We start from the raw sequence: 288358 nt of genomic DNA, 5'->3' as shown, positions 1-288358 counted from the left end.
GGAAGCCTGAGGCTGAGCTTTCAATGGAAAGTGGAAAATGTTAAAAACTATGAGAAACGGAAAAAAAAAAAAATACAAAACAAATTATAAAAGTTTGTTTCATCCACTTTTCCCAAAAGCCTAAAATCTAAAAATTAGAAAAAAAAAATTATTGTTATTGCCACATGCAAAAAACTGTCCGAACTAAGAAAATATTATAATATTTGTGCCATACAGTGAACACCAAAACAAATAACATCAAAATGGCAGAATTGCTGTTTTATTGGTAAAAAAATATAAATAAATGGAGTAAAAAGAGATCATCAGAAGGTTGCATGGACCCCAAAACGATACCAATAAAAACTACAGCTCGGATCGACCAAAAACTAGTAAGTTAGAGTGCTCGGATGGCGAGAAGGAGAAATCAATAGGGATGAGCGACCCATTGGGACTCTGTCACCCAAGGGCCAATGTGGACCTCGATCCAGAGCAGTTTGTATGAATAGACAAAAAGATCGGGGAAAATGTATAACAGTAATATTCCCATGCACTGGGGTTTTAGAAGAAGGTAGGTTCAGGGTGTTAAAATCAGATATCAGCCTGACCTCACACAGACCATTGTTATTGAATAGGGCTGAACAGATGACATACATGCGCTCATCTCTTCCATATTTTAGATGAGACTCACCCATTCAATTATATTGGTGCTCAAAAAAAAAAAACATATCCAATATGGATCATCCATATAGCAACCATTTTTTACAGATCCGTTGCAACTACAGATCGGGAATTTAGATTGTGAGCCCCATCGGGGACAGTGATGATAAGGTGTGCAAATTGTAAAGCGCTGCGGAATATGTTAGCGCTATATAAAAATAAAGATTATTATTATTCTTTAACTACTAAAATTGTTGTCTACATTTTTCTATTAAATGCATGTATATGGGGCTAAAAATCATTTTTGCAATTGGGTTTCGTTATAGATTTTGCATGTTTGCTCTCTGTAGCCTCCTTGCTGCATTCTTTATTGCTGGCTGCAAAATGAGTTATCTGTGATTTTGAAAGTGAGCCCGCTGTGACAGTAAGAAATGGAATGTGTGACTTTTTTCTGTCTTCTTCTGAGCTCCTTTCATCTGATCAGGGCCGGCGGTAGGGGAAAATGGGCGATAAGCCAGGTCTCCCAGCAGAGCACACAGCCTCTATGGGGCCTGTTATTTAGGGGGTCCGGTGCCAGCGATGGCTCTCAGCACCCCCCGCCTGGCATCACACATTCAAGTGCGGATACTTGAAAGCAATGATGGAGGAGGGAAGCCGTCCAATCCCTCCAACATCATTCTCCCTCTGTTTCTGATGTCTCAACCTGCAAGCACAATGACATGACTTCACGCTGTGCCAGGCAGTGGAGCTGCTGAGGAGACGTGCTGTGGAGACCGGTCCAGGGGAAGAAAGAGAGGTGAGTATGTATTTTTTTTTTTAATCAGTGAATGCATTTTTATGACTAAAGTACTGTATGGAGGACTATGGGGTGTGCATTATACTATATGGAGGATTATGGGTGCATTATACTGTATGGAAGACAATGGGGTATGCATTATATATAGAGGACTAAGGCTGGTTTCACACTTGCGTTTTTTTGCACTGTATTTTAGCGCTAAAAAACGCATGCTTTTTTTTCCTATATTTTGCATGGGATGCGCTTATGTGCGCATACACAGTGCGTTTGTATGCGTTTTTCCGCACATGCGTTTTTTTGTGGTGTGCGCTCGGGCGCACAAAATGCATCCTGTTGCATTTTTTGGGCGTCCGACTTGCCTCAAAAAAACGCATGCGCGCGCAATGCGTTTTTTTACAGCAAGACACCCATTATAAGTCTATGGGTGCGCATATGTGCGCATTGGCATGCTCATGTGTGCGTTTTTTTGCGCATGCGTTTTTTTGTTGACCATTAGTTAGACAATGGAATTTAGGGGTTTGGGTTAGAGTTAGGGTTAGTTAAGGGGGGTTAGGGTTAGGGTTAGTATGGTTTGGTTAGGGTATGGTTTGGTTAAGGGTTAGGGTTAGTAAAGTCATGGTTTGGGTTAGTGTGAGGGGCTAACTAATGATGGAAAAAACACAAACGCGGTAAAAACGCACTAAAAACGCATACAAGCGCATAAAAACGCTGCGTTTTTTTCATGCATGCTCCTAAAAATACTTGAAAAAAACGCAGCATTTGTATGCGTTTTTTCTATGCGTTTTTTGCGGGAAAAACGCGCTGCAAAACAAAGCAAGTGTGAAAGTAGCAAGGGGGTGCATTGTACTATATGGAAGACTATAGGGTCCATTATACTACATGGAGGACTATGGGGTGCATTTCACTATATGGAAGACAATGGGGTATGCGTTATATATAGAGGATTATGGGGGTGCATTGTACTATATGGAAGACTGTGGGGTCCATTATACTATATGGAGGACTATGGGTGTGCATTATACTACAGTGGGGCAAAAAAGTATTTAGTCAGTCAGCAATAGTGCAAGTTCCACCACTTAAAAAGATGAGAGGCGTCTGTAATTTACATCATAGGTAGACCTCAACTATGGGAGACAAACTGAGAAAAAAAAATCCAGAAAATCACATTGTCTGTTTTTTTTTTCATTTTATTTGCATATTATGGTGGAAAATAAGTATTTGGTCAGAAACAAAATTTCATCTCAATACTTTGTGATATATCCTTTGTTGGCAATGACAGAGGTCAAACGTTTTCTGTAAGTCTTCACAAGGTTGCCACACACTTTTGTTGGTATGTTGGCCCATTCCTTCATGCAGATCTCCTCTAGAGCAGTGATGTTTTTGGCTTTTCGCTTGGCAACACGGACTTTCAACTCCCTCCAAAGGTTTTCTATAGGGTTGAGATCTGGAGACTGGCTAGGCCACTCCAGGACCTTGAAATGCTTCTTACGAAGCCACTCCTTCGTTGCCCTGGCGGTGTGCTTTGGATCATTGTCATGTTGAAAGACCCAGCCACGTTTCATCTGCAATGCCCTTGCTGATGGAAGGAGGTTTGCACTCAAAATCTCACGATACATGGCCCCATTCATTCTTTCATGTACCCGGATCAGTCGTCCTGGCCCCATTGCAGAGAAACAGCCCCAAAGCATGATGTTTCCACCACCATGCTTTACAGTAGGTATGGTGTTTGATGGATGCAACTCAGTATTCTTTTTCCTCCAAACACGACAAGTTGTGTTTCTACCAAACAGTTCCAGTTTGGTTTCATCAGACCATAGGACATTCTCCCAAAACTCCTCTGGATCATCCAAATGCTCTCTAGCAAACTTCAGACGGGCCCGGACATGTACAGGCTTAAGCAGTGGGACACGTCTGGCACTGCAGGATCTGAGTCCATGGTGGCGTAGTGTGTTACTTATGGTAGGCCTTGTTACATTGGTCCCAGCTCTCTGCAGTTCATTCACTAGGTCCCCCCGCGTGGTTCTGGGATTTTTGCTCACCGTTCTTGTGATCATTCTGACCCCATGGGGTGGGATTTTGCGTGGAGCACCAGATCGAGGGAGATTATCAGTGGTCTTGTATGTCTTCCATTTTCTAATTATTGCTCCCACAGTTGATTTCTTCACTCCAAGCTGGTTGGCTATTGCAGATTCAGTCTTCCCAGCCTGGTGCAGGGCTACAATTTTGTTTCTGGTGTGCTTTGACAGCTCTTTGGTCTTCACCATAGTGGAGTTTGGAGTCAGACTGTTTGAGGGTGTGCACAGGTGTCTTTTTATACTGATAACAAGTTTAAACAGGTGCCATTACTACAGGTAATGAGTGGAGGAAAGAGGAGACTCTTAAAGAAGAAGTTACAGGTCTGTGAGAGCCAGAAATCTTGATTGCTTGTTTCTGACCAAATACTTATTTTCCACCATAATATGCAAATAAAATGAAAAAAAAACAGACAATGTGATTTTCTGGATTTTTTTTTCTCAGTTTGTCTCCCATAGTTGAGGTCTACCTATGATGTAAATTACAGACGCCTCTCATCTTTTTAAGTGGTGGAACTTGCACTATTGCTGACTGACTAAATACTTTTTTGCCCCACTGTATATGGGAGGCAAGGTGGGGCCCATTATACTATATGGAAGGCAATGTGGGGACCATTCTACTATATGGAGGGCTATGTGGAGCCTATTATACAGAGTAGGTCATTTATATAGATACACCAAAATAAAATGGGAATGGTTGGTGATATCAACTTCTTGTGAGTGGCGCATTAGTATATGGGAGGGGGGACACTTTTCAAGATGGGTGGTGACCATGGCGGCCATTTTGAAATTGGCCATTTTGGATCCAACTTTATTTTTTTCAATGGGTAGAGGGTCATGTGACACATCAAAAATATTGAGAATTTCACAAGAAAAGCAATAGTGTGCTTAGGTTTAATGTAACTTTATTCTTTCATGAGTTATTTACAAGTTTAAGACCACTTACAAAATGTTTTCAAAGTGCTGCCCATTGTGTTGGATCGTCAATGCAACCCTCTTCTCCCACTCTTGACACACTGATAGCAACACCGCAGAAGAAATGCTAGCACAGGCTTCCAGTATCCGTTGTTTCAGATGCTGCAAATCTCGTATCTTCACAGCATAGACAATTGCCTTCAGATGACCCCAAAGATAAAAGTCTTAAGGGGGTCAGATCGGGAGACCTTGGTGGCCATTCAACTGGCCCACGACGACCAATCCACTTTCCAGGAAACTGTTCATGTAGGAATGCTCGGACCTGACACCCAAATTGATGGTATGGTGTGGTATATGGGGTAGAAAGATAGTGGGGCCATTCTTCATAAATGCCGCTGGATATCTGAAATTGCTACATGATGATGTGTTGCCCTCTTTATGCACTGAAGATGGCACGTTCCCTGAGTTTTTCCAGTTTTTCCCTGAGTGTGGGGACCATATAATATTTGGAGGGCTTTGTGGAGGCCATTATAATATTTGGAGGGCCATTATAATATTTGGTGGGCTATGTGGGGGCCATTATAATATTTGAAGGGCTATTTGGGGCCATTATACTATATGGAGGGCTATGTGGGAGCCTTTAAACTTTATGGAGCGATGTGTGTGGTTATTATACGGTGCACAAGCAATTACACAGTGTGAAGGTTTGTTTGGGGTCCATCATACTGTGTGCGGTCCGTTATACAGTTTGAAGAGCTGTGTGGGTCCATTATACTATATCTCTGGATGTATGTGCTCTGTCCATGCATGTATCAGTATCTATGTGCTCCGTCCATGGATATATTTGTATGTATATATATGCTCCGTGTATACATGTGTCTGTATGTAGGTGCTCTGTATACATATATCTATATGTACTTGTGTGCTCTGTGTATACGTGTATCTTTATGTTTGTGCTCTATGTATGTGGGTGCTATGTGTATATTCATGTGTGTGTAACATGCAGTGTGTGTATATGTGTGTGTCACATACTGTGTGTGTGTTCAGCAATTACATTTAGAAAAACCGGTAGACAGACAGGAGTCCATAGGTGTAAACATCAGCAATCATCCAACAAGCAACCAAAATGCTATTGTTTATACCAGAACAAAAATCATTGTTCTCAGCAGCACATCACCGGTGTAAACTGTAGCTATGCTGCTGATAACATGATACTGTATGGGGACAGATTGATCTGTTATAATAGATCTATTAGTGATCGTTCTGTCCCCATTATTCGTCCTCAGCCGGTGTAAAGAGGCCAGTAAACAATTACCAAAGGACTTTAATATTGTCAATCACGCTCGATTAACAGCTTGAACTCAGCCCTTGGAAATATAACATTAATTTTTCTGTGTGATGTGCAATATGTGAGCATTTAGGGCCCCACTTTAAACTTTTTCCCAGGTCCCCACTTTGCCTAAAACCGGCACTACAACTAATTTATGACCACATCAAAGATGTAAGATCAGAGAAACAAAGAACCAGTAAAAGCAAATGGTGCAAAAGTTTTTAATGAAACTCAAACTGATCCATTACCTGAATCAATGATTATATAGATAGTACTGCACCATGGGCACAGCAAAGAAAACTGTCAACACGTGTTTTGTAACTACAGCTTCGTCAGGACATCAAATTGAATTTTCGCACTACATACCGTACTTATGAGTAAGCAAAAAAATGTCCCCAAAGGTGGAAAACCTGTTTGACATAGGAAACTGTATTGTGTACGAATGACAATACGAAAAAAATCCTTTTTTTTTTTTTTTTCTTCATTAAAAAGATGTTTTTTTCATACATTTCTCTGATCCCAGCCTAAATGGGAATTACAGATGTTCATGTGCCAAACTGGTCCATTACCTGATGCCATGATTATATAGATAGTACCGCACCATCGCCACACTAATGAAAACCATTAACTCGTGTTTCGCTGTAACCACATCTTCATCAGGAGATCAAATTCATTGATACCAAATACATGCAAGTAAAAAAAAAAATGCCCCTAAAGTTGGAAACCCCTTTAACGTAGGAAACTATATTGTTTACGGATGACAATACAGATGAAAATCATCACTTTTTTATGGATGATTTTTCATACGCTACTCTGAACCCAACCTAAATGGGAGTCACAGATGTTCATATGTCAAACTGATCCATTACCTGATCCCGTGATTATATACGATCTAGATAGAACCGTACCATCGGCACACCAAAGAAAGTTGTCTACACTTGTAACCACAGCTTTGTTACTCTCAGATGCCGGATTTCCCTGCCGTTGTTACTTGCACTACTTTTACAGTATACATAACCCCCGCTGTGATCATGCAGGATGTAGCATCTCTTGGCTGATCTGCTCGCTTTCCCATTGTATTCATGTCAGACACATACGGTAATCCATATCCCCACTGCGACACAATTTCCTCACACTTGTAAACATTGTTTGCAAGTAATAGGTGTATATAGTGTGCAGCCATTAGCTGACCAGTCTCCGTACAGAGTGACAGTTCAGTGGGGTTTTATTAGAAGACAATGGTGGAAATGCGAAGATGCCTGGGCGTTGGCTCTTATAGACACAAGCCAAGAACTTCATATGTGGTAAAAAGACCAGGATCATTGAAAATGCACCTGGATGTAATATTTAGCTTACATTGATAATGGATACACCCAGCCGTCTCCTCCCCACTCTGCATTTCTATCTGCATACCCCAAAGTTGTATTCAGGCTCTCCGAAGAGTTTAAGATATGAACCATCGGAATCTTTAACCTTTCCGTCAGTGTAGAGCTGGGTATATAAAGAGGCTTCTTCACATCTTGCAGATGGACAAATAGATGGGTCTTGGTAAAGCCTTGTAGATGTGATGGCCCGGCACTTAATATCATAGAGAGTGGCAGATGATCTACAAAATGGAGGGGTATGGTTGGCTTTAATTCATCGTATGGTCAAGAATTAAATCCCTCATAACAACCCCCAAAAAAGCCAGGAAAGTTATAACTGGGCTGAATTCTTAAACAATACCTTCTTTCAGCTAGACTCTTCCCGTTGGACTAAAATGACTGTTGAGATTTCTTGTCCATCTGGCAAACTTTGCTGCACTTTTCTGAAAGCATGTAGCCAATTGGTTTTGGAACGAGTAATATCATAGCGATTTTGGGCCCTGCCATTTAACTGGATGCCACGTCTGGTCTGGTGTTAGATTGCTGTGTCTCAGTGCTCAGCTGTAAAGGTGACGTTTTGGGTGGGCTCATAAGTCAGACATACCATGTGTACTGTCTTCAAGTAAAGTCCATACACATTAGAGCAATTTCGATTTTGGTGGGACCACCTGACAAACTTGCGTATGTTCGTGGGGAAAAAGGATGAGGCATGTTGGTGTTTTCTGTTCCCAATCATTTTGGTTTTAGGAGAAGGCAAGACACAAACAGGTGGAAAACCCATGCATGCTCGGAAACAAATGAGGGTCTTATATGTATGTATAATAGGTTCTATGTGAGATGCATGTCCCTAATGCATCAGCCCACAGGCTGCGCCCCTGGGCAGAGGGGATACGATATTCTCCTTTTGTCCGCCCTCCCCCCACCTTTGTCATTCCCACAGTAAACATCGGCAGGCTCCGGCCACCTGCGGCTTTTGTAATGCATGTCTGGCCTGCCGCTTTTCTATTGGCCTGCCCTCTGTATCTGTGTGATATATTCTGTGTCCTGTGAGTAAAGTGTTGTCAGACTGGAAATACGTGGAGAAGCAGTGATCTTTTATATGCGCCCATGTAACCAAGGAATTCCAGCCAGCGTCATTCATTCAGACTCCAGCCAACGCAGAGCGGACCTCCGAAAACATGGGGTGGTACTGAAAGAGGTACCCCAGCTTGGGTAGACCCTCGTTACACTGGTGGCAGACAGCGGGATTTGATACCCCTTCTACAGGAGGAAAGGAATGAATGGAAAATAACTACCAGAAGTTAAAGAGGACTACATTAAAAGATCTGGTGGAAGCCCGAGGGTTGATCGCCAGCAACAAAACAAAAGCGGATTTGATAGCAGCCGTCATGGAATACGACAGTGCAGCGCCCCCCAATGTGAATGTGGAGGAGACCGAATTCCAGAGGGAGGTAAAGAACAGACTGGCGTTCTATGGCCTAAACCCTGCAGTAGAGATAATACGAGAGATGATGGCTGATGTGCGTACTGATCTGAAGGAAAAGATGGCCGAGCGGACCAGGATAGAGCTAGCCAAGATGGAGATGGCAGAGCGGACCAAAGTGGAGCTGGTCAAGATGGAGATGGCAGAGCGGAGAGAGGAGAATCAGCGAGCAGGGGGAGCTCTGGCCTTCGACCAGGTACCTTCAACAGTAAGCCACAAAAAGATCCATTTTAATGCCTTCCGACAGTTGGGGGAGGCAGAGGAAGACATTGATGGCTTTCTGCAGGACTTTGAGCGGCAGTGTGCCCTTCATCAAATGAAGCCGGAGGAATGGGTTCAGATTCTGGCCAGCAAGCTGACAGGCCGGGCAGCGGACGCCTATAGCACGGTACCTGATGAGGACTGTATGGACTATGACCGGATCAAAGAAGTGATCTTGGCCCGGTATGCGCTGACACCAGAGGCCTACCGCCAAAAGTTCCGCGGACTTATAAAACGCGTAACCGATACCCACGCTGAATGGGCCTGTAAATTACGGCGGTCACTGCTACAGTGGGTACAAGGGAGCCAAGCAACCACTAAGGAGGACGTCCTCCAGCTCTTCCTGTTAGAATGATTCTTTAATGGACTAAACCCCGAGACACAGGAATGGCTTCGGGACAGGCGGCCAACGACTCTTGAGGAAGCCGCTCGTCTGGCCGATGAACATCATGATGCCAGGAGGCCGCAGTTGTCCGGATCAAAGGTGGTCACTAGGGGCCCGCCCATGGACCTGGAGGGCCCCAAACCACCGAAGATTGTAGGGGGACCAGCTAGAAACCTACCACAGTCCCCCTGGGGCGCGATGCCACACCTGTCGTCAGCTGGGCCACCTGCAAAGACAATGTCCCAACCGGACTCAGCATACCCAGTGGCCAAAGGCGGGAACAGCTACCTGCAGCCGGGCTGCTGTACACTGCTACCAAGGTGAAGCTGACCCGGCATTTGGGGCTACGACTAACCAAGGGGTGGAAGAGATGGAGGAAGAGCTGTATGAAGTAGACCCTGTGCAGGCAGCCCGGGCAGATAATCGACAACAGCATCGACAGGTCGTGTGGGTTAATGGGAAACGTATGCAGGGACTAAGAGATTCTGGGGCAACTTTGACCTTTGTGAAGCCTCATCTCGTCTGGGACCAAGAGAAGACGGACCGGACAGTGGCAGTCCGTGTAGCAGGGGGAGCTATACATCAACTGCCCACTGCCAGGATTCACCTGAACTGGGGAGTCGGGGATGGCCTTGTTGAGGTCGGCTTGATGGAGGATTTGCCTGCAGACGTCTTGCTGGGAAATGACTTGTGGCCCATGTTGTCTGCATTCTCGGTGGCAACTCTGGCTGAGACCTATCCTGTGACCACCTGGAGACAAGCTTGAGCTGCGGAGGCAGAATCACACTCAGAGGAGGCTCAGGTAAGACATCCCAGCCATACACGTATTCCCATAGCCAGACACATTTCTTGGGCCACCCCAGATGAATTTAAGAGGGAGTTACTTGAGGATCCTTCATTAGAGGGATATCGTGGGAAGGCACAGGAGGGGAGAGGAGTACTTGAAGGGGAACAGTTTGTATGGAAGCAGGGACTCCGCTACCCGATCACAGAGCAGCACCACACAGGGACGAGCCCCACTATAAAACAACAGCTGGTAGTTTCCAAGAAGTATAGGCAGGAGTTACTGCGCATCTCTCATGATATACCCTTGGCCGGGCACTTCGGCGTCAGTCGCACCAGGCATCGTCTGACACAAAACTTCTTTTGGCCGGGGGTGACCTATGATGTTCGTCAGTACTGCCAGACCTGTGACAGTTGTCAGCGCATTGGCAAGAGGGGGGATCGATGCAAGGCCAAATTACGCCCCCTCCCCATTGTGGAGGAACCATTTAGCCGAGTAGCGGTCGATCTGATAGGGCCGTTAGCCAAACCCAGTCCGTCAGGGAAAAAGTATATATTGACAGTGGTAGATTATGCCACATGGTATCCAGAGGCAGTTGCGTTACCTAACATACTGGCAGAGACGGTGGCGGCCGCCCTGCTCCAGGTTTTCTCACGGGTTGGATTTCCCCAGGAGATTATCTCGGACCAGGGTACCCAGTTTACAGCAGAGGTGACCAACCAACTATGGAAGCTGTGCGGCGTAAAGTCCATTAGAAGCGCCCCGTACCACCCGCAATCCAATGGGTTGTGTGAAAGCTTTAACAGGACATTAAAACAGCTCATTGGGACTTTTACCAGGACCTACAGGGACTGGGAGAAATTCTTGCCACACCTCCTGTTTGCCTATCGGGAGGTGCCCCAAGAATCCACGGGGTTCTCCCCGTTCGAGCTGGTATACGGGAGACGGGTAAGGGGACCCCTAGACTTAGTGCTGGAACACTGGGAGGGCCTCATAGAAGGGGTACCTATTGTACCCTATGTGCTGGACTTCCGGGACCACCTACAGGAGCTGACCCAGGTTGTACGTGAAAACCTGCAGGCGACCCAGCGGCGCCAGTGCGTATGGTACGATCGGAGGGCCAGAGAGCGCACTTTGGAAATAGGACAGAAGGTCCTGGTGCTAGAGCCCACTAAGCAGAATAAGTTTCAAGCTGCATGGCAGGGGCCCTACCAGGTAGTGGGGAAAATAGCCGACACAACCTATAATGTCGCCGATTGTGACAACCCCAGGGTTATCCGCATGTTCCACGTGAATATGCTGAAGCCCTACCGTGAGTGCCCTGAAGAGGTAGTGGCCATATGTGCACCTGAAGCAGAGGATTTAGCCTGACTTCCCTTGCCGGATGTCTTAGGGGAAAGGACTCAGTTTAAAACATGGGACCAGGTACACTTGGGTGAAGACCTAGGCCCCCGGGAGAGACAGCAGGCGGAGGCGTTGTTGAGGCTGCGACAGAGGATGTTTTCAGAGAGACCGGGGTACACTCGCTTGGCACAACACAAGGTTGAGACCCAGGATCAGACCCCCCTACGACAAAACCCCTTCCGCGTCCCTGAGTCTGTACGAGAGGGGATGCGACAAGAGATGCTGCGTTTAGGGGTCATTGAAGAGTCAGTCCCTGGGCATCCCCCGTAGTGTTAGTGCCCAAGAAGGATGGGACTACACGGTTTTGTGTAGACTATCGTAAGCTCAATGAGAAAACAGTGACGGATGCATACCCCATGCCGCGTGTGGATGAGTTGTTAGACCGGCTGGCACGGGCAAAGTATTTGACCACCATCGATCTATGCAAAGGCTACTGGCAGATTCCCCTTAGTCCTGACGCTATTCCCAAGTCGGTATTTGTCACCCCGTTCGGCCTATTCCAGTTTCGAGTTATGCCATTCGGGATGAAGAATGCCCCGGCGACCTTCCAAAGGCTGGCTGACCGGTTTCTGGATGGTCTCCAGGACTATGCTTGTGCCTTACCTGGACGACATCGCCATCTACAGTGCGACATGGGAAGAGCATCTAAATCACTTAGAGACAGTATTGGACAGGATCCACCAGGCCGGAATCACCCTGAACCCAAACAAGTGTCACGTGGGCAAAGCAGAGGTTCAGTATTTAGGGCATTGGTTGGGAAGTGGGAAACAGCGACCAGAACCAGCCAAGATTGAGGCCTTAGCCAAATGGCCCATCCCACGCACTAAAACCCAGGTCATGGCGTTTCTAGGGACAGCGGGGTATTACAGGAAATTCGTTCCCAATTACAGCAGCGTAGCCAAGCCCCTCACTGATCTGACCTGAAAGAACCAACACCACCAGGTAACCTGGACCTCAGAGTGTGAGGAAGCCTTCCGCCAACTAAAGGACGCCCTCACCAATACCCCTGTATTGGCCGCACCCGATCCAACTAAACGTTTCCTGGTTCACACAGACGCTTCTATGTTTGGATTGGGGGCAGTACTGAGCCAAGTCGGGCCGGACGGCCAAGAACACCCGGTAGCTTACCTGAGTCGGAAACTACTGCCCCGTGAAGTAAGCTATGCGGCCATCGAGAAGGAGTGCCTGGCAGTAGTATGGGCATTCAAGAAGTTGCAACCATATTTGTATGGACGACAGTTTTCCCTCCTAACGGACCATAATCCCCTAGTCTGGCTTAATCGGGTCTCCGGAGACAACGCCAGATTGCTACGGTGGAGTTTAGCCCTACAACCTCTGGACTTCACCATCCACCACAGACCCTGCAAACAAAACGGTAACGCTGATGGACTAAGTCAACAAACGGAACTTGTACCCACCCCATAAACTTCGGTCATCCCCAAACCGATCCGTTGAGGATCAGACTATGTATGCCGATCGCGTCGCTGAAAAGGGGAGCCGTGTTACAGAACCACTCAGCACCCAGAATATGTTGTGCAGTCATATGTATGTATAATAGGTTCTATGTGAGATGCATGTCCCTAATGCATCATCTGACAGGCTGCACCCCTGGGCAGAGGGGACACGATATTCTCCTTTCGTCCGCCCTCCCCCCACCTTTGTAATTCCCACAGTAAACATCGGCAGGCTCCGGCCACCTGCGGCTTTTGTAATGCATGTCTGGCCTGCCGCTTTTCTATTGGCCTGCCCTCTGTATCTGTGTGATATATTCTGTGTCCTGTGAGTAAAGTGTTGTCAGACTGGAAATACGTGGAGAAGCAGTGATCTTTTATATGCGTCCATGTAACCAAGGAATTCCAGCCAGCGTCATTCATTCAGACTCCAGCCAATGCAGAGCGGACCTCCGAAAACACGGAGTGGTACTGAAAGAGGTACCCCAGCTTGGGTAGACCCCGTTACATAGACCAAGCCAGGAGCGGACACAGACAGAAGTGGGCGCCTGTGCATGTAAAACATATGGGCCCTTTGCCGTCCAGTATCTCATCATAATGCCAATTATTCCTTCTTTGGAGGTGGTTGTGTACCCCTTACCTCTTGGGCAATTGTGTGACTGCACAAGTTGCACCAATGGTATGTCCACCTGTAAGAAGGTGGACATTCTGCCCACATTCTCCCTTAAAGACACATGGGTTGTTGTAATGTGCATTGTGCCATGCATTATTAGTGGTGGTGTTGTACTTTGCCCGACAGTAGGGAGAGTTAGGGTTAATGTTTGGGACTAGCCAGAGTGAGAGGGGCTAAAGTGAAGGGACAGACCGTTTCCTGTCATGGGGTCAGATAGGGCCCAGCCTGCAGCAGAAGCAGACCTATGCTCTGATAATTAAGCAGAGTCGAATTATGTGGGTGTCCCTGAGGAGACCGAGGGAACAGATAGCAAAATCCAGGAAAGAGGCAAGAAAAGTGACAATGTGTGAGTGATTCTTCAGAGACCAGATTTGGAGCAGGAAACCCAACAATGCATTACCGAGCTTGCAAATCCAGAAGGTAACGGGTCGGAAAAGAGCAGGGAACGTGAGATATAGAGAGTGCCCCGGGTGGTAGTTCCTAGGTGTTGGCCAGTAGTAAAGCTAAGGGGAAAAGGACTCGGAACTGCAGGTTGACGTACAGAACTCTCTCTTACTGACTGCAGTACCGTTGTTGGGGATGAGGGAAGGTCCTGAAATACCGTGCTGGGTGGTGGTGAAGACGGAGAACTAAATAAGGAAGGATAGAGAAATGTGTATGAAGATTTTCCATGTATTAAGAGAAACGTTCATAAAGTTCTGCACCCGCTATGTGTTGTATATAATTCCCACCAAGTTATTGTTCAGTAAAAAGACATTCCTTTATAAATGGTGTTCTCCGTCATTGTACAGACTTGGTCCTGGCCAGCTGTAGTTACTGGCATCATGTGGCCTTCAAGGGTGTGACGCCCATGTAGATAAAGTCCAGACACCCAATCATGAGCCTAATCTTCAATTAGTGTGCCGAGGTGTGAAAGGCTAGTACCTCGTCAATGGCTACAGCCCTGCGCCACTTTACATACCTTTGGATTAAGCCATCCAGAGTAGTACACAGAAGATAGGGGGTCCCATAGTATAAATTAGAAACAAGCCCCTTGTGAGAACTGATTGATAGAAGCACACATCTATCATTCTTTGAAGAAAAGCCCTAGTGGCTCATGACTGCACTGCAGGTTTCCGGTAGAGAGGACATCCATATGCAAGTTCTCACTACCCATAAAAATGGGGATGAGGCAGGCCTCTCTCCAGGGATTAAAAAGCATTGCAAGATGGAGGGAACTGTCTGTCTAAGCATGTTTGTTAACCACGACGTTGAACAAATGGCATAGTAGACCTCGTAAAGTATATACAATATTTATTTAGTGTATAGTGTTCAGCTCAGTAATCCATAGACTGATATATTAATATCCAATAGTTTTATTTGTTTTCTGAGCACCAGTATTACATAGTAGTCAAGTGTGCATGTTATTCCAATTTACAGACAAGATCCGGGTTATTAGAAGCAGGCCGTAAGCACTGCCCGAAATCATCAGCATATAACAGAAGTGGTCACAGACAGCTGGCAGTCACAGTGCACAGGCCCCAAATGCTAATTTGATGAGTATGAGATGTTGGTTTTGAGTAATCTCCTTAGTGTTCTTAAAAATCCTTCACAAATATAAGAGGCGCTGAGGCAGCTGTCACATCGGTCCCTGGTGATTAATGGGCCTAAAGCCCTTTCTAGCAAGACATCCGGATAAAAATAGAACTTGGTATTTGGAAGCCTTGATATGGACCTTCCACTGGGCCCACACCTCTGCTACACCGGTCAAGGGTGGAACTAATCATCATAGTCTTTTATGCACAATCTGATGGACAGTAAAGGCCCAATAAACATCGAATAAGCTGTTAGCTGAACAATCGTTCCTCCAACAGCGATCTCTTCCAAATGATCAGGAATGCTCATTCTCTTCTCATTTTACCGGAGTGGGCCAATCTTAGAGAGAGACTCTGGTTATCATTTGGTGGTGCCTTATCTCCAGTGAGAACAAAAGGGTCAGCCACTGAAATTGAGCAGGCTGATACCTTCTCTATCTTTATATCGGGAGGCCCCTATACATATAAACTTTGTGCCGGTTAATTTGCCATCAATTGGGACTAATTTGAACAAGATCTCATCATATTTTGGTGTAGTTGACTGTGGTCTAATGTGTATGTGCTCTTTACGTGCCATCAATTTTCACTTCCCCTATGTCTGAAGAGCCCATCTGTAGCTGCCTGGGATGCAGAAATTGTGTATTCGGCCTCATTCAGCTCAGTCCATCTTGAGGACAGCAATAATATAAATCTTAGTTCTGCTGACCACGCATTGATTTTTGTTAATTTTACTACGCATACTTTATTCATTTCATACATTCTTACAGAATTCATTCAGAATGCCTGTGATATTATTAAAGCAAACATGTATACAAAGATATATATCTTAAAGCAATAAGGAATAAAAGTGACCTGCTGCTTATGTTCCATTCAGTGTGGAAAGCAGAATATACCATCATTACATTTCTAGTGCAGATTATGCAACATCATACATTTTAGATAGCTCAAAAGTTGACCAACTCATCCCAACTCTTTCAACTGGGCTATTCAAAATGGCCGTTCTCAATAACACAGAGAGGACGGGTAATTTACAATACAAGCATTGTCAGGGTGCCCTGGGTGCTGAGAGCCAAGAGAATGCCAACAAGCCACTTTGACTCAGGTAAGGCTTCAAATATAGGATGAGAACCGAAAACTTCTCCTTGGCCTGGGGTGTAAAAAGCATCACTATGGCTTTGTTTACGCTAACATTTCCATCCTACTGAAGTGTGTGGCTCCAGGCTCATGCATATTGTATGTAATGTCACCATGTAGTAGACATAGGTTAATCTGTGTATTTTTTTGCCCAGACTTTGGTGTAATAGGTCTTCCTTATCTTCTCTTCAACCATGTACATTTACCGCCACCCTCATGAGGAGCTCTGAGATTTTAAAACATAAGTAACTTGGATATATTGGAGCAGACACTGTGCCTTAAGAATAAGTTGTTCAGGTTAGTATCTTATGATGACGAATGTTCCCGTGAAGGACATCGAGTTTGTGAGTGTGCAACAGGTTTGGTATAAGGAGAAGAATTTTGAAGCTCAAGAGCATTTATTCAGCGGATCCCTTCTGTCGCCTTTTGGATGGTGGGACTAGATGTCTGGGCAACTCTGGAGGTAGCCCATGCCCATCCAGTTTAACTTCAATCAAATGACTTGCTAAAGCAAACTCTTCATCATCCAGCATGCCATCACGATCAACATCGGAAAGTTTCCATATCTTGCCTAGGACAGAGTTGGGTAACTTGGTTGTTATCATCCAGTTCTTTGCCTTTGTGCCAGTTAATTTGCCATCAGTGGGGGCTAGGTTGAAGAAGATCTCATCATATTTAGGTTTGTCTTTTGTAACCACCCAATCCTCATCATCAATGCCTTCTAAGATGCCATCAAAGGAGCCTTCAACAAAAGGACCGTTGTGAGTTCCGTCAAAGGCTCCTCCTTGTACAACATTGTCGGTGGTCTCCAGGTCTTCCTGACGCAGAAGGGGCATCAATTTGGCAATGTCGACTGTTAGCATCTCATCAAGAATATCAATCATATTCAATTTCAGTGAGTGAAATTTGGTGAAGTCGTGAATCATGAGCTGTTCCTGCAGGACGTTAAAAAACATATAAACATTAGAAAATTAATTGAAACATTTGTCCTGTTTAGAAAATCCGTTTTCATATAACCTATTAGGGAATTCTGAGTTAATGAAGGATCCTCATCTGTTGGTTACATTGCAGAGAGGATACAAAGAAAAACAACCTATTGGTTGAGCACCATCTAATACTTAATTACCCTGTGGGGGCACTGAGGGGAAACCTTTACCTTCAGGGTTTTCCCATAGTTTACAGCTGATCACTGGTGATCCCAGCAGGGAGAAACTTTTGTGAGCAGGTTATTGTCAAGGGAGAGACCCTTGTAAAAAGTTGGGATTACTGCAGAAAACCCCTTTAAGTATACTTGTCCACTGCTGGAATAAGAAGAGACATCCCAGACCCCTGGAAGAGTCAGAAAATCTCCCAGGCAATTCCATACCTGCTTAAAACCTCGCAAAATAGCTGTTATCTAGGAGGTTTCTTCATTCAAGAAGGCAGATAATGAGGCATAGAAAAACCACCCAAGAGGAATGGAGAGGTCTGGAATGAGTATGGAGGGATATCTTAAGAAAAAGAACATGAATACTACAGAAATTTGCCGATGGCGCGATTGGGTGCCACAAATAGTTTTCCATCCCGAATGCTGCCAGTGAAAAGTTAGCTCAGTTTCTATTAATCTTATCTGCATGATCTTTGTGTTTGTCAAATGTAGATCATGCTAGTTTCCGATAGACCACACAGAAAAGTAGCAGACACCATCTACAGTCATCTGCCTTGAATGTATGTGAATGCATACTGGTGCCAAAGCCATTACCATCCATCAAATCTTAAATAGCAAAGTTAGAAGAAATAGAAATAATAATCTGCGATTCACAAGGCCACTTAAGAACTTTTTTTTAAGAGAGATAGCTACCTGCATTTTGGCACAGTCGGGGAAATCTCCAGGAGAAATATGATGTTCTAGTTGAATCTTGGCATAAATAACCGGTAACTCATTAATCAGCTGCTTCTTCTTGTTTCCTTTCCGGAAGACGGAAGGCATCTCTTTCTTTAAGTAGCTGATGATGTAAGCATGGACCTGCAAAGGTAAACATGTAATGAGAAGTTGTAGCAACCTCTTTCAACGTATATTATTAATTTATTATTCTAATACCAAAATTGTATAAAAGAAGATGACCAATTGCAAATATGAAATTGAGTCTACTTCGAGATAATTCATGCAACCATTCCTTGACTGGGGGTCCAGAACATCCAATTCGGCCTTTACAAATGCACCCCTTCCATACACCTTAGAAGGATGTGGACCAATCAATGGTGCAGCTATCTCTGCCATCTCTCCCATACACAGGCTTGCCTAGCCAAGCGTTCCTGTGTTCTTCATGAGTGTTGCTGTCAGACATCTTTGTCAAAGGTTTTCAGGAGGACAAAGGGATCATCAGTCTGAAATTGGACATACTGTATCCTCAACTTCCCTGGCATCATCTATCCAGGGTCTGCTTACAAATAAAACGGTCAGTTGAACCTGTCGATAGTGGCAGGTTTGGAAAACGTTAGTCTGATATGTATGGGGGGCTTTAGGTGAAGTGTGGCATTTGCTAATTTGGGGATGGTGCTGAGAGAGATTCCTCTGGTTCACACCACCCATGATTAAAATGGATGGAGAATAATTAAACTTTGGTCTCCCATTTTGATGGGCCCTATAAGGACTGTGTGAGCTGCACAAGCTCATGTTAGAATTGATCGGAATATCTCTGTGTAACTCATATGTAAAGGTAATTTCTGTGACTTGAACCCTCCTCCCTCGCGCACAGCCTCATTTATTGTCTTCACTTTTTGATAACCTTGCTATTGGCGCTGAAAAGACATGTGTCTGACACTTGTGGTGTCTCTGCTCCATTCACGTCATGGTCTTTCTAAAAGCATCCTGCTGTCTTCCTGCTAAGGAAGCCAACAGAATTCTCTGGGGCTGGTAGGGAATAACAGGGACCACAACATCAATAGAGAGAATGGTAGGAAAAAGGGGCAGGCGGGAGCGTGAGACATCTAACACTTCAAGGAGAACAGGATGACAGAAAAGCTTTCAGTTTCCTTTGGGACTGACAACGTTAATGACACCAACCTGCTTATCTATTTCAGATGAGACAGGAACCATTAAACTGATGAGATAAGATACCATCTACCCCTTTTGTTGCTTTCTCTTTGTTTCCATATGTACAACTATATATTGCAGATATCTAGTTTCTGAGCTGCCGTCACTTGTTTTTGGGTTCCTCATGGAAAAATGTAAGCCCATACACCTTCGAGAACCTGATGACCTGCCTTTCCGAAAAGCCTACAACTTGCAGTAACTACCGATCCACCAAACCACTGCACGACCAGCTCTACCCTCGCCTACTGTATCCTCACCCATCCCTTGTAGATTTGTGAGCCCTCGTGGACAGGTTCCTATCTCCTCCCGTGCCAGTCATGACTTGTAGTGTCTTAGATTACTGTACTTGTATGTATTATGTATACCCCTCCTCACATGTAAAGCGACATGGAATAAATTGCGCTATAATAATAAATAATAATGACCTTTCAGACCCTGCATAAATATACCTATACATGCACACTAGGGTCATGTTTTGAAGGAAGAGTCCAGTAAGCCGCTGTCACACTTTTTTTGTCCTATCTCCCCTGTGAACTAAGAGATCAGATGTTGATCCAAAGCCCACAAAGACATAAATTAGTCACATGGGAAATAGATGGGTTTGGCACCGTGAGGTTCCTTTTTCCTTCTTCATTTTAGTCTTTAAGTCATGGATCTTTGGGATCTATAGCAAATACTTTGGGAACCATAAAGTCAATAAAGTAGTCATTCAAACCTTTTTTACAGATCCAGTGGCCAAACCAATGTTGGAAACTATTTATTACCATCCTGAAGATACATTATGACATTTTATGAAATTCTTTGACCGCTTTAGACCTCATTCACACTTCCGATGTTCTCTTATGAGTGCTATCCGTGGAAAAATGTGGAGACGTGCGATTTTGATCCAAACATCGCAAACAAAATCGTCAATGCAAGTCTATGGGTCCGTTAAAAAATCAGATAACATCTGAGTGAGGTCTGATTTTCATTGACTGTCAGAAAGGAGAAGGTAGAAAAACTTTTGTTTTTTTTGTTGCCACCTATTAGAAAAACTGATCAAAATAAACAGTCCGTTTTTATTATACGTGAAAAATACTGACGTCGTGTGAATGAGGCCTTCAGCTGGGAGGTCAATCATTGGGATCCCTTGACTATGTGAACTGTAGATAGGCCTTGTTGATTGATGGGCTTTTATCAATGTCCAATTGGCAAAATTACTCTATCCTTGATATAGCTTTTATTTGTTACCGCTGTCCAAGCAAGGATGACTACTAATTGGCCAGCGAGAGCTAAAAAGATTACAGTGGGTCTATTTTTGGACAGATTTGGGCAAGTTCAATGTCGTTGGGCACCATCAGACTACTCTAGAGGAATGGTATTGAGGAAAAGTTGATTTTGGCTAAGTTGGTTCTCTACTCCTGGTTCTTTAGCTATAAACGTGGATGTTTAGATGCCATAAATGTGTGGAGGGAAAGATATTTCACTCAGCTCCAGGTCTTGCAATTAGATCTGATTTATTGCCAGACCTTGTCCTGAAGAACAACCTCAAGAAGACCATAAATTCTGCCTCCTTTCCTGCACTTATTCTAGTCCCTTGACCTGTATGTACTCATAAACAAAACCCTTGGAGATGTTGAGATCCCTAAACAAACTAAATGTGTATGGCTCCTCAAATAGAATCCATATCCTGACGTGACAAACTTATTGTGGGAGCCATCCAAAAACTCTTCATTCACTCATTGAAAGGTAAGACATGAAGCAGACCAATGAAAAAAGGGATATTCAATAATATCATGACTTTATGAGTATCATGGATATTGTGTTTCCTGTCGAAAAAGCATTTTGCAGTTCATTCACTGTTCAAAGGAAGCCAAAAATAAATCTTGGCCCTGTCAACATTTATCAAGCTTCAGACTGGGGCCCACTGAATATTTGGATCAGAATTGGGTCCTGACAATTATGCCTAACTGCTAAACTCACCGTATCCTTGTTATAGGCGAAGTAATGCAATTACTTTTCCGCTTACCCCTTGCCCCAGCCTTCGATATTCTTCATATGTGGCTAGTACTGTCTAGAATTTGCACTATGTCTTTAGTCTGGACTGATTAGGGCTTTATTACTTCATCTTAGTGCAGACAGAACTGGCGTGGTCCCACCAGGCCAGTCCTAACCCCCCATAAAACGGTTTAACAGATGTCCATGCACCAAGATTATATACACCTCCCTCCCTCGGTGAGGAAATCTCATACACTGCTCTCATTAACAGGACAAAGCAGGGGGACATGGCGAGAAGGTGACAGGAAGAGATAAGGAAGTTCTAATGTTTCCAGGCAGTCTCTGTGGCTAGCTTCCCAATGTAATCATTCAGGCACGTACTTAACATATGCCCCCACCCCTCCAGCAACAAATGGACCCCCAAATTATTGTTTTGGGGTGGAGTGTTCCAATTCCGAAAGATCCTGTTCAGCAATAAATTCTTGACGATGAAAATGGCAAACCCAGGTGCAGCTGTAAGGAAGAAGATGGAGACTGGGAAGAAGAGAACCAGAGCCCCGTACACATTAGATAGCCAATGGTTGAAGATTGTTTGGCGATCTCTCCTGTCTTCCGCGCACAATGGAATTGCCAGCTCCGTAGACTCTACTGGCAGCGGCTTAAATCCCAGGGAACAAAAGTATCGTCCTAGGGAAATCCAACAGCCAGATCCTTCTCTTCGGAAGCCACCATACTCATTAGGAAGTTGATATTGGTGCATTCTGCAGACTCAAGTCTAGTATGTATTGGGGCCGTTAGACTGCACTCATCCGATTTCATCATCATGCAATCTCTACTTGCAGATGTTGTCGATTGGATTTGAACCCAAAATCCCAACAGCTGCAGTCCCATTATTAAGAGAGTTGTCCTAAACAACCCCTTTTTTTAGTTTTAGAACCTGTCAATCGTAAAGGGTATAAAAGTCAGTGAGGGTCTAATTAATGGGACCCTCAACAGGCTAGGAAGCATGGTGTTTTGCTTGGAGAGTGGGATGAGCATATGTAGTCCCACTTTATATACTTTTTGTGGGGGCATTTGAAATAGCCAACATGTTCAATCCACTATTTCCGACACTTAAAGTGTAACTGTTGGTTTAATTTTTATTTCCTAAATCGACAGTACACATGAAAATAAGCAACTTTGCAATGTATCTTATCAGATAAATCTGCTTCTTTCTTCTCCTGGATTGATCTTTCACTTTTAATTCATGGGTAAAATCTATATTTAGTGATGACAGATTTTCACAATACTGAGATAGAAAATGCCAGTTGGTGCTTCCAAAATTCTATGGAAAAGGAGGAGCTAGAGGCCAACACAGAAATTCCCCTGCAAGTTCTCCTAAAATTACAGTTACACTTTAAATCCACAGGAGATGACAGTTGGTGCTTTTAAAGTTCTATGGAGGAGGAACTAGAGGCAGACATTCTGCTAGAAATTTCTCTTGAAAGAACAGTTAAACTTTAACTTCACAGGATATGACAGTTGGTGCTTTTCAAGTTCTATACAGAGGGGATGAGCTAAAGGCAGATTCAAATATTTGGTTGCAAGTTCTATTGAAACAACAGTTACACTTTAAATTTACTTCCTATAGAAGCAAAGCTTACACATCCGCACTGGTGAACACAGCAGTGCTGAGAAATTACCTATAGGGGGCACTAGTGGGGCTTGTGCCCAATGTGCTTGATGCCAGTGAGGAGACACAATCGCTTTAAATTCAGGACTGGGCAGCAAGCTACAAAAAAAAATGCCTATCTACACATAGAGGTGACCAAATATGGATGGACACAGAGAATTTTGAGCCACAGTGGGAAAGAAACTATTTTGCAAATTTGCTGTTTGAAAATAGAGGCATAGTTTTCCATAAAGTTTAGCTCCAAGTCTCACTATTCTCAACATTTCCTCATTATTCCTTTCCAACTCAGTCTATGTATTTCAGTCCTTCCCTGTCTTTCCTCTCCATTTCTCCTCTTTCCCCCTCTCCATCCTACCCTGTCTTACCTCTCCATTTCTTCCCTCTCCATCCTTCCCTGTTTAACCTCTGCATTTCGCCCCTCTCCCTCTCCGTCCTTCTCTGACTTACCTCTAAATTTCTCTCCTTTCCCTCTCTGTCCTTCCCTATCTTACCTCCCCATTTCTCCCCTTTCCCTCTCCTTCCGTCCCTGCATTACCTCTCCATTTCTCCCTCTCTCCCTCTCTGTCATTCCCTGTTACCTCTCAATTTTCCTCTCTCCCTCTCCATCCTTCGTTGCATTACCTTTCCACTTCCCCTCTCCCTCTCTCTGTCGTTCCCTGTGTTACCTCTCCATTTCTCCCTCTCTCTCCCTCTGTCATTCCCTGTGTTACCTCTCCATTTTTCCCTCTCATTCCCTGTTACCTCTCCATTTCTCCCTCTCTCTCATTCCCTGTGTTACCTCTCCATTTCTCCCTCTCTCTCATTCCCTGTGTTACCTCTCCTCTCTCTCATTCCCTGTGTTACCTCTCCATTTCTCCCTCTCATTCCCTGTGTTACCTCTCCATTTCCCACTCTCCCTCCCTCTCTGTCATTCCCTGTGTTACCTCTCCATTTCTCCCTCTCCTTCTCTCCCTCAGTGAGTAAACTCACAGGAATGTGCTGGCTTTGGGTCACACACCATTTTCCCAGCCTGAATGCCAGAGCCAGAAAGAGAAGCAAATGAAATCATCTAGCATCAGAGTAGGCCTGACACCCATGTACGTCCTCGCACCCTCTCCTCTACACCCAAATATAGAATATTCCACATACAGTCATATGTTAAAGTTTGGGCACCCCTATTAATGTTAACCTTTTTTCTTTATAACAATTTTGGTTTTTGCAACAGCTATTTCAGTTTCATATATCTAATAACTGATGGACTGAGTTATATTTCTGGATTCAAATGAGGTTTATTGTTCTAACAGAAAATGTGCAATCTGCATTTAAACAAAATTTGACCGGTGCAATAGTATGGGAACCTCAACATAAAAGTGACATTAATATTTCGTAGATCCTCCTTTTGCAAAAATAACAGCCTCTAGTCGCTTCCTGTAGCTATTAATGAGTTCCTGGATCCTGGATGAAGGTATTTGTGACCATTCCTGTTTACAAAACAATTCCAGTTCAGTTAAGTTTGATGGTCGCCGAGCATGGACAGCCCGCTTCAAATCATCCCACAGATGTTCAATGATATTCAGGTCTGGGGACTGGGATGGCCATTCCAGAACATTGAAATTGTTCCTCTGCATGAATGCCTGAGTAGATTTGGAGCGGTGTTTTGGATCATTGTCTTGCTGAAATATCCATCCCCTGCGTAACTTCAACTTCGTCACTGATTCTTGCACATTATTGTCAAGAATCTGCTGATACGGAGTTGAATCCATGCGACCCTCAACTTTAACAAGATTCCCGGTGCCGGCATTGGCCACACAGCCCCAAAGCATGATGGAACCTCCACCAAATTTTACTGTGGTAGCAAGTGTTTTTCTTGGAATGCTGTGTTTTTTAGCCTCCATGCATAACGCCTTTTTGTATGACCAAACAACTCAATCTTTGTTTCATCAGTCCACAGAACCGTCTTCCAAAATATATCTGGCTTGTCCAAATGTGCTTTTGCATACCTCAGGCGACTCTGTTTGTGGCGTGCTTGCAGAAACGGCTTCTTTCGCATCTCTCTCCCATACAGCTTCTCCTTGTGCAAAGTGCGCTGTATTGTTGACCGATGCACAGTGACACCATCTGCAGCAAGATGATGCTGCAGGTCTTTGGAGGTGGTCTGTGGATTGTCCTTGACTGTTCTCACCATTCTTCTTCTCTGCCTTTCTGATGTTTTTCTTGGCCTGCCACTTCTGGGCTTAACAAGAACTGTACCTGTGTCCTTCCATTTCCTTACTATGTTCCTCACAGTGGAAACTGACTGGTTAAATCTCTGAGACAACTTTTTGTATCCTTCCCCTGAAAAGCTATGTTGAATAATCTTTGTTTTCAGATCATTTGAGAGTTGTTTTGAGAAGCCCATGATGCCACTCTTCATAGGAGAATCAAATAGGAGAACTACTTGCAAGTGGCCACCTTAGATACCTTTTCTCATGATTTTATACACCTGGCTATGAAGTTCAAAGCTCAATGAGGTTACAAAACCAATTTATTGCTTCAGGAAGTCAGTAAAAAGTAGTTAGGAGTGTTCAAATCAAGAAAATGATAAGGGTGCCCAAACTTTTACACCGGTCAAATTTTGTTTAAATGCAGATTGCACATTTTCTCTTAGTACAATAAACCTCATTTGAATTCAGAAATATAACTGAGTCCATCAGTTATTAGATATATGAAACTGAAATAGCTGTTGCAAACACTAAAATTGTTATAAAGAAAAAAGGTTAACATTAATAGGGGTGCCCAAACTTTAACATATGACTGTATACCCAGGAGGGTTTTGCCTTTTTTAAAGTAATGATATGTGTCCTCGAGTGATACTCAGGAGCAAACCTCAAGGAAGTACTACAAAAGTAGGCACTAAGGTGCGGTGACATCTTCAAAACTCTCCCAAATGAAGAATGGCAATTTTCCTTTAAGTTCATGTCCCTCAGTTATGCCCTCTGGTAAAATAGGAATACATTGAATATGTCCTTACATAGATAGACTGTCAGAGTAAGAAACTTTTAGGGAAACATCTTATTGAAAAAATAATCCAAAAATAGTTGTCAGTGTCTTCATACATTACCAGGAGGAGTAACAGAGGAATAGCACAGCACAGAGATCCAAAGAAAAGCTGCTTTAAAATTAATATTCCATCCTTCTTAAATGGAAAGTGTCACCAAGTTTTTGCCACTTAATATGAAAGCAGCATAATAATGGAGCAAAGACGCTGATTCCTACGATTTCACTTACTGGGCTGTTTGCTGTAGTTTTGATAGAATCACAGTTTTATCAGCAGACGACGATTATCGCTACAGGAGTAGCAAACTTGCTGTCATGTAGTCCTCCATATTCATGAGCTCTGTATAACCCCTCCCCCACACTGATTGGAAGCTTTCTGCCTATGCACAGTGTACTCAGAAAGCTGCCAATCGGTGCTGTGGGCAGGATTATACAGAGCTTAGCATTTAGAGCACTGCTAGATCTTCAGATAGGAAGACGGAGGGGTGCTTCCAGCACGTCCATCCAGTTTAAATAAAATTTCTTTTCTTTAGAACATTTAAAAAAAAAAAAAATTTAAAAATGAGGGAGAGACTCTCAAATTTTACTTAAACTGGATGGACGTGCTGGAAACACCCCTCCTTCTTTCACTTCGGCTGACATCACCAGCAGGTATGGCGCCCACCAGCTATATTCAATTACAAAGGCTTGTCATGTATGTGTCAGCCTGTCAAGCTCCAACTTCTACTCTCCCCCACAGACACTAACTAGATCTTCAGATAGTTTATCAAAACTGCAGCAAACAGCCCAGTAAGTGATACATTGCTGGAATCAGGGTCTTGACTTCTATAAAACTAGACACTTTTCCCAAAACTTTACACCACCTATTAGATGGCGCAAATTTTGTCACCCAGAGACACATTTTAAGCCTCACCCCTTTTCCATTAAAGTCATACCTCTTTAAGCCACTCCCCTTTGTCAAATGAGCTGCAAAAAGTCTTTCTAAAAAACACAATAAATAAACATGTCTGAAACTTCATGTGCTATATGTTAGCCATTTTTCCTCAATGTCTGTGCACTGATAAATCAGTAAGTTCGCCCCAGACCAGTTCATATGGGCACACTGCTGGACATCTAGAAGCCTCACATCCCCTGTGTAATCTCTCGTAGAGTGATTGTGTGGCCTCGATAATTGGACCCACGCTGGGTGTTTATACCCTCACAAAAGGGGTCTGCATATTCACTTCCCCTTCCAAACACAGAGTTCTATGACCTGCGCCCCATGCACTTTCTGGAATAATATCACTGGGCGTCATTGTCAGCGGGGTCATCAGGGGTCCCCAGATGCTTTCGGTGACTCATCAATTGCTACTGATCATTGATGTTGTTTCTGGACACAAGCAGCAGCAGCATCAAGAACCCAGTCCACTATGTGTCCAAAATTTTAATGGTGTTACCAGGAGATTTTTCTATAATTTGACCCTATGCATTGCAAAGATTGTAATCCACTATGGAAAAATCAGCATTAGAATTTTCAGGCTGATTTACAGCATTTTCTAAATTCTGCATGGATTTTTCCTGATTTTTTTTTTTTTCTTTTTGGAATAACAAATTACATTGCTATTATGAAATGGATCCAACAGCAAAAAAATATACAGAATTTGCCAAAGGCAACCATCTATATCATACATGCATTTTCCAAATTTGTAATCCACATCCACAGATTGCTGCAGATATTCAGAGCAGAAAATGCACCAAAAATCTGCTGCAATTGTACAAGGTGTCAATTCACTTTAAAGGGACATGTCAGTAAGAAATCGTTACATGTTCTAGATATTGCACAAAGAAATTTGAAATGTCTTAAAAAATGTTGAGATTATTTAATGTGACCCATTTCATGTAAAGGATGTAACATCACTATGTCATCTTAGGTTTTCTGTCTGCCATAAGTGCTGGTTTTGTTGGAGTATAAAACAACTGCAGGCTTATACTGTGGAGGAACTGAATTCAGCAGCCAGGAGATGGTGTTTACTGTTATATTTTGCTTCTGTGCATGTGGTGTATATTGTATGACGTCTCTTTTCTTTACTTGTGATGAAGTAGATACTAGTTGCTGTACATACCAGCTAAAATGGCTTTTTCACCTACAATGTCTGAGCGCTGACGATTCGGCTGAAAGCCGAAATTCTGCAACAGGTTGAACATTTGACAATGGCAGGTCTTCACAAAAAGCTCAAAAAAAAAAAAAAAGAACAATCTAAGAAAAATACTTCAAAAAGGAAAAAGCTGTGACTTACCCTAACCAGCCGGGCTCTTTTCACCAGGTCATTGAGTTTACGCAGAGCCGAGTTCCTGGGCAGGTTTTGGATATCTTGGAACAAGTCCTGCTCTTCGAGTTCAAACAGACGCCTGTTGTCGGAGATCATCAGGGGCTCAGACCAGAAGGAACCGATGTAGACCTGTAGAACTTCGGGCGTATTGAAGACTTTGCCCAATGACCACATCAGGGCACCATACACACGCATCAACTGCTGGGTCTCCACCATGTCGGCCTTATTCAGGACAACACGTATTTTGTCCTCATTACCCTTTAGGGCTCTAATGGCGTCAGAAAACTCATCCGAAATCTCCAACTTGTGGGCGTCAAAAAGAAGAATGATACGATCGACTCGCTCAGCAAACCACTGTAGGACGGATGGAAAATCATAACCTAGCAAGAGTGAAGATATATTCATTAGTCTCCAAAGTTCTAAGAAATGTTATAACAATGGAGGAAGATGTATTCTATAAATTGGATGCAGATAGCAATTATTTAGGATAAGTCATCAACATCAGGGTCCGACAGCTGGTACCACCTCTGATCACCTGTGAGCAGATCTAGGACTACAACCCAGCTCCCATTTAGTTCAATGGGAGCTAAGAGGCAGGGTGCAAGAGCGGCCCCTGTACAGTCTGTGAAGCTGGGGTGTCCCAGGTTTCTGGTGACTGCTGGACTTGGTAACAACTCATCAGCATGGCTATCAGCTGTCGGACCACCACCAATCAACAATTTGATATTGATGTTCTCCTGAATCTGGAGATATTTTTATTTTGTTCCTGGGCCTCTCACTTCCTAAAATATGGCCTCCTCTTCTTTGTATAAAAGTCAGTTTTGTTTTGTTTGTTTTTTTAGGCAAGTGGGCGTGGTCTTCAATGCTTCTCTACAGGTGCTCTCTTGAGAACCACACCCAGTTGGTAAAACTACAAGATTTGTATCCAGGGAAGGGCCCTGTCACACATAGCGACTCACCAGCGATCCCGACAACTATATCAATTTGTCAGGATCGCTGGTGAGTCGCTACATGATCGCTGGTGAGCTGTCAAACAGGCAGATCTCACCAGCTATCAGCACCGGCGACGCCGAGCGGGCGCGTCGCTGTGTACGTTAGTTACCAGCACGCTGATGCAGGGAGTTGGTAACTAAGGTACACATCGGGTTTCTAAGGCCTGTTTCACACTTCCGTTTTTTGACGTCAGTCAAAATCCGCCAATTTTAGAAAAAACCGGATCCGCCAAAAAAGGGGCAGATCCGTTTTTTCCCCCCATAGACTTACATTAGTGGTGGATCTTGACTGACGGTCGTCCATTCCACCCATTTTTTTGACGGATCCGCCAAGATTTTAGCATCTACCGGGCGGATGAGACGGACTCTGCAACGTTTTTTTTTCCCTGACGGTCCGTCAATTTGAAGTTCGCATGCCCGGAAGCTTTACTCCGGAAAGCATTTTAACCCTGAAATGCCGGTCTGGGTGCGGCGAAAACGACTCTCTCTCCAGACCGCGGTCGCTTTAAATTTTCTCCACTTTTCATCTTCGGCGGATCTGACCATATTAGCATCCGCTGACATCCGTATGTCACAACGGAGGCGGATCCGTTAATTTTCGTTTTTGGCGGATGTCAGCTGTCCGCCAAAAACGGAAGTATGAAACAGGCCTAAGCAGCGCGCGTCACTTAGAAACCCGATGTGTACCTTGGTTACCAGCTCCCTGCATCAGCGCGCTGGTAACTAAGGTACACATCGGGTTTCTAAGCACAGCGCGCTGCTTAGAAACCCTGCGTTTACCTTAGTTACCAGCGTGCTGATCGCTGATCTCCCGCCTGTCACGCAGCGATGCGTGCTGGCCAGCGATCAAAAAAATGTCCTGGCCACTTCAGGACGATCAGCGATAACCGGCAGGGGGGCCGGTCACTGATCAGTGTCACACACAGCGATCTCGCTGGTGAAATCGCTGTTGCGTCACAAAACTTGGAATCAATGCAATATAAATTAGTCCTAAATTATTGGCCCCACCCCGTCAGGGCCGCTATATCCTTTGGGCAGTGGCGCTTGATTCTTACGGTGGGAGACTGCACTCTCCACCTGTTGCCACTGTCATATTCATATATTTATTCCGAATTTTCTAGATTAGCCCTACTGACATTTGAAGGGATTTGTGAAGGGAACTGAAATATCTGGATTGAAGAAAGCTATAAACAATTTATATATTACAGGACAGCAAATAATTCTGTGATGGATGAGAGCGAAAGATGGTTTATTTTACTGGTAAAACGCTTGTATTAATTTGCGCAGATTCTTTTCTTGTTCCAAAATATCTCATCAGGGTAAAAGGATGCAAGTTCTAGACTTATAATCCTGGAACATACTTCTCTGGTGTCTGGTACATATCTGACATCTGCTCCTATGGAAAGTAAGGCAAAGGCTGCGTGGGTTGGGAAGTGTTATCATTTAGCTGTTTTATCTATTACCTATCACTAGTGGGTGGAATTACGTAAAGGGGTTGTCCAGGACTATTATATATTTTTACATGGGCCTAGAAACTCTGCTAAGAGACAACTACCTGCCTCTTCTACTCGGCGCCAGGTCAGAGCTCTCACCGACGGCTCCTGCCGGCGATTCTGCTGCTCCTCATCAGCAGAGAAGCTCTTCTTTATGGCTGCCCTGCTGACGTCATTCTGATACAGCCGGCCCCCTGCAGTTAGGCAGCGGGGAGCCGGCGGTCAATCAGGATGACTTGAGCAGTCACTCCTTGTCAGAGCAGAGCGGAAGAGAAGCCGACGCTCTGACGATGTGACGTCAATGGAAGCCACAGAATCGACGGCAGGAACAGTTTGTGACCATTCTGTGCTGGCAGAGATCTAGGCACAACAGGCAGGTAGTTAGCACATTTTAATATCTTAGCCAACCCTCATTTCTGTAGCGATGATGTATAAAAAAAGAGAGGGGGGTTGGTTTAGTTATTGCAATAAACCAGACAGCCTCCTTCACACACAGCACTGATGACAAGCCGACATAGGAAATGCTGTGTTCTGTCAAGTACAAGCTAAATATGGATCTGGAGAGACTTGGAATAGAATCCAATATTCTAAGAGTATCTTTGAGAACATTTATGGCCATTTTTTACAACCCCTTTACAGCCAGTACCAGAGACATAACAGGACACACTTTGGACCAGATGAAACAATGTACCCATCACCAGGGGCGTATCTAGGGGGGGGCAGCCGGGGCAGTTGCCCCGGGCGCAGCCGGCAGGGGGCGCAGTCCGGGCCGCCTAATGCAGCGGTCCGCAGTGTCCTCCCCGGCGGCTGCGTTCTGCCGCCCCCCTGGCCTGAGAGTCGGCGGTTCTCTGTGCCAGCTGACAGCTGGCGCAGAGAAGGTGCGCGTGCCGGCTCCCAGGGAACAATTGTACTGGCGTCTGTATAGACGCCAGCACAATTGCAGCTCTGACCGCCGGGCCAGAGCGACGTCAGCAGCGTGACATGTCATGTGATCACGCTGCTGACGTCACTCCCCGGCGCCCAGAGTGAACACTCAGCGCTGGTGGTAAGTGTGCTCCAATGTGGAGCTGAAGAAACCACCGAAGATGGGGGGGTTAATGAGTGGAGATGAGGTTAATGTGGGGATGGGGATTAATGTGTGGGGGGTTAAAGAGTGGGGATGGGGTTAATGTGTGGGGGTTAATGAGTGGGGATGGGGGTTAATGAGTGGGGGGTTAATGAGTGGGGATGGGGTTAATGTGTAGTGGGGTTAATAAGTGGGGATGGGGGTTACTGTGTGGGGGTAAAGAGTGGGGATGGGGGTTAATGTGTGGGGGGTTAATGAGTGGGGATGGGGTTAATGTGTGGGGGGTTAATGAGTGGGGATGGGGGTTAATGTGTGGGGGGTTAATGAGTGGGGATGGGGGTTAATATGTGGCGGGTTAATGAGTGGGGATGGGGGTTAATGAGTGGGGATGGGGGTTAATGTGTGGGGGGTTAATGAGTGGGGATGGGGGTTAATGTGTGGGGGGTTAATGAGTGGGGATGGGGGTTAATGTGTGGCAGGTTAATGAGTGGGGATGGGGGTTAATGAGTGGGGATGGGGGTTAATGAGTGGGGGGTAAAGAGTGGGGATGGGGTTAATGTGTGGGGGGTAAAGAGTGGGGATGGGGTTAATGTGTGGGGGGTTAATGAGTGGGGATGGGGGTTAATGTGTTGGGGATTTGGAGTGGGGGGTACATAATGTGTTGGGGGATTTGGGAGTATGGATGGGGGGGTTAATGAGTGGGGATGGAAGTAATGAGTGGGGATGGGGGTTATTGTTTGGGGGGGTTAATGAGTAGGGATGGGATTTGGAGTGGGGGGTACATAATGTGTGGTGGGGATTTGGGAGTGTGGATGGGGGGATTTAATGTGTGTGGGGAGATTTGAGGACACAGAGTATGTATGAGGAAACAGTATGGGGGTTGGGTGCAGACAGTATGGGGAGCGAACGGGTTAATGTATGTGGACACAGTATGGGGAGTCAGGTATGTGTGAGCAGACAGTACAGAGAGTGTGGGGGTAAATAGATGAGGAGACAGTTATGGTGAACAGGTGGGATGTTAGAGGAGACAGTATGAGGAGGGAGGGGAATAGTGTGAGGTGCCAGTATATTGCAGATATTTGTATTCAGGAGCATTATAATGACACTTCTATCTTTAAGGGCATCGTGTGGAGATTTGCTGCAGAAGACCGGAGAAGATGGAAATCTGCAGAGACGGCTGTGGATGAGAAAACGCATCATGGGGTCTGGACAAGAAGAAGAAAAGGAGAACGACTGCAGAGACGACGTCATCTATAAGGTACTTTGGATGTAAATGTTATTTGTGATACTGACTAATTCTCATGTTTTTATTGTTAGGAACATTAAAGGGGTTCTCCAGGCTTATGCTGAGTCTGCAGTCATTCTATGTGACTGCAGACTTCTGAATTCTCACAGTGCTCACTGAACGCTGTTAGGATTCTCTCATGCCAGTAATTTACATACATACGGTCACATGCTGACTAGACGTGTGTGGCCTCACTCAATGAAAATGAACGGAGCGAGGCCGGGCACATCTAGTCGGAATGTGGCCACAAGTATATAAATCACATACTTGTGCTGACATGACTGTACATCGGCAAGGGAGAATCCTAAAAGTGTGCAGGGCATTAGTTGTGAGAATTCAGAAGCTGCAATGTCAGGATTCAGCTCTGCAGGTTCCATATGCGATTTTCATACTTGACAACGAGCTTCTCTTCCTGCTTTCAGTTTTTTACTGAACATTGAGAGCATTAGAGAGAGCAGCTCGCAGGTACATGGCTAAGTGTGCAAGTCGCATATGTACTTGGTGTGGGGGGGCGCCGAACCAAATTCTTGCCCCGGGTGCCAGGAAGCCTAGATACGCCTCTGCCCATCACTGAACCTAAATATGAAGTTAGAATCTGCAGCTGCATCCCCCTCCTCCCCATCTCCGGAGGGAACCCACACAAACACATGGAGAACATACAAACTTGGGCACAACATAAAACAGCAATGTTATAAGTGACATACAATAGGTGCAGGCACTGTAACAGATTTACAGATGGGGCAAGTTATGTGTCTGGGACTGAGCGTTCTTATTACTCAGCTCAGCCCTTCTCCCATATATGAGCTACCACTTCTATAATGCATAATTACACATTACTATTATGCATGTTCTCCAGTGATGTGGCCCAAGAATTGTGCACCACCTTCCTTTCCTCCCCGTGTTGTTGAGCATGATCTGGTCGGCCATGTCCCCGTGCCCTGTACCCTCTGGCAGGGAGAGATAAGAGTCAGTTTCATTGTTAGTAAAAACTTTGGGATATGATTTAATTATTCTCTTTTTTTCTTTGCTGGCTGCAAGAAATTTCCCTCCTCCCCATCCATGGATTTCTGCTGCCTCCTCCTTTGCCAGGATTCAAACTTTCCAGCAAACCCATGGAACTAAGAGCCTTTTTTGGAAATGTAAAACTGGGCGGGAACGGAGCCCAAGGGAGCCTGTGGGGCTGAGATCTTGGAAAGAGACTATTCTTTTCAGCTTCACTGACAGCCACAAACTTGTCCCACTATCCTTACAGCTCTGTAAGATGTTAACTCATGGGCAGCTCTCGTATATGTGTGTTTTCTCTAGCATAAATGTCTGGTGGAACCAAAGTGGTTTTCCTGAAAAAATTGCACTTAGAGGGTTATTCCCACAACATCGATCATCTCAGTGGTCTGAACTCCTCAAAAATAAAATGCAATCAATACCCCGTTACTCGCGGCTCTGTCATGCCCTATTGGCAATTTTACTATAGTGGGTATCCTCTTATTATTGTGCAGTTAGATGCACCTTAAGAAGAGGAGCCTGGAGAAGAAGCAGGGTGCTTCTGGGAATTGTAGTTTACAGTGGTCACAAGGGGGACACTGAAGGACCACCCTGTGTACACCGAGCAGGGGCCCAATCAGAAGGAAAAAGAAGAAAATGGCCAGTGGGTTTCTGAAGGTGTTGGGTTACTTTAGTGAAGCTATTAGATTACAGGGAGTTTGAAAAAGAACAGTACATTTTGGAATAACCCCTTTAAAGGATCGCTCTTGTCAAAAATCAGACATAGTGCTATACCTGTATATGGCACATGGCCAGGGATGTTCCTTCAGTGTCCCCACTATGCAGTGATTAGTATTTACCAAAAGTAACCCAAGAAAGGACAACCCGAGACCAGGTAATGGGTGCCCACCGGCCAATGATGCGCTTGGGGAATGGAGGTCCATCAGGTACAATCCAACAGAAGAGCTACTGTAATGCAAAATGCTGAAAAAGATACTGCTGGCTATAATAGATCCATTGAGCATTGTATATGGGTCTCGGTAGCTGTAGACCTGTCGGTGTCCATGGTGACCCTTGCCCAATGCCAAAAGTGCCTACAATGGGCATGTAAGCATCAGATCTGGACTATGGAGCAAGGGACAAAGGGGGTTTAGTCTGATAAATCACATCTACTTATCCATCAATTGGGAAGTTGGGTGAGTGTACGTCTCTTATTTAGGGCAGAGATGGCACCAGGATGTGCTATGAGAAGAAGACAACCTTCTGGACAGTATTCTGTTGGGAAAGCTTAGGTCCTGGATTATCCATGTCTAAATTTTGTACAGACCAAGTTTCCCCTTTTGTGATGGAGATATTGTGTAATAGCAATACCCTCTATGAGCTGGATAATGCCCCCCCTGCTACAATGCAAAAATTGTCCAGGCAGTTGAAGAACATAAAAAAAAGTTTTAGCTAGTGACTTGTCTCCATGTTTCCCAGATTTTGATCCAATCAATCATCTGTTGGATATGTGGAAAACACAAGTCCGATCCTTGGAGGCCGCGCCGCGAAAAGTACAGAACTGATAGGATCTGCTTCTACCGTGTTGTGCCACAGCTGGCACAATGGTGTTGTTTTAGGCACACTGGGTACTGTGCCCATCAAACACCCATGATTGTGCAAATGAGAGCACAGTTTCAAAAATGTCACATGCATCCATGAGTTTTAGCCAAAACAACGGCCAGCCCAAGTATTAGGATAGCCAGGCGGGCACCGTGCTAGGCAGGCAAGTTACAAAATGCCCAAATAAGTATGAAAGGAGAAAGCCAAAGTACTGTATGTACTGAACAAGTGTGGCTGAGTAAGGACTAATGGGACGTGTGGTGCCTATGTATGAAGGGGCACTGTGCCTGGCACCATGGCTGGCACTGAATGCTGCCATTCTAACTAAATGTTAATGGTCAGCATTATGGTCTATAAATCATAGGGCGTCTTTTACGTATTATTAACAATGAGGACACTTGATTATCAGATATCTACCATATTGGGTCTTCTTCAAATGAAGCACCCATATGTGAGTCGATCATTCAGGCCCCCAGGGCCACGGATTCCATTTTAAAGATCCATCGTGCCTCTTTTTGTAAAATCAGTCTATCCCAGTCGCCCTGTCTGCTACTTTGTTTTAACACTTCCAAAACACAGAAGGAAAGAACATCTCCATTGCCCCCATGTTCCTCCCACACATGACGGGCCACAGGGGTATCTCTCTTGTTTCTTATGTCTCCCAAGTGCTCACTTATCCTCCTCCTAAACTCCCTTTTGGTTTTACCAATATAATTTTTTGGGCAAGAGCAGGTCGCCATATATATTACTCCAACACTTTTACAATTCGCAAAATCCCTGGCAAAAAATCTTTTACCATTAGATGCACTCGTGAAATTTTTTCCTGATGTCACATATCCACAAAACAAACAATTTCCGCATCTAAATGTACCACAGACCTTTCTATCCAGCCATGTACCCTCCTGTTTAACTCTCTTATAGTGGCTGTGTACAAGTCTACCTCTGAAAAGTAACCTCTGTCTTCTCGAAATCATGCCTGATAAATCAGCATCCGCCTGCAGAATACTCCAATGTTTATTGAGAATTCTAAATACGTGGTCCACTTGATTATCATAGGTCCCTATCACTCTCACCGTGTTGTTATTCTCAACTACAGTGTTGGGTTGCAATATTGTGTGTCTCTCCTTACCCAAAGCGTTTCTAAAGGCAGGCTCCAAAACATGATCGGGGTACCCCCGTTCCCTGAACCTCTCTCTAAGTTCATAAGCCTGCACTCTAAAAGTCTCTGAATTAGAGCAATTCCTCCTGGTTCTAAGATATTGACCACGAGGAATCCCCCTCTTCAGCGGAACAGGATGACAACTGTCCCATCTCAAGAGAGAATTAGTAGCAGAAGGCTTACGGTACACACTTTGGCCACATCTTTCACGTGGCCAAATAAAATGTCAAGACAGATGCCAACATAAGCATAACACAAAGTTTGCGTTATATGACTTTTACGCTGCGTGACACGTGGAGTTCTCCATCTCTGATTTTCTTTTTATAAAGCCACAAAGTACAAAAAGTTTGCCATCCCCTGCCTTAGAAGTTTAGAATCCTGAAGGCCCAATCTCTGGTCTGAAGTCGTAAATTCCAGTGCAAAAAGTATAAATATGAATTGATTTTCAAGTTTGTGAATACGGCAGGAGGAAAAACAGTCGGAGCTGAATGTTAGACTTTTCCTCTAACGAGCCCACTCCCTTTTGGAGAACACCTCTGTTTGTGCCGCTCCCAAGCAACCATCCAAAACATGGTACGGGAGGGATACCCCGGCTGCGGGGGAGTAGGATAGGCACAGGATCGCCTCTGGGCTTCCCCATCAAAGCCCCCAACCTCCTCTATACACCCACACACAGATATATGCACATACATGGCACCAGTGGAGTTTATTAAGAGGAGGAATTTCACATGGAATGTATAATTATCTCATGAAAAACAATTTTTTTTGCAGCAAGAATTTCCACTCCGGCACAAATGGAGAATTCAGAGAAATCCCTCATCTCCCCCTATAGCTTGCAAATAGTTAATCGGTTGCAGACACAGCAAGGCCCAACAATGAATATTGCACAGAGCCCTGATTCATGTCTAACACAACACTGCAAAACATAGCAACAGAAAGCAGAGGCCCTACAGCTGGGAGACAAATGTAGAAATGTTCCAGGACTGGCAAGAAAATGCTGACCTGTGTACAGATAGAACCTGTGCTAGGGTGCCATCTTACATAATGTAAAACAATGTGCAATACCGCCAAGCAGCCTACTATCGTCTACTAGGAACAGACTGCCCTCCTAGATATTACCAAAAAATGTGCGATAGTGTCAAGACGCTGTCCCACTGTCTACAGCGCCAGGTTGCCCTTCCGGTAGTCTAACAGTGTCAAACTGCCCTCCTATCATTTAAAGAACATCGGAGAGCGGTCACAAGGTACCATTATTTATATATATATATATATATATATATATACTAGCTGAAGAGCCCGGCGCTGTCCGGGCATAGTAACTAACTGTGGTTAGTTATAGCAAAATATAATTATCCTCCATCCCATAGTCCCGTGCCCATATACCCATCATACATATCCTCCATCCCATAGTCCCGTGCACATATACCCATCACACATCCTTCATCTCATAGTCCCATGCCCATATACCCATCATACATATCCTTCATCCCATAGTCCCGTGCCCATATACCCATCATACATATCCGCCATCCCATAGTCCCGTGCCCATATATCCGTCATACATATCCTCAATCCCAGTGGTCCCCAACCTTTTTTGCACCAGGGACCGGTTTCAAGCAAGACCATTCTTCCATGGCCCGGCAGGGCGGGGATGGAGGTGTGGCAGGGGCGGGGCTTTTGTCATAAGGGGGCGGGGCTATGGACACGGTTGTAGTGTAGCAGTGCATACTTATAATTAAATAACATTTATAATGTGACTCAACTCACCATAGGTTTTGAATGAGTGCTCCATCACCCCCTTCTCCCCATCATTGCCTTCACCCCATCACTCCCTTCTCCCCATCATTGCCTTCACCCCATCACTGCTGTCTCTCCATCATTGCCTTCACCCCATCACTCCCTTCTCCCCATCATTGCCTTCACCCCATCACTGCCATCTCTCCATCATTGCCTTCACCCCATCACTCCCTTCTCCCCATCATTGCCTTCACCCCATCACTGCCATCTCTCCATCATTGCCTTCACCCCATCACTGCCGTCTCTCCATCATTGCCTTCACCCCATCACTCCCTTCTCCCCATCATTGCCTTCACCCCATCACTGCCATCTCTCCATCATTGCCTTCACCCCATCACTCCCTTCTCCCCATCATTGCCTTCACCCCATCACTCCCTTCTCCCCATCATTGCCTTCACCCCATCACTCCCTTCTCCCCATCATTGCCTTCACCCCATCACTCCCTTCTCCCCATCATTGCCTTCACCCCATCACTGCTGTCTCCCCATCATTGCCTTCACCCCATCACTGCCGTCTCCCCATCATTGCCTTCACCCCATCACTGCTGTCTCTCCATCATTGCCTTCACCCCATCACTGCTGTCTCCCCGTCATTGCCTTCACCCCATCACTGCCATCTCTCCATCATTGCCTTCACCCCATCACTGCCGTCTCCCCATCATTGCCTTCACCCCATCACTCCCTTCTCTCCATAATTGCCTTCACCCCATCACTCCCTTCTCCCCATCATTGCCTTCACCCCATCACTGCCTTCACCCCATCACTCCCTTCTCCCCATCATTGCCTTCACCCCATCACTCCCTTCTCCCCATCATTGCCTTCACCCCATCACTGCTGTCTCTCCATCATTGCCTTCACCCCATCACTGCTGTGTCTCCATCATTGCCTTCATCCCATCACTGACGTCTCTCCATCATTGCCTTCACCCCATCTCTCCCTTCTCCCCATCATTGCCTTCACTCCATCACTCCCTTCTCCCCATCATTGCCTTCACCCCATCACTGCCATCTCTCCATCACTCCCCTCATGGTCTTCTCCTCATGTCCCCATCTCTTCCAGGGCCAGGCTACACAAACACAGACCAACACACACACACACACACACACACCACCTCTCTCCTCTCACCTGCCCGCCGCCCGCGCTTCCTCACTCTGACACAGCAGCGGCCGCGCGCTCCTCTCTGTGTCAGTCAGAGACAGGAAGCGCGGGCGGCGGGCAGGAAGCTGGACGCAGTGGACGGGTCCTTGCAGCTCCGCTCCTGCTATTCCCTCTTGCAGGCAGCGGAGCTGCTTGGATCGCTCCCTGGCCGCCGCTAAGAACTGCTGCGCACCGCCCCTGGCTCCCCTTGTGTCCGCGGACCGGCAAGGGCACTGCAGCGGCCCGGTGCTGGGCCGCGGACCGGCGGTTGGGGACCCCTGCTCTATCCCATAGTCCAGTGCCAATATACCCATCACACATCCTCCATCCCATAGTCCCGTGCCCATATACCCATCATACATATCCTCCATCCCATAGTCCAGTGCCCATATACCCATCACACATCCTCCATCCCATAGTCAACCATTATGACATAATGAGCGGCGGGGCTTGAAACCTATGATGAGATCAGCGTCACCATGGCAACCATTATGACATCATAATGAGGGGCGGGGTTTGATACACACACACTTCCCCCCCCCCCCATTATGTAGATAGGGGCAAAATTGTTTGGTGAATTGGAACATGCGGGGTTAAAATTTTGCCTCACAACATAGCTTAGGACGCTCCCGGGGTCCAGATGTGTGACTGTGCCAAATATTGTGGCTGTAGCTGCGACGGTGCGGATGCCAATCCCGGACATACATACATACACACACTTGAGCTTTATATATTAGATTATATATTCAAACAATGTAAAAAACATATAGCCAGCTCACCATAAAGGAGTTCCTCTTAATGCAATAGTCGGTGTTCACCTTATATTCTGCACGGATCCAGGCAGGGAGTATGCCCCAACAAATAGAAATATAAGAGAATTGGGACCGTGAAGAAGGCACATAGTGCTGAAACATGTAGTCCCTTGCTGGAATGTTACCAATTGTTTGGAGTTCCTCATATATTTTTTATATGATTTAATGGATAAATAAAGAAGAAGATTTTATAATTCTGGTGAACTTTCATCTTTTTGCTGGATCCCAATTCTCTTATATTTCTATTAGATTATATATATATATATTACACCTGTGGGGGCGCTGCAGGAACGTTGAGCACTTGAGGTTGGGCTTCCACATTGATGGTGACCACTTGAGGTCCAGGCAGCAGCAGCGTATTGTGGGTTGCCAGCGCCCATGGCAAGGCTAGTATTTTGCAACTCCCTGACCTGTGGACTGTTATTTCTCCCTCAGCCCTTTCCACCAATTCAGAATTGAACCCCTTATTCCCCAAAGCCCATGTATTGTGTTTTAATATAATACTGGTTTAGTGATAGTTTGCCCTTTGACCCTCTTGCCATTTTCTTTTTTTCATCATCAAATTTATCAAATGTTAAAAATAAAAGGTTACAAATTGTTAGAATTTCTCTTTTCTTTTTTTAGATTTTTGTGGCCTTTTTATTTAATTGTTTTATAACTCTAGCCCTAAACCTAACCCTGTCACTGTCCCTAATGCTAGCACTAACCCTATCACTTTCCTTAATGCTATTGCAACCCTAACCCCAGACTTAACCTTAACCATAGGGTTAGAAAAAATGTGTAAAAAACAAAGTTTATTATAACATTGGGCTTTTCTTGTTTTTACAGGGGACACTTTTTAAAGAAATAAATCTGTGACAGGTTCCCCAGCAAGTCTCTGTCTCTCTTCTTGCAAAATTACAAGTGGGATGAGAGGTGAGGAGCTGTGAGAGAGCAAAGTGCAGCCATTGTAATCTCTGTTTCTGCCTATAGATAACATCAGTTAAGAGGAGATGGTCTTGTCAGAAACTGGGATGACAAAGCTCACGTCATCAGCCAGTGACAAATTTATCTCGACTGCTTTGCTCTGCAAATAAACCAACCGAGATATCAAAGCAACCAGTATTTGTGGCCACTGTGAGGTAGCAGTCATCTAAGTAGGGGATTCTCGCTAGGCAGCGAACAAAACCAGATCCGGCACGGATTTTCCAACAAACCATAACAGTCCTTGCGGTTTATTCACCATCATAAACCATAGAAGCAACATAACTTCATAACATCTGCATAGCGTCCATTATAGTGCTCACTCTGGTTATCAGTGTCCAGCACGCAGGCTCTCTTAGCCTCACAATTATCTCACCCACGTCAGGGCTCCTCATGCGGCTACAGCATCACGTTTATCCTCTCCAGGGAACTCTCAGGCACACATCGCCATTGCTCACAGCGTCCACACGTGCTGTCAGGCAGAAAGCTCCATCTCTGCAGGACCTTCCACACTGGACCAACCAGGTCCCAGCATTCACCCCCATATGACCTACCCTGGCCACATTATATGGTCTATAGCCACGCCCACCAGTCCTTCACACACTCACATAGCCTTTTACTACAGGCGTTTTCAGACACACCCCTGGGTGGGTTTGTAGGTAACCAGAACCCGCCCATCTCTCTAGTTACCTGAAGACTTCTCCCTTACACTTTGAAACAACACCTCAGCAATGATATTGATCACACATACACAAGTCTCCATCTCAAAGCCACCCACTTTGAGATACATAACCATTCTTCAGGATTCTGCCACTCATCCGTTCTCTTGAGACCTCCACACAGCGCCCCCTAGCGGACACAGTGGTTACTACACCACACCACGAATTTCCAGCTATCATATACAGAGGTAACTTATCACCTATGATATCTCTAGGGCATAGCTGGTTTTAGGCTCCCATTACTTGGTGTTTATATACCGGAGCCAGTAGGCAGAGAGCCAGGAGCAGAGCTGTGGCCGCTCCTCGAGAGAAGGGATATTTCCATAAACAATAGCCGATTGTGTTTAGATCAGTTAATGGCTGAAGATTCCTGCTGCCCTCTGCCCTTCCCTTCTCCAAACACACAGGATGGGACATCCTGCACTATGTCTATGGCTCAATGGACGGTCTTCCTAAAAGTTACCTATTTCCTAATCAGAGAGTCTATATACATCTTTAGGGAGAGGAAAATGCTACAGGTACTTGGGGGTCAGCACACACAGTCATGGCCAAAAGTATTGACACCCCTGCAATTCTGTCAGATAATACTCAGTTTCTTCCTGAAAATGATTGCAAACACAAATTCTTTGGTATTATTATCTTCATTTAATTTGTCTTAAATGAAAAAACACAAAAAGAATTGTCCTAAAGCCAAATTGGATATAATTCCACACCAAACATAACAAAGAGGGTGGACAAAAGTATTGGCACTGTTTGAAAAATCATGTGATGCTTCTCTAATTTGTGTAATTAACAGCACCTATAACTTACCTGTGGCACCTAACAGGTGTTGGCAATAACTAAATCACACTTGCAGCCAGTTAACATGGATTAAAGTTGACTCAACCTCTGTCCTGTGTCCTTGTGTGTACCACATTGAGCATGGAGAAAAGAAAGAAGACCAAAGAACTGTCTGAGGACTTGAGAAACCAAATTGTGAGGAAGCATGAGCAATCTCAAGGCTACAAGTCCATCTCCAAAGACCTGAATGTTCCTGTGTCTACCGTGCGCAGTGTCATCAAGAAGTTTAAAGCCCATGGCACTGTGGCTAACCTCCCTAGATGTGGCCGGAAAAGAAAAATTGACAAGAGATTTCAACGCAAGATTGTGCGGATGTTGGATAAAGAACCTCCACTAACATCCAAACAAGTTCAAGCTGCCCTGCAGTCCGAGGGTACAACAGTGTCAACCCGTACGATCCGTCGGCATCTGAATGAAAAGGGACTGTATGGTAGGAGACCCAGGAAGACTCCACTTCTTACCCCGAGACATAAAAAAGCCAGGCTGGAGTTTGCCAAAACTTACCTGAAAAAGCCTAAAACATTTTGGAAGAATGTTCTCTGGTCAGATGAGACAAAAGTAGAGCTTTTAGGGCAAAAGCATCAACATAGAGTTTACAGGAGAAAAAAGAGGCATTCAAAGAAAAGTACACGGTCCCTACAGTCAAACATGGAGGAGGTTCCCTGATGTTTTGGGGTTGCTTTGCTGCCTCTGGCACTGGACTGCTTGACCGTGTGCATGGCATTATGAAGTCAGAAGACTACCAACAAATTTTGCAGCATAATTTAGAGCCCAGTGTGAGAAAGCTGGGTCTACCTCAGAGGTCATGGGTCTTCCAGCAGGACAATAACCCAAAACACACCTCAAAAAGCACTAGAAAATGGTTTGAGAGAAAGCACTGGAGACTTCTAAGGTGGCCAGCAATGAGTCCAGACCTGAATCCCATAGAACACCTGTGGAGAGATCTAAAAATGGCAGTTTGGAGAAGGCACCCTTCAAATATCAGGGACCTGGAGTAGTTTGCCAAAGAAGAATGGTCTAAAATTCTAGCAGAGCATTGTAAGAAACTCATTGATGGTTACCGGAAGCGGTTGGTCGCAGTTATTTTGGCTAAAGGTTGTGCAATCAAGTATTAGGCTGAGGGTGCCAATACTTTTGTCCAGCCCATTTTTGGAGTTTTGTGTGAAATGATCAATGTTTTGCTTTTTGCTTCATTCTCTTTTGTGTTTTTTCATTTAAGACAAATTAAATGAAGATAATAATACCAAAGAATTTGTGTTTGCAATCATTTTCAGGAAGAAACTGAATATTATCTGACAGAATTGCAGGGGTGTCAATACTTTTGGCCATGACTGTATACTCCTATCAGGTCCCTTATCTAAAGGTGTCATATGATTAGATCTCGCTGAGTGTGAGGGCTGTTTTTTTTAGAAATTTTTTTTTAATCATATTAAAAAATGTAACTGCAGCCAGCACTCATAAAGAGTCCAACTTCCCATTCCCACTCATAGAAAAAGCCTGTGAGTCTTCCCTTACTTATATAGCAAACTTGTGAGTCCCCTTTCTCCTCCCACTCATAAAGAAAGCCTGTGAGCTCTGCTTCCTCCTCCTACTCATAGAGAAAGGTTGTGAGTCTTGCTTCCTCCTCCCACTCAGAGAGAGCCTGTGAGTCCTGCTTCCTCCTCCCACTCATAGAGAGAGCCTGTGAGTCTTGCGTTCTCCTCCCACTCACAGAGAAAGGCTGTGAGTCCTGCTTCCTCCTCCCACTCATAGAGAAAGCCTGTGAGTCCTGCTTAATTTGCCCAGTCATAAAGAAAGCCAATGGGTTCTGAATCACTTGTCCACTAACAGAAAGCTCAAAACTATTTTCACAATGAGTGGAAGGAGAACTCGGACCCCATGCTTTATCTATGAGTTGGGGGGTGGGAGTATTCAAGACTCACCGGCTTTTTCTATAAGTTGGTGGGGTAATCAGGAGTCACCTATTTTTTTTCTATAAGTATTTTAGGCAAAAGCAGAGACATCCTCACCTACTAAATGGCCTTGGGGTGAGCGTCTTACACCTGGTAAAACATACATCCTCTCCTTGCTACTGACATTTGACATCTTCCTAAATTTGGGTAGTTATGCTTTAAAGAAGTTATGTACTCAATATTTTTGTTTTCCCTGCAATCAATAATTGAAGGTCAAGTGATCCTGACGAGGGCACTATTGCCCATTTGGTCAAGAGGTGGGTTTGGTTGACTTCAGAGAGCAGAGGTTTTGGCATGGGACAGAAGTAATGGGATGACTCCGTTCGAGGTTGGATCAACACTGAGATGAGACGAGAGACGTAGCTTTGAAGTTCTCATGGCCTCAATGTAAAATACTTGAAATATTTACTGTCAAGGATGACACCTGGGCTTGGTCAGTGGAGTTATACATTACATTATCCTGGGTTACAGCCCATGTATTGGATCCATCATGAAGTTATTGTGGTCTACTGATGGCTTTTAAGTTGACACTGGTATTACACTCACCTCGGCTCACCCGCTGTTTGGCCCCAGACAAGATGCCCGGAGTGTCAATTAGGCTGATGCTTTCCAAGACTTTATTTGGCAGATGGGCACACATGAATCTGTCCAAAAGAAGAAAAAAAAAAGTAACCTAGAAACACAGATATCTAATAATTTGTAAGGAAACCCTAAGAAAGATTAAGTATTGGATCAGTCCTAAGAACAAGGAAGGATGTATATCTTTGTACCGTGTTAGCCAGTAGATAGAAAAATATTCAGAATTGAGTTTCCTCAGTGGTTGATACCTTTTAATGGCTAACTGAAAAGATGGTAACACATTGCAAGCTTTCCACACTACTCAGGTCTCTTCAACTGGCATAGACTAATACAAAATCTGAAGAATCATATTTATACACAACACAGCACAGAAAAAATGCAATAGCTAAGACAAGTGACGTGAAGCAGAATATTTCAGAATTGAGAGTCCTCAGTGGTTGATACCTTTTAATGGTCACTTGTCTTATCTATTGCATTTTTTCTGTGCTGTATTGTGCATAAATATGTGACTCTTCAGATTTTGTATTAGTCTAGCCTGATGAAGAGACCTGAGTAGTCTGGAAAGCTTGCAATGTGTTACCATCTTTTCAGTTAGCCATTAAAAGGTATCAACTACTGAGGACTCTCAATACTAAGAACAACTAATTTGTAACCTGAAAATTAAAGCTATTAAGAAACAGCGCCACTCATGGCCATGTCTGGTATTGCAGCTTAGCCCCATTCAAATTACTAATGCACTGTGTTATTGGCCCTCGTACCGTTTTTTTTTTTTTTTAAGTCTTTCAGACTAAATACGTCAGTAAACTTACATTAGAAATCAATGTTTATAAACCACTCTGGACACATACTTGTAAGGAAACCATTCCCATCAAACATAAACAGTGACATGCTAATAATACTCCAGATCCTGTCAACTAGGAAATGTCCAGTATTTGCAGGAGGGGCAGGGATGTTCCTCTTAAAGGGAACCCAGATTGGCAGTATAATCTAAGTATGTAGGGGATATAGTCCATATAAAAAGCTGTCTCCGTTTTACAGAAACTGGTTTAATTATACATGCTAATTGGGGTGCACGGTGCACCCTGGGTGTGGCCAAGAGGCTTAGTTCACAACTCCACGCACTGGTTTGGCATGACCGTCCTCCCTCACTGGTGATTGACAGGACTGGCTTGCCTGAGCTTTCTTTGCAGATGGTGCCCTCTCCAGGTAAGCTAGCGCTGTCAATCACCAGTTAGGGAGGCGGGAACATGTAAAACTAGTAGGCGGAGCAGTGCACTGAGCCTCTTGGCAACACCAGGAGTGCACTGAGCAGGCTAATTAGCATATTTGCTTAAACATTACTTTAGTTTCTGCAGAATGGAGGTGGCCATTGGAACACAAAGACATTCATCATTTGTGTCCTCTTAAATCACTTTTATTTTTTTTGTTTTATGGTATTTGTTGATTTTTTTTATCCAAAAATGGCACATGCGGTTCATGTAGTTTACCCAAAGTAAAAAAAAAATTCTTTTTTTGTCTTTAACCTTTTTCACAACACAAAAAATTGCATGTTTTGCAAAACTGAAATCACCGCTGCAACCTGTCAGCAAAAGCCAGGTAGAGGTGCGGAAAGTCGGCGAAGGAGTCTTTTCAGTAAAAATAATAAGAATGGGAAAACCCATTTTATTATATTTAAAGGGGTATTCCCATATTTAAAAAGTGATAAGTTGTCTTATGACCAGGGACCTCTGGGCCCTTTTCTCCCCACTTGATCATAAGAAGATTCCATAATGCGGATTTAGTGCTATTTTCCCCTCTAACCCTGGCCTTCATTTTCAGGAGCTGCGGATATCCTAGGGATCAAACTACCACCAATCACCATATTGAGTATTGAAAGACCCCTTTAAACTGTCTGTCCTGGAAAAAAAACACAATTGCTTTTGTCCAGGATCTGACCACTTCTGTGTGTGGGTTATGTTTCCATTTGTAGCCCAGAACCATAGAATAGGTGGCTGAGATGCAATACCAGACATAACCTGGGGACAGGTGTGGCGCCGTATTTGGAGTAAAGTATCCATGTTTTTCTAATCTTGAACAAGCCCCTTAACAGCTGCTGCAGAATCACATCGCTAGTGGATTTTCTGAGCTAAATTTGCAAATTCTTCCTGAAAATGTTTTCCCTGTAATTTGTCTTTCCAGAATTAAGGAATTGCCCAAGTAATGAGGTCCTCACGCCCCCATTGCAGGCGCTTATATTTAATTCACTTACCTGTTCAGAAAAGTGTTCCCAAAAGGGTTGAGCTTGCGGAAGGGTTTATTGGGGTCCACCATCAGCGCATTCCCCGGGATGACCCCCTCCGTTTCCCCATGCATGACAGCAATAAAAGAGTCTGTGGTGGGCTCAGGTCCAATTCGACTCCCTGGGATGTCCTGCTCCAGGAGATACTTAATGAAGGTGGTCTTCCCTGTGGAATATTGCCCCATGACCAACACCATGGGCTTGTTGTCAAAGTCGGCATCTTCGAGAGCTGGAGAATGAAAGTTGTGGAACCTGTAGTAATCTTCTACTGGTTTCAGCTTCTTCATATAAAGGTCCTTAAGACCCTCAGTGACCGTATGGATGACTTCTGGGGTCTTCTTGTTCTTCTCATTCTTTTTCATCCAGCTGAACATCTTCACAGTATTTTTTTCACGTTTCTTTTTTTTTCCCCCAACTTCTTTCCTTCACCTGTAAGTTTGTGGGACAATATGAAGATCTACTACAATCTAGTCCTCCTGATCTTCTAAATCTGCCTTCTTCTCTTGTCTCTGAGCTGTCAGTCTGAAGCTAAAGACCAAAGTTTATTCCCCCCCAAAAAAGTCCCGTAACAACAGGACTGGAAAAAAGGGCAGGCAGGAACAGGGTGTGTGCTAAGGAGGCAGGAGCGAATAGTAGGGTGGGGAACGTAGGCCCACCTTTATGTGTCCATAGAGAGTGATAATAGGTCAATTATAGAATGGGAGCTTCTTACGATCCCTAACCCCAAAGTGAAGATGATGTCAAAAACACAGTGGAAAACAGCTGTATAAGAAGAATGTATGAGTTATTCTGAGGGGGGATATTCCACTCCCTGGGTGCCCACCCCACTAAAGGAATGCACTCTGCTGCTCTGTCACGCTAGGAAATACAGGCATCTTACGCCACCTAGTGGGAGAGAATGGAACAATGCGGGAAGGACCCAAAAAATATAGAAGCTCTAGTATTTCTTCAAAAAAGGTTCTATTGTACTTGTGACATTTTGCTATTTCTGTGTTGCTTACGTAATGAACATTTCATAGCGTCGGCGACACATACATTATTTTTTAACACCGGTCCTTGAAATGGTCTCACCAAAGCAGAAGAAAAAATGTCAAAAGCGAATACATCTGAGCACCATAAAAGATAAAGCGAGAATAGGATATCGCCATAATACGACTTTCCAGAAAACATTGCAGATTTATACCACATGTGAGCAAAAGAACTGATCTAAGTGTGTAGGTGCAGTCAAGGCACCTTAGATTTCTGTGGGTGCCCTATCCTGGTTCCATACATTTTGGAGACTGTACAAAGCGGTAATACATAAGTGCGCAGCCATAAATGGGACCACTTCCCACCCTATCGGATTATATCAGAATTAGGTCTCATTAAAGTCCCCCATACACATTAGAGCAATGTCTGCTGAATTCTCTGATATCGACAGGTTCAGTCGACAGATGATCATCAGGGGAGACAAGAATCCGGCACGTCCATTTTCGGACTAGGGATCCTTTCATTCTCTCTGAGATAAGCCGCCACCGGACATGTCTTGTGCCATCCTTCTGTCACCTGAGTGCTGTCCAATTTTTCTGTTTAAGTAGATGAAGCTTGGAAATTTTGTAATTTTTTTTTAATAATAATAATCTTTATATAGCGCCAACATATTCCGCAGCACTTTACAGTTTAACAGTTTCAAAACACAAGTCATAAGTAACAACGTTAACAATACCGTAATTAAAGCAAGAAAAACAGATGCCACACTGATGGTAAAACTGTGCACGTGGACCAAACAAAAGAGGAAAATCGTATCCAGCACACTGATGAAAATCTGTCCATTTATTCTCAGCTGTCTGAATGAGGCTTTATTTCTGATCAACAGAGACATATAATAGAGGCCTACACTCCTTTATAAAAGACTGTACAGTGTGAAAATGCTGGAAGACCAACTGAAGCCAGCAGAACTATGCATACAGCTCTGGAGTATAGCACTGGCTGTAACTCAGGAACATTTCTCGATAAGTAGATAGTTATTCCACTTTTTCTATTTATGTCTGTAGATAAACTGTAATATGATGGTAAAAGGTGAATAATCCTACTTATGCAAAATAAAAACACTTAATTGTTTTTTGTTTTTGTTTTTTTCCTGTGGATGGCGCTGTGCTGGGGCTTTTTTACATGTTGCGCTGTAATTTTCACTTGTACAATATTAGGTCATATAGGATATTTTGTTCAGTTCTTATTTTATATTGAGCAACAAGATGATCATAAACCAGTTATTCTGACAATGTATTTTGGATGTTTTTACAGCATTCACCGCTTGGCATAATAGATATATAAACTTCTGCAGGTTGGAACGATTATGGCAATATCAAATTTATATTTTGTTTTTATGTTTTCCTACATATAGTGTTGCACCAGTCAAAACCCATAACTGTATTTATTTTTTCTTGTAGCTGGAGCTATGACAAATTGTCTTTTTGCAGGTCAAGATGTTGATTTCATTGCTACCATTTTGGAGATCTCTTTTTATATAGTAGTATAATATTTGATGGAGAAGGAACATATATACACCCACCCTAGTAACGTCCCTGCAGAATCCAAGCAAAAAGCCAGTGATGGTGATGGAGGAGGAAGGACTTGCAAAAAAAGTTGCCCTGGGGCCCATTGGACTCTGATTCTCACCTCTGTAACTATCCATCGTCCATCTTGGTGATATATATGACTAATATGTCTTGTGGCATTTTCCTTGTAATGCATGTTTTGACTTGATCCTTTTCCAACATCCCCCAAGTATTTGCCTCACTCATTGCTCGCTCTTTCTTTCTTTCTTTCTTTCTTTCTTTCTTTCTTTCTATCTATCTATCTTTCTTTATTTCTTTCTTATTATTTATTATTATTATTTATTGTTATAGCACCATTTATTCCATGGCGCTTTACATGTAAGGAGGGGTATACATAAAAACTAGTAGAATAATGTTAAACAATACAAGTCATATCATAACTGGTACAGGAGGAGAGAGGACCCTGCCTGCGAAGGCTCACTTCTTTCTTTCTTTCTTTCTTTCTTTCTTTCTTTCTCTTTATTTCTTTCTCTCTCTCTGTTCTCTCTTTCTTTTTTCTTTGTTTCTCTTTCCCTCTTTCTTTACTTCCTTTCTTTCTTTTTTTGTTTCTTTCTCTTTCTTTCCTTCTTTCTTTTCTCTCTCTCTGTTCTTTCTTTCCTTCTTTCTTTCTTTTCTCTCTCTGTTCTTTCTTTCATTCTTTTTTTATTTCTTTCTCTCTGTTCTTTCTTTTTTCTTTGTTTCTCTTTCCTTCTTTCTTTACTTCCTTCCTTTCTTTCACCCAGTATATTCTTGTTATTGCTTGTGAAGGAAGTGCATCCAGCTTCAATCCATAAAATCAAATCCTTTATTTCATGATTAAAATAGATATGGCAACACTACAATATGCCTAGGCATAGTAATGATTGGGAATAAGGGGTGCAAGCTGGTGAAACTGGTTAATTGTTGAAAATGCATTACCTTGGCACAACACACACTCAGATGCATTACCTTTCACGGTTTATGTGTCAGAGATTTATCCACTTATGTTTCTTTACAATGATAGATCTTTGCTTTCTATAAATTCCTGTAGACTGGTTTATGGCCAAGAAATGTTGGTGAAAAATAGTGAATTTTTCTAAATAAATTCTTTATCATAAACTCTGTTTAATTGGCCCTTTATTTGTAAATGTGAATACTTACCTGTTTTTATATTGGGTTTCTGGTATCCGGCACGCGATAAGAATCAGTGTGCCCACTGTGATTGCTTTATTATTGACAGCTATAATTTGATGCTTTTGTTATATCTAAGATGTTCAATAAAAAAATGATATTGTGGTACCGTATTACCAAGAAAAATCAATGTAAAAAATCTTATGCCCAAAAAAGACAGAAGTATTATAGGAATGATACATTTATTGGCTAATCAGAAAAATGGTATATTTGCATTCTTTCAGAGGCTCCTTCTTCAGGCAGGTTTACAAATGAACGACTGAAACAAGGACACAACATTTCACTCCCACCACATCTCTATTTGTAACATAAACCTTAAGTTTATAACTTTGGCTCATCTTCAGGAGGCATCAACTCATCCACCCTATCAGGGCCAGCTCCAGGTTTTCGTGGGCCCCAAGCGACAGAGTTTTAGTGGGCCCCTTTAACACACATACCATGATTCATGATGCACAAATACGGCAGAGAAATATAGGCATAGTACAATGCCAAAGATTTCACTTACTTATTACATTACATGAGTGATATCTATTGTAAATTCTGCAATAGGTTAGAAACCAAACAGTATAGTCCTCCATACAGTATTATTGGCACCACAGAGTGCTCCATACAGAATAATAAGCCGCATATATTGCTCCATACAGTATTATAGGCAAAACACATTCTTCCATACAGTATTATGGGCACCACATAGTCCTCTATACAGTATTATAGGCACCACATAGTCTTCTATACAGTATTATAGGCACCACATAGTCCTCTATACAGTATTACTGGCACCACATAGTCCTCTATACAGTATTATTGGCACCACATAGTCCTCCATACAGAATAATAAGCCGCATATATTGCTCCATATAGTATTATAGGCAAAACACATTCTTCCATACAGTATTATTGGCACCACAGAGTGCTCCATACAGAATAATAAGCTGCATATATTGCTCCATATAGTACTATAGGCAAAACACACTCTTCCATACAGTATTATGGGCACCACATAGTCCTCTATACAGTATTATAGGCACCACATAGTCCTCTATACAGTATTATAGGCACCACCGTCCTCTATACAGTATTACTGGCACCACATAGTCCTCCATACAGAATAATAAGCCGCATATATTGCTCCATATAGTATTATAGGCAACACACATTCTTCCATACAGTATTATTGGCACCACAGAGTGCTCCATACAGAATAATAAGCCGCATATATTGCTCCATATAGTATTATAGGCAAAACACATTCTTCCATACAGTATTATGGGCACCACATAGTCCTCTATACAGTATTGTAGGCACCACATAGTCCTCTATACAGTATTATTGGCACCACAGAGTGCTCCATACAGAATAATAAGCCGCATATATTGCTCCATATAGTATTATAGGCAAAACACATTCTTAAATACAGTATTATGGGCACCACATAGTCCTCTATACAGTATTATAGGCACCACATAGTCCTCTATACAGTATTATAGGCACCACCGTCCTCTATACAGTATTACTGGCACCACATAGTCCTCCATACAGAATAATAAGCCGCATATATTGCTCCATATAGTATTATAGGCAACACACATTCTTCCATACAGTATTATTGGCACCACAGAGTGCTCCATACAGAATAATAAGCCGCATATATTGCTCCATATAGTATTATAGGCAAAACACATTCTTCCATACAGTATTATGGGCACCACATAGTCCTCTATACAGTATTATAGGCACCACATAGTCCTCTATACAGTATTATTGGCACCACAGAGTGCTCCATACAGAATAATAAGCCGCATATATTGCTCCATATAGTATTATAGGCAAAACACATTCTTAAATACAGTATTATGGGCACCACATAGTCCTCTATACAGTATTATAGGCACCACATAGTCCTCTATACAGTATTATGGGCACCACATAGTCCTCCATACAGAATAATGAGCCCCATATAATGCTCCATAAAGTATTGTGGGCACCACATAGTCCTCCATACAGTATTATGTGCACCACAGAGTCCTCCATGCAGTATTATGGGCACCACAGAGTCCTTCATACATTATTATGGGCACCACATAGTCCTTCATACAGTATTATGGGCACCACAGAGTCCTCTATACAGTATTATAGGCACCACATAGTCCTCCATACAGTATTATGTGCACCACAGAGTCCTCCATGCAGTATTATGGGCACCACAGAGTCCTTCATACATTATTATGGGCACCACATAGTCCTTCATACAGTATTATGGGCACCACAGAGTCCTCTATACAGTTGTTGAGCACCACATAGTCATCCATACAGTATTATGAGCACCACATAGTCCTCCATACAGAATAATGAGCCCCATATATTGCTCCATACAGTATTGTGGGCAACACATAGTGCTCCTTACAGAATAATGAGCCGCATATATTGCGCCATACAGTATTATGGGCACCACATAGTCCTCTATACAGTATTATGAGCACCACATAGTCCTTCGTACACAATAATGAGCCCAATGTATTGCTCCATACAGTATTATGGGCAGCACATAGTTCTCCATACATTATTATGGGCACAACATAGTGCTTCATACAGTATTATCCCCTAGATACATATTTTTGATGATTCCCTTCTACACTAATGCATTTATAGACTTAAATTCTACAGGGTGGGCCATTTATATGGATACACCTAAATAAAATGGGAATGGTTGTTGATATCAATTTCCTGTTTGTGGCACATTAGTATATGGGAGGGGGAAAACTTTTCAAGATGGGTGGTGACAATGGCGACCATTTTGATCCAACTTTATTTTTTTTCAATGGGAAGAGGGTCATGTGACACATCAAACATATTGAGAACTTCACAAGAAAAACAATGGTGTGCTTGGTTTTAACATAACTTTATTCTTTCATGAGTTTTTTTTACAAGTTTCTCTTTGTTTACAGCCATTGACATGTCGCAGAGGTTAACACGTGAGGAGCGGATAGAAATTGTGTTGATGTCTCGTGAACGCATGTACCCGGGTCATTGCAGCAGATTTCAATGCAAGACACCCTACGCAAGAAAACTGTCGTCATTCCCATTTTATTTAGGTGTATCCATATAAATGGCCCACCCAAAAAAGTTTGCCTCATCACTGAACATAATGTTCTGTGTAAACTGAGGGTCCTGTTCCAATTTTTGTTTTGCCCATTCTGCAAATTCAGCGCACCGATCTGGGTCACCAACTATTCCTATTTTATTTAGGTGTATCCATATAAATGGCCCACCCTGTACTTAGCTTCACCCAAGGATGCATGACTTAATGTTTTCATTATATAACTGGATATAATGGATGCATCCCAAAATGTGCAGGATTGCAACCCAGGGACTGGCAGGATCGGCCTTTGTGGAGTATTACTCCACTTGGGGGGGGATGAAGAATGACAAGTACAACACTGTTCACAACAAAAAGGTTACCGTAGTTCCAATTGAGGCACAACACTTAAACGTTTCTTGTGAATAGCTATGTACAGCTCTTTCCAGCTCCCAGTGTATTTCAGGCCTTTTCTGGCCACTAGCAAGGGCTATTCTGAGTGCCGTTTCTTCAGGGGGTTTAATATTACTGGTATGCGGAGAACAATGCTCACTTTTGCAAGAAACGCTGGGCTTCAGTTTTTGCTCTTTGTCTGGTTTCACATGCACACTCCTTCAGGGGGCACCAATCACAATGCTCATGTCAGGATCCTGTCAGCGCCGGCGTGCAGCCTCCACTGGGCAGGGACTCACCCGCACTGTAGGGGGCCCGGGGTCAGGTATAGCCAGAAAGTACAGATACACAGGACCTGTGGACACTGAAGTTTAGCAAGCAGTCACAGGACCTACGGTCATGTGACTGCAAGGGGGCGGGTCTTAGCGTCCTGCTTTCAGAGATGGCAGGACACTATACAGAAATACTCAGAGTCAGGCAAAACGGAGGTCATACACAGAGCTATCAGTAAAGTACCAGGGATGAGACAGAATGGATAGTCAGGGCCAAGCAGAAGTCAAAACCAGACATAGAAGGTACCAAGCAGAATCCAAAGCGATATCCAGAGAACAGACCGAGTCGCACACAGAGAATCAAGCAACCAGAACACAGCACAAACACACTCAGGGGTCACTCACCACACTATGCCAAGGGCGAAAGTATAACTGACGGGGGAAGGGAACTTCCTGAGGCTATAAGAAGCTTTCCCAGAACCAATGAGAGGCCACCATAATAGGTCCCAGGTGTGCAGGTAAGAGTCTGCACTGAGATCAAAACATTAACCCCAGAAGTGCCGGTCACCCAGCACTGGTATCATGAAAGCTCAATCACAAACTCTGACTTTACTCCGCTGCACCCTCGCTGTAGTATGTTGCACAGTCGCATGACAAAAGGCTCCAGAATTGGTTCCTCTTACTTTCTTCCTAGTAATGAGCAGGCCGCAGTTTTTTCACCAATAGACAGCCGGACTTATTGGAAACACAGTCCTTATATGGGGAGGGGGAAGGGTTAGGCCATGACATATACCATAGTGTGCATTCCTTTGGATTGTTTTATGGCACTTTGTATGCTTTTTTTAAATGTATTTATTGTTTGTTGTGCCATTTGCATAATATACTGTGTGTTTTGTACTAATTTGTTGCTGCTTTTATATTCTCGTGTTATTTATAGCAGTAGGTTTCACACCGGTGACATCACACAATACTTGCTTTGTGTTGTTTGTGTGTTTATTGACGTGTGGCGGTGTGCACTTGTAGTATTTGAGTGGTGCCTGCTCTTGTTGTTGCCTTTATCAATACCAGACACAATGGCTACCAAAAGTACAATGTTGTGCTGGGTAAACAAAGGAACGCCACCTCTGTGTATGGGCTCTTGACTCTGGACATCAAGAGATAAGGATCTTAAACAGATCCTGTTGTCTATGAAAGAGCCGATCCTTCTCTCCCCCGATATCATTCGGCAGGAAAAAGACAGGAGCCTCCGATATATATTAGAGGGTCTTCCAACTTTTATATATGAGGTTCTTATAGAGGATTTGCCATGACAAAGGTGCCCAGTTTTTGCTCTTATTTTATTGCTGATGCCCCCTGAATAATCTGTTTTAATTTTTTTTTTTTTTTTAAATCTGCCATACTGTGGTCCTTTTTTATTTAGTGCTAATTTTTATGGTCTTTACCAAGGTGGAAATGTTCAAAGAGCAATAATACAAAACAGCCTAAAGACACGCCCCCGAGGATCCTGCATGTCACACCCCCTTGTTAAGAACATAAAAATCAGCATAAAAAAGCCCAGCTCTGGAATCGTATGGCGGATTTAAAAAAAACAAAAATTGGAATACTCATGGGAGCAGCGGGAATAAAATGAGAGCAAAACTGTCCACTTTTGCCCTGTTGACATGTCCTTTTTAACTCGTTGGCCGTACACATGAGATAAACTCTTTGTTCAGCAGACTGCTATCTCTTCCAACTCTTGAACACATGTGAACGCTCGGTCAGTCAAGCATTCATGTGGTTTTTTGATGGGGAGATACTTCTGGAAGAGGCTTAAGGGGGCTTTACACATAGAAATATCGCTAGCAATATCGCTAAAGTGTCACCGATTTTGTGAAGCAACAGCGATATCACTAGCGATATCGCTACATGTGACACTCACCTCCGACCGGCTCCCCCGCTGGCAATCGCTGATCGCGCAAGATCGACCTGGTCCATTTCTCGTCGTCGGCTTCCTGCTGGCGCCGACGAGCGAGCCATGGACGCGGGCGGAAGATAGTCACACTCGCCGCGTCTGAAATGTAAGTGCTACCGCCGACCGCTGCTGCATCGCTGCTGAGATCTGCCTGTTTGGCAGCTCACTAGCAACCATTTAGCGATGCACCAGCGATCCTGACCGGGTCGTATCGTGGTCGAAATTGTTGGTGCATCGCTAAATGTAAAGGGGGCCTTTAGCGTCCATGAGAACATTCTAAATTCCTTATCATCCTCTACTCCGACATCATCTGATGCTTGTCCAGTTCCCCTGAAATTAGTGAGTTGTGACATGACAGCTTTCATCCAATGTGTATAAGGGCTTTAATTGGGTATAAGAAAACAGGTTTTCTAAAAGGGACAACCCCTTTATCCCTCCTTTGTTACCCTGGGAGTAACAGGATCCTATATGTGCCCAGATTTGTAGGTTCTATTGATGTCCACTGCTTCCTATGGGCTATTTAGCCCCCTGTTAAATTCTCAATATTAGGAAGACCCCATTTCCATCTGGCAGTGATTTTTTTATTATTATTAGACTGGGCTGTTAAGGGTCTAGTGATGTAATAAATGGGACCCCCTGCTTACGGTTTTAAAGATGGGCTCAACGTCTGACACGCGGAAACATTACACTGGGTGCAGAATTATTAGGCAAATGAGTATTTTGATCACATCATCCTTTTTATACATGTTGTCCTACTCCAAGCTGTATAGGCTTGAAAGCCAACAGCCAATTATGTAAATCAGGTGATTTGCATCTCTGTAATGAGGAGGGGTGTGGTCTAATGACATCAACACCCTATATAAGGTGTGCTTAATTATTAGACAACTTCCTTTCCTTTGGCAAAATGGGTCAGAAGAGAGATTTGACGGACTCTGAAAAGTCAAAAATTGTGAGATGTCTTGCAGACGGATGCAGCAGTCTTGAAATTGCCAAACTTTTGAAGCGTGATCACCGAACAATCAAGTGTTTCAAGGCAAATATCCAACAGGGTCGCAAGAAGCGTGTAGATAAAAAAAGGCTCAAAATAACTGCCCATGAATTGAGGAAAATCAAGCGTGAAGCTGCCAAGATGTCATTTGCCACCAGTTTTGCCATATTTCAGAGCTGCAACGTTACTGGAGTAGCAAAAAGCACAAGGTGTGCCATACTCAGGGACATGGCCAAGGTAAGGAAGGCTGAAAAACGACCACCTTTCAAGAAGAAGCATAAGATAAAACGTCAAGACTGGGTCAAGAAATATCTTAAGACTGATTTTTCTAAGGTTTTATGGACTGATGAAATGAGAGTGACTATTGATTGGCCAGATGGATGGGCCCGAGGCTGGATCAGTAAAGGGCAGAGAGCTCCACTCCGACTCAGACGCCAGCAAGGTGGAGGTGGGGTTCTAGTATGGGCAGGTATCATCAAAGATGAACTTGTGGGACCTTTTCGGGTTGAGGATGGAGTGAAGCTATTAGAAGTGGAAAGGAAGAACAGGAAGAACAAAGACAAAAGAATCTAATTAATAAAAATATTGGAGAAAGAGAAACCAATCACAAACTAAAATGTTTCTATACTAATGCACAAAGCATGGGCAACAAACAAGGAGAATTGGAACTACTAACGCAGGAAAAGAAATATGATGTCATTGGAATCACTGAAACTTGGTGGGACAATACACATGATTGGAATACAAGACTAGAAGGATACAACTTATTTGCAAGAGACAGACTTGATAAACGAGGAGGAGGTGTCGCATTGTATGTTAGAAACGCGTATATCTGCACAGAGATTGAAGCTTCAGAGACTGGGAGTTCTGTGGAAACTGTTTGGGTAAGAATACAAGGACAGAACAATGGAAAGGACACCATTGTAGGCATTTACTACAGGCCACCTGTGCAAGCTGAAGATATGGATGAACTCTTTATGCATCAAATGGCCAAGTTCTCCCAAAAATATGACATAGTTGTCATGGGAGATTTCAACTATCCAGACATTTGTTGGGAATCTCTCTCAGGCAAAACTAACAGGTCAAGAAAATTCTTATCCTCTCTTGCTGACAACTTTATCTTCCAAAAGGTAGGGGAGAAAACAAGGGGAACTGCTACCTTGGATCTAATCCTTATAAACAGGGAGGAAATGGTTGAGGAGGTAAAAGTGGCTGGGACCCTAGGAGGTAGCGACCATGCTATTTTAGAATTTTGGATAACTAGAGGAGGAAGACCTGTGAAGACTCAGACGTCAAGGTTAGATTTCAGAAAGGCAGATTTTAAGGGATTCAGAAAGAGAATTGGAGGGATCCAATGGCTGGATATCCTTAAAGACAAAAATGTCCAGGAAGGATGGGAAATCTTGAAAAATGAAATTCTCAAAGCACAATTGTTAACAATTCCGAAAAGAGGGAAGAATAGGAAGCATTTAAGGAAGCCAGGATGGATGAACACAGAACTTAAGCACATGCTAAAATGGAAGAAAAAAATGTTTATAAAATGGAAAGAGGGAGGCATATCTAAAGAAGAATATAATGCTGTCTGCAGAACCTGCAGGTCACAAATCAGATTATCTAAAGCTGACAATGAATTGAGGCTTGCAAGAGATGTCAAAAGCAATAATAAAGGATTTTGGGGATATGTCAAAAGTAAAAGAAAAGTCAAAGATGCTATAGGATTTTTACAGGATGAAAATGATGAAATGGTAAGACAGGATGTTGAGAAGGCCGAACTTTTAAATTCCTATTTTGCATCTGTTTTCTCTCAGAAAGGAAATGTGACATCAACTGTTCTTCACTGTCCTATTAAGGGAATAGAAGAATCCAGGATATCTATAAACAGAAAGATAGTGAGGAAACACTTAGCTAACCTAAATGAATTCAAGTCTCCAGGTCCAGATGAATTACACCCCAGAGTACTGAAGGAGATAGCAGAAGAAATTTTTGAACCCCTCTCCATAATATTTGAAAATTCTTGGCGAACAGGAGAAGTCCCGGAAGACTGGAGAAGAGCAAATGTTGTTCCTATCTTCAAAAAGGGGAAGAAGGTGGACCCAGGCAACTATAGGCCGGTGAGTCTGACTTCTATACCAGGAAAGATCTTTGAACAAATTATTAAACAACATGTATGTCAGTACCTGGATAAGAATGAAGTGATTAAACAGAGTCAGCATGGGTTTGTAACTAATAAGTCATGTCAGACTAACTTAATTTCCTTCTATGACGGAATCACTGATTGGGTGGATCAAGGAAATGCTGTAGATATAGTATATCTTGACTTCAGCAAAGCATTTGACAAAGTATCTCATACAATCCTTATTGAAAAAATGACTAAGTATGGAATGGACAAGGCAACTGTTAGGTGGATTCATAACTGGCTTAGTGATCGGACCCAAAGAGTGGTCGTAAATGGCAGCACATCCAGTTGGAAGAATGTCTCAAGTGGGGTACCACAGGGCTCTGTCCTGGGCCCTTTATTGTTCAACATCTTTATCAACGATTTAGATGAAGGAATTGAGGGTAAACTGATTAAATTTGCTGATGACACAAAGCTAGGAGGGATAGCTAATACTAGAGAAGAGAGAGAGAGGATTCAAAAAGATATAAATAAACTGGAGAAGTGGGCAGCAACTAACAGAATGGTTTTTAACAGGGAAAAATGCAAAGTACTACATCTGGGCAATAAAAATGAAAAAAGCATATACAGAATGGGAGGAATAGGCCTAAGCAACAGCACATGTGAAAAAGACTTGGGTATACTAATAGATCACAAACTGAATATGAGTCAACAGTGTGATGCAGCAGCAAAAAAAGCAAATGCAATTCTAGGATGTATTAACAGAAGCATACAGTCTAGATCACGTGAAGTCATTATTTCCCTCTACTCCTCTTTGGTCAGACCTCATCTGGAATATTGTGTCCAGTTTTGGGCACCACATTTTAAAAAAGACATCAACAAACTGGAGCAAGTTCAGAAAAGAGCAACCAGAATGGTGACCGGTCTGCAAACCCTGTCTTATGAGGAAAGGTTGCAGGATTTGGGATTGTTTAGTTTGCAAAAGAGAAGACTGAGAGGAGACTTAATAGCTGTCTACAAATATCTCAAGGGCTGTCACATTGTAGAAGGATCATCTTTATTCTCATTTGCACAAGGAAAGACTAGAAGCAATGGGATGAAACTGAATGGGAGGAGACACGGATTAGATATTAGAAAAAACTTTTTGACAGTTAGAGTGATCAATGAGTGGAACAAGCTGCCACGAGAAGTGGTGAGTTCTCCTTCAATGGATGTCTTCAAACAGAGGCTGGACAGACATCTGACTGGGATGATTTAGCGAATCCTGCTTTGAGCAGGGGGTTGGACCAGATGGCCCAGGAGGTCCCTTCCAACTCTACGATTCTATGATTCTAAGCTCAACTCCCAGACCTACTGCCAGTTTCTGGAAGACACCTTCTTCAAGCAGTGGTACAGGAAGAAGTCGGTATCGTTCAAGAAAAACATGATTTTCATGCAGGACAATGCTCCATCACATGCATCCAAATACTCCACAGCGTGGCTGCCCAGTAAAGGTCTAAAAGAAGAAAAAATTATGACATGGCCCCCTTGTTCACCTGATCTGAACCCCATAGAGAACCTGTGGTCCCTCATAAAATGTGAGATCTACAGGGAGTGAAAACAGTACACCTCTCCGAACAGTGTCTTGGAGGCTGTGGTGGCTGCTGCACGCAATGTTGATCGCAAACAGATCAAGCAACTGACAGAATCTATGGATGGAAGGCTTTTGAGTGTCATCGTAAAGAAAGGTGGCAATATTGCTCACTGATTTTTTTTGTTTTGAATGTTATATTGGTCTACCTGGTGAAAATAAACAAATGAGATGGGTATATATTTGGTTTTTATTAAGTTGCCTAATAATTCTGCACTGTAATAGTTACCTGCACAAACAGATATCCTCCTAAGATAGCCAAATCTAAAAAAAAAACCACTCCAACTTCAAAAAATATTAAGCTTTGATATCTATCAGTCTTTTTGGGTTGATTGAGAACATAGTTGTTGTCATGATCCAGGACGGGGTTTTGCTTTGGCCCGTCCTGGTCAGACAGAGGGTTAATTGTTTCTGCCTCTCTGTGCCAGAGGGGGGCTATTTAATGCTCACTGGATCTAGGTCCGGTGTCAGTTATACTCCTGCCCTCGGCTGAGTTAGTTGACCTCTTGTATACATGTGCCTTGTGCCTAATAACTTGTTGCTTGTTTGGTTGTGATCTGGTTCTGTCCCTGTTACGAGTTCTGCCTGCCCCTCTTGTACCGCACCGCTCTCTCGTGTATGACTCTCTGCTTGTGACTCGACTGCTCTCTGCTCGTCCCTTTGGTACCGCACGGCCCTCTTGTGTATGACCTTTGGCTTTGTCTGACCTCCCGTCTGTTTATCCCTCCTGTACCTCATTTGCCCGTACTGTCTATGACCTCCGTTTTGCCCGACTCTGAGTTTTCTACCTTCTCTGAAAGCAGGACGCTAAGCCCCGCCCCCTGGCAGTCACATGACCGTAGGTCCTGTGCCGGCTTGCTAAACTTCTGCGTTCAGGTCCTGTGCATCTGTACTTCCCGGCTGTTCCTGTCCCCAGGGGTCCCTACAGTGCGGGTGAGTCCCTGCTCAGCGGAGGCTGTACGCCGGCGCTGTCAGGATCCTGACAGTTGTTATTCAATAATAAAAAGAATCCACTCAAATTCAACTTGCCTAATAATTCTGCACACTGTGTATAATGGGAATTCACCGGCAACTTTTCTGGCAAAATCGGGTGATTGTGGGAAATCCCAGACCTATGCCATTGGAGTGTGAGTCATACCATCAGAATATTATCTGTCAGAGGTTTATTTACATATTAATGACGGTCATAAAGTACATTGATCTTCATTGTGCTTCAGGTTCAGGTCAAACTGCACATTATTCCAGTAATTCTCCCCAGTGCTAAAAATTAACCTGATGATTAATCAAAACAGTTGATTTTATCTCCCAAATATAAACTTTTACAGCTTTATTGTATTGGTTCTCAGACATCTGTTTTCAATTAGAACAACCTAAAGTGGATGGTATCAGCTTGTGGTCTGGAAAGTTCAGGGTTCGGGTGGTCACCAAATCTGCCATTTTCCTTGTTTAAGAATGACCAACTTTGTAAGATTCCCAGGGTTGCAACAATGTAGTAATTCTGCACAAAACAATCCAAAAATACACATAAAATCTAATTTGTGCTGTTTCTGACTGATATTAAATATATCCATCAAATCTTATGGACTTTCTCGGGATCCATCAGTAATCTAAAATCTATGAGGCTCGGAGACTACAACTGCCTTTTTTATAGGAATATTCCAGTTTCAGAACATGAAGTGTATTCCTTGTAGAATAAATGGAAATACTTTTTTTTCTAATTTATTTTCCATATGATTTCCTCACTGCTTTCAACATCGCTGGTTGCCATTATTGAGTAGGTGCCCCATCTGTTTACATCCAGAGGATACAAATGTGTAATGGTCCTGTTCTTACCCACTAGAAGAAAATATACGAGAAGGTTCTTACGGACAGCAATCAGAGACCTTGAGGAAATAAGTAGTGTAACTCTATGGATTCCAGTGGTCACAGTTGCCACTGGGTGTCATTGTCTAGGCCAGGGGTCCCATGAATTGTGGCTCGCAGTTGTCTGCCAGTTTAGTGAATTAGCTCCAGGTCTAGTAAACAAGTATGAAGAGCACATCTCAAAATGGTGAATTTTGTGAGTTGCCCTGAACAGAAGAGCAGATCGGGATGCACATATCCTGGTCTTAGGGGTCTGGAGATAATTTAATTATGGTACGCTGGAGACAGGATGATACTACCTGTCAGATAAGGTGCCTGAAGCTGGATGTTATATTGTGTTGGGAGTGCTGGATGGGAGAATACTGAATGGGGGAATTGTGGGGACCACTGGAACTTGGTATACTGCTTTGGGGTGATTTCTGTGGAAAAGCTTTGGTTATCATTATACCCGTAATAGGGGCTCTGGTTGCCGTTACTATCAGGTGGGCGGGAACTAGATGTGGCTTGTGACCCTCTCTCAGAGCTGAATGTGGCTCTCTGGGTCAGACAGGTTGGGTTCCACTGGTCTACGCCTAGGATGTCACCCTTTCCTTTGCCACTTCAGGCCCTTTTGGACCCAGCACATGTCAGACAATGGCCGGCATCAGAACTTTTCAAGAGCCTCGATACAGCACAGGGAGCAGTCTGTGACACATGGAGGCCATATGGAGCAGACACTAGGAGAATACTATGGAAAGCAGTATGAGAGAGGGAGATCCATGGGGGGTAGCCTGTGAGAAAGGAGGGGACATTTGGAGATAGTCTGTATGAAAGAGGAGAGAGATTATAAGGAGCAGTCTGTGAGAGAGGAGTAATCTTTGGGAAGTGGTCTGTATAGAGAGAGAGGAAGGGGAACTTTGGGGAATGGAGAGCAGTCTGAGTGAGCAGGGGGGCCATAGGGAGCAGTCCGTGAGTGAGCAGTGGGGTACAGGGAGCAGTCTGAGTGAGCAGAGGGCTATCAGGAGCAGCCTGTGAGTGAGCAGGGGGCCATATGGGCAAGTCTGTGAATTAGCAGGGGGCACTGGGGGGCAGTCTGAGTGAGGAGTGATCCTAGAGATAGAAAGGAAGAGGAACAGTTGTGGAATGAAGAACAGTCTGTGAGTGAGAAGTGGGCCATAGGGAGCAGTCTGTGAGTGAGCAGGGGGTCATAGGGAGCAGTCTGTGAGTGAGCAGGGGGTCATAGAGAGCAGCCTGTGAGTGAACAGGGGGCCATAGGGAGCAGCCTGTGAGTGAGCAGGGGGTCATAGGGAGCAGCCTGTGAGTGAGCAGGGGGCCATAGGGAGCAGCCTGTGAGTGAGCAGGGGGCCATAGGGAGCAGCCTGAGAGTGAGCAAGGGGCCATAGGGAGCAGCCTGTGAGTGAGCAGGGGGTCATAGGGAGCAGCCTGTGAGTGAGCAAGGGGCCATAGGGAGCAGCCTATAAATGAGCAGGGGGCCATAGGGAGCAGCCTGTGAGTGAGCAAGGGGCCATAGGGAGCAGCCTGTGAGTGAGCAGGGGACCATAGGGAGCAGCCTGAGAGTGAGCAAGGGGCCATAGGGAGCAGCCTGTGAGTGAGCAGGGGGCCATAGGGAGCAGCCTGTGAGTAAGCAGGGGGTCATAGCGAGCAGCCTGTGAGTGAGCAGGGGGTCATAGGGAGCAGCCTGTGAGTGAGCAAGGGACCATAGGGAGCAGCCTGTGAGTGAGCAGGGGGTCATAGGGAGCAGCCTGTGAGTGAGCAAGGGGCCATAGGGAGCAGCCTGTGAGTGATCAGGGGGTCATAGGGAGCAGTCTGTGAGTAAGCAGGGGGCCATAGGGAGCAGTCTGTGAGCGAGCAGGGGGCCATAGGGAGCAGCCTGTGTGTGAGCAGGGGGCAATAAGGAGCAGCCTGTGAGTGAATAAGGGGTCATAGGGAGCAGCCTGTGAGCCTGTGAGTGAGCAGGGGGTCATAAGGAGGAGTCTGTGAGTAAGCAGGGGGCCATAGGGAGCAGTCTATGAGTGAGCAGAGGACCATGGGGAGAAGTCTGAGTGAGCAGAGGGCCATAGGGAGCAGCCTATGAGTGAGCAGTGGGCCATAGAAAGCAGCCTGTGAGAGATCAGAGGGCCATAGGGAGCAGCCTGTGAGTGAGAAGAGGGCCATAGGGAGCAGTCTGTGAGCAGAGGGCCATAGAAAGCAGCCTGTGAGAGATCAGAGGGCCATAGGGAGCAGACTATGAGTGAGCAGAGGCCCATAGGGAGCAGTCTGTGAGTGAGCAGAGGACCATAGGGAGCAGCCTGTGAGAGAGCAGAGGGCCATAGGGAGCAGTCTGTGAGTGAGCAGAGGACCATAGAGAGCAGCCTGTGAGAGAGCAGGGGGTCATAGGGAGCAGTCTGTGAGTGAGCAGAGGACCACAGAGAGCAGCCTGTGAGAGAGCAGAGGGCCATAGGGAGCAGCCTGTGAGTGAGCAGAGGACCATAGAGAGCAGCCTCTGAGTGAGCAGAGGGCCATAGGGGCAAGTCTGAATGAGTAGGGGGCAATAGGGAGCAACCTGTGAGTGAGCAAGGGGCCATAGGGAGCAGTCTATGAGTGAGCAGAGGACCATGGGGAGAAGTCTGAGTGAGCAGAGGGCCATAGGGAGCAGCCTATGAGTGAGCAGTGGACCATGGGGAGAAGTCTGAGTGAGCAGAGGGCCATAGGGAGCAGCCTATGAGTGAGCAGTGGGCCATAGAAAGCAGCCTGTGAGAGATCAGAGGGCCATAGGGAGCAGCCTGTGAGTGAGAAGAGGGCCATAGGGAGCAGTCTGTGAGCAGAGGGCCATAGAAAGCAGCCTGTGAGAGATCAGAGGGCCATAGGGAGCAGACTATGAGTGAGCAGAGGCCCATAGGGAGCAGTCTGTGAGTGAGCAGAGGACCATAGGGAGCAGCCTGTGAGAGAGCAGAGGGCCATAGGGAGCAGTCTGTGAGTGAGCAGAGGACCATAGAGAGCAGCCTGTGAGAGAGCAGGGGGTCATAGGGAGCAGTCTATGAGTGAGCAGAGGACCATGGGGAGAAGTCTGAGTGAGCAGAGGGCCATAGGGAGCAGCCTATGAGTGAGCAGTGGACCATGGGGAGAAGTCTGAGTGAGCAGAGGGCCATAGGGAGCAGCCTATGAGTGAGCAGTGGGCCATAGAAAGCAGCCTGTGAGAGATCAGAGGGCCATAGGGAGCAGCCTGTGATTGAGAAGAGGGCCATAGGGAGCAGTCTGTGAGCAGAGGGCCATAGAAAGCAGCCTGTGAGAGATCAGAGGGCCATAGGGAGCAGACTATGAGTGAGCAGAGGCCCATAGGGAGCAGTCTGTGAGTGAGCAGAGGACCATAGGGAGCAGCCTGTGAGAGAGCAGAGGGCCATAGGGAGCAGTCTGTGAGTGAGCAGAGGACCATAGAGAGCAGCCTGTGAGAGAGCAGGGGGTCATAGGGAGCAGTCTGTGAGTGAGCAGAGGACCATAGAGAGCAGCCTGTGAGAGAGCAGAGGGCCATAGGGAGCAGCCTGTGAGTGAGCAGAGGACCATAGAGAGCAGCCTCTGAGTGAGCAGAGGGCCATAGGGGCAAGTCTGAATGAGTAGGGGGCAATAGGGAGCAACCTGTGAGTGAGCAGAGGGCCATAGGGGCAAGTCTGAATGAGTAGGGGGCAATAAGGAGCAACCTGTGAGTGAGCAGGGGGCCATAGGGAGCAGACTATGAGTGAGCAGAGGCCCATAGGGAGCAGTCTGTGAGTGAGCAGAGGACCATAGGGAGCAGCCTGTGAGAGAGCAGAGGGCCATAGGGAGCAGTCTGTGAGTGAGCAGAGGACCATAGAGAGCAGCCTGTGAGAGAGTAGGGGGTCATAGGGAGCAGTCTGTGAGTGAGCAGAGGACCATAGAGAGCAGCCTGTGAGAGAGCAGAGGGCCATAGGGAGCAGCCTGTGAGTGAGCAGAGGACCATAGAGAGCAGCCTCTGAGTGAGCAGAGGGCCATAGGGGCAAGTCTGAATGAGTAGGGGGCAATAGGGAGCAACCTGTGAGTGAGCAGAGGGCCATAGGGGCAAGTCTGTATGAGTAGGGGGCAATAGGGAGCAACCTGTGAGTGAGCAGGGGGCCATGGAGAGCAGTCTGTGAAAAAAAAGAAAAACCCATGGAAAAGTCGTTTCTGCGAAAGGAGAGAGTATTTGAGATAACATTAGGATTATATCGGGAGTGTTAAACAACACGACAAAGAAGTTTTATGGCACAAAAAAGAAGCAGGTTGAATTTTATTTCTGTTTTAAACTTCAATAAACACATAATCAAAAGAGAATGAGTAGCCAAATACTTGGTGACACAATGATAATATTATATAATAAACCCATTCAAGACTGAGGCCCCTACAGGAAAGGTACAGATGAATATGTGGAAGCTCCAACTCACGAACAGGATCTCGAAGCCCGGGTCCTTTTAGCCAGAGATTTAACTGAACTGAGAAATGACTAAACAAAATGTGCAAAGGAACAAACTTATTGGACTGTGATTTGGATTGTAAAAATGGCTGCCATGGCGGTTCCACAAGGTGTGTGGTGAGGCATGCCATCATGGGTGGTACCCAAGAAAGAGCGTGAAACAGCATGAACCTCCCCTGCCTGTACTTCTATGCAACAGCATCATGGCTGACAGCCTGAGGGGTCCGGACAGGGCTGCCACTAGGAATTTCGGGGCCCCATACTGACAAGATTTTCAGGGCTCCCTTTACACTCCGCCCAGGCTCCAGCCCCGCCTGCACCCCTCAAACTGTCCACAGTCCCACCGCCCTCTCTTGGAAAAACTCCACCTCTCACCAATCACACATTAACAGTTCCCATCACCAGATCACACATATAGCCGGTAGCTTTTGTTTTGGCCAAAAGATTTTTTAAGCCGCCATCACAACACTGTAGACACTTTTGGCCGAGATCTACTCTACGCTAACCTATTAAATATTTGTTAAAATATGCAATACAATTTAGGTATATTTTTATTTATTTTTCAATTTTTAAAATGTCCAATAATATCACATACAAGGGACAAATACCACCGCACCATGTCCAGACCACATATTACCACCACATAGTGACCTATAATACCACATACAAGGAACAAATAGCGCCACACCATGACCAGACCACATATTACTACCATAGTCACCGAATAATATCACATACAAGGAACAAATACCACCGCACCATGACCAGAGCACATATTACCACTACAAAGTGACCAAATAATAGCACATACAAGGGACAAATACGGCAACACCATGTCCAGACCACATGCTACCACCACACAGTGACTGAATACTTCAATACTGATCAGTAATAAAAAAAACAATACTATCACCATAAGTGCCATTATACACAGGAGATCTGTACTTAGTATGCAGTGTCTGCGTACAGGTAATACAGTGATCACTGGTGACATTATACACAGGACCTCTGTATATAGTATACAGTGTATAGTGTCAGTGTTTAGGTAACACCCTAACTCACCAGTGATGTCTCTAGGTGAAGTCCTTTATCCTTGCTTTTCATCTTTCATCCAGCACAGACTGCCATCACGTCTTCCAGCCAGGGCTCATCTCTGCAGGAAACAACACAGTTATCTAGAGCTCCGCTTGCAGAACACATTACTAATTTTTTTCCCAACTTCTACATTATATCACATGAAGAAAAAAAGGCAACATAGCATCACTCTACACAGTAACAGGACCGCCACCATTTAAAAACAGCATACTAAAAAATAAATACATCACTGCAGTAATAATATCCCTTAATTAGCCCCTATGGTAATAATATTCCCCATCCTGGCCCCCGTGTGTCTAATTCCTGGCTTCAGCCATATGTTCTCCCATCTTGCCCTAATGAGTATCCATTCTGCCCCATATGATCTTCCCATCTGTCTCCATCCTGCCCCATGATCCTGCACCATGTGTCTCCCATCCTGCCACCTCCTGTGTCTTACTGTCACATTCTGCCCCGTGACTCACATTCTGCCCCTTCCTGTGTCTCACTGTCACATTCTGCCCCATGTCCATTCTGCCCCCTCCTGTGTCTCACTGTCACATTCTGCCCCCACCATGTCTTGCATTCTGCCCCCAGCATGTCTTGCATTCTGCCCCCATGTCTACATTCTGCCCCCATGTCCAGCATTCTGCCCCATGTCCAGCATTCTGCCCCATGTCCAGCATTCTGCCCCCATCATGTCTTGCATTCTGCCCCAATGTCTTGCATTCTGCCCCCATGTCTGCATTCTGCCCCCATGTCTGCATTCTGCCCCCATGTCCAGCATTTTGACCCCATGTCTGCCTTCTGCTCCATATCTGAATTCTGCCCCCATGTCTGAATTCTGCCATGTCTGCATTCTACCCCCATATCTGCCTTCTGCCCCCATTGTGGCCAGCATTCTGCCCTGGGCCCCCGGATCGCCGCTTTCAATTAAAAAAAAAAAGTTCTTCTTACCTGGCTGCGCTCCAGCGACAAAGCTCCCTCCATGCAGCTGAAGCGTGCACTCACAGGCGACTGACAGTGACGTCAGACGCCGGTGACGTGCGCACTGCGGCTAATGAGCAGGGGGTTGAACCAGATGGCCCAGGAGGTCCCTTCCAACTCTACGATTCTATGATTCTATGACTGGGATGGTTTAGCGAATCCTGCTTTGAGCAGGGGGTTGGACCAGATGGCCCAGGAGGTCCCTTCCAACTCTACGATTCTATGATTCTAATGTCATCTGCCAGCCTCCAATTGGCTGGCATCTGTTAACTATTGACGTGCGGGCCCGCATGTGAATAGCGTCTCAGCTGCCGCAGCACCGCGCTAAGGTCCCGGTTTACCAGCCGGTAGGGGCCCGGTGAGCAGATGAGAAGGGGCCCAATGCGGGCCCCCTCTGCCCACCGGGCCCCATACGCCAGTCAGGGCAGTAATGCCCTGATGGCGGCCCTGGGTCTGGATCCTGGCCTTGTTTGGCAGCAAAGGAGAAAGGCAATGCCCCAGAGGGGTGGAGAAAGGCCCCGTGGCGGAAAAGAGAGCGGAAGAGAAGACAGTACACCAGGAGGCCATCATGGAGAGTGGAAGGAGGCCTGTGGAGTGCGGGAGAGAAGTGGAAACTTCTCCCAGCTCTGCGGAACCAGGCTCCAGCCCCTCGGAGGACATTGACCTGGAACGCCTGGAGCAGGGGATAGAGGAGCTGGGCAGAAGTCTGCGCCAATGGCAAGCTCTTCTTGCATGGAAGAAGCAGGCTGCGTGGGAGGAGACTGCCAGATCCCCGGTATCAATGTCACCGGTACCCACCGCACCAGTCCCCACGCCACCGGAACCTGTGACGGATGACCACAGCCCTGGAGGAGCAGGTACGGCCACCATCCCTGGGACCTGGGATGCCCTGTTAGGCCCCATTGGTTTACCACCAACTCCCAAGTCTGGCCAGGTTGTCATGGACGTAGCCTAGGACCGGAAAGTCGAACCCAAGGGTGGGATACTGGAGCCGGTTAAAACAGGCCAGTTGCTCCTCGCAGCGCGTAGCAGGCTGGAGGTCCTCATCAGGGAGGATAAAGGGACTGATAAAGGTGTGGTTCCCCATAACAACCAAGGAGTTCTGCCGCAGGCAGGTCCTGAAAATGGAGCGGGAGGAATGGGAGTGGCAAAAAGAGCGGCTAGCCCTGGCGGATCGTGATCTACAGATCAAGACCCAGGCCAGAGGGAACCCTTGGATAGCTGGAACCCGATGGGTTGGGGAAGGGTCCTCAGCTTCGACCTAGAAAGGGGGAACGGCTTCACCCAGGATTCTAAACAGACTCCCAACCTATTTGTCAACAGGCGAGATGTAGAGGCCCACCTTATCCGGGGACATCCGGAACGTGACGTGTTCCCAGGTGAGCGCGTCTCCTTCACCCGTCATCTGGGTGAGAGGAGATGGTATGCCCTACACGTGCGCCGGATCCCGGCTGAGCTAATAGTCCCAAAGGAACACCAGGGGGCAGTAATTGATGTGGCTCCACCATCAACCGCAGTAACAACACCACCAACAGCTCTACAGTCAGCTGCAGTAACGCCAGTAATTCCTCAGGCTGCAGTTGCACCGTCAAAAGTGTCTCAGACTGCAATCACTCCATCGGCAGTCTCAACCATCCCGGCTGCAGAAATAGCTGCAGGTCCAGAGGATATCGTAGTAGATGAAGTTCCCCAAGCAGCATCCTCCCAGGCTGCTACAGCGACAACAGTAACATTAGAGGTGACCATTCCTACGGTTGGTCCCATTTCTGCAGGAAGCAGCAGACAACAGATCCTGCCCTGGAAGCAAAAGAACAATAATGCTTCCACTTAATCAGGGGGTTGTATCACTCAGCCCCATTAAAGTAAACTGAACAAAATTTTGGCGAAGTCTTGTAAATAGTTAACCCCAGGTGGGTTTTTGGCAAAATGTTTCCACCCGTTTTATCTAATTAGGCTTTAATAAGAATAAGGAACAAAGACTAGGAGTTCACGGACACTGAATGATCCAGAGCCTTAATTTGTAAGTAGTTCAGCACCTTTTTAGGTGCTGCTTCTTGGTTTTACACACACCTTTGAAATGCAAAGGTTCCACCACTGCACAATGACTACAGACCAGAAAAAACTGTTAGGTGTGGCCGAAGATGTGGTCTGAGGGGTAGACCAGTTAAGTCTTGCAGCCCACCCAAGATCAATGTGGGAGGTTTAGAGCGGTTCCTCCACACTGCACTAAGGACACTAGAAGATACCCCGGCTGGGATAGTATCTACCAATTACCTCACTCAATAACTGCATTGATTGTAATTAATAAAAGTGTTATTATGCTTGTTATACCATGCCATATGTAAAGTGTAGGTTGTTTTATAATGTAAAGTGTACAATAGCATTGTATAATAGTGTAGGATAGGACTGTTGTATAGGGATAGCATTTGCAGACATAGAGAATTGTATATATCGGTAGCAGGTACAACTTGATGTGTGATAGTAATAATGTTGGGTAGGGTCCTAAAGCACTTTTTGTAGAAAGTTATGAGAGTAGCAATGCCTGGTAGGAAGTGTGATAGCGAACAGGGAAAGCATTGTTACAGAGACAAGATGTACAGATCAGGTGGCGAACCTCTTAGCTACGGTTGCTACCCAAAGAGTTTAGGGGAAAGAGTAAATGTTAGTATTGCATAGGTAGATGTAACAAAATAAAGTATAAGGAAGAGAAATTAAATAAAGAATATTTCTGATAAGATAATGTTATGCAACGTTGAAGCGATGTGCCTCCCATAAAGGGAAGTTTTGTTTGACATATATACCTGTTGTAATGCATTACCAAAAATTTGTTGTATGTTCCCTGTAACATCAATTTACTCTATTTCAGCCCGCGGACATGCTGCTTTTAACAGGGGGGTATGTGGCGCCCCTGAGGGTCCAGTCACCACAAAGGTACTGCACCTCAACCAGAGGTGTGGTATCCCACCTTGCAGGTAAGATAGAGACATCTGACCTGGCTCTGACAAAACACCTACATTCACCACACACTATAGCAGTAGGTGCTCAATCCCTGCTGGCTAGAAGGTGGGTGGAGCTTGAGGGTTAGAGCAGGAGAATAGAAGGGAAGTTAGGAGAGTCTTCCCATAGGGGAATAAGGGGAAAGACATGCATAGGCAACCTTCCCATAGGGGAAGGAGGAAAGAGATAGAATTGTACAGCAGACCCCTGGTATTGAGGGGCTGCTGGTACGGACTGAAGGACTGAAGGAAGCTCCCTAAAGAGGGAAGGGATTCCCAGAGGAACGGGCTGAGCAAGTGCTACCCATGGGGCTCGTTCCATGCTGACGGACATCAGGTGGGGGAAATCCAGGTCGCAGAAGGGTCTCGGCCCCTAGTCTAGTAAGTGGACAACAGGACTCAGCTAGAAAGCTGACAGCTGTATCAACTTTAGAGGCCACAGTCAATAACCACAGTTATCTTCTCCGGAAAGGCAGCCAGAAAGGAGCAAGGAAACACATTGGGCAAGTTATCCGACAGGGTCCGCGACTGCTGGCCTGGGACTCTGACTCTGAGGTTGCTGGAAAGGAATAGGAGTGGAAATCAGCACAGTGAGATTGCCAGGGAAGGCATACACTGACAGGGAGTTCTGGAAAGGTGTTCTCTATCTGCCTGGAAGTTGACTGGATCCCTCGCATGGAGAATGTAGCACCAAGTGGGCATCTGTGCGCACCAGAACTGTGAGTAAAGCCTTGGAACTGCATTCAGCTGTGTTTTCTGCATTCTTCCTGCATCACCTACTTAGCATTGCTACATCCCTTGCTTCACACTACATCACTATCTCCCTAAACTTCTACTACAACTGCCCTGGGGCTAAGCTCTGCCTGTTGAGAGCTATTCCAACTCTGCTGCATCCCATCATCAGTCCCAGACGATCTGCACTGCAGCGCTGGTCGACTCTGACCAGAAACCACAGGTGGCATCACAAACACTTTACTATAAACTCTTTATTTTTCATCCCATCCCTTGTAAATATACCCCTTTTATTGGACGCCCAGGGCCACGGACCGGGTCACCGCCGCTGTGACACTGCCCCTTTAAGAAGCGGCCCGGTACCGAGTATCCCCACTGCCTTGGCGGGCGTTCCAACTAGATATTCAAAACAGTAGGCATAGCCTAATGAGCGATAATATGCAATGTAAATGTCACTGTGTGCCACATAACTTTTAAGCCTAGCTACACACTAGCCATTGTATCAACGGGTCACTTAGAAGAGAAGTGGCGTCTGGGGTCTTTTAGCCATACTATTGCCTTGTAACTATTCGCCTGGTCAGGCTTACTCCTCATTATATTCTGCAATTTAATGAATATTTCATGAAGACCCATCTGTCTCCCTGATGTGACTGCTGTAAGTGATGTGGAAAGACTGAAGACTCACCTGAGGCACTAACATCGGTGTCTTTGAATGCAATGACATGAACAGTGTGAATTTCATCATCTGATCCTAGAGACAGCTCACACCTCTGAGAGAACCCGCTCAGTTTCCAGATTTGTCCGCTCTTTAGTGGCAACACCCTCAGATAGTGTTTCTTACCTGGTGTCCAAAGTGTCTTCCCTTATTTTCTACAGAGTAGAGCCAGATGGACAAATTGGGACTAATAATTTGGCATTCTTACGTACTATATGAGCTTGCTGTGGGCCTGCTGACATACAAAACCACGGGCGATTACTAAGTAGACCCTTTAAGGGAATTTATCACAAGGCTTTTGACACCTACTCTGACAGTAACATGATGCAGGGTCAGAGACATTTATTCCAGCGATGTGTCACTTACTGGGCCGCTTGCTGTAGCTTTGATAAAATCACTGTTTTTTTATCAGCTGCCATGTAGTCCTCCATATTCATGAGCTCTGTATAGCCCCGGCCCCACCACTGATTGGCAGCTTTACACCTATGCCCAGTATACACAGAACAAAACTGATCAGTGATGTGGCCAGGGTTATGCGCAGCTCAGTATTCAGAGAACTGCTAGATCTGCTACAGAGAAAACTGTGATTTTATGACATGACAGCTAACAGCTCAGTAATTGACACATCACTGGAATCAGGGTCTATGTGTAAGAACATAGACAAGGGAGAAGACGCACACCGTTAATGTCTAACAGAGTGCTGTTAACATCTGCTGGTCAAAGATGATAGAGAAAGGAAAAGCAGAAAGAATTAAATTGGCAGAAACTCAAGAGTGAAGTACATTCTCCCTCAGGGACGAAATTGGAGGAGACGCTTGGTCAGGTGACAGCTGTGGCGTGGTTAATAATTATAAAAGGCCAGGGAGGGCCGAGAAAGGGTGGACCTGTAGCAGGATGGTCATATGAGCAGCGGAGTTGGCTTATAACTGCCCTTACTAGAGACCATAGCCGAGTAAAGGAATTGAGAGATCAGACCTGAGTGAAGACGCGAGAGTGACCGGATTAAAGGAATCGAGAGACCCGACCCGAGTAAAGGAATTGAGAGATTAGACCTGAGTTGTCACGGGGTCCTTCTCCGATACCACACAATCAACAGAGCGAGGGAAGGGTGAACAATCCCAAGACCTTTATTACAGGCAAAATTAGAAGGTCCAAAAACAATCCACCACACTGAGGATACAATAGTCCAGAACAAGAATGTAGTCCAGTAACAGGATAAAATGTCCAGGGAAACGAGATTCCAAAACTCTAGCAGCCAGAGGATAAAATGGGTCCTTCTCTCTGAAGTGCAGTTTTTACACAATCCACTCCACACAGGAACTGACTTGACCAGCTCCTGTTCTCACCCCCCTTCCTTGTGTCCAGGTGTAGTCAAACAGGTTGGGGCAGTTTCCAGGCCTCCTAGAGGAGAGCAAAGGAGCCTTGGGGATTAAAGAACTATAGGGGGTCATCAAGAGACAGATACAGTCAGGCTATAGACATACAAGAAAAACACTATGAAAATAAGTGAAATAGAAATATACACAAAATGATATCCACATAGCCTACCACACCATCACATGAGTGAATACCCAAGAAAGACCAGACCCAAGTGAAGACCTAACAGAGACCAGACCCGAGTGAAGACCTAAGACCAGGCCTAAGTAAAGGAATCGAGAAACCTGACTCTAGTAAAGGAATTGAGAGACCAGACCCGAGTAAAGGAATCAAGAGACCAGACCCGAGTAAAGGAATCGAGAGCCCAGACTCGAGTAAAGGAATCGAGAGACCAGACCCAAGTAAAGAAATTGAGAGACCAGACCCAAGTGAAGACTAGAAAGATGCCAGACCCGAGAGAAGACCTAAGAGAGATCATACCTGAGTGAAGATCCGAGAGAGATCAGACCTGAGTGAAGGCCCGAGAGAGACCAGACTTCAGAGATACCAGACCTGAGAGGAAATCCTATAGAAACCGGACCTGAGTGAAAGGGAGGAGTCGGCACCTGGACCTGTAGCAGGATGGTCATGTGAGCAGCAGAGTTGGCATATAACCGCCATTACGAATGACCAGACCCTCGTAAAGGAATCGAGAGATTAAACCCGAGTGAAGGATTAACAGACCAGACCTGAGTAAAGAAAATCGAGAGACCAGACTCGAGCAAAGGAGTCAAGAGACCAGACTCAAGTAAAGGTATCGAGAGACCAGACCCGAGTAAAGGAATCGAGAGACCAGACCCGAGTAAAGGAATCGAGAGACCAGACCCGAGTAAAGGAATCAAGAGACCAGACCCGAGTAAAGAAATCAAGAGACCAGACCCGAGTGAAGACCCGAAAGATACCAGACCCGAGAGAGAACAGACCTGAGTGTAGATCTGAGAGAGATTAGACCTGAGCGAAGACCCGAAGGAGACCAGATACCAGACACGAGAGGAGACCCGCGAGAGACCAGACCTGAGTGAAGACCAGCGAGAGACCAGACCTGAGTGAAGACCCGAGAGACCAGAGTCGGGTGAGCTGAGTCGAGTTAGCAGAGTCATAGCCAGGAGAGGGATGATTAAGTTCCTGTTACATTTAGCGATGCACCAGCGATCCCGATAACGATACGACCCGGTCAGGATCGCTGGTGCATCGCTAAATGGTTGCTAGTGAGCTGCCAAACAAGCAGATCTCACCAGCGATGTAGCAGCGGTCGTTATTTATCTGTCAGATGGCAGCTCTGGTGACGACTTCCTCTCGTCGGTGCCAGCAGGAAGCCGATGACGAGAAATGGACCAGGATGATCTTGCGATATCCAGCAGGAGGCCGGGTCGGAGGTAGGTGTCAAATGTAGCGAGATCGCTAGCGATTTCGCTATTGCATCACAAAATTGGTGGCGCTTTAGCGATATCGCAAGCGATCTCGCTATGTGTGAAGGGGGCTTTAGGCCACAGCGGAGGGAAGTTCGTCTGAGCCGTCACTTCCAGTGTAGACATATGGCATAACTTGTGGACCGGGCCGCGCTTCGTGCTTTTTGGAATTAAACATGCCAGTGTGACAAGTGTGCAGTGTAACCCACCAATATTGGACTTGCGACCTAGTGGGTATTATCGTTGAACCCCCATTAGGGCCTGTGTGACGTTTTGTGTTTCCTAGAGGGTGAGGACGGTGATGGGTAGTGACAGTGACGCCGTTTAGATTGGGGGTATTAGGACTAAGACCTCACAAATGATATCAGCTGTTTAACAGTAATAGTAGAACACTAGTGTGTCAATAAAATTGTGTCAATATTCTGTTCATCTGAATTACTGTACTGTATTCTTATTGTAACTTGTTTGATTTTTAACCATTTGCGTTATTTTCTGATATTGTGCCAAAGGCCCCCTTTTAATTGTGTTAATCAAATAAATAGTTGTTGGTTTAAGTTCCACTGTCTCGTCTTTGTCTGCGCTGTTGCATCCACGTACCTGTTAACATCTGCCCCTACATCATACTGCTCTCAGAAGGTGGTTGTAGAACCCTGGTGATAGATTCCCTTTAATGAATGCACCACAATAAAGGTAAACTGCGGTTTCACCCTGCAAAATTGCACAAGACTTCATCATGCTGCAGTTGTTGGCTTCTTGGCCAACCTATACTCACTACATTTGTCTGCTCCCTTAAGGAGGACCCGTTACTTGCTATAAATAAGTAATTTTTTACCTCTCCGTTCCTGAGATATGGCTCCTTCTTCCTTGTATATAAATCTAGTCTCCTTAGTCAAGTGGGTGTAGCCCACGACTCTTTCTCTGGGTGTCTTCTTGAGGACCACAGCCAATGGTCCTGAAAACAGGGCTCTACAGAACCCCATCTGAATTTAGTGGTGGCAGGACATGCATGCCATCGCTCCATTCATTCCCTTTGACATTGCTGGAAAGAGCCATTTGGTGAACTTGGCTATCTCTAACAGTCTTATAGAGAAAGAATGGAGCAGAGGAATGCATGTCCGACCACCGCTATAACCAAACAATGCTTTTTATTGGTCCATTCTTGGACCACTGGTGGTCCCAGTGGTCGGACCACCATCAATCATCAAATTATCTCCTATCCTATAGATAAATGATAACTTCAAATGATGGGATTAAACCTTCAAGTTACTTTGTAGGCTGCATTTCGAATCGAGCATGTCGGACTCTCGAACGTGCTCAACTCGAGTAGCGAGTGTAATGGAAGTGAATGTCAAACTCGAGTTTCTCTCTGCCCGTCTTAGATAATTCACTTATGGGGATCGGAGCACTCGAACACCACCCAATAAATAAACACTGCTACTTGATCGAGGACCCTGTTGCTCGCGTATTGAGCAGTTCCGAGCACGCACGCCCGTCACTAGCGCTGGCCATTTTCTTCCTCTTTAAGGATCTATAATGCCTCTACAAAACTATGTGGGTGGCATGAAAGAGAGTGCTATAGTAATTTTACAGTTGTGATGTCATCGTCGGATGTGATGTCACCGGCTAGTTGCTTTTGCCCCAGCTTTTCCTTTTTGTTATTAAGACTGTTGAGTTTTTCTTTGATTTTGTTAATTGTGAATGGCAGGGAAACTGCACATTGTAGACACAGGTAGACGCTTATCGTCCTCCTTCAATGCTCTTTGTCACCTGGCCACTCCCTCCTCTCCGGAGACACATATACACCTGCGGCACCTACTCTAGTGGCCTCAGTGCTCACCATGGCCTCTACACCTATAACTGTGCGTCTGGTGCACGATGAAAGACCGACTCTGCTCAAGAGGAATATTGATCCCTACCTAGGACAAGACTACCAGACCCTGCTGCAGGACTGTTTGCAGAAAAAGACTCTTTTTCATGATCCACATTTTCCTGCGGGTGCAGCTTCTTTGGGGTACAACCAATTAGGACCATGGTCACCCCAAACCAGAGGGATCCAGTGGAAGCGACCTCAGGTACGGAGCCAGGATGGGGATTACTTCTGAATACACAGGGTGTACAAATAATTACCTTGTCCGCAATGTCTCAAGCTTAAAAATGTTAGTGGTGATTTTGTTTCCAGCTATTTCTAGATATTTTCTAAGTAGAATATTTCCCATAAAAAAACACCAACTTTTATTAATTGTATACACCTGCTCTAATGTTAGATCTGTTTCTTTTCTAACCTGTCATATGGCTAGTTACTCATCTTTCTGATAGTCCAGAAGGGCAATTTTTACATCAGGAGTGAAGAAAAGTTGGGTGACAAACACTTCGGGAACTATGATGGCGACCGTATAGTTTTGCACCAAGGTTTCCTAGTAATATATACAATTAGGGCTCGTTCAGACTGGTGTATAATATGGAGAAGTGAAATGCAAGAAAACATCGCAATTGCACTCTGACCAATGTGATTAAATGAGTCAGTGCCTATCCGTCAGTTTATCCTCAGCTCTAATCGGACTAAGGAAAAAATTGCACCAGTGGATGCAAGAATCGGACGAGACTTGCCAATGGCGAGAAGAAAATCAAATGGCATGCATACCATGAGTGTGCCGCCCAATTTTTATGCACACATCTCAAGGAAACCTGACATTTCATCAGCCAGTACAGTAAATTCACAGCCCGAACTATCAGAATAGATAGATGATAGATAATAGACAGATAATAGATAGATAATGATAAATAGATAATAGACATATGATAAATCAATAGATAATATATTGTTAGATAATAGATAGATAGATAGATAGATAGATAGAGTAGATAGACAGATAGATAGATAATAGACGTATGATGAATCAATAGATTATTAGATAATAGATAGATAGATACTGTAGATAGATAGATAGATAGATAATGATTAGTGATGAGCGAGTATGCTCATTGCTCGGGTGATCTCTGACTACTTTGGCGTGCTCAGACATTTAGTGTTTGTCAACGCAGCTGCATGATTTGCGGCTGCTGGACAGCCTGAATACATGTGTGGAATTCCTAACAAACAGGCAATTCCCACATGTATTCAGATTGTCTAGCAGCCGCATATCATGCAGCTGCGTTGACAAACACAAAATCTCCAAGCACGCCAAAATACTCGGAGATCACCCGAGCATGCTCGGGAAAACCCGAGGAGCTCATCACTAATAATGATAGATGATAGATAGATAGATAGATATATGATAGATCGATAGATAATAGATAGAATGAAGATAGTAGAAAGATAATAGATGATAGATATTCGAATAGATAAATAATAGATAGATGATAGATAGAAAATAGATTGATAGATGATAGATAAATAGATAATAGATTGATAGATAAATAGATATATAATAGACAGATAACAGATATATCAATAGATGAACGATAATAGATAGATAGATGATAGATTATAGATAGTTAGATGATAGATAATAGATTGATGATAGATAATAGATAGATAACAGATGATAGATAATAGATGTTGTAGATGTTTAATACCGCAAGCGCTCTACATATAATAAACGTGCACCCTTCAGTGCCTTTTTATGTAGCACTAAAGGGTGTTTAGCCTTATTAAACCTATTAAATAAATAATAAAAAAAGGACGTGGGGTCCCCCCTATTTTTGATAACTAGCCAAGGTAAAGCAGACAGCTGTGGGCTTATATTATCAGTCTGGGAAGCTCCCTGGTTATTGGGCCCGTCTCAGTCTAAAAAATACCAACCTCCAGCCGCACCAGAATTGGAGCATGCATTACATTCTGGCACTTCCCCTGACTCTTCCCAATTGCCCTGGTTTGGTGGTAAACGGAGAATGGTTTATAAAGTTAATGTCAGCTGTGTAATGTCAGGTGGCATTGCGCCCTGGTATTAGTAATGAAGAGGCGTCTATTAGACACCCCGATTGCTAACCCAGTAAGGTAAAAGAAAAAGCACATACACAAATATTTTATTTTAAAAGACACCCCCGACTTTAGCCCTGTTTCACCAATTTATTAAAAAAAACATCCAGTCCAGGGATTCCGACGTAGTCCACCGTATCTGAAGTAGTCCATAAATGGGAACCTGAAAGACATAACAGAAAGCTAAAGAAATAAAAGGAAAAAAACACTCCCTCAGTCACCAATTTATTATGAAAAAAATCCCCGCAGCTCCGGCGTAATCCATTGTGTTCCCACGACGTCCAGTGATTATGTTCTGCAACCTATGGAGCTTCATTTTGAGAACGACTCGCTGTAGGTCACTCCCGGTCATGTCTCACATGCGATGACGTCAGTAACTCAGTAACATCATTGCTCATCAGAACGACGCTCTATAGGTAATGGGGGTGTCTGATAGATGCTTCTCCATTATTAACACTAGTGCTTGATGCCAGCTGACATTACACAGCTGATATCAACCCTGTAAACCATTACCCCGTTTTCCACCGCACCAGAGCAATCAGGAAGAGCCGGGCCAAGCGCCATCTCATGTGATGCGCCAATTCTGGGACAGCTGCGGTCTTGCATTTTTAGGCTGGGAAGGTCCCAATAACCAGTGACAACCTTTCTTGCCTCTTCTATGCTGAATAATTTAATGGGGTTGTCGGTTTTAAAAAAATAAAGTTAAAAACATTCAAGATCTCAACCTATTAGCCAGCACAAAGAGCTACTCTAAAGAGAGTGTTTCTTGTTGGAGGACACACATATGCATGCATTACATTTGTAATACGTACCTTGTAGTACTTCATGTGTCCTGCGGTGGTGCTGTAGGGATATTGAACACTTGCAGCTGAATTCTCCTACCGATCTCAGCTGATCTCTGGGACATCCTATGATTTACTGGGTTTTTTTTTGTTAGTTATGGAAAATAATCATCAGGCCGTATTCACACTTTGTATTTCTTTCTGTGATTGGGAGTCATGGTTTTAGAAAATAAACAGTCCTAGGAAAATTCTGAATCCTGTTTGCTGGTGCAGTCAATGAGTGAATACAATGAATACACCCTTATGGATGTTGCCTATGCACTGATACTATAGGCCCACTGGAGCCATACATTATATTCAGAGTATTATCACAGGCTTCTAGTATTAGTAATGGTGCGGCGCTCTCCTGTCCTACCCGGTGTCATCTCCACCTTCCTTCTCTTATCTCTGTTTATTTTGTTCCCACGCCAGATCGCAGCACCCTACTTCTTCCCGGCACAGGTGGCCTCCAGCCCTCACACTCAGTTATTGCAGTGTCTTATCTGCATTACAGCCATCTTGTATATAATAATAAGTCCCTGTCATATATATATCACAGCCAACAATAACAGGCACATATAATACCTGTATATTACTCACGTACCAGCCGAAATACCGTGCACACGATGACCCCCAACTTGTTGCTTTACTGTTTAAAAGGAAAGCTATAAAAAAAGATCTATTGTTTCAATCATATTTTTGTGTTACTTGTATTTTTTTTTCAATATCACCATTTATTTTTCATATTATAAAAATAAGTTAAAAAAATAGTAATTTTGCAATGTTTCCACTGGCCAGTTAGTGCTTATGTTCATTTTTTTTGTTTTTTACAAAATCCCAGATACCCCCTTTAATAACACAGGATCACAATAAGCAATGTCACAATAAGCAATGTCACTTCATTACATCGACCTTTGCATGTGCTCATGAGATGCTTCAATACAAAAGATAGGGTTGGGGTCTGATCATTGTAGCTAATGTACATGTGCAGTGTCGGACTGGGCTGCCTAGGGCCCACCAGTAAGGTCCCGTTCACACCAGTATTTGGAAGCCAAAACCAGGAGTGGGTGAAAAATACAGAAATGGTGATGTCTTTCTATTGTACTTTTCCTCTGAATGTTCCACTCCTGATTTGGGCTGACAAATACTGATGTAAAGTACGGACCAAATACTGAACATTTGATCTTGGCCTTACACTGATTCTGAGTGCCCACCGTTCAGCTGGATTACCCTCATTCACAAATTTAGCATTTTGTTAAATGAATGATGAGATGCTGCCTTTGTCTGTACATAGTGAATTAAGTGTACACTCCTGCACAGGGGCCCACCAGGGGATCCACCGGTTCTCCTGTGGACCAGTCCAAGCCTGTACATGTGTTGTTTCATGAAAGGACAAAAGGACAGGTAATTAGAGCCTAGAATAGCCCCAGCGGCCGGTGTGAAAATGGCAAGATTTCTATCTTATTTTATTTATTTTTTCATTTTTAGTGCAGACTGAGATATGTAAAAAACAATGCCAAAAATATTTTTAAAATACCACAAAAAACTGATTTAAACAATAGTTCTATTTGATGATAGCTTTCCTTTAACCCTTCCCTCTCCACCTTTTCTAATCTCATTTCAAGAGGCCGTGTTCGCCCTTTGACCCAGATGTAACCCATTATCATATCATATTACTCCACCAGTACCTGCGCTTTATGACATGCTTGTCTTTCTCTGTACATTACCACAGAATACTGTATGTTGATGCATAATTGAGAAAGACAAATGGGGCAAAATCAATTATAAAAACATTCTATATGCAGTATTATGCACATTATACACATATACTATATATCTGATGTAGGATTGGAGATCACACAGCATAGGACCCTCCTATCTCAAGGTCCGGCTCTGATTCTGCAATTCTCCATCTGGTCCGGAAAAAATGTTACAAAAAACACAAACTAATGCTCAACTCTCACCTCTCTGGCCTCCTCCCTATATGGTCCTTGGCTGGTGCCTCTTCTTACTGCTGTTGTGTGCTAAAACCTTGGGCATCTTGAGCTTGGCTGGACTTGACAGGGCCCGCGACCTTCCCGCTCAAGTAAAGTTTCTGGACATGTCGTAATGTCACGATGTGTCCCATGACCTTAGAACGCACCCTCTATCCTAGGACTTCTCTACACACCACGAGCTTTGTAAAGCTCCCGTCATACTCAGCGACGCTACAGCGATCCTGTCAATGATACAACCAGGTAGGGATTGTTGCTGCGTCGCTATGTGGTCACTGGTGAGATGCCAAACAGTCAGATCTTCCCAACAACGCAGCAACAATACGGCGACCCGTAGCGACCTTTGTAACGATGTTGGCGATCGTTGGGACCCTGTCACATTGCAGCTACTCTGACGATTCATATGTCGAATCAACGAAAATCCACGCCTATGTGTCTAGCTTCTGAGTCGCTAACAAGGTCGTTGGTAAGGTGTCAAACATACCGATGCATGATACCCAGCGGGACCTCAACGATCAAAAAAATGTCCAGGACATTCCGACATGACCAGCGATCTCACAGCAGGGGCCTGGTCGCTGCTACCTGTCAAACTTAGTGAGATCGCTGCTGAGGTCGTTGTTGCGTCACAAAACTTGTGACTCAGCAGCGATCTCGCTTAGTGTGACGGGGCTTTAGATAGTGATGATGTTGCCATTTGGCAAATTTGAATCTCATCAGATCCTCTCATCTCTAGTGAGTATGTTTTTTTTTATTTGGTGTACTTTACCAGATAAGAAGGGGTTATCCAGTAGTGGACATCCCCTTGAATGCAGTTTTCATCCAGGATAGTACACTTATCACCTCGGAATTTTACACTGAGTCCTTTAGCTATCATGCGATAACAGTCTCTTCCTTCTAGACTGGGAGCAAACAACATGTCATTTACTGATGTATAGACCTGTGCTTGGGAATAGAATCATAGAAACATAGAGTTGGAAGGGACCTCCTGGGCCATCTGATCCAACCCCCTGCTCAAAGCAGGATTCGCTAAATCATCCCAGACAGATATCTGTCCAGCCTCTGTTTGAAGACTTCCATTGAAGGAGAACTCACCACTTCTCACGGCAGCCTGTTCCACTCATTGATCACTCTAAAGGGCCTGTCACACTAAGAGATATCGCTAGCAATATCGCTATAACTAGTGACGTTATACCGATATTACTAGCGATATCGCTGCGTGTGATACTTACCTACGACCGGCTCCCCTGCTGGTTTTCGCTGATCGCGCGAGAACGTTCAGGACTGTTTCTCGTCGTCAGCTTCCTGCGGCGCTTCCTGCTGTGACGACGAGCGACGCGTGGAGCCGGGCGGGAGGACGCAGGATCGCCTGGTGTGACAGGTAAGTAGCGACCCCCGTCCCCAGCGATGTCGCTAGTGAGATCTGCCTATGTGGCAGATCTCACTAGCGACCACTTAGCAATGTACCAGCGATCCTGACCGCATCATATCACTGGTCGGGATCGCTGGTACATCGCTAAGTGTGACAGTACCTTGACTGTCAAAAAGTTTTTTCTAATATCTAATCTGTGTCTCCTCCCATTCAGTTTCATCCCATTGCTTCTAGTCTTTCCTTGTGCAAATGAGAATAAAGTTGATCCTTCTACAATGTGACAGCCCTTTAGATATTTGTAGACAGCTATTAAGTCTCCTCTCAGTCTTCTCTTTTGCAAACTAAACATTCCCAAATCCTGCAACCTTTCCTCATAAGACAGGGTTTGCAGACCGGTCACCATTCTGGTCGCTCTTTTCTGAACTTGCTCCAGTTTGAATATGAGGACTTCATGTCCAGTAACTTCTGCATTTATTCTATTTCCATCAGAAAGATTGTTTTCTTAATATTTAAGTCAAATTCTGTAAAAAAAAAAAAAAAACAACAACTTCTGTTACTCATCATCTGACTTGTTGTTTTGCAATTCATGCACCTTCCTATTAACCGATATGTTACTTTATTGTAGACATGGACCACAGATTGTAGCTTTGATTTTTGATTTTTTTTTTATTTTGTTGTGTTGTATATTTTTTGTTGTCTATTGACAATTTCTGAATAATTAGCTGTCTAAACAAACGATACGTCAGAGTTGAAAAAAAAATCTTTTTTTCCAATAGAATTCCAACATTAGCGCCTTCCAGCATCACTCATATAAGTCATCCTCTGGGTGCAGATGTATGGAGCCCCATATCCAGCAGACTACAATACTAATTATATTAAGGACTCTGTAATTTTTCCCGACACATGACACAGTGAGCACTATTCACATAGCAGTGAGTGCGGAGTTGTAACACGCTGGTGTCTTACCGGGACAGTTTGGCAGGAGCTGCGGCACTTTCTATAGCACCATTCTCACCGCTAGAATAAAGGTTTTGTCCGCCGTGTTTGCTTTCTTCTTTACACACTTTATTTGCCATTTTTCGAGCTGCTGACCACGTCATGTTCCAGCATGTGCAAACTGCCATGAACGGCACAATGGAGGGACGTGGGAGGCACAAACACTTTTTAAAGATCAGAGGCATTTTAAAAACAAAAAAGCCACACAAAAAAAAAACAATGCAGTTTTGTTACGGTCTGCAGAGAAATATGCCTGAGCTTGACTTAAAGGGTTAACGCCTTCCCATAGTATTGGGGATATTTTGCTGATTCCTACAGATCTTACCTACGGGACCCCCAGCAATCCGAGGATAGCAGCTCGGGAACCCCCATCTTGTATAGAGCAATGGTGCATGTGCTTCACCTCCACTCCAGTCATTGTTTATGGGACTGCCAGAATAAGCGAGTACAATACTCCTCTATATCCGCCAGTCCCATAGACAATAAATCGAGCAGAGATCCAGCAGTGTTCAGGGCAGGGCTGCAGTGCCTTTTTCTCAGGATCGCTGTGGCCCCATTGGTCAGCCTGAGGGAGCCTTAAAGGGGTTGTCCGGGCTTTTCACATAATCTCAGTACATATCTGGGCGGCAGAATTATGACAATAAGTAATTTGCTTTCAGTCACTAGTTTGCACGGTTTTCTAGATATTCTGAACAGAACGTCCAAGGGGGGGGTGTTATGGCATTGAAATGAGAACTAGTCGTAACCTCCTACTCTACTCCAAACATGCCCTCTATAGCAACAACCCCACCCTCCATAGCTACAGGCCCTCCCCATCCACATGAAGAAGCCCTCATCACACAGTAACAAATCCTCCCCCTCTAGCAGCCTCAGTGCAGAGAGCAGAAAGCTGCTCCTCCCCCAGACACACACTGAACAGTGATCTATGGAAAGTGAAACTTTTTTTTCATTTTGCTTTGATACAATGATTTTTTGTAAATATAGAGTTTATTTTATTTGTTCCTAATATATATATAGGTCTGCTAAGACTAATGCCGGACAGAGACCTGCTGATCATGTATACGCCAGGTCCAATAGAAGCATTGACATCACTCATTAAGTGCTATGCAAATAGCATAAGAGAAGACAGAAGAGGTTATAAACCGCTTCTGTCATCTCAGGGACTGTGACTGTGCCTGACAGCCAGAGACCTGACCCTCTCCTGCTAGATTGCAGGAACAGGAGCCTTAATCACACGGTAAAAATGTAACCAAGCACCATAAATTTACAGATTTTGGTTACTATCAGGTTAGAGCAATTATGCAAATACACGAATATGTTTGTTTTTTTCTAAAAACAGTGCCACAGAGGTCCACAGGTCATGTCTGGTATTGCAGCTCAAGTGGATTCCATCGCATTGTAATTTTTTCTATTTGTTCTAGGAGATTGCTCTGATCCCTCAGTTCATCAGTGATAGCATGAAATGGACAGACATATGCCAAGGACAGCTGGGTAAGTGTGCTAATAGAACTTGCTGAAAGAATTTGCCAAACACAATGACCAAAAACTACAATTGCCATCCTTCTTTTTCCATGGCACTCAGTACATATATATCTATATACACATAATACATATACACACACGCACTATATATATATATATATATATATATATATATACACATACACATACATATACAGTATACTGTATGTATATATATATATAGTATAAATATACTGCTAAAAAAAAATAAAGGGAACACTATACCATTTGCAACAGGCTGTTTGTGTTCCCTTTATTTCTTTGAGCAGTATATTTATATATATATATATATATATATATATATATATACAGCTCTGGCAAAAATTAAGAGACCACTGCAAAATTTTCAGTTTGTCTGTTTTTTTCTCTTTATAGGTATATTTGTGAGTAACATGTAAATTGCTCTTTTATTCTATAAACTACTGACAACATGTCTCCGAATTTCCAAGCAATAAATTTTGTATTTATTTTCAGAAAATGAGAAATGGTCAAAATAACAAAAAAATACAGTGCTTGCAGATCTCACATAATGCTAAGAAAACAAGTTCCTAATCATTTAGAAACAACAATACTAATGTTTTAATTCAGGAAGAGTTCAGAAATCAATATTTTGTGTAATAACCAAGATTTTTAATCATACCTTTCATGCATCTTGGCATGCTTTCCACCAGTCTTGCCACTCCTGGTACAAAAATGTAAGAAGTTCTTATTTGATGGCTTGTGACTATCCATCTTGCTCTTGATTACATTCCAGATGTTTTCAATGGGGTTCAGGTCTGGAGATTGGGCTGGCCATGACAGCGATTTGATGTGGTGGTCCTTCATCCACACATTGATTGACCTAGCTGTGTGGCATGGCGCAATGTCCTACTGGAAAAACCAGTCCTCAGAGTTGGGGAACATTGCCTGAGCAGAAGGAGTCAACTGTTTTTCCAGGATAACCTTGTATGCGGCTTGATTCATACGTCCTTCGCAAAGATTAACCTGCCCAATTCCAGCTTTGCTCAAGCATCCCCAGATCATCACTGATCCTCCACCAAATTTCATAGTGGGTGCAAGACATTGTGGCTTGTACACCTCTCCAGGTCTCCGTCTAACCAGTAGATGACCAGGTGTTGGGCAAAGCTGAAAATTAGACTCATCAGAGAAGACTACCTTATTCCAGTCCTCTATGGTCCAATCCTTATGGTCTTTGGCAAACTTCAGCCTGGCTCTCCTTTGCTTCTCATTGATGAAAGGCTTTTTTCTAGCTTTACATGACTTGAGCCCTGACTCTAGGAGCCTGTTACGAACTGTTCTTGCCATGCACTTCACCCCAGCTGCCATTTGCCATTCCTTTTGTAGGTCACTTGATGTCATCCTGCGGTTGCTCAGTGACATTCGAATAAGATGACGGCCATCCCGGTCAGTGGAGAGTGGTTTTTGCCCTCTGCCGGTCTGTAGCTTTGTTGTCCCCAATGTCTGCTGCTAGACCTTATTATAATGGATTACCATCTTAGAAATTTTAAGGATGGAGGCAACATGACACTCACTGTATCCCTCTGCTAGTAAAGCCAGAATTGAGCCCTTCTTTTCCTCGTTCAAAACTTTTCTTTTCAACTCCTTTGGCATGGTTAAAAGTTTTTTTTTCATTCCTATTACTTTAGGGATATTACTAGCACTTGTTTGGCCATCCAGCTTGTCCTATTGCAAGAGGATTGTGAACACCACAGCAGGCTTTTTTATACTTTCCTTCGTTAAATAAGATTTTTTTCAGGTGATCACCTAATCAGAAGCACATTAAGTAGAATATGAGGTGTACTCTGGTTGGAATTCAACTGACACCGGAATGGAATGGCTGTCAGACATGTAGAGAAGCTGATTTTTATAAAACTGTGCAGTGGTCTCTTAATTTATGCCAGAGCTATATATATATAATGTGGTAGATCGGCTCACTCAGAAGCCTCTTCTGACGTCAGGTCTACAGACCGGAGGCTTCTTTTCCACTCTGCTCTGTCGACGGGGCGGGACTTCTGACGTTATTCTGATTGACAGCCGGATTCTCGCTACTTAACTGGGAGAGCCTGCTGTCAATCAGAATGAAATCAGCAGTCCTGCTCCGTTGAGTCAGCAAAGGCAGCTAAATCCCGGGTTGGAGCGATTTGTGACCTCTCTGTGCCGGTGAAGAACAGCGCCAAGCACAACAGGTAGGTAAGTTGCAATTACCTTGTTCCCTTCAACTAGGTCCACCAGTTCGCCTGCATTCTGGGGGTCTCCCTGGGCATACCAGGTCTTCACTGTATTAGGAAGGGAGTGAACAAATCTGTCCATGACAACCCACTCAAACCATCTGGGCTGGAGTGGAAGACTCCAGCTGCAACCACTTCTGTACAAGGTGCAGTAAGTCAAACATTTGGGAGCGAGGGGGTTTGTCCACATAATACGCCCAGTGTTGAACCCTTTATGCTCTGCCCGACATAGTCACTCCAGCACGTGCCAAAATTTCAGTTTTTAATTTGGCATACTCCTGTGCATCTTGTAATGCCAAATCATAATAAACTATTTGGCACTCGCCAGTTAGATTGGGGGACAGCACCTTCGCCCTCTGTGGTAGCTTCTCATGCTCTGCTACTCACTCAAAGTGCCTCCACATCATCCCCTGGGGTCATCTTTTGCATGGCTTGTCTTACCGCTTTCTGGACATATGAGTCATCACCCAGACTTGGGGAAGTGGTTGCCGGCTTCCTATGAACGGCCACTGTGGGGAGTTCCATCTGGCGTGCAAGCACCTCATGTTGCTGTCGTTGCTGCTGCTGTTGGAGCTGCTGCATCAACAGTTTATTTGTTTCCTGTTGCTCCAGATGTTGCTGTTGCTGTGGGACATTGACCAGGTGCTTGATAAGCTCCTCCACGCCGTGTTCCGGGAATGTTGCCCACATTCAAAGCACCACCTGTGGTAGATCGGCTCACTCAGCTGTACATGGAGGTAGACATGGGAATTGTTAGGCGTCAGGTTTGTGCATCTGCTCTGCAGGAATCCAGAGCCTCACATTCTGCGGTCTCCTGCTGTCTATCTACGGCAGAGGAGATTGCTTTGCAGCAGATCGTTCCAGAGACTAAAGGGCATGTCACACTAAGAGATATCGCTAGCAATATCGCTATAACTAGTGACGTTATAGCGATATTGCTAGCGATATCGCTGTGTGTGATACTTACTTACGACCGGCTCCCCCGCTGGTTATCGCTGATCGCGCGAGAACGTTCAGGACTGTTTCTCGTCGTCAGCTTCCTGTGGCGCTTCCTGCTGTGAAGACGAGCGACGCGTGGAGCCGGGCGGGAGGACGCAGGATCGCCTGGTGTGACAGGTAAGTAGAGATCCCCGTCCCCAGCGATGTCGCTAGTGAGATCTGCCTATGTGGCAGCTCACTAGCGACTACTTAGCGATGTACCAGCGATCCTGACCGCGTCATATCGCTGGTCGGGATCGCTGGTACATCGCTAAGTGTGACAGTACCTTTAGTCCCCCTGTTCTCCTACTGGGCATGCTCACGAGACGATCTCCCATTGGAGTCATGTGCCCAGGTCCTGCTCCAGATCTAATTGGTCCATCTCAGTGATCTGGAAGCTTCCGGACGGTCCCGGCTATAAAAAACATGCATGACCATTCGACCATGCGCTAGTATAGTCTCTAGTTGCTACTGTGTGAATGATGATGGATGTATGAACCTGCGAATGACTCATTAAGATCCCCTTCCTCTGATATTACGAATGTGTACAGGGACTTAGATTAGAGCCAGCGCGTGGCAAGCCTCTAGCCACTACAGCATCATCCACAGTGCAAGCGTCCGACATTGCGCCTGCTTCCTTGCTTTGTCGACTAGCGGCTGTGTTCTATGCCGCGCTGCAGTTGCAGCCCTCTTTGGCGTCCGCAGTAGCGACTCCGCACGCACGGTAGGTCTAGACAGACGCAGCTCCTCTGTCTTGGGTCCTGCTCCTGTGACCAGATACCGTGTGTGCATTTACCTGAGACCTGTGACACTAACAGTCTCAGCATTTTGTGTTTACCTCTGCTGACATCTCTTTGAGCAATCAGAGATTGCTTACCGCACTTGGGTGATGTTCAACCCGTGTGCGAAATACCGCCATATTGTGCTTCTGCCATTATCTAGAAGCAGTGTAACACCTACTGCACGGTGGGCCCCGAGCGGAATACACACTTTATTATTTATTTTTATTTAGTGCGTTCCGCCTTTCCTAACATTATACTAGCGGCAGGGTCTGGCTAGTAATGGCAGATCAGCAGAATCTCCTACAGTACATTCGGCAGTTAGAGTGCCGGTTGGCTATTCTTGAGAGTGCGATCTCAGCTGCGAAGTCTACTGAGGCTGCTGTACAGGCAATCGCAGAGGCGGTTTCACGTATGTCCACGTCCTCCCCTGCGCCAACAGTTTCCCGCCTCCCGTTGCCCGATAAATTTTCTGGCGATTTGTGCCTCCTGTAGGGGTTTCGTGAGCCAGTGCTCTATCCAGCTGGCTGCGCGATTCCATACGGAACGGGCTAAGGTGGGGTTTATTGTTTCCCTACTGTCGGGCAGGGCATTGGAGTGGGCCACGCCACTATGGGAGCGTGGTGACGCAGAGGTTCGGACCGCTGCTCAGTTCTTAACATCTATCAAGCAGGTTTTCCTGGGACCACGGGTCACGCACGATACCTCTCTTCAGCTACTTGCATTAACTCAGGGATCTCTCTCGGTTAGCCAGTATGCCGTTCGTTTTCGGACACTGGCTTCCGAGCTGGAGTGGTCTGATAAAGCCCTCATCCCTGTGTTTTGGAGAGGTTTAGCGGAGCATGTTAAGGATGCTCTGTCTACCAGAGAGGTTCCTGTAACTCTGGAGGAGCTGATTGCCATTTCCACCCGCATTGATCTCCGTTTTTCGGAGCGCGGGCTGGAGCGTGCTCAAACCAGACGGAAGGTTACTTCGGGTCCCAACCTTTTTGAACCTCCGGAATTACCCGAGCCAGAGTGTTCACTCCCAGAGCCCATGGAGGTGTCTCGCGCCAGCCTCGAGGCACGTCCGGCACTAAGTTCCACTAGCGGTTACCACTGTCAGCACTCTGTTCCCGAGGATAACAGGGCCCCGCAATGGCCAAACTCTGTGCCGCCGGGTAAGACCTTTGTTCCCCCTCGCCTTCAGTCGAAGGTTCTCGCGTGGGAACACGCAGAGGCGTATCTAGGCTTTCTGGCACCCGGGGCAAGAATTTGGTTCGTTAGTTAGTCATGTACCCACGAGCTGCTCTCCCTAATGCTCTCAATGTTCAGTAAAAAACTGAAAGCAGGAAGAGAAGCTCGTTGTCACAAGACCATATCTATGAAAATCACATATGAGTGAAGTGTCCATGTGATGACACTGGAACCTGCAGAGCTGAGTCCTGACATTGGAGCTTCTGAATTCTCACAATGAATGCACTGCACACTTTTAGCATTCTCCCTTGCCGATGTACAGTCATGTCAGCACAAGTATGTGATTTGTATACTTCTGGCCACATTCCGACTAGACGTGCCCGGCCTCGCTCTGTTCATTTTCATTGAGTGAGGCCACACATGTCTAGTCAGCATGTGACCGTATGTATGTAAATTACCGGCATGAGAGAATCCTGACAGTGTTCAGTGAGCACTGTGAGAATTCAGAAGTCTGCAGTCACATAGAATGTCTGCAGACTCCGTACAAACCTGGACAACCCCTGTAATGTTCCTAACAAATAAAAACATGAGAATTAGTCAGTATCACTAATAATATTTACATCCAGGTACCTTATAGATGACGTCGTCTCTGCAGTCGTTCTCCTTTTCTTCTTCTTGTCCAGACCCCATGATGAGTTTTCTCATCCACAGCCGTCTCTGCAGACTTCCATCTTCTCCGGTCTTCTGCAGCAAATCTTCACACGATGCCCTTAAAGATAGAAGTGTCATTATAATGCTCCTAAATAAAAATGTCTGCAATATACTCTCGCCTCACACTATTCCCCTCCCTCCTCATACTGTCTCCTCTATCATCCTCCTGTTCACCATACTGTCTCCTCATATATTTACCCCCTCACTCTCTATACAGTCTGCTCACACATATCCTCGACTCCCCATACTGTGTCTGCACACATCCCATCACCCTCACTCCCCATACTGTGCCCACATAAATTCATCCGTTCGCACCCCTTACTGTCTGCACCCATCCCCCATACTGCTTCCTCATATATGCCCTCATACATACTCTTCATTTTGTGTCCTCAAATCTCCACACACACGTTAAATACCATCCCCACTCCAAATCCACCACACACATTAAGTACCCCCCATCCCCACTCCAAATCCCCCCACACATTAAGTATCCCCCATCCCCACTCAATAATCCCTTGTCCCTACTCCCAAATCCCCCCACACATTATGTACCCCCACTCATTAACCCCCATCCCCACTAATTAACCCCATCTCCACTCATTAAACCCCATACATTAACCCCCTACACATTAACCCCCCACTTATTAACCCCCATCCCCACATTAACCCCCATCGCCACTCATTAACCCCCATACTCATTAACGCCCCACTCATTAACCCCCATACTTTAACCCCCATCTTCACTCATTAACCCCCCCACTCATTAACCCCCATCTCCACATTAACCCCCTCACTTTAACCCCCATCCCCACATTAACCCCCATCTCCACTCAATAACCCCCCACTCATTAACACCCATCCCCACATTAAACCCCATCTCCACTCATTAACCCCCCACTCATTAACCCCCACACTTTAACCCCCACTCATTAACCCCCCGACTCATTAACCCCCATCCCCACTCAATAACCCCCCCACTCATTAATACCCCCCATCTCCCATCTTCGGTGGTTCTTCAGCTCCACAGTGGAGCACACTTACCACCAGCGTTTGCTCTGGGCGCCGGGGAGTGACGTCAGCAGCGTGATCACATGACATGATCACGCTGCTGACGTCGCTCTGACCCGGCGGTCAGAGCTAATTGTACAGGCGTCTGTACAGACGCCAGTACAATTGCTGCCTGGGAGCCGGCGCGGCCTCCTTCTCTGCGTCAGCTGTCAGCTTGACAGCCGTCACAGAGAACAGCCGGCTCACAGGATGGGGGGCGGCAGAGCGCAGCCGCCGGGGGGGAGACACTGCGGACCGCTGCATTAGGCGGCCCGACTGCGCCCCCCTGCTGGCTGCGCCCGGGGCAACCGCCCCGGCTGCCCCCCCCTGGATACGCCACTGGGTACACGCGTCCAGGGCGTGTGGTCACTGTGGCTACATGCAGACCGCAAAACTCCTGGCAGGGTCTTATCGGTGGCCGCACAGGTCTCGGGACACTAAAAAATATATTCGGGCATGTGCCTCTTGTGCTAGGAGTGATGACGCCTGCCGACACACTGCGGCGTTTCACTACTACTTCTGCTCCTGGCAATTTTTCCGCTCCTGTTGTCTCCCATGTGTCCCTTCTTAAACCTGGCGATCTTGCCGCCTCTGAAACCTTCCACGTGTCCCGGTTTTCCGTGTCACCTGCCGGGACATCAGACTTGCCTTCGGACGAGTCTGAGGCCTATGCCTCTGATGGGCACAAGGTGGTGGATGGGAAGGCTCAGAGGGGAGGGGACCCTAGGAGGGGGGGGGGTAATGTTAGGCATCAGGTTTCTGCATCTGCTCTACAGGAATCCAGAGCCTCACATTCTGCGGTCTCCTGCTGTCTATCTACCGCAGAGGAGATTGCTTTGCAGCAGATTGCTCCAGAGACTAAGTCCCCCTGTTCTCCTACTGGGCATGCTCACGAGACAATCTCCCATTGGAGATCGAGAGTCATGTGCCCAGGTTCTACTCCAGATCTCATTGGTCCATCTCGGAGATCTGGAAGCTTCCGGAAGGTCCCGGCTATAAAAAGCGCGCATGAACGGTCGGCCATGCGCTAGTATAGTCTCTAGTTGCTACTGTGTGAATGATGATGGATGGATGAACCTGCGAATGACTCATTAAGATCCCCTTCCTCTGATATTACGAATGTGTACAGGGACTTAGATTAGAGTTAGCGCCAGCGCGTGGCAAGCCTCTAGCCACTACAGCATCATCCACAGTGCTAGCGTCCGACATTGCACCTGCTTCCTTGCATTGCCGAATAGCGGCTGTGTTCTACGCCGCGCTGCAGTTGCAGCCCTCTTTGGCGTCCGCAGTAGCGACGCCGCACGGTAGGTCTAATAATAATAATAATAATCTTTATTTTTATATAGCACTAACATATTCCGCAGCGCTTTACAGTTTGCACACATTATCATCACTGTCCCCGATGGGGCTCACAATCTAAATTCCCTATTAGTATGTCTTTAGAGTCTTTAGGTCTAGACGGACGCCGCTCCTCTGTCTTGGGTACTGGTCCTGTGACCAGATACCGTATGTGCATTTACCTGAGACCTGTGACACTAACAGGCTCAGCCCGTGTGCGCTATACCGCCATATTGTGCGCCTGCCATTATCTAGCAGCGGTGTAACACCTACTGCACGGTGGACCCAGAGCGTCGAACGCACTTTATTATTTATTTTTATTTAGTGCGTTCTGCCGTTCCTAACAGGAACACGGTCTCTTTAAGATCTTCACTGGTTAGTTATACACTATATGCAGCATAAGCCATAGTAAAGTCAAACCCTTGTGGGCAAAAACAAGAAAACAAAACAAAGTGGTAACTCAAAGCACAGTCCTCGAGGTAGTGGAGATCCGCCTGCTAAGGGTTAGCAAAAATCACAGTTCAGGTTAGCCCAAGTACAAACACTTCTCTGGAGTTAGCCTCTCCACTCACACTGAACACTGAATGCCTCAGGAGGCCGCCTCCTGGGGAGGAGATAAGGTGGACAACCTCCCACAAACTCTAAAGTTGTTCACAAAAACCCAGCCCTTAAAATGCCCGAATAACCGCTTTCAACACATAGTGTGCTGGAGGAAACTTCTGGGTTTCAAATCACTGAAGCTAATAACCTCAGTGAAACTTCTCTCCTCCAGTACTTTGCCAGTGACTTTGTCACAATAAAGTGATAGATAGATATATAACTTAATATTATATATAAAACTAGCTGAAGAGCCCGGCGCTGCCCGGGCATAGTAACTAACTGTGGTTAGTTATAGCAAATTATAATTATCCTCCATCCCATAGTCCCGTGCCCATATACCCATCATACATATCCACAATTCCATAGGCCTGTGCCCATATACCCATGACACATCCTCCATCCCATAGTGCCATGCCCATATACCCATCACACATCCTCCATCCCATAGTCCCATGCCCATATACCCATCATACATATTCGCCATCCCATAGTCGAGTGCCCATATACCCATCACACATCCTTCATCTCATAGTCCCATGCCCATATACCCATCATACATATCCGCCATCCCATAGTCCCGTGTCCATATACCTGTCATACATATCCTGCATCCCATAGTCCAGTGACCATATACCCATCACACATCCTCCATCCCATAGTCCCGTACCCATGTACCCGTCATACATATCCTCCATCCCATAGTCCAGTGCCCATATACCCATCATACATCCTCCATCCCATAGTCAACCATTATGACATCATAATGAGCGACGGGGCTTGCAACCTATGATGACATCAGCGTCGCCATGGCAACCATTATGACATCATAATGAGGGGCGGGGCTTGATACACACACACTTTTTCCCCATTATGTAGATAGTGGCAAAATTGTTTGGTGAATTGGAACGCACGGGGTTAAAATTTCGCCTCACAACATAGCCTAGGACGCTCTCGGGGTCCAGACGTGTGACTGTGCCAAATTTTGTGGCTGTAGCTGCGACGATGCGGATGCCAGTCCCGGACATACACACCTACACACACTTGAGCTTTATATATTAGACTAGCTGAAGAGCCCGGCGCTGCCCGGGCATAGTAACTAACTGTGGCTAGTTATATCAAATTATAATTATCCTCCATCCCATAGTCCCGTGCCCATATACCCATCACACATCCTCCATCCCATAGTCCCCTGCCCATATACCCATCACACATCCTCCATCCCATAGTCCCATGCCCATATACCCATCACACATCCTCCATCCCATAGTCCTGTGCCCATATACCCATCATACATATTCTCCATCCCATAGTCCTGTGCCCATATACCCATCACACATCCTCCATCCTATAGTCCCCTGCCCATATACCCATCATACATATCCACGATCCCATAGTCCCCTGCCCATATACCCATCATACATATCCTCCATCCCATAGTCCCGTGCCCATATACCCATCATACATATCCTCCATCCCATAGTCCTGTGCCCATATACCCATCATACATATCCTCCATCCCATAGTCCTGTGCCCATATACCCATCATACATATCCTCCATCCCATAGCCCAGTGCCCATATACCCATCACACATCCTCCATCCCATAGTCCCATGCCTACATACCCATCACACATCCTCCATCTCATAGTCCCATGCCCATGTACCCTGAGAAAATGGAGAAAAAGCTACTGACCAAAATGCAGGGATCACTGCAAAATTACAAATTTTATTGGTAACAAAAAGACAACATCCATATAAAAACATTTAAAAAGTCATACAATGACATGAAACTATCACAAAGGCTTATAATAAAGCCCAAAGAGCTCCCTCCAGTAAATGGACATATATAAAAAAGGCTCTAGAATATATCACATACAATAGCATACCTGCAATGAAGAAATGTTCAGAGATGTAATACTAAACATAATGATCCATTGAATAATCCATCCAAATAGACTATGGTACAATAATGAATGCAAGTGATAGCAAATGTAAGCAACTGAGCCATGAGAATAAACACCATAGGGTACTGAGCATAGATGAAAAGTATAGCAATCATAGTGTAGCCAAGAGGCTAAAATGACCAAGATTAAATCCTGCCTGCATAGTCCCTATATAATGCCACTTACAAGGGGGAGCTTGTGGAGTGCCCTACGCGTGTCGCACACCAAAAGGTGGCTTCATCAGGGGCCCCTGATTATATACACACATACACACACACACTTGAGCTTTATATACAGTATTAGATATATAGTAGTAATATAGTCATGTGCACACTAGGGGGAGCTGTGGTGCAGCTGTAGAAAAACACATGCCCACTGCAACCAATTAGATTACTGCTTACATTTTCCAAACTGCCTAGACAGGATGAAAGCTGTGATCTGGTTGGTGGTAACACAGTTTGCATTTGCACTAGGTTTAATAAGTGTCTGTGAATGATACAGTGTAAGGATGCGGGTTGTCAGTGGATTAATTCATATTGATTGCCTTCTCTTCTTTCAGGTAACTGTTGGTTTCTTGCAGCAGCAGCTTCCCTGACGCTTTACCCCCTGTTACTGGAGCGTGTGGTTCCTGCCCAGCAGAGTTTTCATAATAATTATGCTGGAATATTCCATTTTCAGGTGATTTGAAGGGGGGAGCAGGTGGGGTGTTTGAAGCCACCAGAGCCAGATTATCTTACAGTCACAACTTTAGTTTGTTTAGTCATTTGGAGGCACTTGAGTCACTGCATGAATCCCTGACAGTTACTGAATGAACCCCATTTAAATAGAAAATATCCCTGACCATAGTCATGTATTTTTTTCTTACCTGGTGTAAATGCCGCTGTTCTCCTGAATCCGGCGATGTTTTTCTTTTCTTCCTGCGTGTCTCCGTTCCAGAGATATGGCCTCCTCTTCCCTAGATACGAATCTAGTCTTGTTAACAAGTGGGTGTGGTCTTAAGCTTCTCTGTGTGGGTGTGTTATTTTAGGGCCCTGCCTAGTTGACTAACAAGACTAGATTTATATAAAGAGAAAGAAGAGGCTATATCTCAGGAACGGAGAGGAGCAGGAGGAAAAGAGAAACATCGCCGGATTCAGGAGAACAGCGGCATTTACATCAGGTAAAATAAAATAAATATTTAAGGCAAGTGACGGGTATTATTTAATAGGTTTTTTAATTTTACAAGCCCTAATTTCAGGAATTGTGGCCAGAATTGGTTCAAGATGGGCTTGCATCCTAAATATAGAGAAAAAGTGGACAAATAAAAAAAGAATCCAGAATCTGTGTATGAAGCGAGTGCTCCATCTTACGGTTGTATTATTCTGGTCCTCTTTGCCTTCCAGTTCTGGCAGTATGGACAGTGGGTTGATGTCGTGGTTGACGATTATTTGCCTACAATGCACGGAGAGCTGGTGTTTGTCAGTTCTGCCCAGAAGAGCGAGTTCTGGCCGGCCCTACTGGAAAAGGCTTATGCCAAGTGAGTCACCCATCACATTATCACAAGGGTTTAATCACCATTTACTGATTGACTTTACAATAAACTGATAACAGAGAGTAACAGCCAATACATATATACTTAAAGGGTAGCACCGTATTACAGGTTTAAAGGGGTTGTCCTCCTTCAGAAAACGTTTTCTTGCTGGCTCAATTCGTTGTAAAAAAAATTACTAATCTGCACTTGACCTATCCTCCTCCAATGTAGCTCTGTGTCTCCGCCAAATCTTCATGGTTTGTGTATAGGCTGCAGAGGAGACGTCACGTCGAGACCACAGCAGCCAATCACTGAGCCCAAAGTCTCCACCGATGTAGATGACACGAGCCACTGAGCTCAGTGATTGGCTGCAGCACTGTTGACATGGCGTCACCTCTGCGGACAAACAGCAGAGGCCAACGCATCGGTGGGCACACACCCCTCTGGACCTGGGGAGGGTAATTAAAGTGTGGTTTGTTTGTTTGTTTACGCCATAATCGGCAGGCAAAAGATTTCTAAAATGGGGACTCAACCACCTTTCAATATTTATTTCCTGCCTTATTGGTTTATAGAGTTGCACCTTTGCTTGTTCTTGATTTTTTTTTGTATTATCCTCTTATTTTGGGGGGATGGAGGTGAAGCAACCGTAAAACAGTGATTCTGCCATTTCTGGGGTGGGTTTTAGTGTTAACCGTATGGGATAATTATTTTAGATTTTTTTTTTTTAGCTGTGACAGTTATGCATGCGGTGATGCCAAATACATGATTTTTAATTTTATTTTAAGGTTTTATTTACAGTCAGGGAAAAGGGAAAATATGAACTTTTATATATTTTTTTATGTTTTCAATGGGTTTTTTTTTCATATATTTTATTTCAGTCTCTCTAGGAAACTTGAACCTGTGCCAACTGCCAGTGCCTTTTAAGGGAATACATTGCTGCAATCTATGCTAAATATGTTAGGATGCCAGCTGTACAACACAGCAGGTACCCAAGCTGTACGGTGCAGGCTCAGCTCCTGAGCCACCACCATTCCTGCACTGCATAAAGGCCTGATTGGGTCCTTCTGATACAGTGGGCCCCAGCACTTGCCAACGTTCACCAACTGCTGACAACATTACTAATAATAATATAATGTTTATATTATTTTTATTACGATTATATTATTATTAGTTTTTATAATTATAATTGTTATTGTTTTTATTTTTATTATTTACTAGCTGAAGAGCCCGGCGTTGCCCAGGAATAGTAATTAACTGTGGTTAGTTATAACAATTTATAATGATTATATTGCACATAAAACATTTCACATCATATATTCAACATTACAGATTTGCAACACAAATTAACTAAACCATTACCTAAGTATTGATAGTATTTTATTTTCAACTCATTGAAGAGCCTTTTGACAAACAAAATTTTTGGTTTTTCCTTTCGGTGCAAAGATGAACAGATTTTTGGCAGTTCCAGCTCTTGAACAGGCCACGTAAAGTTGACCATGAGAAAAGCATGGAGATTGCAAATCAATCCCTACTACTCTCAAGGACTGTCCCTGAGCCTTGTTAATGGACATTGCAAATGCCAGTCAAAGTGGAAACTGGAGGCGTTTAAAATCAAAAGGCAAATCAGATGGAATGAGTGGAATTCTTGGAATGAAAATGTCTTCTCCTTTGGCACATCCTGTTTCTGAGCTGTGTATCTAATCTTATCCTGTGTGATATCGTCTGCTGAGCTGTGTATCTAATCCTATCCTGCGTGATACAGTCTGCTGAGCTGTGTATGTAATCCTACCCTGTGTGATACCGTCTGCTGAGCCGTGTATCTAATTCTATCCTGTGATACTGTCTGTTCAGCCATGTATCTAATCCTCTCCTGTGTGATACTGTGGTGAGCTGTGTATCTAATCCTATCCTTTGTGAAACAGCCTGCTGAGCTGTGTATCTAATCCTATCCTGTGTGATACTGTGTGCTGAGCCATGTATCTAATCCTATCCTGTGTGATACTGACTGCTGAGCCGTGTATCTAATCCTCTCCTGTGTGTTATTGTCTACTGAGCCGTGTATCTAATCCTATCCTGTGTGATACTGACTGCTGACCTGTGTATCTAATCCTATCCTGTGTGATACTGATTGCTGAACCGTGTATTGATTCCTATCCTGTGTGATACTGTCTGCTGAGCCGTATACCTAATCCTGTCCTGTGTGAAACAGTCTGCTGAGCTATGTATCTAATCTTATCCTGTGTGATACTGTGTGCTGAGCCATGTATCTAATCCTACTGTCATGATCCATGCAGGATCAGGACTGATAAAAAGCACAGGTAACCTTTTTTTTTTTCTTAAGCTGTGCTTAAGTTTGGTTTTTGCCCCTGGTGGCCATTAGGATTATTGAACTGTGATGTCTTTTGTTCTAAGTTTGCCCCCGGTGGTGGTGAGCGTCATTGCACTCTGGTTTCTTTAGTTAAGTGCACATGATTATAATGCAGGTGTGATTGCTCTGGCTGCTATAAAAGAGTCACAGGTGTTGCAATCAGTGTTGGTGATAGTGTTCATTTCAACCATCCTTGGTGGAGGAAGGAGCTGGAGATCGTTCCTTGCAGCACTGTCTTAGTCCTGGTGTGGAAGGAGTCATAGGGGATTTCCTTGTAGCTCTGACAGAGCTTGGTGGCAGCGATTCAGGAGGAGAGCTGCATTCTGGTGGTGGACTCTGTTGCCAGGAGCAAGTGCAACAGAGTAAAGCTAAGTGGTGTTTCCCTGTTTGTGTTTTTCCTTAGTGTGTATTAGTACAGCGATGGGGCCAGTGCCTGCGCCACCCAGTTCCCTAGCAAGGGATAGGTGTAGGGTGTGCTAGGGCGACAGGTTCCTGATCGGCGCCCGGTGTGGAACCCGGCATAGGGAACGTTAGGAGCGTTAGGGACACTGACTCATGGGAGTGCAGGAGGTCTCCACGTCCCCTTTCCCTATCGCTGAGCCCACCGTTGTAACTGTTTTCCCTTTCCCCGTGTCTTGTTGTTTTAGTTACCAGCCTGCGGGCCGTGTCACACAGGACAGTATCACGTGCCGCATCTTGTTGTTTTAGTTACCGACCTGTGGGTCGCGTCACACAAGACGGGTCATCGTGACACCTATCCTGTGAGATACTGACTGCTGAGCTGTGTATCTAATCCTATCCTGTGTGTCACTGTCTGCTGAGCCGTGTATCTAATCCTCTCCTGTGTGTTATTGTCTGATGAGCCATGTATCTAATCCTATCCTGTGTGATACTGACTGCTGACCTGTGTATCTAATCCTATCCTGTGTGATACTGTCTGCTGACCTGTGTATCTAATCCTATCCTGTGTGATACTGACTGCTGAACCATATATTGATTCCTATGCTGTGAGATACTGTCTGCTGAGCCGTGTACCTAATCCTATCCTGTGTGATACTGTCTGCTGAGCTGTGTATCTAATCCTATCCTGTGTGTTACTGTCTGCTGACCTGTGTATCTAATCCTATCCTGTGTGTTACTGTCTGCTGAGCCATGTATCTAATCCTATCCTGTGTGTTACTGTCTGCTGAGCCGTGTATCTAAGCCTATCTGTGAATGATGCTTAGTGATTGGTTGTTATGGGACTGTTGCTCATAGAAACCAATCACAGCTCAGCTTTCATCTTTTAAACAGCTCTGGTGAAATGAAAGATGCTTAGTGATTGATTGCTATGGACAACACAGGCAGTGTACCTGTTGTGGTCAAGAAGATGGTACCTATGGGACTATGGGATGGAGGATGTGTTATGGGTATATGGGCACTGGACTATGGGATGGAGGATGTGTGATGGGTGTATGGGCACAGGAGGGGGGTGATTCATTTCTGTCATGTGCTCTCTGCTCCTTTCTGGGGGACAGACAATAGCCGGGAGCTTATGTTGCCGGGGATGCTAGATTTCTCCCAACCGATCAGTGTCTGTTGAGGTGTTGTGGAGTAGGAAAACTGTTGCTCATAGCAACCAATCACAGCTCAGCTTTCATCTATTAAACAGCTCTGGTGAAATGAAAGATGCTTAGTGATTGGTTGGGGCTGTGTGGAGTGGACGTGGCTGATACACACATACATACACACTGTAAGGATTCCCAAGGGTGAACCCACTGGACCGCGGCAAGCGAACCTCCCCTGGGCGAGCGGACCAGGTGGACCACCCCCTATACAGGGAGCGTTTGGGACAGGCCCAGGGGAAACTACTCACCACGGCAGCTGGTACCCGAGGACGGAGGTGCACAGTAGAGGGTGCAGCGGGCAGGCGGAAGGATGAGCTGGACTGGAACCGGCAGGACTGGAGGCCAGGAACGGAGGCTGAAGGATACAGGCAGGCAAGGCTGGAACGGCAAGACACGGGTCAGACGCAGGGCACAGGCTGAACACGGAGACGAGATGGCGGGCACTGGGAGGAACACAAGGAACGGTTAGACAGGGAGGACGAGGAAAGGGTAAGAGCAGCAGGGAAAAAGGCAGGCAGGCTGGAGCCAGAGTCACAGAGAGAGGAAGTGACGATCAGGCGGTGAGCTGGAGGAAGAGGCTGCCTCTTATAGAGGCAGGAGTCTCCGGGTCAGGTCAGCAGGGTCAGGAGGGCGGGGAGAAGGCCTGGCTAGGCCTGTAGTGGGACCTGGAGCGCAGGGTGCGCATGCGCCCCGGGCCGAATGCCGGGACAGAGCGCGGGGTGGAGGACAGGTGTGCAGGTGAGCGCGCGCCCGCCACGGGAGCACGCCGGAGGCGGCGGGCGCACCCAGCGCGGGGAGAGGCGGCAGCAGGAGCCGAGGACGCGGCGGGAGCGGCGAGCGTGGAGCCGGCGGTGAGCGTGACAGTACCCCCCTTTTACGCCCCCTCTTCCCACGGCCGGAAAGAAACTTAGCTAAAATCTGGGGAGCTTGAATGTTCTCCCGGGGTTCCCAGGATCTCTCCTCAGGGCCAAAACCTTTCCAGTCAATTAAAAAGAAAGTTTTACCTCTAGATCGTTTCATAGCAAGAATTTCCTTAACCTCAAAGACATCCTGTGCGGAAACGGGCGCGGGAGCGCTGCCAGTAGAAGCATGAAACTGGTTGAGTATGACCGGTTTTAAGAGGGAAACGTGAAACGAATTAGGAATCCGCAGTGAAGCGGGGAGTTTTAGCTTGTAGGCAACGTCATTGATACGGGCTAGAACCTCAAAGGGACCGATGTAGCGGGGACCCAGTTTGTAGGAGGGAATTTTGAGACGAACAAATTTTGAGGATAGCCAAACTTTATCCCCAGGGTGGTACAGTGGAGAATCTAGGCGTTTCTTATCGGCGTGCTTCTTGAACCCGTCTCGTGCTCGCTTAAGTGCGGTTTTGGTCTCCTGCCAGACCCTGGAGAACTCCTTGGTCAGAAGATCGGCCGCCGGCACACCCGAGGTCGGGAGTACCGGCAGAGGTATACCAGGATGTTGACCGTAGACCGTAAAGAAAGGCGACTTGGCGGAGGATTCGCTGGTATGGTTGTTGAAAGCGAATTCGGCCCAAGGAAGCAAGTTGGACCAATTGTCTTGATGGCCGTTGGAAAAATGTCGGAGGTATGCTACGAGGATCTGGTTCGTGCGTTCCGCTTGACCGTTGGACTGAGGGTGATAAGCAGAGGAAAAGTCCAACGTTACCTCCATCAGCTTACATAGAGCCCTCCAGAAACGCGAGGTAAACTGAACCCCTCTGTCCGAGACAATGTGCTTGGGGAAGCCATGAATCTGGAAGACATGAGATATAAAAATTCTCGCCAGGTCAGGAGCGGAAGGAAGACCGGGCAGAGGGATGAAGTGGGCCATCTTGGAGAAGCGGTCCACGACCACCAGAATGACCGTGTGACCTGAGGAACGCGGTAGATCCGTAATAAAATCCATCGCGATATGCTGCCACGGAGCCGAGGGAACCGGAAGTGGATGCAGAAAACCGGAGGGTGGCTGACGTGGGACCTTGTTCTTGGCACACGATGGGCAGGAGAGGATGAAACTTCGGACATCTTGAGACAAAGAAGGCCACCAATAAAAACGAGAGATGAGGGAGAATGTCTTCTTGAGGCCGGCATGACCCGCAAACTTGGTAGCATGACCCCAATGTAGAACTCGCCTCCTGTCATCATCTTGGACAAAAGTCTTGCCGGGGGGCACGGAAGTCAGGTTAACAGGCGCGACTACGATGAGCTTGCTTGGCTCCACAATGTGTGAAAGCTCCTCCTCGTTGTCGGTGACCAGAAAGGATCGAGACAGGGCATCCGCTTTGAGATTCTTTTCACCCGGACGGAAATGGAGCTCAAAGTCGAACCGGTTAAAGAATAATGACCATCGGGCCTGCCGGGGATTAAGCCTTTGTGCTGATTGAATGTAGGCTAGATTCTTGTGGTCGGTGAAGATGTGGAGTGGGTGTACCGCTCCTTCCAGAAGATGCCGCCACTCTTCCAAGGCTAACTTAATGGCAAGCAGCTCTCTGTCCCCGATGGTATAGTTTCTCTCCGCAGGGGAGAAAGTCTTGGAGAAGAAGCCGCAGGACACCAAGCGACCGGAAGGAGATCTCTGGGAGAGAACCGCACCGGCTCCGGTGGCAGAAGCGTCTACCTCTAGGGTGAATGGTTTGTTCGCCTCTGGACGATGTAGCACCGGGGCTGTGGCAAAGGCTTGCCTCAAGGTTCGGAAGGCGTTCTCGGCCTCAGGAGGCCAGTGGTGAGGATCGGCTCCCTTTCGGATCAGAGCAGAGATGGGAGCAGTCAGAGAGGAAAAGTGCGGAATAAACTGCCGGTAATAGTTGGCGAAACCCAGGAACCGTTGGATAGCCTTAATTCCCTGAGGACGCGGCCAGTTGAGTACCGCAGACACTTTTCCCGGATCCATGCGCAAGCCAGAATCGGAAATGATATAACCCAAGAACGGCAGAGACGACTGTTCGAAGGCGCATTTTTCCAGCTTGGCGTAGAGACGATGTGTTCTCAACCGAAGTAAAACTTGACGCACGTCTTTTCGATGTGTGGACAAATCAGGAGAAAACACCAGAATGTCGTCCAAGTAAACCACCACGCAGGAGTAAAGAAGATCTCGGAAAATATCATTGACAAATTCTTGGAACACTGCGGGGGCATTGCATAGGCCGAAGGGCATGACGAGGTATTCATAATGGCCGTCACGAGTGTTGAAGGCGGTCTTCCATTCGTCACCGGAGCGGATCCGGACCAGATTGTAGGCCCCTCGAAGATCCAATTTAGTGAAGATCCGTGCACCCCGTAGACGGTCAAATAACTCCGGGATGAGGGGCAGAGGATATTTATTCTTGATGGTGAAAACGTTGAGCCCTCTATAATCAATACAGGGACGCAGGGACCCGTCCTTCTTTTTGACAAAAAAGAACCCAGCGCCTGCAGGAGAGGAAGACTTACGAATAAAGCCTTTGGCCAAGTTTTCCTGAACGTATTCGGACATGGCCTGGGTCTCGGAGGGAGACAGCGGGTAGATGCGACCACGAGGCGGCGTAGAACCGGGGAGCAGATCGATGGGGCAGTCATATGGACGATGCGGAGGCAGGACCTCTGCTTCCTTCTTGTCGAAGACATCCAAAAAGGCCCAGTAGGCGGAGGGTAATTCGGTAGACATCGACATAGGACGTGGAAATTTCGGCGGCTGTACAGGGAGTAAGCACTTATCTTGACAAAGTCGACCCCATCGCAGAACGTCACCAGAGCGCCAATCCAGGATAGGCTCGTGGGTCCTTAGCCAGGGAAGTCCCAGAAGGATGGCATGGGACAAAGAAGGTAGCACATAGAATACTATCTTCTCCCGGTGTAAGGCTCCGACCTGAAGCTCCACCTCTTCGGTAACCTGAGTAACGGACTCCCGCAGGGGTTGACCGTCGACCGAAGCAATCTGCCGAGGGGTCTCCAGGGATCTGACAGGAATTCCAAGTCTCCTAACCGCCTCAAGTTGGATGAAGTTACCGGCCGCCCCAGAATCTATATAGGCCCATTCTGAAAAACGTTTAGAATCCAGGTGCAAAAGGACAGATAGGGTCAAGGGTAGAGAGGAGTCAAAATTACCTAGGAAGACCTCTCTTACCTGTCCTAGGCGGAGGCGTTTCCCGGACGAGTGGGGCAGGCACAAAGAAAGTGGGACGCACTCCCACAGTAGAAACAGAGCCCCTGTTCGACCCTCTCTCTCCGACGCTCCTCCACCGGTTTGAGGCGATCCACTTGCATGGGTTCCGGTAGCGGGAGCGTGGAGGCTGGAGTCGAGCGGGCTCGAGGTGGACTCCGAACGGCCGGAGGAGCGCGGAGAGGTCTCCTGTCCCTAGCGAGCTCTCGGGAACGTTCTTGAAAGCGGAGGTCGATGCGGGTGGCCAAAGAGATTAAATCCTCCAAGGAGGTGGGGGTATCCCGCCCCGCCAGCTCGTCCTTGATCCGCCCCGAAAGGCCCCGCCAAAAGGCTCCCACCAAGGCCTCATTGTTCCAACCCAACTCTGAGGACGGTGCGAAACCGAATGGCGTACTGACCTACTGAAAGCGTGCCCTGATGCAGATTGAATAGTGCCTCGGTAGCGGAGGCAAGGCGACCGGGTTCATCAAACACCTTACGAAAGGTGTCTAGAAAAAAGGAGAGTTGAGTGACCACGGGATCGTCTTTCTCCCAGAGGGGGTTAACCCACGCTAGAGCCTCTCCTTCTAAGTGGGACACAATGAAGGCCACCTTGGCACGGTCAGTGGGGTACTGATGTGGCAGCAACTCAAAATGTAACTGGCATTGATTTAAAAACCCTCTACACATCTTGGGGTCGCCACTATAACGCGGGGGTTTAGCCAGCCGAGGGGAGGGGAGCGGAACCGCAGGCTGTGCTGGGGCTGCGGCCGCGGTCTGGAGGGCCAGCAGGCGGTTGTCCACCGAGGCCATGTAGTTCAGGATATGAGCCTGAGTGTCGCGCTGCTGGGCTAGCTCCTGTTGGAGGCCGGCGATCTGGGTGGTACTCCCTGGATCCGAGGCCTGTAGTGACGAGAGACGAGACTCCATGGATTTGAGGAACGACATGATCCTCGCTTGATTTTCCCGCAGGAACAGAAGTTCCTTTTGGGTCGGGGTAGAAGTACCAGCGGGGTCCATGGCCTGATCGTTCTGTAAGGATTCCCAAGGGTGAACCCACTGGACCGCGGCAAGCGAACCTCCCCTGGGCGAGCGGACCAGGTGGACCACCCCCTATACAGGGAGCGTTTGGGACAGGCCCAGGGGAAACTACTCACCACGGCAGCTGGTACCCGAGGACGGAGGTGCACAGTAGAGGGTGCAGCGGGCAGGCGGAAGGATGAGCTGGACTGGAACCGGCAGGACTGGAGGCCAGGAACGGAGGCTGAAGGATACAGGCAGGCAAGGCTGGAACGGCAAGACACGGGTCAGACGCAGGGCACAGGCTGAACACGGAGACGAGATGGCGGGCACTGGGAGGAACACAAGGAACGGTTAGACAGGGAGGACGAGGAAAGGGTAAGAGCAGCAGGGAAAAAGGCAGGCAGGCTGGAGCCAGAGTCACAGAGAGAGGAAGTGACGATCAGGCGGTGAGCTGGAGGAAGAGGCTGCCTCTTATAGAGGCAGGAGTCTCCGGGTCAGGTCAGCAGGGTCAGGAGGGCGGGGAGAAGGCCTGGCTAGGCCTGTAGTGGGACCTGGAGCGCAGGGTGCGCATGCGCCCCGGGCCGAATGCCGGGACAGAGCGCGGGGTGGAGGACAGGCGTGCAGGTGAGCGCGCGCCCGCCACGGGAGCACGCCGGAGGCGGCGGGCGCACCCAGCGCGGGGAGAGGCGGCAGCAGGAGCCGAGGACGCGGCGGGAGCGGCGAGCGTGGAGCCGGCGGTGAGCGTGACACACACATACATTCATTTTTATATATATAGATTATTAGTAGTAGTATTGTTGCGGTTATTATCATTATTGCTATCACTATTACTACTATTATTATTACAACTGTTATTATTGCTGCTACTATTATTATTATTACTACTATTATGATTGTTGTTATTACTATTGTTATTACTTTTATTATTGTTATTATAAATGTTATCATGATTACTATTGTTAGCATTATTACTATTATTGTTGCTACTTTTATTATTATTATTATTACACTGTATTGAAATGTTGGTAAAGAAGATTTCTGGCACATCCATATTTGCTTCTAGATTGAATGGCTCCTATGAGGCTCTGACCGGCGGATGGATTAATGAAGCCTTCGTGGATTTCACCGGTGGAGTGGACGAGAGTGTGGACCTCAAGGCGGCTCCTCCAAACTTGTTCCAGATCATTCAGAAAGCCGTAGAGAAGAGGTCACTGATGGGAGCCTCAATCAATGTGAGAATAGAGACTTTGTGGGAGGGATATCACTAGGATTGGCATTAAGAAACCTACATGAAAAACTGCATACTTTTGTGCAAAATGGGAAGTGGTAGATCTACTCACTCTGCTACTTAAAAGGAATCTGTCACCCCCTGGGACGCTTTTAAGCTATTACTTTGGGCATACAGGTGATAGAATTGTTAAAATACTCCTACCTGTGTGACTCATAGCTGCAGTTGCTGTTTTATGTTAATTAGTTCTTCTAGGCTCTAGGGTGTCCATTGCCTGGAAGAAAACTCTGCCTCCGGTGTTAATTTGCATAGCACCCACCTCCCATGCACGTCACAGTAGCATATGATGTGCAGTTGTGGCGCCGGAATCTCGTGCCCTCATGCGATTATGCGTACCTTTTCCGCCCTGTTATGGGGCTTCATTATTCTTCTACGCAGGCGAGTCACTGCTACTGGCCGGCGCCACAACGGCGCGTCACATGGCACTGTGATGTTCATAGGAGGGGGGTGGTATGCAAATTAAAACCGAAGGCAGAGTTTTTTTCAAGGCATTGCATGCCCCGGAGCATGGAAGAACTAATTAACATAAAGGATTCAAAGTCTGATTCTCAGTAACAAGACCGCAGCTATGACTGGAGACATGGTGAACATTCTCCCACCCAACTCTTAAACTGTCCACAAAAGCCCAGCCCATAAAATGGCCGATTAATAACTCTCAGCACATAGTGTGCTGGAGCATTTTTCCAGGTTCATATCACTGAGCCTAACATCCTCAGTGACGCATATCTCCCTCTCCAGTTTTTTACCCAGTGACTTTCTCACAGGGGTATAATGGGTAACATTTCTCATTGTGGAGAGTGGCAAGCCAGGCCTGGCATGTCATAGTGAGGAGACTTATAGGCCATGCAATGCTCCTCTGGTAAATTAAATATGCAAATTTCCTCTTCCAAGAAGAAAATGATTTAAACTCTAGTGCCACCTATTAGAAGTAGCAATCCTAAGAGTCAATATCAACCCTGTGCCATGTATTGGTGCACATGTTGGGTCCTACTCCTTTTGAAAGCATATAAGATAATTTGGCACTCATGAAAGTTGCAAAGTAACATTTCTTTATTAGTAGGCAATCCATAGTGATATGTAGCGATAAATTCTGACCTTCTGTTTCATGGATTGTATAGGATGTGATATAAAAGTAATGCTCTGAGTGTGAGGCGTAAGGGTGTGTGCACACGTTGCGGAATCTGCTGCGGATTTTTCCACGCGGATTTGCCTAAATCTGCAGGAAAATCCGCAGGTCAAAAGACCTGCGTTTAACCTGCGGATTAGTCTGCGGTTTTCCACTGCGGTTTGACACCTGATCATGGAGCAGGTGTCAAACCGCTGCGGAATCTGCACAAAGAAGTGACATGCTGCGGATTTTAAACCGCTGCAAATCCCCGCGGAAAAATCCGCACCATGTGCACAGCGTTTTTTATTTTGCATTGAATAAAATGGTACTGTACACTGCAGCAGAAACTGCTGTGGATCCGCAGGGCCAAAACTGCTGCGGATATGCAGCAGAATCCGCAACGCGTGCACACACCCTTACTGGTATAATGGACAACGCGCCTTACGGAAGCATCTAATGTATATCACCTTGGATTGCACACTAATAAATAGATTTTACTTTTCAACCTTCATGAGTGCCAAGTTTTCTTAGGACATGATTACTGGAAGACCTGCCATAGGATAGGTGATAACTGTAAAATGACTGGGACCCCCTCTAATCTCTAGAATGGGGTCCCAATCCCTTGCTGCTCCATTCAATGACAGTACGGCACCCAGATGTTTTCATCAATCCATAGACATTGAATGGAACCAACATGAAACGTGTGATCCCTGCTCCACCCAAACTGTCCTGAAACAGGGTCTCGATATCCCAGTCAAGCGAGTGGTGGTAGTCCAAAGCAATATTACATTTGTCATCTATTCTGTGGTCTCGTAGTGTAACAGCAGAGCTGCCACTCCCTCTGTACAGGTAGACTGGAAATATGGTTCATATATGATAACTCTTATTACACAGAATTACTTCTGTTTAGATTCTGGACCAGTCAGAAAGTGAAATGAGAACCCCAGAAGGATTGGTGAAGGGTCATGCTTACTCCATCATCGGTGTCTCCGAGGTAAGGACATGTATACACTGTATACATACACTGTATGGAGAAAGGTATTGGGCTGCACATCTTATTAATTGAATTTAGGTTTCTATTTAAGTCCCATTGCCCCTGGTGTATAACATCCGGTCCCTCACCCCCAGTATATAACATTCAGCTCCTCGTCCCCGGTGTATAACTGTCACGGACGGGGGACGGACGAGGCTTAGCTTAGAGAGCTTAGCTTACGCTCAAACTCCACCAGGCCATGACGACATGGGGCGTGCGTCCCAGGTGGTAATGAAATGTGGACCCACTGGACCACAAAGGGGGACCCTGGCCTTACCCGAACTAGGGAAGGGCAGCGACTGGGGTCTGTGGCAGCTGAGCATGTGGGCAAGGTGGTAACATGCAGGACTAGATGACACCGCACTACTTCAGCTAAGAAGAAACAAAGTTTACTGCATAAAATCACATACAGAAAGCAATACAAGATGATACAAGTCTCCCGATTCCACACATCAAGGCAGGGTGAACATCATAGGTCTGCAGACGTCAGAAGTTAGCAGGAGGTCATCACAGGTTGATGCAGTCCAGGGTCATCTGGCACAGGCATATCGGGAGAACCTCTCTCTTAGGCCTCAGGCATAGCGCAGGCACAGCAGGAGGACTTCAGACACTGACCTCGGACAGACGTCATCGCAGGATGGACCCCAGGAAACAGGCAGGACATCGGGACACAGGCAAAACACGGACAGCATGGATCCAGGAATACCGACATGGCAGCTCAGGACATCGGCTGGTCAGATCCAGGACTCACAGAGCCGTCACCAGGAAACAAGACTGGAGACTCCCCAGAAACCCGGAGGAGGAGCCCATCCAGGAACACGAGTGGGACCGGCTCTGGAACACCGGCTGGACCACCAGGACCACAGACTGGATATCTGGACACAGGCTGCACATCTAGGACAAAGGCAGGACATCTGAACTCCGGACTACAGACACGGCTCCAGGCAGGGAACATCAGGACACAGGCAGGACTTCAGGGACATCAACAGGACATCGAGCAGTGGTCATCAGGCTCCAGGCACCAGAAAGTAGTTGTCAGGATCCGGACATCTGACACGACCTAGAAAGGAACTCAAGCGGTATGCTGCAAGCACTGCAGGCTTGTACCGGAAAGTCACTGGGTACATAGTTCCAGACACAGAAGGGCTTTGAGAATATCACACAGCAGGAATCCACGTTCAAGGGCGAGGACTTTGGTACCAACACATAGACAGGACAGGTCCAGGATCAAACACATCAGCTTTCCTAGAACTGATAGCAAGCAGAACAGGAGCTGCAGACCAGGAGCGACATGGAGGACCAAACACACATGGCTAGGTTCAGAAACTTAATGAGAAGCTCTGGCAACACCCAACAGGGAAGAAGAGCTTTAAATAGGAGATGCCTCTCAGCAATAGGCTGGGAACCACAATTCAAGCGCACACGCTGCCCTTAATAAAAGCAGGGAAGGTGTGAACGCGCACCCTAAGCACAGACAGAAACCAGTACAGCATAGCCAGCACAGGAACTGAGGCCTTGGGCACACGTGGCAAGTCATGCACCAGCTGCAGAGGACCTCGCAACCCGCGGATAGCTTCCACAGCGGCAGCCAGGGACCGCACACGCAGAGGGTCGTGCAGCAGATCCAAGACTCTACAACACATGTACGGCTACGCAGCAGAGCAGGGAACTGAGCAGCATCCATATAGATAACAGTCAACAGTATCCCAGTTGGTTAGAGGGAAAAGGAGCAAAGCGTAAGAGCACAGACATGCGGAGTAACGCCGGGGAAACAAGGCACAAACACACCGGCGTTACAATAACATCCGGCCCCTCACCCCCGGTGTATAACATCCAGCCTCCCGTTCCCAGTGTATAACATCCGACCCCTCACCCCTGGTGTATAACATTAAGCTCCTCACCCCAGGTGTATAACATCTGTCCGCTCAACCCCAGTGTATAACATCCAGCCTTCCATTCCCAGTGTATAACATCCGGCCCCTCACCCCCGGAGAATAGCATTCAGCTCCTCGCCCCAGGGGTATAACATCCGGCCTCTCATCCCCGGTGCATAACATTCAGCTCCTCGCCCCCCGGAGTATAACATGCGACCCCTCACCCCTGGTGTATAACATTCATCTCCTCGCCCCGGGTGTATAATATTTGGCCCCTTATCTCTGGTGTATAACATCCAGCCTCCCATTCCCAATGTATAACATGCGACCCCTCACCCCGGTGTATAACATTCAGCTCCTCGCCCCTGGTGTATAACATCTGACCCCTTACCCCCGGTGTATAACATTTAACTCCTCGCCCTCTAGTGTATAACATCTGCCCTATCACCTCCTGGTGTATAACATTCAGCTCCTCGCCCTCTAGTGCATAACATCCATCCCCCTGTTCTCAGTGTATAACATACGGCCCCTCACCCCGGTATATAATATTTGGCCCCTCTTACCTGGTGTGTAACATCCGACCCCTTACCCCGAGTGTATAACATCCAGCTCCCCATTCCCAGTATATAACATCTGGCCCCTCACCCCCATATATGACATTCACTTCCTCACCCCTAATGTATAACATCCGGCTTCTCACCCCCTATGTATAACATTCAGTTCCTCGCCCCCAGTTTATAACATCAACCCCCCGATGTATAATATCTGGCCCCTCTCCCCCGGTGTATACCATCTGGCCTCCTACCCACTGGTGTATAACATCTGGCCCCTCCACAGTCCTGTAATGCGAGATACTAGGGTAAAAAGCCTATTCATGGCATTTCTTTGCTCCAAAATCTTACTCCACCACCTGTGAGTGATATTATTGAGACGAGGAAGGAACCGCAGCAACTCAGCCATGAAGTGAAGACCCTGTAACGTTACAGAACCGAGTGCTGAGGAGCAGAGGGCACGAAAGTCACAAACGCTCTGCTGAATCCATAACTGTAGATTCAAGACCTCCTCTGGTATAACAGCACAAACACTGCACCCCCTCCGGGAGCTTCATTGCAGCCTTACATCACCAAGCAAAATGCCGAGCATCGGACGGAGTGGTGTAAAGCGGCCACCACTGGATTCTGGAGGACACGTGTTCTGTGCAGTGATGGATCACACTGCTCCATCTGATGAACGTTACCCCCTAACTGTGTTGTGCCCGCTGTGTAGTTTGGTGGAGGATGGATAATGCAATGGGCTTGTTATCAGGATTCTATCTCAGCCCTGTAAGATTTCCCTCACTGGAATTAATACTTTAACACAAAACATTGTGGACAATCATAGCTTCCAGCTTTGTGAGAACAGTTTTGGGAAGATCCGTTCATGTTCCCCATGACTGCGCTTGTAAGGGTCGGCCAGGAATATAGTCATGGCCAGAGACAGTAAAGCATCAGTGTCCCGGCCTTCCCTCACAGAAAATTGCAATCCACTGTTTGGTGTACCTGCTTCTCCAGATTCGGGTCCCCCTGGGTACTTCCCAAGCGGCGATGGCCCCTCTCCGAGGCGACTCCCAGTAACTGAGACATAGTCCATGGTAACTTGAACAGTTTCTTTACTGATAACTTCACACAATATATCCACAGTTGGCACAACATAGGATACACATTCATCTTTACTTGCTTCCTCATCTCTCCCTACTTTTCTGACGCTTCTATACGGCACGTGCCCGGACCGGACCATCTTAGACTGCTTCCCAGCTTCTTCCTGGCCTAACCTCGCCATGATGACAATTCCTTCTGCCTGTTTCGCCCCAGACTTGAAATCATCTGCCACCTGGGTTGGCTGCCTCTGGAAAAGCATCCGACCCGTCTGTACTGCTCCCTGCGAAGCTTCAGCATCTTTCTGTTCCTCACTCCATCCGACTCCCGCCCTAAGAGCATCCGCCCAGGCTATGAGTCGCCACATCTTCTCTACTGTTCTGGCTCACTGTACTGGTGTCCAGTAGCCATAGATAACTTGGACTGTCGCTACTTAACGTTGTGTGGCTGCCGAGCTGTCCTGTGCCTATAGCCCATGTGGACACTTTGGGCACCCTGGCCCGTCTGAACTAACTTCACTTCTACTCTAACCTTAACTACCGGCGGCCCCCTCCTACACTTAGCCCTATCCTACTACAAGTTCTATCCAATAAAGTGCCCCCCTCTAGTGTCCAAAGGGAGAACTACGCTTTCCCTATACTGTAAATGACAAACCATGAAATGCAGTAAACATTATCACAACTATGTGCAAATAAAAGCAACAATACAATAAAATGTAAAGACTTAAAGGGAATCTGTCACCCTTTTTTCCCCCTATTAGCTGCCGGCATAGACATCGGGGGCTTATCTACAGCATTCTGTAATGCTGTAGATAAGCCCCCGATGTAACCTGAAAGAGAAGAAAAACACGTTATATTATACCCACGGAGGTGGGTGGTCTGGTCCGATGGGTGTTGCGGTCCGGTCCGGCGCCTCCCTTCTTCATGCGATGACGTCTTCTTCTCCCGTCCTGAAATGGCTCCGGCGCAGGCGCATTGCTCTGCCCTGTTGAGGGCAGAGCGGAATTCTGCAGTGCGCAGGTGCCAGACCTCTCCCGACACCTGCGCACTGCAGGACTCTGTTCTGCTCTCAACAGGGCAGAGCAATGCGCCTGCGCTGGAGCCATTACAGGATGGGAGAAGAGGACGTCATCGCATGAAGAAGGGAGGCGCCGGACGGGACGGTGACACCCATCGAACCAGACCGTCCACCCCCGGTGAGTATAATATAACGTGTTTTTCTTCTCTTTCAGGTTACATCGGAGGCTTATCTACAGCATTACAGAATGCTGTAGATAAGCCCCCGATGTCTATGCCGGCAGGTGAAAGGCCAAAAAAAAGGGTGACAGATTCCCTTTAAAACAATGGTAATACTCAGATAGGGGTAGCAGTACCATTTCATACTTGTGGTAATACATGTAAACATGTAGCAGTACCATCTTAGCAAAGAATAATAAATACAACATTGAACATCTTACTTAACCCCTTTGCACGCTCAGTGAACAATACCTTTAAAGACAAGGAGGGGGAGTTTGGTGGAAGAGCCTAACAGGCCGCGCAGAGTCCAAACGTCAACCCCATCCAACACCTTTAGGATGAACTAGAACGGAGATTGTGAGCCTGGCCTCTCCCTAATATCAGGGTCTCCCAAATGCTCAGCACCATATTGCCATACAGTGGGGGAAAAAGTATTTAGGCAGCCACCAATTGTGCAAGTTCTCCCACTTAAAAGGATAAGAGAGAGGCCTGTAACTGACATCATAGGTAGACCACAACTATGAGAGTCAAAATGAGAAAACAAATCCAGAAAATCACCTTGTCTGATTTGGCAAGATTTATTTTGCAAATTATGGTGTAAAATAAGTATTTGGTCATTAACAAAAGTTCATCTCAATATTTTGTTATATATCCTTTGTTGGCAATGACTGAAGTCAAACGTTTTCTGTAAGTCTTCACAAGTTTGGCACACACTGTTGGTGGTATGTTGGCCCATTCCTCCATGCAGATCTCTAGAGCAGTGATGTTTTGGGCCTGTCGCTGCGCAACACGGACTTTCAAATCCCTCCAAAGGTTTTCTATGGGGTTGAGATCTGGAGACTGGTTAGGCCACTCCAGGACCTTCATATGCTTCCTACGAAGCCACTTCTTCGTTGCCCTGGCAGTGTGCTTGGGATCATTATCATGCTGAAAGACCCATCCACGTTTCATCTTCAATGCCCTTGCTGATGGAAGGAGGTTTGCACTCAAAATCTCACGATACATGGCCCCATTCACGTCTTTCACGTCCTGATCCCTTTGCAGAGAAACAGCCCCAAAGCATGATGTTGCCACCCCCATTCTTCACAGTAGGTATGGTGTTCTTTGGATGAAATTCAGCATTCTGTCTCCTCCAAACACGACAAGTTTTGTTTCTACCAAACAGTTCTACTTTGGTTTCATCAGACCATATGACATTCTCCCAGTACTCTTCTGGATAATCCAAATGGTCTCTAGCAAACTTCAAATGGGCCCAGACATGTACTGGCTTAAGCAGGGGGACACGTCTCCCACTGCAGGATCTGAGTCCCTGGCGGCATTGTGTGTTACTGATGGTAGCCTTTGTTACGGTGGCAGCTCTATGCAGGTCATTCACCAGGACCCCACCCTGTGTGGTTCTGGGATTTTTGCTCACCGTTATTGTGATCATCTTGACCCTAAGGGGGGGTGAGCCTTACGTGGAGCCCCAGATCGAGGCAGATTATCAGTGGTCTTGTTTATCTTCCATTTTGTTATTATTGCTCCCACAGTTGATTTCATCACACCAAACTGCTTGCCTATTGCAGATTCAGTCTTCCTAGCCTGGCGCAGGGCTACAATTTTGTTTCTGGTGTCCTTCGATAGCTCTTTGGTCTTCACCATAGTGGAGTTTGGAGTGTGACTGTTTGAGGATGTGGACAGGTGTCTTTTATACTGATAACAAGTTCAAACAGTTGCCATTACTACAGGTAATGAGTGGAGGACAGAGGAGACTCTTAAAGAAGTTACAGGTCTGTGAGAGCCAGAAATCTTGCATGTTTTTAAGTGACCAAATACTTATTTTCCACCATAATTTGCAAAATAAATGTTGCCAAATCAGACAAGGAGATTTTCTGGATTTGTTTTCTCATTTTGACTCTCATAATTGTGGTCTACCTATGATGTCAATTACAGGCCTCTCTCATCTTTTTAAGTGGGAGAACTTGCACAATTGGTGGCTGACTAAATACTTTTTTTCCCCACTGTACTTGTATGCAGCTCATGGCCTCCATACGTGTTTCACTTAACCAGCCTCATCAGGGAATTGAGGCTATATATGTTCTCACATATGCTCTTCTGGATGAAGGGGCAAAAATTCCCACAAACTTCTCCAGAATTTGTAGAAAACCTTCCCAGAAGAGCCAGAGATATTATATCTGCAGAGGGGCCGACACCATATTGATGTCTATGGATATTGAACGTGAGGTCAATATGTAATGTGGAGGGGCACATACTTTTCTCCATAAAGTATTTACTGTACATAAAAGGTCACATTCTACATGACTTTACAATCTCTGTTCCAGGTAGAATATCTTGGGCGCAGAATCCCATTACTGAGGTTGCGGAATCCTTGGGGACAAGTTGAGTGGAATGGACGTTGGAGTGATAAGTGAGTGAACATGACAATTCACCTCGAAGAAGCAGTTTTACTGATTTTTTTTTCTCCATTTCTTACCATTTGGGAGATTTTTTTCTTGGTTTCCCATAATGTATCAATGAAGATAATTTCTATAACCATGGCTTTGCAGTTTACAGAGAATTGATATCGGATACAACCTCTGTGAGCAGGACTAGGTCTATTTTCAATCTCTGGATGTAATTAAAGTTTAATTCTCTCAGTCAGCAGATATCTTGAAAATGGAGGCTAAACTGAAGCTCCATTTGAAGGATCATATGAGAGAATTGACTTATGGTTTTATGGGAACTGCTCCTGGTGACATTGATCCAGCAATATGGGTCAGATGGATGGGGCCCTTTTGCATCTTAGGGGCTCAAAATAATTTGTGCAATTGGGTGTTATTATACATTTTGCATCATTTGTCTTCTATAACCTCAGTTTTACATTTTTTTATTGCTCGCTGCAGAATGAGTCAACTGAGAATCTATCAGTCAGCCCACTACGGTGGTCTTATGGAGTTTATAACTATTTTGTAATCTGTCTTTTTCTGAGCTCCTCTCAGCTGATTTATGACCACCGACCACATCAAAGTTGAATTGGCCTAGAAGCAAAAGAGCCTGTTTGGTGGAAGATTTTTAATAAAACCTAATTGTGACAATTATTTTTAGCCCTAATTACAGCCTGGTATTCCAGCCCTGACTGTAAATAAAAAAAATAAATTAATGTATCATAATATTTCTGCCTCCAGCTCCTCCACGTGGTTACTAGTGGACAATGCAACGAGACAGAAGCTTCAACTTAAGGGAGAAGATGGTGAATTCTGGTAGGACATTGACCTCTGAGACTATACATGGAGCAATATATTGGTGCCATGTTGTCCGCTGACTCCTATGCTTTCATTTAGGATGCAGATGGATGACTTTCTGCGCTATTTCGATACTTTGGACATCTGCAATCTGACCCCAGACTTGGCGTGCAGCGACTATCCACATCCGTGGAACTCCAACTCTTTTGAAGGGAAATGGGTGAGAGGGCACAATGCCGGAGGCTGCCGAAATTACAAAGGTGACGCATCTTGTTTTAGGGCATGCTGGGAATTGTAGTTTTACCATAAGTTGGAGATCACTATTGTATATTAATAAAGTTGTACCATGTTCTATAATTAAAGGAGATGTCTATTTGTAGGCAACCTTTTTGTAAAATGAAAACTTTAACCTTATGGGGCCTGTTGCTTCCAAAAATTTTTGCTTAAATCAATGATACATGTGAATATAAGAAACCTTGTAATATACCTTATCCAAGAAATATGCTTCTTTCTCCACTTATGAGCCTCTTGTATCCTTCCACCTGACTCCTGAACTCGATATTTACCTTCAAAACTGCTAAAATCTGTTCTGCTCAAGACAAGATGGACTGATTGCTAACTGACTTGTCAGATTGCAGCTGCTTATTGAAGTCTTTGGATGTAGGACAGGGTAAAGAGGAAAATAGTGAACAAGAAAGGCGCTTGCACACCCAGACATAAGCTGCTTCTTCCTAGTAAGTGTTTTCCCTCCATCCAGAGCTGGACTCACAGATACACTGCTCAGTACTGCTGTATAATATCCTCCATATTGTTAGAGATTCTGAACATGTGCTACATAGAGACAGGAGCGAAGGAATCTCTTATCTCTGTGCATCATCTTATGAGAGACATTATAGTAGGCATCTACACCCACATGCTTAGAGAAAACTGAAAATTAGAGAGTTTGGAGTGGACACTGGTGAAAAAAACGCAGAATACAAGTCACATAATGACTGGATCATGTCCTTTATGCTGCTATTACTAATTTTGAACGAGTGCTACGTGGAGACAGGAGAACAGGAATCACTCATGTCTGTGTGCTTTTATGGGAGACATTATATTAGGAGTCTATATCCACTAGCTCAAAGACAGCTGAAAATTAGAAATGGCGCCTGCAGAGGGGAAAACTAGCAAAAATACAGATTACAAGTTATAAAATGGACAGGAAAAGTGTTATACACATGAATTAACAGGTATGCTTTAAGATTTTGACAGACCCCTCTGGCAGCTGCTTATCTGCTAAAGTAAAAAAAAAAAAGGATTTGGCATTGAGCATGCTGGATTACTCTTTTACCTGATGACTCACATGGGGTGTCAGGAGATGCCTAATGGTCCACATACACAGGGTTGGACTGGACTACCAGGACACCGGATGATTCTTCAGTGGGCCTAGTTCCTCGGCGGGCCACCGAGCAAGACATAGAGGGGGCCCACTGGTTTCACTTGAATGTGCGTCCCAGGATGCGTGATCATGTTAACATGGCCGCCAACCTATCAGAGGCTGGCAGCTGACATCAGTGCGCCCATCACATGCGGCGCATAAAAGTGATCTTGACAAGCACAATGATGTCAATCACCGACCTCTGATAGGTCGACGGCCATTTTAACACGACCGTACCAGATCTGAAGAGAGAGGATGCTACGCAGCGCTGGAAGCGTAGGCAGGTAAGAAGGATCTTTTTTCTCCTTCTGTGGTTGTGGGGCCAGGACCAGAGACATGGGAACAGGGGAATATGGCCAGGACATGGGCCAAGAAAAGGGGCAAGGACATGGGCCAAAAAAAGGTGCCAGGGCATGAGACCAGAATGGACATGGACATAGGGATTGTCATAAGGGTCCTGGGGCTAACACAAGGGACATCATGGGGGCCAGCATAAGGGCTCAAGAAGGGGGACATTATTCATTAAAGGGGCCAGGTTGAGGAGCTTACGTAATTACTGTATGGAGGCCAAAATTAGGAACCTACATTATTATTTATGGTGGCAAGTGGACAGACATAATTACTGTAGGGGCCAATTAGGGAACATTACTGCTGTAATATAATTTAATTTTTTAAATACTGTTTTCCATGGGGGGAACAAAAGGGACGCTCTGTTACTGTGCAGGGTGGCACTATGTCGCCTTTTTTCTTCATCTGGCGTAGTGTATAAGTCAGGGAATAAGTGAGGAATGTGCTCTAGAAGAGATCAGTTATTGATAACTGTGTGTTATTTTCTGCCGAGACGAGTCCTAGCTGGAAGAAGTGATGGCGGTCTGCACCAGATGAAGAATAAAATCAAAGATGGTAAGTCAGTGTTACCTGTACACTGACACTATATACAGAACTCCTGAGTGTAATGTCACTATTGATCCCTGTCTTACCTTACACTGACACTACACACTGTATACTCTGTACAGAGCTCCTGTGTATATTGTCACCGGTGATCCCTGTATTACCTGTACACTGACACGATATACAGAGCTCCTGTGTATAATGTGATCGCTCTATTACTGTATATGCAGCCTGTGTGTTTATAGTCGATGCTCCACTATAACAGAGATAACAGCTAACAGGTATTTGCATATAGCTGTAGGGTGGGCACTAGACATCCCAGTCCGACGCTGCACATACACATAAGATTGTTGGCGTAACCGGCGAGTGGAACCTGCAGTCCTTATCTCTGGGTGAATGAGTGAGTAGCAGTCCTTACACCCGTCTTATTCCTATACAGGCACCTTCTGGACCAATCCTCAGTTCCTGATAACGGTGGAAGGAGATGATGAGAAGAATGCCTGCACCTTGCTGGCCTCTCTTCTTCAGAAAGACAGACGGAAGGCGAGGGCGGTCGGGAGAGACTTCTTGGTTATCGGTTTTGAAATTTACAAGGTGCAGTGTTGTAGACAGTCGTACTGGTAGAGATGTCACATTTTTTTTGCATTTACCATTGTTACATACATCACTATGGTGTGAAGTGGAAGGAGCATAAAGTTTTCCCCCTATTACTGCAATGCAGAGTTCCCTGCAAAAGAACTGAATATCCACCCTGAGAATATGCCATTATGATCCAATAAACCTCTTTAAAGGGGATCTTTCACTAGAATTTTTAATTTAAACTGAATACCTCCTCAAATTACCATGGTTTTACTGATTCTGAAACAGTTTCTCTTTTTCTTCTGTGACCCTCCGTTCCAAACTTATGTCCCCCCAATAATGGTGCAAATTTTCCCTTTAATCAACTGTGTGTGTACTACAGACATTTACTTTTTCTCCTCTGATGCTGGCCAATCAAAACACAACCACGCCCACAGACATGTTCTATGGTACACGCCCAGTTAGTTGTTGGAAAATTTGCACCATTATCACAAGGGGGCATAACTTTGGAAGGGAGCAGCATGGAAGAAAAAGAAAATCTGTTCCAGAATCAGTGAAAAGCCGGTGTCACACTTGCGTTGAATACGGACGAGTGGTATATGATAAAACATGTTTAATTTAAAAAATCCAATGAACAATCCCCTCAAAAGGGCTTGTACACTGCATTGGGGGTGAGTGGTGCTGATAATGTTATCACCGCTGCTGAGAAGCCAGCAATAGGCCAAAATGAAATGAAACCTGGTGTTAAATTTCCCTATAGCTCCACCTCAGGTGAAGTGAAGCATTGCACATCATCCATTCAAATCAATGCATTTGTAGTAACCTCTGTGTCACCTAATATACAGAACTAATTATTATTATTATTTTGCAGGTGCCAGAACAGGTGAATATTAAAGTACCTCCCTTTGCTGCCTGACTCTTCAGATCTCCTGTACCAGGATATATACAGTCTGTGTTTGCAATGTCTGATGTCCCCTCTCCTCACTTGTTACTCCTTTTGTACAATTTATTCTCAAATTTACCAGTCTCAATGCTCTCTGGGTTCTGCTGTGGCCACTTTCTTCATACAACAGCACCACACCTGTCTCCAGGTTATGTGCGGTATTGCGGTTCAGACCCATTTCATTAATGGAGCTGATCAGAGGCAACCATAGACAGGCGGGGATCAATTCTGGAAGAGGAAAGCATCCACGATTTCCTAGTCCTGTACAACATGTTTAGTCTATATGCCATAGGCACCCTGCTGTTGCGATTCTTGACACTGCATTATCTGACACCAATTACTTGGTTACGTTTAGTTCAGTGACCTGAGCCTGGTGTCCCAGAGAGCCGAAGTCATCTCCAGCCTCATCCCTATGGCCCTCACACCCTATATAGCCAAGCGTGATATTACCGGACGTTACGAGCTGACCCCAGGACAATATCTGATCATTCCTACCACCTACATGCCTCAAGAGGAGTCGTCCTTCAACGTGAGGGTCTTCACTGAGACACAACACACACTCAAGTGAGAAAGCCCCTAATACCCCTTCCACCCTCATCCATGTACTGACTCTCTTGGTTATATTAATGTGCCAATTTGTTTCTCTACAGGGAGATTGACTGCAAAGTCATAGCTGAAGTAAAAGTGTTTCAGGTACGTTGTCCCTTGGGGCATTGTAGATGTAGCACAGGTGGTGAAAGGGCCCAGATCACATAGGTCCATTGGAAGGTTCTTGCTCCCATTAATATGTCATTGCGTCTTCATGTCACCGTTATATAGTGCTGTAGTTCCCTTATGTATCATTGGGAGCTATGGGTGCTCAAGAGTTGAGGCTGTCTTGTGACTGCTACCTCTGGACTCCCATAGCTATGGTGGCCGGCTTGTGACTGCTACTTCTGGACTCCCATAGCTATGGTGGCCGGCTTGTGCCCACTACCTCTGGACTCCCATAGCTATGGTGGCCGGCTTGTGCCCACTACCTCTGGACTCCCATAGCTATGGTGGCCGGCTTGTGACTGCTACTTCTGGACTCCCATAGCTATGGTGGCCGGCTTGTGCCCACTACCTCTGGACTCCCATAGCTATGGTGGCCGGCTTGTGCCCACTACCTCTGGACTCCCATAGCTATGGTGGCCGGCTTGTGACTGCTACTTCTGGACTCCCATAGCTATGGTGGCCGGCTTGTGCCCACTACCTCTGGACTCCCATAGCTATGGTGGCCGGCTTGTGCCCACTACCTCTGGACTCCCATAGCTATGGTGGCCGGCTTGTGACTGCTACTTCTGGACTCCCATAGCTATGGTGGCCGGCTTGTGCCCACTACCTCTGGACTCCCATAGCTATGGTGGCCGGCTTGTGCCCACTACCTCTGGACTCCCATAGCTATGGTGGCCGGCTTGTGACCGCTACCTCTGTGTCCCCATACCCAGGCTAGTAGTATTTCTAAATAAGGAATGTCCTGGTACAAAGCACATCTGTCTCCTAACATTACACATGTAATATGGCCTCTCCTGCAGGAGGGTGCGCTTCGGATGAGCAGCGATGATTTCAAAAGACATTTCACCCGCCTGTCCGGACATGACCAGGAAATCAGCCCTGAGGAGTTGCAGAGCATCATGGTGCAGACCACTTCCAAACGTAAGCTGGGAAATCCGAATACCAGGGCTGTGTATACTTAGGCCGGCTTCACACATGCGACATTCACGGTCCGAGAATGGCGCGCGATGTCCAGATCGGCAGCGGATCTCCTGATCCGAACTCAATAGCCTCACAGGCAGCAGGCATAGACGGGGCTGTTCAGATCAGGGCAGGAGACCAGTGATCGATCCAAAATCGGGATCTGTTCATTTTGGATGCGAGTTTACATGAGGCAGATTTACTGCATAACATTTCTGCGACTATTTATTCTTCTGAATGGAGTGTGCAGAACTCAGTATGTATTATTTTCACCTTTACAGGAAGAGCAGCATTAAAAATACTCATGTATTTCTTGGGGATAGAAGAAAAGTGATGGATCCCACCCTAGTTGTAATTCTATAAATACTAGACATTACCAATTGTACTGATCCTGAAGTTTTAGTCTTTATTATACTCCAGAGCTGCATTCATACTTCTGCTTTATTTTTACACATCTCCCACGTAGGGTTCTTACCTGTTCTTTTTTTTTTTTCTTCTTCTAGATTCGCATCTTAAAACTGACGGATTTTCCATTGACACTTGCACCCAACTGGTGAAAATCGCAGACGTATCCTTACATTAACGCAGCTTCCCCTATGAACAATTCTAGACATTTTGCACCATCTGGTGTTCCCTAAACAGGATCCGCGCTGTGTCTTGTAGTTCCACAACATACATAAATCTCCTTAACACAAGAACCGCAGCACAGCGGGAATGGGAAGCTGCAGGCAGAAGAATTTAGGTATCTCTGGAGCAAAATAAAAGAATGGGAGGTAAATGTCTGATCGTTCTCAGTGGATGTGTAAACGAGCGTGCGCAGAAAAGATCGACCTCAGCTGAGGACACCTGCGTTTTCTGTTCCAGCATATATTTACAAAGTACGACTGTGACCGATCCGGTACAATGGACGTCCAGGAGTTGCGCCTGGCACTGGAAGCTGCTGGTAAGAGATTATTATTTGCATTTCCTAAAATGTGGGAATTATGTGCTTTTAAGGAGGTCTCCACCCTTCTTGTATGTTCTAGATGGCTAACTGGGCTTTAAAAATAATAGCACATGTTCACCTGGCGATCCCCTGCTGCTCCTCTGTTTCGCTGGCTGGATCACCTAGATTGCCTTCTCTTCGATCTGAATTTACAGCAGTGATGAGATGGTTGGCAGCATTACTGCAAGAGTAGGAGAGGAGACCAGCAGGGAACGTCAGGCAATCATATTCCATCACTCAAGCGCTTTCCCTTATGCATATGTCCTCATGTGCGCAACATATTTGCAAGAACGACATTGATCTGCATATACAAAACGGGTTACAATGCAGTACATACACCTTCACTCTCCCCTTCACTGAATATTGTGTGCAATATTAGAAATGGGTGCTTTTAGAAACAGCGCCACACCTGTCCACAGGATGTGTCTGGTATTACAGCTCAGCTCTACTGATGTGGTAGGGATTAGATGCAATGTGTGAATAGGTGCAGTTTTCTATTTGGAAGACACATCTTGTAGCAGATTATATCCCCAGAAGACAAAAGGATGGAGTCTGAAACTCAGCATGCCCGATCCTTCTCTCTTCCCACACAATGTCAGGGTGACAGGCAGACTTACTTTGCTCTTATGTGTATGCGGTCATTTAAGAAGGTGGGAGCAATATGGGAATAGCCTAGACTATAAAATTGTAGATTACAGGTGAATGTCCTCTCTCTCTTCCTTCAGGTTTTCAGCTGAATAATAAACTTGTGGAGCTGCTGTGTATTAAATATGGCAATGATCTGAGGCGGGTGGATTTTGACAGCTTCCTTTCCTGCCTAGCACACCTTGTGGATGTTTTTGGTAAGTGAAAATCCAATATTTTTTGCTGCCTTTTTGCTTAAAGGGGTTGTGTTATGAAGACAACAGTTTATAAAATAGCTGCGGGCTGTTCGATTATCTGGTCTGACAGCTGAGGGAGCTGCAGCTGCGAAACTGCAGCAAATTGCTGTAAACCACATGCAATTTTTGCCCTTTGATCCCTTAAGATGTACATGCCTATAGCCCAGTCCCTATTGGACCATTTTCTCCTCTGTCCCCACTTTCTCATTTGGATCCCTATGAAGAATATTGGAGATATTTCTTGCCAATTGTTTATATCCTGTGGCATAGGGTTATAAAACCCCCTTCAGTGTGCAGCTAGCTCAGCAGGGGTCAAGCCTCAAAGGGCAGATCTCACATTTTGAGTCAGCTATGATTTCCTAAGAAGCTATAGAGATTCTATAAGTCCTGGCCGTACATTGTGTATATTTCAAAGATCCCCAGAACATGGCAAGTGCCCGGCTGAGTCTCGACCCATTCTAGCACCCAGGTGTATGAGAATACATAGAACAGCCTGTAAAAACCAGATAGCAAAGCTGTGTTTGGTCTTATCACATAGCCGAGGCTTGGCTCAATTAGTTGGTGCCATAACTGCCACCCTAGGAATGTCCAGAAAGGCATTCTGATCTTTCAGAATTTTTGGAGTTTGCAGCTGTAGAGGCAAGGGGACAGTATTGGAGTGACCCAAAGGGGATAAAGGCTAGTGTGCGGCCATGTGGTCCCTCTCTCTGTGATACATGTGGTCCACGTTGGAAGTGAGGACCATGTCAAGTAATGTGCTGAGAAGGAACCAAAGAGATAGCTGGCAGCTCATACCCCATGATCTAACACCCAGTAATCAACATATATTCTGCTTATATCTTTTGTCCTACCAGTATCTGTATTTGCATATCTGACCATTGCATATGTGTAATCATCGTGTAGTGTATTGTCTAGTGTGCCCTTAAGGTGATTAAATATATAATTTAACTTGGGCTGCTCGTTTATCTCTATCAACAATTCAATTTCTCATTTTAACTTTCCATGCTACCGGGGCTGGTTTCTGGCCATATATAATCCTGTTAACGGATTGGGCTTATATTTAACGAGGAACTTGGGGCAGTCCTACAGGGCTGGCAGCGCTGTTTGACTGGTGCTAGTAAAAGGGACCCTGGCAGCGCTGTTTGACTGGTGCTAGAAAAAAGAGACCTGTCTGGGTTGGGAGCAATTGTGGTACCTTGTCAGTGACTGCGTGGGCTGCATCATCTCACTCCCCATGCCTCCCTGGACCTTTGTGGACAGGGGGTGCTTGTCGGAAAGTCACATTAGTGCCAGTGAGACTGTACCACATGTTCTCGCTGACGTAATAGTGACATCAGAGGGTGGTGAGGTTTCGGTTCGTCACATGTGGTGGCAGCGGTTGGATTCTGTGTGATCTCTCCAGTGCCATCCTTCACAATCCTGAAAATTGCATTTCTATAAGTGCTCAACATATCCAGGGAAACTCACCTTCAGGGTGTGGGGTCTGAAAACAATTAGGGTCTCTAAGGCTGGCTCCATTTTACCTCTTCTCTATTATACACACAATTGTTTTTTTACATACTAAGTATCCAGCGAGTAAATGATGTATGTGACATTCTATTCCAGATCAATGCCGGAAGTTGGATCAGAACAAAGATGGCGTTGTTACTCTTGTGGAACGGCAGGTAAGATTGAGAAGTAATTTACCAGAGTTTCCACCCCCTGATGTATTATGACCTACTACTTCTGCCAACAAATTGGAACTGTGCATAAAACTGAGTTTTTTGGGGGAGTGTTCCTGTGGTAAGCAGAGGTGGAGCTTAATATTTATGTTCCCGCCCATAAGGTGCTTGATATATGTTGCATTGAGTTTCCGCCTCCAAATAATTACCCTCTGCTTTATGCAAGTGATATGTCTGTGTGTAATAAGAAAAATTGCTACTTGTGTCAGGACGTTGGGTCTGTTTATTAAAGAAATACTCTTCTTGGGTAACCCTATATCTAATCCCTGCCCCCTTAAAGTGTCAGTTAAGTACAGGCTGCCGATAACAGCAGCTAATATTCTGCTTATAATTTCCTAATATTTACAAGAATATACACAACAAAAATTGGCAAACAAATGAGCAGGTGAACAGTCGTTTGCGGATGTATTCTCAGACAATCGGTCGTGTTGAATTTCTTTTTCACCCAATGATGCAGCCATTGTTTATTAAGGGCAGAAAGAAAAAAAATCCAACATGGCTGAAATGTTTTTTTTTTTCTCTCTATATGACACTTAAAAATATGATCTTATTATATTCACAGTGGTTGCAGATGACGAGGCTTCAGTGAGGTCACCAACCACATCACGTGCTCACAGAAACTACTTGCCACTGGCAACCGGACCTTTTCGAATAAAGGATTTTGGACCCCCCAAGATGACATTACCTTGTTTTTATGTTTGTGACTTCTACAATATCTCCTGTCAATAAAAAAATAAAGTTCTCACTGGTACCATTCTGTTAAATGACAAACATGGGAACGGACACCTTCGAACAGCTTTTGAAATTCTGTAATTTTTAAAGGATTTTTTTCCAAAAAAAAAAAAAAAAAAATCATATACAGGTTTTTAAAAAGAGGAGCAAATTTAATTTACACAGAAGTACTAAATGTACATCATTCTTTTAAAAAACTCATTCTACATTATAAATACAGTAGAAATTCTTTTATAGTACTATATTTAGACCGTGATGTTTGGTTGGGAGGGGAAGGAGAAGGAAGATGAGAGGATCGGGAGGGTGTAAAACAAAAATGAAGAAGGTAAAGAAGGGAGGAAAGATGGGCGGTAATGAGTTTGGAAACTTTTGCCAAAGAAAAATAAAATAAAAATAATAATAAATACCAAACTGGTAATAGATTACTAGAATATATAGGGAGCAGAGGGGGGGTTCAAGACTACATCCATCTGGATGGGAGGGGGGCTCTTCCTTAACATTACTCTCGCACATAAATCCTATGGACATGCTGAACAACACTTATGATCCTTTCATTGACATTTTATTTTCCGGCTATTGGTCCATCATTTATTATTTTGTTTAATTTTTGGTACAATTATTGATGCTGATTCAGCTAAATAATGTATCACGGGAAGGAGGAATCTGCACAATTTTGGTCTAATTTTGCACAGATTTTCAATAACACTGTATAAAGTGAACGCTGAGAGTACGATACGTTATCCATAGGCAGGTGTGAATCTCAATGAGGCTCAAAGGCCATTAAATCACCATTTACGCAACCATCCTCCTTTACCAATTTTTTTTTTTGACAGAGACTCTTGCATCCCCCGATCCAGAGCAGACGTGTAAGCCCGACTGAAAGGAGTGGATATCCAATTGAGTCATTGACCGTCCCCCCTCAAGAAAAAAAAATAAAAAAGGCAAAAAAAAAAAGAAAAAAAGAAAAGTGAATATTCCACATTTTAGTTGTCCGTGTGCACTGTGCATTCATTTGCCATTTCCCCATAGGAAAACAATAATAAAAAAATACAACACAGAACATAAAAAAATCCCCTGACTTGATGCTTGAATAACTTAAAGAAATATTACAATAATTTTAATACGCTTTTGTTTTTTTTTTAAGCCAGTCCCGTCTCCTATAAGTCCCGTCGTCGGTCTCCTCGTTAAGGTCATAAGTTTTATTTAAATTTTTTCATTTTTTTTTCCTTTTTATTAACAGTTCAAGTTGAGATGAGATAAGAGATGGGAAGGAGGAAATAGGAAAAAACAAAACAACAAAAAAAAAAATGAACGTTTTGAAGGCAACAGATCACCGGTTTTTGTATGCGTCTTTTAAAGGTTTTTCTTTTTGCAGCGGCTCGGGGAGAAAAAAAAAAAAAAAAAAAAAAGTCTCGCTCCGAGACGTTACTACAATACAATGCTTTCTGACAGGGACGAGGCACAATCTCTCCACAGAGCCAGTCGCCGCATGGTGCGGGCAAATAAAGAAAAAAAATAATTGAGGCTTAATCCGAAACTGAGTGCCCTTCCTGTTCAGGTACTGCAGCGTTTCTTGTCATGTCCATGTCATGAACATCTGGCTCCCCGGCCATTGAATTGATTTACTTCTGATGGCTCGCTCATAATTTCTGATTCCACCTGTTATCTGTTTAACGTCCTGGCACCCAGGCCGCCATTGTGGTTGGGTGTAAGGTATGAGTCTGTGCGGTGGACCGGTGATGAAAAGGGAGAGGAGGAAGAGGAGTGATGGTACGAGGACTGCACTGACGAGCGAAGAAGGGTGTTGGAGCCTGCGCCACTCTGAGGCTGCTGAAGATTGAGGATGCTGTCGATGGCGCTCTGAAGGTGCTCGTTCAGAGTGTCATCTTGGGGGCTGTCGCTGGAAAAGCTGGCATTATCCACATCAAAATGCTCCGACTTCAGCCTCTTGGCGGAGGGCAGCGGCATCTCCCAGCTCAGTTCACTCTCGTTCTCCGTTGGCTCAGTCTTGATTACCCGTGTGAAGAAGCCAGGATCTTCATCCTTGATGTCTCTCTTTGCGCTCATGGTCATCTCCTCGTTCTTGTTAGACTTGCTATCCCCCTTGCTGAAGAAGACCATCTCCGAGCTGTCTTCTTTCTTTATCTTCTCGATGTCAGAGACTCCTTGTGTCTTGTGGGATGTAATTACGCTCCGCGAGCCGTCCTCCTGCTTAATAGTCGGCGCGACAATCGGCAACTGCATCGGAGTTTCCACCTTCACCCGGCTATCCGCCGGTTTGCCCATCACGAAGGCATCCACGTTCTCTCGATATGTTTTGCGGAGAGGGAGCCGACAGTAAGTAGCCAGGGGTTTCTTTTCGGCAGGCGATGAGTGGTCTAGGGTACCGTTCATCTGTCCCATGGGTGTGGTCGTGGTGGCCGGGGTAGGGTTTACTATCGTCTTGATAACCGTGCTGGCAGGGGTTGTCGGAGGAGCCGGCGGCTGTGGATGCGGGTTTTGATGAATGGGATCCAAAGCTGTATTGTGGATAACTTTGCTTAACCCGGCCTCTTGTTTGATCTTTAGTTTCAGCCCAATGCGACTACGCGCCTCATACGTCTTGATTGGAGGTTTGCTGCGGGAAGGGAGTGCGTCATCGTCTGCATCGAGTGAGGGGGAGGCTTTGGCCCAAGTCACGGAGGGCGATCCCCCACTACTGTGCTTGATCACTAATTTGGTAGGGTGTATCGGAGTGGAGGTCTGTACTGCAACCGGTTTCAAGATCTCCAGAGCTGGAGCAGGACAAGGGGAAGAAGACATGGAAGCCACAGGGGAGACAAGATTTTGAGGCCGTGATGAGGAGGAGGAGGATACATATTCATCTGTAAAAGAGAGGTTTAACAGAAAAAAAAAAGTTAAAAAAACACCAAGCAAATGACATGAAAAAAAAACGTGATGCAGTTTCATGTTTTTTCTAATCTTGAGCAATGCCTTTAAAATAGATGGTAAATCATTAACCCCTTCATATTTACATCATATTTCATGTACCGGACTTTGATGCGGGCTCTGATATTAAATCAGTCGTCATGTGCGAGCTCAATCAGTTGTCATGTGTCCTTAACTGCTGTTGGTGAAGTCGTCAGCAGGATCTTAAACGCGCCGGCATGAAGCGCGTCATTCAGGCCGCCCATAAGCGTCCTTGCACGCGATTGCTGGGTGTCGGATTGTCCGACAGTCAGGGGCTCTATCTACAAAAGACCCCCGTGCCTGTAACCACAATACTCCTGAGAGATTGTGGCATGCATTCATAGGAGATTGTGATTTTTGATATATATAGCAAAAAAATAAACCTTCACCCAGCCCCAGATCCGGAAAAATGAAACGCTACGGAAAATGGCGACAAAAGCAAAAAAATTATTTAATTCTCATTTTGGACGGTTTTTTTTTCACCATTTAAATAAAAAAAATAAACTATACATGTTTGGTATCTGCATACTCGTACTGACTTGGAGTATCATAATGGCAGGTCAGTTTTACCATGTAGTGAATATGTTAAATAAAAAGCCCAAAACACAATTGTGGAATTTCGCTTTTTTTGCAATTTCACCACACGTGGAATTTATTTTCCATTTCCCTGTACACTTTATGGTAAAATAAACGGTGTCATTCAAAAGTACTATTTGTCCTGCAATAAACAAGCCATATTGATAGAAATATAAAAAAAAGTTATGGCTCTTGGAAGAGGAAAAAATTGTAAAAAAGAAAAAAGGAAAATGGCTATGGCATGAAAGAGTTAAAGGGGATGTCCAGTGATAACTGACTGTTGGGGATCTGACCTCTGGGACCCAGCGGATGTCTGTTAATCCATTCGTTCTCTTTGGGGCAGCCAGGAACCGCTGAGGACAGCGCTCAGCAGTCCCATAGGGAATAAATGGTGCGACGGATGACAATAAGCACTGCTGATCCATTCTAACAGATAAAAAATGTCCCCAACTTGCCGAACGGCACAGGTCCCAGTGGTCGGACACTTAACAATCGACATATTGTTACCTATCCTGATGGGGGACAACTTGTTTTCACTGGACATCCCCTGTAATGCATTGTATGCTGCCCCCTAGTGGTAAGAGTGCATATGAAAACAGCAATTCCTTGGATTACAGTAGCCCATGTACAGCAAGTACCTGGTCGTTCCTTCGCGAATTGCCGGTCCGTAGACAAGGCCACTTTCTCCTCCTGGATAAACATTCTGTCAATCATTACCATTTCTGCGGAAGGACTCACTCTCTGCAGAAGGAAGAACACAAATGTCAGATTAAACTACGAGCACGAGAGATATTTAATGTATTATGTTGATATTTAACCATCCCCCTGGCAAGGACTCATGAGATCCAGCATCTGATTTGCCACTGAATTAAAGGGGTTTGTGGGATAAATGGCCTGTGCAATCCGCAAAGAACATTTATACACCTATAATTACGCAGCGTCCAAAGCACTGCTCATTCCTGATCATGGGTACAAAGCCTTATACATCTACAACTACGCAGATTCCTTTATGGAAGGGCTGGGCACATAAATCAATATACATAGAGTACCGGATTATTCCAACTATAAAATACATTTTTTAACAGGAAAAACTCTTGTTAAAAAGAGTTTGCATCTTATAGTCCACAGGCAGCTTCCTGTGATGGAGAGCGCTGACACTGTGTCCTTACCAGGCACAGAGAGAGCCACCGTCTACTTCTGTCTGACATTGATCTATGTGATCAGTGCAGAGCAGGAGAGGAAACTGTAGGATGTGGTAACATACAGTGCGAGTGTATGCCTATACGTGCATGTATCAGCGCTCTGTATGCCTATACGTGCATGTAGCAGAGCTCTGTATGTCTCTACATGCATGTAGCAGAGCTCTGTATGTCTCTACATGCATGTAGCAGAGCTCTGTATGTCTATACATGCATGTAGCAGAGCTCTGTATGTCTATATATGCATGTAGCAGAGCTCTGTATGTCTATACATGCATGTAGCAGAGCTCTGTATGTCTCTACATGCATGTAGCAGAGCTCTGTATGTCTCTACATGTATGTAGCAGAGCTCTGTATGTCTATTCGTGCATGTAGCAGAGCTCTGTATGTCTATGTGCATCTGTATATAGTGTGCATGTATCAGCGCTCTGTATGCCTATACGTGCATGTATCAGCGCTCTGTATGCCTATACGTGCATGTAGCAGAGCTCTGTATGTCTCTACATGCATGTAGCAGAGCTCTGTATGTCTATACATGCATGTAGCAGAGCTCTGTATGTCTATACATGCATGTAGCAGAGCTCTGTATGTCTATACATGCATGTAGCAGAGCTCTGTATGTCTCTACATGCATGTAGCAGAGCTCTGTATGTCTATGTGCATCTGTATATAGTGTGCATGTAGCAGAGCTCTGTATGTCTATACGTGCATGTAGCAGAGCTCTGTATGTCTATGTGCATCTGTATATAGTGTGCATGTAGCAGAGCTCTGTATGTCTGTGTGAATCTATCAGAGCTCTGTATGTCTATACGTGCATGTAGCAGAGCTCTGTATGTCTATGTGCATGTAGTCTGTATATAGTGTTCATGTAGCAAAGCACTGTCTGTGTGCATATATCAGAGCTCTGTATGTCTATACATGCATGTAGCAGAGCTCTGTATGTCTCTATATGCATGTATCAGAGCTCTATGTCTATGTGCATCTGCATATAGTGTTCATTTAGCAAAGCTCTGTCTATGAGTGCATGTATCAGCGCTCTGTATGTCTATACGTGCATGTAGCAGAGATCAGAGCTCTGTATGTCTATACGTGCGTGTAGCAGAGCTCTGTATGTCTATGTGCATGTAGTCTGTATATAGTGTTCATGTAGCAAAGCTCTGTGTGTGCATATATCAGAGCTCTGTATGTCTCTGTAAGCATGTAGTAGAGCTCTATATGTCTATGTGCATCTGCATATAGTGTTCATGTAGCAAAGCTCTGTCTGTGTGCATATATCAGAGCTCTGTATGTCTCTGTAAGCATGTAGTAGAGCTCTATATGTCTATGTGCATCTGCATATAGTGTTCATGTAGCAAAGCTCTGTCTGTGTGCATATATCAGAGCTCTGTATGTCTCTATATGCATGTAGTAGAGCTCTATATGTCTATGTGCATCTGCATATAGTGTTCATGTAGCAAAGCTCTGTCTATGAGTGCATGTATCAGCGCTCTGTATGTCTATACGTGCATGTATCAGAGATCAGAGCTCTGTATGTCTATACGTGCGTGTAGCAGAGCTCTGTATGTCTATGTGCATGTAGTCTGTATATAGTGTTCATGTAGCAAAGCTCTGTCTGTGTGCATATATCAGAGCTCTGTATGTCTCTGTAAGCATGTAGTAGAGCTCTATATGTCTATGTGCATCTGCATATAGTGTTCATGTAGCAAAGCTCTGTCTGTGTGCATATATCAGAGCTCTGTATGTCTCTATATGCATGTAGTAGAGCTCTATATGTCTATGTGCATCTGCATATAGTGTTCATGTAGCAAAGCTCTGTCTATGAGTGCATGTATCAGCGCTCTGTATGTCTATACGTGCATGTATCAGAGATCAGAGCTCTGTATGTCTATACGTGCGTGTAGCAGAGCTCTGTATGTCTATGTGCATGTAGTCTGTATATAGTGTTCATGTAGCAAAGCTCTGTCTGTGTGCATATATCAGAGCTCTGTATGTCTCTGTAAGCATGTAGTAGAGCTCTATATGTCTATGTGCATCTGTATATAGTGTTCATGTAGCAAAGCTCTGTCTGTGTGCATATATCAGAGCTCTGAATGTCTCTATATGCATGTAGTAGAGCTCTATGTCTATGTGCATCTGCATATAGTGTTCATGTAGCAAAGCTGTCTATGAGTGCATGTATCAGCGCTCTGTATGTCTATACGTGCATGTAGCAGCGCTCTGTATGTCTATACGTGCATGTAGCAGAGCTCTGTATGTCTATACATGCATGTAGCAGAGCTCTGTATGTCTATACATGCATGTAGCAGAGCTCTGTATGTCTATATATGCATGTAGCAGAGCTCTGTATGTCTATACATGCATGTAGCAGAGCTCTGTATGTCTCTACATGCATGTAGCAGAGCTCTGTATGTCTCTACATGCATGTAGCAGAGCTCTGTATGTCTCTACATGCATGTAGCAGAGCTCTGTATGTCTCTACATGCATGTAGCAGAGCTCTGTATGTCTCTACATGCATGTAGCAGAGCTCTGTATGTCTATTCGTGCATGTAGCAGAGCTCTGTATGTCTATGTGCATCTGTATATAGTGTGCATGTAGCAGAGCTCTGTATGTCTATACGTGCATGTAGCAGAGCTCTGTATGTCTATGTGCATGTAGTCTGTATATAGTGTTCATGTAGCAAAGCTCTGTCTGTGTGCATATATCAGAGCTCTGTATGTCTATACATGCATGTAGCAGAGCTCTGTATGTCTATACATGCATGTAGCAGAGCTCTGTATGTCTATATATGCATGTAGCAGAGCTCTGTATGTCTATACATGCATGTAGCAGAGCTCTATGTCTCTACATGCATGTAGCAGAGCTCTGTATGTCTATTCGTGCATGTAGCAGAGCTCTGTATGTCTATGTGCATCTGTATATAGTGTGCATGTAGCAGAGCTCTGTATGTCTATACGTGCATGTAGCAGAGCTCTGTATGTCTATGTGCATCTGTATATAGTGTGCATGTAGCAGAGCTCTGTATGTCTGTGTGAATCTATCAGAGCTCTATATGTCTATACGTGCATGTAGCAGAGCTCTGTATGTCTATGTGCATGTAGTCTGTATATAGTGTTCATGTAGCAAAGCACTGTCTGTGTGCATATATCAGAGCTCTGTATGTCTATACATGCATGTAGCAGAGCTCTGTATGTCTCTATATGCATGTATCAGAGCTCTATGTCTATGTGCATCTGCATATAGTGTTCATTTAGCAAAGCTCTGTCTATGAGTTCATGTATCAGCGCTCTGTATGTCTATACGTGCATGTAGCAGAGATCAGAGCTCTGTATGTCTATACGTGCGTGTAGCAGAGCTCTGTATGTCTATGTGCATGTAGTCTGTATTTAGTGTTCATGTAGCAAAGCTCTGTGTGTGCATATATCAGAGCTCTGTATGCATGTAGTAGAGCTCTATATGTCTATGTGCATCTGCATATAGTGTTCATGTAGCAAAGCTCTGTCTGTGTGCATATATCAGAGCTCTGTATGTCTCTGTAAGCATGTAGTAGAGCTCTATATGTCTATGTGCATCTGTATATAGTGTTCATGTAGCAAAGCTCTGTCTGTGTGCATATATCAGAGCTCTGTATGTCTCTATATGCATGTAGTAGAGCTCTATGTCTATGTGCATCTGCATATAGTGTTCATGTAGCAAAGCTGTCTATGAGTGCATGTATCAGCGCTCTGTATGTCTATACGTGCATGTAGCAGAGCTCTGTATGTCTATACATGCATGTAGCAGAGCTCTGTATGTCTATACATGCATGTAGCAGAGCTCTGTATGTCTGTGCATGTAGCAGAGCTCTGTATGTCTGTGCATGTAGCAGAGCTCTGTATGTCTGTGCATGTAGCAGAGCTCTGTATGTCTGTGCATGTAGCAGAGCTCTGTATGTCTGTGCATGTAGCAGAGCTCTGTATGTAGCAGAGCTCTGTATGTCTGTGCATGTAGCAGAGCTCTGTATGTCTGTGCATGTAGCAGAGCTCTGTATGTCTGTGCATGTAGCAGAGCTCTGTATGTCTGTGCATGTAGCAGAGCTCTGTATATCTATGTGCATGTAGTCTGTATATAGTGTTCATGTAGCAAAGCTCTGTCTATGTGTGCATGTATCAGAGCTCTGTATGTCTATACGTGCATGTAGCAGAGCTCTGTATGTCAATGTGCATGTAGTCTGCAGTGTTCATGTAGCAAAGCTGTCTATGTGTGCATGTAGCAGAGCTCTGTATGTCTATATGTGCATGTAGTGTGCATGTAACAGAGCTCTGTATGTCTATGTGCATGCAGTACAGCTGTGTGTGCCTATATGTGCATGTAGCAGAGCTCTGTGTCTATATATATCTATGTAGCAGAGTGGTGTGTGTCTATATGTGCATGTAGCAGAGCTGTGTGTCTATATACGCACATGTAGCAGAGCTGTGTGTCTATATATGCGCATGTACTATATACGCACATGTAGCAGAGCTGTGTGTATGTCTATATACAGTGTAGGAAATAAGTATTTGATCCCTTGCTGATCTTGTACGTTTGCCCACTAACAAACATATGAACAGTCTATAATTTTAAGTGTAGGTTAATTTCAACATCGAGACATAGAATATCAAAAATAAAATTCAGAAAATCACATTGTATAAAACATATAAATTTATTTGCATTTTGCAGTGAGAAATAAGTATTTAATCCCTCTGGCAAACAAGACTTAATGCTTGGTGGCAAAACCCTTATTGGCAAGCGCAGCAGTCAGACGTTTTTGTACTTGATGATGAGGTTTGCGCACATGTCAGGAGGAATTTTGGTCCACTCCTCTTTACAGATCATCTCAAAATCATTAAAATTTTGAGGCTGTCGCTTGGCAACTCGGAGCTTCAACTCCATCCATAAGTTTTCTATGGGATTAAGGTCTGGAGACTGGCTAGGCCACTCCATGACCTTAATGTGCTTCTTTTTGAGCCACTCCTTTGTTGCCTCGGCTGTATGTTTTGGGTCATTGTTTTGCTGGAAGACCCAGCCATGACTCATTTTTAATGTCCTGGCGGAGGGAAGGAGGTTGTCACTCAGGATTTTACAGTACATGGCTCCATTCATTCTCCCATTGATGTGGTGAGTCCTGTGCCCTTAGCAGAGAAACACCCCCAAAACATAATGTTTCCACCTCCATGCTTGACAGTGGGGTCAGTGTTCTTTGGGTGATATGCAGCATTTCTCTCCCTCCAAACACGGTGAATTGAGTTAATGCCAAAGACCTCAGTTTTTGTCTCATCTGACCTCAGCACCTTCTCCCAATCGCTCACAGAATCATCCAGGTGTTCATTGGCCAACCTCAGATGGACCAGCACATGTGCCTTCTTGAGCAGGGGGACCTTGAGGGCACTGCAGGATTTTAAACCTTTATGGCGTAAATGTGTTACCAATGGTTTTCTAGGTGACTATGGTCCCAACAGCCTTGAGATCATTAAAAAGTTCCTCCCATGTAGTTTTAGGCTGATCTCTCACCTTCCTCATGATCAAGGATACCCCACGAGGGGAGATTTTGCATTGTGCCCCAGATTGATGTCAATTGACAGTCATTTTGCATTTCTTCCATTTTCTTACTATTGTACCAACAGTTGTCTCCTTCTTACCCAGCGTCTTACTTATGGTTTTGTAGCCCATTCCAGCTTTGTACAGGTCTATAATCTTGTCCCTTACATCATTATAAAGCTCTTTGGTCTTGCCCATGTTGTAGAGGTTAGAGTCTGACTGATTAATTGAGTCTGTGGTCAGAAGTCTTTTATAAAAGGTGACTATGTAAGACAGCAGTCTTTAATGCAGGTAATGAGTTTATTAGTAGCGTCTAACTGGACTGTAGGAGCCAGCAGGGCTGTGGAGTTGGAGTCGTGGAGTGGGAGCCATTTTGGTGAAGTCGAAGTTGGTATAAAATGGACCGACTCAGACTCCTAAAATATATATTACATTGGGTACAGTAGCTCAATGCAGTTTGTGAGGAATATTTTTTTCATAAGTATTTGGGAAAGTTATGAAATATCATATAAATGTCTGTCCTATTCCTGATCTAAGGTCTAGACTTTTAGTTGAGATTAATCTGTGCTGCAGTTTATGTTCATGAAAAGTAGTGAAGCTCCTCCTCTACAGATAAGGGGTAAAAAGATAAGGGGTGAAAATAACAAACAAACAGGGAAGGAATGCTTCTGGACTGAACAGGAAAGCAGGATTAAAGTAAGTACTTCTTAAAGCATATCTAAACTTTCAATAAACTGTGCATAAATCAATAGTCCAGTATATGTTGTCTCTGTATGCTTGATGTTTTAGTTTGTTTTTCCTCTTAGCTCCTGTTTGGAGAAATTAGCTGCTCTGATGACTTATATACACGATACATGGAATATAAGGGGAAAATCTGTTTTCTAACATCTCAAATTCGGAACTACAGTAACAGGATCAATGAGGACATATACTGTATATTTGTGTGCGTGTGTGTTCTGGAATATGATTCAGCACAAACATGCTCCCTCCCTCCTCCCCTCTTCATAGACTGTGAAGAAATATGATGTGAAGCATTTAGTGAGCTCTACCTTGAGATAAGGGGGTTTTACACATAGCGATATCGCTAGCAATATCGCTAAAACGTCACTGATTTTGTGACGTTATAGCGATATCGCTAGCGATATCGCTATGTGTGATACTTACCTCCGACCGGCTCCCCCGCTGTCCATCGCTGATCGGGCGAGAATGTCCGGCTCCATTTCTCGTCGTCTGCTTCCTGCTGTGTGAGACGAGCGACGCTGGACACGGGCGGGAGGACGTCAGGATCGCTGTGTGTGAAAGGTGAGTATCGTGCGCTGCGTCGCTGCTGCATCGCTGTGAGATCTTTCTGTGTGAAAGCTCACTAGCGATCATTTAGCGATGCACCAGCGATCCTGACCGGGTCGGATCGCCGGTCGGATCACTGGTGCATCGCTAAATGTAAAAGGGCCCTTAAGCCTGACACTGAAAGTTCAGAGTAAAGCTATCTAACATATTTTACAAAATTTTATACTTATCATCTGTCCTATTGATTTTTACAAAGATTGTTTTATTTCTATCCTAAATTATACAGTGCATGATTCCCTGTTCTTGCAAGAATTTCAATATACCTTTTTTTTACAGAACAATATTTTTAGAGCGAATTTACATAATTACAAAATGTCTAAGAAGCATCTTATTAGGTCAGCTGCATTTGAGCATTTCACAGTGACTCAAGATAAAAAAAAAACATTTTGTGTATCAGTGTATAAGTGACACAGATGAAAACAAATGCTGTGATGCCAAAATCATTGCACACTCAGGCAGTGATAAAAATGCTCCTTCAAGAGCTTCCAAACTAAAAAGACATACAAAGCTGCCACCCAGAAGTTTACAAAGCTGTGATTGAAAAAGATTACAGCAGCAACAAGAAACCAGAGCCCAGCACTTCCCGCCAGGCAAAGGAGGAGGACAGAGCACCTCAGACATCAGTTACAAGATATTTTGAAAGTGACAAAGTTACTGTAACAATGACAGCAGATGTGTTTAAAAGACAGCTCGTACAGCTTTTGTTGTGAAGGACGGTGTACCATCATCATTATTTGCACGACCAGCTTTTACAGCTCTTAATGGAGAAATGGCCCGCAAACTTGGTGTTTCTCTGGAAAGAGAAAGTATTAGAAAATTAGTGACTGAAGAAGCCCTTAAACAAAAGGAAGATCTTAAAAAGACTCTCAAAAGACGCTCCATGTTTCTTAAAATGGATGCCTGCACACATCACAGAGTGAACTATTTTGCCATCAATGTTCGATATGCTTGTGACAACAAAAATTGTTACCAACACGCTGGCAGTAAAAGACACTAAGGCCGGAGTCACACTGGCGAGGAATACGGGTGCGTGAGAGGCGCAAAAAGCACGCATTAGACACGGACCAATGATTCTCTATGGGGTCCCTCGCACCAGGCGTATATTTCTCCTCAGTATCCTACGCTCCGTGCCACTCGCAGCATGCTGCGATTGTCAGCATACTACGGCCGTAATACGCCAATGCAAGTCTATGGGTGCGCAAAAAATACGGATTACACACGGACCACACATGTGACTTGCGAGAAATACGCACCCGGTGTCTTTTAGCAAAGCCGGCAATTCAGTGCACGATACAGTAAACTCACACTGACTGTTTTAATATATATATGCATTCTATGTGTCTATATCTATTCTTTCATTTCTTTATTAAAACTGTCATAGGGCTCCATTATATGTCCATTTTGCAAGCCTGCGAGAAAATCTCACCATACGGATGCCATACGGATTACATACGGATGCTGACATGCGCAAAATACGCGACCACACCTTGATTACGGATGACATACGGAGCACTGTTTAGGGGTCTGTCATCCGTATTACGCATGTAAAATACTGACCGTATTTTACGCAGGTTAGTGTGACTCCAGCCTAAAGCTCATCACAGCAGCCAGTTTCTCCAGGCCTTAGTGGAAAAAGTCCTGCAAGATTTTGCACTCACAAAAGAACAGGTTCTTGCTACTGTAACTGATAATGCTTCAAACAGAAGTACAATTACACTGATGAATGAGAGTAATGAAGGTGAACAGCGGCTAGAAGAACATTTAGGATTCAGTATGTTGGCGATGGAAGGCCACAGTCCTGTTCTCATAACGGAGGAACAAACAGATATGACTACAGAAGAACAGCAAAATGATTCTTTACAATTAGATGATCTTGTTGAAGCTGCTTCACACCTCTTTCCTATTCATCACATGCGCTGTGTGGTGCACACGCTGCAGCTGGCAATAAGAGATAGTCTGCAAGAGGGACATGCTGGAAATCTGATTGGAAAAGTGAGGAAATTGGCTATTGCTGCCAGAACCCTTAAAATTGATTACATATTGAAAAGACATACTGGAAAAGGGGCAATTGTGGATCAAGCCACTCGGTGGGGCAGCACCTATTAATGATTGAGCGATGGCTTGAGCTGAAACCCTTCCTTGTAGATATGGCGAACCCTCAGTTAACACTGCATGAAGGTCAATGAACACAGGTGGCTGAATTGAAGGAATTGCTTCATCACACATTTACAGTGACTAAAAAGTTACAAGCTGAGGATTTAACTCCTGGCATTTTAATAAAGGAGTGGATGAACTTGTTGTTTTGCCTGTCCCAAAGAGGAGGTTTAATCGCAGATGGCATTTCTCCTTCAATGAAACGGAGGGAGACTGTTATGAATGAGTCACCGAAGGAGGAAAAAACAAAAATACAAGCTAAGTCCAGAAAACCGGAGAGGTTGGTAGCTATCGGATTGCAGACCCCTGATCCTATCCGCAACAACTAACAGTAGCCGTGGGGGGTTCCTACGATGCCCTAGACCCCTCGATCACAGCCGGAGAACTAAATAAGCCTAAAGAAAGAAAGGGGAAATCTAAACAAGCAAGATGAAAACACTAACACAGATAGAAAGATAGGTTGAGCAAACGATGGGGCCCAAGCTAACTAAAAAGGACAGGATAGAAAAGCTGCTGTCTGCAATCCGCAAAAAACCCTACCAAAAAATGTCCCAACCGTCTGATAGGAAAAACAGGCCCTGAAGTCGCTAGGACTTCAAAAAGACTATATCAGCACTCAGGTAAATTCTGAAGACAGAGCAAAGAGACAAAAATGGAACTCGGCACACCCCCGACCGGGGATGGCTGAACTCCAAAAAAACAAGGTAAACAAAACTAATAAGTTCAATATCAGAGCAAAAACTTATCTTTGAGAAGCAGGGATCAGACTGGTCTCCAAGAATCCAGCAGAGAAATCACCAGCGACTCAGAAGGGCGTCGGCTGCCTTATATCCAGTCAGCAGTTCCTGTTACCCAGTCATCATCTACCAGATCAGGTGTTTGATAATCAGCCTCACTACCTTCCTTCACCAGAAGAGGGAGTTCATCAGACATCGACGGTGAAGGGGAAAATGAACTCACAACAGCACCTCCCCCTTGAGGAGGGGTCACCGAACCCTCATCCACGCCACCAGGGCGATCAGGATGGGCCCTATGAAAGGCACGAACCAATCTTTCGGCATGAATATCGGATGCAGGGACCCAACAATTATCCTCCTGGCCATAACCCTTCCATTTAACCAAATACTGGAGTCTCCGTCTAGCCAGGCGAGAATCCAGTATCTTCTCAACCTCATATTCCACATTACCTTCAACCAATACCGGGTCAGGAGGTGCCACCACAGGAACTACTGGCTCAACAAACCTCTTTAACAGAGACTTATGAAACACGTTATGGATCTTAAATGTAACAGGAAGAGCCAATCGAAAAGAGACTGGATTAAGAATCTCCAAAATATTGTAAGGTCCAATAAATCTAGGTTTAAACTTTGGAGAAGCCACCTTCATAGCGATATTCTTTGATGACAACCAAACCATATCACCCACCTTAAACTGGGGACCAATGGTCCTATGCCGGTTGGAAAACCGCTGGGCCTTTTCCTGGGAGATAGACAACTTATCCACCACTTGGTCCCAGATCTGGTGCATTCTCTCCACCACAGTGTCAACACCTGGGCAGGCAGAAGGCTCCACCTGCCCTGAAGAGAATCGAGGATGAAACCCAAAGTTACAAAAAAAAGGTGACATCAAAGTGGCAGAACTAGCTCTATTATTTAAAGCAAATTCGGCCAAGGGCAAAAATGAAACCCAATCATCCTGATCAGCAGAAATAAAACATCTCAAATACGACTCCAAAGTCTTGTTCGTTCTCTCCGTCTGCCCATTGGTCTGAGGGTGAAACACAGAGGAGAAGGACAACTGAATTCCCAGCTGTGAACAGAAAGTCCTCCAAAATCTAGACACAAACTGAACTCCTCTGTCAGATACAATGTTCTCAGGAATCCCGTGCAAGCGAACCACCTGTTGCAAAAACAAGGGCATCAACTCTGAGGAAGATAGCAACTTAAGGAGTGACCAGATGGACCATCTCAGAGAATCTATCACAAATCACCCAAATAACAGTCATACTCTGAGAGACAGGCATATCAGAGATAAAATCCATTGAAATATGGGTCTATGGCCTCCTGGGCACCGGCAAAGGCATCAACAACCCACTAGAGCGAGAAAAAGGTTTAGATCGAGAGCAAGTCCCACGGGACTGCACAAAATTCCTGACATCACGAGACAAGGCAGGCCACCAAAAAGACCGACTCACCAAATCTCTAGTACCAAAAATACCTGGATGACCAGCCAATGCAGAGCAATGAACTTCAGACATCACTCTCTTCCTCCACTGGTCAGGATCATACAATTTTCCAATGGGACAATGCTCAGGTTTGTCCTCCTGAAACTCTTCCAGAGCACGTCTCAAATTGGGCGAGATGGCAGAAAGAACTACCCCCTCACCTAAGATGGTAGCAGGCTTGGTCACAACAGGAGAATCAGCAAAGCAACTCATAGAGAGGGCGTCTGCCTTGACATTCTTAGTACCCGGAAGAAAAGAGACCACAAAATCAAAACGTGTGAAAAACAAGGCCCACCTAACCTGTCTAGGATTCAAGCGTTTGGCCGACTCAAGGTAAATCAAATTCTTGTGGTCAGTAAGGACCACGACTTGATGTTTAGCTCCCTCCAACCAATGTCTCCACTCCTCAAATGCCCATTTCATGGCTAACAGTTCCCGATTCCCCACATCATAGTTACATTCGGATGGGGAGAACTTTCGGGAAAAGAAAGCACAGGGATTCATTTTAGATGTTACAGGATCCTTTTGGGACAAAACAGCTCCTGCACCAATCTCAGAAGCGTCCACATCTACCTGAAACGGAAGTGAGACATCAGGTTGCCGCAAAACCGGAGCAGAAGTGAACCTTCGCTTCAGCTCCTGAAAGGAAGAAACAGCCTCCGGAGACCAATTCAGCACATCAGCACCCTTCTTAGTCAAATCAGTCAATGGTTTGGCAATACCAGAAAAATTAGCTATAAATTTATGATAAAAATTAGCAAAACCCAAAAACTTCTGTAGGGCCTTCAAAGAAGTGGGCTGAAACCAATCATAAATGGCCTGTACCTTGACCGGGTCCATTTCAATAGTTGACGGAGACAAAATAAATCCCAAAAATGAAATGCTCTGTACACCAAAAAGGCATTTCGATCCCTTGACATACAGGGAATTCTCCCTCAAAATCCGGAACACAGTCCGAACATGTTCCACATGAGAGTCCCAATCCTTGGAAAAGATCAAAATATCATCCAGATAGATGATCAAAAATTTATCCACCAAGTCTCGGAAAATATCATTCATGAAGCACTGGAAGACAGAAGGGGCATTCGTGAGCCCAAAAGGCATCACCAGGTACTCAAAATGTCCCTCCGGAGTATTAAACGCCGTCTTCCATTCATCCCCATGCTTAATGCGAATAAGATTATACGCCCCCCTGAGGTCAAGCTTTGTAAACCAGCAAGCACCTTTAACTCTGGAGAATAGATCAGAAATCAGGGGTAACGGATACTGATATTTAACAGTAATTTTGTTGAGGGAACGATAGTCAATACAAGGCCTTAATGACCCATCTTTCTTAGCCACGAAAAAAAAAACAGCACCTAAGGGTGAAGAGGATGGTCTAATATGACCCTTCTCCAACGACTCCTTAATATAGGATCGCATAGCCTCGTGCTCGGATACAGATAAATTGAAAAGTCGACCCTTGGGAAATTTACACCCAGGGCTCAGCTCAATTGCACAGTCATAACTCCTATGAGGAGGCAAAGACGCAGACTCATTCTCACTAAATACATCATAAAAATCAGCCAAATAGTCAGGAACATCATGCGACTGGGGAGAGGTGGAGAAAACAGGAGCATCACTAAGGGCACACCGACAACCCCAACTCACTAGAGACACAAATTTCCAATCCAAAACTGGATTATGGATTTGCAACCAGGGAAACCCCAGAACAACGGTATCATGCAAATTATGCAACACCAAAATTCTGCAATTCTCTTGATGGTCTGGGGCGACCCACATTACCACCTGGGTCCAAAACTGAGGTTTATTCTTCTCCAAAGGAGTAGCATCAGTACCCCTCAAAGGGATAGGCGTCCGCAGAGGTGTCATAGGAAATCCACAACGTTTAGCAAAATCCAAGTCCATCAGGTTCAGAGCTGCTCCCGAATCCACAAAAGCCTTAGCGGAAAATGTGGACAGGGAGCAGATCAGAGTAATTGCCAGAAGAAACTTAGGTTGAACACCACCCACAGCAAATGTGTGTGCAAAACGTTTCTCTCGTTTAGGGCAGACAGAAATGATATGCGAGGCATCACCACAGAAGAAACACCGCTTATTACGCCTTCTGAACTCCTGACGCTGCGCCCCAGACAAAACTCTATCACATTGCATAGGTTCAGACATTTGTTCAACAGGTGGTAACCCCTCTCGTGTGGTTTTGCGTTCACGCAAACGCCGATCAACCTGAATGGCTAATGACATAGAATCGTCAAGACCAGAGGGAACAGGAAATCCCACCATAGTATCTTTTACGGTTTCTGACAAACCCTTCCGAAACAGAGCTGCCAAGGCACCATCATTCCAGGTAGTAAGGACCGCCCACTTTCGGAATTTTTGACAGTACAATTCTGCAGAATCCTGACCCTGGCTCAATGCCAACAGGGCCTTTTCAGCCTGATCAATAGCATTAGGTTCATCATACAACAACCCCAAGGCTTGAAAAAATGCGTTCACATTATTAAGAATAGGATCATCAGGTTTCAAAGAAAACGCCCAATCCTGAGGATCGCCGCGCAGCAAAGAGATGACAATTTTAACCTGCTGCGCGGAGCTCCCTGACGAGTTAGGCTTCAAGACAAAAAATAATTTACAATTATTCTTAAAATTCAAAAAGTTAGACCAATCCCCAAAAAACACATCAGGAGTAGGGATCTTTGGTTCAGCAGCATGTGAATGAGCAAGATAGGCGGAAATTCCCCGCACTTCAGCAGTGAGCTGCTCCACACGATCAGACAATTGCTTCATCTCCATTAAGAAAAAAAAATTCCCCCTGCGGCCTCAGAGACATAGAGGAAAAAATATACACAAAAAAAAAAAATATTCTGACAAACATTTTTTTTTTTTTTTTTTTTTTTACAATTCTTTCCTGCTATTGAGTACCCTAGGATCTGCGGTATGGCTGGTGATTCTGTTATGAATGAGTCACCGAAGGAGGAAAAAACAAAAATACAAGCTAAGTCCAGAAAACCGGAGAGGTTGGTAGCTATCGGATTGCAGACCCCTGATCCTATCCACAACAACTAACAGTAGCCGTGGGGGGTTCCTACGATGCCCTAGACCCCTCGATCACAGCCGGAGAACTAAATAAGCCTAAAGAAAGAAAGGGGAAATCTAAACTGCCCCAGAGCAGACCCCAAAGCAATAGGCAGCCCCCAACATATAATGACGGTGAAGCAAGATGAAAACACTAACACAGATAGAAAGATAGGTTGAGCAAACGATGGGGCCCAAGCTAACTAAAAAGGACAAGATAGAAAAGCTGCTGTCTGCAATTCGCAAAAAACCCTACCAAAAAATGTCCCAACCGTCTGATAGGAAAAACAGGCCCTGAAGTCGCTAGGACTTCAAAAAGACTATATCAGCACTCAGGTAAATTCTGAAGACAAAGCAAAGAGACAAAAATGGAACTCAGCACACCCCCGACCGGGGATGGCTGAACTCCAAAAAAACAAGGTAAACAAAACTAATAAGTTCAATAGCAGAGCAAAAACTTATCTTTGAGAAGCAGGAATCAGACTGGTCTCCAAGAATCCAGCAGAGAAATCACCAGCGACTCAGAAGGGCGTCGGCTGCCTTATATCCAGTCAGCAGTTCCTGTTACCCAGTCATCATCTACCAGATCAGGTGTTTGATAATCAGCCTCACTACCTTCCTTCACCAGAAGAGGGAGTTCATCAGACATCGACGGTGAAGGGGAAAATGAACTCACAACAGGAGACACAGCTATTGGAAAATAAAATTCTTCTGGCAGCTGTTTATGTGGACCCGAGTCATCGTATATTGCTGGATGATCAACAGCTTACTAAAGGAAAAGAAGCTCTGACTGCGGTAGCAGTTAGGGGCTACAGGACGGCCAAGAGCAAGAAGACTCATGTCCTGCCAGTGCTGCTGCTGCCGTTCCTTCATCCTCATCAGAAGAGACGTTTGATTTCGAAAAGTATTTGGACGACATGGACCAGGCAAAGCGTTGCCGCAGGGAAAAAGGTTCCACTCCCACAGAAAACAGATTGACCATATTTCAGCAACATTTTTCACTTACTCTAAAAGAAGTAGAAGAGTTCAATTGTTTATCAAAACTGACTGTGCATGAGGCAATTCCTTTATTCCCTGAAATTGTTAGAGATGTTGCCCATGTGGTTACGGCTTTGCCACCAACCCAAGTTAGTGTACAGAGGTTGTTCTCTAGCCTTAAAATAACTGAAGGAGGATCTGATGGAGGCGATACTATTTCTCAGAACAAATTCATAGACTGTACAAATGCTATCCAGTAAGTTTTTGTTGAAAACGGGGTTTTTTCCCACTTACTGCATAGTGTATAATAAATTTTAAATATGCAAAAGTTTTTTTTATCCAAAGTTGTATTCCAATAAATTTATTTTGTGTTCTGTCTAAATGGCTTGATTATTGTATCATAATAATGATTAAAAGCCTGATGCTACCATTTTACTACAGTAAATATATCACTTAAACATGAGCTATGTATGAGGGAGTCAGAGGTTTGGCTTACTGACTCCACAGCCCTGGGAGTCAGAACTCTTAATGGATGGTAGGGGATCAAATACTTATTTCTCACTGCAAAATGCCAATAAATTTATATAATTTACACAATGTGATTTTCTAGATTTTATTTTTGATATTCTCTCAATGTAAAAAATAACCTACCCATAAAATTATAGACTGTTCATGTCTTTGTCAGTGGGCAAACCTGCAAAATCAGCAAGGGATCAAATACTTATTTCCCCCACTGTACGCATGTAGCAGAGCTGTGTGTCTATATATGCCCATGTAGCAGAGGAGTCTATATATACAGATGTAGCAGAACTGTGTGTGTCCATATAAGCACATGTAGCATAGCTGTGTGTATGTATATGTGTATAAAACTGCAGACACTAACAATAGATTTATTACCTCCCTATTGTACCCCAATACATTAAAATTAGTGACGAACGAGTATGTTCGTTGCTCTGGATTTCCCAAGCATGCTCGGGTGTCCTCCGAGTATTTTGGCGTGCTCGGAGATTTAGTTTCTGTTGCCGTAGCTGCATGATTTGTGGCTGCTGGACAGGCTGAATACATGTGGCGGTTGCCTGTTTGTTAGGGAATTCCCACATGTATTCAGGCTGTCAAGTAGCCGCAAATCATGCAGCTGCGGCAATAAAAATGAAATCTTCCAGCACTTCAAAATACTCTGAGATCACCCGAGCAACGAGAATACTCGCTCATCACTAATAATGACCCCTCCACTTTACATGGCCAGGGAAGTTTTAATGAATTGGAAAACATGTTTTTCCTGCTGTCAAATCCTGGGCTGCTCCTTATGCATCTTATAGTCAGAAAAATATGGCGTATCCCACGGAGTGAGCCACATGCCGAATATGACAACTCTAGGAGGAAATCAGCTGATCAGACAACAGCTTGGAATATAATTTCCAGAAATGAACAGTAAGAGAAAAGAAGAGGATGTCGCACCTTTGACTCTTCCAAAAGGAGCAAGCGATACTTGTTCAGCATGGCCTGTGTGCGCTTCAGAAGCTGAGTCGATACCGTTTCAAACTCATCGTCCACTGCGGGAAAAGAAGAGGACGACATGGTGTAAATCAGGAGTGGTAAGAGGGATACGACATATGTCCTTGATTCAAAAAGGATCATCCGATGTGTGGATAATGCTAATAACATCCTCACCCGTCCTGAGATTGTGTTCAGTGGGCAGCAGACCCTGGTACACGTGGTACGGGAGAAGTCTGTGCAGGGCGTCTTCAAAGGAGTGAAATGAGGACTTGTAATCCGGGTGTAGGACGGAGCCCTGGTGTTTGTGTAACTGCTCCAGGAAGCTGGGAGAGAAAGGAGACCATTACCAAGCAGCTCGGCCCCGACATCCCACTAGTGAAAATCTCTCCTCTCTGTGTCCACACAACTTTTACCAGTCAAAATGAAGCGGGGTGAACATGCTCAACCGCGACTCTGATCATTCCCTATGGGGCTGCGCTTGGCTTTTTTGGCAAACCCATAGAGAATAAATGTTGGGCTGGTCGGTCGTCTGACTGTAAAGGGGATAAAAAAATTTTTTTTTAAATCTTACGATGCTCACACTGGTCACTAGGCTGAATACTGGACTCAAGCTTCCTGGAAGTATGAGTCTAGTATTAAGCCTAGTGGCCAGTGTGAGTATTGCAAGATTTCTGTGAACCAGACAGGCGATTTATATTGCCCTTTCAGAGGGCGGTGTATTATATGGGGATGGAAAATGCACTCCAAGGTACTAAACTCCTAGATAAGATACCAAAACCTTCTAATCTTGTCCATTCACTCTGACAGGTTCCTATAATTATACACACACACACACACACACACACACATACATACTCACCAGGCTTCCTTGCTTGGCTGTAGTGTTTGAAGTTTCTTCAGGGCTCCAAATTTATTCTCAAACTAAAAAAGTAAAGGGTATATTAATAAAAAGGAATTTTTTTTTCCTAAAAATCTTCCATATATGCCAATACTGATAGTGCCCCCATTAACATGCTTTCTAGAAGAGAAAGACACACAGCAAGACACAGGCTGAAAAAGCAACACGCTGGTTATGTTTAGCATCCACTAGAGGGAGCCAAAGAGCGAGCTGCACACAGCTGTCCACTGAATTGGATAAGACTGTGTGCAGTACGCTCCCTCTAGTGGATGCTGCAGGTAAGCACAGGCTTATGTTATACATTATTCCTATACAGGGGAATCAGAGCTCTGGGATAGAAATAAACAGGTACAATCACCATTAAGTAATGCTCAGCACAGAGTCTCCATCTATTAGAAGCCGGAGATTCTCTTCACGCACAGTGGCATTTACCTGGGCCTGGGTCTGGACCTGGGCAGAGGGCACAATTTGCTGGATTCCCTTTCCAACCACTTGGATCTGCAGAGAGCCCTTGCCCAGACTGATACTTGGCACAGAGCTGATCACACCAGTTTTACCCTTGAAGAAAAAAATGAAGTTAATGGTTACAGAAATTTTGAAGAGCCTCCCAATTAGATGAAGCATGTGATGTCCTCCAACCTCCAGCACAAAGGTGAAAACTGCACAATGAGATCCTGCAATACGGGGTCATTTCAGTGCACTGTACACGGATACACACCCCTGCACCGCATATCGATGCTGCGGATACACGTCCCTGCACTGTATATGGATGCTGCGGATACACGTCCCTGCACCGTATATGGATGCTGCGGATACACGTCCCTGCACGTATATGGATGCTGCGGATACACGTCCCTGCACTGTATGTGGATGCTGCGGATACACTTACCTGCACTGTATGTAGATGCTGCGGATACACTTCCCTGCACTGTATATGGATGCTGCGGATACACGTCACTACACTGTATGTGGATGCTGCGGATACACGTCCCTGCACTGTATGTGGATGCTGCGGATACACGTCCCTGCCCTGTATGTAGATGCTGCGGATACACTTCCCTGCACTGTATATGGATGCTGCGGATACACGTCCCTGCACTGTATGTGGATGCTGCGGATACACGTCCCTGCACTGTATGTGGATGCTGCGGATACACGTGCCTGCACTGTATGTGGATGCTGCGGATACACGTCCCTGCACTGTATGTAGATGCTGCGGATACACTTCCCTGCACTGTATGTGGATGCTGCGGATACACGTCCCTGCACTGTATGTGGATGCTGCGGATACACGTCACTACACTGTATGTGGATGCTGCGGATACACGTCCCTGCACTGTATATGGATGCTGCGGATACACTTCCCTGCACTGTATGTAGATGCTGCGGATACACTTCCCTGCACTATATATGGATGCTGCGGATACACGTCCCTGCACTGTATGTGGATGCTGCGGATACACGTCCCTGCACTGTATGTGGATGCTGCGGATACACGTGCCTGCACTGTATGTGGATGCTGCGGATACACGTCCCTGCACTGTATGTAGATGCTGCGGATACACTTCCCTGCACTGTATATGGATGCTGCGGATACATGCCCCTGCACTGTATATGGATGCTGCGGATACATGTCCCTGCACTGTATATGGATGCTGCGGATACACTTCCCTGCACTGTATATGGATGCTGCGGATACATGTCCCTGCACTGTATGTGGATGCTGCGGATACACGTCCCTGCACTGTATGTGGATGCTGCGGATACACGTCACTACACTGTATGTGGATGCTGCGGATACACGTCCCTGCACTGTATATGGATGCTGCGGATACACTTCCCTGCACTGTATGTAGATGCTGCGGATACACTTCCCTGCACTATATATGGATGCTGCGGATACACGTCCCTGCACTGTATGTGGATGCTGCGGATACACGTCCCTGCACTGTATGTGGATGCTGCGGATACACGTGCCTGCACTGTATGTGGATGCTGCGGATACACGTCCCTGCACTGTATGTAGATGCTGCGGATACACTTCCCTGCACTGTATATGGATGCTGCGGATACATGCCCCTGCACTGTATATGGATGCTGCGGATACATGTCCCTGCACTGTATATGGATGCTGCGGATACACTTCCCTGCACTGTATATGGATGCTGCGGATACACGTCCCTGCACTGTATATGGATGCTGCGGATACACTTCCCTGCACTGTATATGGATGCTGCGGATACACGTCCCTGCACTGTATGTAGGTGCTGCGGATACACTTCCCTGCACTGTATATGGATGCTGCGGATACACGTCCCTGCACTGTATATGGATGCTGCGGATACATGTCCCTGCACTGTATATGGATGCTGCGGATACACTTCCCTGCACTGTATGTAGATGCTGCGGATACACTTCCCTGCACTGTATATGGATGCTGCGGATACATGTCCCTGCACTGTATGTAGATGCTGCGGATACACTTCCCTGCACTGTATGTGGATGCTGCGGATACACGTCCCTGCACTGTATGTAGATGCTGCGGATACACTTCCCTGCACTGTATATGGATGCTGCGGATACACGTCCCTGCACTGTATATGGATGCTGCGGATACATGTCCCTGCACTGTATATGGATGCTGCGGATACACTTCCCTGCACTGTATGTAGATGCTGCGGATACACTTCCCTGCACTGTATATGGATGCTGCGGATACATGTCCCTGCACTGTATGTAGATGCTGCGGATACACTTCCCTGCACTGTATGTGGATGCTGCGGATACACGTCCCTGCACTGTATGTAGATGCTGCGGATACACTTACCTGCACTGTATATGGATGCTGCGGATACATGTCCCTGCACTGTATGTAGATGCTGCGGATACACGTCCCTGCACTGTATGTGGATGCTGCGGATACACGTCCCTGCACTGTATGTAGATGCTGCGGATACACTTGCCTGCACTGTATATGGATGCTGCGGATACACGTCCCTGCACTGTATATGGATGCTGCGGATACATGTCCCTGCACTGTATATGGATGCTGCGGATACACACCCCTGCACCGTATAAACAGTGTTCCAAATTATTATGCAAAAAGAGTTTAGGAGTGATAAGGTTAGAATTTTTTTGTCATTTAGACTCATTGATGGTGATGTGTGCCAGGGCTCTTTATATCACTGAAAGCAATTGCAGATACCTGTGCAAATTAGTTTGGCAGGTGTGTCCAAATAAAGGCAAGACTACTTAAGAAGGCTGTTCCACATTATTAACCCCTTCACCCCCAAGGGTGGTTTGCACGTTTATGACGGGGCCAATTTTTACAATTCTGACCACTGTACCTTTATGAGGTCATAACTCTGGAACGCTTCCATGGATCCCGGTGATTCTGACATTGTTTTCTCGTGACATATTGTACTTCATGATAGTGGTAAAATTTCATTCATATAACTTGCGTTTATTTGTGAAAAAAACGGAAATTTGGCAAAAAATTTTAAAATTTCGCAATTTTCCAACTTTGAATTTTTATGCCCTTAAATCACAGATACAGCACACAAAAAACTTGATAACTAACATTTCCCACATGTTTCCTTTACATCAGCACAATTTTGGAACCAAAATTTTTTTTTGTTAGGAAGTTATAAGGGTTAAAAGTTGACCAGCGAGTTCTCATTTTTACAACACCATTTTATTTTTAAGACCACATCACATTTGAAGCCACTTTGAGGGGTCTATATGATAGAAAATACCCAAAAGTGACACCATTCTAAAAACTGCACCCCTTAAGGTGCTCAAAACCACATTCAAGAAGTTTATTAACCCTTTAGGTGCGTCACAGGAATTTTTTTGAATATTTAAAAAAAAAAATGAACATCTAACTTTTTTTTCACAAAAAAAATACTTCAGGTTCAATTTTTTTTTATTTTACCAAGGGTAACAGGAGAAATTGGACTGCAAAAGTTATTGTGCAATTTGTCCTGAGTACGCTGATACCTGATTTGTGGGGGGGAACGACTGTTTCGGCGCATGGCAGAGCTCAGAATGGAAGGAGCGTCGTTTGACTATTTCAATGCAAAATTGGCTGGAATTCAGATCAGACGCCATGTCACGTTTGGAGAGTCCCTGATGTGCCTAAACAGTGGAAACCCCCTACAAGTGACCCCATTTTGGAAACTAGACCCCCCAAGGAACTTATCTAGATATGTGGTGAGAACTTTGAACCCACAAGGGCTTTACAGAAGTTTATAACGTACAGAGGTACAATTAAAAAAATCATATTTTTTCCACAAAAATGATCTTTTCACCCCAATTTTTATTTTCCCAAGGGTAACAGGACCCTAAAAGTTATTGTGCAATTTGTCCTGAGTACGCTGATACCCCACCTGTGGGGGTAAACCACTATTTGGGAGCATGGCAGAGCTCGGAAGGGAAGCAGCGCCATTTGACGTTTTTGGCTGGAATTGAGATCGGACACCATGTCGCGATTGGAAAACCCCTGATGTACCAAAACAGTGGAAACCCCCCACAAATGACACCATTTTGGAAACTAGACCCCCTAAGGAACTTATCTAGATGTGTGGTGAGAACTTTGATCCCCCAAGGGCTTCACAGAAGTTTACAACATAAAGCCGTACAATTAAAAAATCATATTTTTTCCACAAAAATGATCTTTTCACCCTCAATTCTTATTTTTCCAAGGGTAACAGCACTTTGAACCCCCCAGTGCTTCACAGAAGTTTATAACGCCCGGGCGTGAAAATAAAAAATTCGTATTTTTTCCACAAACATGATCTTTTAGTCACCATTTTTTTATTTTCCCAAGGGTAACAGGAGAAATTGGACCCCAAAAGTTGTTGTCCAATTTGTCCTGAGTACGCTGATACCCCATATGTGGGAGAAAACTACTGTATGGGCACACGTCTGGGATCGGAAGGGAAGTAGTGACGTTTTGGAATGCAGACATTGATGGAATGGTCTGCGGGTGTCATGTTGCCTTTGGAGAGCCCCTAATGTACCTAAACAGTGGAAACCCCCCAACAAATGACCCCATTTTGGAAACGAGACCCCCTAAGGAACTTATCTAGATGTGTGGTGAGCACTTTGAACCCCCAAGTGCTTCACAGAAGTTTATAACGCTCGGACGTGAAAATAAAAAAATCATTTTTTTCCACAAAAATGATATTTTTGCCCCCAATTTTTTCTTTTTCCTAAGGGTAACAGGAGAAATTGGACCCCAAAAATTGTTTTGCAATTTGTCCTGAGTAGGCTGATACCCTACAAGTGGGGGTAAAACACTGTTTGGGTGCATGGCAGAGCTTGGAAGGGAAGGAGCACCATTTGACTTTTTCAACTCAGAATTGGCTGGAATTGAGATCAGACGCAATGTTGCATTTGGAGAGCCCCTGATGTGCCCAAACAGTGGAAACCCCCAATTCTAACTCCAACCCGAACCCCAGCACACCCCTAACCCTAATCTCAGCCCTAACCCTAGCCCTAACCCTAATGGAAAAATGGAAATAAATACATTTTTTTTATTTTATTATTTTTCCCTAACTAAGGGGGTGATAACGGGGGGTTTGATTTACTATTTATGGCGGTTTTTATGTTTGGCAGCTGTCGCACGCTAAAAGACGCTTTTTATTGTAAAAATAGTTTTTGCATCACCACATATTGAGAGCTATAATTTTTCCGTATTTTGACCCACCGAGTCATGTGAGGTCTTATTTTTTGCGGGATGAGTTGACGTTTTTATTGGTACCATTTTCGGGCACGTGACATTTTTTGATCGCTTTTTATTCCGATTTTTGGGACGCAGAATGAACAAAAACCAGCGTTTCATGAATTTCTTTTGGGGGGGTGCGTTTACACCGTTCCGCGTGCGGTAAAATTGATAAAGTGGTTTTATTCTTCGTGTCAGTACGGTTACAGCGATACCTCATTTAGGTCGTTTTTTTATGTTTTGTCGGTTTTATGCAATGAAAACTATTTTATATAAAAAATAATTATTTTTGCATCGCTTTATTCTGTGAGCTATAACTTTTTTTATTTTTTCGCTGATGATGCTGTGTGGCGGCTCGTTTTTTGCGGAACTAGATGATGTTTTCAGCGGTACCATGGATATTTATATGCGTCTTTTTGATCGCGCGTTATTACACTTTTTGTTTGGCGGTATGATAATAAATCATTATTTTTTGCTTCGTTTTTTATTTTTTAAGGGGTTCGCTAAAGGGGTTAACTAATGGGACAGTTTTATAGGGCGGGTCGTTACGGACGCGGCGATACCTAATATGTGTACTTTTATTGTTTTGTTTTGTTTTTTATTTCCAAAAAATGGATTTATTTGGGGGAATATATATATTTTTTTTCTAATTTATTTGGCGATTTTTTTAAATTATTTTAACACTTTTTTTAATTTTTTTTTTAACTTTATTAAACAGTCCCAGGTGGGACATCACATCCTGTGACAGATCGCTGATCTGTCACATCACAGATCACTGTGACAGATCAGCAATCTGTCACAGGCATTGAAGAAGACAGGCATTGAAGAAGACTTCCTCTTGCCTGCGCTTTGCAGGCACTGAGGAAGCCAGCTTCCTGCAGGCCCCCGAGGGCCCCGTCGCCATCTTGGATTCGGGGGCCTGCAGGAAAGGAGCCCCCCGCAGCATCGCTGCACATTGCGCTGCCGTGGGGGGCTCAGGGAAGCACGGAGGGAGCCCCCTCCCTGCCGATGCTTCCCTTTAACCCCCGGTACACCGCGATCGTGTTTGATCGCGGTGTGCAAGGGGTTAACGTGTCGGGGGCGGTCCGTGACCGCCCCTGACACATTGTGCCGGGTGTCAGCTGTGATAATCAGCTGACACCCGGCCGCGATCAGCGGCGCTCACCACGTGGGCGCCGCTGATCGTGGTAGACGTACTATCCCGTCCATGGGCATAGGGGCCCTGGTCCCATGGACGGGATAGTACGTCGGATGTCAGAAAGGGGTTAAGCAGCCTACATTTTTTGCCAAAATGGGAAAGAAAAAGGATGTGTCAGCCGCTGAGAAGTAACAAATTGTGGCGTATTTAGGTCAAGGCATGACTACAATCAACATTGCCAAGACACTTCATCGTGATCATCGCACAATCAAGAAGTATGTAGCTGATTCCCAGCACACACGTGTGCGTGCTGATAAGAAAAAATTGAGGACTCTTTCCAACAGGCAATTGCGTCAGGTTAAAAGAGCAGCTGCAAAAATGCCTTGTCATAGCAGCAGACAAGTTTTTGAAGAACGTCCCCAGAACAACAAGATGCAGGGTCCTTCAGAGGTTTGCAGCTGTGCGTAAGCCATCCTGTCGACCACCTCTATCCACTGCACACAAGCAGAAAGGGCTCCATTGGGCCAAACGATACATGAAGACTGACTTCCAAACTGTTTTGTTCACCGATGAGTGCCGTGCAACGCTCGATGGTCCAGATGGATGGAGTGGAGGATGTCTGGTTGATGGACACCCCATGAAAACACGGCTAAGGCGCCAACAAGGAGGAGGTGGAGTAATGTTTTGGGCTGGAATCATGGGGAGAGAGATTGTCGGCCCCTTTAGGATCCCTGAAGGGGTAAACATGAACTCCATAATCTATGTGGAGTTTCTAAAACAGCACTTCCTGCCATGGTTCAAGAGGAAGAACTGTGCTTTCCTCAGCAAGATCATTTTCATGCATGATAATGCATCGTCTCATGCTGCAAATAACACATCTGCATCTCTGGCTGCTATGGGAGGACAAACTTATGGTGTGGCCACCATCTTCCCCTGACCTCAACCCCATTGAGAAACTCTGGAGCATCATCAAAGGAGTGTCTATGATGGCGGGAGGCAGTTCACATCTAAGCAACAGCTCTGGGAGGATATTCTGTCCACATGCAAAACAACTGAAGCACAAACCATCCAAAAACTGACAAATTCAATGGACGAGAGAGTTCAGAAGCTTCTTTCCAACAAGGGGTCCTATGTGCAAATGTAACATCACCTAGAATAAAGGTTTGACTTGAAAACTGTTTGATTTCATTTTGCAATAAGCTGATAATGCTTATAATTTCACAACTTACCATTTTTTTGTTCAAAATAAAAATAAAAAGGTTGAAAACTCTGCTGTGCATAACAATTTGGAACATGCATTCTGAGTGTTTCTTATTTTTAAAAATATACTGTTTTCATAGGCAGTTTGTTCAAAAACATTGCAATTATACTAGAATATTAGGTGACTGGAAAATAACAATGACTGCAATTCATATAGGTAATGTAGAGAAAATATGAGGAAATATTTTTTGCATAATAATTTGGAACACACTGTATATGGATGCTGCGGATATACGTCCCTGCACTGTATGTAGATGCTGCGGATACACTTCCCTGCACTGTATATAGATGCTGCGGATACACGTCCCTGCACTGTATGTAGATGCTGCGGATACACGTCCCTGCACTGTATATGGATGCTGTGGATACACATCCCTGCACTGTATGTAGATGCTGCGGATACACTTCCCTGCACTGTATATAGATGCTGCGGATACACGTCCCTGCACTGTATGTAGATGCTGCGGATACACGTCCCTGCACTGTATATGGATGCTGTGGATACACATCCCTGCACTGTATGTAGATGCTGCGGATACACTTCCCTGCACTGTATATAGATGCTGCGGATACACGTCCCTGCACTGTATGTAGATGCTGCGGATACACGCCCCTGCACCGCATATCGATGCTGCGGATACACGTCCCTGCACTGTATATGGATACTGCAAATATATGTCCCTGCACTGTATATGGATGCTGCAGATATACGTCCCTACACTGTATATTGATGCTGCGGATACACATCCCTGCACTGTATATGGATACTGCAAATACATGTCCCTGCACTGTATATGGATGCTGCGGATACACGTCCCTGCACTGTATATGGATGCTGCGGATACACGTCCCTGCACTGTATGTAGATGCTGCGGATACACGTCCCTGCACTGTATATGGATGCTGCGGATACACGACCCTGCACTGTATGTAGATGCTGCGGATACACGTCCCTGCACTGTATATGGATACTGCAAATACATGTCCCTGCACTGTATATGGATGCTGCAGATATACGTCCCTACACTGTATATTGATGCTGCGGATACACATCCCTGCACTGAATATGGATACTGCAAGTACATGTCCCTGCACTGTATATGGATACTGCAAATACATGTCCCTGCACTGTATATGGATACTGCAAATACATGTCCCTGCACTGTATATGGATGCTGGAAATACACGTCCCTGCACTGTATATGGATGCTGCAAATACACGTCCCTGCACTGTATATGGATGCTGCAAATACATGTCCCTGCACTGTATATGGATACTGCAAATACACGTCCCTGCACTGTATATGGATACTGCAAATACACATCCCTGGACTGTATATGGATGCTGCAAATACACGTCCCTGCACTGTATATGGATGCTGCAAATACACGTCCCTGCACTGTATATGGATGCTGCAAATACACGTCCCTGCACTGTATATGGATGCTGCAAATACACGTCCCTGCACTGTATATGGATGCTGCAAATACACGTCCCTGCACTGTATATGGATGCTGCAAATACACGTCCCTGCACTGTATAAGGATGCTGCAAATACACGTCCCTGCACTGTATATGGATACTGCAAATACATGTCCCTGCACTGTATATGGATGCTGCGGATACACTTCCCTGCACTGTATGTAGATGCTGCGGATACACTTCCCTGCACTGTATATGGATGCTGCGGATACACTTCCCTGCACTGTATGTAGATGCTGCGGATACACTTCCCTGCACTGTATGTAGATGCTGCGGATACACTTCCCTGCACTGTATGTAGATGCTGCGGATACACTTCCCTGCACTGTATATGGATGCTGCGGATACACTTCCCTGCACTGTATGTGGATGCTGCGGATACACTTCCCTGCACTGTATGTAGATGCTGCGGATACACTTCCCTGCACTGCATATGGATGCTGCGGATACACTTCCCTGCACTGTATGTAGATGCTGCGGATACACTTCCCTGCACTGTATATGGATGCTGCGGATACACTTCCCTGCACTGTATGTAGATGCTGCGGATACACTTCCCTGCACTGTATTATGGATGCTGCGGATACACTTCCCTGCACTGTATGTAGATGCTGCGGATACACTTCCCTGCACTGTATATGGATGCTGCGGATACACTTCCCTGCACTGTATGTAGATGCTGCGGATACACTTCCCTGCACTGTATGTAGATGCTGCGGATACACTTCCCTGCACTGTATATGGATGCTGCGGATACACTTCCCTGCACGGTATGTAGATGCTGCGGATACACTTCCCTGCACTGTATATGGATGCTGCGGATACACTTCCCTGCACTGTATGTGGATGCTGCGGATACACTTCCCTGCACTGTATATGGATGCTGCGGATACACTTCCCTGCACTGTATGTAGATGCTGCGGATACACTTCCCTGCACTGTATATGGATGCTGCGGATACACGTCACTACACTGTACACGGATTCCTGTCACCACGTGCAGCTGTCACCTCTGGCTGCGCGTGGTGACAGGAATCGCTGACTCTTAAAAGTGTACTACCTTGTTCTATAAAACACCTCAATACATTGGTTATTTTTGCACTTTTATTAATTACAAAACCTACAAAAGACAAAATGAAAAAAACCCTGCTATAATTAAACTTTTGCTTATTTAATTATAGCAGGGTTTTTTCATTTTGTCTTTTGTAGGTTTTGTATGCTTTTTGGCCAAGTGAACATGCATTTATATGCTGCATGTGTACCAACTCAAACCAAGCTCAATTTTTGTGTTTTTACTTTTATTAATTAGTCTGCTCTTACCTGTTTCTAGCATATCTCGTCTTATCTACACCTTTATGAGGAATTGTTCCTCCCCCCAGTTTTATCAATTTTGGTGTTAAATCACCCCCCTTTTTTTGTTTCACAAATCACTTCTCACATTTTTTATACCAGTATATGAGGTTATTCATATTCTTATCCTTTATGGGTCAACCTTATTTGGTTTTTATATAACTTTGTCCTGTATACGTGCATAATGTTTTTATGATATACTATTATTTCTTGCCACTGATTCATCTATTTATATAATTGCCTTGTAATGTTTTCATTTCCTGTTCTGTCCAGATGTCACCGTATCCCAGAATTCCAAGCGGAGGACGTTCACCGACCGCTTTATTGGGACACTCAAGTGATGGGTGTCTCAAAATGGAAACTACTGCTGGTACCACCCTATTGCACGGCACCACTAGCGGAACACCGTCGCACGACACACACACTCTATACGCCGTACGCACCTCACACACACACTCTATACTCACCAAACACACACACACACGCAGCCTCTTGCGCGGTACCACCAGCGGCAATTCTTTGCGATTCCGCACAAAAGAATGAGCATGCTGCGATTTTTTCCGCAATGCGATTCCGCTGCGGAAAAAAGCGCAGCATTAGCACAGCATGTGCGGAATGCCATAGGAATGCATGGGGTGCGTCATGTACAAGATTTTTAAACGTTTTCGCGCCGAAAATCGCGGCAAAAAAGCATAACAATCGCCACGTGGGCACACAGCCTAAAGATGCTTTCCCACGAACTAAAGTTCATTTTAAAAGTTGTCTGTGTCTGACCGTGCAATGTAATGGTAGTTTCATGCCACATTAAGGCTATGTGCCCACGGTGCGTGTTAAAACGCACACCAAAAACCGGACTCCTTCCCAGAAATCGCGCGTTTATGATTGCGATTTTGCCGCGATTTTCGTGTGCGATATTCAAGCACTTTCCAAGCGATTTGAAGCATCGCTTGGAAAGTGATTGAAAGGTTGGTCACACTCGTCAAACACAGTGTGTGACAAGTGTGACCAGGTTTTTACTATTGAGGCTGCCTATGCGGCATCAAGAGTAAAAGATAGAATGTTAAAATGCTAAAAAAAAAAAAAATAAAAATAAAAATTAAAAAATCGGTGTATATTTACCTTCCGGCATCCCGCGCTGCATTCCCGGGCCACAGCGTTCCCAGTAATGCCTTGCGAGACCTGTGATGACGTAGGCTCGCGTTGCTATAGCGATCTCGCGAGACCGCTAGAGTCACGCGAGACTACGTCATCACTCGACCGTGCCGCAAGGCATTACTGGGAATGCTTAGGCTGGGAATGCAGCGCGGGATGCCGGAAGGTAAATATACACCGATTTATTTTTTTTACAGGGGTATGGTACCCAGGGCCTGGAGGACAGCCTCCTCTCCTCCACACCGTGGGTACCAACCGCACATGAGACGCTTAACAGCGTGGGCATAGCATGGGCATAGCCACATGCGGGAAGTAAGCGATTCTCATGCATTCCTATGGGTGCGGAATCGCGGCAATTCTTTGCGATTCCGCACAAAAGAATGAGCATGCTGCGATTTTTTCCGCGATGCGATTCCGCCGCGGAAAAAAGTGCAGCATTAGCACAGTATGTGCGGAATGCCATAGGAATGCATGGGGGCGTTCTGTACACGATTTTTAAACGTTTTCGCGCCGAAAATCGCGGCAAAAACGCTTAAAAATCGCTACGTGGGCACACAGCCTAAGCGTATCTGACTGTTCAATTCTGACATGACCTTATGTCTAGATATTTACCTTGTCATTCTAGATTGCCCAATCCTGTATATACTTCATTTTATTTGTTTTTGCTATAATTTTCATTGATATATTCTCATTGTCAATTATATGCTGTATATATTTTTTTCACTTATAGTTACTGATGAAGGCCAGTGAGGCCGAAACGTCTATTATTTTCTGGCTGCATTAAAAAATCCAAAAAAATATTCTAGAAGTTGAGTGCCAAGTTTTGTTTATTATTCATGTATGGTGTGGGGCCCTACTTGAGCACCTTCTGAAGTTGTGCATACACTGTTTTTCCTTGACCATGTACGGAGCATACCTCATCTCCTGGGCAGGGGAGGAAGCAAAAGACAATACTGACATTACAGCACGGGATCACAGAGGATTCATTTTGTGAGGTAAAATACTTCACTGACTGTTTTTAAACAATATTTTACCTCACAAAATGTATCCTCTGCGATCTCCTGCTGTAATGTTAGTATTGTCTTTTGCTTCCTCCCCTGAGAAGCAGCTGTGGTATGTGCTGTACATGGTCAGGCACAGGGGTGAGAGAGACAGAGAACAGGGGGGAGACAGCTCAAACGGGACAGCACATGAAGGGAGAACACAGCACAGGAAGGAGAGAGACAGCAGACAGGGGGGATAGCACATGGGGTAGAGACAGGTCAAAGTAGAGAGTGCAGATGGGAGAAGTCAGCACATGGGGAAAGAGAGAGTGGATAGGTGGGGGAGCACATGGGGGGGGGGGGGGGGATTCTCAAAGCTGCAAAGCCTGCCCCCATTGTGATGACATTACCGCCCTCCCGAAGCAATAGCATCAGGCCTCCATCTAGTTTAATAATAAAATCAACTACGGTAATTAATTATAATCTGTCTGGCTTTTCTTGGCTAGCTCCTATATGTTGAGTGGTGTATAGGTTGCAAGCCCCGCCGCTCATTATGATGTCATAATGGTTGACTATGGGATGGAGGATGTGTGATGGGTATATGGGCACGGGACTATGGGATAGAGGATATGTATGATGGGTATATGGGCACGGGCCTATGGGATGGAGGATATGTATGATGGGTATATGGGCACTCTACAGTCATGGCCAAAAGTTTAGAGAATGACACAAATATTAATTTTTACAAAGTCTACTGCTTCATTTTTTCTAATGGCAATTTGCATATACTCCAGAATGTTATAAAGAGTGATCAGCTTAACAGCAATTACTTGCAAAGTCAATATTTGCCTAGAAAATTAACTTTATCCCCCAAAACACATTTCAACATCATTGCAGCCCTGCCTTAAAAGGACCAGCTAACATCGTTTCAGTGATTGCTCCATTAACACAGGTGTGGGTGTTGATGAGGACAGGGCTGGAGATCAATCTGTCATGATTAAGTAAGAATGACACCACTGGACACTTGAAAAGGAGGCTGGTGCTTGGCATCATTGTTTCTCATCTGTTAACCATGGTTATCTCTAAAGAAACACGTGCAGTCATCATTGCACTGCACAAAAATGGCCTAACAGGGAAGAGTATCGCAGCTAGAAAGATTGCACCTCAGTCAACAATCTATCGCATCATCAAGAACTTCAAGGAGAGAGGTTCCCTTGTTGCCAAAAAGGCTCCAGGGCTCCCAAGAAAGACCAGCAAGCGCCAGGACCGTCTCTTAAAAGTGTTTCAGCTGCGGGATCGGGCTACCAGCAGTGCAGAGCTTGCTCAGGAATGGCAGCAGGCAGGTGTGAGTGCATCTGCACGCACTGTGAGGCTGAGACTCTTGGAGCAAGGCCTGGTCTCAAGGAGGGCAGCAAAGAAGCCACTTCTCTCCAGGAAAAACATCATGGACAGACTGATATTCTGCAAGAGGTACAGGGAGTGGACTGCTGAGGACTGGGGTAAAGTCATTTTCTCTGATGAATCCCCTTTTCGATTGATTGGGACATCTGGAAAACAGCTTATTCGGAGAAGACCAGGTGAGCGCTACCACCAGTCTTGTCTCATGCCAACTGTCAAGCATCCTGAAACCATTCATGTGTGGGGTGGCTTCTCAGCCAAGATAATGGGCTCTCTCTCAGTCTTGCCTAAAAACACAGCCATGAATAAAGAATGGTACCAGAATGTCCTCCAAGAGCAACTTCTCCCAACCGTCCAAGAGCAGTTTGGCGATCAACAATGCCTTTTTCAACATGATGGAGCACCTTGCCATAAAGCAAAGGTGATAACTAAATGGCTCAGGGAACAAAACAGAGATTTTGGGACCATGGCCTGGAAACTCCCCAGATCTTAATCCCATTGAGAACTTGTGGTCAATCATCAAGAGACGGGTGGACAAACAAAAACCTTCAAATTCAGACAAAATAAAAGCATTGATTTTGCAAGAATGGACTGCTTTCAGTCAGGATTTGATCCAGAAGTTGATTGAGAGCATGCCAGGGAGAATTGCTGAGGTCCTGAAGAAGAAGGGTCAACACTACAAATATTGACTTGCTGCATTAACTCATTCTAACTGTCAATATAACCTTTTGTTACTCATAATATGATTGCAATTATATTTCTGTATGTGATAAAAAAATCTGACAAACACATAAAAACGAGAGGGCAGCAGATCATGTGAAAATATAATATTTGTGTCATTCTCTAAACTATTGGCCATGACTGTACTATGGGATGGAGGATGTGTGATGGGTATATCGGCACACTACTATGGGATGGAGGATATGTATGATGGGTATATATGGGCACAGGACTATGGGATGGAGGATGTGTATGATGGGTATATGGGCACGGGCCCATGGGATGGAGGATGTGTGATGGGTATATGGGCACTGGACTATGGGATGGAGGATGTGTGATGGGTATATGGGCACTGGACTATGGGATGGAGGATATGTATGATGGGTATATGGGCACGGGACTATGGGATGGAGGATATGTATGATGGGTATATGGGCATGGGACTATGAGATGAAGGATGTGTGATGGGTATATGGGCACTCGACTATGGGATGGCGAATATGTATGATGGGTATATGGGCACGGGCCTATGGGATCGTGGATATAGTAAACATGAAAGACCTTGGTGGCAGAAAAACCGCCAATTGGCAAAATGCCAATATTCCCTCAGCATGGAAGCACAATACCCGCTCAAATAAGACATATGTGCAGGAGGAAAAGAGAGCTACTAGGTACAAATATAAATTTAAAAATATATATCATTTTATTAGACAAATAGTCAGAACATACAAAAATATCATTGCATATGATTTAAGACATAAGATTGCAGGAGGAAAAGACAGAGGTGCATCAAAGGGGGAACAATGGTGCCCAAATAAACCTAAATGTCACGTTGGTGTGTAATTAAAGACAAATACATACACCAATTGAAGATGTTAGTATCAAGGGAGAGCTCAGAAAAAACGGACTCATTTGTTAACATTACTAGCAAGTGCATGTCATGAAATGAAGTTCTAATGGGCTGTCCATGCGAACCAAAGCTCGCAGCCAGCATACACAATAGGAGAGTCCCCTTGAGAAAGCGGTGCTTAGTGCACGCGAAACGTGCGTTGGGGCCCGTTTAATACCCGGTCCTGGGGTCTTCATTTGGTGCCCTCTACTTACCTGGTGAGTTCTCAGTTTCTCCTGGTCTCCTATTGTGTATGCCGGCTGCGAGCTTTGGTTCGCATGGACAGCCCATTAGAACTTCATTTCATGACATGCACTTGCTAGTAATGTTCACAAATGAGTCAGTTTTTTCTGAGCTCTCCCTTGATACTAACATCTTCAATTGGTGTATGTATTTGTCTTTAGTTACACACCAACGTGACATTTAGGTTTATTTGGGCACCATTGTTCCCCCTTTGATGCACCCCTGTCTTTTCCTGCTGCAATCCTATGTCCTAAATCGTATGCAATGATATTTTTGTATGTTCTGACTATTTGTCTAATAAAATGATATATATTTTTATATTTATACCTAATAGCTCTCTTTTCCTCCTGCACATATGGGATGGTGGATATGTATGATGGGAATATGGGCACGGGACTATGGGATGGAGGATAATTATAATTTGCTATAACTAACCACAATTAGTTACTATGCCCGGGCAGCGCCGGGCTCTTCAGCTGGTGTATATATATACACACACACATACACACACACACACACACACACACACTACTTGGTGATCCTATAGACAAAGTAGCCCATACGCACATGCACCTTATGTAGGATACTTGCTATATGCACATGCACTTTACCATCTTACTTACCTGTGGTATAAAATATAGTCTGGTATAAGATACATTTGTGACACTAAAACATCCTGACAGCAATTCTTTCTTTAGGCATTTAAGCCAATTAGCTACCTTTACACACGTATGCACTTTATACAAGTATACCCTTCACTTTGATTTTATATTTTGCCTTATCATGGAAATTGCATCTACTGTATATCTTTATCATCATAATTTCATGCAAATATATTTATTTTAAACTATGTAACTGTTCCTGGATATCATGCCTGTTTGTTATCAGGCTATTCTTCCCACCCCATCCAATTTATCTTCATGTAATTAATAAAGTTATATTAGCTTATGTTAGACTCTTGCATTGGGATTGTTTTCATCATTTATTCTAAAAACGAATGCTGTGGATACATGTCTCTACACTGTATACGGACGGTGATGATACATGTACTACACTGTATACAGACAGTGATGATACATGTACTACACTGTATACGGACGGTGATTATACATGTACCAGACAGTGATGATACATGTACTACACTGTATACGGACGGTGATGATACATGTACTACACTGTATACGGACGGTGATGATACATGTACTACACTGTATACAGTGATGATACATGTACTACACTGTATACAGACGGTGATGATACATGTACTACACTGTAGACGGACGGTGATGATACATGTACTACACTGTATACGGACAGTGATGATACATGTACTACACTGTATACGGACGGTGATGATACATGTACTACACTGTATACGGACGGTGATGATACATGTACTACACTGTATACGGACGGTGATGATACATGTACTACACTGTATACGGACGGTGATGATACATGTACTACACTGTATACGGTGATGATACATGTACTACACTGTATACAGTGATGATACATGTACTACACTGTATACAGTGATGATACATGTACTACACTGTATACGGACGGTGATGATACATGTACTACACTGTATACAGACAGTGATGATACATGTACTACACTGTATACAGACGGTGATGATACATGTACTACACTGTATACAGACAGTGATGATACATGTACTACACTGTATACAGACGGTGATGATACATGTACTACACTGTATACAGACGGTGATGATACATGTACTACACTGTATACAGACGGTGATGATACATGTACTACACTGTATACAGACGGTGATGATACATGTACTACACTGTATACAGACAGTGATGATACATGTACTACACTGTATACGGACGGTGATGATACATGTACTACACTGTATACAGACAGTGATGATACATGTACTACACTGTATACGGACGGTGATGATACATGTACTACACTGTATACAGACAGTGATGATACATGTACTACACTGTATACGGACGGTGATGATACATGTACTACGCTGTATACAGACGGTGTTGATACATGTACTACACTGTATACAGACAGTGATGATACATGTACTACACTGTAAACGGACGGTGATGATACATGTACTACACTGTATACAGTGATGATACATGTACTACACTGTATACGGACGGTGATGATACATGTACTACACTGTATACAGACGGTGATGATACATGTACTACACTGTATACAGATGGTGATGATACATGTACTACACTGTGTATGGACGGTGATGATACATGTACAGTTTGCTGTAAGTAAGTAGAAACAATAGTGCATATAAATAACATGGGGGATAGAAAAAGCTGTCACACCACAAGATGAACCCCAATAGTGATGGTCCCTGTAAAGAGGTATACAAAGAGGTATAATAAACTGGATGTTATACACCGGTGTCCCTGCTGAAAACCCCCAATATTATAGCTATTGCTACAAAGAGAACTTCAATGAGTATAGTATTATTTCCCCGGGTGACTGTGGACTCGCTAGTAGTTTTACTCTTTGATTAAACAGTTCCAAAAACGGGCCAACCTGTTCTCTGTGCATAAGAGAGGTTATAACACCTACAACAAGGGTTTCAGGTAAAAACAAAAACCTCTTTTAATTAGTTACTATCTCTTTTCAGCCACCAGGCAGTAGAAGTGTGCCGACTAATCCGCTAATGAGACAATAAAGCGGATTCTATCACATTCTCATTATTCGATCACACAGACTTCTTACCTGTGTCTGACTAGGAACTGCACCCACAGGTTTCCCTTGCCCCCCAGGGGTTTTCACACCTGAGCTGGGGTAAACACTGGAGTCTTGGACTCCAGGAGCTGCTGTGCCTGTAAGACATGGAGTACGGGAGAGATTGATATTAGCAAGATCCTAAAATGCAACATTTGTTCTGAGGACATATCATGCGTCATTTCTAGAGTTGGTCCAAATCGATTCGCAGGACACCGTTTAAGGTATAGCACCAATATACCCAACAGGATGCTACAAAACAGAGCTGGAAATTTTTAACAACCAAAAGTAGCAGCGATGGGGCACTGAGCGGAGGAGGGCACTGAGCGGAGGAGCACACTGAGCGGAGGGAGGGCAGGGGGCCACTGAGCTGAGGAGCACACCGAGCGGAGGGAGGGAGGGCAGGGGGCTACCGAGCGGAGGGAGGGAGGGCAGGGGGCCACCGAGCGGAGGGAGGGAGGGCAGGGGGCCACCGAGCGGAGGGAGGGAGCGCAGGGGGCCACCGAGCGGAGGGAGGGAGGGCAGGGGGTCACCGAGCGGAGGGAGGGAGGGCAGGGGGCTACCGAGCGGAGGGAGGGAGGGCAGGGGGATACCGAGCGGAGGGAGGGAGGGCAGGGGGATACCGAGCGGAGGGAGGGAGCGCAGGGGGCCACTGAGGGGAAGAGGGAGCGAAGGGGGCCACTGAGCGGAAGAGGGAGCGAAGGGGGCCATTGAGCGGAAGAGGGAGCGAAGGGGGCCACTGAGCGGAAGAGGGAGCGAAGGGGGCCACTGAGCGGAAGAGGGAGCGAAGGGGGCCACTGAGCGGAAGAGGGAGCGAAGGGGGCCACTGAGCGGAAGAGGGAGCGAAGGGGGCCACTGAGCGGAAGAGGGAGCGAAGGGGGCCACTGAGCGGAAGAGGGAGCGAAAGGGGCCACTGAGCGGAAGAGGGAGCGAAGGGGGCCACTCAGCGGAAGAGGGAGCGAAGGGGGCCACTGAGCGGAAGAGGGAGCGAAGGGGGCCACTGAGCGGAAGAGGGAGCGAAGGGGGCCACTGAGCGGAAGAGGGAGCGAAGGGGGCCACTGAGCGGAAGAGGGAGCGAAGGGGGCCACTGAGCGGAAGAGGGAGCGAAGGGGGCCACTGAGCGGAAGAGGGAGCGAAGGGGGCCACTGAGCGGAAGAGGGAGCGAAGGGGGCCACTGAGCGGAAGAGGGAGCGAAGGGGGCCACTGAGCGGAAGAGGGAGCGAAGGGGACCACTGAGCGGAAGAGGGAGCGAAGGGGACCACTGAGCGGAAGAGGGAGCGAAGGGGACCACTGAGCGGAAGAGGGAGCGAAGAGGGAGCGAAGGGGGCCACTGAGCGGAAGAGGGAGCGAAGTGGGCCACTGAGCGGAAGAGGGAGCGAAGGGGGCCACTGAGCGGAAGAGGGAGCGAAGGGGGCCACTGAGCGGAAGAGGGAGCGAAGGGGGCCACTGAGCGGAAGAGCGCAGGGGGGCACTGAGCGGAAGAGCGCAGGGGGGCACTGAGCGGAAGAGCGCAGGGGGGCACTGAGCGGAAGAGCGCAGGGGGGCACTGAGCGGAAGAGCGCAGGGGGGCACTGAGCGGACAATTTAGCCAAAAAAAACTTTATACAAGTTCTCACCGGTCGTCTTCATTAGCACGGATGCCGCCTGCTGCTGCATTAGTGTTGATAGCTGAGCCGCCTGGGGGACGCTCGCGCCTTGCACCTTGGTCATGTCGCTGTGCACCACTTGGGTAGGCTGGACCAATACTTGACCGGGGGAGTGACAGTGGAGAGGAGCCTGAGCTGGCACTGGCTGCCCCTGACTGAGCAACACTGAAGACGTCTGACCAGTAAACTGCGTGCCAATTGCAGACGCTGCCTGTGCTCCACCTTGCTGCTGCTGCGGCAACATTAAGCTCTGCTGCATCTGCACAACAAGAAAGGTGCGATTAATTGTTGAATGACAATATGCTGTGTTGTTCCTCTGTTGCTCTTCCTGGACATGTTTTAATGGCTGCTACCACTGCCCTTCTCATAGTTCCGATGCTGCTCAATTAGTGCTGGCAGTGGGAGTGTAAATGGCTGCATCCTCTGAGCAAGGCCTTATCCTCGACTGTCACTTTATCCATCATTTCCAGGAGGAATAAGAGAGGAAGAGTTGGAAAGTTAATGCAGAATTGGTATGGTATATACATGCCATAACGGCTTGCCTCACCTGTTGGTATCGCTCCAAAAGCTGCTTTTGCTGGGGCAGAGCATTGGACATTGTCAAAGCCTGGAACTGACCGGGGGTCATCTGGAAGGTACGTGGCTGTTCAGAGGTCAGATGGATGGGCTGCCCAGGGGTCTGGCCTTTAATAGGGGTCTGGGTTTGGAACTGCACAGAAGGAAACGTATGCGTCTGGGACTCTGACGTGGGTGGTGTGGCCTGCAGGGAGACTGGGACCCCTGCCCGAAGCTCAGGCTGTGCAGTGCCCAGCTGCACCTGGAGCTGAACATGCTGCTGCGGGGACGACAAGGTCTGTGGGATGTCACTGGCCATCGGCTGGTGAGGTGGAAAAGGCGTCTGTACCTGAGGCTGAGAGGGAGGACGCAGAGGGTGCTGGGAAGAACCGTGAGGAGAAGAGGAGATTTGGTTCTGGATGACAAACAGGTTTTGCATCTGAGGAGTACAACAGCGGGAGAGGGGCTCCGACGGAGGACGGGGAACGCTCTGAGGCTGGGATGGAGGCCTGGAGTGCGGGCGTGATGGAGGCCGGGATAACGGCTGCGGCTGGGATGGAGGGCGCGACTGGTGGGGGGACTGCATTTGTGAGTGGTGGGCAGCGGAGGCCTGCAGCTGAGGGCTGGGAGGGTGAGGTAGTGTATGGGAAGGCGACGCTCCGGGGAGCTTCTGTTGTCCGGCTGGAATCTAGAGAAGAAAAAGGAGAAGATTATACAATGACCGACACGTTTCACACACTCACCCCCAAAATATCTGCAGCAAGTCAAATAGGATCAGTCGATTCTCAGAATATCCATTGTTCCAACTGGCCTCCCTCCCCCCCAGCCACAATAAAACAGATTGTATTGTACAAGGATACAGACACCTTGGGAGGCTATTCTTTTTATTCAACTGAGTGTACTTTTTGGCAAAACGTAATTTTTGTAATGGGGTAACATTAATAATTTTGTACCATTTGATTTCTACAACCTCTGTGAATCACAGTACATAGACTGCAGAACGTGTTAAACTGGAAAACCCTAGTTTTGTTTTTTTTTAAAACAAACAAAACAGGAGCTTTGCTCACCTACCCCAGGGTCCAATACCAAGCTCCGCCGCTGCTCCCAATGTCTGTTGTGGTCTGCAGCAGTGACTTCAAGTAGACAGCGCTGCAGCCAATCAAAGCACTTGCCATCAACTCAGGCTGAGCTCAGTTATTGGTGTAAGATCAGCGCTGTGGACAATAACAGACAGCAGGAGCAGCGGCGGAGCCTCGATGTTAGACCCAAGGAGGGTTAGTAAGGGACAAGATTTATTTTAAGCAAACAGCAGCCTGGGGACAGTGATACATAGAGGCTGTAGAAGCCAAATGCTCCATCATTTTAATTAAACCATATAGCAATTTTGTTTGTTTGTTTCTTTGCAAAAAATACAAGCACTTAACTAAAAAAACAAACATACCCTTGAAGGTGTCCATATTCTCAGAAGAATACGGACACTGTGGGGACCTTTTTTATCTCATTTAAATGGATGTACTTTCTGCTAAAGTCATTTTTGTAATTTTGCGTCAATTGCAGATTTCTCACAGATTTCAGCTCAACTTTAATGAGGTCATAAATCGGCACAGAGAAACTTAGAAAAAGTGAAAGGAGCTACAATAAAAAGCTCACTGAATGATTCTTAGTTAACTCTAGAGCAATAAGGAGGCTAAAGAAGGCAAATGCTGCAATATTTTAAATAAAACTTAAATTGCAAAAAAATTATTTTAGCCCACAATACATGAAATTAAATAAAAAAGAAAATGCCCCTGAAGGTGTCGATGTGCTAAATTTAAGTGGTTGATAACAGAGGACAATAGCATGTGTAAGCACTTGTAAGGCTACAGCATGTCTGTATATAGGGATGGGTGACTTATCGCGTCCCACAAAACATTACAACCCCCCACACAGCAGATCAGGACACACAAGACACAGGAAGAGTCAGCGACTGACAAGAACAGGGAGGAAGAGTGTGCGAGCGAGGAGAGGCGAGAAGAGGGGGAAATCAACCAGAGAACAGCAGCAGCGTTTAGGGAGGGAAGAAATTAGTAACGGTACAAAAAAATCATGTGCAAGCAGGAGCCACCTGAAGAGGAGGAAGAAGGACCCCCAAATGCCAGCCGCAGCACCAGGGGTAGGGGTCCGTGCCACTCTACATGTGCCGCTCATTGCAATGATTGCTGACTTTCCATGGCCAGTAACAGGGACGGGTTCTTAAGGCAGAATCAGGACTTGGGAAATTGGGTTTATGGTCTCCCGGGTTCAGAAACACCCTATCCTCAGGAGCAGATTTTATTTATTTTTATAAAACAAACTGTGCTTTACTCGCCCTCCCCAGGGTCCTCCAGCACTGAGCATCTGCCACTGCAGCCAGTGAGCTCAGCAGAGTTGACCACTGAGCTCACCCGATCAGTTGCGACACCGGACCCAGTGAGGGAGAAGTAAACCACAGATTTCTTCTTTTTTTTTTTTCTAAAGGTCTCATTCACTCGTTTGATTTTTCAAGCACAAGAAAATTGGACCAATGAGTCCGATCAGAGTCCCGATCAGAGTCCCGATCAGTTAAATTTTTCACAGACCCACTGCCGATTTTTATCCGACCCTCAGATTAAAATCAGACACGTCTCCGATATTTACAGCGGACAACTTGCAACTTGGTCCGGGGAAAAAAACAGACATGTGAAAGGTCCCATAGAATATCCCGGGTACAAGTGCTATTCATGAAAAAAAATGGATAGCACTCATTTGCAAAAATCACACATCTGAATGAGGCCTAAATCTGTTATTTACTCACCCTCCCCAGGTCCAGTGCTGCAACCAATCTGTGAGCTCTGCTGAGATCCCAGATTGGCTTCAGCACTGATAACATTACGTCAGAACAGCAGATAATAACATACCCCGGTTGCACATCAATGGATCTGGGGAGGGCGAGTATAACATTTTTATTTTTAAATTTGAACAAACTGTACATGAGGACAGGGTTTTTTTTTTTATTTTAAATAAACCGGGAAACGCGTTTAAAAGGTGCAAATGACTTAACAGACCTATAAAAATTACTTTAACGGAGGAGGTTTCTCCTAGGGGAACCCAGCAATGCTCATAGGGGGAAAAAAAGGCAAATTGGGTCTTCTCCAGAAGGAAGAAAACATCCCTCTAGCGTCACCTACAGGCAAAACCATAAAAATGTTTGAAATATAGATAGGGACATAAAAAAAAGGAGCGTGTGGGATTGCCATAAAGACATCCCCATCTCTAAAGTCCCTTTAACAGCGGCCATTGCTAAGTTTTGGGGCAATCAGCAATCATTGTGCAATTGCAATCTCCATGATGCCCAATATCCACAGTCTGGATTTCATTATTGGCTGCGGAAGTAAAGTGGAGTAAAAGGAAATTTGCCACCCACAGGTTATGGGAAAGAAAATTAGAAGGGGGGAGAAGCCAGAAAAAAAAAGGATTAAGGTGAAAGCAGACTGAATTTGGGGAAGTGGCTACCTGGCAGGACATAGCCTGCTGAGACTGGCTGGTAGGGAAATGAGGTAAGTGTCCTTTGGATTCCGGTGTCGTGGCATGGTTCTGGGCCAAGTCACGGTTGGGTTGGGCTGTGGAGCCGGCACTGCTGCTCACTATGACGGAGGCGGGCACGCTACTGCTGCTGGAGGTGCTGCTGCTCATAGTGCTGCCAGAGGCGGCTATGCTGTACACAGGCATAGAGAGCTGTGGGGCGGCAGAGGTTTGCACCAGGCTGCTTTCCTGCTGTGGTTTCAACGTCACTTCATAATATTGCTGCTGTTGCTGTTCCTTCTGCAATGGCCAACATTGGCAACCGTCACTCACACAGAACGTCATTGTCATCACTTTTTTTTACCATAACTGGAGGCGGTAGTAACATAGACCTCAGGACTGGCTATCACCAGTTACAATCATTTTTAACCATTCTCTCAGTGTAATGCACTATTTGGCCACTAGGGGGCCCCCACTGAGCAGAGCGAAATTTGACTGTAACCGCCCCCCACCCCATATCTATAGAATTTAGGCCAGCATATATTCTACGAAGTTTGGACCTTTGGATATGGCACAGAGCAATTTTGGGGTCATATCCAAGAGTCACAAAACTAAGCCAATACCTAAAAGCATATAATAAGGTTTTAACGAAAAAGCACAAATAAAAGAAGAAGAAACAACGTATTAATAGTAAAAGCGGCATTAGAGCATGCACGGCCCAACAAATGAGCAATAAGAGATGCTGGGAGACCCTGTAATCCATCCTAGCACTCATGGCACAGGTCTTACCTCTCAGTATAGAGCTCAATACCACCCCCTAATGAGTCAGTGCCCATGCCAGGCATGTAGCCTAGCCTTCCGGGTATTATTTGCTAGCCTGAAATTAATTATAAAGGGGGTGTATATTGTTGAGTGCTCACCTGCTGGAGAAACATCTGCATGGAGTCGGCGCTGATGATATTTCCTGACGCGGCTTGGCTAAGGATTATTTTGTCAGGGCTGGGCTCAAGATTGGGACTGGGCATTGCCTGCTGCGGGGGTGGAGGCTGTTGCTGTACATTCAGTTGGAGCTGGGTTTGTCCTTGCGATGGCTGTTGTGTCGTTTGGACGGTCAATATGGATGTCTGCTCGTTGCTGGGCAGGAGGTTGGCGCTTTGTTGCACAATACCCGGGCTCTGGCTGCTTCCCGTCGAGGCCTGTTGGATGCTCACTGCTTGACCAAGGCTCTCGGGGGTGTTGAACATGGCCACCTGATTGGGCAAAGTCACTCCTTGGATAACAGTTTGCCCGGCTTGGTTAAGCGACGTGGTTACTGCAGGTTGACTTTGGGTGCTCAGACTACTGGCGAGAGAGACTGGCATCTGGAACAATGTAGGCTGGCCAACTTGGCCCGCCTGGAGCTGGATGGGTGCAGACAGAATGTGAGCTGTGCCGTGCGCATTCTGAGACGTGAGGACCTGCCCCAAGTTCAGCTGGCTAGCAAGGTTCTGGTTGGTAAGTAGGGCCTGATTGAGAATTTGGCCTCCTGGACCTTGGCTGGCAATGATGTGGGCTTGTCCACTGGGGTGGGAAGCAGCTAAGATCTGGCCACCCATGTTGGCCTGCAGTGCAGAAAGCTGCTGGACGGCTGAAGCTCCCGGCAAGAGGAACTGGTTCTGTCCCTGCAGCATAGCCTGGGCATGCTGAGCCGGGATGACTATACTGCTGCCTTGGTTTAGAAGCTGGACACTCATGGGTTTGCCCAGTGTCTGCTGCTGCGGTGGAGGCTGCTTAAACACATTGGCAGGAAGGCCCTGGGGAAAGCTGGAGAGGACAACGTTTTGACCGGGTTTTCCAGCCATGAATGTCAGATTTTGTGGACCTTTCTGCTGTTGCTGCAGTGACGAGTCCCCTTGGATGGTGAGGGTTGCATTGTTGGGAGTGAATGGTTTGGGTGAGATTTGGTACAGCTTTTGCTGGAGCACACCAGCTGGTTTGGGTTGTATTGGAGTTGGAGTCCGCTGTATTATAACCGGGCTGTTCAGACTGGAAGTAACGGTGAGAGACTGCGTGCACTGCGCTGCCGACACACTGCCGAACATGGAATTACCATTCAGTGTGGTGGCCACGGTGGGAATTTTGTTTTGTAGGACCAACCCAGCGTTCTGTGGAGACACCCCACTTGATGTTAATGTGACCTGCTGCTGCTCTTGGGTGGCACCTGCCAAGTAACTACCCACTGGCAGATTGGCCACCTGCGTTGGCTGCACTGGCTTGGCAATGATCTGTTGTCCAGGCTGGTTAATAGCCATGACTTGTTGTCCCACCACTTGTATTTGCCCGATGCCCAATGCTCCCCCAGGACTGCCATTGGGCAGCCCCGGGAGATTGGAGATGGGCTGAATTGTAACATTACCGAGGCCGACTTGTTGGATAAAAGGCTGTACGCTGATTGCTTTGTTGACCACATCTGCCCCCACAGACTGCTGAACAAGTGCTTGGTGTGTCAGCACTGCCGGCTGCTGAAGTCCAATGAGGTCTGCACCACCAGAAAATATCTGAGGGGTCCCATCCGGAGCAGTCGGGACCACTGGTTGCAGAGTGGGGAGCTGGAAAGAGCCCAAGTCCAGTTCTGCCTCGGCTTCAAGAGTCTGTTCTGTAATATTAGCCTCCTGTAAACTCTGCTGGAGGATGTCACATGGCTGGTCAGAATTGGTGAGGCTGGCGCCAGCTCCTGATGGAGACCCGAGGATGTCATCTGGTAAAAAGTCCAAATCTACACCACCAGTTGGGGGGTTTGGTTCTGTGGTTAAATGGTTCCCCGAAGTTTCCTGAACATGAAGCTGAAAAGCATAAAAACATTTTAGAACAAGTCATCGGGAACAATAATTGCACAAGACAAATGGAACTCTTAACACCTAAATCGATCACTGTCTTTGGGTTTTTCGCCTGCAGCAACAACATCTGGGGATTTACGGTTCCCTTAGCAAATGTGCTCCGAGTAGGATATGTAACTAGCAGATTTCAGTTTTACAGAGGTGATCAGAGAAAGCTCCGATCCTGGATTTCAATCAAAAGGTCATGACTATGACATACCATAATTACAGATATTATTGAAACATGAAGCTTATAATAATAAAAAAAAAAAAAATAATATATATATATATATATATATATATATATATATATATATATATATATATATATATATATATATATATATTTATTATATCTCTCTCACCTCCAACAATACCTTCCCCAATATAGAGCAGTAGCGCCAGAAAATTAGGTTGCAACTGGATTTTTTTAAAATTATAAATCACAAGAATAAATTAGTTAAAAAAAAACTTCAAAATTATGTCAAACACGTGGCTCCGCAGCTTCAACCTAACCTCGTGTTTCGCATATCGGCTTCTTCTTGGGGCAATACAGACAGGCAAACCCCAAGAAAAAGGCAACAAACGAAGCACAGGGTCGGATTTCTTTGATGGTTACATAAGGGAAACTTGTGAAAGTATTGTTGCCGGTGATCGCTTATAGAACTACTAGTCTAAACAGGACTGACAGCAAAGTCATTGCACGAATACTTATACTGGGAATGTGATGGAGGGGGAGGATTCCATGTTATCTATATGTACACCCAAATTGTGCCAAAAAATAAACCTCTCCTGCAATAAAAAAATGTCTTGCATAGCTACACAAATTAAACATTTCAAAATTATTGCAGCTAAAATGTGGACACGTAAAAATGGAAATATTTTGGCTTGCCATTAAAGGTGGTTTCAGGACCTCAAGAGAATTTTTCTGCAGTCACTATGGGAAAATAAACGTCAATTTTCACCATGTGCACATTGCTCACTGTTACGATTCAGCAATCTGCTGTCATATAGAGTGACTGCAAAATTGTTTCTATAGCATGGAAACCTACCTTAAGGCCTTTTTGGGTATACTCATTAAGGGGTTAAAGATTGCAAAACAATTACATGGAGAGTGCAACCTGGAATTTGGGTGCAAAGGGTTGTCCAGGGCAGGAATAAAAGGGTCTCTCCTGTTTCTCCAGAAACAGTGCAAAATTGCATTTAAGCCAGACCATGAACTAAAGTGGTGCTGTTTAGGGGGGAGAGAACTAAAACCCAACATCAGATCTTTTACTCCTGGAGAGATGGTCCGAACCAGTGACAATGATGACAAGAAAAAAAAAAAAAAAAGTGAAGCCCCTTACCCCAGTGCCCACAAAGAAGGCACTTGCTGCATCTCCCGTGTTGTCCAGCAGATCGTCTCCATCAATCTAGTGGAATTATAGGGGGGGGGGGGGGGGAATTATATAAAATTAACAAAATACAGGTCGATCATAAGCACTTATCACAATAGGAAATGTGAGAAATTCAGCTGTAGCAGTACAAATCCCAGAATACATCTATATACAAGTTTTGTTTTTTGGGTGATCAGCTTCAGGCCAATCACTTTTTGCGAGAGAGATCCCATGATTGGCTGTGCACACACAGGCCAGCTGCTTGACTTCAAATCGATTGGGTGAAACCTAACCGCAAGTGTTCAGTTTCCCAACACTGCTCCCGCAGGGAAAATGAAGTATTACACAGTTGAAAAATCAAAGTGTGATATTTTCTTCTTCTCCGTCTGTTGTACACAAGTAAATTTACATGCGTTACAATCGCAATATACCCCTGTGTGCGCACTAACCTTATCTGATCCATGTAGAAAGTCATTCAGAGCTTGGGGGTCACTGTAAAGAGTAAAAAAAAAAACAACACATATTAATATCAGTAGGTGCTGAGACATGACCAGACTTCAGTGCAAGGTTCCAAAAAGAAGTCAGTTTCCCAATCAATGACTGAAAAATGCCCCCAGCATGACCACGTTCACATCTATGGTCACCAAAGTTCCCGGGAAGAGTTGCTCATATCCTTTTGGTGCATGTAGTAAACTATTAAAAACTGCTTTTTAATGGGGTCATCTTATCTCTGCAAGTTATGGCCTATTATTATTATTTATTATAGCGCCATTCATTCCATGGCGCTTTACATGTGAGGAGAGGTATACATAATACATACAAGACAAGTACAGTAATCTTAAACAATACAAGTCACGACTGGTACAGGATGAGAGAGGACCCTGCCCGCGAGGGCTCACAATCTACAATGGATGGATGAGGATATAGTAGGCGAGTGTAGAGCTGGTCGTGCAGCGGTTTGGTGGATTGGTGGTTACTGCAAGTTATAGGCTTGTCAGAAGAGGTAGGTCTTCAAGTTCTTTTTGAAGGTTTCCATGGTAGGTGAGAGTCTATGTTGTGGTAGAGAGTTCCAGAGTAGAGGGGATGCGTGGGAGAAATCTTGTATGCGATTGTGGGAAGAGGAGATAAGAAGGGAGTACAGAAGGAGATCTTGTGAGGATCGGAGGTTTCGTGCAGGTAAGTACCGGGAGACTAGGTCACAGATGTACGGAGGACTCAGGTTGTGGATGGCTTTGTATGTCATGGTTTTGAACTGGAGTCTTTGGGTAATGGGGAGCCAGTGCAGGGATTGACAGAGGGGAGAGGCCGGGGAATAGCGGGGGGACAGGTGGATTAGTCGGGCAGCAGAGTTAAGAATAGATTGGAGGGGTGCGAGAGTGTTCGAGGGGAGGCCACAGAGCAGGAGGTTGCAGTAGTCAAGGCGGGAGATGATGAGGGCATGGACTAGGGTTTTTGCAGATTCTTGGTTGAGGAATGTACGGATCTGTGAAATATTTTTGAGTTGAAGTCGGCAGGAAGCGGAAAGGGCTTGGATATGTGGTTTGAAGGAGAGATCAGTGTCAAGGATAACCCCGAGGCAGCGAGCTTGTGGGACTGGAGAGAGTGGGCAGCCGTTTACTTTAATGGATAGGTCTGTTGGGGGGGGGGGGGGGGGGGTCACGTGAGATGGGAGAAAGATGATTAATTCTGTTTTGTCCATATTAAGTTTTAGAAAACTAGCGGAGAAGAAGGATGAAATAGCAGACAGACATTGAGAGATTCTGTTTAGTAGGGAGGTGATATCTGGTCCAGAGATGTAGATCTGTGTGTCAGAGATGATGATACTGAAAGCCATGAGATTCTATGAACTGTCCGAGGCCGGAGGTGTAAACAGAGAAGAGCAGCGGCCCTAGGACTGAACCTTGCGGGACTCCGACGGATAGGGGGCGCGGTGAGGAGGTGGTGTGCGAATGGGAGACGCTGAATATCCGGTCTGCTAGGTATGACGCAATCCAAGATAGGGCCAAGTCTGTGATACCAAGAGATGAGAGGGTCTGTAGTAATAGGGAATGGTCCACTGTGTAAAAGGCAGAGGACAGGTCCAGGAGGAGGAGGACAGAGTAGTGTCGCTAGGCCTTGGCGGCTAGTAGGTCATTGGTGACCTTAGTTAGGGCAGTTTCAGTGGAGTGGTGTGGCCGGAAGCCGGATTGCAAGTGGTCAAGGAGGGAGCAAGAAGAGAGGTGGGAGGATAGTTCAAGATGGACGTGTTGTTCCAGTAGTTTTGATGCATAGGGGAGAAGTGATATAGGGCGATAGCTAGATACAGAGGATGGGTCAAGAGAGGGCTTTTTGAGGATAGGTGTGATTGAGGCATGTTTAAAGCTTGAGGGGAAAACACCAGTTTTTAGTGATAGGTTGAAGAGATGTGTTAGGGTTGGGATGAAGACTGTGGTGAGGTTTGGGATGAAGTGGGATAGGATCAGGTCAAGTGCACAGGTAGTGAGATGTGATCTTGAGAGTAGAGTGGAGAGCCGATCTTCTGTAATGGTGGAGAAGTTGGTTTTGGGGGAGAAGGGCAGGGCAGGTAGGAGGAAGGGCACTGGGGGTTGTTGACCAAAACTGTCTCTGATGTTATCAATCTTCTCTTTGAAAAATGAGGCAAAGTCTTCAGCCGAGATGAATGGAGAGGGAGGAGGTGCTGGGGGGAGGAGGAGAGAATTGAAGGTGCTGAATAACTGAGACAGGTGATAACTTGCTAGTCAGCGACCCCCAACGTATCCCCAGGACAAGGGGCTCTGAATTGCCCTGTTTGAATGGAATGGGGAATTGTCAGAGCTCCATTTTTCGAGTTGGGACAACCCCTTTAATATAAGCGCACTTATAGAGATAGATCTGAAAATCAAGAAAGCTAAATTTCTATACAATCCACTCAAATTTAAATGAAAATCTCCTAGAAACAAGTCACACTTATACAAATTATCACGAAGGTCTTCTCCAACCGGTGGTCCATCGATAACTACTCACCAAATTACATCTAGCAAACATCGGCCATCTTCATCGTCCATGTCAACTGCAAAAAAAAGAAAAAAAGAAAAAATAAGAAAACCACATAAGAACTAAACAACAGTTTTTGCCGTAAAGAGATACACCACATTACATCACACAGAGGTTTTAATTGAGATTTTCTAATAGGTTTTATTACAGGACAGAAAAACTGCTGAAAAGAAAGCCAAATCTACAACTTATCCTACCAATTCGAAGACCCCATAGGGGATTTCAGTTTTCACTCATTGTTACTTTTTGGGGTTTAATGCCTCAAAATTTTCATTTACCGAGATCCAAAAAAGGGTATTTTGATTTTGGACATTTATGGCACATTCAAGATTTGCCTTAAATGTATAAAAGCTCTGAGACCTTGACCTACATGTTGAAGATAGGGTCCAGTCTCTCACCTCTATGCCCTGTGCATGCCCATTTCTCTCAAATCAATACATCAGCTACTTTTGGGAACTCCCATGAAGAGAAGGTAGAGATGAGAGTCCAAGAAGTGGGATCCCTTTGCAGGGGCTGATCCCCTAAAAAAACATGCATCACCCATCAACAGAAAAAGTAATAAATGTACAACAGCTGGGACCCTACCAATTATATGAAGTACACTTTATAAATAAAGCAGTAGAGAGCATACATGACCACCACTCTGTTCACTTCTACGGGAGATTTAGTGTCAATGCGTGATCAGGGCTCCCACAGACAATGATCGGAGCAGTGATAAGGATAACACATCCATATTATCACTCCACAGTCTCTGTGAATGGTGGGCACAGCTAGGGACACCTGACAATCACTGTCTCAGTGAATGGTGGGCACACATAAGGACACATCACATAATCACTGTCTCAGTGAATGGTGGGCACAGCTAGGGACACATCACAATCACGGTCTCTGTAACTGTTGTTCACAGCTTAGGACACATGAAATAATCACTGTCTCTTTGAATAATGGGCACCACTAGGGACACATCACATAATCACGGTCTCCGTGAATGGTGGGCACAGCTAGGGACATGACAATCACACCTAGGGACAAATCACTGTCTCGTTGAATGGTGGGTACAGCTAGGGACACATCACACAATCACTGTCTCAGTGAATGGTGGGCACAGCTAGGGACACATCACACAATCACTGTCTCAGTGAATGGTGGGCACAGCTAGGGGCATACATCACATAATCACTATCTCTGTGAATGGTGGACACAACTAAGGAAATATCACAATCACCATCTCTGCTAATGGTGGGCACAACTAGGAGTATACATCACAATCACCATCGTTGTGAATGACGGGCACCTAGGGGCAAACATCACCATTCATACAGAAGATACAAACTGTTAAGTTAATGTCATCCCGCCGATAAGATGACTATGGTGAAATGCCAGCTGTCATCACACATCACATAAGGCCCATGTTATTACAGATTGATATTCACTCCTGGCCAAAACAAGCCGGCAATGACATCAGCAGACACAGGCCAATTAATGGCCGAGAGCTGCAAGGTGAGGGGTGACTTTGTACAGGAAGATGAGAGATTTGGCTGGTAGCCACGGCTGGACAGTAGCCAAAGAGGTTTTGATTACCAGCCCGGAAGAGAGCGCTATATGCTGTGCAATGTGCATTACAGCTGTACTCCAGCATGGCGAACAAAGGAGAGACCTGAAGCAGTCGGCCAGGACAATGCTCTGTATTATACACCGTGCATGCAGAGCGCTGCACACTGGGGGCAGTCAGCGTGATCCCGACTCTGGGGGTCTGTAGAGGACGTGGGACTGAGCGGAGCATCATATGCTGCACAGCACAGCTCCGAACACCCCAATAGCTATTACTATGCAAACTCTTGTTATCTATATAACGCCAAAACAGATTATAATCACCCGCGTCCGTCCTCAGCGGCCTCATGGTCTAATATTTGCGTCAATCTATTCTATTATTTCTAAACACGGTTTTTCGGTGATTACTTTGTATCTCCGTTCATACTCTACCCACACACACAAATGATACACCACTTGAAAGGTAAACTTGCCCCCCCTTCAGCATACAAAATAGCCAAACAAACCCCACATCCAAAATTTGATCAAAAAATACAGTTTAAACATTAATTTTCATAAACTTGCAGTAAGGAAAAATGACCTGCAGGTGGCACCACACAACCGCAAAGCACACTACCACAAAGCTGCTTACAGACATCAAACAAACCCAAACATTTGCCTTGGGGGCTTTCCAGATTGCCAAACTGCTTGCCCAGCCTATTTCAGGCAAATTGGAGGATTGCACACTTCACTGCAGGCGAGTCACATATGCAAACTCATTTGTATACATGCACTGCTTTTTCGCTGATTACTTCGCCCCACACACAAAAATGATACACCATTTGAAAGGTAAACTTGCCCCCTTCAGCAAGGAAATAGCCAAACAAACCACACATTCATGATTTCATCACTAAATACAGTTTTAAACATTTTCATAAACCTGCAGAAAGACACAATGACCTGCAGGTGGCACCTCAACCGGAAGACATTTTTGGCCTCTACTTATCAAACCAATTTATTGTATTACCAATCTACATATATACAGTGCCTTGCGAAAGTATTCGCCCCCCCTGGAACTTTTCAACCTTTTCCCACATATCATGCTTCAAACTTAAAGATACCAAATGCAAATTTTTGGTCAAGAATCAACAAGTAGAACACAATTGTGAAATTGAACAAAATTTATTAGTTATTTTAATTTTTTGTGGGAATTTAAAAACTGAAAAGTGGGGCGTGCAATATTATTCGGCCCCTTTAACTTAATACTTTGTTGCGCCACCTTTTGCCGTGATTACAGCTGCAAGTCACTTGAGGTATGTCTCTATCAGTTTTGTACATCGAGAGACTGAAATTCTTGCCCATCCTTCCTTGGCAAACAGCTCGAGCTCAGTGAGGTTTGATGGAGATCGTTTGTGAACAGCAGTTTTCAGCTCTTTCCACAGATTTGCGATTGGATTCAGGTCTGGACTTTGACTTGGCCATTCTAACACCTGGATACGTTTATTTGTGAACCATTCCATTGTAGATTTTGCTGTGTGTTTGGGATCATTGTCTTGTTGGAAGATAAATCTCCATCCCAGTCTCAGGTGTTTTGCAGACTCCAACAGGTTTTCTTCAAGAATGATCCTGTATTTAGCTCCATTCATCTTCCCATCAATTTTAACCATCTTCCCTGTCCCTGCTGAAGAAAAGCAGGCCCAAAACATGTTGCTACCACCACCATGTTTGACAGTGGGGATGGTGTGTTCAGGGTGATGAGCTGTGTTGCCTTTACGCCAAACATATTGTTTGGCATTGTTGCCAAAAAGTTCGATTTTGGTTTCATATGACCAGAGCACCTTCTTCCACATGTTTGGTGTGTCTCCCAGGTGGCTTGTTGCAAACTTTAAATGACAATTTTTATGGATATCTTTGAGATATGTCTTTCTTCTTGCCACTCTTCCATAAAAGCCAGATTTGTGCAGCGTATGATTGATTGTTGTCCTATGGACAGACTGTCCCACCTCAGCTGTAGATCTCTGCAGTTCATCCAGAGTGATCATGGGCCTCTTTGCTGCATCTCTGATCAGTCTTCTCCTTGTTTGAGATGAAAGTTTAGAGGGACGGCCAGGTCTTGGTAGATTTTCAGTGGTATGATACTCCTTCTATTTCAATATGATCACCTGCACAGTGCTCCTTGGGATGTTTAAAGTTTTGGAAATCATTTTGTATCCAAATTCGGCTTTTAACTTTTCCACAACAGTATCACGGACCTGCCTGTTGTGTTCCTTGATCTTCATGATGCTCTCTGTGCATCAAACAGAACCCTGAGACTATCACAGAGCAGGTGCATTTATACGGAGACTTGATTACTCACAGGTGGATTATATTTATCATCATTAGTCATTTAGGGCAACAATGGATCATTCAGAGATCCACAATTAACTTTTGGAGTGAGTTTGCTGCACTGATATTAAAGGGGCTGAATAATATTGCACGCCCCACTTTTCAGTTTTTGAATTCCCACAAAAATTTAAAATAACCAATAAATTCACAATTCAACTTCACAATTGTGTTCCACTTGTTGTTGATTCTTCACCAAAAATATACGTTTGGTATCTTTATGTTTGAAGCATGATATGTGGGAAAAGGTTGAAAAGTTCCAGGGGGCCGAATACTTTCGCAAGGCACTGTAAATACCTGTCTGTGTTCATCAGCTCATGAAATACATTTACATTTGACCAGCTTGCTTTTTCTGAAATTGCCTGCACCCCCGACGACCAATGTGCAAAAATTTTGCATGGGCCAAGCTAGGATAATTATAAACAGCGAAATATACCTTCTATAATATGCAATGGCTGAAAAATATGTAGGTGCAAAACTACAAATGTCATATGCAGTGCACCCCAGCGGGTGTAAGGATGGACTTACCTTGTCCAGTGGTGGCCATTAAATGTCTACCAATCGTCTACATAAAAGCCAATTAGTCAGGTAGACCACACTTCCCATGTGCACTGATAGATCAGTAATAGATCCTTTTGTGTGCTTAAACCATAATTGTTCTCGGCAGCACATATGCTGCCGAGAACTTTTTTTTTTTTTTTTTTAAGGTTTCAAATAAACTAACATAGGAATACCCAAGACCGGAGGAGACGACTGTGTATAGAAAAAATATGGGACGTCGCCCTATGTACTGCCCAGCGGAGACCTCGTACTACCTCAATTACACAATCCCTGTGTATTGCACAAGACAGGACGGCCAGCAGTGGATGGAGGCGGCCTGTATACAGCAGCAGCACCACCACAGAGCCCCATGGCATGCAGATAGTTACACAGTCAGAGCCAACTCTCAGAAACAAACACAAAACACAACCCACCCCTCCTCCTCTTTGAAGAACCCAGACACAGATTCCTTCCCCTCACACGGCAGTGGCCATGCAAGCTGCAAACTATCAAAGAAAGGGTGTGGGGAGGGGAGGTAAATCCCAGAACTTTTGGGAAAGGAGGAACCACAGAGCTGTGGGCCATACACAAAGTCAAAGACCAACAGAGGATGCCCAGTCTGTACCCTTGGGACCAGATTATTGAACTTGCGGGGAGGTGGCACAGGCCTGGGTGCTAATTAACAAGAAATGAATGGGGCGCTTATCTATTTCCAGCCCAGCCAGAACTTGCACCCACGCACTACAGACCGAAACCTAGAATATTCATTCCTGGCAGACGTCACATAGGGGAGCCACTGCCAACAAGTCCCTGAGCAAGGAGTCCGCCGCCTTTACCAATAATCAGCTGTGGCCTTTTGGCCTCCGTATTGCCATCATAGGTCTACATACTGCATTTTGCTATACGTACGATTTCTGTTGTGTGGTGTTGATTTTTTTTACTACACAATATGTCCTTTTCGTGGCTGACTGCTACCAAATTTTCACATGAACCTCTTGAACACCTTAACAGTAGCCAGAGATGCAACTTTCCAAGCAACTTTTCCATCATTAGGCTACGTTCAAACTTAGCAGTTTTTCAGCGTTTTTTTTTCTCTACAGCAAAACCTGCTCTCTTGGCAGGAGAGAAGCTGCAGAAAAAAAAAGCTTTTAGGTTTTTCTTGCGTTTTTTTCCCCGCTACAATTCTTGTGCACGCTGATAAAGTTTAGTGCAGTAAAAAAAACCTCATTTTATTTAATCAGGTTTGTGCACAAAAAATGCTTCAAAACCTGATGCCTGCATTTTTTGGTGCGGATTTTCAGCGTTTTTTCACCACCCATTACTTTCAATGGGTGAAAGACGCTGAAAGAAGAAACATGCTCTATTGTGTGAAAACCAATGTGCGTGCATGAGATTTCTGAATTCTCAGGCTATGTGCACACGTTGCGGATTCTGCTGCGTTTCCACAGCGGTTTTGGCCCTGCGGAAACGCAGAAGTTCCGCTGACATGGTACAGTACCATGTTACCCTATGGCTTTTCAAAACCGCTGTGCTCACGCTGCGGTTTTTTCCGCGTGGTTTACAAACCGCAGCATGTCAATTGTTTGGGCGGTTTCACACCTTTAACATAGTAGAGGTGTAAAACCGCAGGACTAAACCGCAGGAAAACCACAGGTCACTTTACCTGCGGTTTTACCTGCGGATCCGCGCGGAAAAACCCACAGGTGAATCTGCAACGTGTGCACATAGCCTCAGACTTCGCTGGTACTATACAACTCAGCTGAAAATTTGCATTAAAAAATAAACCACTGAAAGTACGCCACTTGTTAACATAGCCTAACAGTGTAAAGTTATTTTGTTTTATTATTTATATATAGATATAGATAGAGAGTTTTGTGTATACAGCACCCACACAGGCCCGTGTGTTTCTATGGTCGCGGACTACAAATACACTCAGTGTGTAGTCAGATCCTGCAATTATGCGTTATTCCATTTTCTCATAACAGATAAATGTGGAATCAGACACCAGCGAAATTAAAACGTAAGATCGAATCCAGTTGCCTCCTACCATATTCCGCAAAGGCTTGTATCTTTTCCTGCCCAACTATACAGGTACAATCAACAGCAGTTACATCCCATGTGTACTAACCCTAAACTGTAGACCGCCACATTTGCAAATTTTAGTACTGGCAAATTAAATGTAGGCATTACACAAGCTTTATAATCTTCTATTATATATGACTACCTGAAGAGCCCGGCGTTGCCCCGGCATAGTAACTAACTGTGGTTAGTTATAACAAATTATACTGATTATATTGCACATAAAAACATTCCACATCATATATTCAACACTACAGACTTGCAACACATATTAACTAAACGAATATCCAAGTATTGATAGTATTTTATTTTCAACACATTAAAGAGCCTTTTGGTAAACATTTTTTGTTTTTCCTTTCGGTGCAAAGATGAACAGATTTTTGGCAGTTCTAACTCTTGAACAGGCCACGTAAAGCTGACCATGAGAAAAGCATGGAGATTGCAAATCGATCCCTACTGCTTTCAAGGACTGTCCCTGAGCCTTGTTAATGGACATTGCAAATGCCAGTGGAAACTGGAGGCGTTAAAAATCAAATGGCAAATCAGATGGAATGAGTGGAATTCTTGGAATGAAAATGTCCTCTCCTTTGGCACATCCTGTTGCTGAGCCGTGTATCTAATCCTATCCTGTGTGACACTGTCTGCTGAGCCGTGCGTCTAATCCTATCCTGTGTGTTATTGTCTGCTGAGCTGTGTATTTATTCCTGTCCTGTGTGATACCGTTTGCTGAGCTGTGGGATGGATAATGTGTGAGGGGTATATGGGCACTGGACTATGGGATGGAGGATATGTATGATGGGTCTATGGGCACAGGACTATGGCATGGCTGATATGTATGATGGCTATATGGGCACGGGACTATGGGATGGAGAATATGTACGATGGGTATATGGGCACTGGACTATGGGATGGAGAATATGTACGATGGGTATATGGGCACTGGACTATGGGATGGAGAATATGTACGATGGGTATATGGGCACGGGACTATGGGATGGAGAATATGTACGATGGGTATATGGGCACGGGACTATGGGATGGAGAAAATGTACGATGGGTATATGGGCACGGGACTATGGGATAGAGAATATGTACGATGGGTATATGGGCACGGGACTATGGGATGGTGGATATGTATGATGGGTATATGGGCACAGGACTATGGCATGGCTGATATGTATGATGGCAATATGGGCACGGGACTATGGGATGGAGAATATGTATGATGGGTCTATGGGCACGGGACTATGGGATGGAGAATATGTATGATGGGTCTATGGGCACTGGACTATGGGATGGAGAATATGTATGATGGGTATATGGGCACAGGACTATGGCATGGCTGATATGTATGATGGCAATATGGGCACGGGACTATGGGATGGAGAATATGTATGATGGGTCTATGGGCACAGGACTATGGCAGGGCTGATATGTATGATGGGTATATGGGCACGGGACTATGGGATGGAGAATATGTATGATGGGTATATGGGCACTGGACTATGGGATGGAGAATATGTATGATGGGTATATGGGCACAGGACTATGGCATGGCTGATATGTATGATGGCAATATGGGCATGGGACTATGGGATGGAGAATATGTATGATGGGTCTATGGGCACGGGACTATGGGATGGAGAATATGTATGATGGGTCTATGGGCACTGGACTATGGGATGGAGAATATGTATGATGGGTATATGGGCACAGGACTATGGCATGGCTGATATGTATGATGGCAATATGGGCACGGGACTATGGGATGGAGAATATGTATGATGGGTCTATGGGCACAGGACTATGGCATGGCTGATATGTATGATGGGTATATGGGCACGGGACTATGGGATGGAGAATATGTATGATGGGTATATGGGCACTGGACTATGGGATGGAGAATATGTATGATGGGTATATGGGCACAGGACTATGGCATGGCTGATATGTATGATGGCAATATGGGCACGGGACTATGGGATGGAGAATATGTATGATGGGTATATGGGCACTGGACTATGGGATGGAGAATATGTATGATGGGTCTATGGGCACTGGACTATGGGATGGAGAGTATGCATGATGGGTATATGGGCACGGGACTATGGGATGGAGAATATGTACGATGGGTATATGGGCACGGGACTATGGGATGGAGAATATGTATGATGGGTATATGGGCACTGGACTATGGGATGGAGAATATGTATGATGGGTATATGGGCACAGGACTATGGCATGGCTGATATGTATGATGGCAATATGGGCACGGGACTATGGGATGGAGAATATGTATGATGGGTCTATGGGCACGGGACTATGGGATGGAGAATATGTATGATGGGTCTATGGGCACTGGACTATGGGATGGAGAGTATGCATGATGGGTATATGGGCACGGGACTATGGGATGGAGAATATGTACGATGGGTATATGGGCACGGGACTATGGGATGGAGAATATGTACGATGGGTATATGGGCACGGGACTATGGGATGGAGAATATGTACGATGGGTATATGGGCACGGGACTATGGGATGGAGAATATGTACGATGGGTATATGGGCACGGGACTATGGGATGGAGAATATGTACGACGGGTATATGGGCACTGGACTATGGGATGGAGAATATGTATGATGGGTATATGGGCACAGGACTATGGCATGGCTGATATGTATGATGGCAATATGGGCACGGGACTATGGGATGGAGAATATGTATGATGGGTCTATGGGCACAGGACTATGGCATGGCTGATATGTATGATGGGTATATGGGCACGGGACTATGGGATGGAGAATATGTACGATGGGTATATGGGCACTGGACTATGGGATGGAGAATATGTATGATGGGTATATGGGCACAGGACTATGGCATGGCTGATATGTATGATGGCAATATGGGCACGGGACTATGGGATGGAGAATATGTATGATGGGTATATGGGCACTGGACTATGGGATGGAGAATATGTATGATGGGTATATGGGCACTGGACTATGGGATGGAGAATATGTACGATGGGTATATGGGCACGGGACTATGGGATGGAGAATATGTACGATGGGTATATGGGCACGGGACTATGGGATGGAGAATATGTATAATGGATATATGGGCACGGGTCTATGGGATGGAGAATATGTGATGAGTATATGGGCACTGGACTATGGGATGGAGGATAATCATTATAATTTGTTGTAACCAACTACAGTTAGTTACTATGCCCGGGCAACGCCAGGCTCTTCAGCTAGTATTTATATTAGGATGATAATATCCTCCGTTTTCTTAGTAATCTACGACAAGTGATCTCTGCGGCGTCTATCACAACTTGACCTAATAGCACCAGACTGACAAACTGCTGCCAGGGAGCAGTTCCAGGACGGTGGGTCTTCTAGGTGTACACCATTCCTAGCTGCCAATATACGCAGGCAGGCAAATATTATGGTTTAAAATAAAAAAAAAATAAATAAAAAAAAAATGGAGGCCAGAAATAAGAATTATTGTGTCTGCGGTGTGGCTACTGAGAAGGCGCATGACTTAGTTGAAATTACGCAGCTATTAAAAAAAGTGAGGTTTTAGTCACATTTTTTGCCATTATTTTCCAAAATTGCGGCAAAAGTGCACCACGTTTGCAATGTGTGAAAAGTCCCTGAAGCCATGTTCACACATAGCAAAAAATGTCACATTAAGGCTGAGTGCAGACGGACTTTTTGGCCCTGCGGATTTTTCCGCTCAGAATGGAAGAAATCCGCAGGTCAAATGACCTGCATTTTTCCTGCGGATTTTTTCCATTTTTCATGCGGTTTTCTTGCGGTTTTTGTGCGATTTTCCACTGCGGTTTTGGTGACAGGGAAGGTGGAAAACCACACAAAAGTAGTAACATGCTGCGGATTTTGTACCGCGGAAAAATCCGCAGCGTCTGCACAGCGGTTTTTTTTTTACATTGATTTAAAGGCTACTGTACATCACAATGCGGATATGCAACGTTTCTGCGCAGTAAAATCCGCTGCGGAACCGCTAGATATCCGCATCGTGTGCTCACAGCCTTATACGAATCTCAGCATTCTGCAATTGAAGAAAGCATTAGGACATATTCTCCATGTGGAAAAATGTTGCTTTTTCACCCTTTTCTCCATACCAAAATAATAGTAATTTCAGCTCATTATTTTACTGTGTTTTTTGCTTCAGTTTTGAAACAGTTTTTTTTTCATAAATGCTGTGTTTTTCTTTCGTTTCTTATTTGCATTTTTCTGCAGGAGTCCACACCAAAATATGCAACAATAATTTTTTCTAATTATTGCATTTTTGCTCTGTTTTCCCCTTTATTTGTTGTGATTTGGTGCAGACTTGAAGCAGTGATTTTTTTCTATAGAAAAAGCTTTGATTCTGCACTTGAAAATTTGAAGATTTTTAATGTCCATTTTTTCAGGCTCTCCAATAGAAGCCTGTGTTAGATATATAAAAAAAAGGGGGGGAAAAAAACAAAAAAACAATGCTGAAGCGACTTTCAATACACAGTGGGTATGGGTTTTCAAGAAATCACATCCACTTTACTTGAACTGCTAAAACACAGCAAATTTTCTGCACTAAAAAAAAAAAAAAATACTGCAGGTGAGAACATGGCCTTTAGCAAAACAAAAATAAAAGCTGTCAAATCTGCAACAAAAATGCATTAAAAAAGGGGGAAAATTCAGAAACCCCCCCCCCAGCAAAAAAACAGTAAGCAGAGCAGATTGCTACAGCATATTTTGGTGCAGTAAAAAAAAAAAAAAAGCAGCATTTTGCACGTGTGAAATACGAACTATGGCCATGTGCACACATTCGGTATTTGGTGAGTTTTTTACCCCAGTATTTTTGTAAGCCAAATCCAGGAGTGGAAAGGTTAGAGGAAAAGTATAAGGCTATGTGCACACGTTGCGGAATTCCCGCGGAAGTTACCGCGGGAATTCCGGAATTCCATTCCGCAGGAAAACCGCATTCTAAATTCCCGCGGAAAAACTAGCGATTTGCAAGCATAATTAGCTTGCAGAATGCTAGCATTTTCCAAGAGATCTGTAGCATCGCTTGGAGAACTGATTGACAGGTTGGTCACACTCGTCAAACAGTGTTTGACGAGTGTGACCAACTTTTTACTATTGAGGCTGCCTATGCTGCATCACTAGTAAAAAGATCTAATGTTAAAAATAATAAAAAAAAATAAAAAATGGTGTTTTTCTCACCTTCCGACGTCCCGCGCAGCGTTCCCGAGACCGCGTTATCAAAGGTCATTGGCGCAATGTATCACTGGGAACGGGACCTGCCGGCAGCATCGCTGAAGCCTGCTGACGCTGCGTGGGACGTCGGAAGGTGAGACTATGACAATTTTTTTATTCTATTTTTTACAGGGATATGGTACCCACCCCCAGGCCGGAGGACAGTCTCCACTCCTCCAGACCGTGGGTACCATCTGCAAATGTTCTGCTTACTTTTCGCATGGTGGGCATAGCCAAATGTGGAAAGTAAGCGGAACAATGCATTCCTATGTGTGCGGAATCACCGCGATTCTGCAAAATAATGATCATGCTGCGTATTTTGCTGCGGGAAAATCTGCAGCATTAACACAGCATTGCGGAATCCCATAGGATTGCATGGGATGCTGTTTTTTTGCGCTTTCGCGGCAAAATAGCCGCGGAAACGCAAAAAAAATGCTACGTGTGAACACAGCCCAATAGAAACATTTGCACCACTTTATCACCCACTCCTGGTTTTGGCTTCCAAATACTCGATGTGTGCATGTGGCCTAAAGGTGTGTTCCCACACGACATATTCCCAGTGGAAAAATGCAGTGATTTAGGAAAAGGTGAGGATCTGTAAGGATATCCGCAGTATGAATTGAAATGCTGCTGCTCTAAGAATCACGCCAGTCAATTTACACTGCAGAATTTGTCCGCTGCGATTTCACAGTCTACTCGTAACGAGGAAACCCTACGTTTTCAGAAACCCTTTTAGGCACCGAAAAGAAAAAAAAAAAAGTCAGCAAGTAGTAGACATACTGTAGATGAGGAAGGGAAGGAGGGAGATGCGGCTGCAGTCAATCAAGTGCAGCAGTGAGCCAAATGTGCAGAATGACAGGAAATCATCACACATCTCCTCATTGCTCCGGCACAAGCAAATAGCAGGCCTGAGAGCCATCTTTTTTTTTTTTTTTTTTTTGCCCACAGCTATCAAAGTCTACATGAAATGGGGATTTCACGCAGCCCCAACAAATGCCTACGTATTAGGGCCTCCACTTTTAGGCAGGTTTCCATACAGGGGCAAGAACCGTTTTATACTACATCACCCGAAAGTTTTCGGAATATTTGTTTATGATATAGAAAGTGGACCGCATGCCCTTTTATTATCTCTTGAACTTGTTTGTGTTCATTCCACATCGTCATAGTCCTCATGGACGAAGACTGTGACTGCCTCATGTGTAGGTGACAAGCAAAACACCGCCAGACGAGGCTGTGGGATGTCAAGGCATGCTGGGAGTTGTAGTCTTGCAGCATGCTGAGTGGTCACAGGCTGACTCATGCGGATCGATCTTATGGCGCAAATGGGGTTAATGTGGGAGCCTACAAACTGCTGGAGGCTGCCCTGCAATAGTTAACGGCAGGGAGGGGTGTGAGGTTCAGGACAGGAATGCTGTCTGGCCTGGAACATAGTTTGTGAGGCCGTGCTAACACTTGCATACAGCCGGAGCCCTGGGAGCTGAACTCCACACAGCAGAGCTGCTTTCTGACCACCAGAAGCCATTTTCGCTGCTGCTACATTTACTGATCCGTCCATTATGTTGTAACCCGGTTGAAGGCGCAGGTGAAAGCCTGATACTGAAAAAGAGGCCAGAATACTAATAATAAATTATCTAGCAAAAAAAAAACAAAAATCATAATAAAACTTAGGGCTCTAAAAAGCAGGCATTGCCCATAGTAACCAAACTGCAGAGGCCTTCTCAAAAAATGAAAGCAGCAATATGATTGGTCGCACTTTTCCAAAACCCTTGTTATGAAATCATCCCCCCTCATGGAGACAACGATCCTCACCCATCCAATAATTAGGGGGTTACCCCAAATTCTGCCATATCCTATTGTGATCTATTCACACCTCATCAAATGAGGGTTTTTCTCTCCCATACAACTTGACTTTAAAAAGAAAAAAAAAAAATACTGTAAAACCGCAAAGTTTTACCATCAATACTTAAATTCTGCCCCCCCCCCCCTAAGAAAAAATTGCGATACATATGAACAGGATCTCAAAGGGATAAATTACATTTTCATAGGCAAATATTGGAAACCATCTTTAGACACCAATGTCCTAAATGGAAAAAAAAAAAAAAATCTGAATTTTTTTTTCTTACGGTTTCGTTCACGTCACTGCATGACCCATTAAAGCAAAAATGGGTAAAATATTGGTAAAAATCCCATAAAATTAGGCCAGAGCTTCAGTATAAGGCTATGTGCACACGTAGTTTTTTGGGTGTGCAGAGCCAAAACCGCTGCGGAAACGCAGCAGATTTCACTGCGTGTGCACATACCCTTAGGAGTAAGGATACTGCGCTAATGCGATGAAGAGCGCAGGCCCCATTCAGACATCACTGACTTTTCTCATACATTAAATAAAAAAATGATAATTGATTGTTTATCGTCAGCATGCAGGATCACACTGTCATTTTAGTCCTCATGTTTGAGGACTAATCAAATCAAAAGGTGGCTACTTTGAAGAACCTAGAATATAAGACATACAGTATTTTCCATTGTTTCACACTTTTTTGTTAATTATATAATTCCACATGTGCTAATTCATAGTTTTGATGCCTCCAGAGTGAATCTACAATTTTCATAGTCATGGAAATAAAGAAAACTCTTTGAGAAGGTGTGTCCAAACTTTTGGTCTGTACTGTATGTGTATATATATATATATATATATATATATATATATATATATATATATAAAACACTATGACTTATCTCAGCTAAGACAAAGCCTAGATCCTCAGGCTACATTCACACCATGGGCGTAGCCGGGATCAAACCTAGTGGGGGGCAGAACCTCATATTGTTCCGCAGAACCTCATACTGCACACCTCGGCTGCTGCAGAACCTCATACTGCACACCCCTACACTTGAAAATAAAGCCTGTACCATAAGAAGATGTGGTGATGAATGCAGTCTATTTATTCCAACTATCAATTGATGTTGATGGGTTACTGGGCATCCTTTTGGGCAGCTATGAGGTGTACCTAACTGGTGCTAAAAAAAAAAAAAAAAAAAAAAAAAAGGAGTATTAAGGTACTGTCACACTTAGCGATGCACCAGCGATCCCGACAACGATATGGATCGCTGGTGCATCGCTAAGTGGTCGCTAGTGAGCTGCCACACAGACAGATCTCACCAGCGACATAGCAGCAGTCGGGGGTCGCTACTTACCTGTCAGATGAGGCGATCCTGACGTCCTTCCGCCCGCGTCCACGCGTCACTCGTCGGCGCCACAGGAAGCCCAGCAGGAAGCTGACGACGAGAATCGGCCCAGGCCGATCTCGCGTGATCAGCGATAATCAGCGGGGGAGCCGGTCGGAGGTAAGTATCACACATAGCGATATCGCTGCTGTGTCACAAAACCAGTGACTTTATAGTGATATTGCTAGCGATATCGCTTAGTGTGACGGGGACCTTATTATGTGTGCTACCCGGCTTTCATTCTTTTTGGCACAGATAAGATATGGATAGACAGATATGGATAAATGGATAGAGCAGATTTCTAATCTGCTTTTGCTATTGAAAACATTAACTATGAGCTCAAAAACCTTTCAGGTGATGCAGTTTTTTAAAAAGCTGATCGGCTTTTGCAGCTGAAAAACGTATCCTCAAAAAATGGAGGAAAAACGCTGTGTGTGAATGTAGCCTTAGATCAGGAATAGAACAGGACATTTCATAACTTTCCCAAATTCCTATAAAAAAATATTCAGCACATTCTGCATTGAACTAGTGTACCCAATTTATTATATATTTTAGGAGTCGGACCATTTTATACCGACTCCACAACTCTGACTCCACAGCCCTGCCCCCAACCCCTCCAAAAAAATTCAAGTTTATCCCATATGCAGATGATCGGGGAACACAGATTTCCATCAGTCTATCCAGAGAGGAAAAATGGTTGTTTGTTGGTTGTGATGATTTTTAATATTAAAATAATAATAATCGTTCGCGGCAAAACAACAGGAGACATGGTGCCGATAACAAGATGTTTTATGGAAACAGAAAGAACAAGTTAACGATCGTTCTGTGTGCACAGAATTTTGGTCGACCTGTTTGAAACAGGACAGGAAACAATTTGCTTGCATTTAGGCGATGGGCGATCAATTTATATCGTCACGGTCGGTACGAGTAAATCCAGAGTTACTCTGGTCAAATTTACAGAACGTTCACGTTATAAAAAAAAAAAAAAAAAAGACAGAACACAGACTTAAGTTGGCATTTAGTACTGAAAGTGGAAATGAAAAATAAAAATGTAGTAAAAACAAAAAAAAAAAAAACTTTTTTTAATTTATTTTGTGAAAACCAGAAAGAAATCCAATATGGCAGCCATTACAACTATTGAACGAAATGTGCTTATATCCAATGTTGATGCTGTCACTATGGGTCGCGTGTGGTTAAATGTGGAGGAACTGATTAAAAAGTTAAATATGTTTGTAATTTTTTTTTACCATTCTAAAATTCATGAAAAACCCCTTCAAGCACCAAATGGGGAAGGGTCTAAATATTGGCTGCCTATAATTCCTAGATGAAAAGGATATTCTGTCTTCACAGTCTAAGCTAGGGTCTAGACAGAAGTGAGAGGTGTGAGGAAAACATCCCCCCACCACCATAAGAAAAACAGATCACTGTGGGAACTGTAGGCGCAGGCTGTCCTTTATCTATTAGGGAGGGTTTCCGGGACCTACTTCTGCTGCCCTTTGACCTGTGACATAATTTGTTCTCTGCTTGCTAGGGATGAGAAAGAGTAGGATTACAACACCATAAACCCAAGACAGCGACATATCTTCAACACCTCATACACCCTGCAGGCCGCTGCCTCACTACACAAGGGCCAAACTACTATAAATCCCATTTAAAGACGACATGTCACCAGATTAAAAGTGATCAGTTTCTGTTCTTATTTTATTCCCGCTGCTCCCCTGAGTATTCTAGTTTTTATTTTTTTTTAAATCCGTCATACTGTTCTGGAGATATCGGTCTTTTAATTTAGTGTCAATTTTTATGGTATTATGCCAAGAGGGTGTTGCTCACAAAGTAATTATGCAAAGAAGCCAAAAGACAGTCCCCCTTGGAAAGGACCACTAAAAATTTACACTGAATAAAAAGGCTCATATCTCTGGAACCATATGGCGGATTTAAAAAAATAAAAACCATAATATACTCAGGGGAGCAGAAGGAATAAAATAAGAGGAAATGGCTACTTTTTTCCTAGTGACAGGTCCTCTTTAAAGGGGTTTGGAAAATTATAAATCACTGTAAAACAGAATACAACAGAACCATAAGCCCCCGTCACACATAGCGATCTCGCTAGCGCGATCACTGCTGAGTCACAAGTTTTGTGACGCAACAGCGATCTCACCATCGAGATCGCTATGTGACAGCGATCAGCGACCGGCCCCCCTGCCGGGTATCGCTGATCGTCCTGGAATGGCCAGTACTTTTTTTGATCGCTGGTCTTCCGCTGGCCAGCACGCATCGCTGCATGTGGCAGGCGGGAGACCAGCGATCAGCAAGCTGGCGCTGGTAACTAAGGTACACATCGGGTTTCTAAGCGCCGCGCAGCACTTAGAAACCCGATGTGTACCTTAGTTACCAGCGCGCTGGTGCAGGGAGCTGGTAACCAAGGTACACATCGGGTTTCTAAGTGCCGCGCGCTGCTTAGAAACCCGATGTGTACCTTGGTTTCCAGCTCCCTGCAACTAAGGTACACAGTGGGTAACTAAGCGACGTGCGTCGCTTGTTACCGGCGCCGTCGCTGGTGAGATCTGCGTTACTGGCGCCGTCGCTGGTGAGATCTGCGTTACTGGCGCCGTCGCTGGTGAGATCTGCCTGTTTGGCAGCTCACCAGCGATCATGTAGCGACACACCAGCGATCCTGACAAGGTAATATAATTGTCGGGATCGCTGGTGCGTCGCTATGTGTGACGGGGCCCATACTCTCAGCTGTGAGAAGTATTAGCAGTTTGCAAATAGTGAAGACGTTCACCAGAAGTGTTTAATTATGGGATTAAACTTTTACATAAAACCCCTTTAAGGCAATTCAGCAGATATACCTTTAGTTCCATTAGACGGCAGAAAACACGTGGAGATATCAGTGATCTGTCCCAGCTCATCTATATCGGTTTATGATTTCTCAGTAGTAAAACAAGATAAGTGTAGAGAGCATCTAGTTTTCATGTATGGTAATTAATCACCACTTACAGTTGTGGCCAAAAGTATTGACACCCCTGCAATTCTGTCAGATAATACTCAGTTTCTTCCTGAAAATGATTGCAAACACAAATTCTTTGGTATTATTATCTTCATTTAATTTGTCTTAACCCCTTAGCGACAGAGCCAGTTTGCAGCTTAATGACCAGGCCAATTTTTACAATTCTGACCACTGTCCCTTTATGAGGTTATAACTCTGGAACGCTTTAATGCATCCCGCTGATTCTAAGATTGTTTTTTCGTGACATATTGTACTTCATGTTAGTGGTAAAATTTCTTCGATAAGTCTTGTGTTTATTTATGAAAAAAACGGAAATATGGCGAAAATTTTGAAAATTTTGCAATTTTAAAACTTTAAATTTTTATGCCCTTAAATCAGAGAGATGTGTCACACAAATTTCTTAATAAATAACATTTCCCACATGTCTACTTTACATCAGCACAATTTTGGAAGCAAAATTTTTTTTTGTTAGGAAGTTATAAGGGTTAAAAGTTGACCAGCGATTTCTCATTTTTACAACAAAATTCACAAAACTATTTTTTTTAGGGACCACATCATATTTAAAGTCATTTTGAGGGGTGTACATGACAGAAAGTGCCCAAAAGTGGCACCATTCTAAACACTAGACCCCTCAAGGTGCTCAAAACCACATTCAAGAAGTTTATTAACGCTTTAAGTGCTTCACAGGAACTAAAGCAATGTGGAAGGAAAAAATTAACATTTAACTTTTTTTTTGCAAAAAATTTACTTCAGAACCAATTTTTTTTATTTTCACAAGTGTTAAAAGAGAAAATCAACCACAAAATTTGTTGTACAATTTCTCCTGAATACGCCGATACTCTATATGTGGGGGTAAACCACTTTTTCAGCACACGGCAGAGCTTGCAAGGGATGGAGCGCTGTTTGACTTTTTCAACGCAGAATTGGCTGGAATTGAGATCGGATGCCATGTTGCGTTCGGAGAGCCCTTAATGTGCCTAAACAGTGGAAACCTCCAACAAGTGACCCCATTTTGGAAACTAGACCCATTAAGGAACTTATCTAGTTGTGTGGTGAGCACTTTGAACCCCCAAGGGCTTCACAGAAGTTTATAACGTAGAGCCGTGAAAATAAGAAATCTATTTTTTCCACAAAAATGATCTTTTCGCCCCAAAATTTTTATTTTTTACAAGGGTAACAGGAGAAATCAAACCCGCACAGTTGTTATGCGATTTGTCCTGAGTACGCCGATACCCCATATGTGGGGGGGAACCACTGTTTGTGTGCATGGGAGAGCTCGGAAGGGAAGGAGTGCCATTTTGGAATGCAGACTTTGATGGAATGGTCTGCGGGCATCATGTTGCGCTTGCAGAGCCCCTGATGGGCCTAAACAGTGAAAACCCCCCACAAGTGACCCCATTTTGGAAATTAGACCCCCTAAGGAACTTATCTAGATGTGTGGTGAGCACTTTGAACCCCCAAGCACTTCACAAACGTTTATAAACGCAGAGCCGTGAAAATAAAAAGTGTTTTTATTTCCACAAAAGTGATTTTTTTAGACTCCCAAAGTTGGCAAATAGTGGAAACCCCTCAATTCTTGCTCCAACCCTAACCCCAACACACCCCTAACCCTAATCCCAACCCTAACCCTAATCCCAACCCTAATCCCTAATCCTAATTCTAACCCTAATCCTAGTTCGCCCTAACCCTAATTCTAACCCTAGCCGTGACCCGAGCTCTAACCCTAGCCCAGCCCTAGCACAAGCCTAACCCTAGCCTAACCCTAACCCTAGCCCTAGCCTAACCCTAACCCAACCCAACCCTAACCCTAGCCCAACCCTAACCCTAGCCCAACCCTAACCCTAGCCCAACCCTAACCCTAGCCCAACCCTAACCCTAGCCCAACCCTAACCTTAGCCCAACCCTAACCCTAGCCCAACCCTAACCCTAGCCCAACCCTAACCCTAGCCCTAACCCTAATGGAAAACTGAAAAAAAAAAATATTTTCTTTATTTCATTATATTGGCCTATTTAAGGGAGTGATAAACAGGGGGGTTATCTACTATTTTTTTTATTTTGATCACTATGATCGTTTATCATAGTGATCAAAATAATGAATGGAATCTGCCAGTCGGAGCTGGCAGATTCCCGGCGGGCGCACTGCGCATGCGCCCGCCATTTTCAAGATGGCGGCGCCCATCGGAGGATGCCGGCGGGACGTGGGACCACCGGGAGGGGACGGAGGGCCACGGAGAGGTATCGGGGGGGGAATCGGGGACCCTATTTCTCTCTCCTCTGATGTGCGATCGCATCAGAGGAGAGAGAAATTAAATGTAAAATCGCGGCTTTTTTTTTTTTTTGCGTTCGCCGTTATAGAGTTAATAACGCAAAAGCGGGGGTCGGTAAAAACCAACCGATTCATGTTCTCTGGGGTCTCGGCTACCCCTGGCAGCCGAGACCCCGGAGAAAATCCGACACTGGGGGGCGCTATTCACTAAAATCACAGCGCCGTGAATTAACGGCGCTGTGGTTTTAGTACCCTTAATTACCGCCGTTAAAAGGCGTATCGGCGGTCGTTAAGGGGTAAAATGAAAAAACACAAAAGAGAATGAAGCAAAAAGCAAAACATTGATCATTTCACACAAAACTCCAAAAATGGGCCAGACAAAAGTATTGGCACCCTCAGCCTAATACTTGGTTGCACAACCTTTAGCCAAAATAACTGTGACCAATCGCTTCCGGTAACCATCAATGAGTTTCTTACAATGCTCTACTGGAATTTTAGACCATTCTTCTTTGGCAAACTGCTCCAGGTCCCTGATATTTGAAGGGTGCCTTCTCCAAACTGCCATTTTTAGATCTCTCCACAGGTGTTCTATGGGATTCAGGTCTGGACTCATTGCTGGCCACCTAAGAAGTCTCCAGTGCTTTCTCTCAAACCATTTTCTAGTGCTTTTTGAAGTGTGTTTTGGGTCATTGTCTTGCTGGAAGACCCATGACCTCTGAGGGAGACCCAGCTTTCTCACACTGGGCCCTACATAATGCTGCAAAATTTGTTGGTAGTCTTCAGACTTCATAATGCCATGCACACGGTCAAGCAGTCCAGTGCCAGAGGCAGCAAAGCAACCCCAAAACATCAGGGAACCTCCGCCATGTTTGACTGTAGGGACCGTGTTCTTTTCTTTGAATGCCTCTTTTTTTCTCCTGTAAACTCTATGTTGATGCCTTTTCCCAAAAAGCTCTACTTTTGTCTCATCTGACCAGAGAACATTCTTCCAAAACGTTTTAGGCTTTTTCAGGTAAGTTTTGGCATACCCCAGCCTGGCTTTTTTATGTCTCAGGGTAAGAAGTGGGGTCTTCCTGGGTCTCCTACCATACAGTCCCTTTTCATTCAGACGCCGACGGATAGTACGGGTTGACACTGTTGTACCCTCGGATTGCAGGGCAGCTTGAACTTGTTTGGATGTTAGTCGAGGTTCTTTATCCAACATCCGCACAATCTTGCGTTGAAATCTCTTGTCAATGTTTCTTTTCCATCCACATCTAGGGATGTTAGCCACAGTGCCATGGGTTTTAAACTTCTTGATGACACTGCGCACGGTAGACACAGGAACATTCAGGTCTTTTGAGATGGACTTGTAGCCTTGAGATTGCTCATGCTTCCTCACAATTTGGTTTCTCAAGTCCTCAGACAGTTCTTTGGTCTTCTTTCTTTTCTCCATGCTCAATGTGGTACACACAAGGACACAGGACAGAGGTTGAGTCAACTTTAATCCATGTCAACTGGCTGCAAGTGTGATTTAGTTATTGCCAACACCTGTTAGGTGCCACAGGTAAGTTACAGGTGCTGTTAATTACACAAATTAGAGAAGCATCACATGATTTTTCGAACAGTGCCAATACTTTTGTCCACCCTCTTTTTTATGTTTGGTGTGGAATTATATCCAATTTGGCTTTAGGACAATTCTTTTTGTGTTTTTTCATTTAAGACAAATTAAATGAAGATAATAATACCAAAGAATTTGTGTTTGCAATCATTTTCAGGAAGAAACTGAGTATTATCTGACAGAATTGCAGGGGTGTCAATACTTTTGGCCACAACTGTACAGGGATGTTAGTCAAAATCCACTGCGGTTATAATGAGCGACAGTGATTCTAACCCCATTGGCACGCCACAATTGCATAATCAGGGGGACCGACGAGCAACGCAACTGGCCCCTTACTGATTCAAATAACGTAAAGGGGTATTTCAAGAATTAAAAGTTATTCCCTAGTCATAAAATGGTGCACTGGGTACCACTCTGAATGGAGTGGAGGTGCACATGCTTCACCTACGCTCTATTCATGCCCATGGGACTGGTAGAGATAAGTGTTAACTTTTAATAGCAGAAATACCCCTTTAAATGCTGTCAAGCGACATATAGGTGCTTAAAATGCAAAGATTGTAGCAATTTCGGATTGCAGGTGAATTAAGAAAAGTGGGGTAACACTATAGCTCAAGAGGGGTCTCCTATTGTCGGGACAATCACAGTTTTGAGCATTATGTTGGGACCGTCAATGGTAGTTCACAAAAAAGGCCACAAAAGCAGTGTGATATTAAGAAAACCTTAAAAAAAAAAAAAAAAAAGAATAAATCAGCATCAAATGCAGGAAAAAGGTCCATGTCAGGGCTCTGGTATGTGTGGTGACAGTTTTTACAAATACCGGAGATACTTACACACGTAGACCCATTCAAGTGAACGGGTCTGTGCACTTGTCAGTGTATTTCCACGGACCTTGTGTCCGTGGGCAAAATACGCTGACATGATCATTTTTTAGCAGCAGCACAACGTCTCGCACACGTGCACATGGATGACATCGGTGTGTCATCAATGTGACACGTACTGGCGCCTGGGAAGCAGCGGTACAGTCAGCGCTGCTCTCCAGAGACGGGTGCTGAAGACCGCTTGCATCATTCGCCCCTGCGATCATGATCAACTCTAGAAGGGGACAATGTTGATAGTTTTATTCAGATGCTAACAGTGAGCAGGCGGCGGCTAATGGGTCTACTACTCCCATCAGCCTACACCTGCTGCTGCTAATAACAGTAAGAGCAGACGGTGGCTGATGAGTGTATTTATCAATCGCCGCCTGTGCTATAAATAAATAAAAAAACGGCGTGTGTTCCCCTATAGTTTTCATAACCAGCCAGGCAAAAATGACAGCGGTGTGCTACAACCATCAGCTGTCAGTTTCAGCAAAGCTAGTTATTAAGAATAGAGGGGTCCCCACGCGGTTTTCTTTTTAATTATTTAAATAATTTAAAAAACAGTATGGGGCCCCCCCCATTTTTGACAATCAGCCTTGCTAAAGCTCACAGCTGGGGGCTGGTATTCTCAGGCTGGTAAGGGGCCATGGATATTGACCCCCAACCTAAAAAAGCAGCCCACAACTGCCCAGAAAAGGCACATCTATCAGATGTGCCAATTCTGGCACGGCCTGACTCTTTCCAATTGCCCTGTGGCGGTGGCAAGTGGGGTTCATATTTGTGGGGTTGGTGTCACCTTTATCTACTAAATAATCGTCTAATTCTGTCTGTCTGTTTGTAACGGAAATCACGTGACCAATCAGTGGCAGGCGTAGTTCGGCCACGAATTGGTGCGGCATTCAAACGACGCATGCCACCACTACCGTCGGGAGATCTGCGGCGCTAGTCGCTGATCTCCCGATGGCTGCCGCGGGTCATCTCCTCCTGCACAGAGGTCTGTGGCGACACAGCCGGGAGATGACCGGCGCTGCGCTCAATGTGCAGATGGTACCCAGGGTCCGGAGGAGAGGAGACTCTCCTCCAGGCCCTGGGTACCATAAACCTGTAAAAATTAGAATTAAAATAAAAAATGTGATATACTCACCTTCCGACGGCCCCCGGACTCTTTCCCTCCTCTCACCACACGCCCGGCATCTTCCGGTCCCAGTAATGCCTTGAGCGAAAGACCGCTGATGAGGTCGCGCTCTCGCAAGAGTGACGTCATCTCCGGTCCTTCGCGCTAAGCATTACTGGGACCGGAAGATGCCGGGCGCGTGGTGAGAGGAGGGAAAGAGTCCGGGGGCCGTCGGAAGGTGAGTATATCACTTTTTTTATTTTAATTCTAATTTTTACAGGTTTATGGTACCCAGGGCCTGGAGGAGAGTCCAGGTGTTATTTTTTTACATTCTTTTACTATTGATGCTGCATAAGCAGCATCAATAGTAAAAAGTTGATCACAATTGTCAAACACTATGCTTGACAAGTGTGACCAACCTGTCAATCACATTCCAAGCAATGCTTCAAATCGCTTGGAATGCGCTTCAATTCCGCATGTGAAAATCGCATGAAAAACGCATGTTTTCTGCGAGAAAACGCATGCAAATTGGAGTTGCGGAAATGCTGCAGAAATTTCCACAGCATTTCTGCAACGTGGATACTTAGCCTCAGTGTGACACGCAGCAGCGACCAGGCCCCCGCTGTGAGATCGCCGATCGTGGTGGATCGTCCTGGACCATCTTTTGAACGTCGGTCTCCCGCTGGCCATATTCTAGAAAACCCGATGCGTTAGAATCGGGCCACCATCTAGTTAATAATGATAATCTCTTAAATTATATAGTGCCAAAATATTCCACAGCGCTTTACTTTTTTGCACACATTGTCATCGCTATTGGGACAGGAAGCACAATATGAGCAGTAGAGTACACTGCAGTCACTGTACACAGAGAACATTACTGGTTACAGGAAGCACAGCATTAGCAGCAGAGGACACTGCAGTCACTGCACACAGAAAACATTACTATCAGTGCAGGCACAGCAGTAGCAGCAGAGTACACCCCAGTCACTGCACACAGAGCACATTGCTTGAGAATGGAAGCACAACATTAGTACACAGTAGTGCACAGAGAGCACATTGCTGGTGACTAGAGACACAGATGAGCATCAGGGTACACTGCAGTCACTGCAGAGCATGAGCAGCAGAGCACACCGCAGTCACTGCACACATAGCACATTACTGGAGACAGGAAGCACAGCATGAGCAGCAGAGTACACCGCAGTCACTGCACACATAGCACATTACTGGAGACTAGAAGCACAGCATGAGCAGCAGAGTACACCACAGTCATTGCACACAGAGCGCAATACTGGAGATTGGAAGCACAGCATGACCAGCAGAGTACACCGCAGTCACTGCACAACAGCATATTACTGGAGACTGGAAGCACAGCATGAGCAGCAGAGTACACTGCAGTCACTGTACACAGAGAACATTACTGGTTACAGGAAGCACAGCATTAGCAGCAGAGTACACCGCAGTCACTGCACACAGAGAACATTACTATCAGTGCAGGCACAGCAGTAGCAGCAGAGTACACCCCAGTCACTGCACACAGACCACATTGCTTGAGAATGGAAGCACAACATTAGTACACGGTAGTGCACAGAGAGCACATTGCTGGTGACTAGAGACACAGATGAGCATCAGGGTACACTGCAGTCACTGCAGAGCATGAGCAGCAGAGTACACCGCAGTCACTGCACACAGAAAACATTACTAGAGATTGGAGGCACAGCATGAGCAGCAGAGGACACTGCAGTCACGGCACACAGAGAACATTACTATCAGTGCAGGCACAGCAGTAGCAGCAGAGTACACCCCAGTCACTGCACACAGACCACATTGCTTGAGAACGGAAGCACAACATTAGAACACAGTAGTGCACAGAGAGCACATTGCTGGTGACTAGAGACACAGATGAGCATCAGGGTACACTGCAGAGCATGAGCAGCAGAGCACACCGCAGTCACTGCACACAGAGCACATTACTGGAGACTGGAAGCACAGCATGAGCAGCAGAGTACACCACAGTCACTGCACACAGAGCACATTACTGGAGACTGGAAGCACAGCATGAGCAGCAGAGTACACCGCAGTCACTGCACACAGAGCACATTGCTTGAGAATGGAAGCACATTAGTACACGGTAGTGCACAGAGAGCACATTGCTGGTGACTAGAGACAGATGAGCATCAGGGTACACTGCAGTCACTGCAGAGCATGAGCAGCAGAGTACACCGCAGTTACTGCACACAGAGCACATTACTGGAGACTGGAAGCACAGCATGAGCAGCAGAGTACACCGCAGTCACTGCACACATAGCACATTACTGGAGACAGGAAGCACAGCATGAGCAGCAGAGTACACCGCAGTCACTGCACACATAGCACATTACTGGAGACTGGAAGCACAGCATGAGCAGCAGAGTACACCGCAGTCACTGCACACACAGCACATTGCTGGTGACTGGAGGCACAGCATGAGCAGCAGAGTACACTGCAGTCACTGTACACAGAGCACATTACTGGTTACAGGAAGCACAGCATTAGCAGCATAGTACACCGCAGTCACTGCACACAGAGAACATTACTATCAGTGCAGGCACAGCAGTAGCAGCAGAGTACACCCCAGTCACTGCACACAGACCACATTGCTTGAGAATGGAAGCACAACATTAGTACACGGTAGTGCACAGAGAGCACATTGCTGGTGACTAGAGACACAGATGAGCATCAGGGTACACTGCAGTCACTGCACACAGAGCACATTACTGGAGACTGGAAGCACAACATGAGCAGCAGAGTACACGGCAGTCACTGCACAACAGCATATTACTGGAGACTGGGAGCACAGGATGAGCAGCAGAGTACACCGCAGTCACTGCACACACAGCACATTGCGGGTGACTGGAGGCACAGCATGAGCAGCAGAGTACACTGCAGTCACTGCACACTAGGGTGACCGCAAAAAATCGATGTCGGAATTTTGTCCGTCTGGACCCCACAAAACGATTCCCCTTTCCAGATATTGAGATAGCCAAAATTTGAGCTCGATCAAACGACATTAACCCGTGCCGCTCGTCGCTCAAAGTTTGAAAAAATCCAAATTGAGGTATTTTAAGATTTAGGTATTTTGCATAGTCTGTTAGACTATAAAGAATGTGACAACAACATTGCAGAAATAGCCCTGACCAAATTTTCGAACCATTTGTGGTATTTGATTGCAGAGTTGGTGGGATTATCGTTTTTTGATCCCACCATTACAGACAATGAAAAGTTGTTAATGGCTAATAAATTGCTCAGTAGCACAGATGAACCATCAGAGCACGCTAGGGTTATAAATCCAAAAGTTAGGAAAGAAAAATTAAAAGAGGTAGGAAGTAACCGACTTTAACGACCTTCTGACAAAAGATGAAGAACAAAAGCAATATGTCCTGCAAGTTGTAAGCAAATGCCGAGCATTATATTCTGACGTTTCAAAAACTACTTTAACAAAAGCTCTAGAATAGATAAGATAACTATGTAAAATTATCAACTCATGTAGGTTAGCGTGCTCTGATGGTTCATCTGTGCTACTGAGCAATTTATTAGCCATTAACAACTTTTCATTGTCTGTAATGGTGGGATCAAAAACCGATAATCCCACCAACTCTGCATTCAAATACCACAAATGGTTCGAAAATTTGGTCAGGGCTATTTCTGCAATGTTGTTGTCACATTCTTTATAGTCTAACAGACTATGCAAAATACCTAAATCTTAAAATACCTCAATTTGGATTTTTTCAAACTTTGAGCGACGAGCGGCACGGGTTAACGTCGTTTGATCGAGCTCAAATTTTGGCTATCTCAATATCTGGAAAGGGGAATCGTTTTGTGGGGTCCAGACGAACAAGATTCTGACATTTTTCCCCCCCCATATGAGATCCGGCCACCCTACTGCACACAGAGCACATTACTGGAGACTGGAAGCGCAGCATGAGCAGCAGTCACTGCACAACAGCACATTACTGGAGACTGGAAGCACAACATGAGCAGCAGAGTACACCGCAGTCACTGCACAACAGCATATTACTGGAGACTGGGAGCACAGCATGAGCAGCAGAGTACACCACAGTCACTGCACACACAGCACATTGCTGGTGACTGGAGGCACAGCATGAGCAGCAGGGTACACTGCAGTCACTGCACACAGAGCACATTACTGGAGACTGGAAGCGCAGCATGAGCATCAGAGTACACTGCAGTCACTGCACACAGAGCACATTACTGTAGACTGGAATCACAGCATGAGCAGCAGAGTACACCGCAGTCACTGCAAACAGAGCACATGACTGGAAATGCAGCATGAGCAGCAGAGTACACCGCAGTCACTGCATACAGAGCACATAACTGGAGACTGGAAGCGCAGCATGAGCACCAGAGTACATCGAAGTTACTGCACACCACAGCACATTACTGGAGACTGGAATCACAGCATTAGCAGCAGAGTACACTGCAGTCACTGCACACAGAGCACATTACTGGAGGCACAGCATGAGAAGCAGAGTACACCGCAGTCGCTGCACACAGAGCACATTACTGGAGACTGGAAGCATAGCATGAGCAGCAGAGTACACCGCAGTCACTGCACACAGAGCACATTACTGGGGACTGGAAGAGCAGCATGAGCAGCAGAGTACACCGCAGTCACTGCACAACAGCACATAACTGGAGACTGGAAGCACAGCATGAGCAGCAGAGTACACTGCAGTCACTGCACACAGAGCACATTACTGGAGGCACAGCATGAGAAGCAGAGTACACCGCAGTCGCTGCACACAGAGCACATTACTGGAGATTGGAAGCACAGCATGAGCAGCAGAGTACACCGCAGTCACTGCACACAGAGCACATTACTGGAGAATGGAAGAGCAGCAGAGTACACCGCAGTCACTGCACAACAGCACATTACTGGAGACTGGAAGCACAGCATGAGCAGCAGAGTACACTGCAGTCACTGCACACAGAGCACATTACTGGAGACTGGAAGCACAGCATGAGCAGCAGAGTACACCGCAGTCACTGCACAACAGGACATTACTGGAAGCAAAGCATGAGCAGCAGAGTACACCGCAGTCACTGCACACGAAGCACATTACTGGGGACTGGAGGCACAACATAGGACACCGTAGTCACTGCACACACAGCACATTACTGGAGACTGGAAACGCAGCATGAGCAGCAGAGTACACCACAGTCACTGCACACACAGCAGCACATTGCTGGTGACTGGAAGAACAACATTATCAGCAGAGTACACTGCAGTCACTGCACAACATCACATTACTGGAGACTGGAAGCACAGCATGAGCAGCAGAGGACACCGCAAACACTGCACACAGAGCACATTACTGCGGACTGGGAGCACAGCATGAGCAGCAGAGTACACCACAGTCACTGCACAACAGCACATTACTGGAGACTGGAAGCACAGCATGAGCAGCAGAGGACACCGCAGACACTGCACACAGAGCACATTACTGGGGACTGGGAGCACAGCATGAGCAGCAGAGGACACCGCAAACACTGCACACAGAGCACATTACTGCGGACTGGGAGCACAGCATGAGCAGCAGAGTACACCACAGTCACTGCACAACAGCACATTACTGGAGACTGGAAGCACAGCATGAGCAGCAGAGGACACCGCAGACACTGCACACAGAGCACATTACTGGGGACTGGGAGCACAGCATGAGCAGCAGAGTACACCACAGTCACTGCACAACAGCACATTACTGGAGACTGGAAGCACAGCATGAGCAGCAGAGGACACCGCAGACACTGCACACAGAGCACATTACTGGGGACTGGGAGCACAGCATGAGCAACAGAGTACACTGCAGTCACTGCATGGTGACTACAAATATAGATTGTGCAGATTTGGTCTCAGGAACCTTCGCATACAAAATTAACACCAAATTTAATTCGCCAATGGGACATTATTACACTAAATTAAAATTGGGTTATCAAATACTAGATAAAGAGAACTGATGTATAAGATGAACCTCAAAATGGAAAATACAAGCAACGTAGCCTGACATGAGGTCAGATTAATTACAAGTGTGCCAACGTGCTAGTGACGGCCTCACCAGACCTTGACAAACCAGCATTCTGGGACAGTCATCTGTGTCACCGACACTAATTATAGAGATGCTATAGCGGCGTGATACCTGCCAATACTAGAGGCATCCATTATTTCTGACAGGTAACCAATGCCTGTCAATACAAGCCAAGACATATACTGTAGTTACTACAGCCATAACCGTACACCACCGGGATCTAATCAGTGGTTTGTGGCAGGGGAGCAATTGCGTTTTGCCATCATGGAGCATGCATGGTTTGCTGTAAGCAGTAAGGCATAATCCAATAGAGGGGGACCCACTCAGGACACCCTTCCAATATCTGGATGCTCAACTTTTACAGTACCCACCTTGATAGACCAAATCGGCATATATGCAGCATTTTACTTAGTGATTAGAACACTCTGATGATGATGACGGTATTATCAAGCATGGCGGCAGATATGATGAAGACTCCACAACTGAAAATCTATGTCAACAATGAAATGGACTGGCTATGCATTGAGCACAAAAATTACTGCATCAAATCCTCTGCATGCAATTTTACCCTTTCAGAGTGGAAAATTCACAGCAGATTACAGTTAGCAGCAAAGTGGATAAAATATGGCTAATGTCATTCACATCCTGGGCAAAAAAAAAAAACCTTTCACCTTTTAAATAAACAGGGTGCTCAGAAAAACACAAACAATGCCTAAGGTTCCACAGCAAAGTTGCAGATTTTTATTCCGCTGCTATTTGCATCCCTAAGGTGCAGGAATTCACAGCAAAATAGTCAACAGCATTCTACAGTTTTTATTGCTTTTGGGTTTTCCCTTTATTCCTTTCAGATTTATTGCACTCTTTTCTTTTATTGTGTTTTTAGTGCAATTTTGCCTTTAAAAAACACAACTGCACATTTTTTTCAGGCCTCCCATAGAAGCTTACCCCAGCAAATGAGAACATGAGTTTCCATAGCATCTCATTCACTTTACGTGCTATACAGTGGTGCACAGAGCAGCCCTCAGTCCTGCAAGACCCAAACCGAGACGATAGGTGGTCTAGAGACCAGAAAAGCACAACCAACCCCACCATAAAACATATTTGTGCTTGCATATTCCGTTCTACTCATTCGCTATGCCAGATCAGTACCATAATGGCCACCAAGAGTGCCCGATGGACTCCATTCACTTTCATAGGGAAAGGACATGTTTCCGTCACCTTAGCGGATATTATGACGGAATTCTGTTTTGTTTTTTTTACCGCAATCTGCACAATGCATGTGTGTGAACCTAGCCTTATGCTAGGCGAAAGAAAAGAAAAAAAAAAAACAACGGTGTACTCTCGGTTTAGAAGATGCCCTACAAAATGAAAAAGCTATGTTCTGCACAAGCCCATTGACAAATGAGGCAGTAGAGGGCATCCAATGTCATTACCAAATTTTAGTGAAAAAAGAGCTTACAGTTAATAAAACCAAGACAAAAAAAAACTGTCCTGGCATCAGGGATGATAACCCCACTTACACAGGGCTGCCGCCTCGGGCTATTACGCTACAGGAAGTCAATCTTCATCAGGACTAAACAAGACGGCGGCTTCCTGACAGACGGACGCTGCTGTACACTTTCTGGTGACATTACGATGAGCGGAGCACAGATTTCATGCCCTGTACAATACTATACACAGCGCTGTACTCTGATAATAAAACATTACCGAGTTCCTACAGTCTCTGTCGGTGAAGCTTCCATACAATAAACTGCCTCTACCTCACATTTTACCTTTGAACATCATTTACAGGTTTTATACATTATATATCATGAGTACATCTTGTACTATATATATTTCACTCCAGAGCTGAAATCATAGTTCAGCTGTATCAAACTTGAGGTTACATACCTAATAGTTAAGCTTTATTTTGCTTTTTTTTTCCAGAACTATTCATTGATAAAGGTTTCATCTAAAACTAAATAGGGCATGGTTCCTTCTCAACACGGTCTTACAAAAATCCCAAAACAGACATTGCTGTATTTGAGCATGGAAGTGATTTCGCTTCTCCGGGTCATCAAGATAACTCTTCACCGTATGCATAGACCGACTCCCCAATACCCTGCATGGCACCCCAGAACGGAGCCCCGACTACAAACAGTGTCCCTGCCTCTCTCTGGAGGACTTGGCCCATTCATATAATACATGGGTAGCCATTTATTTTGGGGATGCAATACTACATATTCCAAGCAGGGAAATTGCGTCTGGTCAGAGAAGGGGAATATTCGATCTGAAAAAAGGGTAACCTTCATAAGACAACTCATGAAGAGCTAGATAGTTTCAAAACGACTAATCACTCACGGTTGGTCAGTGACGGTAGTGGTCTTGGACAATAATAATTATCATCGATCGATTGATCTCTGCCGTGATCTGTGGCTGGGTCTGGACTTGCATTGACGGGCTGCAAATATATTATTCATCGGGGATGACTTTTGTATTCTAGCCACCGACAACACAATTTTTCAAACAGATCTTTGCCATTGGTCGGCGTTTATCATGCCCGTTCATATCACAAAAAGGTACAGACAATTATCAGAAAATAGTCTGAACCAACATTTTCAGCCAACAAAAAAATCTTTAGTGCATAATTGCTGCTTTTTCATTTTTTTTAATAAGTTTTGCTGTGCAGACAATATCCTGTCACTCACTGGATACCAACAATAAGTTGCTGTTGATGGATCTTTTATTATTATTTTTTAGCATAGGGAGCCAGAACAGCGCCTTTTACTCTATAGTGGCCATCCTGGAGTACTGCAGCTCAGCTCCTATTGAAGTGAAAGAGAGTAGAGCCGCAGTACCTAAGAATGCTGGCTCCAGCACACTGCTAAATAAACAGTTAATGGGTCAGGGGTCACCGATATGATACTGAAGACCTTTTCTAAGGATAGTCCATTAGTCCATCAATATCCAACCTTTAATTATGTGTCATTCTTCATATAGTTAGAATAGAAACAAAGCCACATTGAGATCTGATAACAGCAGCTAACCTGCTTGTTGCTGGTTTCCTGGTAGTAAAATATTATTTCTTTCCACACTGGAGAGAGAAACAAACTCGAAATGACGGCTCCCTCCTAGATAAAGTAATTCTAAAATAAAAGCCAAAATAAAAGTTACATTCTTAAGGTAGAAGATACCCAAATGGCCAACATTAGTATATTTGTATTTCCTTCTATTTCTGGAGATCAGGAAGGCTATGTGCACCCTTGCATTTAGTATGAGGTAAAAGCTGTCTCCTCGGCTCCGGCCTATTTTCCTGGCAGGGACAGCCGACCATCAGACAGGAAATACTTGTGCTGAACGTCCACGGCGTATTATTTCTAGTCAGGAAAGTACAAGCCTCCCGCCATAACAGAGGGCACCATGGGTTAACACACAGGCTGCCATTTACAGCACCCATGGCATCGGCTACCTATACATCTCCTAATATGTCGTGTTCCCACCGCAGAAATGAGCGACGGCCAACGGGGTGATGATCCTAATGAGTCTAAGACTCACACATGGCTCTTTGTCCCTTGGGGGAACAGACTGATGGAAATATGCACGAGCTGCGTGAATGATCACTGCCTGAATGAAAAAAAAAAAAACACGGCTGAGCCATCCGGGCGAGCAAAGACGTAAATGCGCCAAGCAAGGTGCACACTATTGTAGTAGTAGTAGGGCGCTACTGCAAAAGGAACAGGAGGGGCAAAGCTGATAAGATAAATTATATTTAGATTACCCTTAGGGGCATTGGTGTACAATTTTGGGACATTAAAAAAAGAATTACAAAAATATAAATTAAAAATTTATAAAAAAAAATTGTAAAATTATGTTACAAGAGCTACAAACATGTTTTGCTTTATATACCAATCAGGTACACACATCAGACCACATAATAGCCTCTTAATGCGCTATTAAACAACCTATTGGGATCCCAATGGGTCTTCCCCCATTGAAGGACTTAGACGCCATGGTGAACAGTGATCACAGCATCTAAGGGGGTTAAACTGCTGTGTTCAGAGCTAGCTCCAACTGCAGACGGTAATGGCAGACGTCTGCTGTGTAGAACAGTCAGCAACGCTTGCGCTCACTCCATATAAGGTTATATGCACACGTAGTGGAAGGTGCTTCGCTTTTTTCAGCGTGGTTTATCTGCAGATTTTCTGCGGTTTAGCCCTGCAGTTTTCCCCTGCTGTTTGACACCTGTCACTGATCAGGTGCTAAACCGCTGCAGAATCCGCACAAAGAATTGACATGCTGCAGTTTTGAAATCGCAGCAAATCCGCGTGGAAAATTCCGCACCGTGCGACCTCTCCAGAAAGAACATATTTAGAAGTCACAACCCCGCTATCGACACGTCCTTCTAACAGACTAGATGTTGGCGCTGGGTCTGGTCATGGAGCGGTGAAGCCAGCACAGTGTCTGTGACTTGTTTTTATGGAGGATGGGGTTTGTTTGTTTTTTTCTTTAGACGTTGGATTGCGACAGACACTTTCTGAAAATAAGAAATGACAGATCAATCCTTCAAAAGGGGGGCATCATGGATGCTGACTTCACACTGGTCATTGAAAGGGAATATTTTTTTGGGGGGGTCATTTTTGGAATTTTGCTGAAATAGGGATAATGTTCCATGGCATATTTCATAGCTATGCTTATATTAAAAATTAAACTGAATTATAAAAACTAAAAACATGTGTACTGATAAAAAAAGACAACTCGCACAAAAACAAACAACTTTTTATTTTAATAGAAAAAAAAAAAAAAAAAAAACACGGAATACGTCAGTAATACGCAAGTGATAAAATGTGATTCTCCGAGGCATCAGCTACATGGGGGCTTAGTATGTGTGCAGAAGTCTGTTTACATGGACTGATAACGATCGTTCCCGATCATAGGATTGTGTAAACGCATTGGCCAATCAGCCTAAGGAACGAGAAAAACGCTCGCTGATTGGATTGTTGGCAGCTCACCACCCTATGCAAACAAAGGGTATGCTGTCGACAATCAACCATGCTGTATTGGGGATAGGGTGATTGCATTAATGGTCCGTGTGAACAGGTCATTAAAAAGGTGCTAGTTTATAGGCTGGAATCAGCCAGGGTGAATAGGCCTTTACTGGATCAATTGGCCCTGGATGTACATATAGGTCAGCCTCTTGCAATACAGATCCTTATTTGAGGACGGACTCGGAAAGATCAGTCTGATACAAATCGCAGTTTTATGTTCACACCCAAGACGAAGGGCAGTACAAGTTTATACGATTGTATAGTAGCAGAATACATAAACACATTCATCCCAGTTTGCACTATGATCCCATGTAACAGAGATGTAGATGATTTGGAGGGGGGTAATCATTACTGGAAACAATGACAGGGGTGGCTCCTCCATGCAAGCAGTGAGGGTTACAACTATGTAGACACTGAATGGCATGTATAGAATGAAGAGGCAGAGGACGAAATGCACAGAGCCAAGAGGAAGGGCAATGAACGACATCCAGAAACAAGACACCGGCTGGCAGCTAAAGTCACGGAAACTGTGGGCACGCTGTAAAGATGACTATATGTAATCTAGGTTATGGACGAGCGGACCGATTTTCAACTTGTTCTGCTTATTCCTAGTAATAGCTTCATATATCTACAACATCGCTGAGAAATGTGCAAACGGATTTGATTATCTCCGGGGAGATCCAAAGATGCTACCTGCAGTGTGCTTTTCCTGGAGAGACGCACGCGAAGCAAGGGAGAAAAAAAAAAAGGAAACAAGTAGTGACAAAACCACTGCAAAGATGGCGATTCCAATGATGGACTTATGGTGCCGGCAAACTTATATTGACTTGGTCAGAGCAAGCTTATGTACCGCAATCCACAGTTTGGAATATAGTACATAGCTTAAGTTCAGAGTATACAGAACAGACCAAAAGTTTGGACACACCTTCTCATTCAAAGAGTTTTCTTTATTTTCATGACTATGAAAATTGTAGATTCACTCTGAAGGCATCAAAACTATGAATTACCACATGTGGAATTATATAATTAACAAAAAAGTGTGAAACAACTGAGAATATGTCTTTTATTCTAGGTTCTTCAAAGTAGCCACCTTTTGCTTTGATTACTGCTTTACACACTATTGGCATTCTCTTGATGAGCTTCAAGAGGTAGTCACCGGAAATGGTTTTCACTTCACAGGTGTGCCCTGTCAGGTTTAATAAGTGGGATTTCTTGCCTTATAAATGGGGTTGGGACCATCAGTTGTTTTGTGCAGAAGTCTGGTGGATACACAGCTGATAGTCCTACTGAATAGACTGTTAGAATTTGTATTATGGCAAGAAAAAAGCAGCTAAGTAAAGAAAAACGAGTGGCCATCATTACTTTAAGAAATGAAGGTCAGTCAGTCCGAAAAATTGGGAAAACTTTGAAAGTGTCCCCAAGTGCAGTGGCAAAAACCATCAAGCGCTACAAGGAAACTGGTTCATATGAGGACCGCCCCAGGAAAGGAAGACCAAGAGTCACCTCTGCTGCGGAGGATAAGTTCATCCGAGTCACCAGCCTCAGAAATCGCAGGTTAACAGCAGCTCAGATTAGAGACCAGGTCAATGCCGCACAGAGTTCTAGCAGCAGACACATCTCTACAACAACTGGTAAGAGGAGACTTTGTGCAGCAGGCCTTCATGGTAAAATAGCTGCTAGGAAACCACTGCTAAGGACAGGCAACAAGCAGAAGAGACTTGTTTGGGCTAAAGAACACAAGGAATGGACATTAGACCAGTGGAAATCTGTGCTTTGGTCTGATGAGTCCAAATTTGAGATCTTTGCTTCCAACCACCGTGTCTTTGTGTGACGCAGAAAAGGTGAACGGATGGACTCTACATGCCTGAAAATAGCGGGTGATATACCAGCCCCAACAATATTCCCGCCAGTGGGAATAGAAACATAAAACTAATATACTTTATTTCAACCATTAAAAAGGAATCCTCCTCCTATTAAAAGTGCACGTGGAACAAAAGACAAACAACAAAAACACAAAGGACCGCACCAGTACGCTGACCATACGATATCCAAGAGACACCAATTAGATTCTATGCAAAAATGATATTGTTTCATAGAGAAAAAGTTTTTTTGACATCTTTTCATCCAATATCAAAACGGTATCTATCAAGCTTTTTATATAGGTGACAATATTTAGAGATGACCCTTAAATAACTCTCTAATAAATATGTCACCAAAACCTCTACTCATGTCATGTGGGTGATGTAACCCTAAAGAATACCGTGTAGGTCTATGAATCAAGAGTGTCCATCCTTCTGTTTAATGGACACAAATATTGCACTTAGCCACTTACATGTAAACATATAGTGATTTCATAGACCTTAAAGCAGCACCCGGATCTCAATGATCCAAAATGGGCGACGTAAAAAAGCAAACTGGGGTTACCTTTACACTAATGCATCTCATAACATCATTTGCATACATTTTAACCATGTACCCCTTTCTTGAAGTTTGCAAGATTACATCTAATGGGCGCCACATCCATGCGAACAGGGATATCCAATTATAATGTGTATCTCATGATAAAGAGAATTTGCCACCAATCAACATATTTTCACCCCTTAAAATGCTCGCATATACTAACAGCAGCAGATATAATGGAAGGATCTCACCCATTAACAATTCATGGTGGATCCCTGTATGGCACATTGCTCACTACTCCTGAAGCGTTTCGCTCTGGTGAAGCTCATCAGGGGAGTCTCCTAGTGTGGAATCAAACTTGCATAATCAGATGCCCTCAAAGAGGCTGCTTACCCGCCCATCTTTTATAACACGCGCCACTACCGACACTTCCTCTCGTCACAGGAGGCCAGGTCATCAGCGCTGACAGTTTCCTGTGTCTGCTGCGCAAGGAAACGCCCCGCTCACCCACCGCGCATGCGCCATACGATCACATAAAGCGTCCTAGCAACCAGGCGCTAATCAAAAGGGGCGCATGCGCGGTAGACCTGTCAACGAGCAGCCGACCCACAGCAAAGCTTAAATCTAATCCACCGCTGTGCACGGGCCTTATCGGGACAAAAAGCATCACAAATACTGTGGGTCAAGGCTTCATTAAGCCTTTTCATACAATGATTACTGTATTCAACCAAAACCTTTTTTCTTTTTAACCCTATCAAAGGTCAATAATTGTCATCTCCAACATAGAGGCATATTTTATATTAACCCTTGGAGGTCACAGCAGACTATATATAGTATTGACCATAGCAAAAGACACAAACCGCTGGAAAATCCAGCTAGAAAATCTATGAAAAACGAATACCGGTAATGTCATAGACCCCTGATAGGCAGTTCAATTCTAGGTAAAATAGCTGCTAAGAAACCACTGCTAAGGACAGGCAACAAGCAGAAGAGACTTGTTTGGGCTAAAGAACACAAGGAATTGACATTAGACCACTGTAAATCTGTGCTTTGGTCTGATGAGTCCAAATTTGAGATCTTTGGTTCCAACCCCCGTGTCTTTGTGCGACGCAGAAAAGGTGAACGGATGGACTCTACATGCCTGGTTCTCACCGTGAAGCATGGAGGAGGAGGAGGTGTGATGGGGTGGGGGAGCTTTGCTGGTGACACTGTTGGGGATTTATTCAAAATTGAAGGCATACTGAACCAGCATGGCTACCACAGCATCTTGCAGCAGCATGCTATTCCATCCGGTTTGCGTTTAGTTGGGCCATCATTTATTTTTCAACAGGACTATGACCCCAAACACACCTCCAGACTGTGTAAGGGCTATTTGACCAAGAAGGAGAGTGATGGGGTGCTACACCAGATGACCTGGCCTCCACAGTCACCAGACCTGAACCCAATCAAGATGATTTGGGGTGAGCTGGACTACAGAGTGAAGGCAAAAGGGCCAGCAAGTGCTAAGCATCTCTGGGAACTCCTTCAAGACTGTTGGAAGACCATTTCCGGTGACTACCTCTTAAAGCTCATCAAGAGAATGCCAAGAGTGTGCAAAGCAGTAATCAAAGCAAAAGGTGGCTAACCTAGAATATAAGACATATTTTCAGTTGTTTCACACTTTTTTGTTAATTATATAATTCCACATATGTTAATTCATAGATTTGATGTCTTCAGAGTGAATCTACAATTCTCATAGTCATGAAGATAACCGTGAATTCCATTTTTGCGGAAGAACACTGTTTATTTTTCCAATACTTTTTCCATAGTATTGGAAACGGTGATCTGCAAGTTTTTTTTGTGGTCCATTACTGTGGCAGACCGTGAAAATTGCGGCGCTACGGCCCGCAATAACGGGCTGCAAAAAAAACCCAGTAAGTGTAAAAGAAGCCTCGGCAGCACATCTCTTACACTGAACAATGTGCTGCCGAGCGTTTAATCACTTGTCAGGTGCTTTAGACTAGCCGATAGTTGGGATTGATTATTCCCATACGATTGCTGAGCATTGGCTAAATTGGCCATGAAACTACATCTACATATACAGTAAATAAAATCCGAAAATCTACCACCATTCTGCTAACATCCGAACACCCCATAGAAAAGTTGAGATTGAATAACAAATTTTGGCATTGCTGCAAAACCTATGTCAACTTTTGTAAAAATTAAACCATAATGTACTTTTAAGTCAAAAGTGAGAGAAAAACTAAAATTGATGCTGTTTCTATGTTCTGCACTCCCTTATTTCACAAATGTCAACGCGGCTTTACATGGCATCACTCAGAGCAGTGACCGTTCACAGCTACGTTCCAAATTCCGTTTTTAAGTTTCGAAAAAACTATGGCGGATACGTGACAAGAGGGACACAACGGTTTTATTAACACACCAAGGGAAAAAAAATACTGCATACAGCTCTGGTGAACGTGACTGAGGCTCCAACACGAACGTAATCAGCAGCTTTTTTTCTTTCCTTAACGGCCATTTGACAAAAAATAAACATTATTCAATATGCACCAAAAATGTATGACACATGCCAACTTCTAGGCACAAGGATTACTTGGTTCAGATTTGGACACATGGCACCAAGGCTCAACACTATACAGATGTTGAGGTTTCTGTGTACTCAGAGAACACACTTGTGACTCACATTTTATATAATAAAATACTACCGCCCCCATACAAAAAAAAAATCCTGTCAAGTTAAATTGGCCATTTGCGAAAAACTTGCATTCGGTCGACAGCCATTTTATGTGCATGTGCAGCATAATAAAGCGTAGTGACAACCAATGTAGCCACTATTATGGGGATGTCATTGAGATTTCCTGACAGAAAAACATGGTCCTCCACAGTTCTACCACAGGTTTTTGGTGCTGGGACCGGTTTGTAGAGCTGCAGTGTATAATAGAGATCCTGTGCTGTTTCTTTATGCCTTGGTTTTCCCAATTTGAAGTCACATAAAAGAAAAAACCCACAACAAAATCACTAGAAACCCACAAGAGATCAGGCTTGGTGTAGTTTATATAAAAAAAAAAAAAGTGCCGCATTCCCATCAACCCATACAGTCATTGTGAGAAGAGAATTTGTTTTTATTAAATTCCTATTAATTCTATCGTCACATCTGCATGGCAAAATACTGCAATAAAACCGACCGTGTGAACGTCACATGCAGCATTGCTGGACAGAGGTGGCGGTTATCAGTAACTAGGCCTCAGTGCCTTTTGGGCATCTATACGACAGCCCCAGGTGAAAAAAATTATATTTTTTGTGCATCTTAAGGTGCAAATTGACATTTTTGGATGTAGCACAGAGGGGGTATGAGCCACATACAATATGGACATGAAGATAGAACCTAAAAAATATCTGCCACTAACAACCAACATAACATGGGGAGCAAGGTGTAGGGAAAGTATTGAGCCCTCTAAGCCAGTAGTAATTTCCCGAATGCCCCCCTAATACAAATAATGTCCCCTGAAAAAGTATTACGGGCTGTGTAGTGCCCCTTTGCAAGAATAACCATATGCCCCTCTAAAAGTAATAATGCCACCTCCATAACAAAAATACAGCGTATATTCACTAAATGTGAGCCATCTAGTCCTCTTCGCCCCTGAATTAAAAAAAAGGCCATAATTGCGCAATTTGTGTTGTCTCGTAGGTTGCGAGCCTTCAGCAACCTGTGGCCTTTAGATGGAATGTGGCGGACCAAGGAGCCTACGATTCCCTGCTCTACCACTACATCCAATGGTGTGGTCGCCATGTTGATGCAGATACAGTAAGCAGTGCTGCTCGCTTGGAGATATACGGCACCTAGCCAGAAGTCTGAGACCTATGCACTGCCTTGAATATTTTGTGCCAGAGACACCACTTCTTAGAGGCACAACACAGTTTCATAACAAAAACAAGTATTATCTTTCAAAATGTTGCGGCCTTTTGTCCCCGTTCTTCACACTACGCCTCTAGTAGTGATGTTTACAGGTTTTTGCAGCATATCTGATGTGAACACATTGCCCCTTATACAAATCTACCACAACATTTACACAAGCTACAAAACCACAGAGTGGAGGGAATAATAGGCGAGGGCAGCAAAGTCACCTATAACACCCCAAAATTTGAAGAGAAACCGAAGGTGGAAAAAGTTTTGGAATGATCCTAATTTCAGGAAGGGGGATTCATCAAGTAAGAGTTCCCTTGAGTTTTAGAATTTTACTACACGGCTTTATTATTACTACAATACATTTTCTCCGAGTCATAAAACTAATAGAGCACAATGACCCATCACATAACGAGACTCGCAACTTCTGACTTACTTTCTCTACTAAAGGGAAATCATCTGAATTGGTGGCAGAGAGTGTACAGTGTCCTACCAACCCCATCGTCCCTACCTTTGGGTTTTCGATGTCTACTTTTTTATCCATATATACCTAAATGACATTGATTTTTTTAAGTCATTGGATATGGATTTTCAATTTTTGGGGAATGGATTGGAGGTTGCGTTTGTCCCTGTGTACATTTTCTGGTGTCTCTGAATTTTTGCAATCTTTAAAGCCGCCGTAAAGCCACAGTCTTATGGGAACATTATTGGCCAAGGACTTTGAAAGCTATGCCTGATAGAGGCCTTTAGCAGCACTGCGTATACCCTAACCTTAAGGTACTGTCACAACAAGCGACATCGCTAGCAATATCGCTATAACTTGTGACGTTATAGCGATATTGCTAGCGATATCGCTGTGTGTGATACTTACCTACGACCGGCTCCCCCGCTGCTTATCGCTGATCGCGCGAGAACATACTGGACTGTTTCTCGTCGTCAGCTTCCTGTGGAGAGACGAGCGACGACCGTGGAGCCGGGCGGGAGGACGCAGGATCGCCTAGTGTGACAGGTAAGTAGCGACCCCCGTCCCCTGCGATGTTGTTGGTGAGATCTGCCTGTGTGGCAGCTCACTAGCGACCACTTAGCGATGTACCAACGATCCTGACCGCGTCATATCGCTGGTGCATCGCTAAGTGTGACAGTACCTTTAAACCATTTTGTACTTTTAGTACATTCTAGTTATCTTTTGGATTTTACAAGGAAAAAATAAATAAAAACATTCTAACTAAGTCGAATGCTGGTTGGAACCTGCAAAATTCAGCGCTACCAGTCAACGTGGAGATCTCTATCAATTCCGAGTCACCATACATGGGAATATTGGGCTCATCCAGGCGCTCCCGTGCTCACAAGAGTCACTGTGGCTATCATCCAGCAGAGGCCTCCTGGAGAATAAAGTGATCAGCAGTTGAAAATCCAACGTGCCGGATCCATTTCTCCCCCCAGCATCATCTGTCCGGGACCCCAATATACAAGAAGCTGTTGGCTGATATCAGATCTTCCAAGCATCTTCGAAGTTCTGTCCATTTGGGGTTTAGCTGCTACGGATTTTCCGCAGCTGTAAAATCTGCACTATATCAGGTGCATTTACCACAGATTTCACCCTCAGTATTACAAAAGATGAAATCCACAATGAAAGTCTGCAGCCTAAAAATTGCCAAGTATTTCCAATGAGGATTTTCTCTGGAAACTTCGTAAAATCTCATCCACAGTGCTGGTACTGTAATACGCAATAGATTTCCCGCTAAGCTATTTTTTTAGGCCCTCTATATTACCTTATATAGATGCAATTCCTAGAAGGGCAATCGCACTACAAAAACTATTAGTGTGCAACCAACTATTTGCTAAAATTTTGTTACACCAATGATCATGTAAGGGACTAATCAGCTGGTTTTTACATTTTTTTAGAATCTGTATTGCACCGAAGTGGTCACACTTCCAATGTTCACCCAAGGGTCACCTCAACGGTCCATGTACAGGACACGATTTCCAGAGTGGCAGTGGGTCTGCTAACCCAAACGCAACATCCACATATGTTGTTACATAGTCATATACGAGGCTGTTTGGCTCAAGAAAACTGCGTCCCATAACTGTCAATACAGGAGCTAAGACTCGCCAGACCTACGACTATTTAATACCGCAATCACCTTTAGGCAATATATACTGATAGAAGGTTCACAGCTCAAAGTGGCCTAAAATGCATCATGTAGTGCTGACTGCTGACATGTCAGGGGAAACTTTACAGCGCCTCTACATCCTGGTAGTGAGACTCGATTCTTTTAGAGTTGGTGCAAATTGATTTGCCAGACTGAATCCAGTGGCCAGGTCAGCGATCTGTGGCCATCAGTCATAAGCCTCATCCGCCTCTCACCTACCTACCAGCATTTGCGGCTCTACTTTCGATTAGCCATCCTGCCGGCGTTGCGATGAGGTCGCGCCAGGATTTGGACTACATCCTACAAATCAATTTGCACTAACTCTAGCATCTACCATACATTTATGCGGATACACTCTAAATGTGCAAGATGAGTTTTCCTCTTTAAGAAAAAAAACAAAAAAAAACAAATAATGACAAAATAATACTGGTTTTCTGAATGAATCCAGGGGCCAAAGTAGCAATCTTAGGGGGTCGGCAATATTTTTTTTTAATCAATGCAAAAAAAAACCCTCGAAATGTAGGTACTAGTCACAACTGTTTGCTCCTTTACTAACAGCTTGGCCTGCGGATATAGAGCATTATGATGAGTAACTGGAAAACTGACTAATTGTGGGAAGGTAAATAAAATAAAAAAACAAAAATAAACAATACAAATACTCCCCCGCAGCACCGCTGTCACCAGTGGTCTTATGTTTATCTCCTGCAGTGATGATGTGCCATCCATCATGCACGTGACTGCTGCAGCCAATCACTGGCATCAGGAATGATACTTGCATCTATATCACAAGCTCACAGAAGCCAGTGATTGCCTGCAGCGGTCATGTGTGAGTGCTTCTGGGCGCGTAAACAGAGGCGCCACTTTTTTTTTTTTTTTTTTAAATTAAAGGCCTTCATTTAGCAGAACGCGGCCAAAAGAGAGTCCTTAAATCCTTCATATGACCGATACCAGACTGTAATTTCCTTCACAGAGGTCACCCCAAAAAATAAACAAAAACTGCGGTATACATTTATTTTACAATGGCGCCCTATGGGGGATGACACCATCAGACTGCGGCCACTGTCAGATGTGCACGGAAAATGCAGTTTTAGGCTATGTGCACACGTCGTTTTTTTGGTGTGCGGATTTTGGAGAGAAAACCGCAGGTAAATCCGCAGGACAAAAGTCCTGCGGTTTTACACCTCATAATGGATGAGATGTAAAACCGCAGCGTTTCTGCACCAAACAATTGACATGCTGCGGAATGTAAACCGCAGCAAAACCACGCGGAAAAATACGCAGCATGTGCACAGCGTTTTTTTAATTTCCATAGGAAATAAAGGTACTGTACAACGCAGCAGAATCTGCTGTGGACCCGCAGCTGCAGAGACGCTGCGGAACTGCAGCATAATCCGCACCGAGTGCACATACCCTTATTCATGGAGGCGGACAAATCCTAGAAGGCAGGTTGCAAGGGGGCTTAAACATCTGAAGCGAGAGCCTAAAGCTTCGTTCAGAAGTCCGATTTTTAGGCACGGGTGCTAACTGTGTTTTTGATGGGTATCACTCATATCCACGATAGTCTATGGGGCCATTCACGTGTTCAAATTTTTCCTCAAACTGAGTGATCAGTGGAAAATATTGGAGATATGTCCGATCTTTATCCGAGGGTCGGATCAAAAATCGACAATGTAAGTCAATGAGTTTGTGAAAAAAAATTACATCCGAATGTGATCTGATTTTCACGGACTCTCAGAATGGAGAAGGTGGAGATTTCTTTTTGTTCGTTTATTCACGTACAAAAAAAACCCAGATGATATTCGGACCAATCAGATCAGAATAAAGGCTCCAATTTTCTCGTCTGTGAAAAATATCGCAATGATGCCCAACATGCTCTTGCAGCTTTTTTCTGATTGTACCCATAATTATGAGACACGGTCTGATACGACAATCTCTGCAATGGATGCAGAATATATTGGCGCTCTATAAGCATCGAATCATCAACAACATGAACTGATAAAAACAACATAAAAGAATAATATAGTAAGAAAAAATCTGTGAAAATGTCCAACTGCATAAATTCTCCAGCATCAGGGAGGATGAGACCTCAGAATAGTCACTGGTAAGGAGTGGAAGGGGGCAGTTAAAAGGAGGACCACCTCAATCGCTCCAGATGTCACTGGATGCAACCACCTGCACCTTTTTTCACCAGTTTCCATTTTTACTCACACGCCAGGAAGAACAGTCATGTGAAATCCTGGCTACACATACAGTGGCAGAGTTACTTGTACAGATGCAATATTGCTTGCCTCTCCTCCTCCATGTGGGACAGCGACGCAAATCACCATCTCTTACCCCACAAAATAAGAGGTTAACACTCTTTATCCTAGGGTGTGTTAAAGGGACACCACACAAACATTATGACATAGAGAATACCGTCATTGATCCGCTGCATCAGTAATGGAGCCCGAAATTTTTACAACTGGGAAAAAAAGTCCTGTATGCAGAATTATTATCGTCCGTTCTTAGAAAAACAAAAGACCTAATTCGGATCCCATTAAAATCATCGAGGCCGATCTGCTTACCATTGACGTAACTGCATCTACGCACTGACGCCTATTCCGATGGCGTATTCTGAAAAGTTCACAAACGGAATGCGGAATGTTGGGACGTGTCAGCAGAGAAGGATAAAGGGGAACCCGCACCAACCACTGGATATCAACGGATAAATGCAATACAGGGATTTTTTATAAATATAATGAGATGGAGGTTCCCCGATACAGGAAAATCGGGGGTCTCCGGTGGGTGCATTACACACTAAATAGAATGGGGGGGGGGCTAAAGGGAAACCATGCCAATTCTTCTCAACTCCCTATATAAACACACACTCCTTTTAGCCATCCTTTAACCAAAAAAAGGCCCCGACCATAACACGCGGAGCGCTCTGTAAACTTCAGCGCAGATGTTGTGAAACGCGACATGCACTGCTCTCCACCACCAGTGCAGGTAGTACACATTCACAGTGGTTGCACTGCAATCTAAAGCGGAAACCCCACCGTCATCTATTAATAAGCAGAAATAATCACAGCAGCTTCCTATGGTGGGGGGGGCAGGGGGATCACCAAGTCTACATAGGGGGGAAGCCCAATTCTTGCTTATACTCCAGAATGGGCCCCCATGTTTGCGGATGACATAAGCTTGCAATATTGGTGGGATGGGGGGGATTAGCCATGGACACCCCCTCATATTATATCTACAGGGGGATGTGTGTGCATTGCATTCATAACACCAGGCCACAGACAAGGGGATGCATGAGATTTGTAAGGTGGGGTGATCATCAGCATCTTGCTGCCCCCCACTACCTTGCATGAGAAGCCCCCATTGCATCCTGCAGACGTGACAGGGAGAAGAGGAGAGAGAGAGGGGGGTGAGATGCAGGGGCAGGGGGGGGATGGTGTTGGGTGTAATTGGGGGCTGGGTGCTCCCCCTCTCCCCCCATCCCCGGCTGCTCCTGCTGAGGGTGCAGGTAAGGGCAGACTTATACAGGATTTAAAGAGAAATTGCTACAATTGGAACAAACTCACCGCGGTGTTTGAGCAGCAGTCGGCCCGGGGTCTCCAAGTCATCCCAGCACGGGCTCTCAATGCAGGACCCAAGTGGCCTAGACACATAGAGGGTTAGCGCAAAGCCTGCAGAGATGGTGGCGCTGCAGAGGGCGCCGCGCTGCCCCCCAGCCCTCCTCTGCCCCCAGATCACACGCAATAAACAACAACAAATTCACCTCGCGTTTCCTGCAAGAAGGAAAGTAAAAAAAAAAAATTGATCGCAGAGGGTTATTTTTCCCCCCACTTCCCACTCCCGAGTCTCCTCCCTTCTCTCCCCTCCTCCAAAACAATGGAACCCACCCAAATAGGAGGTGCTGGGAGGGGAGCTCTGCCTGCTGCTGACATTGACATGCAAATCAGCCCTGGGGGGCAGCGAGTGATCGGAGGGGCAGCCTGCCGGCCTGCTGCTGCACCTGCACTCAAAGTTTGTGGAGCTTTCATTCCAGCAGCGAACTTGTATGACAATGACAAAAGCCACCCCCTCCCCCAGAGAGGAGCGAGCCAGCGCCAAGTTCTGAGGCCCTGGGCACACCGAACCCCAGCACAGCGACTATTTTATTCAGAAATCTGCTCAAAGTTATTACAGAGGGGTTTTCTTATGTTCTGGGGTGGAAAACGCATCAGAAACTCATTTCTTTTTTTTTTTTTGCTGCCATTTTTACTTAAAACTCAAATATGGAGCAATTTCCAATGAGAATCCGTGACAGACGCATGTCTGAAATCAGGGTCTCTGCCCCTACATCATGGCGCTCTCAGATTCCATAGATTTCCTTTAACCCCTTTACTTCCGTAGCTTTTTTCAATTTTCATTTTTTGCTCCCCTCCTTCCCGGATCCATTACTTTTTTATTTTTCCATCAATATGGCCATGTGAGGGCTTATTTTTTGTGGGACGAGTTGTACTTTTGAACGACACCATTGGTTTTAACATATAAGGTACTGGAAAACAGGAAAACAATTCCAAGTGCAGTGAAAATGCAAATAAAGTGCAATCCCACACTTGTTTTTCGTTTGGCTTTTTTGCTAGGTTCACTAAATGCTAAAACTGACCTGCCATTATGATTCTCCAGGTCATTACAAGTTCATAGACACCAAACATGTCTAGGTTCTCTTTTATCTAAGTGGTGAAAAAAAAATCCAAACTTTGTTAAAAAAAAAAAAAATGCGCCATTTTCCGAGACCCATAGCGTCTCCATTTTTCGTGTTCTGTGGTTGGGTGAGGGCTTATTTTTTGTGCGCCGAACTGACGTTTATATTGATACCACTTTTTTGCAGATATGTTCTTTTGATCACCCGTTATTGCATTTTAATGCAATGTTGCGGCAACCAAAAAAGACAATTCTGATGTTTTTATTTTTTTTCTCGCTAAGCCGTTTAGTGATCAGGTTAATCCTTTTTTTTATTGATAGATCGGGCGATTCTGAACGCGGCGATACCAAATATGTGTATGCTTGATTTTATTTTTATTGTTTTATTTTCAATGGGGCGAAAGGGGGGTGATTTAAACTTTTATATTTGTTTTATATTTTTAAACACACTTTTTTTTTTTACTTTTTGCAATAGTCTCCATGGGAAACTAGAAGATGCCATAACCCGATCAGCTCTTCTACATAGAGGTGATGATCAGATCGCCTCTATATAGCAGATTTACTCACTTGCTATGAGTGCCGACAACTGGGTGGCGCTCACACCAAGCTGGCACTGACAACCACAGAGGTCCCCAGGAGACCTCCGGTTGTCATGCCAACACACCGGTGACCCGCTATCAAGTGACGCGGGTCACCGGTGTGCATATTTCCTGCGCAATTGCCGGAAGCGCTTGTTAAATTCCGCTGGCAGAGTTTGACAGCGGCATTTAACGGGTTAATAGCCGCAGGTGGATCGCGATTCCACATGCAGCTATTGCGGGCACATGTCAGCTGTTCAAAACAGCTGACACGTCCCAGGAAAGATGTGGGCTCATCGCCGGAGCCCACATCAAACGTCCCACTATTACCCACTCTTAAAGGGGATCTGTCACCCATTCTTTGAGATATCATGTAAAGATATCATTGAATTGTGTGCTACCTAAGTATTCTAGTCGTACTTGCGTATGCATATGAAGACTTCCGAGTCATAGACGCCGGGAAAAATACCGGCGCATGCGCAGTAGCGATTATATGCTTTGCCCACAGTTGGGCAAAGCATACTGCGCAAGCGAGAACGGCCTTATCAATGCACAGGCACGAATAAACCGGCATCTGTGATATTCACAAAAGAAATTACGTCCAACAAGCCAGGGGGGAGGAGAATAAGCCACGCCCATCGGACCGGACCGTGGCGATTTCCATAAATCGGAAGAGTGATAAAAAAGGTATTTATGCATCAAAAGTGCGGGGACAGGGAGATCAAAAGTACGACTAGAATACTTAGGTAACAAACAATTTAATGATATCTTTACATGATATCTCAAAAAATGGGTGACAGATTCCCTTTAACGTCCCACTATTGCCCACTCTTAACGTCCCATCATTACCAACTCTTAGCGTCCCACTATTGCCCACTCTTACCGTCCCACTATTACTCACTCTTTACATCCCACTATTGCCCACTCTTAGGCTATGTGCACACGGTGCGTATTCTGTGCTTGCATTTTCTGTGCAGAATTCACGAAATCCGCAGGTTAAATGACCTGCATTTTTCCTGCGGATTTCTTCCTGTTTTTTTGCGGTTATCTTGTGGTTTTTGTGCGGTTTTCCACCTGCGGATTCCTATAGTGGAGTAGGTGGAAAACTGCAGGAAAACCGCACAAAAGAAGTCACATGCTGCTTTTTTTTCCCGCACGAAAACCGCGCGGAAAAAATTGCAGCATGTGCACAGTGTTTTTTTTTTTTCATAGTCTTTAATGGTACTGTACATCACCTGCAGTTCTGCTGCAGATCCGCAGCGGCAAAACCGCAGTGGATCCGCAGCAGAAACCGCACCGTGTGCACAGGGCCTTAACGTCCCACTATTGCCCACTCTTAACGTCCCACTATTGCCCACTCTTAACGTCCCACTATTGCCCACTCTTAACGTCCCACTATTGCCCACTCTTTATATCCCACTATTGCCCACTCTTAGGAACCATTGAGGAAATCTATTGACATGGTAATGAATTGTTTCTCCGCTTGTATATGAACTGGTGAAGGGTTATGACTTTTCGCTTTATCCAGACACATGTATTCGGGATCCGCATACGCGTATATCGCCGTATGAAATAGTGGTGGTATTAGCTGACTTTTTTTATGCAGAGATCAAAAAATTAGATCCCGTATGGGGACAATCTCAGTCCTCTTCCATTCCAAAGCTTTAGGCTATGTGCACACGCTGCGGATTCACGAGCGGGTTTTTCCGTGCGGATCCGCAGGTAAAACCGCAGGTAAAGTGACCTGCGGTTTGACACCTGGACAATGGAACAGGTGCCAAACCGCTGCGGAATCCTCAGAAAGAATTGACATGCTGCAGTTTGTAAACCGCAGCAAAACCGCGCGGAAAAAAACGCGTGAGCACAGCGGTTTTGAAAGCAAAATATTGCATTTGTTTTCCTGCTCAAAAAAAATAAATTAAAAAATAAACATATTTGGCGTCCTCGTGTCTGTAAAAGTCCTATCAAGATATAAAATTATATAAACCCTACATTAAACACCAAAAAGAAAAGTCACAAACGGTGTTTTCTGGTCCCCCTCCTACTCCCACCCTAGAAAAAAAGGGCAAAAAAATATAAAAGACAAAAATGCAAAATTACCCAATAGTGAAGGGGTTAAAAAAAAGCAACTTTCTTTCTAATGCTCTGTGCACATAACTGCAGGTATATAGCATTACTAGTACATGAGTGTCTGGTGTCCCCTCTGCCCCAGCATGTCTTGCGTACTGGGCACTGAGGTACCACACACACACAGGCAGTTTACACACAACACCCGGCCGGCCTCCCAGCACTTCTGCTTCCGCGCTCAGTACACAGCGTATTTACGTTTCTATAGCGCTCTACACAGGCAGTGATGAAGCCGCCTATAGCCGGGGTCCTAGCTGGAGCCATTATAAACTGGTTCTGCCAGAGAGGTAACAACTCACTGTGATTGGCTCAGCCTCAGATGAAATGGGCGGGTCTTCGTGGGCCACCCTGCTGACCGATTGGGCGTGTTGAAAGTGATAGACATCCGTGCATAATAATTAATCAAGGGGGAGGGGCAGAGGGTTTGTTTGTACGCTGTCATTGGTCAGATTTGAACGGCACAGTGTCCTGACAGGGATGGGTGCGCGAGGACGCTATATAAAGTGCGAGCGTAGCGCTGTGAACTGTGTGTGCCGAGTCCGACCCCGGGGAATCGGATGCGGCGAGTGCTTGGGGGCAGAGGGCAGAGGGCAGAGGGCAGAGGGTAGAGGGCAGAGGGCAGGAGCGGCACTAGCTTTACGACCACTGGTGCTGCACTGTTAAGGCTGTGGATGAGCCGTTGTCATCTCACCTCATGCTTAGCAATAAATAACAGTGCTCCAGTTTCTTTTCCCAGGACTATGTATTATGCTGTGCCTCTGTTATTCCTCCTGGAAATGTATCAATTGACAATTTTGGTCTTTACTGTTCTCCGTGGGGGCACAATGTTGTTGGTGGAACTGTAATGCCCTGTTTCAGTTTATTCCCTATATTTCCAGGAGGGAGTACTAGGAATGATACAACACAGTGTCCTAGGAAAAGACTACCCGGAATGGTTATTTCATAGGGCCTACAACTAGCGTGTAGAACAGACATCAGGAAAGACCCCGGTTAAAGGGGAAATGAGGACCCCAAGACCAGGAGAGTATTAGGGTATGGTTCCAGGATTTGCTGCGGATTGGACGCTGCGTACAGCCACATCGCCCAGATGTTACAACATAGGGGAGGGGATTTTATCAAATCTCCACTGTGCGTGCATGGACGTCTCCGGCTTCCCTGCGTAACCGGACATGTGGAGCGTCTTTCTAGACCGCAGCATGTCTATCTTGCGGAGATGCTCCGTCTCCGCAAGATAAATATCACCGTCCTATGTATAGGATGCGGTGATTCCGCATGGTTCCATGAACACTTGCGGAATCACCGCACGGACAAAAGCCGGCAGCGCTTTGGAGGAGTTGCGTCCAAAGCGCTGCCAATACTGACCGTGGAAACATACCCTAAGGGTATATACAGGGACCCCCAATCAGGAAAGTATAAGGGTAAAGACAAGGACCACCCTGACCAGGAGAGTATAAGGGTAAATATGAGGATACCCCTGACCAGGAACTCTCCTGGTCAGGGGGATAAGAGTATGTGCACACGTTGCGGATTTTCTGCAGATTTTGTGCGGATTTCACCTGCGTTTTTACACCTGCGGATTCCTATAATGGAGCAGGTGTAAAATGCTGCGGAAACCGCACAAAGAATTGACATGCTGAGGAAATGAACCCACAGCATTTCTGCTGCGTATTTTTCCGCAGCATGTGAACAGCGTTTTTTATTTTACATAGGATAGAATGGTACTGTACAACGCAGCAGAATCCGCAACGTTTGCACAGACCCTAAGGGTAAATACGCGGAACCCACTGACCAGAAGACTATAGGGGTGTGTGCACACGCTGCGGTTCCGCAACGGTTTTGGCCACTGCGGATTCTGCAGCAGTTTTTGCTGCGGTGTACAGTACCATTATTCCCTATGGGAATAAAAAAACCGCTGTGCAGACGGTGCAGATTTTTCCGCGCGGTTTGTCTGCGGTTTTGAAACCGCAGAAAGAATTGACATGTCAATTCTTTCTGCGGATTCCGCTGCGGTTTGCCATCTCCATTGAGGAGATGAAAAACCGTAGGGCAAAACCGCAGAGCAATCCGCAGGTAAAACTGCAGGTCTTTTGACCTGCAGATTTAGCTGCGGATTTTACAAAATCCGCGTGGCCAAATCCTCACTGCAATCCGCAGCGTGTGCACGTAGCCTAAGGGTAAATACGTTGAACCCACTGACCAGGAGAGTATAAGGGTAAATTAGCGGAACACCCTGACCAGGAAAGTATGAGGGAAAATACAAGGACCCCCCTGACCAGGAGAGTATAAGAGTAAATACGAGGATACGAGGACCCCCCTAACCAGGAAAGTATAAGGGAAAATACGAGGCCCAGGAGTTTATAAGGGTAAATGCGCAGAACCCCCTGACCAGGAGAGTATAAGAGTAAATACGAGGACCTCCCTAACCAGGAAAGTATAAGGGAAAATCCGAGGACCCCCCTGACCAGCAAAGTATAAGGGAAAATCCGAGGACCCCCCTGACCAGGAGAGTATAAGGGAAAATAAGAGGACCCCCCTGACCAGGAAAGTATGAGTAAATATGAGGATCCCCCTAACCAGGAGAGTATAAGAGAAAACACCCGGACCCCCTAACCAGGAAAGTTTAAGAGAAAATACATGGACCCCCTAACCATGAAAGTATAAAGGTAAATCCAAGGACCCCCCCGACCAGGAAAGTAACGTAACAAGGCCGAAAAATAAGACATGTGTCCATCCAGTTCAGCCTATATTCCATCAGAATAAATCCCCAGATCTACGTCCTTCTAAGGAGCCTAATAACTGTAAGATACAATATTGAAGAAGACAAAAAACTTCCAGCAGGAAGTTTTTTGCCTTCTTCTTGTTGGACTGGTCGCTCAACTTATTCCATGCAAGGATAGATGTGGAGAAGTTCACCAGATGTGAGCTGGCTTTACAATTTTCTATTTACTAAGATACAATATTGGTTCGCTCCAGGAAGACATCCAGGCCTCTCTTGAACCCTTCGACTGAGTTCGCCATCACCACCACCTCAGGCAGGGAATTCCAGATTCTCACTGCCCTAACAGGAAAGAATCCTCTTCTATGTTCGTGGAAAAACCTCTCCTCCAGACGCAGAGAATGCCCCCTTGTGTCCTTCACTTGCCTTGGTATAAACAGATCCTCTGAAAGATATTTGTATTGTCCCTCATAAAGTATAAGGGAAAATACAATTACCCCATAACCAGGAAACTATATGGGAAAATAGAAGGACCCCTATAACCAGGAATGTATAAGGGAAAAGAGGACCCTCTGACCAGGAGACTATAAGGGTAAATACAAGGACCCCCCTAACCAGGAGAGTGTAAGGGTAAATAGAAGGACCCCACTGATCAGGAGAGTTTAACGGTAAATACAAATACCCCCCTGAAAAGGAGAGTAAATACGAGGACCCCATTGGTCAGGAAAGTATAAGGGAAAATACAAGGACCGCTTGACCAGGAGAGTATGAGGTAAAATATGAGGACCCTCCTGACCAGGAGAGTATAAGGATAAATGCAAAGACCCCCAGATCAGGGGAGTATAAGGGTATATCCGAGGACCCTCACTGACCAGGATAGTATAAGGGTATATACGAGGACCTCCCTTACCAGGAGAGTACACGGGTAAATACAAGGACCTCCTGTCGAGAAGAGTTTAAGGATATATAAACGAGAGCGCCCCCTGACCAGGAGAGTATAAGGGTATATACAAGGACCCCCAGTGACCATGAGAGTATAAGGGTAAACACAAGGACCCCTGACAATGACAGTATAAGGGTAAATACGAGGACCCCCGACCAGGAGTGTATAAGGGTAAATATTAGGATCCCTCCTGACCAGGAGAGTATAAAGGTACATTTGTGCTCAAAAGTTGACATAATTTTTGCTTCTTGTTGTTTTTTTTTCAGAGTATGTGAATGGTAACACCAAAACCTTTTCTCCACTCATGGTTAGTGGTTGGGTGAAGCCATTTATTGTCAAACTACTGTGTTTTCTCTTTTTAAATCATAATCACAACCCAAAACATCCAAATGACCCTGATCAAAAGTTCACATACCCTGGTGATTTTGGCCTGATAACATGTACAGAAGTTGACACACATTGGTTTGAATGGCCACTAAAGGTAACATCCTCACTTGTGACCTGTTTGTTTGTAATCAGTGTGTGTGTGCATAAAAGCTGAGTGAGTTTCTAGGATCCAGACAGACTCTTTCATCTTTCATCCAGCCACTGACTTTTCTGGATTGTGAGTCATGGGGAAAGCAAAAGAATTGTCCACGGATCTACGGGAAAAGGTAGTGAAACTGTATAAAACAGGAAAGGGATACAAAAAGATATCCAATGATTTTATAATGCCAGTCAGCAGCATTCAAACTGTGATTAACAAATGGAAAATTAGGGGCTCTGTAAAAACAAAACCACGGTCAGGTAGACCAATGAAAAAAAATTTCCACAACTGCCAGGAAAATTGTTCAGGAAGCAAAGAAAAACCCACAAATAACATCAGCTGAAATACAGGACTATCTGAAAACTAGCGTTGTGGCTGTTTCAAGATGCATGGTCGAGTCGCCAGAAGAAAGCCATTACTGCACAAATGCCACAAAGTATCTCTCCTACAATATGCAAAACAGCACAGAGACAAGCCTCAAAACTTCTGAACAAGGTAATTAGGAGTGAAGGTTCTGGAGTGGCCATCTCAGTCTCCTGACCTCAATATCATTGAGCCTCTCTGGGGAGTTCTCAAGCGCGCAGTTCATGCTAGACAGCCCAGGAATTTACAGGAACTGGAGGCTTTTTGCCAAGAAGAGTGGGCAGCTTTACCATCTGAGAAAAAAAAGAACCTCATCCACAAAAGACTTCAAGCTGTCATTGATGTTAGAGGGGGCAATACACGGTATTAAGAAATGGGGTATGTGAACTTTTGATCAGGGTCATTTGGATATTTTGGGTTGTCGTTATGATTTAAAAAGAGAAAACACAGTAGTTTGACAATAAATGGCTTCACCCAACCACTAACCGTGAGTGGAGAAAAAGTTTTGGTGTTATCATTCATATTCTCTGAAAAAAGGCCAAGAAAGCACAAATTCTGCCGGGGTATGTAAACTTTTGAGCTCAACTGTAAATACAAGGACCCCATGACTTGGAGAGTTTAAGGGTATATACAAGGACCCCCACTCACCAGAAGAGTATAAGGGTTTATATGAGGTCCCCCACAGACCAGGAGATTATAAGGATAAATACAAGGACCCCCACTGACCAGTAGAGTATAAGGTTAAATACAAGGACCCTCACTGACCAGTAGAGTATAAGGGTAAATACGAGGACCCCCACTGACTAGGAGAGTATAATGTTATATATGAGGACACCCCCTGACCAGAAGAGTCATGTGTTCACAAGGTTGATTCAGTTTAAAGGGGTTTACCACAAACGACAAGTAGGGGCTAATTTGAAGTTCGCTGGGGTCTGACCCAGTGTTCCCATGAATAAGTCTACACAGAGCCCCATCTGAATGGAGCAAAGTGCACAGTTTCCATCTTTGCTCCATTCATTGACGATAGGACTGCCTGAAATAGCGGAATGCTGTTCTCGGCTTTCTCCAGCGGTCCTGTAGACAATGAACGCAGCAGAGCTCAGGCATCTACGCTTTGCTCTCGTTTTTTGGGATCAGTGGAGTTCCCAGTGGTCGAATCCCTAGCAAGTTATACCCTATCACCAATGGAGAGGGGATATCTTGCCATTTTGGAAATACTCCCATAAATGGAAGCCGTCAGGTCCCCAAACTGCATCTATAGGGTGCAGATGACTTTAATCTGATCACGTCTTTTATGCAATTTACGCTGTAATGTTTCAAGAACTAACTTTTATTCCACTCGTCGAGTAAGCTGATCAGGTGTCTCTTCTCCCAGACTAGTCCTGCCTCATTCCCTTTAAGTTTTCAGACTAAGGGTGTGTGCACACGCTGCGGATTCTGCTGCGGATCCGCAACGGTTTTGGCCCTGCGGATCTGCAGCAGTTTCTGCTGCGGTGTACAGTACCATTATAATCAATGGAAAACAAAAACCACAGGGCACACCATGTGGAATTTTCCGCCCGGATTTGCTACGGTTTTAGAACCGCAGCATGTCACCTTTTTGTGCGGAATCCGCATCGGTTTTACATCTACTCCATTGTACAGGTGTCAAACCGCAGGGGAAAACCGCAGGCTAATCCGCAGGTAAACTGCAGGTCTTTTGACCTGTGGATTTACCTGCGGATTTTGCAAAATCCGCACGGAAAATTCCGCAGCAGAATCCGCAGCGTGTGCACACACCCTTAAGGTTTTGTCGCAACCTGTTTGTTGTATGATCTCTTGGACCCCCACTATTCTGCATAAATTCCCACCACTCCATTCATTGTCTATGGCACTGCTGGAGATATCCGCACCCATAAACACGGCTTATGGACCGAATGACATAGAGTAGTAGCTCGCTGATCAGTGCTTTGTTGCACCCTTCCCCTAAAATAATGGCTGATCAGCTTATAGTGTGGACAGATAAGGGATGTCCAAATCAGACTACCCCTTTAATTAAATGCACCTTTCAGTGAAGTCAATCAAGAAAATGGAAATCACATAAATGACTCAAGCGTACACATTTCCTATAGTTTGCAAATAACTGCACAATTCTAAATACTACCATAGTATGATCTTGAGAAATAATGTTAAAAAGCGACAAAAAAAATAAAAAATTTTACACTTAGACAACTTTTGCGAATTGTCTGGCGCTAGTCCGGGGTGTGACGCTGAACGGATCTTGGTATCTTTCCATTTTCTTCCTTAAGGGATTTGGATAGCTTCGGGGTGTAATCATGTATTTTGGGACATTCGGTGTGAAAAAGAATTGATCATCTGAACAGCTCTATTGAATTTCATTGATCCAATGCTTCCCGGTTTTTTTTATCGGACAGCTCTTTGAACCCGAAAATACTGTCGTGTGAACGTATCCTCAAATTGGGCTAAATGGTGATAAATCAGATGAAAAGAGCTGAGAAGAAGGGAGATAAGCGTTATATACTCTTCCATCCGAATAAGCTTTCTGATGGATTCTCACTTAACTCATTCAGCAGCCAGGGATGTGTAGGGAAACAAAGAGCAAGTAAAAGCCAAACCGTGGACAACTTTTTTTTTTTAAGGAAACCCAGTTGCCAAATTATTTTATCCCCAAATACAAGCATTTAGGTAAAAAAAAAATATCACCATATCCTTTAACAACAGATGTCATTGACTTGTGCAGGATGCCCTGGCACCCTGATACCTGTTACTTGGAGCTGCAGCTGGACGAGACCTCAGGTCCTTGCAGAAAAAAATTGCAAAATTGCACAATGCACAAGGAAGCCAGGTAACGGCATGGCAGGCTGAGTCCACTTTAAATAGTCCTCCTAGCCAAACGTCATTGATTCGTGCAGGTTGCCCTGGCACCCTGATGCCCCTGACTGTGAGCTGAAACTGGATGAGACCTCAGGTCCCAATGGAAAAAATTACAACATGCACTATTTTTCTGTGATTTCCGGACCAGAATATTGCATGTAACTCTAATAAAGCTGCACAAGGAGTCAGTTACATCTGCAATATACAGATCTGACTGGCCCTATTACTACAATGGTCTCGAGAACCTGGCCTTAAAGGGGGTATCTCTACATGACAACCCCTCTTAATGTTGAAGCCTGATCACTCTGGGTTTCATGTCAAAAATCCGGCTGACCCCTGCAGGAAAATTAATTCGCCCACCAAAGCGAAGGGCACTGTTTGTGTTTGCTCTTGCTCAAAGTGGGGTCCCAAGTAGTGAAAATTCTCCATGACATCCAGGTATTCAGATCAGGGTCGTAACAAGACAACCCTTTCACGGCAACGTAGCATTTGTTACATGTCCATTTGCAATACATCAGTGTGCCATGTAGAAAGAAACCTTTGTCCCCAGGTCTAATAAAGCTTCAAGGCTCAGCGGGTAGCAGAAGAGGCCATTCTACAATATCTAATGAGCGTGTGTAAATGTGATTGAGAAGGGAGGAAGGGCAGGTGAGCTGTGACATCACCTACTGTGATTGGATGATCCTGTATTATCAGCTGTGTACAAAGATGTTACCTGTCATTGTAATCCTGCCTCTGATGATAAGGAGTCTGCTGAAAACCCCTTTTGATATGAAAAAAAAATTGTTGTTAAACAATAGGTAATTTTCTGATGATAGTTTCCGTTTAAGAACTTAATGGAAACTTTTATCGATTTTAAAGGCTCTTTCTCCCTGGGCGGTGATCGCCTACATAGGAACATTAATTGCAGGTCATTGCCAAGTGTAAAATTGATTGATTGTGTTTTTTAGGAGGACACAAAAACAATCAATGGTCGTCAGGACTAGTGATGAGCGAATTTGTTCAGAAAACGATCGCCAAACATAAATTCGGCACGAATATGGCACATTTGGATTCGTAATCAGGAACACGAGCAAAATTTTAGAAAATCGGTAAAAATCAATAACATTCGGCAAAAGTGCGGGAAAATATTTGCATTGCCACAAAAGTATTTTCCGCACTTTAGCAACGATAGTGGTGGTGTATCATGAGTGTTTGGCACGTGTTTGATGAAGGGAGGTGGTTTACAGAGCTCAGAGGTGCAGCATTCTTGTAAGCACAGCAGTCATTTTTTTCCCTAACTTTATGTGTGCACATTGCAGCTAGCCAATCAGGGCACAGGAAGCACCCACAATGTCCTGACACAATAGCTTGTGTCATTGGCTGCTGAAATCACATGTTCCTCTCTATATAAATAGCGGACATCTTGTTTTAGCACCATTTTGACACTGTAACAGCGCAGAGAGGCTGCTCCTGACGCTGCCAATGTTAACAGCAAGATTTTAGCTAGTTAGGCGGTTGTACATCAGTCAGATAGTGTAGCTAGATAGTGTCCAGTGTAGCTGTAAAATTTACCTTCCGGATTTTTTTTTAGCCATTACTGAGGTCCACAGACAAAGCCAGCGGACACATGTCCTACAAGTGTGTTGTGCACGGCTTCTATAGTGCTCCATGCACGAGTATAGCATTCTAAATAATATTTTTTCACTAGCTAAATGTAAAATGGCCTGCTGTATCCCACCTTGTCATTTAGTGCTGTGGTGATATGAAACAGTCTGCAGACCTAAGGCACATAAAAATATATAATTTTTTCTGTTGCTAAATGTGATACAGCCCACCGTATCCCACGTTGTCATTTTGTGACGGTGATATGAACCTGTCTGCAGACCAAGCGTGCATTTAACCCCTTCCCGACCAATGACGCCACATAGGCGTCATGAAAACCTGTGCCAATCCGACCAGTGACTCCTATGTGGCGTCATGACTTTAAAGGCCCCCTGCGGGTCGGGTGACTGTGGTCACTAAAAGGTCACCCGACCTGCAGATACAGGGGGCATTGTTCTTCACCACAGGGGGCTTGGCTTCTCCCCCACGTGGCTACGATCGCTCTGGCTGTTAAAAGTGAAACAGCCAATCAAAGCGATAGTAATATTTAATCAATTTTATCATCTGCTCCCCTCCCCCTTCTCTCAGCTCCCCCCACCTTCTGACCCCCCCTCACCCCCCCGGTACCTCCGATGTCCCTCTCCGGCTCCCGGTGTCCCGCTGTCCTGCTTCATGGGCGCCGCCATCTTGGAAAATGGCGGGCGCATGCGCAGTGCGCCCGCAGGCTGCAGATTCATTCATTCATTTTGATCACTGTGATAAACTCTCACAGTGATCAAAATAGAATGAAAAGTAAATAAACCCCACCCTTTATCACCCCCATAGGCAGGAACAAATAATAAAATAAAGAAATTATTTTTATTTTTCCATTAGGGTTAGGGTTGGAAATAGGGTTAGGGCTAGGGTTAGGGTTAGGGTTGGAAATAGGGTTAGGGTTGGAATTAGGGTTAGAGTGGAATTAGGGTTAGGGTTGGAATTAGGGTTAGGGTTAGAACTAGGTTTAGGGTCGGAATTAGGGTTAGGGTTGGAATTAGGGTTAGGGGTATGGTTAGGGTTGGGATTAGGGTTAGGGATGTGTTGAGGTTAGGGCTGTGGTTAGGGGTGTGTTGAGGTTAGGGTTGAAGTTAGAATTGAGGGGTTTCCACTGTTTAGGCAAATCAGGGAGTCTCCAAACGTAACATGGTGCAACCATTGATTCCAGCCAATTTTGCATTCAAAAAGTCAAACGGTGCTCCCTCCCTTCCAAGCCCCGACGTGTACCGAAACAGTGGTTTACCCCAACATATGGGGTATCAGCATACTCAGGAAAAATTGCACAACAACTTTGGTGGTCTAATTTCTCCTGTTACCATTGGGAAAATAAAAAATTGGGGGCTAGAAAATTAATTTTGTGGAAAAAAAATGATTTTTTTTTATTTTCACGTCTCTGCGTTATAAACTTCTGTGAAGCACTTGGGGGTTCAAAGTGCTCACCAGACATCTAGATAAGTTCCTTGGAAGGTCTAGTTTCCAAAATGGGGTCACTTGTGGGGGAGCTCCAATGTTTAGGCGCACAGGGGCTCTCCAAATGCGACTTGTGGGGGGTTTCTACTGTTTAGGCACATCAGGGGCTCTGCAAACGTAACGACGACCGCAGACCTTTCCATCAAAGTCTGCATTTCAAAACGTCACTACTTCCATTCTGAGCCTTTACATGTGCCCAAACAATGGTTCCTGTTGTGAGTTCATTTTCTGGTCTACCAGTTGTGAGTTCTCCTTCCAGGCTCCCTCTGGTGGTAACAGGAGGTAGTGAGGCTGATTTAATCAGTAGAGATCTGCCACCTGATAATGAGGATGACGATTGGACCTCAGGAATCTCAGATTGGATTTAAGACAGCCGACGCCCTACTCTGGTGCTGGTGATTCCTTCTGCTTGTCAGGTCTTGGTTCTCAGCTCTGTTCCAGTCAGCTCAAGCTAAGTTTTACTGCTAATGTTCACACTTGTTTTTGTTGTTCTATTCAGTTTTGTGTGTGGTCAGCCAGCCCCGGCTGGGGCTGTGCTTAATTTCCACTCTTATTTATCTGTATTTGCCAATTTGCTTTTTGTCCCTTATTAGATTGGCCTCTTTTTGCTCTGTCTCAGAATATTTCAGAGTGCTGATAAAGTGGGAGAAGTCTAGTGACTTCAGGGTTAATTTTGTTATCAGAAGTGTTGGACATTATTTTGTAGGGTTTTGGGCAGATTGCAGACAGTGTCTTTCCTTTCCTCTCCTTTCTAGTTAGTTTGGGCCCCATCGTTTGCTCAGCCTATTTTCCTGCCTGTGTTTGTGTTTTCATCTTGTTTCACCGTCAATACATGTGTGGGGGCTGTCTATTCCTTTGGGGTCTGCTCTGGGGCAGTTAGTTTTCCCCTTTTCTTGCTTTAGGCTTATTTAGTCCTCCGGCCGTGATGAGGCATCTAGGTTCATCGTAGGTACGCTCCACGGCTGCTGCTAATTGTGTGGTTAGGATCAGGGATCTGCAATTTGCATAGTTACAAACCTCTCTGGTTTTTCTGGGGCTTAGCTTGTTTTAGGTTTTTTCCTCCTCGGTGATCTATTCATAACAGAATCACCAGCCATACCGCAGATTCTAAGGTACTCAAAAGCAGGAAAAAGTTGTTAAAAAAAAAAAAAGTGTCAGACTTTTTTTTTAATGTATTTTTTCCTCTTTTTCTCTGGGGCCGTAGGAGGATTTTTATTTTCCTAATGGAGATTAAGCAATTGTCTGATCGTGTGGAGCAACTTGCTGCTGAAGTGCAGGGAATTTCCACCTACCTCATTCAGTCACATGCTGCTGAACCTAAGATCCCTACTCCTGATGTGTTTTCTGGAGATCGGTCTAAATTTCTGAATTTTAAGAATAATTGTAAATTATTTCTTGCCTTGAAGCCTAACTCATCGGGGAACTCTGCGCAGCAGGTTAAAATTGTCATCTCCTTGCTGCCCGGCGATCCCCAGGTTTGGGCTTTTTCTCTGACACCTGAAAATCCTATTCTGACTAATGTGGATGCATTTTTTCAAGCCTTGGGGTTGTTGTATGATGAACCTAATGCTGTTGATCAAGCTGAGAGAACCCTGTTGGCATTAAACCAGGGTCAGGATTCTGCAGAATTATACTGTCAAAAATTCCAAAAGTGGGCGGTCCTTACTAAATGGAATGATAGTGCTTTGGCAGCTCTCTTTCGGAAGGGTTTATCAGAGACCGTAAAAGATGTTATGGTGGGATTTCCTGTTCCCCCTGATCTGGATGATTCTGTGTCATTAGCCATTCAAGTTGATCGGCGTTTACATGAACATAAAACTACACGGGAGGCGCTGCCACCTTTTGAACAAACGTCTGAACCTATGCAGTGTGATGGGGTTTTGTCTAGGGCGCAACGTCAGGAGTTTAGAAGGCGTAATAAGCTGTGTTTTTTCTGTGGAGACGCCTCATACTGTTTCTGTCTGCCCTAAACGAGAGAAACGTTTTGCACACACATTTGCTGTGGGTGGCGTACAGCCTAAGTTCCTTTTGGCAATTACTCTGATCTGCCCCTTATCCACGTTTTCCACTAAGGCTTTTGTGGATTCAGGAGCAGTGTTGAATCTGATGGATTTGGACTTTGCTAAACGTTGTGGTTTTTCCATGACGCCTCTGCGGACGCCTATTCCTTTGAGGGGTATTGATGCTAATCCTTTGGCGGAGAATAAACCTCAGTTTTGCACCCAGGTGATAATGCGAGTTGCCCCAGACCACCAAGAAAATTGTAAATTTTTGGTGCTGCATAATTTGCATGATACTATTGTTCTGGGTTTTCCCTGGTTGCAAACTCATAATCCAGTTTTGGATTGGAAATCTGGGACTGTGGTGAGTTGGGGTTGTCAGTGTGTTCTTAGGGACGCTCCTGTTTTCTCCACCTCTCCTCAGTCTCATGATATTCCTGATTATCTGTCCGATTTTTCTGATGTATTTAGTGAGAGTAAGTCTGCATCTTTGCCTCCTCATAGGAGTTATGACTGTGCAATTGAGTTGATGCCTGGGTGTAAATTTCCCAAGGGTCGGCTTTTCAACTTATCAGTACCCGAACATGATGCTATGCGATCCTATATTAAGGAGTCGTTGGAGAAGGGTCATATTAGACCATCCTCGTCACCTTTAGGTGCTGTTTTTTTTTGTGGCCAAGAAAGATTGTTCATTAAGACCGTGTATTGATTATCGTTCCCTTAACAAGATGATGGTTAAATATCAGTACCCGTTACCTCTGATGTCTGATTTATTCTCCAGGGTTAAGAGTGCCTGCTGGTTTACTAAGCTTGACCTCAGGGGGGCGTATAATCTTATTCGCATCAAGCACAGGGATGAATGGAAGACGGCGTTTAATACTCCGGAGGGACATTTTGAGTACCTGGTGATGCCTTTTGGGCTCACTAATGCCCCTTCTGTCTTCCAGTCCTTTATGAATGATATTTTCCGTGACTTTGTGGATAAGTTTTTGATCATCTATCTGGATGATATTTTGATCTTTTCTAGTGATTGGGATTCTCATGTGGAACACGTCCGGACTGTGTTCCGGATTTTGAGGGAGAATTCCCTGTTTGTTAAGGGATCGAAATGCCTCTTTGGTGTACAGAGGATTTCATTTTTGGGATTTATCTTGTCTCCATCGACTATTGAAATGGACCCGGCCAAGGTACAGGCCATTTATGATTGGGTTCACCCTACTTCTTTGAAGGCCCTCCAGAAGTTTTTGGGTTTTGCTAATTTCTATTGTAAATTTATAGGTAATTTTTCTAGTATTGTCAAACCACTGACTGATCTGACCAAGAAGGGCGCTGATGTGCTGAATTGGTCTCCTGAGGCTGTCTCAGCATTTCAGGAGTTTAAGCGGAGATTTACTTCAGCTCCGGTTTTACGGCAACCTGATGTCTCACTTCCATTTCAGGTGGAGGTAGATGCTTCTGAGATTGGTGCAGGAGCTCTTTTGTCCCAAAAAGACCCTGTGACTTCTAAGATGAATCCCTGTGCCTTCTTTTCTCGAAAGTTCTCCCCATCTGAACGCAACTATGACGTGGGGAATCAGGAATTGTTGGCCATGAAATGGGCATTTGAGGAGTGGAGACGTTGGTTGGAGGGAGCTAGACATCAAGTTGTGGTCCTCACCGATCACAAGAATTTGATTTATCTGGAGTCGGCCAAACACCTGAATCCTAGACAAGCTAGATGGGCCTTGTTTTTCACGCGTTTTAATTTTGTGGTCTCTTTTCTTCCGGGCACTAAGAATGTTAAGGAAGATACCCTTTCTAGGAGTTTCTTTGCCTATTCTCTTAATGTGACCGAGCCTACTACCATCCTAGGTGAGGGGGTAGTTCTTTCTGCCATTTCGCCCGATTTGAGACGCGCCCCGGAGGAATTTCAGGAGGATAAACCTGAGCGTTGCCCTATGGGAAAATTGTATGCTCCTGACCAGTGGAGAAAGAGAGTGATGTCTGAAATTCATTGCTCCGCATTGGCTGGTCATCCAGGAATTTTTGGTACCAGAGATTTGGTGAGTCGGTCCTTTTGGTGGCCTGATTTATCTCGTGATGTCAGGAATTTTGTACAGTCCTGTGGGACTTGTTCTTGGTCTACACCCTGTTCTCGTTCTAGTGGGTTGCTGATGCCCCTGCCGGTGCCCAAGAGGCCATGGACCCATATCTCAATGGATTTTATTTCTGATCTTCCTCTCTCTCAGAGAATGACTGTTATCTGGGTGATTTGTGATAGATTTTCGAAGATGGTCCATCTGGTACCACTCCCAAAGTTGCCATCTTCCGCTGAGTTGGTGCCCTTGTTTTTACAACAGGTGGTTCGGTTACATGGGATTCCTGAGAACATTGTGTCCGACAGAGGAGTTCAGTTTATTTCCAGATTCTGGAGAGCCTTTTGTTCCAGTCTGGGAATTCAGTTATCCTTCTCCGCATTTCATCCCCAGACCAATGGACAGACTGAGAGAACAAACCAGACCTTGGAGTCTTATTTAAGATGTTTTATATCTGCTAATCAGGATGATTGGATCTCATTTTTGCCCTTGGCCGAATTCGCGCTGAACAATAGAGCTAGTTCTGCCACTTTGATGTCACCCTTTTTCTGTAATTTTGGATTTCATCCTCGATTCTCTTCAGGGCAAGTGGAATCTTCGTCCTGCCCAGGTGTGGACACTGCAGTTGAGAGAATGCAGCAGATATGGGACCAAGTGGTGGATAAGTTGTCACTCTCTCAGCAAAAGGCCCAGCGATTTTCCAGCCGGCATAGGACCATTGGACCCCGGTTTAAAGTGGGTGATATGGTTTGGTTGTCGTCTAAGAATATTCCTATGAAGGTTGCATCTCCAAAATTTAAGCCAAGATTTATTGGACCTTATAAGATTTTGGAGATTCTTAATCCTGTTTCTTTTCGATTGGCTCTTCCAGTTACGTTCAAGATCCATAACATATTTCACAAATCTCTGTTGAAGAGGTTTGTTGAGCCAGTGGTTCCTATGGCAGCACCTCCTGACCCTGTGTTGGTTGAAGGCAATGTGGAATATGAGGTAGAGAAAATATAGGATTCTCGTTTGGTTAGACGGAGACTCCAGCATTTGGTCAAATGGAAGGGTTATGGCCAGGAGGATAATTCTTGGGTCTCTGCCTCTCATATTCATGCCAATACATTGGTTCGTGCTTTTCACCGGGCCCATCCTGATCGGCCTGGTGGCGTGGATGAGGGTTCGGTGACCCCTCCTCAAGGGGGGTACTGTTGTGAGTTCATTTTCTGGTCTACCAGTTGTGAGTTCTCCTTCTAGGCTCCCTCTGGTGGTAACAGGAGGTAGTGAGGCTGATTTAATCAGTAGAGATCTGCCACCTGATAATGAGGATGACGATTGGACCTCAGGAATCTCAGATTGGATTTAAGACAGCCGACACCCTACTCTGGTGCTGGTGATTCCTTCTGCTTGTCAGGTCTTGGTTCTCAGCTCTGTTCCAGTCAGCTCAAGCTAAGTTTTTCTGCTAATGTTCACACTTGATTTTGCTGTTCTATTCAGTTTTTTGTGTGGTCAGCCAGCCCCGGCTGGGGCTGTGCTTAATTTCCACTCTTATTTATCTGTATTTGCCAATTTGCTTTTTGTCCCTTATTAGATTGGCCTCTTTTTGCTCTGTCTCAGAATATTTCAGAGTGCTGATATAGTGGGAGAAGTCTAGTGACTTCAGGGTTAATTTTGTTACCAGAAGTGTTGGACATTATTTTGTAGGGTTTTGGGCAGATTGCAGACAGTGTCTTTCCTTTCCTCTCCTTTCTAGTTAGTTTGGGCCCCATCATTTGCTCAGCCTATTTCCCTGCCTGTGTTTGTGTTTTCATCTTGTTTCACCGTCAATACATGTGTGGGGGCTGTCTATTCCTTTGGGGTCTGCTCTGGGGCAGTTAGTTATCTCCTTTTCTTGCTTTAGGCTTATTTAGTCCACCGGCTGTGACGAGACGTCTAGGTTCATCGTAGGTACGCTCCACGGCTGCTGCTAGTTGTGTGGTTAGGATCAGGGATCTGCAATCTGCATAGTTACCAACCTCTCTGGTTTTTCTGGGGCTTAGCTTGTTTTAGGTTTTTTCCTCCTCGGTGACCCATTCATAACAGGTTCCCCCCCATATATGGGGTACCAGCGTACTCAGGACAAACTGGACAACAACTTTTAGGGTCCAATTTCTCCTGTTACCCTTATGAAAATAAAAATTTGCGAGCAAAAAATAATTTTTTGAGGAAAAAAATGATTTTTTTATTTTCACAGCTTTGCGTTATAAACTTCTGTGAAGCACTTAGGGGTTCAAAGTGCTCACCAGACATCTAGATAAGTTCCTTGGAACGTCTAGTTTCCAAAATGGGGTCACTTGTGGGGGATTTCTACTGTTTAGGCACATCAGGGGCTCTGCAAACGTAACAATGACCGCAGATCTTTCCATCAAAGTCTGCATTTCAAAACGTCACTACTTACATTCTGAGCCCTTTCGTGTGCCCAAACAATGGTTCTCCCCCACATATGGGGTACCAGCGTACTCAGGACAAACTGGACCACAACTTTTGTGGTCCAATTTATCCTGTTACCCTTGTGAAAATATAAAATTGCGCACTAAATAATAATTTTTTGAGGAAAAGAAAATATTTTTTATTTTCACGGCACTGTGTTATAAACTTTTGTGAAGCACTTGGGGAATCAAAGTGCTCACTATGCATCTAGTTAAGTTCCTTAGGGGGTCTAGTTTCCAAAATGGGGTCATTTGTGGGGGAGCTCCAATGTTTAGGCACACAGGGGCTCTCCAAACACGACATGGTGTCCGCTAACGATTAGAGGTAATTTTCATTTCAAAAAGTCAAATGGTTCTCCTTCCCTTCTGAGCCCTGCAGTGCACCCAAACAGTGGTCCCCCCCCACATATGGGGTATCGGTGTACTCAGGACAAACTGGACAACAACTTTTGGGGTCCAATTTCTCCTGTTACCCTTGTGAAAATAAAAAATAGCGTGCTAAAAAATCATTTTTGAGGAAAAAAATTATTTTTTATTTTCATTGCTCTGCGTTATAAACTTTTGTGCTCACTACACATCTAGATAAGTTCCATAAGGGGTCTATTCCAAAATGGTGTCACTTGTGGGGGGTTTTCACTGTTTAGGCACACAGGGGCTCTGCAAATGCGACATGGTGTCCGATAACGATTGGAGCTAATTTTCCATACAAAAAGTCAAATAGCGCTTCACTTACAGACCCTGTCGTGCGCCCAAACAGTGGTTTATGACCACATATGAGGTATCTGTGCACTCAGGAGAAATTTCCCAACAAATTTTAGCATCCATTTTGTCCTGTTGCCCATGTGAAAATGAAAAAACTGAGGCTAAAAGAAAATTTTTGTGAAAAAAAGTACTTTTTTTTTTTTTACCGATCAATTTGTGACGCACCTGGGGGTTCAAAGTGATCACTATGCATGTAGATAAGTTCCTTGGGGGGTCTAATTTCCAAAATGGGGTCACTTGTGGGGGAGCTCCAATGTTTAATCGCACAGGGGCTCTCCAAGCGCGACATGGCAACAGCTAAATATTCCAGCATGTTTTCCATTCAAAAAGTCAAATAGCGCTCCTTCCCTTCTGAGCCCTGCCGTGCACCCAAACAGTGGTTTATGACCACATATGAGGTATCGGTGTACTCAGGAGAAATTGCCAAACAAATTTTAGGATCCATTTTATCCTGTTGCCCATGTGAAAATGAAAAAATTGATGCTAAAAGAAAATTTTTATTGGAAAAATTAAAATCTCCATTTTTTTCTTTCCACGTTGCTTTAGTTCCTGTGAAACACCTGAAGGGTTAATAATCTTCTTAAATGTAGGGTTGAGTAGCTTGAGGGGTGCAGTTTTTAGAATGGTGTCACTTTTGGGTATTTTCTGCCATATAGACCCCTCAAAGTGACTTCAAATGTGAGATGGTCCCTAAAAAAAATGGTTTTGTAAATTTTGTTGTAAAAATGAGAAATCACTGGTCAACTTTTAACCCTTATAACTTCCTAACAAAAAAAAATTTTGTTTCCAAAATTGTGCTGATATAAAGTAGACATGTGGGAAATGTTATTTAGTAACCACTTTGTGTCACATATCTCTTGTGACTCCAGCTTATATCCAACTTTTTCAATTAGTGGTGTTGAAATTGTTCTGCGTACAGAGCTGTTGCACATTAAAATAATATTTATTTTTTTTTCACAAACGTGATACAGCAGCCGAGATCTGAGTTTGAAATTGTTTTAAGCCTATCTTCTAGATTATGTGCTTCTTTGGTATCCAATTTCTCACAGGCATCTTTTATACCTAGCTTGAGATGCGCATCTGTTATACCTATCTTCTGACGAGCATCAAACGCTCGCTGGTAATTGGTATTGGGTAAATGAGTAATAGTTGTAGGCAGGATCCTGGATCTTGTACTTCCCATAGCCACCATGTTATTGATCCTGTTGTACGTTCCCATTCCCGCTCAAAAAAATTCTTCTGTTACTAACGTCATACAGTAGGGGACATGTCACTTTGAAATTGTTTGGAGGCCATCTTCTAGATTATGTGCATTTTTGGCATCCAATTTCTCACGGGCATCTTTTATACCTAGCTTGAGACATGCATCTGTTACACCTATCTTCTGACGAGCATCAAGCGCTCGCTGGTAATTGGTATTGGGTAGATGAGTAATAGTTGTAGGCAGGATCCTGGATCTTGAACTTCCCATAGCCGCCCCGTTATTGATCCTGTTGTGCGTTCCCATTACCGCTCAAAAAAATTCTTCTGTTACTAACGTCATACTGTAGCAGACATGTGACTTTGACATTTTTTGGAGCATCTTCTCAATCTTATACAGGCCTTATCGACAGGCCACAAAAAATTCTTCTGTTACTAACATCATACAGTAGTGGTCATGTCACTTTTAAATTGTTTGGAGCATCTACTCAATGTTACACAGGCCTTCTAGACAAGCCCAAAAAATTGTTTTGTTACTAACGTCATATAGTAGGGGACATGTCACTTTTAAATTTTTGGAGCATCTACTCAATCTTATACAGGCCTTATCGACAGGCCCCCAAAAAATCTTCTGTTACTAACGTCATACAGTAGAAAACATGTCACTTTCAAATTGATTGGCGCATCTAGTCAATGTTATACAGGCCTCATCCACACCAAAAACAAAAAAAAAAATCTGTTACTTTTGTCATACAGTAGGGGACATCTCACTTTGAAAATTTTTGGAGCAGATCTTCTTTGTCATACAGGCCTCATCGACACTGAAACAATTCTTTCTGCTGTGAGTAACGTGATTATTCACGTCATATTTCACCTTCTAATTTTCGTGCCGCTGAAATTTAGCTGTTTGCAGAGGTTATGCAGAGTAAAAAATCTATTTTTAGTTGCTAATAGTGTGCTCCTATCTGAGCAACATGACTGGGAAAAAGCAAGGTCGTGGAGGAAGGGGGATTAGGCTTGTGTATGTGGGGTAGATGTTAATCTTTCTGAAAGCACTAGTGATCCACTAACATGACGTCCTATCCATGGACAACTGACAACTCCTGTTACTGGGTATTGTAGTTTTTAGTGTGCTGCATTGTTCTTGCGTAATTGCAGTCCCTGATATCTTTAGTGGGGCTTCTGTGCCTGCTGTTGCTGCTGCTGGAGATGTTAACAATAATTTGTGGAAATGTGAACAGTCCTGCTTGCGTGTCCATCTGCTGGGTTGGTGTAATGGAAGACCTGTCGGTCCCTATTTTACTATTTCTACTGTGGTAAAATTAATGCCACTAATTTTTATGAATGTGTAGATTCCGCTTTGGGTCTCCTTCATGTGTGTTGCCTGCAGCAGTAGGCCTCCGATACCGGCAGTCCTCCACTGTCTTTGAGTCAATAATTACTGGGAGTAAACCCTTGCAAACACGGGTAGAACATACAAACTCTTTGCAAATGCTGTCCTTGGTGGGATTGTAACACAGGACTACAGCGCTGCAAGACTGCTAATGTTTTTGCTTTGACAACTGAACATTTCTGTGGTTGGAAGGCTATCACTGCGATTCAAACTGTGTGTCTCACTGCTGTGTTGGGGAAATCCACTGTCAAGATTGTCTTCCAGCATGTTTTGATACTGCAGCATGGGCGCATCCCTTTCTAGGGGAAAAGCAACAGGCAAAATTTACTTTTGTATTGTGGCTAGAACACACTGGCAACCCAGTAGTCAGCATTATTTGGAAACATAACTATACGGCTAACAATTATGTTGCGGATAGTGCTGCAAGAAGACGCTCGTGGGTCGGTCTCTTTCATGAGGTCCAGCTCCGCAGGGTGATGATGGTGGTATAACACTCAAGCTTTCTTCCTCCATCCTCCATCCCCTCCTGACAATCACAGACAACATAGACGTAAACATTATCATCTTCATCTCCTAACTGTTGAGGGTCCATCAACTTTTTCTTCTCTTCCTTTTTATGGTCCTTCTCCATTTGTTCCTCCCATGGCAAAGTCTGTGAGACAACAGACCTGAACTTATAGATATTGTTAACCCTAAAGGTGGTGGAGGAATTGCTGTACCATCAGGTTGCGAATGTGAACTATGCAAGGCACATGCGTAAGGTTGGCCCGACGAAGGGCCGCCACCAGGTTTGCACCGTTATTGCACACAGCCTTCCCTGGCTCCAGGTTGAGTGTAGACAGGCTCCAGGTTGAGTGTAGACAGCCATTGCTCAAACTCGGCATGGATAGCTGTCCACAACTGTTGATCTGCATGACTGCGATCTCCAAGGCATATTATTGTAAACAGTGCCTGATTATGGTGAGCCCTGGCTGTGCAGTGTGGAGATGGGGGAGGGATTCTCTCTGCAGTGTTGGAACGTGTGTTTAATTAAGGCAGAGGTTGAAGGCGCAGGTGGAGGCCTTAGAGGAGGTGGAGGATGCAGAAGCACTGCAGGAACTGTTACATACAGATGTTTGCTCTGCAAGCCCTGGGGATTTCAATACTTGATGTCTAGTGACACTTTGGTGTCTACTGCTTTAGTTCTTCATCCTCTGGTGGGTACTAGTTTAGTTCTCCAACCCAAGCTATTTAGTGGTTTAGTTCTCCAATCTCTGTTGTCTATTAGTTTAGTTCTCCATGTTCTGTTGTTAATTTGTTTAGTTCTGCAATCATAGCTGTTTAGTAGTTTAGTTCTCCAATCCCTGTTGTCTAATAGTTTAGTTATCCATCGTATGGTGTCTAGTGGTTTAGTTCTACAACCCTAGCTGTTTAGTAGTTTAGTTCTCCAACCCCTGTTGTCTAGTATTGTTATCATCTAGCTGTAACTCCCCTGTCCATGCTTGCTCATCCAGGTGTCATTGTTGAAATGCACTCTGGCAGACATAGAATTTTTCAGGGAACAGGTGATATTGTCTGTGACTTGTTGCTGTAGCGCAGGCACATCTTTCTTAGAGAAGTAAAGGTGACTGGGAAATTGGTATTGGGGGGACTGCAACGGTCATCAGCTTTCAGAAACTGTCTGTATCCATAAGGCGTAAAGGCTGTATTTCCATGGCCAACACATTGGAGTGGCCATGCAATAGTCACAGAGATCACAGGCTATGAGTCATACAGAAACAAGCGCTGTTATCTTAGTAGCTAATAGCTCTCAGCTGGCCCTTAACATCCAGACAATGACACGATTGGGTGACGAATCATCCGAGGAGACCGGAGGTTATTTACAATAATTAGTTCTCAGAAAAGTAATAGTGAGCGTATGGATTATCCACGTCCAGACTACAACACATGGAATATGCGTATATCCCACCGTACGATCACTGCCAACTCCACGATAATCCTACACTCCTTATTGCCAACAACAATCCTATCCTGTTTATAGCTCAATAAATAAATGCAGGCCGAATGGACGCATTCTGCTTTTGAGGTTCATACCATCAGGGTGTTCCATCCCCTCTCCCTTAGAGTAGCAGTCATAAACCGGCCCTCAGGCTCACCCACCCACTCCCTTGACCACTTTTATGTGTTGTAGCCACATTTCATGTCCTCAGAATTGACAACCCTTATCCTGGAAGACTTCAACAGCTCCACCTGTCCAGCTGCATCCCAGCTTCAATTCTCGTGGCCTCTCACAACTTTCAAACTCTGAGGCACACAAACACGGTAACACCTCCGATCTGGACTTTGTCCGATTCAGTTCAATCTCCTACCTAGATGACTCACCTCTTACCCTTTGTCCCCCATGAAACTAGGAGTATAACCACAACTTAGCCATTTTTAGGTGCTCCCTAAAACATGTTTTTAAGGCAGCCTATCACGTTCCCTAATCAAAGTCCGTTTTATATATATACAGTGCCTACAAGTAGTATTCAACCCCCTGCAGATTTAGCAGGTTTACACATTCGGAATTAACTTGGCATTGTGACATTTGGACTGTACATCAGCCTGGAAGTGTGAAATGCACTGCAGCAAAAAAGAATGTTATTTCTTTGTTTAATTTTTTTGTAAATTGTGAAAAGTTTATTCAGAGGGTCATTTATTATTCAACCCCTCAAACCACCAGAATTCTGTTTGGTTCCCCTAAAGTATTAAGAAGTATTTCAGTCACAAAGAACAATGAGCTTCACATGTTTGGATTAATTATCTCTTTTTCCAGCCTTTTCTGACTATTAAAGACCCTCCCCAAACTTGTGAACAGCACTCATACATGGTCAACATGGGAAAGACAAAGGAGCATTCCAAGGCCATCAGAGACAAGATCGTGGAGGGTCACAAGGCTGGCAAGGGGTACAAAACCCTTTCCAAGGAGTTGGGCCTACCTGTCTCCACTGTTGGGAGCATCATCCGGAAGTGGAAGGCTTATGGAACTACTGTTAGCCTTCCACGGCCTGGACAGCCTTTGAAAGTTTCCTCCCGTGGCGAGGCCAGGCTTGTCCGAAGAGTCAAGGCTAACCCAAGGACAACAAGGAAGGAGCTCCGGGAAGATCTCATGGCAGTGGGGACATTGGTTTCAGTCAATACCATAAGTAACGTACTCCACCGCAATGGTCTCCGTTCCAGACGAGCCCGTAAGGTACCTTTACTTTCAAAGCGTCATGTCAAGGCTCATCTACAGTTTGCTCATGATCACTTGGAGGACTCTGAGACAGACTGGTTCAAGGTTCTCTGGTCTGATGAGACCAAGATCGAGATCTTTGGTGCCAACCACACACGTGACGTTTGGAGACTGGATGGCACTGCATACGACCCCAAGAATACCATCCCTACAGTCAAGCATGGTGGTGGCAGCATCATGCTGTGGGGCTGTTTCTCAGCCAAGGGGCCTGGCCATCTGGTCCGCATCCATGGGAAGATGGATAGCACGGCCTACCTGGAGATTTTGGCCAAGAACCTCCGCCCCTCCATCAAGGATCTTAAGATGGGTCGTCATTTCATCTTCCAACAAGACAACGACCCAAAGCACACAGCCAAGAAAACCAAGGCCTGGTTCAAGAGGCAAAAAATCAAGGTGTTGGAGTGGCCTAGTCAGTCTCCTGACCTTAACCCAATTGAAAACTTGTGGAAGGAGCTCAAGATTAAAGTCCACATGAGACACCCAAAGAACCTAGATAACTTGTAGAAGATCTGCATGGAGGAGTGGGCCAAGATAACTCCAGAGACCTGTGCCGGCCTGATCAGGTCTTATAAAAGACGATTATTAGCTGTAATTGCAAACAAGGGTTATTCCACAAAATATTAAACCTAGGGGTTGAATAATAATTGACCCACACTTTTATGTTTAAAATTTATTAAAATTTAACTGAGCAACATAACTTTTTGGTTTGTAAGATTTATGCATCTGTTAATAAATCCTGCTCTTGTGTGAAGTTTGAAGGCTCTAACTTATTTGCATCTTATCAAACCTGCTAAATCTGCAGGGGGTTGAATACTACTTGTAGGCACTGTATATATATATATAGCTTATTCTCGACTTCTCTGAACATAATTCACCATCAAACTCAACAGTACTCAAAAGGCTCATGCAGCCTTTATCTACCCCCATTTCCTCAAGATGATTGTACCATCATTGTAAATAAGCACCTGTAATTGGTATGCCCCCCACCAGGGCCGGCCCGAGAGATTACGGCGCCCTAGGCGAAACTATTTTGTTGCGCCCCTACTATTCTTGGCAGTAGATGAAAACTTGGGATATAAATTTAGGAGCAAAATAAACCACAACAACAATGATTAATTAACTCTCTCCTAACTCTTTAATCTTCTGAGAAGTTGTATAGGACAAATATATACAAAGTAATCAATAACACAAAACAAAAACGACCATAGGTAATTAAAATTTTTGTTTCCTTGCCTTTTTTTTTGAAAAGGATGACACTAAGTCACCGAGATTAATTTGTTTAGCAACTTCAGATTCTATCGAAATTGTTGCCAACCCAACCAACCTCTCTTGCGTCATATTTGCCCTTAAATATGTACACTTTTCTTTCCATCCCTAAAACTTTTTGCCTTTCGAAAAGATTTTTTATAATTTTTTCTATTTTTTCTCTGGCGCCCCCTTTGGGTCGGCGCCCTAGGCGGCCGCCTAGTTCGCCTATACGTTCAGGCCGGCCCTGACCCCCACCTCATTGTAGATTTTAAGCTGTGGAAAGCAGAGTCATCATTATTTTTGCTTTAATTGTTTGAATAACTTAAACTTGGTAACTTTGACTGTTTTATATGAACTGATGACTTGTAAACAGGGGCTGGCTGGCACTTTTCAGCCTGGGGGGCAATCACAAAATCACAAGGCAGTGGCCCTCCAGTTGCGCTGCTTTTGCCCTGCTTATCTCTGGCCGCTACATTAAAGAACCAGAGATAACAGGCTTTAAAAACAGGGTGGTACATAGATATGGGAACAGAATGGAGCTAGATGCATATATATGGAAGGAGAACCAAGCTTACTGCCTACATAGATACTGTAACAGAAGCAAGCTGACTACATAGACACGAGACCAGAACCAAGATTGTTAAGTAGATAAGGAAACGGACTGGAGCTTACTACAGAGATATGGGAGCAGAACCAAGCTTACTACAGAGATATGGGAGCAGAACCAAGCTTACTACAGAGATATGGGAGCAGAACCGAGCTTACTATAGAGATACGGGAGCAGAACTGAGCTTACTACAGAGATATGGGAGCAGAACAGAGGTTACTACAGAGATATGGGAGCAGAACCGAGCTTACTACAGAGATATGCCAGAGAATATGGGAAGCAAGGTGTGCCACAGTCCGCGCTGCTGAGTCCACAAAATCACCTGGGATGCAAGATGTTGTAACAAAGTACTTCAAGAATAAAGAAGTACTTTGTTACAACATCTTGCATCCCAGGTGATTTTGTGGACTCAGCAGCGCGGACTGTGGCACACCTTGCTTCCCATATTCTCTGGCAGTTTTTCCACGTTGGAGTGGTCGGTGGAGGTCCTGCAGCAGCTGATACTGTGTTATGTCTTCAAGCCAGTTGTGGGTCACACAACTGGAATAGGTGAGTGGAACTGCATTACACCACTCACATCGTAGTGTCACTAGTGATAGGGCACTATTGCGCCTCTTGTTCCCCCACCCTTTTTGTATTACTACAGAGATATGGGAGCAGAACCAAGCTTACTAAAGAGATATGAGAGCAGAACCGATCTTACTACAGAGATATGGGAGCAGAACCGATCTTACTACAGAGATATGGGAGCAGAACCGAGCTTACTACAGAGATATGGGAGCAGAACCGAGCTTACTACAGAGATAAGGGAGCAGAACCGAGCTTACTACAGAGCTAAGGGCGCAGAACCAAGCTTACTACAGAGATAAGGGTGCAGAACTGAGTTTACTACAGAGATATGGGAGCAGAACAGAGCTTACTACAGAGATACGGGAGCAGAACCAAGCTTACTATAGAGATATGGAGGAAGAACCAAGCTTACTATAGAGATATGGGAGCAGAACAGAGCTTACTACAGAGATATGGGAGCAGAAAACAGCTTACTACAAAGATATAGCAGCAGAACCGAGCTTACTGCAGAGATATGGGAGCAGAACCGAGCTTACTACAGAGATATGGGAGCAGAACAGAGGTTACTACAGAGATATGGGAGCAAAACCGAGCTTACTACAGAGATATGGAAGTAGAACCAAGCTTACTATAGAGATATGGGAGCAGAAAAAAGCTTATTACAGAGATATAGGAGCAGAACAGAGCTTACTACAGAGATATGGGAGCAGAACCTAGCTTACTATAGAGATATGAGAGCAGAACGGAGCTTACTACAAAGATATGGCAGCAGAACCAAGCTTACTGCAGAGATATGGGAGCAGAACAGAGCTTACTATAGAGATATAGGAGCAGAGCTTACTACATAGATATGGGAGCAGAACGGAGCTTACTATAGAGCTATGGGAGCAGAAAAGAGCTTACTACAAAGATATGGCAGCAGAACCGAGCTAACTATAGAGATATAGGAGTAGAACAGAGCTTACTACAAAGATATGGGAGCAGAACCTAGCTTACTGCAGATATAGATCAGAATGGAGAATACTCCAGAGATATGGGAGCAGAAAGGAGCATACTACAGATATTTGGGTGCAAAACCGAGCTTACTACAGAGATATGGGAGTAGAACCAAGCTTACTATAGAGATATGGGAGCAGAACCTATCTTACTACAGAAATATGGGAGCAGAACCGAGCTTACTACAGAGATAAGGGAGGAGAACCAAGCTTACTACAGAGATAAGGGTGCAGAACCAAGCTTACTACAGAGATATGGGAGCAGAAAAAAGCTTATTACAGAGATATAGGAGCAGAACATAGCTTACTACAGAGATATGGGAGCAGAACGGAGCTTACTACAAAGATATGGCAGCAGAACCAAGCTTACTGCAGAGATATGGGAGCAGAACAGAGCTTACTACAGAGATATAGGAGCTGAGCTTACTACATAGATATGGGAGCAGAACGGAGCTTACTATAGAGCTATGGGAGCAGAAAAGAGCTTACTACAAAGATATGGCAGCAGAACCGAGCTAACTATAGAGATATAGGAGCAGAACAGAGCTTACTACAAAGATATGGGAGCAGAACCTAGCTTACTGCAGAGATATACTGTAGATCAGAATGGAGAATACTCCAGAGATATGGGAGCAGAAAGGAGCATACTACAGATATTTGGGTGCAAAACCGAGCTTACTACAGAGATATGAGAGCAGAACCAAGATTACTACAGCGGTATGGGAGCAGAACCAAACTTACTACAAAGATAAGGGAGCAGAACCGAGCTACCTACAGAGATTTGGAGCAGAACCAAGCTTACTACAGAGATATGAGAGCAGAACCAAGCTTACTATAGAGATATGAGAGCAGAACTGAGCTTACTATAGAGATATGGGAGCAGAGCCGAGCTTACTACAGAGTTTTAGGAGCAGAGCCAAGCTTACTACAGAGATATGGGAGCAGAACAAAGCTTACGACAGAGATATGGGAGCAGAACCAAGCTTACTACAGAGATATGGGAACAGAACCGAGCCTACTACAGAGATATGGGAGCAGAACTGAGCTTACTACAGAAATATAGGAGCAAAACGGAGCTTACTACAGAGATATGGGAGTAGAACGGAGTTTACTACAGAAATATAGGAGCAAAACGGAGATTACTACAGAGATATGGGAGCAGAACCAAGCTTACTACAGAGATATGGGAGCAGAAACAAGCTTACTACAGAGATGTGGAAGCAGAACCAAGCTTACTACAAAGATATGGGAACAGAACAGAGCCTACTACAGAGATATGGGAGCAGAACTGAGCTTACTACAGAAATATAGGAGCAAAACGGAGCTTACTACAGAAATATGGGAGTAGAACGGAGTTTACTACAGAAATATAGGAGCAAAACGGAGATTACTACAGAGATATGGGAGCAGAACCAAGCTTACTACAGAGATATGGGAACAGAACCGAGCCTACTACAGCGATATGGGAGCAGAACTGAGCTTACTACAGAAATATAGGAGCAAAATGGACCTTACTACAGAGATATGGGAGTAGAACGGAGTTTACTACAGAAATATAGGAGCAGAACCAAGCTTACTACAGAGATGTGGGAGGAAAACCAAGCTTACTACAGAGATATGGGAGCAGAACCGAGCCCTAAGAAAAAAATAATGGAACCTGAGTGCCCCTATCACTAACTAATAATGTCCCCATTTATAACAAATAATGTCCTCTCAGTGCCCACAAAGCTCTGAATATACAAAATGATGGTCCTACGTACCACAAAACAAAATACGATGGTCCCCAAAGCCCTTTATTAAACTTTGAGGACCCCAGATCTCCCTATATATGGTAAAATGGCTACATAGCCCCTACATAAAATAAGATGTTCCCATTGCTCCTAAAAATAGTATGATGGACCCCAATGACCCTATATACAGCATGAAGGTCCCCCTGCCCCCCATATATAGTATGAAGGTCCCCACTGCTCCCTGTATATAGTATGAAATCCCCACTGCCCCCTATGTATATACAGTTGAAACCATAAGTTTACACTACATCCACTATATACTGTATGAAAACACAAATCTGCATGTTTTTTTCTATCTGACATGAAATCAGAATAAACCTTTCCCGTTTTAGGTCATATGTGTCTTTTTATATAGAGTATGGAAACTTCTGGTTTCAACTGTATAGTATGATGGCCACACTGCCCTGTATATATAGTATAAAGGTCCCCACTGCACCAAATAAATAGTTTGATGGCCCCAGTTGCTCCATATATATAGTATGATGACCCCAGTTCCCTCATATATAAAGTATGATGGCCCCACAGCCCCATATATATATAGTGTGAAGGCACCAGTTCTCCAAATATATATATATATATATATATATATATATATATATATATATATAGTAAGATATCCCCAGCTCACCCCATATATATGACCCCAGTTCCCTCATATATATATATATATACACACACACAGCTGTGGCCAAAAGTATTGCAATTCTGTCAAATAATACTCAGTGTCTTCCTGAAAATGATTGCAAACACAAATTCTTTGGTATTATTATCTTCATTTAATTTGTCTTAAATGAAAAAACACAAAAAGAATTGTCCTAAAGCCAAATTGGATATAATTCCACACCAAACATAAAAAAGAGGGTGGACAAAAGTATTGGCACTGTTCGAAAAAAATCATGTGATGCTTCTCTAATTTGTGTAATTAACAGCACCTGTAACTTACCTGTGGCACCTAACAGGTGTTGGCAATAACTAAATCACACTTGCAGCCAGTTGACATGGATTAAAGTTGACTCATAGAATCATAGAATCATAGGGTTGGAAGGGACCTCCTGGGCCATCTGGTCCAACCCCCTGCTCAAAGCAGGATTCGCTAAATCATCCCAGTCAGATGTCTGTCCAGCCTCTGTTTGAAGACTTCCATTGAAGGAGAACTCACAACTTCTCTTGGCAGCCTGTTCCACTCATTGATCACTCTAACTGTCAAAAAGTATTTTCTAATATCTAATCTGTGTCTCCTCCCATTCAGTTTCATCCCATTGCTTCTAGTCTTTCCTTGTGCAAATGAGAATAACGATGATCCTTCTACAATGTGACAGCCCTTTAGATATTTGTAGACAGCTATTAAGTCTCCTCTCAGTCTTCTCTTTTGCAAACTAAACATTCCCAAATCCTGCAACCTTTCCTCATAAGACAGGGTTTGCAGACCGGTCACCATTCTGGTCGCTCTTTTCTGAACTTGCTCCAGTTTGTTGATGTCTTTTTTAAAATGTGGTGCCCAAAACTGGACACAATATTCCAGATGAGGTCTGACCAAAGAGGAGTAGAGGGCAATAATGACTTCACGTGATCTAGACTGTATGCTTCTGTTAATACATCCTAGAATTGCATTTGCCTTTTTTGCTGCTGCATCACACTGTTTACTCATATTCAGTCTGTGATCTATTAGTATACCCAAGTCTTTTTCACATGTGCTGTTGCTTAGCCCTATTCCTCCCATTCTGTATATGCTTTTTTCATTTTTATTGCCCAGATGTACTACTTTGCATTTTTCCCTGTTAAAAACCATTCTGTTAGTTGCTGCCCACTGCTCCAGTTTATTTATATCTTTTTGAATCCTCTCTCTCTCTTCTCTAGTATTAGCTATCCCACCTAGCTTTGTGTCATCAGCAAATTTAATCAGTTTACCCTCAATTCCTTCATCTAAATCGTTGATAAAGATGTTGAATAATACAGGGCCCAGGACAGAGCCCTGTGGTACCCCACTTGAGACATTCTTCCAACTGGATGTGCAGCCATTTACGACCACTCTTTGGGTCCGATCACTAAGCCAGTTATGAATCCACCTAACAGTTGCCTTGTCCATTCCATACTTAGTCATTTTTTCAATAAGGATTGTATGAGATACTTTGTCAAATGCTTTGCTGAAGTCAAGATATACTATATCTACAGCATTTCCTTGATCCACCCAATCAGTGATTCCATCATAGAAGGAAATTAAGTTAGTCTGACATGACCTATTAGTTACAAACCCATGCTGACTCTGTTTAATCACTTCATTCTTATCTAGGTGCTGACATACATGTTGTTTAATAATTTGTTCAAAGATCTTTCCTGGTATAGAAGTCAGGCTCACCGGCCTATAGTTGCCTGGGTCCACCTTCTTCCCCTTTTTGAAGATAGGAACAACATTTGCTCTTCTCCAGTCTTCTGGGACTTCTCCTGTTCTCCAAGAATTTTCAAAGATTATGGAGAGGGGTTAAAAAATTTCTTCTGCTATCTCCTTCAGTACTCTGGGGTGTAATTCATCTGGACCTGGAGACTTGAATTTATTTAGGTTAGCTAAGTGTTTCCTCACTATCTTTCTGTTTATAGATATACTGGATTCTTCTATTCCCTTAATAGGACAGTGAAGAACAGTTGAGGTTACATTTCCTTTCTGAGAGAAAACAGATGCAAAATAGGAATTTAAAAGTTCGGCCTTCTCAACATCCTGTCTTACCATTTCATCATTTTCATCCTGTAAAAATCCTATAGCATCTTTGACTTTTCTTTTACTTTTGACATATCCCCGAAATCCTTTATGATTGCTTTTGACATCTCTTGCAAGCCTCAATTCATTGTCAGCTTTAGATAATCTGATTTGTGCCCTGCAGGTTCTGCAGACAGCATTATATTATTCTTTAGATATGCCTCCCTCTTTCCATTTTATAAACATTTCTTTCTTCCTTTTTAGGATGTGCTTAAGTTCTGTGTTCATCCATCCTGGTTTCCTTAAATGCTTCCTATTCTTCCCTCTTTTCGGAATTGTTAACAACTGTGCTTTGAGAATTTCATTTTTCAAGATTTCCCATCCTTCCTGGACATTTTTGTCTTTAAGGATATCCAGCCATTGGATCCCTCCAATTCTCTTTCTGATTCCCTTAAAATCTGCCTTTCTGAAATCTAACCTTGACGTCTGAGTCTTCACAGGTCTTCCTCCTCTAGTTATCCAAAATTCTAAAATAGCATGGTCGCTACCTCCTAGGGTCCCAGCCACTTTTACCTCCTCAACCATTTCCTCCCTGTTTATAATGATTAGATCCAAGGTAGCAGTTCCCCTTGTTTTCTCCCCTACCTTTTGGAAGATAAAGTTGTCTGCAAGAGAGGATAAGAATTTCCTTGACCTGTTAGTTTTGCCTGAGAGAGATTCCCAACAAATGTCTGGATAGTTGAAATCTCCCATGACAACTATGTCATATTTTTTGGAGAACTTGGCCATTTGATGCATAAAGAGTTCATCCATATCTTCAGCTTGCACAGGCGGCCTGTAGTAAATGCCTACAATGGTGTCCTTTCCATTGTTCTGTCCTTGTATTCTTACCCAAACTCAACCTCTGTCCTGTGTCCTTGTGTGTACCACATTGAGCATGGAGAAAATAAAGAAGACCAAAGAACTGTCTGAGGACTTGAGAAACCAAATTGTGAGGAAGCATGAGCAATCTCAAGGCTACAAGTCCATCTCCAAAGACTTGAATGTTCCTGTGTCTACCGTGCGCAGTGTCATCAAGAAGTTTAAAGCCCATGGCACTGTGGCTAGCCTCCCTAGATGTGGACGGAAAAGAAAAATTGACAAGAGATTTCAACGCAAGATTGTGCGGATGTTGGATAAAGAACCTCGACTAACATCCAAATAAGTTCAAGCTGCCCTGCAGTCCGAGGCTACAACAGTGTCAACCCGTACTATCCGTCGGCGTCTGAATGAAAAGGGACTGTATGGTAGGAGACCCATGAAGACCCCACTTTTTACCCCAAGACATAAAAAAGCCAGGCTGGAGTTTGCCAAAACTTACCTGAAAAAGCCTAAAACGTTTTGGAAGAATGTTCTCTGGTCAGATGAGACAAAAGTAAAGCTTTTTGGGCAAAGGCATCAACATAGATTTTACAGGAGAAAAAAAGAGGCATTCAAAGAAAAGAACACGGTCCCTACAGTCAAACATGGCGGAGGTTCCCTGATGTTTTGGGGTTGCTTTGCTGCCTCTGGCACTGGACTGCTTGACCGTGTGCATGGCATTATGAAGTCTGAAGACTACCAACAAATTTTGCAGCATAATGTAGGGCCCAGTGTGAGAAAGCTGGGTCTCCCTCAGAGGTCATGGGTCTTCCAGCAGGACAATGACCCAAAACACACTTCAAAAAGCACTAGAAAATGGTTTGAGAGAAAGCACTGGAGACTTCTAAGGTGGCCAGCAATGAGTCCAGACCTGAATCCCATAGAACACCTGTGGAGAGATCTAAAAATGGCAGTTTGGAGAAGGCACCCTTCAAATATCAGGGACCTGGAGCAGTTTGCCAAAGAAGAATAGTCTAAAATTCCAGCAGAGCATTGTAAGAAACTCATTGATGGTTACCGGAAGCGGTTGGTCGCAGTTATTTTGGCTAAAGGTTGTGCAACCAAGTATTAGGCTGAGGGTGCCAATACTTTTGTCTGGCCCATTTTTGGAGTTTTGTGTGAAATGATCAATGTTTTGCTTTTTGCTTCATTCTCTTTTGTGTTTTTTCATTTAAGACAAATTAAATGAAGATAATAATACCAAAGAATTTGTGTTTGCAATCATTTTCAGGAAGAAACTGAGTATTATCTGACAGAATTGCAGGGGTGTCAATACTTTTGGCCACAACCGTATATAGTAGAATGGCTCCCGCTCCCCCATGTATATAGTAAGATGGCCCCAGTTCTCCCGTGTATATAGTATGATGACCCCAGTTCCTTCATGTATAGTATGATGGCGCCAGTTCCCCCCTTGTATATAGTGAGATGGCCTCAGTTCCCCCACATATATAGTAGGATGGCCCCAGTTCCCCCACATGTATAGTAGGATGGCCCCAGTTCCCCATGTATATAGTATGATAGCCCCAGACCCCCCCTGTTTTTAGTATGATGGCCCCAGTTCCCCCATATATATAGTAGGATAGCCCCATTTTCCTCATATATATAGTAGGATGACCCCAGTTTCCTTATATATAAAGGATGATGGCAACAGTTCACTCATATATATACAGTATGGTGGTCTCAGTTCCACCCCATCTACATAGTAGGATGGCCCCAGTCCCCATATCTACAGTATGATGGCCGCTGTTCCCCCCCATATATACAGTAGGATGGTCGCAGTTTTCCCCCATATACACAGTAGGATGTCCGCAGTTTCCCCCCCATTATATACAGTAGGATGGCCGCAGTTTCCCCCATATATACAGTAGGATGGCCGCAGTTTTCCCCCATATATATACAGTAGGATGGCCGCAGATTCCCCCCATATATATAGTAGGATGGCCGCAGTTTTCCCCCATATATATAGTAGGATGGCCGCAGTTTTCCCCCATATATATAATAGGATGGCTGCAGTTTTCCCCCATATATAGTAGGATGGCCGCAGTTCCACACCCATATATACAGTAGGATGGCCGCAGTTTCCTCCCCATATATACAGTAGGATGGCCGCAGTTCCCCCCCCATATATACAGTAGGATGGCCGCAGTTTCCTCCCCATATATACAGTAGGATGGCCGCAGTTCCCCCCCCATATATACAGTAGGATGGCCGCAGTTTCCCCCCCATATATATAGTAGGATGGCCGCAGTTTTCCCCCATATATATAGTAGGATGGCCGCAGTTTTCCCCCATATATATAATAGGATGGCTGCAGTTTTCCCCCATATATATAGTAGGATGGCCGCAGTTCCACACCCATATATACAGTAGGATGGCCGCAGTTTCCTCCCCATATATACAGTAGGATGGCCGCAGTTCCCCCCCCATATATACAGTAGGATGGCCGCAGTTTCCTCCCCATATATACAGTAGGATGGCCGCAGTTCCCCCCCCATATATACAGTAGGATGGCCGCAGTTTCCCCCCCATATATATAGTAGGATGGCCGCAGTTTTCCCCCATATATATAGTAGGATGGCCGCAGTTTCCCCCCCATATATACCGTAGGATGGCCCCAGTTACCCCCCATATATACAGTAGGATGGCCGCAGTTTTTCCCCATATGTATAGTAGGATGGCTGCAGTTTTCCCCCCTATATATAGTAGGATGGCCGCAGTTCCACCCCCATATATACAGTAGGATGGCCGCAGTTTCCTCCCCATATATACAGTAGGATGGCCGCAGTTTCCCCCCCCATATATATAGTATGATGGCCGCAGTTTCCCCCCCCATATATACAGTATGATGGCCACAGTTTCCCCCCCATATACAGTGGGGAAAAAAAGTATTTAGTCAGTCAGCAATAGTGCAAGTTCCACCACTTAAAAAGATGAGAGGCGTCTGTAATTTACATCATAGGTAGACCTCAACTATGGGAGACAAACTGAGAAAAAAAAATCCAGAAAATCACATTGTCTGTTTTTTTTTTCATTTTATTTGCATATTATGGTGGAAAATAAGTATTTGGTCAGAAACAAGCAATCAAGATTTCTGGCTCTCACAGACCTGTAACTTCTTCTTTAAGAGTCTCCTCTTTCCTCCACTCATTACCTGTAGTAATGGCACCTGTTTAAACTTGTTATCAGTATAAAAAGACACCTGTGCACACCCTCAAACAGTCTGACTCCAAACTCCACTATGTTGAAGACCAAAGAGCTGTCAAAGGACACCAGAAACAAAATTGTAGCCCTGCACCAGGCTGGGAAGACTGAATCTGCAATAGCCAACCAGCTTGGAGTGAAGAAATCAACTGTGGGAGCAATAATTAGAAAATGGAAGACATACAAGACCACTGATAATCTCCCTCGATCTGGTGCTCCACGCAAAATCCCACCCCGTGGGGTCAGAATGATCACAAGAACGGTGAGCAAAAATCCCAGAACCACGCGGGGGGACCTAGTGAATGAACTGCAGAGAGCTGGGACCAATGTAACAAGGCCTACCATAAGTAACACACTACGCCACCATGGACTCAGATCCTGCAGTGCCAGACGTGTCCCACTGCTTAAGCCTGTACATGTCCGGGCCCGTTTGCTAGAGAGCATTTGGATGTTAAAAGTTGTACATTTAACTCTGCTAAGCTGTGACTGTTCAGTCTTTATAGCTACAAGCTGAGTGTAGTCATGGCCACTGCACTCTGTAAACCTACTCTTATGATTTCAAGGGACGATTTATTATTCTGGAATCATCCGCAATTTCTCATGGACTCCCCTTCTTGGAGCATGATTGCTAATTCAACAATTGAGTACATAAAATCCATTACTTCTGTGAAACCTGTGGAGGTGTACTGCAAGAGAGGGAGAGGAGGCGTTCTGGCACGCCTTCGGAGGAGAGGGTTCAGAACAGCTCTTCCTTCACTCCACTTGGCTAATGTCCGTTCCTTATCTAACAAAATGGAGGAACTGAACTTACTTTGTAACATGAGATCTGATATGGCCAATTCAGCTGCTCTTTGTTTTACTGAGACCTGGTTGAATGACACCATCCCTGATTGTAGTCTGGATCTACCTGGTTTTGTTATCTACAGAGCTGACCGTGATTGTGTAGCTTCAGGTAAACAAAGGGGGGGTGGGGTATGTCTCTACATCAACACTAGCTGGTGCTGTGATGTTAACATACTGGGAAAAGGTTGCTCTCCAGATCTAGAGTACCTTGCACTCAATTGTAGACCATTTTACGCTCCAAGAGAGTTTTCATCTATGGTTCTGGTTGAAGTATATATTCCCCCTCAAGCATCTGTTAAAGCTGCTATTGGTGAATTAGCTTGCAAAATATCAGAATGGGAGAAAGGATCTCCTGAAGCATTTGTGATCGTAATGGGGGACTTTAACAAAGGAAAACTCAACCTGGATCTCCCCAAATTTACTCAACATATAAACTGCTTCACGAGAGAGAACAATACGCTTGATCACTGCTATACTGTCTTAAAAGGGGCCTACAGGGCAGTGAGGAGAGCAGCAGTGGGCTTTTCAGATCATTGTCTAATTCATTTAATTCCAGCCTACAGGCAAAGGTTGAAAACATCCAAACCTACAGTTTATACAAAGAAGACATGGTCTGAGGAGGCAAAATTGCAACTGCAAGCATGCTTTGAATGCACGGACTGGGAGGTATTCCAGGAAACATGCTCGGGTCTGGATGAATGGGTTGATGCAGTGTCCTCATATATCCGTTTTTGTGAAGACACGTTTATTCCATCCAAATCTGTCCACTTTCGGGGAAACAACAAGCCGTGGTTTACAAATAAAGTCAGGTTGATCCGTAAGAGAAAAGAGGAGGCTTATAAAGCAGGCGATATTACTGAATTCAAGAAACTTAGGAACTCGCTATCTAAAGAGATCAAGTTAGCCAAACACGAGTATGCAAAGATTCTGGAGGAAAGGTTCTCATCAAAAGATACTAGATCTGCATGGAGAGGATTAAGAGAGGTCACCAATTATAAAAGCCACCCCACTATAGTGAACCCCAGCAGAAGTCTGGCAGCAGAGTTAAATGAATTCTACTGCAGATTTGAGGCAAGCTCTACACACAGTGGCTATTCATCTCTAAGCTCCTCAGTCTGTTCATATAAAGATCATTCATTGTGCAACACCCAAGTAGTGATCTCCGAGGCAGAGGTGATACGCATCCTGAAGGGACTTAAGGTCAAAAAGGCACCTGGCCCTGATGGTGTATCTCCAATGTGTCTGAAAGTATGTGCTACCCAGCTTGCCCCTATACTGACAAATATATACAATGTGTCACTGAAAGAGTGCGTTGTACCTCAGTGTTGGAAAAATTCCACAATTATCCCTGTCCCCAAGAAAGTGGGATCCTCTGAGTTGAACGACTATAGACCAGTAGCACTCACATCTGTAGCTATGAAAGTCTTCGAAAGAATTATGATGTCCCACCTGATAAAATTCACGCAGAAGCTATGGGACCCGCTTCAGTTTGCCTATAAGGAGAATCGTTCGGCAAACGACACTGTCAATCTGGCACTGAAGTACATTTTGGATCATACAGATGAACGGCACTCATATGTCCGGATTCTTTTCATGGACTTTAGAGTCAGCGTTCAATACCATTGATCCGAATTTACTTCATAAGAAAATGGTAGCTCTTGGAGTCCCTCTCAACTTATGCTTGTGGATTTATAACTTCCTGACAGCCAGGATACAGAGTGTAAAAGTTGGACCATTCACTTCGGACACCTTGGTCACAAACATCGGGGCACCTCAGGGGTGTGTTTTGTCCCCGTTACTGTTTTCTCTCTATACGAATGATTGCATCTCTTCAGCAGACTCAGTAAAAATCTTGAAATTTGCCGATGATATGACACTGATTGGTCTCATCAGGGGAAATGCTGAAGACTTGTATCGGAGTGAGGTGGAAAGAATATGTGACTGGTGTAAAGCCAATAATCTTGTACTCAACACTAAAAAAACTGCTGAGATGGTTGTGGATTTTAGGAAAGATCAACATGAGATACTTCCAATCTACATCCATGACGAAGTGGTTCTTAGGGTCACAGAGACCAAATTCCTTGGTGTTATCATCTCTCATGATCTTAAATGGGGGAAAAACGTGGATGCTGTTATAAGAAAAGCACAACAGAGGATGTTCTTCCTGCGTCAGCTGAAAAGATATGGTTTGTCTAAGAATCTGCTGATCTTATTCTTTAATGCTGTCAACAGATCTGTGATTTGTTCCTCTCTGATAGTCTGGTATGGGGGAGCCACTGCGCATGACAAACTCCGCTTACAAAGGACTTTCAGAACAGCAGAGAGAATTATAGGCTCCCCCCTGCCTAAAATCCAGGATCTTTATGATAAGAGTATTCGATCCCACGCATTGAAAATTTCATCCGATCCCTCTCACCCGGGACACTCCTCATTCCAACTACTCCCTTCAGGACGTCGCTTCAGAGTCCCCAAATGCAGTACCAACCGCCATATGAACAGCTTCTATCCACTCTCTGTTCAACAATTAAATTGTCATGTGTAGACTATATACTGTATCTGTCTTGTTAGATGTTACTTGTTGTATCTGTTGTTATATATTATGTTGCCTCTTTGCCACAAAGAATTCCTTGTATATATGTAATATGTACTTGGCGATAATAAATTTGATTGATTGATTGATTGATTGATCCAGAGGAGTTTTGGGAGAATGTCCTATGGTCTGATGAAACCAAACTGGAACTGTTTGGTAGAAACACAACTTGTCGTGTTTGGAGGAAAAAGAATACTGAGTTGCATCCATCAAACACCATACCTACTGTAAAGCATGGTGGTGGAAACATCATGCTTTGGGGCTGTTTCTCTGCAAAGGGGCCAGGACGACTGATCCGGGTACATGAAAGAATGAATGGGGCCATGTATCGTGAGATTTTGAGTGCAAACCTCCTTCCATCAGCAAGGGCATTGAAGATGAAACGTGGCTGGGTCTTTCAACTTGACAATGATCCAAAGCACACCGCCAGGGCAACGAAGGAGTGGCTTCGTAAGAAGCATTTCAAGGTCCTGGAGTGGCCTAGCCAGTCTCCAGATCTCAACCCTATAGAAAACCTTTGGAGGGAGTTGAAAGTCCGTGTTGCCAAGCGAAAAGCCAAAAACATCACTGCTCTAGAGGAGATCTGCATGGAGGAATGGGCCAACATACCAACAACAGTGTGTGGCAACCTTGTGAAGACTTACAGAAAACGTTTGACCTCTGTCATTGCCAACAAAGGATATATCACAAAGTATTGAGATGAAATTTTGTTTCTGACCAAATACTTATTTTCCACCATAATATGCAAATAAAATGAAAAAAAAAACAGACAATGTGATTTTCTGGATTTTTTTTTCTCAGTTTGTCTCCCATAGTTGAGGTCTACCTATGATGTAAATTACAGACGCCTCTCATCTTTTTAAGTGGTGGAACTTGCACTATTGCTGACTGACTAAATACTTTTTTTCCCCACTGTATATAGTAGGATGGCCGCAGTTTTCCCCCATATATACAGTAGGATGGCCGCAGTTTTCCCCCATATATATAGTATGATGGCCCCAGCCCCCATATATACTTTATGATGGCCCCACAGCCCGTTCATATAAAAAATAATAAAGTTTATACTCACCTCATCCATTCCTGATTCCCAGCACCGCGGCCTCCGTGTCCTCTTCTGGCCTGTAGAGCGGCGCGAGACAATGACGTCATCGTGCCGCCTGCGTGCACATCACAGTCTGTCTTATAAGCTGCTGCCGCAGACCGCTGCTGAATCAGTGTACCACTCAGAGTACGCTGATGTCTCAGCCGCAACTTGTGAGACAGACTGTGATGTGCACGGCCGTGTCACTCTGCTGCTGGCCGCATCACAGCACAGCAGACACGGCCGCACGCAGTTCACTGTGCAGGGCCATCAGGCGGCCGGCCCTGCACAGCTGCTGGGGGAGCGGCTCGAGGGGCATTTGCCCCCCTGCCACCCGGCCCAGCCCGCCCCTGCTTGTAAAACTATGAGAAATGTGTTTGTGATGTATAAATAAAGTTTATTATTATTAGTAGATAGAAGATGGTGAAATTCAAGCTGTTAACTTTGCCATGTGTAGGAGTGAAGAATTTTTTATGTGAGCACAACTACACAAACGAGAGTTTGCTGCTGTGCAGACACAGGGTGGAGTAAGGTGAACACGACAAGCTGCTGGACTGTGAGAGAGGTGCAGGTAGAGATGTTACAGTAGATTGAGAAAGATGGGGTGTGCTTGGTATGTAAGATCAGTCAAAAACAGCACTCATGTCCAATTCCGTATCAGCTGACAGGTTCTCAGTCACCCCAACTGTAGGGGATAAACAAGTGGAAGTTCTTAGGCCGGAGACCTGTGTGACAACACTTGTCACAGTGAGGGAGGAGGAAGAATCAGAAGATGCTGTTGATGGGGTGGACGGTGGTTGGCGAAACCCGCTAGTCTGCATTTTAGCACAATGACATTCCCAGATTAACGCATGTTGATCTCGCATGTGCCAGGTCATGCATGTAGTACTGAAATGATTTCATTTTTTTACTCTTCTAAGTTGTTTTTTAAAAAGTTGACAGATAACATGATTCTTTAGATTTGTGCCGGTCTGAAAAAAAAGACCCAAGCTAGGCAACTGCAGAACCGCAAACGCTGCTGTCCACTGCCAGAGTGGGCCTCAGGATGTATTGATTGTTGTGGCTCAATAACTGCATCTATGTAACCTCCTTGTCTTCCTCCTCCTCCTCTGCTGAGCTACTCAGCTGCATGCCTCTGGGTTTATACCAAGTGTGATCTACCACCTCATCTCCATCCTCTCTGTTCTCCAACTCTTCACCCTGAGAGTCACCCCCCTCCTCTTCCTGCCTTGACAGCACAGTACAGTCCACAGGCGCCTCAAATATCTGAGTCTCATCACATTTGGCTCACTTTCACCCAACGGGGTTAACGTCTGTTGATGAGGGTTTGGTTTATGCTCGAACAAAACTTTGTCGGGCCATAGATCTAAGTCAGAAAAATTTGTCCATTTGACTCTGTAATATTTAGGGTACACTTCTTCTGCCCATGGCATACAATGCCAATACTGTGCATGCACCGGTACACTATGTCCCGGAAGTATTTCGCTGTGTTCCGGGACATAGTGTACTGGCGCATGCGCAGTAATGATTATCGGCTTTGTCCGCAGTTGGGCAAAGCATACTGCGCGTGCGTGAAGAAAGATTGCTTTGCGCACGTGCGAACTATGGATAAGAACTCCTCTAATACCGGAGATCGCGGACGGGGGCCACAAATGAGGTGGAGAAAGAAGAACAAACACCGCCCATCGGACTGGACCCAGGCCATTTACATAGGCCTGCAACCTCCGGTGACAGATTCACTTTAAGTTGTTTGAGACTTGATGCTGCTCGACACATCACTGTGTAGCTCTAGCTAAGGCTCACACACAATGGAAACCAGTGTAGATGTTGTTTCCATGTACTTGGCAGCTTCAGTGCCACCACAAAATCCATGCTGCCTCTGCTTACAGTATCAGAAAGCCCACAGTTTGGACAAGCGGCTGCACTGCCATGCCTGGTCCATGCTGTCAATCATCAGGAGCTCACAGCCCCCATAAAGGGAAGCTGGGGAGTGATGTGATCCTGAAGTGCAGTCATGAGTTTAGGCCCATAGCAATGTACGGGTGGAAACGATATGACAGATCTGTGCACTGTGGATCCATGAACGGAAGCAAGGGCACGTACGAGCTATAACCTGGGCTTGTACAAGGGGACTGCATTACACCTCTGCAGTTTAGTATTGTATTGCCATGCTCTTGATTTACATGATATAATTTGCCCTTGGGATATAGAAGTACAACATTTCTTATTTTTTTCTTCACCGTATAATCTGGGCCCGTACGAGCGATAGCTCTAGGGATATAGAAGTACAATATTTCTTTTTTTTTCCTTCCCCGTATACCCTTACAATCTCCAGAATCCTAATGAAACCGTTCCTCACATGTTCCGGGAGGTTGTAAGCGGCGGCCTCTTTGCCCGTATCTGCTGATAATATTGCCCCCAGGCTACACATATGATAGGACTCAGTACACAAATAAAGCAGTGGAAGCTATTGTTAGAAGATCATTAATATAAATCCGCCTAAGGCTGGATCGTGTTTATCCTGACGTTTGCCAAGTGAATATATGTAACATCCTGGCGGGCGTCCTAGTTGTAGGTAACCCATAAAAAAAAATGACATGGACGAGGCCTTCGGTGTGAAGCACTGACATCAAAATGAGGTGCGGACAACTAAAAAAGTATCTTCATTATATGAGGACATGGCCGATTACAGGGTTATTGCATTTGTAGAGCCTGGTTTCTCGGGGTCTCAATAGTTCGACCCCCCCTATCAATATTCCATCGACAGGGAATAATTTTAACTTATTGCAAACCCTTTGGGTGATAGCATATCGCTAGGATAGGAGATAACTTTTTGATGTATGAGGGGTCTAATCTTTGGGACACCCAGAACATGAAGAGGGTCCAATGCTAATTTAGAGCTGCAGCTCCTTCACGGTCTTCCCTTGCACTGCAGATGACCAGCCAAGTGAATCGGGCTGGTTGCAGTTCCCCTACTGGTTGCACCCCTGTGAAAGACAAAACAGTGATGGAGCTGCAGCCCGGAGGTCCGACCACCACCGTCATACCATGGCGAGATGGGCATACTCATGTAAACACTATGGGTAATGAATGGTAGCAATTGTTGGCACTAAAGGCCCATTTAGTATAATGTTCCCATCTGGTAGTTACACCAAATGCCCACAAGGGTGTATTTCTGTGCTTCGGATGCCAGAACCCGAGATCCAGACTTCCAGTCAGAAGACAGAAGTGACAGTGCTAGGAGGAACCGTGGAGGCTCACAAAGGGATTACCAGGAGATGACATTAAGCTGTGCACATGTATCCCACTAGGTCCCCCGCAGGTGTACGAACAATGCATTTTCACCTCTAACAAGGTCTCTTTGTTTTTGTTGATTGGCTGCAGCGATAACATCATGTAGACAGCACTGCAGCTAATCACTGAACTAGTCTGCCCCACCTGGTATAGATGATAGAAGCTGCTGAGCTACAGTAAGTTATTGACTGCAGCGCTTCACCTTGACACCACCATTCTATCCGATCAACAGAGACCAGAGCTGAGCCTGTGACCGAAAAATAATTGAAAGAGGGCAACCCCACCAGTACTTGGATATTGATGATCCCCCTTAAAGGGAATGTGTCATCAGAGAATTAGCTATAGCTTAAATCAGGTTTTTTGTGTAAAATGTATTTTTTTATTTAGCAAATTTGGGACGTCATCTGGCCAGGCAGAGTGACTGCAATGCCGCCCCAATTATATTTTGGGCCAAAAATGTTATGTATCAAGTAACTTCTTTAATTTCATAACCGAAAAAAATCTGAAACATATGTTGGTATAATGGCAATGTGTAGGTGCACATTCACACTGCGGACATTAAACAAACAGAACCTAGGATAAAAACAAAATGAGCAAATGCTCTGCAATAAGTAAATGAATAAATGGTAATGGTACATGTAAATAACACAGGGTACTTAGATAACATTATTTTAATGAAAAAAGTGTAGAAGCCATCTCACCACAACAAGGTGTAGCCACCGGGACGGTCCCAAACTCTTGTAGTTCACCTGTGTGTCAGTAGACATCTGTCTGTTATATGGCCACCCTGTTACTGTGCACCTACACAAACATGTTCCAGCTCAATTTTGTTGGTTTTGCTTTAGTTTGTTTGTACTTTGTACATACAGGAGTATGGCTCTTCCTTTTTAGGCTTTTCATTTTGATTACCGTATGTAGCTTTCCACGGGCAGCAGTGTGAACAGTCGGGTCTGGGTCCTGCTCTGCCACAATCTATTTTGACATCTGCTGACATATAGTGAGGTAAGCTACAAGGGTAAGGGATCATCGTGATTGGGTACACCTTGTCACGGTGCGATGGGTTTTACGTGATGTTATTTACATGAACTATTACTATTTATTCATTTATTTACTATAGGGTATGTGCTTATTTTTTATCTTAGGTTCCCTTTAACTTGTTGTTTCCGGAAATAACACAGTTACATTAGCCAAAATGATCAGATCCTGACTCTATTCTATTGAAGTTCCTAATGAGCATGTGCAAAGGTCAATTTGAAGGGAAGAGGAGGTGAGCTATGATATCATCTATTGGGATTAGCGGATCCTGTGTTATCTACTGTATATAGAGATGTTTTCAGTTTTTGTACAAGAGGAGGAGGTGAGCTGTGACATCCCCTATTGTGAGTGGTGGATCCTGTGTTATCTATTGTATACAGAGGCGTTATCAGTCAGTGTACAGGAGGAGGTGAGCTGTGACATCACCTAGTGTGAATGGTGGATCCTGTGTTATCTACTGTATATAGAGGTGTTATCAGTCAGTGTACAGGAGGAGGTGAGCTGTGATATCACCTATTGTGAATGGTGGATCCTGCGTTATCTACTGTATATAGAGGTGTTATCAGTCATTGTACAGGAGGAGGTGATCTGTGATATCACCTAGTGTGAATGGTGGATCCTGTGTTATCTACTGTATATAGAGGTGTTATCAGTTATTGTACAGGAGGAGGTGATCTGTGATATCACCTAGTGTGAATGGTGGTGTCACGGGGTCCTACTCTGGTATCACACAAACAAGAGAACGTGAGATGAGTGAACAGTCCCAAGAACCTTTATTACATGCAAATCGAAAAGTTACTGCACAGAGGATGAAATGGTACAGGGACACGGATACAGTCCAACAACAGGATAACTGCTCCAGGAGAAAAATTCACAATCCTCCGCTGAGGCTAGTTTCACACTGCGCCGAACGCAACGAGTTGCATTTTGGTGCAGTCGCTGCACCGTCAAAATGACGCATGCGGAGGCATCCGCATACATGTTCACGGCCTGCGTACCCAATGCTAAAGATACGGTACGCAGGCCGCATGCCGAAGTAGGGAGAGCTGATGGAAGGAGATGTGGCTGTGGGCAGAGATTCACAGAGGAAGTCCGCAGCCCTCCGCACCTCGGCCATACGCTTGTGTGAAACTAGCCTTAGAGACCGATATGGCTCCAGATATTCTGCATTTAGTCTCCTCCAGCAGTATTTCCAGGGCAATCCAGGTTTCTCCAAGTCTCTTTGGTATCCTGACCGTAGCCTCAGCATCCCACACAGGATCTAGCTTATTGTCTCTATCCCCAGAATGATAGAAATTTCTTCTTAATACCCACATTTTTGTTTTAGGTCATCCTCCACAGGTAAGGGGGGAAGTGGCAGGTGTTTCTCACATTGTTTGAGTTAATCAGTATGCATAGTTTGTTCTCTGCTCTGCAGGTCAACAAGCCACAGGGAACCTCACAATGGTGAATCAACATATTATCAGATGTCCATTGTTCAATGACCCTGCGTCCCTGTCTTGCAAAGATAGCAGACAATAAGGCTGGAGTCACAATAACCTGCGCAAAATACGGTTAGTATTTTACATGCGTAATACGGATGACAGACCCCTAAACAGTGCTCCGTATGTCATCCGTAATCAAGGTGTGGTCGCGTATTTTGCGCATGTCAGCATCCGTATGTAATCCGTATGGCGAGATTTTCTCGCAGGCTTGCAAAATGGACATATAATGGAGCCCTATGACAGTTTTAATAAAGAAATGAAAGAATAGATATAGACACATAGAATGCGTATATATATATATATATATATATATATGTATTCTATGTGTCTATATCTATTCTTTGGTTTCTTTATTAAACCTGTCAGGGTTAGTTTACTGTATAGCGCACTGAATTGCCGGCTTTGCTAAAAGACACCGGGTGCGTATTTCTCGCAGGTCACACGTGTGGTCCGTGTGTAATCCGTATTTTTTGCGCACCCATAGACTTGCATTGGCGTATTACGGCCGTAGTACACTGACAATCGCAGCATGCTGCGATTGGCACGGAGCGTAGAATACGGATGAGAAATATACGGCTGGTGCGAGGGACCCCATAGAGAATCATTGGTCCGTGTGTAATGCGTGCTTTTAGCGCCTCTCACTCGGCCGTATTCCTCGCCAGTGTGACCCCGGCCTAAGGAGCTGATATAAGAGACAAGCAGCAGCCATTCAAAAATCTCAAGAGTAAACTTTTAAATCTCATATGACACAGTCTATGGTTCTTCATCTACTGAAAATAGACATCTGGATAATTAACTTTAAATGCTTTGTCGCCACATTAGAGAGGATACACAGAATGATACAGAGCAAGAAGACAACACACCTAAAAATCAGTAAAAATATGATCATAGACAGAATGATATCCCACACACCATATCACAACATCACAGTTGACCATGTGTTATCTACTATCACCCAATTGGGAAAGGTGAAACCTGTGTTATAGGGGTGTTATCAGTCATTGTACAGGAGGAGATAAGCTGTGATATCTATTGCGAATGGTGAATCATGAGTTATCTGCTGTATATAGATGAGTTATCAGTCATTGTACAGGAGGGGAGGAGGTGAGCTGTGACATCACCTATCATGATTGGTGGAGCCTTTGTTATCAATTGTGTATAGAGGTGTTATCAATCATTGTACAGGAGAGGGTGGTGAGCTGTGACATCACCTATTGTGAATGGTGGATTCTGTGTTATCTACTGTATATAGAGGTGTTATCAGTCAGTGTTCAGGAGGAGGAGGTGAGCTGTAACATCATCTATGGTGAATGGTGGATCCCGTGTTAGCAGGGTATAGAGGCGTTATCTGTCATTGTAATACTGCCTCTGATGATAAGGAACCTGCTGAAAACTTTTCATGACAGAACGGGGTGTAAGAGTCAACCTAACTAGGTTTCTGTCCTGATGAAAAGGTCCTACATGGCTCTGTAAACCTATTCAATAAATCACTCAATATATCCTGTTGGATATACTGTGGATTCATCATTGGCAGTGCACGAGTGGCACCTCAGTCACCTTGTCTTCATCCAATTTGGTCCTTTCAAGTCCGGTGTATTTGCAGCAGCCATGTGATAATTATCTATGCGAGATACACGTTGCTTTGCAGCAACCATACTAGGTCAGTGGATTCCCTGCCTTCCCACCTAATTTTTTATAGGTTAAGACCTAATTACGCTCTCTTTTTCCAGTTTTCTCTACTCCCACTTTTGTCCTAGTGACAGGTGCAGCTAATAGTGCATTTACACTGGCCTATTACTTTAAAGAAGCATTCCTAGCACGGTTACCAATTTGAATTTTTATTTTTTCAGGACGGCTTATCAAAAAATCACTTACAAACAATATATTTTTTTTTTTTTACACATTGGAAAACCATAATAATTGGCTGTCATTTACCCGGCATGCAGCAATCAGCCTATAGAAGAATCGGTGCACAATGGGGCTGACAAAGTGCTGCACTCGACCTTATGGTATGTGAACATGATGTTTCTTTTGTGTGGGTAAGTGCCGCATCCTCTCCTCCCTAAACAAGTGCTGAATAACAGCTAAAAAAATGTGCACATATGTACCACAATGTAAAAGCGACTTGTGCAAATGTTCATCATGTTTGTAAAGGCGCGAAGAAGAGACCTAACCGTTTTTCAGTCTTCCGCTTGGAAGCCGCTCGCTGGTTTATGCACTATAAATGAAAAGAAAAATAGTGAAAGATAAAGAAGACATAAATGTAAAGCAGACAAAAAACAAAACCTAGATTAATATAAAGGCACAATTACGATAATGAATCAGACCCAGGATTCTGATGTAGAATAGTTGTAATTGTTTACTCGACACGTAGCTGTGAATAAATTATTTACTTTTGGCTTAAATTTTTTTAAATTAAAATGTAGATAAGTCTGCAGTTACTCCTGACTGTGTTACTGCAGACTTATGAGTGCGCTGTAGGGGATTCGCCGGTTTCTGCTCACTACTCAGAAATTGGAGAATCCTCGCAGTGCACTGTGCATGTTTCCAGGGCCGGCCCGAGAGATTACGGCGCCCTAGGCGAAACTATTTTGTTGCGCCCATACTATTCTTGGCAGTAGATGAAAACTTGGGATATAAATTTAGGAGCAAAATAAACTACAACAACAATGATTAATTAACTCTCTCCTAACTCTTTAATCTTCTGAGAAGTTATATAGGACAAATATATACAAAGTAATCAATAACACAAAACAAAAACGACCATAGGTAATTAAAATTTTTACTTCCTTGCCTTTTTTTTTTAAAAGGATGACACTAAGTCACCGAGATTAATTTGTTTAGCAACTTCAGATTCTATCGAAATTGTTGCCAACCCAACCAACCTCTCTTGCGTCATATTTGCCCTTAAATATGTACACTTTTCTTTCCATCCCTAAAACTTTTTGCCTTTTGAAAAGATTTTTTTATAATTTTTTCAATTTTTTCTCTGGCGCCCAATTTGGGTCGGCACCCTAGGCGGACGCCTAGTTCGCTTATACGTTCGGGCCGGCCCTGCGTGTTTCTGAGCTGGGACTGGACAGTACGTATGAGTTACACATACTCCCGGCCAGTGGTGTGGACTCGCTCTCCATACACTTGTATAGAGCGAGGCTGCGCCCCAACTAGAGACGCGGCCAGCCATTGTGCATGGCCGACTAGAGGACGCGGTCTCACTCCATACGTACTCTGCTCACAACTCAGAAATTGGTGAATCCTCACAGCGCACTGTGCGTGTTTCTGAGCTGGGACTGGACAGTACGTATGAGTTACACATACTCCCTTCCAGTGGCGTGGACTCTCTCTCCATACACTTGTATAGAGCGAGGTTGCGCCCCAACTAGAGACGCAGCCAGCCAGTGTGCATGGCCGACTAGAGGACGTGGTCTCACTCCATACGTACTCTCTACTCACAACTCAGAAATTGGCGAATCCCCGCAGCGCACTGTGCGTGTTTCTGAGCTGGGACTGGACAGTACGTATGAGTTACACATACTCCCGGCCAGTGGTGGGGACTCTCTCTCCATACACTTGTATAGAGTGAGGCTGCGCCCCAACTAGAGATGCAGCCAGCCAGTGTGCATGGCCGACTAGAGGACGCGGTCTCACTCCATACGTACTCTCTGCTCACAACTCAGAAATTGGCGAATCCTCGCAGCGCACTCTGCGTGTTTCTGAGCTGGGACTGGACAGTAAGTATGAGTTACACATAGGCCAGTGGCGTGGACTCGCTCTCCATACACTTGTATAGAGCGAGGCTGCGCCCCAACTATAGACACGGCCAGCCAGTGTATATGGCCGACTAGAGGACGCAGTCTCACTCCAGACGTACTCTCTGGTCACAACTCAGAAATTGGCGAATCCCCGCAGCGCACTGTGCGAGTGCGTGTTTCTGAGCTGGGACCGGACGGTACGTATGAGTTACACATACTCCCGGCCAGTGGACTTGCCCTCCATACACTTGTATAGAGCGAGGCTGCGCCCCAACTAGAAGTGCAACCGGCCAGTGTGCATGGCCGACTAGAGGGCCTAGTCTCACGGCATAAATACTCTCTGGTTCCGGCTCAGAAACCAGTGAATTCCCGCAGCGCACCGTGCACGGCGTGACTGCTGACTTATCATTTTGGACCGGACAACCCTTTTAACTTACACCACAAAAAATGACTGCAGAACATTTTCTATCGCTGGCGCGTGGAAGCTGAAAGATGCGCCAAATTGATTAGGTGGCGCACCAGATGAGTACAAGTAAAAAAGACCAGTCTTGATGAAATCTGCCCCTCGGGCCACGTTCCCACAAAGAGTTTTTGATGTTGCAGATTTTCTTTAACGTTTCTGCACCTGTTATGTAAATTAGGTTACCTGCGTTTTTTTTTATCTCATTTTTATCACGTTTTTTAAGTCTCTTTTTGTTATAAGTTTTAAGTAAAGCTGCTTTGTTTTTAATACTTCCTCGTATTTGTCTTCGACAAAACTTTATTGATACAGTCACGTGAGGATTAAATGCGTTTTTGTTTTTTTTTGCAGATTTTCCCCATCTAATGCAAGTCAATGGCAAAAATCTGCACAATAAATCTCTGCATACGTGAGAGAGAAATTAACATGCTGCGGATGTGAAACGCGCAACGCAGGCCAGGAGATCTCTATCAATCCCTTCACTTTACTGGAGCTGTAAGACGTTGCGTCTCTGACACAGAGAAAAGGCTCAGTCATCGTCTGCACACAGCCGGAGGCAAAAAAACACCATGAAAAGTCACTGAAAAACTCAATGAAAAACACAAGTAACTTAATAAGAGCGGAAAGTCTGCAATATGAAAATTTCACCGTGGTAACGAAGCCATAGTGGGTCGCCCTCCCAGGGCAGCGGGGTACTCGGTACTGGGCCGGTGTCAGGGGAATATGTCACAGTAGTGGTGACCCGGTCCGTGGCCCTGGGCGCCCAAGTCAATGGCGAAATGTCTATGTAGTTAATGGAATAGTTCGTGACGCCACCTGTGGTGTTTGGCAAGCAAGATGTCAAGCCAATGCTGCGTGCAGATCCTCTGGGGCTGATGGTGTGTTGCAGCATAGATGGTGTAGCTCCCCACAGGTGAAGCTGTAACCCCAGGGCAGTGTAATAGCAATAGATGAGGATAGGCGCAGACGGTGTGAGGAATGCTGGTACCCAGATGTAGCGGTGCTGACGGTGTTAGCGCGCAAATGAATGGAAGACACCAGGGCTTGCATTTCCAAAGCTTTACTCACAGTCCGTGGTACACACTGGTGCCTGCCTCCGTGCCGTGTCCTCCGGGGCAGAGACTCAATCAACCTCCCGGGCAAGTCAGGATTCTCCTCTCCAACACTCCGCCAACATGTACCTTTCCTGAACGACTCCTCTATTGCGCCTTAAGGTTTGAAGAGCTCCAGTACTGTGGTACTCTGGAGTTCCTCCTGTCAGATGTTCCTAACAACTCTACTCGTATGGCAGACAGCTGTAGCCTCTCTCGGGGACTCCCTTCTCCGGAGTCCTGGCTCTCTATTCAGTTGCTGTTGTGTCCCATGTCTTTGATGGGAGTAGTGCATTTACAGCCAACTACTCCACCGGTGTCTGCTGCAGAACCATAAGTGTCCATACAACCTCGGGGACCGGGCCCCACCTTGCGCTGAGAACCTATAGGCAGGGTTCCTCTTCGAACCCACAACTCCTCTCTGTTCTCCTACTCCTTCGTTCCGCACTGTTCCTTCTCTCTCTCTTATGGAAGCTTAGGTTTCAGTTCTACGTCTTTCTCCTTCTTTTCCCTTCCCGTGCCAGCTGGCTCAGATCACTGAGGCAGCTGCAGCACTCCTTCCTCCATCCCTTCTTCCAGGGATCCCCCACTCCTCCC

The 288358-nt window shown here is 44.8% G+C and overlaps 3 protein-coding genes across 6 annotated transcripts; 1 reads left to right on the top strand and 2 right to left on the bottom strand.

Moving 5' to 3' along the window:
• Positions 1–14830: 14830 nt before the first annotated feature.
• On the bottom strand, positions 14831–48698 carry EHD2 (EH domain containing 2). The gene is made up of 5 exons (XM_073549127.1): positions 47936–48698; positions 45655–45752; positions 28279–28691; positions 18103–18267; positions 14831–17197 (listed from the first exon to the last, which is right to left on the bottom strand). The coding sequence occupies exons 1-5, from the start codon at positions 48337–48339 to the stop codon at positions 16661–16663; spliced, it is 1617 nt and encodes a 538-aa protein (XP_073405228.1). The 5' UTR covers positions 48340–48698; the 3' UTR covers positions 14831–16660.
• Positions 48699–79569: 30871 nt separating this feature from the next.
• Positions 79570–131154, top strand: LOC141051967 (calpain-1 catalytic subunit-like). Its single transcript, XM_073549126.1, has 20 exons — positions 79570–79842; positions 88351–88420; positions 99810–99928; positions 100633–100766; positions 110944–111112; positions 113187–113270; positions 120374–120459; positions 121217–121291; positions 121373–121533; positions 124024–124178; positions 125035–125046; positions 125462–125670; positions 125757–125799; positions 126663–126783; positions 127326–127390; positions 127527–127595; positions 127687–127765; positions 128533–128649; positions 130294–130352; positions 130972–131154. The coding sequence occupies exons 1-20, from the start codon at positions 79609–79611 to the stop codon at positions 130996–130998; spliced, it is 2088 nt and encodes a 695-aa protein (XP_073405227.1). The 5' UTR covers positions 79570–79608; the 3' UTR covers positions 130999–131154.
• Positions 131155–131272: 118 nt separating this feature from the next.
• On the bottom strand, positions 131273–233100 carry BICRA (BRD4 interacting chromatin remodeling complex associated protein). 4 transcript variants are annotated; one of them, XM_073549123.1, is made up of 16 exons: positions 232992–233100; positions 232671–232877; positions 185645–185690; positions 183091–183133; positions 182612–182677; positions 179331–181232; positions 178402–178710; positions 174884–175579; positions 174307–174595; positions 172682–172788; positions 154026–154151; positions 153555–153616; positions 152870–153018; positions 152657–152751; positions 135305–135407; positions 131273–134005 (listed from the first exon to the last, which is right to left on the bottom strand). In XM_073549123.1, the coding sequence occupies exons 3-16, from the start codon at positions 185683–185685 to the stop codon at positions 132804–132806; spliced, it is 5190 nt and encodes a 1729-aa protein (XP_073405224.1). In that variant the 5' UTR covers positions 185686–185690; positions 232671–232877; positions 232992–233100; the 3' UTR covers positions 131273–132803. The 4 variants fall into 4 exon arrangements, with proteins under 4 accessions (XP_073405224.1, XP_073405223.1, XP_073405225.1 ...); XM_073549122.1 differs by lacking the exon at positions 232992–233100 and having other exon boundaries at positions 232671–232956; XM_073549124.1 differs by lacking the exons at positions 232671–232877; positions 232992–233100 and adding an exon at positions 231672–232568.
• Between the last annotated feature and the right edge of the window lie 55258 nt (positions 233101–288358).

This window comes from Dendrobates tinctorius, unplaced genomic scaffold, assembly GCF_039654945.1.
Source record: "Dendrobates tinctorius isolate UK_male_01 unplaced genomic scaffold, ASM3965494v1 ptg000158l, whole genome shotgun sequence".
Classification (NCBI taxonomy): domain Eukaryota; kingdom Metazoa; phylum Chordata; class Amphibia; order Anura; family Dendrobatidae; genus Dendrobates; species Dendrobates tinctorius.
This window is presented reverse-complemented; position numbering and strand designations above follow the sequence as displayed.

Coding starts and splice junctions, on each gene's coding strand:
- EHD2 (XM_073549127.1), bottom strand. CDS start 48,339: ATGTTCAGCTGGATGAAAAAGAATGAGAAGAACAAGAAGACCCCAGAA. Junction 45,753..47,935: donor GGGAACACTTTTCTGAACAG/GTAAGTGAATTA, acceptor TCTTTTGGACAG/ATTCATGTGTGCCCATCTGC. Junction 18,268..28,278: donor AAAGAGCCCGGCTGGTTAGG/GTAAGTCACAGC, acceptor TTACCTTTGCAG/GTCCATGCTTACATCATCAG.
- LOC141051967 (XM_073549126.1), top strand. CDS start 79,609: ATGGCCTCTACACCTATAACTGTGCGTCTGGTGCACGATGAAAGACCG. Junction 120,460..121,216: donor AATGGACGTTGGAGTGATAA/GTGAGTGAACAT, acceptor TTCTGCCTCCAG/CTCCTCCACGTGGTTACTAG. Junction 126,784..127,325: donor GGTGCAGACCACTTCCAAAC/GTAAGCTGGGAA, acceptor TTCTTCTTCTAG/ATTCGCATCTTAAAACTGAC.
- BICRA (XM_073549123.1), bottom strand. CDS start 185,685: ATGGACGATGAAGATGGCCGATGTTTGCTAGATGTAATTTG. Junction 174,596..174,883: donor TTTTGGAGCGATACCAACAG/GTGAGGCAAGCC, acceptor CTTGTTGTGCAG/ATGCAGCAGAGCTTAATGTT. Junction 152,752..152,869: donor TGAACACAATCTCAGGACGG/GTGAGGATGTTA, acceptor CTTTTCCCGCAG/TGGACGATGAGTTTGAAACG.